Raw genomic sequence first — 259,635 nt, forward strand, 5'->3', positions numbered from 1 at the left:
CTGTGGGAGAGGGAACTGTTATTTAATGGGGGGGGGGGGCAGCATCACTACTGGCTGCAGGTTTAACTATACTGTATTGATATTTTTACATAGCATTTACATTCTATTCTGCTGATGAGGCCTAGTTTAGGTGCATTGCTCTATCTTTGACCATCAGGGACTCCTAATGACACAACCTCAATGCAGCTTACACAACTGCAGAGGAAATATTTGCCACACACAACTGAGTGTCCCTGTCATTTAGCCAATTGTCATCTTTTTTATTGCTTTGTGTTAAATACCAGGGGTTTTATTCCATTTATTGCTTTGTTGGCACAGACTGTCTTTAGCTGTTTGGCAGATCGTACAGGCTATACTTGCAATCGGTCTTGATCTGAGACAATCTGCAGTTGGTCTTCATTTATTTTTTCATTTATTTAGGTTTCTGCTTTGCATTCCTACAGTTTGGTTTTTAACAGCAATCCAGTTGCTAGGGTCTTATTTACCCTAGCAACCAGGCAGTGGATTGAACGAGAGTCTGGGGTTGGCTGCATATTATGGTACACTGGCTCCTGGGCAGGTTAAGGGCCAAAGAGTCCTACAATGAAAGCAAGCTGCAGGGCCCTTTTAAGGCCTTGGTGGGCCCTGGGCCAAAATCCAAAGATTGGGACCCTATTATCCTGCTGCATGCAGCATGGCAATATTTTTATTTTTACCTACACCAACTTTTTGCCCACACCCGTTTCACCAAAACATAAACCCAGACGTGCCAGAATAAATACTACAGAAGATGGATACTCTGCAAATTTGCTTAGAGATGCCAATATAATTAATAATGTAAATTAAAAATGTTATCCCCAGCTGTGCCATTGTAATGACTGTGGAAATGGCCAATCAACAAAAAATGGCCAATGAGACAATCTGCAGTTGGTCTTCATTTATTTTTTTATTTATTTAGGTTTCTGCTTTGCATTCCTACAGTTTGGTTTTTAACAGCAATCCAGTTGCTAGGGTCTTATTTACCCTAGCAACCAGGCAGTAGATTGAATGAGAGTCTGGGGTTGGCTGCATATTATGGTACACTGGCTCCTGGGCAGGTTAAGGACAAAGAGTCCCACAATGAAAGCAAGCTGCAGGGCCTTTTTAAGGCCTTGGTGGGCCCTGGGCCAAAATCCAAAGAGTGGGACCCTATTATTCTGCTGCATGCAGCATGGCAATATTTTTATTTTTAACTACACAAACTTTTTGCTCACACCCGTTTCACCAAAACATAAACCCAGACGTGCCAGAATAATTACTACAGAAGATGGATACTCTGCAAATTTACTTAGAGATGCCAATATAATTAATAATGTAAGTTAAAAATGTTATCCCCAGCTGTGCCATTGTAATGACTGTGGAAAAGGCCAATCGACAAAAAATGGCCAATGAGACAATCTGCAGTTGATCTTCATCTTAAACACCCAGACTGACCTCTGTAACATGGGCAACCATGGCAGTCACTATCCTCAGCCAGACACTACAGTCCCAGGGCAGAGCAGAACAGGGCCCTACCACTTTGGCTGCCCAGTGGCAGCCATTATGCTAGCATGTCTGAATGTAGACACCTTCAATTGCCCACCCTTTAGGCCTTGGGGAGAATCAACAAAACACTGCCATTATCAGTGCACAGTGCGTGTCATCAATATTACCCCTGCCTCTTCCTCGGGTTCCTTAATCAAAGCAGAAACAAACATATTTCCCTCTTCGTAATAGACTCTTCCACCATAACTGGTATGCAAATGAGCTGCAGATGCTGGGTATAGCCTTGGCCAGTAGGGCACACAGCTCTACTGCTGCTGTGGGAGAGGGAACTGTTATTTAATGGGGGGGGGGGGCAGCATCACTACTGGCTGCAGGTTTAACTATACTGTATTGATATTTTTACATAGCATTTACATTCTATTCTGCTGATGAGGCCTAGTTTAGGTGCATTGCTCTATCTTTGACCATCAGGGACTCCTAATGACACAACCTCAATGCAGCTTACACAACTGCAGAGGAAATATTTGCCACACACAACTGAGTGTCCCTGTCATTTAGCCAATTGTCATCTTTTTTATTGCTTTGTGTTAAATACCAGGGGTTTTATTCCATTTATTGCTTTGTTGGCACAGACTGTCTTTAGCTGTTTGGCAGATCGTACAGGCTATACTTGCAATCGGTCTTGATCTGAGACAATCTGCAGTTGGTCTTCATTTATTTTTTCATTTATTTAGGTTTCTGCTTTGCATTCCTACAGTTTGGTTTTTAACAGCAATCCAGTTGCTAGGGTCTTATTTACCCTAGCAACCAGGCAGTGGATTGAACGAGAGTCTGGGGTTGGCTGCATATTATGGTACACTGGCTCCTGGGCAGGTTAAGGGCCAAAGAGTCCTACAATGAAAGCAAGCTGCAGGGCCCTTTTAAGGCCTTGGTGGGCCCTGGGCCAAAATCCAAAGATTGGGACCCTATTATCCTGCTGCATGCAGCATGGCAATATTTTTATTTTTACCTACACCAACTTTTTGCCCACACCCGTTTCACCAAAACCGGCACCAACCAGACGTGCCAAATACTACAGAAGATGGATACTCTGCAAATTTGCTTAGAGATGCCAATATAATTAATAATGTAAATTAAAAATGTTATCCCCAGCTGTGCCATTGTAATGACTGTGGAAATGGCCAATCAACAAAAAATGGCCAATGAGACAATCTGCAGTTGGTCTTCATTTATTTTTTTATTTATTTAGGTTTCTGCTTTGCATTCCTACAGTTTGGTTTTTAACAGCAATCCAGTTGCTAGGGTCTTATTTACCCTAGCAACCAGGCAGTAGATTGAATGAGAGTCTGGGGTTGGCTGCATATTATGGTACACTGGCTCCTGGGCAGGTTAAGGGACAAAGAGTCCCACAATGAAAGCAAGCTGCAGGGCCTTTTTAAGGCCTTGGTGGGCCCTGGGCCAAAATCCAAAGAGTGGGACCCTATTATTCTGCTGCATGCAGCATGGCAATATTTTTATTTTTAACTACACAAACTTTTTGCTCACACCCGTTTCACCAAAACATAAACCCAGACGTGCCAGAATAATTACTACAGAAGATGGATACTCTGCAAATTTACTTAGAGATGCCAATATAATTAATAATGTAAGTTAAAAATGTTATCCCCAGCTGTGCCATTGTAATGACTGTGGAAAAGGCCAATCGACAAAAAATGGCCAATGAGACAATCTGCAGTTGATCTTCATCTTAAACACCCAGACTGACCTCTGTAACATGGGCAACCATGGCAGTCACTATCCTCAGCCAGACACTACAGTCCCAGGGCAGAGCAGAACAGGGCCCTACCACTTTGGCTGCCCAGTGGCAGCCATTATGCTAGCATGTCTGAATGTAGACACCTTCAATTGCCCACCCTTTAGGCCTTGGGGAGAATCAACAAAACACTGCCATTATCAGTGCACAGTGCGTGTCATCAATATTACCCCTGCCTCTTCCTCGGGTTCCTTAATCAAAGCAGAAACAAACATATTTCCCTCTTCGTAATAGACTCTTCCACCATAACTGGTATGCAAATGAGCTGCAGATGCTGGGTATAGCCTTGGCCAGTAGGGCACACAGCTCTACTGCTGCTGTGGGAGAGGGAACTGTTATTTAATGGGGGGGGGGGGCAGCATCACTACTGGCTGCAGGTTTAACTATACTGTATTGATATTTTTACATAGCATTTACATTCTATTCTGCTGATGAGGCCTAGTTTAGGTGCATTGCTCTATCTTTGACCATCAGGGACTCCTAATGACACAACCTCAATGCAGCTTACACAACTGCAGAGGAAATATTTGCCACACACAACTGAGTGTCCCTGTCATTTAGCCAATTGTCATCTTTTTTATTGCTTTGTGTTAAATACCAGGGGTTTTATTCCATTTATTGCTTTGTTGGCACAGACTGTCTTTAGCTGTTTGGCAGATCGTACAGGCTATACTTGCAATCGGTCTTGATCTGAGACAATCTGCAGTTGGTCTTCATTTATTTTTTCATTTATTTAGGTTTCTGCTTTGCATTCCTACAGTTTGGTTTTTAACAGCAATCCAGTTGCTAGGGTCTTATTTACCCTAGCAACCAGGCAGTGGATTGAACGAGAGTCTGGGGTTGGCTGCATATTATGGTACACTGGCTCCTGGGCAGGTTAAGGGCCAAAGAGTCCTACAATGAAAGCAAGCTGCAGGGCCCTTTTAAGGCCTTGGTGGGCCCTGGGCCAAAATCCAAAGATTGGGACCCTATTATCCTGCTGCATGCAGCATGGCAATATTTTTATTTTTACCTACACCAACTTTTTGCCCACACCCGTTTCACCAAAACATAAACCCAGACGTGCCAGAATAAATACTACAGAAGATGGATACTCTGCAAATTTGCTTAGAGATGCCAATATAATTAATAATGTAAATTAAAAATGTTATCCCCAGCTGTGCCATTGTAATGACTGTGGAAATGGCCAATCAACAAAAAATGGCCAATGAGACAATCTGCAGTTGGTCTTCATTTATTTTTTTATTTATTTAGGTTTCTGCTTTGCATTCCTACAGTTTGGTTTTTAACAGCAATCCAGTTGCTAGGGTCTTATTTACCCTAGCAACCAGGCAGTAGATTGAATGAGAGTCTGGGGTTGGCTGCATATTATGGTACACTGGCTCCTGGGCAGGTTAAGGGACAAAGAGTCCCACAATGAAAGCAAGCTGCAGGGCCTTTTTAAGGCCTTGGTGGGCCCTGGGCCAAAATCCAAAGAGTGGGACCCTATTATTCTGCTGCATGCAGCATGGCAATATTTTTATTTTTAACTACACAAACTTTTTGCTCACACCCGTTTCACCAAAACATAAACCCAGACGTGCCAGAATAATTACTACAGAAGATGGATACTCTGCAAATTTACTTAGAGATGCCAATATAATTAATAATGTAAGTTAAAAATGTTATCCCCAGCTGTGCCATTGTAATGACTGTGGAAAAGGCCAATCGACAAAAAATGGCCAATGAGACAATCTGCAGTTGATCTTCATCTTAAACACCCAGACTGACCTCTGTAACATGGGCAACCATGGCAGTCACTATCCTCAGCCAGACACTACAGTCCCAGGGCAGAGCAGAACAGGGCCCTACCACTTTGGCTGCCCAGTGGCAGCCATTATGCTAGCATGTCTGAATGTAGACACCTTCAATTGCCCACCCTTTAGGCCTTGGGGAGAATCAACAAAACACTGCCATTATCAGTGCACAGTGCGTGTCATCAATATTACCCCTGCCTCTTCCTCGGGTTCCTTAATCAAAGCAGAAACAAACATATTTCCCTCTTCGTAATAGACTCTTCCACCATAACTGGTATGCAAATGAGCTGCAGATGCTGGGTATAGCCTTGGCCAGTAGGGCACACAGCTCTACTGCTGCTGTGGGAGAGGGAACTGTTATTTAATGGGGGGGGGGGGCAGCATCACTACTGGCTGCAGGTTTAACTATACTGTATTGATATTTTTACATAGCATTTACATTCTATTCTGCTGATGAGGCCTAGTTTAGGTGCATTGCTCTATCTTTGACCATCAGGGACTCCTAATGACACAACCTCAATGCAGCTTACACAACTGCAGAGGAAATATTTGCCACACACAACTGAGTGTCCCTGTCATTTAGCCAATTGTCATCTTTTTTATTGCTTTGTGTTAAATACCAGGGGTTTTATTCCATTTATTGCTTTGTTGGCACAGACTGTCTTTAGCTGTTTGGCAGATCGTACAGGCTATACTTGCAATCGGTCTTGATCTGAGACAATCTGCAGTTGGTCTTCATTTATTTTTTCATTTATTTAGGTTTCTGCTTTGCATTCCTACAGTTTGGTTTTTAACAGCAATCCAGTTGCTAGGGTCTTATTTACCCTAGCAACCAGGCAGTGGATTGAACGAGAGTCTGGGGTTGGCTGCATATTATGGTACACTGGCTCCTGGGCAGGTTAAGGGCCAAAGAGTCCTACAATGAAAGCAAGCTGCAGGGCCCTTTTAAGGCCTTGGTGGGCCCTGGGCCAAAATCCAAAGATTGGGACCCTATTATCCTGCTGCATGCAGCATGGCAATATTTTTATTTTTACCTACACCAACTTTTTGCCCACACCCGTTTCACCAAAACATAAACCCAGACGTGCCAGAATAAATACTACAGAAGATGGATACTCTGCAAATTTGCTTAGAGATGCCAATATAATTAATAATGTAAATTAAAAATGTTATCCCCAGCTGTGCCATTGTAATGACTGTGGAAATGGCCAATCAACAAAAAATGGCCAATGAGACAATCTGCAGTTGGTCTTCATTTATTTTTTTATTTATTTAGGTTTCTGCTTTGCATTCCTACAGTTTGGTTTTTAACAGCAATCCAGTTGCTAGGGTCTTATTTACCCTAGCAACCAGGCAGTAGATTGAATGAGAGTCTGGGGTTGGCTGCATATTATGGTACACTGGCTCCTGGGCAGGTTAAGGGACAAAGAGTCCCACAATGAAAGCAAGCTGCAGGGCCTTTTTAAGGCCTTGGTGGGCCCTGGGCCAAAATCCAAAGAGTGGGACCCTATTATTCTGCTGCATGCAGCATGGCAATATTTTTATTTTTAACTACACAAACTTTTTGCTCACACCCGTTTCACCAAAACATAAACCCAGACGTGCCAGAATAATTACTACAGAAGATGGATACTCTGCAAATTTACTTAGAGATGCCAATATAATTAATAATGTAAGTTAAAAATGTTATCCCCAGCTGTGCCATTGTAATGACTGTGGAAAAGGCCAATCGACAAAAAATGGCCAATGAGACAATCTGCAGTTGATCTTCATCTTAAACACCCAGACTGACCTCTGTAACATGGGCAACCATGGCAGTCACTATCCTCAGCCAGACACTACAGTCCCAGGGCAGAGCAGAACAGGGCCCTACCACTTTGGCTGCCCAGTGGCAGCCATTATGCTAGCATGTCTGAATGTAGACACCTTCAATTGCCCACCCTTTAGGCCTTGGGGAGAATCAACAAAACACTGCCATTATCAGTGCACAGTGCGTGTCATCAATATTACCCCTGCCTCTTCCTCGGGTTCCTTAATCAAAGCAGAAACAAACATATTTCCCTCTTCGTAATAGACTCTTCCACCATAACTGGTATGCAAATGAGCTGCAGATGCTGGGTATAGCCTTGGCCAGTAGGGCACACAGCTCTACTGCTGCTGTGGGAGAGGGAACTGTTATTTAATGGGGGGGGGGGGGGGCAGCATCACTACTGGCTGCAGGTTTAACTATACTGTATTGATATTTTTACATAGCATTTACATTCTATTCTGCTGATGAGGCCTAGTTTAGGTGCATTGCTCTATCTTTGACCATCAGGGACTCCTAATGACACAACCTCAATGCAGCTTACACAACTGCAGAGGAAATATTTGCCACACACAACTGAGTGTCCCTGTCATTTAGCCAATTGTCATCTTTTTTATTGCTTTGTGTTAAATACCAGGGGTTTTATTCCATTTATTGCACGGTTACAGCCCTGTCCAGCCACCATGGTTTGGGGCCTATGGCCTGCAGCCAGCTGGGCAGCCACTTGCATCTGCAGGCATACCTATTACCTGCTTTGATTAAGGAACTAATCACGCACTGTGCACTGATAATGGCAGTGTTTTGTTGATTCTCCCCAAGGCCTAAAGGGTGGGCAATTGAAGGTGTCTACATTCAGACATGCTAGCATAATGGCTGCCACTGGGCAGCCAAAGTGGTAGGGCCCTGTTCTGCTCTGCCCTGGGACTGTAGTGTCTGGCTGAGGATAGTGACTGCCATGGTTGCCCATGTTACAGAGGTCAGTCTGGGTGTTTAAGATGAAGATCAACTGCAGATTGTCTCATTGGCCATTTTTTGTCGATTGGCCTTTTCCACAGTCATTACAATGGCACAGCTGGGGATAACATTTTTAACTTACATTATTAATTATATTGGCATCTCTAAGTAAATTTGCAGAGTATCCATCTTCTGTAGTAATTATTCTGGCACGTCTGGGTTTATGTTTTGGTGAAACGGGTGTGAGCAAAAAGTTTGTGTAGTTAAAAATAAAAATATTGCCATGCTGCATGCAGCAGAATAATAGGGTCCCACTCTTTGGATTTTGGCCCAGGGCCCACCAAGGCCTTAAAAAGGCCCTGCAGCTTGCTTTCATTGTGGGACTCTTTGTCCCTTAACCTGCCCAGGAGCCAGTGTACCATAATATGCAGCCAACCCCAGACTCTCATTCAATCTACTGCCTGGTTGCTAGGGTAAATAAGACCCTAGCAACTGGATTGCTGTTAAAAACCAAACTGTAGGAATGCAAAGCAGAAACCTAAATAAATAAAAAAATAAATGAAGACCAACTGCAGATTGTCTCATTGGCCATTTTTTGTTGATTGGCCATTTCCACAGTCATTACAATGGCACAGCTGGGGATAACATTTTTAATTTACATTATTAATTATATTGGCATCTCTAAGCAAATTTGCAGAGTATCCATCTTCTGTAGTATTTATTCTGGCACGTCTGGGTTTATGTTTTGGTGAAACGGGTGTGGGCAAAAAGTTGGTGTAGGTAAAAATAAAAATATTGCCATGCTGCATGCAGCAGGATAATAGGGTCCCAATCTTTGGATTTTGGCCCAGGGCCCACCAAGGCCTTAAAAGGGCCCTGCAGCTTGCTTTCATTGTAGGACTCTTTGGCCCTTAACCTGCCCAGGAGCCAGTGTACCATAATATGCAGCCAACCCCAGACTCTCGTTCAATCCACTGCCTGGTTGCTAGGGTAAATAAGACCCTAGCAACTGGATTGCTGTTAAAAACCAAACTGTAGGAATGCAAAGCAGAAACCTAAATAAATGAAAAAATAAATGAAGACCAACTGCAGATTGTCTCAGATCAAGACCGATTGCAAGTATAGCCTGTACGATCTGCCAAACAGCTAAAGACAGTCTGTGCCAACAAAGCAATAAATGGAATAAAACCCCTGGTATTTAACACAAAGCAATAAAAAAGATGACAATTGGCTAAATGACAGGGACACTCAGTTGTGTGTGGCAAATATTTCCTCTGCAGTTGTGTAAGCTGCATTGAGGTTGTGTCATTAGGAGTCCCTGATGGTCAAAGATAGAGCAATGCACCTAAACTAGGCCTCATCAGCAGAATAGAATGTAAATGCTATGTAAAAATATCAATACAGTATAGTTAAACCTGCAGCCAGTAGTGATGCTGCCCCCCCCCCCCATTAAATAACAGTTCCCTCTCCCACAGCAGCAGTAGAGCTGTGTGCCCTACTGGCCAAGGCTATACCCAGCATCTGCAGCTCATTTGCATACCAGTTATGGTGGAAGAGTCTATTACGAAGAGGGAAATATGTTTGTTTCTGCTTTGATTAAGGAACCCGAGGAAGAGGCAGGGGTAATATTGATGACACGCACTGTGCACTGATAATGGCAGTGTTTTGTTGATTCTCCCCAAGGCCTAAAGGGTGGGCAATTGAAGGTGTCTACATTCAGACATGCTAGCATAATGGCTGCCACTGGGCAGCCAAAGTGGTAGGGCCCTGTTCTGCTCTGCCCTGGGACTGTAGTGTCTGGCTGAGGATAGTGACTGCCATGGTTGCCCATGTTACAGAGGTCAGTCTGGGTGTTTAAGATGAAGATCAACTGCAGATTGTCTCATTGGCCATTTTTTGTCGATTGGCCTTTTCCACAGTCATTACAATGGCACAGCTGGGGATAACATTTTTAACTTACATTATTAATTATATTGGCATCTCTAAGTAAATTTGCAGAGTATCCATCTTCTGTAGTAATTATTCTGGCACGTCTGGGTTTATGTTTTGGTGAAACGGGTGTGAGCAAAAAGTTTGTGTAGTTAAAAATAAAAATATTGCCATGCTGCATGCAGCAGAATAATAGGGTCCCACTCTTTGGATTTTGGCCCAGGGCCCACCAAGGCCTTAAAAAGGCCCTGCAGCTTGCTTTCATTGTGGGACTCTTTGTCCCTTAACCTGCCCAGGAGCCAGTGTACCATAATATGCAGCCAACCCCAGACTCTCATTCAATCTACTGCCTGGTTGCTAGGGTAAATAAGACCCTAGCAACTGGATTGCTGTTAAAAACCAAACTGTAGGAATGCAAAGCAGAAACCTAAATAAATAAAAAAATAAATGAAGACCAACTGCAGATTGTCTCATTGGCCATTTTTTGTTGATTGGCCATTTCCACAGTCATTACAATGGCACAGCTGGGGATAACATTTTTAATTTACATTATTAATTATATTGGCATCTCTAAGCAAATTTGCAGAGTATCCATCTTCTGTAGTATTTATTCTGGCACGTCTGGGTTTATGTTTTGGTGAAACGGGTGTGGGCAAAAAGTTGGTGTAGGTAAAAATAAAAATATTGCCATGCTGCATGCAGCAGGATAATAGGGTCCCAATCTTTGGATTTTGGCCCAGGGCCCACCAAGGCCTTAAAAGGGCCCTGCAGCTTGCTTTCATTGTAGGACTCTTTGGCCCTTAACCTGCCCAGGAGCCAGTGTACCATAATATGCAGCCAACCCCAGACTCTCGTTCAATCCACTGCCTGGTTGCTAGGGTAAATAAGACCCTAGCAACTGGATTGCTGTTAAAAACCAAACTGTAGGAATGCAAAGCAGAAACCTAAATAAATGAAAAAATAAATGAAGACCAACTGCAGATTGTCTCAGATCAAGACCGATTGCAAGTATAGCCTGTACGATCTGCCAAACAGCTAAAGACAGTCTGTGCCAACAAAGCAATAAATGGAATAAAACCCCTGGTATTTAACACAAAGCAATAAAAAAGATGACAATTGGCTAAATGACAGGGACACTCAGTTGTGTGTGGCAAATATTTCCTCTGCAGTTGTGTAAGCTGCATTGAGGTTGTGTCATTAGGAGTCCCTGATGGTCAAAGATAGAGCAATGCACCTAAACTAGGCCTCATCAGCAGAATAGAATGTAAATGCTATGTAAAAATATCAATACAGTATAGTTAAACCTGCAGCCAGTAGTGATGCTGCCCCCCCCCCCCATTAAATAACAGTTCCCTCTCCCACAGCAGCAGTAGAGCTGTGTGCCCTACTGGCCAAGGCTATACCCAGCATCTGCAGCTCATTTGCATACCAGTTATGGTGGAAGAGTCTATTACGAAGAGGGAAATATGTTTGTTTCTGCTTTGATTAAGGAACCCGAGGAAGAGGCAGGGGTAATATTGATGACACGCACTGTGCACTGATAATGGCAGTGTTTTGTTGATTCTCCCCAAGGCCTAAAGGGTGGGCAATTGAAGGTGTCTACATTCAGACATGCTAGCATAATGGCTGCCACTGGGCAGCCAAAGTGGTAGGGCCCTGTTCTGCTCTGCCCTGGGACTGTAGTGTCTGGCTGAGGATAGTGACTGCCATGGTTGCCCATGTTACAGAGGTCAGTCTGGGTGTTTAAGATGAAGATCAACTGCAGATTGTCTCATTGGCCATTTTTTGTCGATTGGCCTTTTCCACAGTCATTACAATGGCACAGCTGGGGATAACATTTTTAACTTACATTATTAATTATATTGGCATCTCTAAGTAAATTTGCAGAGTATCCATCTTCTGTAGTAATTATTCTGGCACGTCTGGGTTTATGTTTTGGTGAAACGGGTGTGAGCAAAAAGTTTGTGTAGTTAAAAATAAAAATATTGCCATGCTGCATGCAGCAGAATAATAGGGTCCCACTCTTTGGATTTTGGCCCAGGGCCCACCAAGGCCTTAAAAAGGCCCTGCAGCTTGCTTTCATTGTGGGACTCTTTGTCCCTTTAACCTGCCCAGGAGCCAGTGTACCATAATATGCAGCCAACCCCAGACTCTCATTCAATCTACTGCCTGGTTGCTAGGGTAAATAAGACCCTAGCAACTGGATTGCTGTTAAAAACCAAACTGTAGGAATGCAAAGCAGAAACCTAAATAAATAAAAAATAAATGAAGACCAACTGCAGATTGTCTCATTGGCCATTTTTTGGTTGATTGGCCATTTCCACAGTCATTACAATGGCACAGCTGGGATAACATTTTTAATTTACATTATTAATTATATTGGCATCTCTAAGCAAATTGCGAGTATCCATCTTCTGTAGTATTTTATTCTGGCACGTCCTGGGTTATATGTTTTGGTGAAACGGGTGATGGGCCAAACGTTGTGTAGGTTAAAAAATAAAATTGCCATGCTGCGATGCAGGTGCAGGGATCATAGGGTCCGCAATCTTGGATTTTTGCCCAGGGCCCACCAAGGGCCTTAAAAAGGGCCCTGCAGCTTGCTTTCATTGGAATGCAAAGCAGAAACCTAAATAAATGAAAAAATAAATGAAGACCAACTGCAGATTGTCTCAACCATTTCCACAGTCATTACAATGGCACAGCTGGGGATAACATTTTTAATTTACATTATTAATTATATTGGCATCTCTAAGCAAATTTGCAGAGTATCCATCTTCTGTAGTATTTATTCTGGCACGTCTGGGTTTATGTTTTGGTGAAACGGGTGTGGGCAAAAAGTTGGTGTAGGTAAAAATAAAAAATATTGCCATGCTGCATGCAGCAGGATAATAGGGTCCCAATCTTTGGATTTTGGCCCAGGGCCCACCAAGGCCTTAAAAGGGCCCTGCAGCTTGCTTTCATTGTAGGACTCTTTGGCCCTTAACCTGCCCAGGAGCCAGTGTACCATAATATGCAGCCAACCCCAGACTCTCGTTCAATCCACTGCCTGGTTGCTAGGGTAAATAAGACCCTAGCAACTGGATTGCTGTTAAAAACCAAACTGTAGGAATGCAAAGCAGAAACCTAAATAAATGAAAAAATAAATGAAGACCAACTGCAGATTGTCTCAGATCAAGACCGATTGCAAGTATAGCCTGTACGATCTGCCAAACAGCTAAAGACAGTCTGTGCCAACAAAGCAATAAATGGAATAAAACCCCTGGTATTTAACACAAAGCAATAAAAAAGATGACAATTGGCTAAATGACAGGGACACTCAGTTGTGTGTGGCAAATATTTCCTCTGCAGTTGTGTAAGCTGCATTGAGGTTGTGTCATTAGGAGTCCCTGATGGTCAAAGATAGAGCAATGCACCTAAACTAGGCCTCATCAGCAGAATAGAATGTAAATGCTATGTAAAAATATCAATACAGTATAGTTAAACCTGCAGCCAGTAGTGATGCTGCCCCCCCCCCCCATTAAATAACAGTTCCCTCTCCCACAGCAGCAGTAGAGCTGTGTGCCCTACTGGCCAAGGCTATACCCAGCATCTGCAGCTCATTTGCATACCAGTTATGGTGGAAGAGTCTATTACGAAGAGGGAAATATGTTTGTTTCTGCTTTGATTAAGGAACCCGAGGAAGAGGCAGGGGTAATATTGATGACACGCACTGTGCACTGATAATGGCAGTGTTTTGTTGATTCTCCCCAAGGCCTAAAGGGTGGGCAATTGAAGGTGTCTACATTCAGACATGCTAGCATAATGGCTGCCACTGGGCAGCCAAAGTGGTAGGGCCCTGTTCTGCTCTGCCCTGGGACTGTAGTGTCTGGCTGAGGATAGTGACTGCCATGGTTGCCCATGTTACAGAGGTCAGTCTGGGTGTTTAAGATGAAGATCAACTGCAGATTGTCTCATTGGCCATTTTTTGTCGATTGGCCTTTTCCACAGTCATTACAATGGCACAGCTGGGGATAACATTTTTAACTTACATTATTAATTATATTGGCATCTCTAAGTAAATTTGCAGAGTATCCATCTTCTGTAGTAATTATTCTGGCACGTCTGGGTTTATGTTTTGGTGAAACGGGTGTGAGCAAAAAGTTTGTGTAGTTAAAAATAAAAATATTGCCATGCTGCATGCAGCAGAATAATAGGGTCCCACTCTTTGGATTTTGGCCCAGGGCCCACCAAGGCCTTAAAAAGGCCCTGCAGCTTGCTTTCATTGTGGGACTCTTTGTCCTTAACCTGCCCAGGAGCCAGTGTACCATAATATGCAGCCAACCCCAGACTCTCATTCAATCTACTGCCTGGTTGCTAGGGTAAATAAGACCCTAGCAACTGGATTGCTGTTAAAAACCAAACTGTAGGAATGCAAAGCAGAAACCTAAATAAATAAAAAAATAATGAAGACCAACTGCAGATTGTCTCATTGGCCATTTTTTGTTGATTGGCCATTTCCACAGTCATTACAATGGCACAGCTGGGGATAACATTTTTAATTTACATTATTAATTATATTGGCATCTCTAAGCAAATTTGCAGAGTATCCATCTTCTGTAGTATTTATTCTGGCACGTCTGGGTTTATGTTTTGGTGAAACGGGTGTGGGCAAAAAGTTGGTGTAGGTAAAAATAAAAATATTGCCATGCTGCATGCAGCAGGATAATAGGGTCCCAATCTTTGGATTTTGGCCCAGGGCCCACCAAGGCCTTAAAAGGGCCCTGCAGCTTGCTTTCATTGTAGGACTCTTTGGCCCTTAACCTGCCCAGGAGCCAGTGTACCATAATATGCAGCCAACCCCAGACTCTCGTTCAATCCACTGCCTGGTTGCTAGGGTAAATAAGACCCTAGCAACTGGATTGCTGTTAAAAACCAAACTGTAGGAATGCAAAGCAGAAACCTAAATAAATGAAAAAATAAATGAAGACCAACTGCAGATTGTCTCAGATCAAGACCGATTGCAAGTATAGCCTGTACGATCTGCCCAAACAGCTAAAGACAGTCTGTGCCAACAAAGCAATAAATGGAATAAAACCCCTGGTATTTAACACAAAGCAATAAAAAAGATGACAATTGGCTAAATGACAGGGACACTCAGTTGTGTGTGGCAAATATTTCCTCTGCAGTTGTGTAAGCTGCATTGAGGTTGTGTCATTAGGAGTCCCTGATGGTCAAAGATAGAGCAATGCACCTAAACTAGGCCTCATCAGCAGAATAGAATGTAAATGCTATGTAAAAATATCAATACAGTATAGTTAAACCTGCAGCCAGTAGTGATGCTGCCCCCCCCCCCCATTAAATAACAGTTCCCTCTCCCACAGCAGCAGTAGAGCTGTGTGCCCTACTGGCCAAGGCTATACCCAGCATCTGCAGCTCATTTGCATACCAGTTATGGTGGAAGAGTCTATTACGAAGAGGGAAATATGTTTGTTTCTGCTTTGATTAAGGAACCCGAGGAAGAGGCAGGGGTAATATTGATGACACGCACTGTGCACTGATAATGGCAGTGTTTTGTTGATTCTCCCCAAGGCCTAAAGGGTGGGCAATTGAAGGTGTCTACATTCAGACATGCTAGCATAATGGCTGCCACTGGGCAGCCAAAGTGGTAGGGCCCTGTTCTGCTCTGCCCTGGGACTGTAGTGTCTGGCTGAGGATAGTGACTGCCATGGTTGCCCATGTTACAGAGGTCAGTCTGGGTGTTTAAGATGAAGATCAACTGCAGATTGTCTCATTGGCCATTTTTTGTCGATTGGCCTTTTCCACAGTCATTACAATGGCACAGCTGGGGATAACATTTTTAACTTACATTATTAATTATATTGGCATCTCTAAGTAAATTTGCAGAGTATCCATCTTCTGTAGTAATTATTCTGGCACGTCTGGGTTTATGTTTTGGTGAAACGGGTGTGAGCAAAAAGTTTGTGTAGTTAAAAATAAAAATATTGCCATGCTGCATGCAGCAGAATAATAGGGTCCCACTCTTTGGATTTTGGCCCAGGGCCCACCAAGGCCTTAAAAAGGCCCTGCAGCTTGCTTTCATTGTGGGACTCTTTGTCCTTTAACCTGCCCAGGAGCCAGTGTACCATAATATGCAGCCAACCCCAGACTCTCATTCAATCTACTGCCTGGTTGCTAGGGTAAATAAGACCCTAGCAACTGGATTGCTGTTAAAAACCAAACTGTAGGAATGCAAAGCAGAACCTAAATAATAAAAAATAAATGAAGACCAACTGCAGATTGTCTCATTGGCCATTTTTTGTTGATTGGCCATTTCCACAGTCATTACAATGGCACAGCTGGGGATAACATTTTTAATTTACATTATTAATTATATTGGCATCTCTAAGCAAATTTGCAGAGTATCCATCTTCTGTAGTATTTATTCTGGCACGTCTGGGTTTATGTTTTGGTGAAACGGGTGTGGGCAAAAAGTTGGTGTAGGTAAAAATAAAAATATTGGCCATGCTGCATGCAGCAGGATAATAGGGTCCCAATCTTTGGATTTTGGCCCAGGGCCCACCAAGGCCTTAAAAGGGCCCTGCAGCTTGCTTTCATTGTAGGACTCTTTGGCCCTTAACCTGCCCAGGAGCCAGTGTACCATAATATGCAGCCAACCCCAGACTTCATTCAATCTACTGCCCTGGTTGCTCCAGGGGCTAAATAAGACCCTAGCCAACTGGATTGCTGTTAAAACCAAAACTGTAGGAATGCCAAAGCAGAAACCTAAATAAATAAAAAATAAATGAAGACCAACTGCAGATTGTCTCATTGGCCATTTTTTGTTGATTGGCCATTCCACAGTCATTACAATGGCACAGCTGGGGATAACATTTTTAATTACATTATTAATTTATATTGGCATCTCTAAGCAAATTTGCAGAGTATCCATCTTCTGTAGTATTTATTCTGGCACGTCTGGGTTTATGTTTTGGTGAAACGGGTGTGGGCAAAAGTTGTGTAGGTAAAATAAAAATATTGCATGCTGCATGCAGCAGGATAATGGGTCCCATCTTTGGATTTTGGCCCAGGGCCCCACCAAGGCCTTAAAAGGGCCCCTGCAGCTTGCTTTCATTGTAGGACTCTTGGCCCTTAACCTGCCCAGGAGCAGTGCTACCATAATATGGCAGCCAACCCCAGACTCTCCGTTCAAATCCACTGCCTGTTGCTAGGGTAAATAAGACCCTAGCAACTGGATTGCTGTTAAAAACCAAACTGTAGGAATGCAAAGCAGAAACCTAAATAAATGAAAAATAAATGAAGACCAACTGCAGATTGTCTCAGATCAAGACCGATTGCAAGTATAGCCTGTACGATCTGCCAAACAGCTAAAGACAGTCTGTGCCAACAAAGCAATAAATGGAATAAAACCCCTGGTATTTAACACAAAGCAATAAAAAAGATGACAATTGGCTAAATGACAGGGGACACTCAGTTGTGTGTGGCAATATTTCCTCTGCAGTTGTGTAAGCTGCATTGAGGTTGTGTCATTAGGAGTCCCTGATGGTCAAAGATAGAGCAATGCACCTAAACTAGGCCTCATCAGCAGAATAGAATGTAAATGCTATGTAAAAATATCAATACAGTATAGTTAAACCTGCAGCCAGTAGTGATGCTGCCCCCCCCCCCATTAAATAACAGTTCCCTCTCCCACAGCAGCAGTAGAGCTGTGTGCCCTACTGGCCAAGGCTATACCCAGCATCTGCAGCTCATTTGCATACCAGTTATGGTGGAAGAGTCTATTACGAAGAGGGAAATATGTTTGTTTCTGCTTTGATTAAGGAACCCGAGGAAGAGGCAGGGGTAATATTGATGACACGCACTGTGCACTGATAATGGCAGTGTTTTGTTGATTCTCCCCAAGGCCTAAAGGGTGGGCAATTGAAGGTGTCTACATTCAGACATGCTAGCATAATGGCTGCCACTGGGCAGCCAAAGTGGTAGGGCCCTGTTCTGCTCTGCCCTGGGACTGTAGTGTCTGGCTGAGGATAGTGACTGCCATGGTTGCCCATGTTACAGAGGTCAGTCTGGGTGTTTAAGATGAAGATCAACTGCAGATTGTCTCATTGGCCATTTTTTGTCGATTGGCCTTTTCCACAGTCATTACAATGGCACAGCTGGGGATAACATTTTAACTTACATTATTAATTATATTGGCATCTCTAAGTAAATTTGCAGAGTATCCATCTTCTGTAGTAATTATTCTGGCACGTCTGGGTTATGTTTTGGTGAAACGGGTGTGAGCAAAAAGTTTGTGTAGTTAAAAATAAAAATATTGCCATGCTGCATGCAGCAGAATAATAGGGTCCCACTCTTTGGATTTTGGCCCAGGGCCCACCAAGGCCTTAAAAGGCCCTGCAGCTTGCTTTCATTGTGGGACTCTTTGTCCTTTAACCTGCCCAGGAGCCAGTGTACCATAATATGCAGCCAACCCCAGACTCTCATTCAATCTACTGCCTGGTTGCTAGGGTAAATAGACCCTAGCAACTGGATTGCTGTTAAAAACCAAACTGTAGGAATGCAAAGCAGAAACCTAAATAAATAAAAAAATAAATGAAGACCAACTGCAGATTGTCTCATTGGCCATTTTTTGTTGATTGGCCATTTCCACAGTCATTACAATGGCACAGCTGGGGATAACATTTTAATTTACATTATTAATTATATTGGCATCTCTAAGCAAATTTGCAGAGTATCCATCTTCTGTAGTATTTATTCTGGCACGTCTGGGTTTATGTTTTGGTGAAACGGGTGTGGGCAAAAAGTTGGTGTAGGTAAAAATAAAAATATTGCCATGCTGCATGCAGCAGGATAATAGGGTCCCAATCTTTGGATTTTGGCCCAGGGCCCACCAAGGCCTTAAAAGGGCCCTGCAGCTTGCTTTCATTGTAGGACTCTTTGGCCCTTAACCTGCCAGGAGCCAGTGTACCATAATATGCAGCCAACCCAGACTCTCGTTCAATCCACTGCCTGGTTGCTAGGGTAAATAAGACCCTAGCAACTGGATTGCTGTTAAAAACCAAACTGTAGGAATGCAAAGCAGAAACCTAAATAAATGAAAAAATAAATGAAGACCAACTGCAGATTGTCTCAGATCAAGAACCGATTGCAAGTATAGCCTGTACGATCTGCCAAACAGCTAAAGACAGTCTGTGCCAACAAAGCAATAAATGGAATAAAACCCCTGGTATTTTAACACAAAGCAATAAAAAAGATGACAATTGGCTAAATGACAGGGACACTCAGTTGTGTGTGGCAAATATTTCCTCTGCAGTTGTGTAAGCTGCATTGAGGTTGTGTCATTAGGAGTCCCTGATGGTCAAAGATAGAGCAATGCACCTAAACTAGGCCTCATCAGCAGAATAGAATGTAAATGCTATGTAAAAATATCAATACAGTATAGTTAAACCTGCAGCCAGTAGTGATGCTGCCCCCCCCCCCATTAAATAACAGTTCCCTCTCCCACAGCAGCAGTAGAGCTGTGTGCCCTACTGGCCAAGGCTATACCCAGCATCTGCAGCTCATTTGCATACCAGTTATGGTGGAAGAGTCTATTACGAAGAGGGAAATATGTTTGTTTCTGCTTTGATTAAGGAACCCGAGGAAGAGGCAGGGTAATATTGATGACACGCACTGTGCACTGATAATGGCAGTGTTTTGTTGATTCTCCCCAAGGCCTAAAGGGTGGGCAATTGAAGGTGTCTACATTCAGACATGCTAGCATAATGGCTGCCACTGGGCAGCCAAAGTGGTAGGGCCCTGTTCTGCTCTGCCCTGGGACTGTAGTGTCTGGCTGAGGATAGTGACTGCCATGGTTGCCCATGTTACAGAGGTCAGTCTGGGTGTTTAAGATGAAGATCAACTGCAGATTGTCTCATTGGCCATTTTTTGTCGATTGGCCTTTTCCACAGTCATTACAATGGCACAGCTGGGGATAACATTTTTAACTTACATTATTAATTATATTGGCATCTCTAAGTAAATTTGCAGAGTATCCATCTTCTGTAGTAATTATTCTGGCACGTCTGGGTTTATGTTTTGGTGAAACGGGTGTGAGCAAAAAGTTTGTGTAGTTAAAAATAAAAATATTGCCATGCTGCATGCAGCAGAATAATAGGGTCCCACTCTTTGGATTTTGGCCAGGGCCCACCAAGGCCTTAAAAAGGCCCTGCAGCTTGCTTTCATTGTGGGACTCTTTGTCCTTAACCTGCCCAGGAGCCAGTGTACCATAATATGCAGCCAACCCCAGACTCTCATTCAATCTACTGCCTGGTTGCTAGGGTAAATAAGACCCTAGCAACTGGATTGCTGTTAAAACCAAACTGTAGGAATGCAAAGCAGAAACCTAAAATAAATAAAAAATAAATGAAGACCAACTGCAGATTGTCTCATTGGCCATTTTTTTGTTGATTGGCCATTTCCACAGTCATTACAATGGCACAGCTGGGGATAACATTTTTAATTTTACATTATTAATTATATTGGCATCTCTAAGCAAATTTGCAGAGTATCCATCTTCTGTAGTATTTATTCTGGCACGTCTGGGTTTATGTTTTGGTGAAACGGGTGTGGGCAAAAAGTTGGTGTAGGTAAAAATAAAAATATTGCCATGCTGCATGCAGCAGGATAATAGGGTCCCAATCTTTGGATTTTGGCCCAGGGCCCACCAAGGCCTTAAAAGGGCCCTGCAGCTTGCTTTCATTGTAGGACTCTTTGGCCCTTAACCTGCCCAGGAGCCAGTGTACCATAATATGCCAGCCAACCCCAGACTCTCGTTCAATCCACTGCTGGTTGCTAGGGTAAATAAGACCCTAGCAACTGATTGCTGTTAAAAACCAAACTGTAGGAATGCAAAGCAGAAACCTAAATAAATGAAAAAATAAATGAAGACCAACTGCAGATTGTCTCAGATCAAGGACCGATTGCAAGTATAGCCTGTACGATCTGCCAAACAGCTAAAGACAGTCTGTGCCAACAAAGCAATAAATGGAATAAAACCCTGGTATTTAACACAAAGCAATAAAAAAGATGACAATTGGCTAAATGACAGGGACACTCAGTTGTTGTGTGGCAAATATTTCCTCTGCAGTTGTGTAAGCTGCATTGAGGTTGTGTCATTAGGAGTCCCTGATGGTCAAAGATAGAGCAATGCACCTAAACTAGGCCTCATCAGCAGAATAGAATGTAAATGCTATGTAAAATATCAATACAGTATAGTTAAACTGCAGCCAGTAGTGATGCTGCCCCCCCCCCCATTAAATAACAGTTCCCTCTCCCACAGCAGCAGTAGAGCTGTGTGCCCTACTGGCCAAGGCTATACCCCAGCATCTGCAGCTCATTTGCATACCAGTTATGGTGGAAGAGTCTATTACGAAGAGGGAATATGTTTGTTTCTGCTTTGATTAAGGACCCGAGGAAGAGGCAGGGGTAATTATTGATGACACGCACTGTGCACTGATAATGGCAGTGTTTTGTTGATTCTCCCAAGGCCTAAAGGGTGGGCAATTGAAGGTGTCTACATTCAGACATGCTAGCATAATGGCTGCCACTGGGCAGCCAAAGTGGTAGGGCCTGTTCTGCTCTGCCCTGGGACTGTAGTGTCTGGCTGAGGATAGTGACTGCCATGGTTGCCCATGTTACAGAGGTCAGTCTGGTGTTTAAGATGAAGATCAACTGCAGATTGTCTCATTGGCCCATTTTTTTGTCGATTGGCCTTTTCCACAGTCCATTACAAATGGCACCAGCTGGGGATGACATTTTTAACTTACATTTATGGTAACTTATATATGGCATCTCCTAAGTAATTTGCAGAGTATCCATCTTTCTGTCGTAATTATTCTGGCACGTCTGGGTGTTAATGTTTTGGTGATACGGGTTGTGAGGGCAAAAAGTTTGTGTACGTTTAAAAAAGATAATATTGCCATGCTGCACGTGCAGCAGAATAATAGGGTCCCACTCTTTGGATTTTGGCCCAGGGCCCCACCAAGGCCTTTAAAAAGGCCCTGCAGCTTGCCTTTCATTGTGGGACTCTTTGTCCCATTAACCTGCCCAGTGAGCCAGTGTACCATAATATGGCAGCCAACCCCAACAGACTCTCATTCAATTCTACTGCCTGGTTGCCTAGGGTAATATAAGACCCTAGGCAAGTTTTTTTGGGATTGCTGTTAAAAACCAACTGTAGGAATGCAAGCAGAACCTAAATAAATAAAAATAAAAATGAAGACCAACTTGCAGATTGTCTCATTGGCCATTTTTTGTTGATTGGCCATTTCCACAGTCATTACAATGGCACAGCTGGGGATAACATTTTTAATTTACATTATTAATTATATTGGCATCTCTAAGCAAATTTGCAGAGTATCCATCTTCTGTAGTATTTATTCTGGCACGTCTGGGTTTATGTTTTGGTGAAACGGGTGTGGGCAAAAAGTTGGTGTAGGTAAAAAAAAAAATATTGCCATGCTGCATGCAGCAGGATAATAGGGTCCCAATCTTTGGATTTTGGCCCAGGGCCCACCAAGGCCTTAAAAGGGCCCTGCAGCTTGCTTTCATTGTAGGACTCTTTGGCCCTTAACCTGCCCAGGAGCCAGTGTACCATAATATGCAGCCAACCCCAGACTCTCGTTCAATCCACTGCCTGGTTGCTAGGGTAAATAAGACCCTAGCAACTGGATTGCTGTTAAAAACCAAACTGTAGGAATGCAAAGCAGAAACCTAAATAAATGAAAAAATAAATGAAGACCAACTGCAGATTGTCTCAGATCAAGACCGATTGCAAGTATAGCCTGTACGATCTGCCAAACAGCTAAAGACAGTCTGTGCCAACAAAGCAATAAATGGAATAAAACCCCTGGTATTTAACACAAAGCAATAAAAAAGATGACAATTGGCTAAATGACAGGGACACTCAGTTGTGTGTGGCAAATATTTCCTCTGCAGTTGTGTAAGCTGCATTGAGGTTGTGTCATTAGGAGTCCCTGATGGTCAAAGATAGAGCAATGCACCTAAACTAGGCCTCATCAGCAGAATAGAATGTAAATGCTATGTAAAAATATCAATACAGTATAGTTAAACCTGCAGCCAGTAGATGGATGACGTGCCCTTCTAGCCCTCGTCTTCCCCGATTAAATAACAGTTTCCCTCTCCTCACAGCAAGCAGTAGAGCGCTGTGTGCCCTACTGCCAAGGCTATACCCGCCATCCTGCTGAGCTTCAATATTTGCAATACAGTTATGGTGGAAGAGTCCTAGGTTATTAACGAAGTGGAGTTGTCTGAAGTCTGATGTATGATTATTCTGAGCTTATTGATTAAGGAACGCTGAGGAAGAGGCAGGGGTAAATATATGATCGACAACGCACTTGTGGCACTGTAATTCTTAGGCAGTGTTTTTGTTTGATTCTCCCCAAGGCCTAAAGGGTGGCAATTGAAGGTGTCTACATTCAGAACATGGCTAGCATCATGGCTGCCACTGGCAAGGCCAAAGGTTTGGTAGGGCTCTGTTCTGCTGCTGCCCTGGGATTATGGTGGCACTTATTTTGGTCATAATTTTCTGTTTGTGTGCTTATGTTTTTGTTGTTATTGCCAAATGACTTTACCTTTCTACTTTTGAATGATATGAGGTGGTTAGGAAAGTGGGAAAATGAAGTATTTACTAAAGAATAAGATCGCTCTGCCGCTGCAGGCACAAGATCAGTCTTCGTACGTAATAATGAGATTGCCATATGGAGCAGAAGCCAGATTTGGTAAAATTGTAGGATAAAGTTGACTATGTGTGAGTAGTTATTAAGATGATATGAACGTAGGGCTTATAAGTCTGTCGCATATCAGAGTTGCCATTGGCCAGTGCTCTTGTCTCGTATGCCTCCGTATGCTTTCGATATCCAAGTCTATTTCTAACAATATTTGTAAATATTCTCGCTGGTATAAATATATGGTAAAAACAACTCATGTTTTGTAGATCTCTAATTGGATCACTGTTATTATTAATATTGCATCGTGTTCTGAATTTAAAAAAATTTGCGGAGTATCCAATAGTCTCGGTAGTAATTATTCTGGGTCCGTCTGGGTTTAGTTTTGGTGAAACGGTGTGAGCAAAAAAGTTTGTGTAGTTAAAAATAAAAATATTGCCTATGCCTGCATGCAGTCAGAACTAGATAGGTACCCACTCTTGGATTTTGGCCCAGGCCCACCAAGGCCTTAAAGACCAAGGCCCTGCAGCTTGCTTTCATTGTGGGACTTCTTGTTCGCATTAACCTGCCCAGGAGCAGTGTACGCATAATATGTGCAGCTCAATCCCCTAGACTCTCATTCAATCTACTGCACTGGTTTGCTAGGGGAAAATAAGACGCCTAGCACTGGATTGTGCTGTTAAAAAACAAAATTTTTAAATCTGTAGGAATTGCAAAGCAGCCAACCTAGTAACTAAATAAAATAAATGAAGACCACTGCAGATTGTCCTCATTGGCGCATTTATTGTTGTGATTGGCCATTTCGACAGTCATCTAACAATGGCACATGCTGGAGATTTGACATTTTTATTTAGCATGATTAACTTATATTTGGGATCTTTAAGCAAATTGGCAAGAGTATCCTATCTTCTGTAGTTATTTATTCTTGGCACGTCTGGGTTTATGTTTTGGTGAAAACGGGTGTGGGCAAAAGTTGGTGTAGGTAAAAATAAAAACTTATATGCACAGGCTGCATGCAGGCAGAATAATAGGGTCCCAATCTTTGGATTTTGGGCCCACGGGCCCACAAGGCCTTAAACAGGCCTGCAGCTTGCTTTCATTGTAGGACTCTTTGCACCTTTTAACCTGCACAGCGAGGAGATGTACCATGAAATTGCAGCCACTCGTCCGCAGAGACTCTCATTCAATCTCTGCCTGGTTGGCTAGGTAATAAAGACCCTGCAACTGGAATTGCTGTTAAAAACCAAACCTGTAGGATGGGCAAAGCAGAACCTATAATTAAATAAAAAAATAAATTGAAGACGCAACTGCAGATTTGTCCTCACTTGGACCGCATATTTTCTCGTTGATTGGCCATTTCCACAGTCATTCAATGGCAGCTAGCCTGGGGATAACTTTTTAATTTACATTATTAATTAATATTGGCATCTCTAAGCCAAATTTGCAGAGTATCCTCATCTTTCTGTAGTATTTATTGTGTGCACGTCTTGGTTGTTTGTTTTTGTGAAACGGGTGTGGGCAAAAAGTTGGTGTGAAGGGTAAAATATAAAAATATTGGCCATGCTGTCTATGGCAGTCAAGCATACATAGATTGCGATGTCCCAATCTTTGATTTTGGACGCCAAGGGCGCACAAGGCTTGAAGGGCGGCCTGCGAAGATCGCTTTCATTTGCGACTCTGTAGGCACTCTTAAATCCATGGCAGGCATCGCGTGTAGCCTAAAGCTCGCAGCAACGCCAGATTCGGTACACCCTGCACTGTGCAGGGTATAAGACCGGCTAGCACGGTGCTCTCGATCTTGAACCTAAAACCTCTCGACACAGGGTATTGTCTTGTAGGTGATATAGCTACATAGACTTAGAAACCTATAAACATGTAGAATGGCAATGAAGCGCAACTCAGATTGTCACTTAGAGATAGATTGCAGTATATGGATAACGCATCGGCCAGAAGTCTTCCGAATAGACTAAGATCTGGTTGCGCAAGCATAAAGCAATAGGTAACCGTACATGGTACTCTATACACAGGCAAATAAAGAATCGATGCAGAACTAATTGTGCTAAATGCAATGCGTACTAACTCGTATTGTGTATAGGCAAATATATGGTCCTACTGCGTAAATGTGTGTAACTGCATTTTGGGTTGTACATTAGTTGCTGAACGTAGATAAGGAACCTAACTAGGCCTCATCAGCGTAGATGTGAATGGCTATAATATACATAGTATGGTTAACGTGCAGGTTCCGTAGGTGGAATTGCTGCCCCCCCCCCATATGTATCAGTTCCTGCATCACGGTGCTAAGTCCTGAGGTCAAATGTAGATGCACCCTATGGTCGCGAATGTAGAACATATACTCCTGATGCAGCGATGCAATAATGCCTCATTTGCATACAAAGTAGGTGAAGACTATTGAGAGGGATAATTGTTGTATTGCTTTGTTGCTGGGAAGAGTCGGGTAATGCGAGCAGACTGGCAGTGAGTATGGCGTGTTTTGTTGAATCCCGTGAACCCAGCCTAGGGTTCGAGGCATAAATTGAAGGTGTCCTACACAGACAGCAGCTACGTAATGCTTGTGCTCATGAGCCAATGGTAGGCTTGTACTGTGTCTCCTGGACGTTAGTGTCGTGGCTGGATATGACTGCCTGCATGCGCTCAATTTGTACAAAGTTAGGTCATCGGAGTGTTATTACGAATGAGAGATCAACTGATATTGTCTCTTGCTTTTTGCGATTAGGACCTTCCAGAGAAGCAATGGCAAGGGGGATAAATTACTTGATATTAAGTATATGGCATTACGTATGAGTGATTTGGTAGAGATTCACTCTGTCTATAATTTCTTGGCATCGAGGATAGTTTGAAGGAATACGTTGGCAAGTTTGTCAGTTAACATAATTTGCACCTATGCGCATGCCAGAGTCAAATAGGGTCACCACATCTGGATGCCAGGGCCCCTCAGTCTTAGCCTCTGCAGCTTGGACTGTTCAGGTGGGACTCTTTTTGTGCCTTCCTGCCAGAGCAGTGAACTATTGATCGCCACAGTTACTCTATTCAATCTACTGCTGTTGCACTACGGGTAAAAAAGACTACTGGATGGTGTGTTGAGAGAACGCATGAGTAGAGCAAGTAGAGAACCAAATATAAAATATGTGCTCGCGATGGCTCATTGGCTAACTTTTTTGTCGGTTCGATATGCCTTTTCCACAGTCATTACAATGGCACAGCTGGGGATAAACATTTTTAATTTACAATTGATTAATTATATCTTGGCATCTCTAAGAATTTGCAGATGCATCATCTTCTGATACTTTATTTCCTGGGCACGTACTGGGTTATATGTTTTTGGTGAACAGCGGGCGTGTGAGGACAAAAGTTTGGTGTAGTTAAAAAGTATAAAATATATTGACCATGCTCACTAGCAGCAGGAATAGGGGTCGCGCTCATCTTTGGTTTTGGGCCCAGGGCCACGAAGAGCCTTAAAAAGGCCACTGCGACTTGCTTTCAATTGTGCGGACTGCTTTGTCTTTAACCTGCCCAGGAGCCTGTACTCATAATATGCAGCCAAGCCCCAAGACTCTATTCAATCTTACTGCCTGGGTCTGCTAGAGGTAATAAGACCCTAGCACTGGATGCTTTTGTTAAACAACCAAACCTCGTAGGAATGCGAGTTCAGAACTCTAAAATAATATGAAAAAGAATAAATGAAGGGGACCAAGCTGCAGATGTCGTCATTGGCCATTTTTTGTTGATCTGGCCAGTTTCCACAGTCATTACAATGGCACTAGCTGTGGGATAGACAATTTTTAATGTTACTCGATTATTGAATTATATTGGCATGATGCTAATGCAAAATTTTGCAGGTAGTCCATCTTTGTTAGTATGTTTATTCTGGCACGTCTGGGTTTATGTTTTGGTGCAGAACGGTGTGTGGGCAAATAAGTTGGTGTGGTTAAAAATAAAGAACATATTGCCAATGCTGCGAATGCAGGCAGATAATAGGTCTCCTGCAATCTTTGGATTTGTGGCCAGGGCCCACCTAAGGGCCCTTAAAAGGGCCCTGAGCTTGCTTTCATTGTAGACTCTTTTGGCCCTTAACCTGCCCAGGAGCCAGTGTAGCCGGATGGGGTAGCTCATACGGCGCAGGACTCTGCGTGTCAATACTCCACTGCCATGGTGTGCTAGGGTAAATAAGACTGCGCTAATGCAGACTGGATTGCTGTTTAAAAACCAGACTGCTAGGAATGGCAAAGCAAAACCTAAAAAAATAAATAAATAAATGAAGACGCAACTGCAGATTGTCGTCAGATAAGAACCGTATTGCAAGTATAGCTGTGATTTGCAACAGCTAAAGACAGGTCCTGGTGCGCACAAGAGCTAATAATGGCGAATAAACCCCTGGTATTTATATCCAATAGCAATAAAAGAAGATGACAATCGTGGCTAAATGCAGGGACACTCAGTTGTGTGTGGATCAACAATATTTCTCTCTGGCAGTTGTGTAAGCTGCATTGAGGTTGTGTCCATTAAGAAGTCCCTGATGTGCAAAGATAGAGGCAATGCACGCTCAAACTAAGGACATCAATGCAGACAGTAATAAGCATGTTAAATGCTATGTAAAAATTCAATACGTAGATAGTTAAACCATGGCAGACCATTAGTGATATGGCCCTCACCTCCCCCCGCATTTAAATAAAACAGTTCGCTCTCGCATCAGCAGAGTAAGCTGTGTGCCATACTTGGCCGAGGCTCAATACCCATGAACCTGCTGAAGCTACATTATGCGCTAGACAGTAGTATAATTTTAGGTGGAGCACAGAGTCATATTACGAAGAGAAGGTAAATATGTTTGTTATATACGTGCTTTGGTGTATGTAGGAACCCGTAGGAAAGAGGCTATGGGAGTAAAGTCACTTGATTGACACCGCACTGTTGGCACTTTGATAATTTGGCCAGTGTTGTGTTAGATTATTCTTCTCTCAGTAAGCCTGAAAGCGGGTGGGTCAATTGAAGGCTGTTACTAATTCAGACATGCTAGCAATAATGGCTGCCTCTGTGGCCCAGAGTGGCTAGCCCTGTCTGCATCTAGCCTGGACTCAGGGACCTTCTGGCTGTGCCGTTCAGGCCGCGATTAGTGACTGCCACTCGGCTTTGACCCATGTTGAGCAGAGGTCAGTCCTGAGTGTGTAAGAATGATAGATCAATCTGCAGATTGTGGTCTTCATTTGGCTCATATTTTTGATCATTGGTACTCATTTTCCACAAGTCATTACAATGCGCAAGCACTGGGGATAACATTTTAACTTAACGATTAATTAATCTATATTGGTTCATTATTCTTAAGTAATTTGCAGGAGTAATCCATTTTCTGTTAGTAATTATTTCTGGCAGTGCGTCTGGGATGTCTTTGGTGAATTAACGGGTGTGAGCAAAAAGTTTGTGTAGTTAAAAAAATAAAAATATTGCCATGCCTGCACTGCAGCCAGAATAAAGGGGTCGCACTCTCTTCGGCACTCTTTTCGGCCCAGGGCCGACGTCAAGGCCTTAAAAAGGCCTGCTAGCTTGCTTTCATTGCATGGGACCTCTTTGTCCCACTTATATGTGCCCAGGAGCCGTGTACTCATAATAATGGCGAGCCAACCGCCAGACTCTGTCATTTCAGAAGTGTCGTATCTAGCTGGGTTGGCTATGGGTATGAATAAGACCCTCTAGCAACTGAGGATTTGCTGGTTAAAGCACAAACTGTTAGGAAATGGCCAAAGCAGAACGCTAGAATAAATCAAATAATAATGAAGACCAATTGGCAGTTTGTCTCAGTTGGCCATTGTTTTTGATTTAGATCTAGGCCTATTCCACAGTCATCTTACAATTGTGCACAGCTGGGGATAACTATTTTTATTATTTACCATTATTACTTAAAAAATATGGCATCTCTAAGCTAAATTCGTTCACGAGTATGTCGCATCGTTACTTGTAGTATTTTTCTGGCACGATCTGGGTTTTTATGTTTTGGTGAACGGGTGTGGCAAAAAGTTGGTGTAGCGTAAAAATAAAAATAGTTAGCGCATGCTGGAATGCTCAGAGGATTAATGTAGGGATGCCATATCTTTGCGATTTTTGGTCACCGGGCCCCACGCAATGTGCCTTAAAGGGCCGTCTCTAGCTTAGTTTTTCCATTCGTAGGTACTCCTTTGGCCCTTAACGTGCACCCAGGAGCCAGTGTAAGCCATAATACTGCAGCCAATCCGCCGCAGACTCTCGTTTCAAGTAATGTCCAACTGCCTCGCGTTGCTAGATAGGTATAAATAGAACCTAAGCAACTGGATTTGGCTGTTAAAAAACACGACTGTACGTGAACATAGAAAGCCGAAACCTAAATGAAATATGAAAAAGAATAAAGTGAAGCACCCAGAGAATCTTTGTCAGATTGTCCAGAAAGCACCAGATTGCAAGCTATAGGCCTCTGTACCGTATTGCCAAACACAGCTAAAGAACAGTCTGTGGACCAACGAAACGATAAATGGAATATATTACCCCTGGTATTTTTTAAACGACAAAGGAATGAAATAAAGATGGACTATTGGCTGTAATATGAATGGGACACTCAGTATTGTGTGTGGTTGCAAGATATTTCGCTCTGCCTCAGTTGTGTAAGCCTGCATTAGGGTTGTGTCATTAGGAATAGTCCTGATATGGTCAAAGATAGAGGCATGACACCGCTAAACAGAAGGCCTCAAATCGCGAGTGATGACGAATAGAATGTCAATATGCTATGCTAAAATATCTATCAATACAGTATATAGTTAAACCCTGCAGCCAGTAAGTGATGGCTGCCCCCCCCCACTCCCCCATTAAATAACAGGTTCCCTCTCCACATATGTATTCCCTTATCTGGAACTCAGCAGATAGAGCTGTGTGCGCGCTACTGGCCAAGGCTCATATGACCTCCAGCATTAGCACGGCTACAGTTTGCGATACCAGTTATTGGTGGAAGAGTCTATCCTACGAAGAGGGAAATAATGTTTGTTTCTGCTTTGATTTTATAACGGAACCTCAGAGTGAGAGAGGCACGGGGTTAATATTGATTGACAACAGCATCTAGTGCAATGAATAATGGCAATTAGTGTTTTTGTTGAATCTTCCCCCAAGGCCTAAAGTGGTGGGTTAATTGAAAGGTAGTCCATAACATTTCATGATCATGCTGCTATAATGGTATTCATCGCCACTTGGCTAGCCAATAGGGATAGAAGCCGTGTGGTCGATCGTTCTGCCTGCTGTGCCTGTAGTCGTTGGTGATGATGTGACTGCCCATGGTTGCGCATGTCTACAGAGAAGGTTCAGTCTGTGGTGTTTAAAGATGAAGAATCAACTGCAAAGATATGTCTTCATTGGCCATTTATTTGTTTTTTACACGATTGGCCTTTTACCACAGTGCATTACAACTCGGCTACAGCTGGGGTGTGATCAACATTTTTTATACTTAAGCATTATTAATTATATTGGCATCTCTAGTAATTATTTGGCAGAGTATTCCTCTTCTTAAAATTTTGGCACCTCTGTGTGTTATTGAGTGAGTGTACGGCAAAGTTCTGTGTAGTTAAAATTGAATTTGCCGTAACGTGTGAAATGCAGCATGATTATTAACAAATAGAAGTATGCTGACGCACAGGCGATTTATCACTTTTGGATTTTGGCGCCAGAGGAACCCACACACCAAGGCCCTTAAACAAGGCCCTGCAGATTGCTTTCATTGTGGAACTCTTTCGCCTGCCTTTAACACTGCTCCAGGAGCCAGTGTAGACACTATAATATGCAGCCAACCCCAGACTCTATTCAATCTACTGCCTGGTTGGCTAAGGGTAAATAAGACGCTAGCAACTGGAATTGCCTGGTTAAAACAAACCAAACTGTAGGAAATGCAAAGTCAGAACTCTACAATAACATTAAAAAAAACATAAATGAAGAGTCCCACTGCAGACTTGTCCTCTATATGGGCCATTTTTTTGTTGATTGTGCCATTTCCACAGTCATTACAATGGCACAGCTGGGGATAACATTTTTAATTTACATTGATTAATTATATTGGCATTCTAAGCAAATTTCTTTGCAGAGTATCCATCTTCTTGTAGTATTTTATTTCTGGCACGTCTGGGGTTTATGTTTTGGTGAAACGGGTTTGTGGGCAAAAAGTATTGGTGTAGGTAAAAATAAAAATATTGCCATGACCTGCATGACAGCTCAGGATAATAGGGTCCAATCGTTGGATTTTGGCCCGGGCGCACCAAGGCCTATAAAAGGGCCCCTGCAGCTTGCTTTTCATTGTAGGAACTCTTTTCGGCCCTTAACCCTGCTCCAGGTAGCCAAGTGTACCATAATATGCAGCCAACACCCAGACTCTCGTTCAATTCCACTCTGCCTGGTTGCTAGGGTAATATAAGACCTAGCAAACTGGTGATTGCTGTTAAAAAACCAAACTGTAAGGCAAGTCAAAAGAGCAGAAACCTAAATTAAATGAAAAATAAATGAAGACCAACTGCAGATTGTCTCAGATCAAGACTCGATTGCAAGTATAGCCTGTGATACGATCTGCTCCAACAGCTAAGAGACAGTCTGTGCCAACAAGCAATAGAATGGAATAACGCTGGTATTTACCATACAACAAAAGCAATAAAAAGAGTGAACAATTGGCTAAATAGACCAGGGACACTCTTTGATTGTTGTGTGGGCAAATATTTCTCTGCAAGTTTGTGTAAGCTCTGCATTGAGGTTGTGTCATTTAGGAAGTTCCCTGATGGTTCATAAAGTAAGAGCAATGCACGGCTAAAACTAGGCTCTGCAGACAGAATTAGTAATGTAAATGCTATGTAAAAATATTCAATACAGTATAGTTAAAAACCTGCAGCCAGTAGTGATGCTGCGCCCCCCCCCCCCCCATTAATAACAGTTCCCTCTCCCACAGCAGCAGTAATAGCTGTGTGCCCTACTGGCCAAGGCTATACCTCAGCATTGCAGCTCATTTGCATACCAGTTATGGTGGAAGAAGTCTATTACGAAGAGGGAAATATGTTTGTTTTTCTGCTTGATTAGGAACCCGAGGAAGAAGGCAGGGTAATATTGATGACCGCTGCTGCACTGAATAATGCAGTGTTTTTGGGTTGGATTCTCCCCAAGGCTAAAGGGTGGGCATTGAAGGTGTCTACATTCAGACATGCTTAGCATAATGGCTGCCACTGGCAGCCAAAGTGGTAGGGGCCTGTTCTGCTCTGGCCCTTGGGACTGTAGTTGGTCTGGCTGAGGATAGTGGACTGGCCATGGTTGCCCATGTTACAGTGAGGTCAGTCTGGGTGTTTTAAGAATTGAAGATCAACTGCCAGATTGTTTCAATTGGCCATTTTTTGTCGATTTGCCCTTTTTCACCATGCAGTCTTACAATGGCACATAGGTGAGAGGAATAAATTTGATAAGCTTAATATTATATAATATAGGCTCTCTAAGTAGTTTGCAGAGTATCCATCTTCTGTAGTAATTTATTCTGGCAGTCTGGGTTTAAGTGTTTGGTGAAACGGGTGTGAGCAAAAGTTTTGTAGTTAAAAATAAAAATATTGCCATGCTGCATGCAGCAGAATAATAAAGGTGTCTCACACTCTTTGGATTTTTGTGTCCCGATGGGGTGCGGGCCCACCAAGGCCTTAAAAAGGCCCTGCAGCTGTTGCTTTCTTGTGGCGACTCCTTATGTCCTTTTAACCTGCCCAGGAGGCACAGTGTACGCATATATATGAACAGCCAACCCATGACTGCTCATAATCTTCAATCTTCGAAGAGCTGGATATGCTAGTAGACTATAATTTAGCAGAAGCGGTCCTAGACAACTGATTGCTGTTTAAAAACACAAAAATAGCTATGGATATGTCGGCACAAGAGACTAAAATAAAGATTAAAACATACATGTAAATGTAGAACGCAACGCTATGCAGATTGTTGCTATTTTGGCCATCATTTTATGTTTAGCATGATGGCACATTTGTGCCCAACAGTCATTACTTGAGCGACAGCTGAAGGATTGACAGCACATTTGTGTTAATTATCTTATACTCAATTATTGGATTTACTATATATGAGATAATCTCCTAGAAGTACCAATATTTAGAGAGTAGTACGCACTCACAGTATAGTAAAGTAATTTTATATCTGAGCGGCGTTGACTGGGTTTATGTTTTAAGGATGAATACCTCGGGTGAATGTGATACGCAATAAAGAGTTTGGGTGTTATGAGATAAAAATAAAAAATAATGCGTATCTAACTAAAGAGATAGTCTGGCATTTTTTTTGTTGCATGCAGAGATATATTAGGGTCCAATCTGTGCGATGTTTGGCCGCAGGGCCCACACCAAGGCCTTCAGTGGACCCTCGTCCGCTTCGCTCTTTTCTTGTTATGAGACTCGTTTGGCCGTTATAACCACTGCCCAGTGAGCCAGTTGTACGCATTTTGAGAGCAGACCCAGCACCCAGAGCGCTCGACGGCGTTTCTCCAATACCATCTAGCCATTGGTTTGTGAGTGGCTGGTAATATAGAACTTAGAGACCTAGGAACTTTGGCGCTGGTAGTCAAAAAACTCCAAAACCTTTGTGAAGGAATGCAAAGCAGAAACACGTATAATAAATATGAAAAAATAAAGTGAAAGACAAGAACTTGCAGATTGTCTGCAGATCAAGACAGAAATTGCGCAAGTATAAAACACTAGACTCTCGTACGTACTCTGCCCAAACACGACATAAAAAGACGTCTGTGCTTCATACAAAGCAATATATGGAAGCTTAAAGGAACCACCTCGAAGTATTCTGTAAGCACAAAGCAATAAAAAGACTCGCCAAATGGTATGAAATGACAGGGAACTAATGCTCCAAGAGTTATGTGTGTGGCAATAATTTCCCTCTGCAGTTGGTGTAACGCTCGGGCGATTTTGAGTGTTGTGTCATTAGCACTGTCCTGATGAGGTGTCAAGGTGAGAATAAGAGCATTATGCACTAATACTAGGTCTCATCTGTTGAATAGAATTGTTTAAACTCCCTCTGCAATCATAGTTGCAATTATTCAATATACAGTATACGTTTTCAAACACTGGCCAGACATGTAGTGGATGCTGCCTCCCCCCCCCCATTATCAATTATAAACGTGTCCCTCAATCCCACAGCACGCAAGTAAATGAGCTGTGTGCTGCATAACTGGCCATAGGCTATACCAGAATCAAAAGCTATCTGCAGCGTCCATTTGGCCCAGTGACACACAGTTTATGGTGGATGAGAGTGCATGTCATGGATTACTGAAGGAGTGGGATTACTATTGTTTTGTTTCTGCTTTTGATTAATGATACCTTTTGTACGGTTAGACGCGCAGGGCGCCTATATCTATAGATGACTATGCGCCCACTTGATGAAACTATAGTATATATTTAGGCAGTGATTTTATGGGTTGAAAGTTTGGGCTCCACACCAAGTGCCTAAAGTGGCATGGCGCATTTGGAAAGGTCGTATTATCGATATCAATCTAGATACATGCATGATGCTATAACTTATAATTTGAAGGCTAGGCCCATAACGTTAGGGATCAGCCAGGGGTAGGAAACATATACAACCAGCTTTTGCCCTTGTCTATAGACTCGGCCGCTTCGGACTTGTGGTGTAGTATAGCTCTGTGATTGGGAGTGACTTGCACATGGTTGCCCATGTTTACATTGAGGTCACTCAGTCTGGGTGTTTAAGATGAAAGATCAACTCTAGCAGATTTGTCTCATATCTGGCCATTTTGTTTGGTTCGATTCCAAGGGATCACTTTCCCACACACTGTCGCACTTTACAACTGGCATCCGTCTGGGGATAACATTTTTTAACTTACATTATGTACACTTATTATTGGCATCTTAAGTAAAGTTTCGCAAGAGTATCCACTAGATCTCTGTAGTAATAGTATTTCTGTGCGAACCGTCTTGGGGTGATTGTTTTGGTGGAAACGGGTGTGAGGAAAAGTTTGTGGTGTGAGTTCAAAAATATACAAATTATTGCCATTGCTTGCCATTGGCAAACGTCATGTATACATGAAAATGCTATGGGAGGTCCGCACTTCTCTTTGGATTATTGGGCTACGGCTGTAGCCCACCAAGGCCTTAAAAAAGGCCCTGCAGCCTTGCTTTTCATTGTGGGACTCTTTTCGCTTTAACACTGCCCAGGAGCCAGGGTATCCTCATATATGTGGTTGCAGGGTCAGCCATACTAACCAGGACTCTTAGTTCAATCTACGCATGTGTTGCTAGGAGTAAATATTAAGACCCTAGCAAATGAATGTTGTGATTTATTAATGACTATCAGTATAGCATCTGTAGGAATGCAAAAGTCCAGAACCGCTATTATAATTAAAAATAAATGAATCGACACAATCGCATGGATTGTCTCATAGAGGCTATTGATTATTTATTTGTTAGGATGCTAGGCCCCATTATCCACAGTCGATATAGCGGAATGCGTGGTACAATTGTGTTAGGAGTTCACACAATTCTCTCTTTAAATCTTACATTAATTCACTTATACTTCGCCAATGCATTTAAGCATAATTATGTAGCAAAGTATCGCCTTCTCTTTGTTAGTTTATTGCTAGCTCTCTGGCCACGTCTGGGGTGTGACTGTTTTGGTGACATCGCGGATGATGAGCAGAAAAAGATTGTGTCCACGGGTTAACAATATATAAGTGATATATGGTGCCTTATGGTCATCCTGATTATAGAGTACGAAGAGTGATCTAACTCAGGCGAGCTCCCATCTTTGGATTTTGGCCCCAGGGCCCACCAAGGGCTGAATAAAGGGCCTGACAGCTTGCTGTCTCATGTGTATAAGTATCTGTGCTTTTTCGAGCCTTACAACTTGCCTGGTGAGTAGGTAGCAGTTGCTATGCACACAGCGAACATACTTATAAGTAGGAAGTAGACCATTGCCAGGCCAACCCAAGAACCGACATACTACTCGACTCTACAAAATTCCTTTCAGACAATTATAGCCTGAGCTTGCTAGGGTTTGTGTACATAACTAGATGCTAGCAAATAATGTGGATTATGCTGTGTTGTGAAAACACACTGACAAACTGTAGGATATTGCAAAGCAGATACTGTGCAATAAATTGTGGGAAGATAAAATATAAAATGAAGACCTAGATGTATGTACCATGCTCGGATTTTGTTCATAGATTCACATAAGATCCAAGATTATATGACATGATAAATTAATATAGCCTTAGTCAGTTATAATAGATCTGCCAAACTAAGCTATAAGTACATAGTTCGTTGTGCGCAACTAATAAGCATATTAAATATGGAGATATAGAATAGCTTGTGTCGTATATATAAAACAATAATCTCACCTACTCACTACTCTAGCAATAAAATAAGTGACTATATTGGCTAAATGACAGGGACACTTATATACAGTTTGTGTATGTTACAGTGGTTGTGAAAAACTATTTGCCCCCGGTCAAAAACTCTGAATTTTCTCTTCAGATAGCAGTTCTTGTATTGTCTGCTATTGGCAGCGATGTGTTTGTTGTCATTAGGAGTCACCTGATGGTTTCCTCAAAAGTTGAGAGCATTGCTCTCACCTTATGCGTAGGCCTTGCCACTCCAGCAGAATAGAATCAGAAGAAATACGCTATTAATCGTATAAATCTATCAATTACAGTATGAGTTAATCCTGCGAACAGTAGAGATTGATGACTCATGACCTTGTAACACACAATCCGCTCAGCCTATTTATATAATAGGTATGTCGCGATTTGCTCCTCACTTGCATACAGTAGGGAAGAAATGATGAGTGCACCTAACCCTCCAAATCTCTGCGCAAATGGCGTCATCATCCGTGCCGCGAATAAAGTGGCGCTCAGTGCTCCACAATTTGCCATACTCTTGTTATTAAGGTGGAAGAGTCTAATTTAATGTAAACTGAGAGTTTTTATGTTGCATGTCCACTGGCCTTGTGTTGCATATAAGGATTACTGTACGCGAATAGGGTCAGGCGCGCTACACATTATTGATGACCCACGCAATGGTGCCGCACTGATAATGGCACGCTGGTTTTGTTGATCTCCCCAATGTGACCTTAAAGGGGCCTGCAGCGACAATTGATAGGTGTGTCAGTATTACATTCAGACAAGAGCAGAGCAAATAATTGGCTGCACAATATCTAAATAGGAGCTACTGACAACAGGGCAGGAGAAGTAGCAAAACGCTGGTAAGAAAGCACCTCAGACACAGCTAGAGTGTTCTGACTCTGCCTGGGCTATGTAGTGTCTGGTGAGGATAGTGACTGCAGATGAGTTGCCCCATGTCTTATAACAGAGAAGGAATTATGCATGCGATGAGAGGTAAGTTGTTACGAGAAGGCAAAAGGTAATCTGAAGCTATCGTATCTAAGTATATGGTCTCATAAAGGTGTTCACATTAAATTGTCTCTGTTACGTTTGGTGTCTTTTCTATCAGTTTCATTACATATGGACATGTCTGGTGGATATATACACTATAGATTTGAAGCTTTTACTGTGGTACATTAATTATTTGCTTGAGGACTCCGTCCACTCAAGTAAAATATTGGCGGAGTACTCAAGTGTAGCTAGTATGATATACTCTATTCTCAGAGCACGTCTGGTTTACATAGATTATATGTGTGTAAACGGGTGTGAGAGCAAAGTTTAGTGTAGTTAAAAAACTGAATAGGATACTATTGGCTAGTGTGTAGACAATGCCAGGACATTTAGTTGCCGCTCCACGAGCTAGTTGTGCTGGCGTGTTTCTCGGGCAAACAGCGCATATAAAAGGCATATGACACCCTTGCTTTCAATTCGTGAGAGAAGCACGTCGCTCTTAGGAGTGTACCATATAATGACCTGCCAACAGGAGTCCCACGTGTGAGAGGCCATAACTCATGACACACAAAGAGCCAACCCCCAGGACAACATACTAAAGACTAGCATCAATTACCACTTATCTGCGCTCGGGTGTACGCGCTTCCGTAACTTGAACGCAATCCCCTAAAGAGTCTAAACTGGGATTGTGTTAATAACGACTGCTAATACTGCTAGGCAAATGCCTCCAAACGGACCAGCAAACATAAATAAATAGAAAAAAAGAATGAAATGAAGAGCCCACATCGTGGTAGGGCAATTTTATATATCGTTCGTCATGGCCATTTGTCCAGCAGTACATTATCTCATGGTCACCAGCTAAGGGGGTCGAAAACCACATTTTTACTTTTATATTAGAGATTAATTATCACATATGGCATCATCATAGGCAATATTGAGCCAGGAGTCATGTCCATTCTGCAGAGTATGTATTTATATTTGCTGGTCACGTATGGAGATGATTCACTCGATTTCTGGTGAAACGGTGTGTGGGCAAAAAGGTTGTGTCACAGGAAAATGAATAAAATATATTGCTCCAGTGGCCTCCCAGGAAGGCAGGATAATAGGGTCAAAGTTCTTGTGGAGATTATGGCTCACAGGGCCACCGCAAGGTTGTTAAGAGAGGCGCCCGTGACACCGCTTGCTATTGCAATTGCTCAGAGACTCTATGTGTGGATATAACCTGTCACAGCAGTACGCTCGAGTGCTGTCCAAGAAGTAACTAGCAAGAACCATTTCTCACGCAAGAACTCATCAGATATGTCCACATCTACATAATGCCTGGTCTCGCCTAGGGTAAATAAGACACTGCAACCTGGATTGCTGATGTGAAAAAAACTATTCGAGATACTGTTGGAGTGCGATAAGCGCTCGGATGAGCTCTAATAAATGAACCAAAATAAAATGAATGACCACTGCGAGATTGGTGCATAGATCAAGACCGATTGTCAATGATCATGGCGCCTTGTACGTCATGACTGCGACGATGGGACACGAGGCTACAAGATAGCTGTGCCATGATAGAATGGACAAAAGCAAATAACTCGCGATATAACGCTGGTATCTTTAACACAAAGCAATAAAAAAGATATGACTTTCGTGCCTAAATGACAGGACAAACTGAGAGAAGATTTGTGTGTGCGCAAATATCTCTCTCTGTCAGTTGTGTAAGCTGCATTGAGGTTGTGTTCATTAGGAGTCCCTGATGGATAAAAGTAGAGCAATGCACCTAAACTAGAGCCTCATCAGCAGAATAGAATGTAAAATGCTATGTAAAATATCATACAGTATAGATTAAACCTGCAGCAGTAGTGATGCTGCCCCCCCCCCATTAAATAACAGTTCCCTCCCCACAGCAGCAGTAGAGCTTGTGCCCTACTGGCCAAGGCTATACCCAGCATCTGCAGCTCATTTGCATACACGCTATATGGTGGAAGAGTTATTAAGAGGGAAATATGTTTGTTTCTGCTTTGATTAAGGAACCCGAGGAAGAGGCAGGGGTAATATTGATGACACGCACTGTGCACTGATAATGGCAGTGTTTTGTTGATTCTCCCCAAGGCCTAAAGGGTGGGCAATTGAAGGTGTTACATTCGAACATGCTAGCATAATGGCTGCAGCACTGGGACCAAAGTGGTAGGGCCCTGTTCTGCTCTGCCTGGGACTGTAGTGTCTGGCTGAGGATAGTGACTGCCATGGTTGCCCATGTTACAGAGGTAGTCTGGGTGTTTTAGATAAGAAGATCACAGCTGCAGATTGTTCATTTGGCCATTTTTTGTCGATTGGCCTTTTCCACAGTCATTACATATGGCAGCTGGGGTAACATTATATTAATTATATTGTGATATTAAGATTAGACATTGCGAGTATCCATCTTCTGTAGTAATTATTCTGGCACGTCTGGGTTTATGTTTTGGTGAAACGGGTGTGAGCAAAAAGTTTGTGTAGTTAAAAATAAAAATTATGCATGCTTGCATGCGCAGAAATAGGTGTACTCTTTGGATTTTGGCCCAGGGCCCACCAAGGCCTAAAAAGGCCCTGCAGCTTGCTTTCATTGTGGGACTCTTTTGTCCTTTAACCTGCCCAGGAGCCAGTGTACCATAATATGCCCAACCCCAGACTCTCATTCAATCTACTGCCTGGTTGCTAGGGTAAATAAGACCCTAGCAACTGGATTGCTGTTAAAAACCAAACTGTAGGAATGCAAAGCAGAAACTAATAAATAAAAAAATAAATGAAGACCAACTGCAGATTGTCTCATTGGCCATTTTTTGTTGATTGGCCATTTCCACATCATTACAATGGCACAGCTGGGGATAACATTTTTAATTTACATTATTAATTATATTGGCATCTCTAAGCAAATTTGCAGAGTATCCTCTCTGTAGTATTTATTCTGGCACGTCTGGGTTTATGTTTTGGTGAAACGGGTGTGGGCAAAAAGTTGGTGTAGGTAAAATAAAAATATTGCCATGCTGCATGCAGCAGGATAATAGGGTCCATCTTGATTTTGGCCCAGGGCCACCAAGGCCTTAAAAGGGCCCTGCAGCTTGCTTTCATTGTAGGACTCTTTGGCCCTTAACCTGCCCAGGAGCCAGTGTACCATAATATGCAGCCAACCCCAGACTCTCGTTCAATCCACTGCCTGGTTGCTAGGGTAAATAGACCCTAGCAACTGGATTGCTGTTAAAAACCAAACTGTAGGATGCAAAGCAGAAACCTAAATAAATGAAAAAATAAATGAAGACCAACTGCAGATTGTCTCAGATCAAGACCGATTGCAAGTATAGCCTGTACGATCTGCCAAACAGCTAAAGACAGTTGTGCAACAAAGCAATAAATGGAATAAAACCCCTGTATTTAACACAAAGCAATAAAAAGATGACAATTGGCTAAATGACAGGGACACTCAGTTGTGTGTGGCAAATATTTCTCTGCAGTTGTGTAAGCTGCATTGAGGTGTGTCATTAGAGTCCCTGATGGTCAAAGATAGAGCAATGCACCTAAACTAGGCCTCATCAGCAGAATAGAATGTAAATGCTATGTAAAAATATCATACAGTATAGTTAAACCTGCAGCCAGTAGTGATGCTGCCCCCCCCCCCCCATTAAATAACAGTTCCCTCTCCACAGCAGCAGTAGAGCTGTGTGCCTACTGGCCAGGCTATACCCAGCATCTGCAGCTCATTTGCATACCAGTTATGGTGGAAGAGTCTATTACGAAGAGGGAAATATGTTTTTCTGCTTTGATTAAGGAACCGAGGAAGAGGCAGGGGTAATATTGATGACACGCACTGTGCACTGATAATGGCAGTGTTTTGTTGATTCTCCCCAAGGCCTAAAGGGTGGGCAATTGAAGGTGTCTACATTCAGACATGCTAGCATAATGGCTGCCACTGGGCAGCCAAAGTGGTAGGCCTGTTCTGCTCTGCCCTGGGACTGTAGTGTCTGCTGAGGATAGTGACTGCCATGGTTGCCATGTTACAGAGGTCAGTCTGGGTGTTTAAGATGAAGAACATCGCAGATTGTCTCATTGGCCATTTTTTGTCGATTGGCCTTTTCCACAGTCATTACAATGGCACAGCTGGGATAACATTTTTAACTTACATTATTAATTATATTGGCATCTCTAAGTAAATTTGCAGAGTATCCATCTTCTGTAGTAATTATTCTGGCACGTCTGGGTTTATTGTTGGTGAAACGGGTGTGAGCAAAAAGTTTGTGTAGTTAAAAATAAAAATATTGCCATGCTGCATGCAGCAGAATAATAGGGTCCCACTCTTTGGATTTTGGCCCAGGGCCCACCAAGGCCTTAAAAAGGCCTGCAGCTTGCTTTCATTGTGGGACTCTTTGTCCTTAACCTGCCCAGGACCAGTGTACCATAATATGCAGCCACCCCAGACTCTCATTCAATCTACTGCCTGGTTGTAGGGTAAATAAGACCCTAGCAACTGGATTGCTGTTAAAAAACCAAACTGTAGGAATGCAAAGCAGAAACCTAAATAAATAAAAAAATAAATGAAGACAACTGCAGATTGTCTCATTGGCCATTTTTTGTTGATTGGCCATTTCACAGTCATTACAATGGCACAGCTGGGGATAACATTTTTAATTTACATTATTAATTATATTGGCATCTCTAAGCAAATTTGCAGAGTATCCATCTTCTGTAGTATTTATTCTGGCGTCTGGTTTATGTTTTGTGAAACGGGTTGTGGCAAAAAGTTGGTGTAGGTAAAAAATAAAAAAATTGCCATGCTGCATGCAGCAGGATAATAGGGTCCCAATTTTTGGATTTTTGGCCAGGCCCACCAAGGCCTTAAAAGGCCCTGCAGCTTGCTTTCATTGTAGGACTCTTTGGCCCTTAACCTGCCCAGGAGCCAGTGTACCATAATATGCAGCCAACCCCAGACTCTCGTTCAATCCACTGCCTGGTTGCTAGGGTAAATAAGACCCTAGCAACTGGATTGCTGTTAGAAAAACAAACTGTAGAACTGCGCAGGTTACTGACAACAGCAAGTGAAAACTAGAGACATCTCTTTTAACATGTGCTTTTGTAGGTAATCCCGAACAAACAGTATTATCCACCCTGATAAGAAAGCAAGGGATGGCATCGCAAAGAAAAACTTTAATGGTCCTGAATTAGGAAGTGTTATTGTCGAGGTTGGTAAGAAAAACGTGTCTTTTTAGGGGCATTCAAGTTAGCTGGGACAGCTCAGAACTTTCATAGGTACAAGGAAGCAAAATAAATCATGCAAAAGTATAGCAAGGCCTAATAGAGATGAAAGGGATATTGCTAGCTAGGAAGTACAAAAGAAGATCCAAAGATTATTTTGTTTAATTATGTGAATATGTAAAAAAATGAATACGGCAACGAAAGGGGTGGGAAACATTTAGTTATCAATGGGGGGGTAACGTGTGGCTTGATGAAAACGGGGAAAAAGCTGAAATTTTTGACTCCTATTTTTCATAGTGCTATACATCTGAGGAGCCAGATAATATGAAGGGCTTCCTTGTCCATCATGCCCAGTTCTAGTAATTTAGCCTTACCTGACGCAATGCGTCATCGGAGAGGAAATGTCAATAAGAGTCTTGAACATGTAAAAGAGTAAATAAAAGGTCCAGGGCCGGAACATGGGATTCTCCAGGGTATTAAATAGAGCTGAGCGCCTGTGATTGCAAACTCTTCATTATTTTTCAGGATTCATGTTGGGAGGTCTGGCATGGTGCCATGAGAGACTGGCGGATTGCTAATATGTGGTGCAGTTTGATTTAAAAAAGGGGAATCCGTTCTGCAGCCTGACAAAACTATATGGCCTGTTATGTCGCTGAACAGTAGTAGTAGGATAAACTGTTTGGAAGGGGTAACTAAGGGATAGGGTGCTAGAATACATTGCAGTTCACAATACTATTAGTTTGTGCAGCAATGGTTTTTTATGACGTAACGATTCTTTGCCAGCATATTTAGTTTGCCTGTTTTATGAGGAGGGTGAAGTAGTGAACGCTTGATGCCTGGATAGGCAAGTTGATGTTCAATCTACTTGGGACTTTGTCTAAAAGCGTTTGATCAGTACTACAGAAGGTTAATGATCAAATTAAGGAATATTGGCCTAGAAACATAATATTGTTGGATAGAGAACTAGAGCTGCAAGTGATAAGAGTAACAATAGAGTATGGTGTGTAAAGATGGAATAGATTCTAATAGTGGAACATAGTGATGGTTTAGTGGAGTACCTGCAGGGTCATAGTCCTTGGCCTCCTTGCTGTTTACTTGTTTATTGTGCACACTGGAGCGATAGGCGCATTCAGAACGAGTTTGTTTCTATTTTTTGCTGAATTGTCAAAAAAACGACACTAAAACTTGATAAGAATAAAATCTATTTAGATTCCTTGCATGTGGAGTGCTGCTCCCAGCTTTGACAGAGCGGTTTGGAGAATATATTGTAGAATAACATGGAGGGCGCAAATCTGGGAAAACTTAGTGTGTTCAGATGTGTGCATAGAAGATGCGTCAGTAGATTGCCTTGATCAAACTAACTTATAGGTAGAATTATTATTTATATACTGTAGCTTGTTCTATTTTGATAGCGTAGTTGATAGATTGGGGAGTATCCTTAACTGGAGAAGAGTGGTTCGTAGCGGGTATTAGATGTTGATTACACCTATATGTTGCTTCTAATTTTACTCAGGTAGTGATGCATTCTTGTGGCTACTAACAATGCAAAATATAAGTGATGTCTTGTTGATAGTATAATAATAAAGCGAGGCATTGACTAAGGGATGAGAACATAAGTTTTGCCTCACCTTTAATAGGGTTGCCTTGGTATTATAGTCTAAACACATTGTGGATGGGTATTGGCATGTGTTTCAGTCTTTGCTGTGCTTCTCCCAGTGAAGAGCCAAAATGAATAGACGTTGCACTATTTTTTAACTGCGGTAGAAACTCATGGCAGAGGCCATGTGGCATATAGTAAGACTCACCAGGGTGACAAAGTCTGCACCCCCAGCTCTAGGGCATAATTCATTGGATTTTTCAGAAGGCAAAATTTCTGTTGTACTTTATAAGTAGAAAATAATTATATTTCACACGAAATGCACCTCATACGATTATCAGATATTTTTTTTTTAAAGATGGCAACCTTAGTAGCAGTTCTAAGGCATCTCTGGGAACCCAGGTAAGAATGCACCAGCATATTTGGGTCTCTTAAGTATGTATGTATAATCTTTATTTATAAAGCACTACTTATGTACGCAGCGCTGTACAGTAGAATAGATTTAATAGAAAAGGAATACAGTGTAGAGGTTTATGAATAAGCCTATAGAGTAAAGTTAGCTCAAGGATAGTAAACGTGCACCTAGAAACTGGTTAAGGGATAGAGAAGTAATATTATAAACTACTGATAAAGGTTAGAATACACCTGAGTACTGACAGGGTTTGCAGAGGAGTTGTTCATATCGCTACGTGCGCGAAAAAAAGACACGTATGACAGAGGATGAGAAGGCATCCTCTATTGCCTTCCGTAGATGTGCTAAGAAAGTCTAAATATTTGAGAGGGGACTATGTTATACGCGTGGCATTTGTGTAGTGACTGTTGACTATATATTGTACAGCAGCTCGATAGATAGGTTCGAAGCATTTTGCCATTTTTCTTTCTCACATCTCCAGCTGGGTTCGACCAAAGACCCCACCTTATTACTGATTGTGACCGCGAACGGAGCATTACGATTTGATCAGCTCTAGCTGGTAGGTTGGTAATCCTATATTCTCTAGACTGGTGGTAGTAAAATGGCTGAAGAGTTTAGGGGTTAATGCGCTTCTCACCTCTAGTGATGCTGTGTTTTAAAGGAACAGCAGACGCATAAGAAGTAGTATGTGAAATAAGTACGCCATATTTAAGAGTGTAGAGTCGCCATCATGGTGTAAAGTCTTATTACGTTGATATACATCTTAGATATTTTTATATACCGTTATAGATTTAGAGTGTATGCATAAATATTAAGTCTCCACATGTTAAAGATAACTACATGTAGGTAAGTGTATATTTATAGTTCATATTTTGTGAATGATAGAATAGTATTATGATGTGGGGTAGGTATTGTGATTTAGATGAGGTTTGTTGTAGGGAGATATGTGTGTTCTTTGTGAGGTGCAATACTGGATCACAGGTTTTTTTCGGAACGCGCACTGAGCTAATTATGATTCGAAACTGTGTATGGTAATAGGCAAGCAAAGATAGACAGTGAGAAATAATGTAGAAAGTGATTATTGAAGCGCGATGCGTGAGTCGTCTTGTGCTAAAGACGAGCGGTACTGTACGCCAATAAGTAGAAGACACCGTGTACCACGTATGTGCACAGACGAAAATCATACACGTGAATAGTGCATAAATAGGCGATGAAACTGGATAAGCAAATTGGAGCGATCTGGTAATTAGGTTAATCTTCATATACAATACAGAGCAATAAAAGATGACAGTTGGCTTTAAATGACGATGGGCAATAAATTCAGTTGTTCTGTTGGGCAATATTCTAATCTAGGCTGTTGTGTGCTGGCATTCGTACGGTTGTGTATAATTAAGTTGATAGTCCTGATGGTCAAAAGATAGAGCAAATGCACCGTTGAACTCTACAGAGATAATTTCCCAGATAGGAGTGACAAGAAATGTGAAAATAGATTTAATGTTAACATTTTTACTAATCTACTCTCATAATTTGATCATGTGATTCATGGTTTAAAACTCGTGGCAGCCTAGAGTAGTGGTATGACTATTAGCCGTGGTCTGTACTCTCTGCACACAATTTTATATGTGACAGTTTCCTCTCTAATAACAAGCCAAGAAGATATGAATAGACTAGTGATGGCCGTACTGGCCAGGCTAACCAGCACTCTGCAAGCTCATTTTAGCATACCAGTTATGGTGGAAGAGTTCTATTACGAAGGGGAAAATTCATGTTTTGTTCTGCTTTGCATATAAGGAACCCTCGGAGTGAAGAGGAGGGGTTATATTATCTATTAGATTAGATGGCAATCCGCCACTGTGTCGCATACTTGCTAGTAATTCAATGGCTGTATGTGTCTGATGTGGTGACTCTGCTTGCTTAGGCGATATGAAGCGCGTAGGTGCGACTGTCATTTAGTGAAAGGTCGGTTCTACATTCAGACCATGCTAGCATAATGGCGCTGCCTGGCTGGGCTGGCGCCACCTCACAATATGTGGTAGGTTGCAACTGTTCCTCGTGGCTCCTGAGGCCTCTGCGGATACTGAGAGTTGTTCTGGCTTGTGATCAGTCGTACTGTGCTGGATAATATGTTGGTTGCCTCGCATAGAGTTTAGCTGTTTGAGGTATAGCTACCTTGGGTGTGTGTTAAAAGATAGATCGAGACCAGTGCCTTGGTTAGTATCATTTGTGACGCATGAGTGTTTATTGGTCGATTGGCTGTGTCTCACAGTTCATGTTACAACAGTTGGCCAGCCCTCATAGACAAGCTGGGTGATATAAGTAGTACATGTGTGTTTATAACATCTACATATCTATATTTATTGGCATCTTAAGTAGATGATTATATAAAGAGATGAATGTGATCTGTCTGTAGTATTATTCTCTGGCCAGCGTTGGGTTTATGTTTTGGTGAAACGGGGTGTGAGCAAAAAGTTTGTGTAGTTAAAATCAAATATTGCCGATGCTGCGTGCAGCAGAACTAATAGGGTCCACTCTTTGGATTTTGGCCCAGGGCGCCAACCCAAGGCTTAAAAAGGCCTGCAGCTTTGCGTTTTCATTGTGGGACTCTTGTCCTTTAACCTGCCCAGGAGCCAGTGTACCATAATATGCAGCCAACCCCAGACTCTCATTCAATCTACTGCCTGGTTGCTAGGGTAAATAAGACCACTAGCAACTGGATTGCTGTTAAAAACCAAACTGTAGGGAAAGCAAAGCAGAAACCTAAATAAATAAAAATAATAAATGAAGACCAACTGCAAGATTGTCTCACTATGGCCATTTTTTTGATTGGCCATTTCCAAAGTCATTACAATGGCACAGCTGGCCGATAACATTTTTAATTTACATTATTAATTATTATTGGCATCTCTAAGCAAATTGCAGAGTATCCATCTTCTTGTAGTATTATTCTGGCACGTCTGGGTCTTATGTGTTGTTGGGTGAAACGGGTGTGGCAAAAAGTTGGTGTAGTAAAAAATAAAAATTATTCCATGCTGCATGCAGCAGAATAATAGGGTTCCCAATCTTTGGATTTGGCCCAGGCCCCACCAAGGCCTTAAAAGGGCCCTGCAGCTTGCTTTCATTGTAGGACTCTTTGGCCCTTAACCTGCCCAGGAGCCAGTGTACCATAATATGCAGCCAACCCCAACTCTCGTTCAATCCACTGCCTGGTTGCTAGGGTAAATAAGACCCTAGCAACTGGATTGCTGTTAAAAAACCAAACTGTAGGAATGCAAAGCAGAAACCTAAATAAATGAAAAAATAAATGAAGACCAACTGCAGATTGTCTCAGATCAAGACCGATTGCAAAGATAGCCTGTTACGATCTGCCAAACAGCTAAAGACAGTCTGTTGCCAACAAAGCAATAAATGGAATAAAAACCCCGGTATTTAACACAAAGCAATAAAAAGATGACAATTGGCTAAATGACAGGGACACTAGTTGTGTGTGGCAAATATTTCCTCTGCAGTTGTGTAAGCTGCATTGAGGTTGTGTCATTAGGAGTCCCTGATGTTCAAAGATAGAGCAATGCACCTAAACTAGGCCTCATCAGCAGAATAGAATGTAAATGCTATGTTAAAAATATCAATACAGTATAGTTAAACCTGCAGCCAGTAGTGATGCTGCCCCCCCCCCCCCCCCCCCATAAATAACAGTTCCCTCTCCCACAGCAGCAGTAGAGCTTGTGCCCTACTGGCCAAGGCTTATACCAGCATCTGCAGCTCATTTGCATACCAGTTATGGTGGAAGAGTCTATTACGAAGAGGGAAATATGTTTGTTTCTGCTTTGATTAAGGAACACCGAGGAAGAGGCAGGGGTTATATTGATGACACGCACTGTGCACTGATAATGGCAGTGTTTTGTTGATTCTCCCCAAGGCCTAAAGGGTGGGCAATTGAAGGTGTCTACATTCAGACATGCTAGCATAATGGCTGCCACTGGGCAGCCAAAGTGGTAGGGCCCTGTTCTGCTCTGCCCTGGGACTGTAGTGTCTGGCTGAGGATAGTGACTGCCATGGTTGCCCATGTTACAGAGGTCAGTCTGGGTGTTTAAGATGAAGATCAACTGCAGATTGTCTCATTGGCCATTTTTGTCGATTGGCCTTTTTCCACAGTCATTACAATGGCACAGCTGGGGATAACATTTTTAACTTACATTATTAATTATATTGGCATCTCTAAGTAAATTTGCAGAGTATCCATCTTCTGTAGTAATATTCTGGCACGTCTGGGTTTATGTTTGGTGAAACGGGTGTGAGCAAAAAGTTTGTGTAGTTAAAAAATAAAATATTGCCATGCTGCATGCAGCAGAATAATAGGGTCCCACTCTTTGGATTTTGGCCCAGGGCCACCAAGGCCTTAAAAAGGCCCTGCAGCTTGCTTTCATTGTGGGACTCTCTTGTCCTTAACCTGCCCAGGAGCCAGTGTACCATAATATGCAGCCACCCCAGACTCTCATTCAATCTACTGCCTGGTTGCTAGGGTAAATAAGACCCTAGCAACTGGATTGCTGTTAAAAAACCAAACTGTAGGAATGCAAAGCAGAAACCTAAATAAATAAAAAAATAAATGAAGACCAACTGCAGATTGTTCATGGGCATTTTGTTTGATTGGCCATTTCCACAGTCCATTACAATGGCACAGCTGGGGATAACATTTTTAATTTACATTATTAATTATATGGCATCTCTAAGCAAATTTGCAGAGTATCCCATCTTCTGTAGTAATTTTCTGGCACGTCTTGGGTTTATGTTTTGGTGAAACGGGTGTGGGCAAAAAGTTGGTTAGGTAAAATAAAAATATGCCATGCTGCATGCAGCAGGATAATAGGGTCCCAATCTTTGGATTTTGGCCCAGGCCACAAGGCCTTAAAAGGGGCCCTGCAGCTGCTTTCATTGTAGGACTCTTTGGCCCTTAACCTGCCCAGGAGCCAGTGTACCATAATATGCAGCCAACCCAGACTCTCGTTCAATCCACTGCTGTTGCTAGGGTAAATAAGACCCTAGCAACTGGATTGCTGTTAAAACCAAACTGTAGGAATGCAAAGCAGAAACCTAAAATAAATGAAAAAATAAATGAAGACCAACTGCAGATTGTCTCAGATCAAGACCGATTGCAAGTATAGCCTGTACGATCTGCCAAACAGCTAAAGACAGTCTGTGCCAAACAAAGCAATAATAGGAATAAAACCCCTGGTATTTAACACAAAGCAATAAAAAAGATTGACAATTGGCTAAATGACAGGGACACTCAGTTGTGTGTGGCAAATATTTCCTCTGCAGTTGTGTAAGCTGCATTGAGGTTGTGTCATTAGTGAGTCCCTGCATGGGTCAAAGATATGAGGCAATGCACCTAAACTAGGCCTCATCAGCAGAATAGAAATGTAATGCTAATGTAAAAATATCAATACAGTATAGTTAAACCTGCAGCCCAGTAGTGATGCTGCCCCCCCCCATTAAATAACAGTTCCCTTCCCACGCAGCAGCAGTAGAGCTGTGTGCCCTACTGGCCAAGGCCTATACCCAGCATCTGCAGCTCATTTGCATACCAGTTATGGTGGAAGAGTCTATTACGAAGAGGGAATATGTTTGTTTCTGCTTTGATTAAGGAACCCTTGAGGAAGAGGCAGGGGTAATATTGATGACACGCACCTGTGCACTGATAATGGCAGTGTTTTGTTGATTCTCCCCAAGGCCTAAAGGGTGGGCAATTGAAGGTGTCTACATTCAGACATGCTAGCATAATGGCTGCCACTGGGCAGCCAAAGTGGTAGGGCCCTGTTCTGCTCTGCCCTGGGACTGTAGTGTCTGGCTGAGGATAGTGACTGCCATGGTTGCCCATGTTACAGAGGTCAGTCTGGGTGTTTAAGATGAAGATCAACTGCAGATTGTCTCATTGGCCATTTTTTGTCGATTGGCCTTTTCCACAGTCATTACAATGGCACAGCTGGGGATAACATTTTTAACTTACATTATTAATTATATTGGCATCTCTAAGTAAATTTGCAGAGTATCCATCTTCTGTAGTAATTATTCTGGCACGTCTGGGTTTATGTTTTGGTGAAACGGGTGTGAGCAAAAAGTTTGTGTAGTTAAAAATAAAATATTGCCATGCTGCATGCAGCAGAATAATAGGGGTCCCACTCTTTGGATTTTGGCCCAGGGCCCACCAAGGCCTTAAAAAGGCCCTGCAGCTTGCTTTCATTGTGGGACTCTTTGTCCTTTAACCTGCCCAGGAGCCAGTGTACCCATAATATGCAGCCAACCCCAGACTCTCATTCAATCTACTGCCTGGTTGCTAGGGTAAATAAGACCCTAGCAAACTGGATTGCTGTTAAAAAACCAAACTGTAGGAATGCAAAGCAGAAACCTAAATAAATTAAAAAAATAAATGAAGACAACTGCAGATTGTCTCATTGGCCATTTTTTGTTGATTGGCCATTTCCACAGTCATTACAATGGCACAGCTGGGGATAACATTTTTAATTTACATTATTAATTATATTGGCATCTCTAAGCAAATTTGCAGAGTATCCATCTTCTGTAGTATTTATTCTGGCACGTCTGGGTTATGTTTTGGTGAAACGGGTGTGGGCAAAAGTTGGTGTAGGTAAAAAATAAAAATATTGCCATGCTGCATGCAGCAGGATAATAGGGTCCCAATCTTTTGGATTTTGGCCCAGGGCCCACCAAGGCCTTAAAGGGCCCTGCAGCTTGCTTTCATTGTAGGACTCTTTGGCCCTTAACCTGCCCAGGAGCCAGTGTACCATAATATGCAGCCAACCCCAGACTCTCGTTCAATCCACTGCCTGGTTGCTAGGGTAAATAAGACCCTAGCAACTGGATTGCTGTTAAAAACCAAACTGTAGGAATGCAAAGCAGAAACCTAAATAAATGAAAAAATAAATGAAGACCAACTGCAGATTGTCTCAGATCAAGACCGATTGCAAGTATAGCCTGTACGATCTGCCAAACAGCTAAAGACAGTCTGTGCCAACAAAGCAATAAATGGAATAAAACCCCTGGTATTTAACACAAAGCAATAAAAAGATGACAATTGGCTAAATGACAGGGACACTCAGTTGTGTGTGGCAAATATTTCCTCTGCAGTTGTGTAAGCTGCATTGAGGTTGTGTCATTAGGAGTCCCTGATGGTCAAAGATAGAGCAATGCACCTAAACTAGGCCTCATCAGCAGAATAGAATGTAAATGCTATGTAAAAATATCAATACAGTATAGTTAAACCTGCAGCCAGTAGTGATGCTGCCCCCCCCCCCCCCCCCATTAAATAACAGTTCCCTCTCCCACAGCAGCAGTAGAGCTGTGTGCCCTACTGGCCAAGGCTATACCCAGCATCTGCAGCTCATTTGCATACCAGTTATGGTGGAAGAGTCTATTACGAAGAGGGAAATATGTTTGTTTCTGCTTTGATTAAGGAACCCGAGGAAGAGGCAGGGGTAATATTGATGACACGCACTGTGCACTGATAATGGCAGTGTTTTGTTGATTCTCCCCAAGGCCTAAAGGGTGGGCAATTGAAGGTGTCTACATTCAGACATGCTAGCATAATGGCTGCCACTGGGCAGCCAAAGTGGTAGGGCCCTGTTCTGCTCTGCCCTGGGACTGTAGTGTCTGGCTGAGGATAGTGACTGCCATGGTTGCCCATGTTACAGAGGTCAGTCTGGGTGTTTAAGATGAAGATCAACTGCAGATTGTCTCATTGGCCATTTTTTGTCGATTGGCCTTTTCCACAGTCATTACAATGGCACAGCTGGGGATAACATTTTTAACTTACATTATTAATTATATTGGCATCTCTAAGTAAATTTGCAGAGTATCCATCTTCTGTAGTAATTATTCTGGCACGTCTGGGTTTATGTTTTGGTGAAACGGGTGTGAGCAAAAAGTTTGTGTAGTTAAAAATAAAAATATTGCCATGCTGCATGCAGCAGAATAATAGGGTCCCACTCTTTGGATTTTGGCCCAGGGCCCACCAAGGCCTTAAAAAGGCCCTGCAGCTTGCTTTCATTGTGGGACTCTTTGTCCTTTAACCTGCCCAGGAGCCAGTGTACCATAATATGCAGCCAACCCCAGACTCTCATTCAATCTACTGCCTGGTTGCTAGGGTAAATAAGACCCTAGCAACTGGATTGCTGTTAAAAAACCAAACTGTAGGAATGCAAAGCAGAAACCTAAATAAATAAAAAAATAAATGAAGACCAACTGCAGATTGTCTCATTGGCCATTTTTTGTTGATTGGCCATTTCCACAGTCATTACAATGGCACAGCTGGGGATAACATTTTTAATTTACATTATTAATTATATTGGCATCTCTAAGCAAATTTGCAGAGTATCCATCTTCTGTAGTATTTATTCTGGCACGTCTGGGTTTATGTTTTGGTGAAACGGGTGTGGGCAAAAAGTTGGTGTAGGTAAAAATAAAAATATTGCCATGCTGCATGCAGCAGGATAATAGGGTCCCAATCTTTGGATTTTGGCCCAGGGCCCACCAAGGCCTTAAAAGGGCCCTGCAGCTTGCTTTCATTGTAGGACTCTTTGGCCCTTAACCTGCCCAGGAGCCAGTGTACCATAATATGCAGCCAACCCCAGACTCTCGTTCAATCCACTGCCTGGTTGCTAGGGTAAATAAGACCCTAGCAACTGGATTGCTGTTAAAAACCAAACTGTAGGAATGCAAAGCAGAAACCTAAATAAATGAAAAAATAAATGAAGACCAACTGCAGATTGTCTCAGATCAAGACCGATTGCAAGTATAGCCTGTACGATCTGCCAAACAGCTAAAGACAGTCTGTGCCAACAAAGCAATAAATGGAATAAAACCCCTGGTATTTAACACAAAGCAATAAAAAAGATGACAATTGGCTAAATGACAGGGACACTCAGTTGTGTGTGGCAAATATTTCCTCTGCAGTTGTGTAAGCTGCATTGAGGTTGTGTCATTAGGAGTCCCTGATGGTCAAAGATAGAGCAATGCACCTAAACTAGGCCTCATCAGCAGAATAGAATGTAAATGCTATGTAAAAATATCAATACAGTATAGTTAAACCTGCAGCCAGTAGTGATGCTGCCCCCCCCCCCCCCCATTAAATAACAGTTCCCTCTCCCACAGCAGCAGTAGAGCTGTGTGCCCTACTGGCCAAGGCTATACCCAGCATCTGCAGCTCATTTGCATACCAGTTATGGTGGAAGAGTCTATTACGAAGAGGGAAATATGTTTGTTTCTGCTTTGATTAAGGAACCCGAGGAAGAGGCAGGGGTAATATTGATGACACGCACTGTGCACTGATAATGGCAGTGTTTTGTTGATTCTCCCCAAGGCCTAAAGGGTGGGCAATTGAAGGTGTCTACATTCAGACATGCTAGCATAATGGCTGCCACTGGGCAGCCAAAGTGGTAGGGCCCTGTTCTGCTCTGCCCTGGGACTGTAGTGTCTGGCTGAGGATAGTGACTGCCATGGTTGCCCATGTTACAGAGGTCAGTCTGGGTGTTTAAGATGAAGATCAACTGCAGATTGTCTCATTGGCCATTTTTTGTCGATTGGCCTTTTCCACAGTCATTACAATGGCACAGCTGGGGATAACATTTTTAACTTACATTATTAATTATATTGGCATCTCTAAGTAAATTTGCAGAGTATCCATCTTCTGTAGTAATTATTCTGGCACGTCTGGGTTTATGTTTTGGTGAAACGGGTGTGAGCAAAAAGTTTGTGTAGTTAAAAATAAAAATATTGCCATGCTGCATGCAGCAGAATAATAGGGTCCCACTCTTTGGATTTTGGCCCAGGGCCCACCAAGGCCTTAAAAAGGCCCTGCAGCTTGCTTTCATTGTGGGACTCTTTGTCCCTTAACCTGCCCAGGAGCCAGTGTACCATAATATGCAGCCAACCCCAGACTCTCATTCAATCTACTGCCTGGTTGCTAGGGTAAATAAGACCCTAGCAACTGGATTGCTGTTAAAAAACCAAACTGTAGGAATGCAAAGCAGAAACCTAAATAAATAAAAAAATAAATGAAGACCAACTGCAGATTGTCTCATTGGCCATTTTTTGTTGATTGGCCATTTCCACAGTCATTACAATGGCACAGCTGGGGATAACATTTTTAATTTACATTATTAATTATATTGGCATCTCTAAGCAAATTTGCAGAGTATCCATCTTCTGTAGTATTTATTCTGGCACGTCTGGGTTTATGTTTTGGTGAAACGGGTGTGGGCAAAAAGTTGGTGTAGGTAAAAAATAAAAATATTGCCATGCTGCATGCAGCAGGATAATAGGGTCCCAATCTTTGGATTTTGGCCCAGGGCCCACCAAGGCCTTAAAAGGGCCCTGCAGCTTGCTTTCATTGTAGGACTCTTTGGCCCTTAACCTGCCCAGGAGCCAGTGTACCATAATATGCAGCCAACCCCAGACTCTCGTTCAATCCACTGCCTGGTTGCTAGGGTAAATAAGACCCTAGCAACTGGATTGCTGTTAAAAACCAAACTGTAGGAATGCAAAGCAGAAACCTAAATAAATGAAAAAATAAATGAAGACCAACTGCAGATTGTCTCAGATCAAGACCGATTGCAAGTATAGCCTGTACGATCTGCCAAACAGCTAAAGACAGTCTGTGCCAACAAAGCAATAAATGGAATAAAACCCCTGGTATTTAACACAAAGCAATAAAAAAGATGACAATTGGCTAAATGACAGGGACACTCAGTTGTGTGTGGCAAATATTTCCTCTGCAGTTGTGTAAGCTGCATTGAGGTTGTGTCATTAGGAGTCCCTGATGGTCAAAGATAGAGCAATGCACCTAAACTAGGCCTCATCAGCAGAATAGAATGTAAATGCTATGTAAAAATATCAATACAGTATAGTTAAACCTGCAGCCAGTAGTGATGCTGCCCCCCCCCCCTTTAAATAACAGTTCCCTCTCCCACAGCAGCAGTAGAGCTGTGTGCCCTACTGGCCAAGGCTATACCCAGCATCTGCAGCTCATTTGCATACCAGTTATGGTGGAAGAGTCTATTACGAAGAGGGAAATATGTTTGTTTCTGCTTTGATTAAGGAACCCGAGGAAGAGGCAGGGGTAATATTGATGACACGCACTGTGCACTGATAATGGCAGTGTTTTGTTGATTCTCCCCAAGGCCTAAAGGGTGGGCAATTGAAGGTGCCTACATTCAGACATGCTAGCATAATGGCTGCCACTGGGCAGCCAAAGTGGTAGGGCCCTGTTCTGCTCTGCCCTGGGACTGTAGTGTCTGGCTGAGGATAGTGACTGCCATGGTTGCCCATGTTACAGAGGTCAGTCTGGGTGTTTAAGATGAAGATCAACTGCAGATTGTCTCATTGGCCATTTTTTGTCGATTGGCCTTTTCCACAGTCATTACAATGGCACAGCTGGGGATAACATTTTTAACTTACATTATTAATTATATTGGCATCTCTAAGTAAATTTGCAGAGTATCCATCTTCTGTAGTAATTATTCTGGCACGTCTGGGTTTATGTTTTGGTGAAACGGGTGTGAGCAAAAAGTTTGTGTAGTTAAAAATAAAAATATTGCCATGCTGCATGCAGCAGAATAATAGGGTCCCACTCTTTGGATTTTGGCCCAGGGCCCACCAAGGCCTTAAAAAGGCCCTGCAGCTTGCTTTCGTTGTGGGACTCTTTGTCCTTTAACCTGCCCAGGAGCCAGTGTACCATAATATGCAGCCAACCCCAGACTCTCATTCAATCTACTGCCTGGTTGCTAGGGTAAATAAGACCCTAGCAACTGGATTGCTGTTAAAAAACCAAACTGTAGGAATGCAAAGCAGAAACCTAAATAAATAAAAAAATAAATGAAGACCAACTGCAGATTGTCTCATTGGCCATTTTTTGTTGATTGGCCATTTCCACAGTCATTACAATGGCACAGCTGGGGATAACATTTTTAATTTACATTATTAATTATATTGGCATCTCTAAGCAAATTTGCAGAGTATCCATCTTCTGTAGTATTTATTCTGGCACGTCTGGGTTTATGTTTTGGTGAAACGGGTGTGGGCAAAAAGTTGGTGTAGGTAAAAAATAAAAATATTGCCATGCTGCATGCAGCAGGATAATAGGGTCCCAATCTTTGGATTTTGGCCCAGGGCCCACCAAGGCCTTAAAAGGGCCCTGCAGCTTGCTTTCATTGTAGGACTCTTTGGCCCTTAACCTGCCCAGGAGCCAGTGTACCATAATATGCAGCCAACCCCAGACTCTCGTTCAATCCACTGCCTGGTTGCTAGGGTAAATAAGACCCTAGCAACTGGATTGCTGTTAAAAACCAAACTGTAGGAATGCAAAGCAGAAACCTAAATAAATGAAAAAATAAATGAAGACCAACTGCAGATTGTCTCAGATCAAGACCGATTGCAAGTATAGCCTGTACGATCTGCCAAACAGCTAAAGACAGTCTGTGCCAACAAAGCAATAAATGGAATAAAACCCCTGGTATTTAACACAAAGCAATAAAAAAGATGACAATTGGCTAAATGACAGGGACACTCAGTTGTGTGTGGCAAATATTTCCTCTGCAGTTGTGTAAGCTGCATTGAGGTTGTGTCATTAGGAGTCCCTGATGGTCAAAGATAGAGCAATGCACCTAAACTAGGCCTCATCAGCAGAATAGAATGTAAATGCTATGTAAAAATATCAATACAGTATAGTTAAACCTGCAGCCAGTAGTGATGCTGCCCCCCCCCCCCCCCCCCCCCCCCCATTAAATAACAGTTCCCTCTCCCACAGCAGCAGTAGAGCTGTGTGCCCTACTGGCCAAGGCTATACCCAGCATCTGCAGCTCATTTGCATACCAGTTATGGTGGAAGAGTCTATTACGAAGAGGGAAATATGTTTGTTTCTGCTTTGATTAAGGAACCCGAGGAAGAGGCAGGGGTAATATTGATGACACGCACTGTGCACTGATAATGGCAGTGTTTTGTTGATTCTCCCCAAGGCCTAAAGGGTGGGCAATTGAAGGTGTCTACATTCAGACATGCTAGCATAATGGCTGCCACTGGGCAGCCAAAGTGGTAGGGCCCTGTTCTGCTCTGCCCTGGGACTGTAGTGTCTGGCTGAGGATAGTGACTGCCATGGTTGCCCATGTTACAGAGGTCAGTCTGGGTGTTTAAGATGAAGATCAACTGCAGATTGTCTCATTGGCCATTTTTTGTCGATTGGCCTTTTCCACAGTCATTACAATGGCACAGCTGGGGATAACATTTTTAACTTACATTATTAATTATATTGGCATCTCTAAGTAAATTTGCAGAGTATCCATCTTCTGTAGTAATTATTCTGGCACGTCTGGGTTTATGTTTTGGTGAAACGGGTGTGAGCAAAAAGTTTGTGTAGTTAAAAATAAAAATATTGCCATGCTGCATGCAGCAGAATAATAGGGTCCCACTCTTTGGATTTTGGCCCAGGGCCCACCAAGGCCTTAAAAAGGCCCTGCAGCTTGCTTTCATTGTGGGACTCTTTGTCCTTTAACCTGCCCAGGAGCCAGTGTACCATAATATGCAGCCAACCCCAGACTCTCATTCAATCTACTGCCTGGTTGCTAGGGTAAATAAGACCCTAGCAACTGGATTGCTGTTAAAAAACCAAACTGTAGGAATGCAAAGCAGAAACCTAAATAAATAAAAAAATAAATGAAGACCAACTGCAGATTGTCTCATTGGCCATTTTTTGTTGATTGGCCATTTCCACAGTCATTACAATGGCACAGCTGGGGATAACATTTTTAATTTACATTATTAATTATATTGGCATCTCTAAGCAAATTTGCAGAGTATCCATCTTCTGTAGTATTTATTCTGGCACGTCTGGGTTTATGTTTTGGTGAAACGGGTGTGGGCAAAAAGTTGGTGTAGGTAAAAAATAAAAATATTGCCATGCTGCATGCAGCAGGATAATAGGGTCCCAATCTTTGGATTTTGGCCCAGGGCCCACCAAGGCCTTAAAAGGGCCCTGCAGCTTGCTTTCATTGTAGGACTCTTTGGCCCTTAACCTGCCCAGGAGCCAGTGTACCATAATATGCAGCCAACCCCAGACTCTCGTTCAATCCACTGCCTGGTTGCTAGGGTAAATAAGACCCTAGCAACTGGATTGCTGTTAAAAACCAAACTGTAGGAATGCAAAGCAGAAACCTAAATAAATGAAAAAATAAATGAAGACCAACTGCAGATTGTCTCAGATCAAGACCGATTGCAAGTATAGCCTGTACGATCTGCCAAACAGCTAAAGACAGTCTGTGCCAACAAAGCAATAAATGGAATAAAACCCCTGGTATTTAACACAAAGCAATAAAAAAGATGACAATTGGCTAAATGACAGGGACACTCAGGGACACTCAGTTTCATGGCTTGGGTTTCAGAAATAGAAAGTGCATTTGTTCTCCCTCTAGGATCTGTGTAGCAGGAGGACCTCTGCATCTTTCTTTTCAAACACCTCAGAAAAGTCTCTATAACAGGATGGCAGGGGTTCAATAGTGGAGATTGCAGAAATGGCAGAGGCAAAAACTGGGGGAGAAGATAAACAATTTGAGAAACAAAATGAACTCCAGGAAGTAATGACACCAGTGGTCCAGTAAATGGTCGGATTATGTTTTTGCAGCCAAGGGAGACCAAAAATGAGAGTTGTAGCTGGGCATTTGATAATGAGATCTCTTTTGAATGAAGGCCTGAATAAAGAAGAGGAAGTGCAGTAGCAGAGGTAATGAAACCAGGTGTTATAGGTCTACCATCCACAGCTTTTGCTGAGAGTACTTTGAGGGGAACTAGAGGTAGATGGTAAGTCTCAGTAAAGTTTCCGGCTGCTCCAGAATCAAGAAAAGCCAGACATGCAAAGGTTCTAAATATGAGAGAAATAGTGATTGGCACTAAAACTTAAGTATGTCAGATACATTGAAGTTTCCCTGTTGTTGTGAAGACTGCTTGGGTTTATTGGGACAGGACTTAACAAAGTGACCACTATTGCCACAATATATACAAAGACCTGCAAATCTCCTATGGATTCTTTCTTCAGGGAAGAGTCTGCTAGGCTGAGATTGCACAGTTTCTTAGCCAGATGAAGGAGGAGATGCCACAGAAACAGAAGAGATCAACAAAACGGCAGACACAGAATCTGAAACCAATCTACAAGCACATAGTAACATAGTAACATAGTAAGTTGGGGTTGAAAAAGACATCCATCCATCACGTTCAACCATAATGCCTATATATAACCTGCCTAACTACTAGTTGATCCAGAGGAAGGCAAAAACCCCATCTGAAGCCTCTCTAATTTGCCGCAGAGGGGAAAATATTCCTTCCTGACTCCAAGATGGCAATCGGACCAGTCCCTGGATCAACTTGTACTGAGAGCTATCTCCCATAACCCTGTATTCCCTCACTTGCTAAGAATCCATCCAGCCCCTTCTTAAAGCTATATAATGTATCAGCCAATACAACTGATTTGGGGAGGGAATTCCACTTCCCAGCTCTCACAGTAAAAAATCCTTTCCGAATATTTAAATGGAACCTCCCTTCTTCTAAACGGAGTGAGTGCCCTCGTGTCCGTTGGAAGGACCTACTGGTAAATAAAGCATTAGAAAGGTTATTATATGATCCCCTTATATATTTATACATAGTTATCATGTCACCCCTTAAGCGCCTCTTCTCCAGCGTAAACAGACCCAACTTGGCCAGTCTTTCTTCATAACTGAGACTTTCCATACCCTTTACCAGCTTAGTTGCCCTTCTCTGGACCCTCTCTAACTCAAACATGTCCCGTTTGAGCACTGGAGACCAGAACTGAACAGCATATTCTAGATGGGGCCTTACCAGTGCTCTGTAAAGGGGAAGAATAACCCCCTCCTCCTGTGAATCTATACCCCTTTTAATACAGCTCAAAACCTTGTTTGCCCTTACAGCTGCTGCCTGGCATTGCTTGCTACAGCCAAGTTTATTATCTACAAGGACTCCAAGGTCCTTCTCCATTATGGATTTGCCTAGTGCAGTCCCATTAAGGGTATAAGTGGCTTGCATATTTTTACATCCCAGGTGCATGACCTTACATTTATCCACATTAAATCTCATCTGCCACTTAGCTGCCCAGATTGCCAGTTGGATCCTGCTGCAAGGATGCCACATCCTGGATAGAATTGACTGGTCTGCAGAGTTTTGTGTCATCTGCAAACACTGATACATTACTTATTATACCCTCCCCTAAGTCATTTATGAACAAGTTAAACAAAAGTGGACCCAGTACAGAACCCTGAGGGACCCCACTGAGAACCTTATTCCAAGTAGAGAATGTACCATTAACAACCACCCTCTGTACCCGATCCTGTAGCCAGTTTTCTATCCATGTGCAAACGACTTCACTAAGACCAATAGACCTTAGTTTAGAAAGCAGTCGTTTGTGGGGAACGGTATCAAATGCTTTGGCAAAATCCAAATAGATTATATCTACTGCATCCCCACTGTCCAGCTTCTTACTTACCTCATCATAAAAAGCAATTAAATTGGTCTTCTCTCTCCTAAGAGGGAACCTGTTCAGCCTCACTTGAGCTCTCTAGCATGGTTGCCTGTTAAGCAAAGGATAGCTTACAAAATCCTTCTGCTAACATTCAAAGCCCTTCACTCCTCTGCTCCTCACTACATTTCTTCACTCTCCCTGCATGTTCCTGGTCATCTCCTTTGCTCCTCTTAGAGCCTCCATCTTTTTACACCATCCACACCCACTGCGCTCTCTCATCTTAAACCTTTCTATCTTGCTTCTCCTTATCTCTGGAACTCTATCTCTGAATCCCTCCATAGGGAACACTCACTAACTCTCTTTAAGAAAAAGCTCAGCTGTTACCTTCTGGAGCACTAAAACATTATTTTGCCTAGTCCTACGCTTAAAGAAAATGTAACACTAAATTTTATTAAGTAAAAAAGCTATTCTACCCTGCACCAATAACTGCGACGATCGATTGATCGAGCCTAGCCTGACTCCTTCCTATACAGAAAGAAGGCTAGGCTCGATCAATCGATCGTCGCATAGTGGATGCAGCTCCTTCCTTCGCCTTATCGCCGTAGTTCAATTGACAGGGAGCCAAGTTTTAGCAGGCATTTTCTATTAAAGCATTTAAAATACTAAGTGGTTTGCAGGATAGGGCAGTTATTGGTGCAGGGTAGAATATCTTTTTTACTTAAAAAATGTTAGTGCTACTTTTACTTTAAGGGCAAATGCCCATACCTGGTGCACTCTTACCTTCCAATTTGTGCCTGTATGTTACCCAACCACTTAGTCTGTAAGCTCTACTGGGCAGGGACCTTCTTCCTACTGTGTCCCATACCACATGGCACTTGTTCCCTGTGCATTTATATATGTTTATTGGATTTATAACACTTGTCCTCCCTGTGTGTAATTTTGTATTTTGTAAGATTGTACAGCATGCGTACCCTTGTGGCACTTTATAAAGTTATACATATGTACAAATCTGTCCCTTTGTGTGTCCTTGCAATAGGCACATGGGGTGTTTTGTTTGCCTTTGTGCACTAGGTGGAGAAAAGGTTAATCTACATGTTCTGAATGAATAGACAGGGGTGGCACCAGCAGACACAGACCCGATGTGCCAAAATCTGCTCTGCATTCCTGCTGACAGACTAGGCCTTGCCTCTCAAGGCATTCAGAACAGGAAGCGAAAAGGAACAGCTCCGCCCTCTGACTGCATAATACATACAGAGGAAACGCCTTAGAGCAATGTTTAAGATATAATCTAGTTAAAACTATATGGAACTAATTAGTATGATCTGATTATCTAATGACAGCTATTATTTCATAGCATATTCCAAAAAAATACCCAGGCCACCCTTTGTTCATACTTCTACTGTTTATTAGTACGTTTTACCAACCAAACTATAATCACGTCACGGTATGTTCATTTTAAGACATAATCCCAGAGCCGTGCAAAAACTCGCCTCTTTGCATAGAAACGTCATCGGACCGCCCATCAGGCCAACCAATGTATTTCTCCTTTATCATGACAGACATGACATGTAACCAATGAGTTTTCTTGCAAGGGTTACCCTCTCCTTAGCTCAAGTAAAAAGCGATCCGTATTAAATATCAGACATAGCGGCAACGTAGGGTGAGAGCAGACAAGCAAAGCAAACATGATACGTTTAGTGAGCAGTGTTATGCTTAGAGATTTACAGAACATTATGAGCTACAGGACTTCGGCCATCACATTAGTTTCTGTGTCTGTTCGTAGTCTTGCCACACCAGTTGGCTATCACAATGTTCGGAACAGAGGCGATGTAAGCTGCTGGAAGAGACGTTGGCTGACAGGCGCGTGTGTACTGCCGGCCCGGAGGTACAGTTCCAAATCTGAGGGTACGATGGAAAATGATAGCAGCAAACTAACTCCACCCGACGTGGAATCCGCTTCCAAACCTTCAAGTGATGAAAAGTGAGTAGTGTGAGTGTATAACGGCCGCCAACCCTGGAAGACGAACGCTCTTAACGTGCTATTGTGGTACAGGGCGTGCCGTGACGTAGTGGGGTAACTCGCTGTGAGGAATGGATGAGGGAGGTGTTTACCGGATCGCTGTCATTTTGTTGGTAGGCTTGGCGTACTGGGTACGGCCTTGTGAGAGGTTAGGGGAATTAAGAGCTGGCCGCGTAGTACAGTGTAGGCGCTTCTTATGCTGAATTCAGTGCCGAATTCTATTTATATATTCATCTTATTCAGTAAGATAATCTGTTTGCGAAAGCCATTTTTGTTACTTAAGTTGTTCTCTGTTTTTAGTCAAGGCGACGATATGGGTTATGCTCATTGTTAAAACTGAAGGAGCATAATCACCCACCTCAAGCCCGGAAAAGAAGGGCAAATCTATACCCATCTATTGACCCTACGAGTTAGGTAGTAGTTTTATCAAGTCACAAGGGAAAACGCTCAGTTTTTCCTATTAAGCATTGTGTGCACACGTTACTTAACTAGGCCACATTAAGTAGCCAGGGGGCATTTTTTCTTTACCCTTAAAGGAGAAGGAAAGGCTAGTAAAGAGCATATCTTCCGTTGTCTCAATAGTGCCCTTAAGGGCTCTGGCACACGGGGAGATTAGTCGCCCGCGACAAATCTCCCTGTTCGCGGGCAACTAATCTCCCTGAAATGCCATCCCACCGGCGAAAATGTAAATCGCCGGTGGGATGGCATACACGGCGGCGCGATTTCAGTGAAATCGTGGAAGTTTCCTCTCGAGGCAGATTTTCGGGGAGATTAGTCACCCGAGAACAGGGGGGTTTGTCGCGGGCAACTAATCTCCCCGTGTGCCAGAGCCCTTAGTCTCCCCATATTTCACCTGTTTCGAAGAAGAAAAAACGCTGAGCTGTGTAAAGAAAGTTCCCATAATGCCTCACTCCTGCACAGACATGCAGACCAAGTGAACATGCTCAGTAAGACTATGAGTCAGCTTCCTGCTGATTGGTTTAGATCCACATTTCTAAGGGGGGGGGGAGTGAGTTCTTAGCATTCTTGAGGGAGGGGGAGCAGGAAAGAGCAGAGAACAGAAAGCTGCGTGTCTCTGGCACAGGAATTACAGACACAACGAATCTTTTTTCAGAGAAGTCAGTGCAGCGTTTCTGTGAGTGCTTATGGCTGTATTTACATAGTCCTTTCTGATAAAGCTTACTTAGTTTTTACCTTTCTTTCTCCTTTAAGTACTGTTTGTATTCTCTGTTCAGCTTATTTCATTCTCTTAATCGTCTAATTCTATAACAAGGGTGTAAATATCTTTTATGTGACCAGGAACAGATTAATGCATAGGCTTACCTAGGTTATAGCCTAGTTGTCCAGTGTTATCAGGCACCCATTTAATTTTTTTTTCTATAATTATTTCTCTTTCTAAATATTTTCTTAATCTTTTAAAGGAGACATATAGGTTAAATGAAAATACTTGTAATCATGTAGGCAATTATCAATAATATATGCTAAAAAATGAATACTATCTGTAGAAATGGCCCTTTGTTGGAGCTCCATATTGATCCTTTCAGTTCCCTGTCCATGTTTCAAATGAGGGAGGGGTGTGTCCTAATGTTCCCTGCTAGAAGCACAGTAGGAGGGGAGTAGCCAATCTCATCCCTACAGTTACACAAACAAATACAGGCTTCAGTTCTCTATCAGGTCAGCCTAGCTGCTGATTGGTTCCTATCCTGCACTGCAGTGTGTGGATTACCACTGGCCCCCATGTACAACCTGGAAAAGGAGGCAGCAGGAAGTGGAACAGATGGGGGAATTTCTCAAAAACTTTTTGTAAGCACAGTCCTTCTATTTAAAGGATTATAATGCGCTGGTACATTTTTAAAGGGGAATGATTGTGAAAAATGTTTTTATAATATTCAAAATACAAACTTTTTGACAATAGCTTTTATAAATTTTGCACTGTTACAAAGTTATGGCTGATTATTGAAGCAGCCTCCCATCCGCCACCCTCCAGAATCTCTGGCTCCCTGGTCTGTGTCAGTGATCTGTGTGAGTGAGAAATGTGAGTGACAGAGTAGATTAAAAACTGATTTGCTGCAGCATGTCATGACTCCACACCCCTCAGTAGCAAACATGTGAAAAGGTAAAGTAAAGGAATGGAGCTGGGCTGGGTGCTGATGAAGCTGCATTTGTACATATAATCGTAAAGCAGCTTGCTTTGTATCGACATATGCACGGCATTTCAGGCTCATTTGGGTTTTGTGCTGCTCACCAGCAGTCTTAGATCAGCTGACAGTCACCCTCCTGCAATTTACAAATGCAGATACAAATCTTACTTCAATAATCAGATAACAGGTGTATCAAAAGAGTGTATAAAATAGACTTCCTCCATACACATCAATTGCAGCAATATTACAGACCACTGTGCAGTTAACTCTGTGTGTACAGGTACATAAATTCATGTATGTTGAATTCACAGACACCTTTCTGTGTCTGTCTGACAAGTCAGGCTTCCAGGCTTCTTGATTAGCCAGCTGAGTCTAATCAAGCTCGCTTGGTCAGTCTGTAGCATTTACTCTACTATAGCCAGTCCATGTATTCGTGAGCAGGGGTGATCAAACTACGGGCCACGTCGGGCCCGTTGGTCTTTTTAATCCGGCCCACCGAGGATTGGTGTGTCCTCAGTATTTGTTAGTGACTTATATGACAGAAAGTTTCAGACAAAAAGTCTTTTTGTCTTCTTGGTACTTTGGAGTAGAAAGACATGGGTACCCATTTTAAATTTGGGGGAATGTGTACTTTTCAAAAATATGGCTTTCTGGGGTCAACGTACTTTTTTGTAGCTTTATCCCACATAAAATGATGACAGGGATTCTGGGAACAAATTCCTTAAGGCTCCTAAAAAAAATCCCATTTACATGGGTTTATCCTTTTAGGCTAAAGCTCACCCACTGGGTTTTTGAAGTAAAAGCCAGGATAATAGCTGATCAGATTTCCAACTACAGACCAGTTTCGCCCTTCTTGGGGCTCATCAGTGTAGTGCAGGGTTTTCTGATCAGCTTAGATAGAGCCAGGAGTAGGATAAACCCATGTAAATGGGATTTCTTTAGGAACCTTAAGGAATTTGTTCCCAGAATCCCTTTGCTCTATTTGCATACGTAGGAGGCGGTCTCCTCAACCCTTACAATTTGGCTCTCAAGAACATTTACTTAGCTTATTCACAGATGATATAACAGTATTAATATCACGCCCCTTAAATCACTACCCAATTTATATAGAATTTTGCAGAAATTTGGAATGATCTCTGGCCTAGTGGTGAACCCTACAAAAACAGAAACATTAAATATAAATCTGCCTCCTGAACAACTTAAACTACTAACAATAAAATTTGAACTACAATGGTGTAAGAACAACATAGGTATAGAATTTACTGCCCTATATAGTCAGCTGTAACAAGCAAATTACCCTTACACTTATTACGGATAATTAAGATATTACGGAAAATACTGGAGGGCTGGAGTAAATACCATATGTCATAGATAGGGAGAATAACAACAGTGAAAATGACGCTACTTCCTAAACTCCTATATCTGTTCAGACTACTTCCTATTAGCATTATTGAGAGAGACCTTAAAGCGGCCTGTTACCCTAAGAAATAAGTCCAAATTATTTTCTATATAGTTAGTTGAGCAAAATAAACTTTACTTACTCTATATAAATAATATAAATCTTGTTTCCTTCCGTCTTGGAATTACTCAATCAAAGCAAGCAGGCAGGCACCATTTTGTGGACACTGTTATTAAGGCAAGCTTTGTATCATGCCAAAATCTTGTTTATGTGATAGAATGGGGGACCTGATGCCCAGGCCCATGGACTGGCTACACAGTTAGATAAGGAGGAGGGAGGGGAGAAGTGAGATGTGCAGTGACATCTAGGAAGTGCTGGATGGAAAGCTAAAGTTACTGTCTGCCCCGCCTCTATGTCTAAGGCATAGAGGCGGGGCAAGCAATATATGATTGACAGCTGTGATTTTTAAATGCCTTTATAATGGGTTTGGATGTGTTAATATAAAAATGAATTTGGGCTTCATGTTTAATTTGAACAGGACTTTTATTATACAGATTTTCATGTCTGGGTGACAGGTCCACTTTAAACATTTTGAAAAATATATTCTATTGTTTATCTGGAAGTCCAAGAAATCTAGAGTGAATAAAGCAACATTACAAAGAAGGCCACTAGAAGGGGGACTGGGGCTCCCTAATCTCCAAAAAATATTTCATAGCTTCACAATTAGCTCAAATACCAATACTTCACATTAAAACAGCCCCACCATTGTGGGTGGACTTAGAAAATCATTTGGCACATCCCTATTCAGCAGAAGCCCCTGTTTGGTCACCCCTTTATCAAGCTTATGTCTGAGACACACACTATCTCTTTGGAGTCGCAATGCTACAACGTATAAATAAATTGATCTCTCCCCACACACCGATAGCTCCTATTACTGGTTACCCCTCATTCCTACCAGGGCTACAAACTATGATGTTCAAATGGCGGATTGACAACAAATTTATCAGGGTTTCAAACTTACTGTCAGTTAGAGGCCCCTACCCATTAGCATACTTTGTTGAAAACTATAACATCTCGAAGACAGAACACTATAGCGCACTTCAAATACTCCATTGGGTTAAAAACTGTTGGGAACAGAGAAACCCAGAGCAGATTATACTTACTTTTTTTGAGAGATGGTGTTCCAGCAACTCAATCCCACCTTATGCAATATCCATCCTTTAGCGCTACATGATTTCACCCAAAAATCTTACAGAGATCTCATACATTAAACAATGGAATAAGGACGTAGGTTTCGCACTGAAGATCAATGGTCCCAAGTGTGGGACAACCTGAAACATAGCTCAATCAATACAAATAACATGGGCACCCAGGATAAGGTATAGGTATGGTGATATGCTACCTGCACAGTATAAAAGGAAAAATCCGGTATAAGAATCAATACAGATGACAAAGGTTTTTCTAGAGGATACGTCTCCACAAGTTAATTATAGTTATTCAAGTTACCGTATTTTCCAGCGTACAAGACGACTGGGCGTATAAGACGACCCCCAACTTTTGCAGTTAAAATATCCTCAATCTCCCCCCCGCAGCGTCCTAAAGCTCGTCCTCCCCAACATCATCCAGCTACCCCTAGCGTCCTCCCAAACATCATCCAGCTACCCCTAGCGTCCTCCCCAACATCATCCAGCTCCTCTAGCATCCTCCCCAACATCATCCAGCTCCCCCCAACATCCTCCCCCACATACTTTAGCTCCCCCACATACTTCATCTCCCCCCAACATCCCCCCCACATACTTCAGCTCCCCCACATACTTCAGCTCCCCCCAACATCCTCCCCCCACATACTTCAGCTCCCCCAAGTGTCCTCCACCACCCCTGCTGCGTCCGGCTGCTTCATCCGGCTTTAAACGTAATTACTTCATCCACCACCCCTCCTGCTTGCCTGCTGCTTCCTCCGGCTGCTTAGGTTGCGCCCCGTGCGCGCTGACGTGACGCGTATGCACAGGGCGCAACCAATAAAATTAACCGCTGACCACCAATGAATTTGTAACGCTTTAAAGGGGTCAGCGGTTAATTTTATTGGTTGCGCCCTGTGCATACGCGTCACGTCAGCGTGCACGGGGCGCAACCTAAGCAGCCGGAGGAAGCAGCAGGCAAGCGGGAGGGGTGGTGGATAAAGCCGGATGAATCAGGCGAGCGGGAGGGGTGGTGGAGGACGTTGGGGGGGCCCTGCAAGGAAGTACCCGGTGTATAAGACGACCCCCGACTTTAACCCAGATTTTTCTGGGTTAAAAAGTCGTCTTATACACCGGAAAATACGGTATGTTATTTAATTTAGTAAGTCAAACCATACGGATGCTTCATGCTTACTTTACACAAAGCATCATACGGCTATTACATCACAAATATGGTCTGACACTTTATAATAATTATTGATTGATGTAACAATATTGATGGAACTGATTAAAAAAAAAAGTTTGGGGTTTATCCCCACACACACACACACACACACACATAATATACAGTGGTGTGAAAAACTATTTGCCCCCTTCCTGATTTCTTATTCTTTTGCATGTTTGTCACACTTAAATGTTTCTGCTCATCAAAAACCGTTAACTATTAGTCAAAGATAACATAATTCAATTTCTGTAGTCACCCCCAGGCCTGATTACTACCACACCTGTTTCAATCAAGAAATCACTTAAATAGGAGCTACCTGACACAGAGAAGTAGACCAAAAGCACCTCAAAAGCTAGACATCATGCCAAGATCCAAAGAAATTGAGGTACAAATGAGAACAAAAGTAATTGAGGTCTGGTAAAGGTTATAAAGCCATTTCTAAAGCTTTGGGACTCCAGCGAACCACAGTGAGAGCCATTATCCACAAATGGCAAAAACATGGAACAGTGGTGAACCTTCCCAGGAGTGGCCGGCCGACCAAAATTACCCCACAAACCACTTTTAAGCAAAAATAACATTAAGGCTCGTCTCAATTTTGCTAAAAAACATCTCAATGATTGCCAAGACTTTTGGGAAAATACCTTGTGGACCGACAAGACAAAAGTTGAACTTTTTGGAAGGTGCGTGTCCCGTTACATCTGGCGTAAAAGTAACACAGCATTTCAGAAAAAGAGCATCATACCAACAGTAAAATATATAGTGGTGGAAGTGTGATGGTCTGGGGTTGTTTTGCTGCTTCAGGACCTGGAAGGCTTGCTGTGATAGATGGAACCATGAATTCTACTGTCTACCAAAAAATCCTGAAGGAGAATGTCCGGCCATCTGTTCGTCAACTCAAGCTGAAGCGATCTTGGGTGCTGCAGCAGGACAATGACCCAAAACACACCAGCAAATCCACCTCTGAATGGCTGAATAAAACCAAAATGAAGACTTTGGAGAGGCCTATTCAAAGTCCTGACCTGAATCCTATTGAGATGTTGTTGCATGATCTTAAAAAGGCGTTTCATGCTAGAAAACCCTCAAATAAAGCTGAATTACAACAATTCTGCAAAGATGAGTGTGCCAAAATTCCTCCAGAGCGCTGTAAAAGACTCGTTGCAAGTTATCGCAAACGCTTGATTGCAGTTATTGCTGCTAAGGGTGGCCCAACCAGTTATTAGGTTCAGGGGGCAATTACTTTTTCACACAGGGCCATGTAGGTTTGGATTTTTTTTCTCCCTAAATAATAAAAACCCTCATTTAAAAACTGCATTTTGTGTTTACTTGTGTTATCTTTGACTAATAGATAAATGTGTTTGATGATCAGAAACATTTTCTGTGACAAACATGCAAAAGAATAAGAAATCAGGAAGGGGGCAAATAGTTTTTCACACCACTGTATATACACTATTGGATACAAATGTTTGATAAACGTGAAAAAAATGTAACTGCTATTTCACTGCAATGTTTATGCAACGTTTATACGCAATAAACGAAAAATGATGCTTGTATGAAAAACTTCAATAAAAATATTAAAAAAAAAAAAAAAAAGAATACCAACATCAGACTCTTTTAAATTTGCCTATATATGTAATAGGCAGGAATTAATAGTAATTATTCCTAAAGCTTTTCATTAGGCACTCATTTGACTGGTTTATAATGCACCGTTTCCCATTCTGGAGTGAGTCTAGGCTTTGTTTTTGCAGGAAGGTCTGCAATTGGATCTTCATTATCCAAACCCCATTGCTGAATAGCCTTCTTAGCTTCCTCAGGAGTATTTACAACCAAAGTACTGCCATTTCTGGCTACAATCCGTTTTGTAGGGAAACCCCACTTGTATTGTACATTGTTTGCTGTCAAACGTAAAGTGACTTCGGCAAATTCCTTTCTTTGAAATAGAGTGGCTGCTGACAAATCTGCAAAAATATGAAATGATTAAAATTTTGCTGGAAGATCTCTTGCATTTCTGTGTTCTCTTCAAAAAGCATCTTTTATATGATAGAAATGAAATCATGCAATTGTGTCATGAGGTGCCATGTTTGGAGCATTCCATGACTTTGGTAAACAATGTGCACGATCAAAGATTAATAAATGCTCTGGAGCTTGTGGTAATCCTGGAAGTTAGAGTTTTGAGAAAAAATAATCAAGTCTTGCCCTTTAATTTCCTCAGGAATATCTCTGTAACTTATGCTATTTCTGCAAGATCTATCTTCCAGATCTATAACTTTTTTTCTGTAGTGAGATTATATCTTCCTCAAGAGTTGTACAAATGTCAACTACTGGATTATGAGCAGGGACTGTTTCCTCTGTCTTGTTCTCTAAATGAGCAATTCTTTCTCCTTACCCCCTTATCTCTGTTTTGACATCTGACAGGGATTGTTTCAAGTCAGACTGTAATGTAATGCATAACACATTTAGTAATTATTTAAGTTTACCTTCCGTAACAAGCTGAGTGTTTTCCCCGTTTTGTTCTGAGGTATTTGGGAAAATTGTTTGAGGAGCAGGAGCGGTGCTTGTGCTGCTTTTGGTGCAATTTTGTGAGGGCTCTGGCTGCTTCTCCTTCATTGCACTATTAAGCGCGGTTAACTTTAGTGGAGTGCGAACTTTCTTTGACCTGCCCATTGCTCACACGCTGAGGACGCCCTCTATATGCTCCACTGTGTAATTTTAGTGTGCAGTACCTTAGTTAAAATGAGTCTGATGTGGGATACTCTCTCTTATACTGCCATCTTCCTTGGCAGTTATACAACCCCCCCTGTAATCCCTTTTTAAATATTGGAATTACATCAGCTTTCCTCTAATCCATAGCACCTTTTGATTTTTATTACAGCACTCAGTCTTTTTGGATATGAGTCTTATTAGTTTGGCACACCTGGACTAGGCAATTTTTTGCTTCTCCTTCCAAAAAGTTTTCATATTTACTCCACTTGTTGATGACTGTCTTCACTGTGCTTTATGGAATGCTTAATGATTACTTTTTGTACCCCTGTCCAGACCCCTTTCATGTTTTAAAACTTAATTTGGAGTACATGGCTTTTTGGAGTATGCGAGCCAAATTTAATCTGAGTTCAATCAAAGCCTTTATATAGGTCCCTGGTAAGGCCTCACCTTGAGTATGCAATGCAGTTTTGGGCTCCAATCCTCAAAAAGGATATTAATAAGCTGGAGAGAGTACAGAGACGCAACTAAACTGGTAAAGAGGATGGAAGATTCTAACTATGAGGTTAAACTGCCAAGGTTGGGGTTGGTTTCTCTGGAAAAAAGGTACTTGCGAGGAGACATGATTACTCTGTACAAATACATTAGAGGGGATTGTAGACAGATAGGGGATGTTCTTTTTTTCCATAAAAACGATCAGTGCACCAGAGGCCAACCCTTTAGATTAGAGGAACAGAGCTTCCATTTGAAGTGGTGTAGGTGGTTTGTCACAGTGAGGGCAGTGAGGTTGTGGAATGCCCTTCCTAGTGATGTTGTAATTGCAGATTCTGTTAATGCCTTTAAGAGGGGCCTGGATGAATTCTAGAAAATGCATAGTATCCAAGGCTATTGTGATACTAAGGCTACAGTTAGTATTAATGTTTGTATATATAGTTTATGTATGTTACTATATATAGTTTATGTTTACTTGGAAGGGTTGAACTTGATGGGCTCTGGTCTTTTTTCAACCCTTTTTTCTATTAAACAGAAACCTGCCATTTGCAGGGGTGTATAGACTTTTTATATCCAGTGTAATAGAATAGTTGTTTTGCAGGAGCGGTGACATTTTAAAAATTGTGCCCAAGATATGCAAGCTTTTAAACACAGCTGTACCCTTTTAAGTGCTGTACCTACAGCTGTGAAAATTGCATTCATTTAGATGGCAGATTTAACTATTGCATTGGTTATTTGTCAGAAGGATGCAGGATCGCATTTGGTAAAATGTATCACGAAAGATACAGAGATTGTTAAGATCTTACTTTTACTCCCTCATCCCTCTACCTAGAAGGTTGTTATGGGCAGTGTCGGACTGGCCCAACTGGAAACCAGGAAAACTCCAGGTGAGCCCAGATGTTAATTGGCCCTCCTGTTTCTAAACATTTGTCCTATTTTACAGTCATTCCCTGTTTCTTTATTGGAACAAAGAGGCTATAAAGATGGAAGAATATGGTTTAGTATGTAAAAACAAGAGACTATGGTAATAAACAGGTTTATTATTGTAGTAGGAAGTTTAACTGCTATTCAGGGAGACCATTGAGGTCTATGTTAAACAGAATGGGTCCTTATCCACAGGAGAAATTCGGAATTCACAAAACAGCCGAACTCGCCTGCGGATCTGCTCGTGTATGGGCAGCTTTACTATTGAGTGCTATTCTCTACTGGGGGCTGTTATCTTGCTACCTTTCCATTGTCCTGCTGATTGGCTGCTGGGGGGAAAGGGAGGGGTGATATCAGCGCCGGATTTCTTATCCGGGTCCCCCGAGGCCAACCTCATTTACTGACCCCCCTGCGCATGCGCCTCGCCACAAATCCGGGCCTGGGTGATCTCACTTCAACGTGCAGTGCAGCAGTAAAGTGTGAATGAAGTTTATCAGGGCACAAGTCGCAAGGCTGAGGCACCTTGGAAAATGAAGAATATGGCTAGCCCCATGCAAAATTTCAAAATTCAATATAAAAAAATTCTGCTGGAGAAGCTGTGTTAACTGATTTGTTTTGAGAAAAACCTTTTTTTCCCATGAGAGTATTGATTAAACAAATACCTACTGCCTAGTCTCAAAAACCTTGCAAAAGCCCTGCAGAACCCTGTGGTGGTGCCAACTTATATTAGGGCAGAGTGAAATATTCAGTTGTTGCTGTATCTTTTAAAGCACTTGCTGTGGTGTACAACTTGCTGTGATTTATAATTGCTGCATTTAAGCAATAGAAGAAAGAAACTCTTTATAGGGCTTACCAGAGTCCTCTAAATATTTAGCAACAGATTTGGCTAGTTGCAGCTTTAGGAGTATGCCACTACCTGAATTGGAACACTGAATCAAATACAGTTTTGCTGTAGTTTATTGCACAGGCAATATTTACAGCCTTAAGCATGCATATTACAGGTCTCCAGAATCACTGCAGAGCTCAGTGAAACATATTCAGTAAAATGCTTGAAGCCAGCCTGTTAAAAGAAGCATTACAAGTTTGCTTGCTGGTAGGAAACACAAGGCCCCTGACTATTTCAAATATTGCCTAGCCTGATATTCCTAGTCACAGAAGATCAGCAAATAGACAGGCTATGAATTTCTGCTGCTAGTGACAGATTCTCATTTGAAATGGGCCAGGGTTTGTGATGGGCAGGGGGCCATAGGTTCAATGGCTTTGGGGTGTCAGAGATTTAGGAAAGATTTTGTGAGGAAGGTGGCTAGCTCAGAACTGTAGCTCCACTGAAATAATTATTGCCCTATTCAGACCACTAACTGAATACCTTACTAAGGATTCCACCTCTGACCCATTTGTTAACATAATAGGGTATGTGAACCACCTACAGCAATACCACTGAATGCCTTACCACAGGCCAAGATGGTTCATGGATGGGAGATAAACACTTGCCTCTTGATCCAATCAAATGCAATGGCCAGGGAGATCATATTGGACTGAGCATAATAAGATATCAGAATAGCATTGCCATTCCTTATGCAGCAAAACATCACTGAGGAACCCCAAATATATGAGGTAATGGGCTGGTGAAAGGTCTCCTGGAACAAACCCACATTCTTTTGGTTGCCTTGCCGATGCTTTGTCAAGATTAAAAACCAAAAATATTTATTTTTAGTGGAGCAAAGGCATGCATAAGTAGAAAATAAACTATAGTGGAATTAGGAGTGGCTTTTAACTTTTGAAGAAGGTCCTGATAGTCATGATATGGAGTATTTGCTTTTTTTTTATAACTGTTTTATTGTTTTGTTTTTTTGCAGAAAGAATAAACAAGGTTTGTTGCCTAGTCTAGAAGACTTATTATTTTACACAATTGCAGAAGGACAAGAAAAAATACCAGTTCATAAATTTATCACTGTAAGTACAAATATATTAATTTTTATAACTTTATTTATGCTTTTTAATTTTTGCACAGTACAATGGGAAAAGAAGAGAGAAAGAAAGACAGAGCAAGTCCTGTAATGAACTTGTCTGCAAAGTGAGCTTATAAATGGTACAGCATGAAGTTATAATACAATAATTGACTGCTTACACGTACTGAACATGTATGCAAAATGAACTCGTAAGTGTTATAATATGCAAAATAAGAGTATACACATGATGCGTACCCCCCAACTGTCCTGATTTTTGCAGGACAGTCGCGATTTTGACAGCTCAGCCTGTAGTCCTCATTTTTTCTAAAAATTTCCTCATTCCCCTTTGATCTCCTGCACTGAACCTGCACTAAATGTTAAACGTAAACATTAGAGCCCAGAAACTTTAACAAGCTACAACTGCACTGAGATACAGTTGTAACTAATAAGCTAAACAGGTCTCTTGGGGGAATTGAGACTTGCAAATTAAAGGGCGATTTCACTTTTTTTTTTTTTAGCAAAACTGTAATAAAATATAAAACGACCCCAAAACCCCCAGAAATGTGTTCAAACTTTAAATAACCTGCCAATTTTTGTAAAATGGGAGTGGAATTTAGGAAGTGTGGTCACAAAAGTGGGCATGGTCAACAAATTTTATCCGTACTCCGCACGCCTATTCTTGTCCCTCTTTACATTTTTCAAATGATGGGAGGTATGATTGTGAACGGGGACATTAAAGTTTGTAAAGCAGTACCCCTAAAGGAGTTGGGACAGCCTGCTTACTTTGTGTCCTAGTAGCATCCTGCATTGAGGAGACCTGGTGTTCCAGAGGCAATCCAAATTAAAAACACATCTCGAGTAAGGCACTTGGTAAAGGTCTCAAATTTGCCCCCAGATGTGGTCCTAATAAATTTGGATTATATGTAGACACACTTACTTTGAGACTGCTTACTTTAAAAAGACGAGAAGTAAATATATTCAAATATAAACAAGGCCCTGTAGATGGCTCTTAGACTGATTTCCCTAAATACAAAAAGCTAATCTTTTTCATAAGGAATCACAAGGTGATTTCATTAAAATGTATCACAGGTTAATTCAACAGAATATTGATAAATGTTTACCAAACCCTGGGTTGTCATTGTCATTTAGAGACTAAAAATCCTTTCATACATTAATGGATGACGATTCGATTATCATTAGGCAAGCAGATAAAGGGGGAGGAATAGCTGTGCAAGACAGATCTTGGAGAAGCTTGGAGGATTTTAAATGATTCTGATACATATGATAAATTGGAAGTAGATCCCACTAATTAAATCTATTTAGGAATTAAATTCTATTTTATTACAAGCCAAACACAATGCGTCATTTCAGTTAAGGATTTTTATTTTTTATACAATCAACTTCCACAGATATCTATGTTTTATCATTTACCCAAAATACACAAAAGTACTTCAAGTCTACCTGGTAGACCGATCATTTCGGGGATCGAGTCACTTACCAGCAATTTGTCTGAGTACGTAGATTTTTATTTACAGGGATTGGTTTGTAAACAAAAATCATATCTTAGGGACACTATGGATTTGTTAAATAGGGTGGAATGTGTGAAGTGGAAGAAGTCTTACTGGTGGATCACATGTGACGTTTTCTCGTACACCTGTATTCCACACACTAAGGGGCATTGGGGCCATCAGAGATAAACTTAGATCTGAAAGTGCATACACCATGGAATTCCAAGAAATTTTGGTGTTCGGCATTGATTTTATTCTGAAGCATAGCTATTTTATATTTTGATTGTCCGTTTATTTTACAAACGCAAGGTTAAGGTATGGGTAGCATGTATGCTAACCAATATGTTGCCCTTTGGAAGGCTTAGTACATCTGGGGTCCCCAGAGTCCTTTTAAAGAACTGATTATCACATTTTAGTATATAGGTGATCTGCTTATTATCTGGAATGGTGACCGTTACTCTATTATTACCTTCACCAAATATATATCGGCCAGAATGATTTTAATTTTGAATTTGCAACTGAAATGGACAAATGTCAGATGAACTACCTGCATGTCAGTTGAGCATAATAGAATCATCAGTAAGCTTTATCGAAAACCCACTGATAGGAATGGCCTTTCGCATTCCTCTAGTGGCCACCCACAAGAATTGCCTTAAGAATATCCCAAAAGGACAGTTCTTAAGGGCAAGGAGAAACTGCATACGTGATTCTGATTTTTTGAAGAATGTGTGGTTTTTTAAAATAGGTTTATGGAAAAGGGTTATGCTTCTCAGTTGCTTGAGGAAGGGAAACAGTCCGCTATAAAGAAAAAGAGGTTGGACATCCTAACTGTTAAATTGGTCAAAGAGAAAAGTTTAGGTTATCCTGTGTTCCACACCAAATTCAATGAGGCCTCAAAGAAAGTTAGAAGTATTATACACAAGCATTGGCATATCATTTGTGCCAATCTGGTGCTTGGGGAACATTTAGAAAAGCTGCCTTTAGTTAATTTTAGAAGGGCAAAAACTTTAAAAAATATGTTGGCCCATTTTAAGGTGTAGGGTAGTAACATGAAAGAGAAGGGGGTACATACAAATGCAATAATAAAAACTTTGCTTCTTGGCAGTTTGTGCTTCCACGTAATCAACACGTACAGCACCTACCTTCCACAATTGCATTTATCAACTGTTCTATTTATGTAATTTATTACATAAATAGAACAGTTGCATTTCTTTCCCCAGGCCTATAAGTTATGATATAATTGAAGTGGGTAAAGAATAATGCCCACCTGGCCTAGGATTTAAGCGCTTATCCAACTCAATATGCAAGACATTTTTGTGTTCAGTAAACACTGTAACCACATATTTAGCTCCCTCCGAAATATGTCTCCACTCCTCAAATGCCCATTTAATGGCCAGTAATTCCCTGCTACTAATGTCATAATTCATCTCCATAGGAATTTTACCGGTAACAAGATGTCACTGTGACAAACCTGCTCCTTCCCCAATATCAGAGGCATCCACTTCTTAAAGGAACTGTAACACAATTTTTAAACATTTGAAATATCTTTTCTAAATACTTTTATTAGGAAATATATCATAGAAAAATTTCAAAAAATTTTTTTTTTTTTTAGAAAATTTACCTTACCATTAATTTATTGTGCTCAGGAAGCAGATCTCATTTAACTCTCGTAGCAAGCTTCCAGGGAGGTCAAACCTCCCCCCCCTCTCCCCATGCAGGAACCAGTGATCTGTTTTGAGAGGCAGGCAGTCTTACCTGGAAAGTCTAAACGCTCCGTCCCCTTTCCCACAGCAGTCGCCACATCGCCTTTTGAAGCCCAGTAAATTATTGGTAATGTAAATTACTGTTCCTTTAAGGAAAGGAAGCGTAGAATCTGAATGCTGGACCACTGGAGCAGAAATGAATGCCTTTTTAAAAGTTCAAAGGCCCTTACAGTCTCTTCAGGCCAAATACTAGGATCTACTCCCTTTTTATTAAGGGCAGTGATTGGAACCATCAGAGTAAAAAAGTTTTCAATTAATTGCCTGTAATAATTTGCAAGCCCTAAGAACCTTTGAATGTCTTGTAATGACAGAGGTTGCACTTAAAATAGATTGAACTTTTTCTGGCTCCATCTCTAGGCCCCTTATCCCAGAAAATGAATATAGGAAAAATGCATTTTTCAATCTTAGCATACAGCCCATTCTGTCTTATGGGCACGATGGACTGGTAAATTAAAAGAGTAACTCAAAATATCATCTAAGTACACCACTTCATAAAAACTCCCAGAAGATGGCTGGGGCATTACATAGACCAAAGGGCATTACTAAATTTTCAAAATGCCCATCACAACTATTAAAAGCCATCTTCCATTATGTCTCCTTCCCTGATCCACATGAAATTATATGTGCCTCAGATCTAGCTTAGAGTAGATTGTGGTGCCCTTAACCCTATTGAGCAGCTCTCTCTGCAGCTGGATCCTTAACTTCCTGTCAGACAGACGCCAGATAGTCAGACTGGGCAGCACCACCTCATCCTCCATCATTATGAACACTGGTGCTCCACAAGGGTGTGCACTGAGCCCTCTCCTGTACTCACTCTACACCTACGATAGCACGGCCACTAACAGCTCCAACATCATTGTGAAGTTTGTGGACGACACAACAGTGGTGGGTCTTATCACCAACGGCATATAGGAATGAGGTCAGTGCCCTGTCACATTGGTGCCAGGAGAACCATCTCACCCTCAATGTTACAAAGACCAAAGAGATTATAGTGGACTTCCGGTGGTGTGGAGGAGTACATACCCCCATCACCATCAGGGGAGCTGCTGTGGAGAGAGTGAGTAGCTTCCGTTTCCTGGGTGTGCATTTAGCAGAGGATCTCGCATGGTCAGTTCACACGGACAAAACTGTGAAGAAAGCGCAGCAGTGCCTCTTCTTTCTCAGGAGGTTGAAGAGATCCGCCATTGAAGAGATCCGCCATTGAGAGTGTCCTCACTGGATGCATCACTACCTGGTACGGCAACAGCACTTCCTACAACCGCAAAGCTCTGCAGAGAGTGGTGCAGTAATCCGAAAGGATGATTGGAGGTGAGCTTCCCTCCCTCCAGGACATCTATAGGAAGCGGTGCCTGAGGAAAGCAGAGAGGATCATCAAAGACTCCAGTCACCCTAGCCAAGGACTGTTCAAACTACTTCCGTCAGGCAGGAGATATAGCAGCATCCGGTCCCAAACCAGCAGGCTGAGGGACAGCTTTATCCATCAGGCCAACAGACTGCTGAACACTGACCACTAACACTTGACCTCTATAATCAGTGCATGACCTTAGGCCACCATCTTTCTTCTCTACAAAAAAGAAGCCGGCATCATAATATAATTTACAATGTATTTGCATGAGTTTTATCATTTTGCCACAAAAGTATTTGCCCAATGCTTTTAAATTACCTAATCCCCCCATGTTCCTCTATGAGGGGGCTACCATATTTGTGCAGCAGTAGGCTATTGGCATTAGAAGCTATAACTGACAGGCTGAGAAGGGACAGTCAGGTTGGCAAAACAGTCAGGTTAAGGAATTTTATGTAACAATTAATAAGCATTATTAATTAATAGAAGCAGCCCTATCAGCAAAGAGTGATTAACATGACCTATAGGTAACTTTTTATATAGATTCATATTTTAAAAAGTTGTTTTTTGTGTCAGTATCACTTTAATATACTCCATGGCCTGAGATATAAGGAGAGAGAGGGTATGTTCTACCTCTAGGAGGAGAGGAGACTGAAATTACGTTCATGGCACAGTTATAAGGCCCTTCTACAGAAGTAGCAGTAAGAACTTGGGAAGGTTTTACTCATGAAACCTGACAACCTGTTCCCCATTGAAGTAACCAAATCTGCTTGGGGATTGTGTTTCTGTAACCAGGGGAGGCCTAAAATCACAGGAATATGAGGACAGTTAATAATGAAGAAGACATTTTTTTCAGAGTGATTAGAAGCCATTGACGATTTTCAGATTTGGAAGGCACGAACCCACATCCTTTAGAGCTTCCATCAATAATTTGACCGATGTGACCAGGGGTAGTGTGGGTATGACATGTTTTACAAGCGAAATTAATATCTAGAAAGTTCCCTGCTGCCTCAGAATCTAAGAAGGCAAAACCTTCTACGCAATCCTTATCCCACTCTAAAAAGGACGAGAACCCGTACTTTGGAGTAGAAACAGCAGGACCTAAACATAACTCCCTAGACCTGCTTTAGGTTCTGCCTTTATCCGGCCTCTTGGGACAGGTGTTACAGAAATGCTTTTTATCCCCAGAATACAGGCACCAACCCATTAGCCCGCCTACAGCCCTTTTTCTTCAGAGAACAAAAGGGTAAAGCCCAGTTGCAGGGGTTCCTCTGAAGGCCTGGGGGTGAAATCTTCAGGTTTGGGTGCCAACTTCGAGGAAATATTATGAGGGGTAACAGCAGGGATTTTGTCTTCTCTCCCTATGCCTCCTTTCAGTTTGTATACCGAGATGCATTAGAGAATCAAGGGATGGATGAGCAGGAAAAATAACTAGGCTATCTTTGACATCATTAGATAGCCCCACCCTGAACTGACTGCATAAGGCAGTATCGTTCCAGCCCGTCTTTACTGCCCACTGGTGAAATTCAGAGAGTGAGTCAGGCTGAATCAGAAGGGCATAGGTGAAAAGTCTGTAATTGGTAATCCCCTTGGAGTAAAGTTATAACAAAATTAACTTTTGACTCCTTGGTGGAAAAGGAGCAGGGTAGGAGCCCAAAATGTAATTTGCATGCATCCTAAAAGGTGAAAAATGTAATACTTTCCCACGTGACCTTTTCAGGGAATGGGACCTTTTCCACTGCAGACTTACCCGATAATGTGGATAGCACTCTGCTTCCTGGGAGGGGAGCTGGAGCAGGAGTGACAGGTTGTTGTTGTTGGATAACATCCAACCTTGCAGACAACCTCTGGAGACATTGGACAATTTGATCCTGCTTAGCCTCTTGTTCCCCCGAGACACTGGAGTTTTCCCAGGATTGCTTCTGTGGTAGCCAGAGAAGCATCCAGTCCTTCGGCATCCAAGTTGGGCCTAACGTAATATCACATTCGGTATCCCAAAATCCAGAACAGACACCAAGGTAACGGCTTATGCATTTGCCTATAACAGCCGTCTTTCACGGCGGGAGGAGCCTTTCACTATTCACATGCCAACAGAACCAAGGCGAGGATTCTGGGCAGGCAAGGGAACCGGAACATGTGACAGTAGAAACTGGGAAAGAGTAAGTGTAGTCGTTGACCAGGCCGGCGTCGAAACCAATCAGTCAGCCCAGCACAGAGTCAGGACCTGGAAGAGTAGTCAATAACAGGCAAAGTTCAATTCAGGCAGTGATACAGCAAGGGTCGAGAAACGAAGAATCAGACTAGAAACGCACCCAAGAACTATGTAGAATAAACCTATTTTGGGCAGTGTTTCATTTCTGTAGCCAGGTTTACTTTATCTACTTTTAGGACAGATAATGTTTTAGGTCACATTCATTAAAAAAAAAAATACAGAAAACTTTAAAGGGTTCACAAACTTTCAAGCACCACTGTATATGATAGCATGTAACTTGAGTGTATAATGACAGCACAAATTTTTGCAAAATAGTAGTCAGCACAACACCATTCCTCTGTTCTTGAGGTGCAGGTTCCCAATGGCCTCTTCCCATCGGCACATACAAGCAAAAAAGAATACAGAACGGCACCATTTGTATTTTTCTTTAAAATGCCTTTATTGCGTGCATCTTTTTGGGCATTACAGCAATGTTTCAGGCCATGTGTGGCCTTTTATAAAGCTAACTGACAATTTAACATCTTACTTTTTATACCCTTGTGCACCACCTAGTAGATACAACTTTATATATAACAAACAACAATGTATCAAAAACAAAGTTTCCATTAATGTGGCTTAATAAAGTGATTGTTTCAAGTCCACAGCCTAAGTGTTCTTTAAAATGCAACATGACAGCAATCTATATTTTAAAATCTATATAACCATGTAGAGTCTTTTTATTATTTGTATGAAGAGAGGAGGAAATTTATCTGAATATAGGTCTCAGGTCATATTCTTTATTTAATCCAAAAGGACTCAATTTTTCTAGTGTTGTATTCAGAAGGCCTCCCTATATAGCAATTCCTTCAATCTATTTCCTTCTCTCCATCTCAACTCAACTGTTTCAACAATTTGAAATTTAAGTTGGTTCACTCTATGTCCACACTCAATAAAGTGGCCTGCAACAGCCTGATCTATTTTGCCTGTATTTATTGCTGATTTGTGTTCCCTTATTTGTTCGGGGACCATCCTCACTGTCTGCCCCACGTATGCCAGCCCACATGGGCATTTGATGACATACACTGCATACGTTGAGCAGCATGAGTATCTTCCACGAATCTTAATCGCATTACCTTTGGGATGATAAAGAACCTCCCCCAATTGTACATTAGAACAGCAATTAGTTATAGCACGGAAAAGTACTTCTTTTTTATGTTATTTTTAAGTACATTGTTTGTTCCCATATCAGATTTCACCAAATAGCTGCCCACACTCTGTCCCTTTTTATAGGCAATAACTGGGGGCCTTTCAAATTCCTTTATATATCTCCTCAAAATTTGAGTAATATGTTTGCTTAAAGTGTTATATTGGGACACAAAAGTCACATGATTCTCTACTTTTTTTGTTTGTTTTTAAAGCATCTTTTTTCCGTCCTGTGTCTGAATATCCTCCATTTGTCTCTGCAATAAATCATTTGGATACCCCCTAGCCCAAAATTTGGTACACATTTCTTCTAACCTCTCGTTTACATTTTCCTCTGAGGTTACTATCCTCTTTACTCAATTGTGACTCAATTTTTTTAGCTGTGACAGATGAAAGGATTCGAAATGTATTAACAAATTTCGATCTGTCAGTTTCACATAGAGTTCAGTCAAGAGCCTATCATCACTTTTGTATACTCTGTCCAAAAGGGGGATTTTAATAGAGCTAACATTTTTTTTTTTTTAAGTTTTTATTTTTTCTTTTTTCAACTTAACATAAAAATACAAAAAGGACAATAATCAGAGGGGAAACAGGGTGAAAGAATAAGGAAGAGGAAAGAGAGGCAGAGTGTAGAGCTGGGGAGATAGGAACCAGTTTATCTTCATTGTTGTGGTTTACTGTCTATGGAGTTTTCTGGGGTTTCATGGAAGATCAACCAAGGGCCCCATATTGAATGAAATTTTTTTGGACAACCACGTGCGAGGTAGGTCAGCTTCTGGTTGGTAAGGGTATTTTTTACTAGAGTTCTCCAGAACGGAAGGGTTGGGGGGACCAAGGATTTCCATTGTAAGAGAATGGCTTTTTTGGCATAGTATAGAAGCTGGAGGTAGCAGAGTCTGGAGTGGTGTGTGAGACCTAGTTCCTCGGCCACTCCCAGTAGGCAAACAATTGGTGATAGAATCCGGGGAAAGCTTAGGGCATCAGAGATGTAGTTAACGATTTCTTGCCAATAGTTCTGCACAGCTGGACAGCTCCAGAACACATGCATATATGAGCCAGTGTCTCGGTCACATTTTATACAGGTATCTGGGGTGTGGGGGAACATCTTGGAAAGCCTGTATGGCGTAAGGTATACCCGGTTAAGGAACTTCATTTGTATATACCTGTCCGCTATAGATATTGTCAAGTCTGGAATTTGCTTTAAGGCATCGACCCACATTTCTTCAGTTAAGCTGGGGATGTCACGCATCCATTTCTCACGTACCTTAGCCAGGGGGTCTGGGTTAGCCTGCCATAGGATGGTATAGTACCAGGATAGGGGCTTGATGAGATTTTCCCTGCGTAAATATTTTTCTAGGGTGGTGTCTTTAATTTCCACCGGTTTGGTGGGAAATTGGGAGTGAAAGGCGTGTCTGAGTTGAAGATAATTAAAGTGCATTGTTTGCGGGATTTGGTGGCTTTCTTTGAGTTCTTGGAATTGTTTGAGGTTCCCATTTACTAGTATATCTTGCAGTTGTTTAACTCCATAGGAAGCCCATTGTGCAATGTTGGCTAGGGAGATAAAGTTGGGTAAGGAGCAGTTGCCCCATAATGGTGTCCAGTGTGACCACAATTGTTGTGGGCCTTGGACGTGTTTGAGGGCCTTTTGAAAAGCGGTTATAACTGTGCGCATAGGAGTAGTGGTTGTGTAGTGTTGGGAGTTTCCCTTGTATGGTAAGTTTGCTAGAGCTTCAAGTGAACCCAGTATATTGGCTTCGAGTAGTGTGGATGTGTTGTCCCGATATGGGGTTAATCACCAGTGTGCATAAATTAATTGACTGGCGAGGTAGTATAGTCTCATGTTGGGTAGGGCCAGGCCTCCCTGGGTTACAGGAGCTTGCAGGGTTTTTTGGCTTATGCGAGGGTGTTCTCCTGCCCATAGGAACCCTAGGATCAGGGAGTCAATGTGTTTGAACCATTTGGCACGGGGTGGTATTGGAGAGTTGTGAAAAATTTATAAAAATTTAGGTAGAAATATCATTTTTAGGAGATTGATTCTGCCTGGCAGGGTGAGGGGTAGCTGTGTCCATGTATCTATTTTATTGGATAGATTGTGGACTATCGGGGTCAAGTTGTCTTCTTCAAATTTGGTATATTTCTTGCTAATGACAACCCCCAGGTATTTAAATGAATGTACTACTTGTAGTTGTCCTATCTGCTGTGCTTGAGGTGGGGGAAGTGGATCTATTGGAAAAATTTGTGATTTTGATTGGTTCACTCTTAGTCCTGAGTAAGTGCCAAATTCCTCTATCTGGGACAATGCATTAGATAGTGCTTCGCTCGGGTTGGCTAGATATAGGAGCATATCATCCGCGTATAATGATACTTTTTCTATTAGTCTGCCGACCTGTAGTCCCGGTATGTTGGGCGAGTCCCTGAGTAGTGTTGCTAAGGGTTCTATCGCCAGAGCGAATAGCAAGGGTGAAAGAGGGCACCCCTGCCTCGTTCCGCTCTCAAGTGGGAGGGGGTCGGTTAGCCTCCCATTAACCAGGACCCTCGCCTGGGGTTGCCAATAGAGTGCCCTTACCCAAGCCCTATATCTGCTGCCGAATCCAAAGCGGCAAAGGATTTCCCACAAAATAGAGCTAACATTTAGTGAAAATTTGATAAAAGGAAATACATTATTGCCTGCACAAACTTTTCTAGGGTTTAATGTGGCACGGCCCATAATGCAAACACATCATCGATGTAGCGCATCCATTTTTACAATATTTACATTATAGCATATTTGTATTCACAAACCTTTTTTCAAATTGATTCATAAAAATGTTTGCATAGGCAGGGACCACATTGGACCACAACGTTGTGCCATGTACCTTTACAAAAAAACTCATCCTGAAATTATGTAGGAGAAGTGTCAAACATTGAATTATAAATTTCTTTTGGGACCCATCCATAGACTTATCAGCCAGTTCCAACGAGATCACCTCCACACCCCCATCATGTTGGATGGAAGTGTAGATGCTCTCCACATCCAGTGCAAATAGCCAGTTGACGTCATCAGTACCTTCAGACAGTTTTGTTAGACAATCACTTGTGGGGGGCGTGGCTTGCCGTCTGCCTGCATGGTCGCATACTAGCAGAGCTCCAGATCTACCCTGGAAGCAACATACAGTGGAGGAAATAATTATTTGACCCCTCACTGATTTTGTAAGTTTGTCCAATGACAAAGAAATGAAAAGTCTCAGAACAGTATCATTTCAATGGTAGGTTTATTTTAACAGTGGCAGATAGCACATCAAAAGGAAAATCGAAAAAATAACTTTAAATAAAAGATAGCAACTGATTTGCATTTCATTGAGTGAAATAAGTTTTTGAACCCCTACCAACCATTAAGAGTTCTGGCTCCCACAGAGTGGTTAGACACTTCTACTCAATTAGTCAACCTCATTAAGGACACCTGTCTTAACTAGTCACCTGTATAAAAGACACCTGTCCACAGAATCAATCAAGCAGACTCCAAACTCTCCAACATGGGAAAGACCAAAGAGCTGTCCAAGGATGTCAGAGACAAAATTGTAGACCTGCACAAGGCTGGAATGGGCTACAAAACCATTAGCAAGAAGATGGGAGAGAAGGTGACAACTGTTGGTGCGATTGTTCGAAAATGGAAGGAGCACAAAATGACCATCAATCGACCTCGCTCTGGGGCTCCACGCAAGATCTCGCCTCGTGGGTTGTCAATGATTCTGAGAAAGGTGAAAAAGCATCCTAGAACTACACGGGAGGAGTTAGTTAATGACCTCAAATTAGCAGGGACCACAGTCACCAAGAAAACCATTGGAAACACATTACACCGCAATGGATTAAAATCCTGCAGGGCTCGCAAGGTCCCCCTGCTCAAGAAGGCACATGTGCAGGCCCGTCTGAAGTTTGCCAATGAACACCTGAATGATTCTGTGAGTGACTGGGAGAAGGTGCTGTGGTCTGATGAGACCAAAATAGAGCTCTTTGGCATTAACTCAACTCGCTGTGTTTGGAGGAAGAAAAATGCTGCCTATGACCCCCAAAACACCGTCCCCACCGTCAAGCATGGGGGTGGAAACATTTTGCTTTGGGGGTGTTTTTCTGCTAAGGGCACAGGACAACTTATTCGCATTAACGGGAAAATGGACGGAGCCATGTATCGTGAAATCCTGAACGACAACCTCCTTCCCTCTGCCAGGAAACTGAAAATGGGTCGTGGATGGGTGTTCCAGCACGACAATGACCCAAAACATACAGCAAAGGCAACAAAGCACATTAAGGTCATGGAGTGGCCTAGTCAGTCTCCGGACCTTAATCCAATAGAAAACCTATGGAGGGAGCTCAAGCTCAGAGTTGCACAGAGACAGCCTCGAAACCTTAGGGATTTAGAGATGATCTGCAAAGAGGAGTGGACCAACATTCCTCCTAAAATGTGCTCAAACTTGGTCATCAATTACAAGAAACGTTTGACCTCTGTGCTTGCAAACAAGGGTTTTTCCACTAAGTATTAAGTCTTTTTTTGTTAGAGGGTTCAAAAACTTATTTCACTCAATGAAATGCAAATCAGTTGCTATCTTTTATTTAAAGTTATTTTTTCGATTTTCCTTTTGATGTGCTATCTGCCACTGTTAAAATAAACCTACCATTGAAATGATACTGTTCTGAGACTTTTCATTTCTTTGTCATTGGACAAACTTACAAAATCAGTGAGGGGTCAAATAATTATTTCCTCCACTGTATACCCTGCAAACAAAATGAAAAAGCAAAGTAAAAGACTCCTGCACAACTTGCTAAAACAAAACAAAGCAAAATCACTAAAGAAATAGAAGAAAATACCGAGTTATTTGTGAGAAACACTGAGGAACGGGCTAAATCCAAAATGGCGCCCGCTAGAAAAGGCATGTTAGAAAAAGACACAGAAAGTCAGCACAAACTTTCAGAGTCAGACAGCGATTGCGAGGAGGACATAAGATCTTATCTCAAATGTCTCCCTTCTAAAGCGGAAATTAAAAACATGTTACAGGAGCTTACCACCGCAATAAGAGATGAAATGAGAGACCTTAAAAAAGATATAATAAGCATAGCTGCTAGAACTGATATGATTGAAAAAGGCCATGAAAAACTTGTTAAACATAATACTTACCTGCATAAAACAGTACAGAATCAAGCTGAACAAATAGTAGAGCTTGAAAGACAAATGGAGGACTTTGAAAACAGATGTAGAAGGATCAATATAAGAATAAGAGGAATCCCTGAAATAGTGACACAAGGGGAACTCAAAGGAACATTACTTCAAATATTTAACAACATATTAAACCGAGACTTATCCACTGAAATAAATATGGAGATATCATATGATATCAGATATCATAGGGTGGCTAAAACTAAAAATGCCCCCCCAGATTCCCCAAGAGATGTTTTATATGCATTGCATGACTACTCAAATCAAGGGAAGCGAAAAACATTACTTTTGAGGACAGTAAAATCATACCATTTCAGGATTTATTGTGGAGAACGCTTAACAAGAGAAGACTACTAAAACCTCTTACTGACCTGCTAAAAGAAAAAGGATTACAATTAAAATGGGGATTTCCATTTAGCCTATCAGTACGGAACAATATAGTAACATAGTAAGTTAGGTTGAAAAAAAACCTACGTCCATCACGTTCAACCATAATACCTATATATAACCTGCCTAACAATAGACAAAACTAAAAACTAAAATATAATGTGCTGCTGCCCTGCGCTGGTAAAAGTTGTGTGTTTACTTCAGAAAGTCTACTATAATTTATATAAATAAGCTGCTATGTAGCCATGGAGGCAGCCATTCAAAGGAGAAAAGGCACAGGCACATAGCAGTTAACAGATAAAACACTATTGTATTCTACAGAACTTATCTGTTATCTGCTATGTAAGCTTTGCCTTTTCTCCTTTTTTCCAGCTTGAATGGCTGCCCCGTGGCTACACAGCAGCTTATTATATAAATTATAGTAGTGTTACTGTAGCAAACACACCAGTTTTACCAGTGCATGGCAACAGTGCATTATATTTTTATTACTTTAAAGCTCTTTCATTTTTTTAGTGTTACTGTTCCTTTAAAGTACCAAAAGACACTGATGACTTCTGCAAAAGACTGGACATTGAAAGAATTGCACTATCCGGATGGGACACTATTTCTACAGTGGATTCCAGTATCCCTAAAGCCGCAGAGTACACCATTGAAACATCCCAGAAGATCTCCACACACATCAAGACTTAAAAGACAGAGAAATATCCTTTTTGTCTGATAGAAGTGAAACCTGAAATTACTGAGGCTAACAAATATGCAATAATCTTATATACTTAATAATTCTATACTGTACCCATAAGTTAAAATGCTTAATGGATGTGGGACTCAGCTATATTTTATAACATTCTGAAAAAGGTTTTCAACTTCCTATTTAAGGAATAGTAAATAAATCTCCTACTTTGTGTTTAAAGTCTAATTTAACTCTTATTGCTCTAACAAGTTACAAGTGCAGGGCATGTTATTTAAATTTCAAGTTCTGTGTTATATAATTCACAACCAGGGTTGAAAGGTGATAAGCCACAACAATACTATTCACTACTCAGGTACAGATATACCTTCCACCGCCCCCCTCTGTAAGGTTCCTGACCGCCGACTGTAAATTTAGTAATCCAAAGGGAGACCTCCTGTCAGGATTAAGACGTATACGGGGACAAGAACGACGCAACTCCAATGGAAGTTCAAACTTGTCCAGTTTATTCTTACGTGCTCATAGTATTTATACCCCTTGTGTACGTGCAGACAAAGAAATCATTATAACATTAGCTTTAGAACAAAGATGGTCTATTTCATTATCTCAGAGATGGCCTTCAAGGATGGCTAATAAGGGACAGGAATTTTAAGGAGGACACAAGGAGTAGAAGTTGCGTCAGTGCACAGATAAGATTATATTTGTAAGGTGCAAGCTGTGCAAGGGTACTATTTGGGAAAAACAACTATTATGGGATGTTCAAACCTTGCTGTTTGCTGTTACAAAATGGAGATACATTTATAAAATTGAGTATGATATGCTAAGCATCAAAGTGTATCAAAGTATCAAAATACATGCATATATGAATATATGATTATATGAATATGAGAATATAGGATATTATATCAAACCTTACACCCTCTACTATAAAGATAGTACAAAGTACCTATGTTACAGAAAACTAACTGCTAATCAGCATCAAACTACAAAATATGTTGATTAATGCAGTTTTGACATACCCATGTCATAATTTGTACATAGTTTTTTTTTTTTCTTCACTACTTTACTTTTATCCGATACTATTGTTAAATGAAAATGCAGGATTTCTACAGAGGCATAATATACAATGTATTATTCAATATTTAATGGTACATAATGGTAAAAATTAAGATTACATTTATTAATGTGAATGGGTTAAATGAACCCATAAAAAGAGCACAGATGTTCAACCATTGCAACAACATAGGTGCTAAGATAGTATTTTACCAAGAAACACAATTCAAAGAAAATAATATCTTCAGAATTCATCATAGGAATTATGATAAAATATTTTTGGGTAATAACAAGGAAAAAAAAAAGCAAATGAAGTACTAATAGCAATTCACAAAAATGTTCCTTTTTCTGTCTCTGATACTTATACAAGGAAAGATGGTAGATGCATTATGATTAAAGGTATATTGTTTGATCAAAAATTTACTCCATGCAATGTTTATTTTTCAAACAAAACTTTAAAAGAGATATTAAACAAACAAAAATCTTTCAAAGATGGTATAGTAATTATGGGAGGAGATTTCAACATTCCACTAAATCTCCTCTTAGATACATCATCTAAAAAAATCATACTTACCTTTTTCCACTGATAAAAGGTATAAACCAAGTACTACATACAAACCTTTTTTCAGACATATGGAGAATATTCCATCCACGAGAAAGAGATTATACTCATTATATATGTGTTCACAAAAATTGTGCCAGAATTGATTATATCTTTATTGAACATAAGTGTTTAGATTTGATTCTGATCACTGTCCAGTGTCAATGATATTTAAACTACCAACAGTCTTAAAGCAAAATTTTAATTGGAGACTGAATGAAAGCCTTATCTATAAAGAAACACACAAAGAGAAAGTCTTGGAAAAACTGAAAAATTTTTTAAGGATAATTCTGAACAAGACACATCACAACATATAAGATGGGAAGCACATAAATGTACAATAAGAGGTTATTTGATTTCTCTCGGTTCACTCTGTAAAAAAGAAAGGAAAGAAAAAATAGATAAATTACTAAAGGAAATCAGTAAACTAGAAACACAACACAAAATTAATTAGTTAGAAAATACTTACCAAGAATTGACTCAAAAAAGGAAAACTTTAAAAAATTTACTTCATACAGAATCAAGTAAAGCATTTTTGAGAACAAAGCGTAATATATACGAGTTTAGCAATAAATGTGGTAAATATCTAGCAAACATGCTTAAAGCACAATTTGCTAAATCATATATATTAAATATGAAAAGTTATAAACAACAAATGGTCAACAAAACAACGGATATAGCTAAATGCTTTCAGATGTATTATTCTTTTTTTTTTGTAACTCATATTTTATTGAAGTTTAGTACAAACAGAGCAGAAAATGTTCGCAGTTTTATACATTATGATAAGAAGTACAAGGTTTTGATAGTTTCAGGAAATACGGTACAGTTTATGCATTTTGGCTGTAAGCATTCTAACAGTTATTTATGTCATTTGCAGACATGGAGTAGTAGCGAAACAAAACATGAATTTTCGTTGGGTCGCCTTAATTCCTGAGGGCAGATGTTCAAAAGTATCGTGTGCGAATTATGCATATGAGAGAGGGTCTTTCTCAATAGAAGTTAAGATTAGTAAAAAGAGGTTAACATATATAACTTAGAAAAGAAAAGGAGAAGAAAAAGAAAACAACTATACAATTCCAAGTATTGTAACTATATGTCACGTTAGGTATATGGGGTTGGGTTGGTGTGCTTATTCGTTGAGTTATCCTTGTGCCGGTAGGAACAGTTCCCATGGGGTCCAGACCTTGAGAAATTGGGGTACTCTGTTTTGTATGTAAGCAATTCTATATTCAAAATCCATATTGCTATTTATTTTGCGGTAGATCTCTGCCCAGCTGGGTGTGGCAGCTGTTTTCCATTTAGATGCTATTGCTGTTTTTATTATGGTCAGGATGTGATTTGCTAGTTTCTGCTGTGGGTGGGTAAGGCCTTCAATTGGTTTGCCCAGTAAAAATGTAGTAATTTCTTTAATATCAGATGTATTATTCTAACCTATACAATTTGAATAAACAACAACTCAATCAAAGAGCTCAATAAAAATCTGGTTAGGCCATTTACCATTGAAGAACTTTCTAAAGTAATTAAAGAGTTACCATTAGGGAAAAGTCCAGGACCTGATGGCTTTATAGCATGTTGCTATAAAACATTTTCAGATACTCTAAACCCAATTTTATTGAAAATGTTTAATTTACAAAAAACAAAGATTGCTATACCTGAACAATCGCAAGAAGCACATATAACATCCCTAAACAAGGAAAATATCCACATGAATGCTCAAGTTATAGACCAATCTCCCTTATTAACCTAGATCAAAAGATTTTGCCAAACTTATAGACAACAGAATAAAATTAAACTTACCATCTCTGATCCATGTAGATCAATCGGGATTCATACCTGGAAGGGAAGGCAAAATCAATACGATTAGAGCACTAAACATAATTAAAGTCATGAAAAATAGAAAGAAAGAGGCAATAATTATTTCAATGGACGCTGAAAAAGCGTTTGACAGAATAGATTGATTTTATATGGAAAATGCATTACTAGCTATGGGTTTTGGTAATATCCTAATTGACAAAATAATGCCCTTATGCAAAAACCCCAGTGCAAAAATTAGTCAATGGCACACTATCAGATAGATTTATGATAAATAATGGAACCAGACAAGGATGTCTGTTTTAGCTATTGAAACCTTATTAATTTCCAGTAGACAGAACCCAGATATTAAGGGAATTAAAATATTTAATATGGAACATAAAGTCTCGGTATTTGCAGATGACCTATTATTTTAAATAACTCAACCCCATAATAAACTGCCAAACTTGATGAAACAAATTAATACCTTTAGTCATCTATCCAACTTCAAAATAAATTACAATAAATCTGAAATCCTTAATATCACAACACCACAGCAAAAAGTTTACAACTTAAAAAGCAACTTCTCCTTTAAATGTGCAAAAGATGAAATAAAATATCTAGGGATATATCTAACCCAAAATGAAAAATTACTATACCAGAAAAATGATATACCCATTTTCATATTATAGATATAGACATACAAAAATGTTCTAATATCTGTATATCTTGGGTAGGTCGAATAAACATTGTTAAAATGCTAATACTTCCCAAAATACTATGTTTTCCAAAATATACCGGTAGTTATTCCAAGAACCTTTTTTACTAAAATAAAAGCTAAAATATCCCAATTTATCTGGAAAAGTACTAAACCTAGAATAGCCTATGAAACATTAACAAGAACTAAAGATACGGGTGGTCTTTGTCTTCCCTGCTTAGAAACCTACTATAATGCAACACAACTATCTAGAATAATCCTTTGTAATAAAGGTAGCCATATAACCCCAAGTAATAATGGAGAAAAAGGATATAATTTTAAATTTTAAATGTCTACTCTAATTCCTAAAGAGGAAACTTACCCGGCTAGAAGACATAATTGATAGAAGATCTCAAATCACAAGAACTTTATCATTTACCTACAAAAACCTAATAACAAAGAACAATGTTAACCCTTTCACTGCCAGCCGTTTTGGACAAAGTGGAACTTCTACTGCCAGACAGTTTTTGAACATTTTGCACTGTTTCACTTTAGGGGCCTTTCTTCGGGGGGTACTTTTAGTTTACCCAGGAAAACAATATATCGTTTTTTTCAGGACAAACTAAGCTTTCAAAATTTGGTGCAATTCCAATTCTGTAACAAGATATAAGCTTCGAAATGTCTACAAAATAAAAAAAAAATAAATCATATTTTCCATAATATAAACACACATTCCAGAAACAAAAATTATTTTATGCACAAAAATATAACTGATTTGGAAGCCCCATGTCTCCTGAACAAAAACTCCCAGCAGTACGCTACCAAATTTCCAAAGCACTGCTTCGGAAAGCTGCATTAGATTTCAAGGCCAAAAATTCCACTAACAGAAGGTTTATCCCAGAAAATTACACATTTCTGGAAAGAACAGATTCTGGGGGATCCAGAGTAGGCACAACTGTCTGTCTACTCCAAACTATCAAGTCGCCATGCTTTCCTAAAGTTGTAGATTTTTATCAAAATTTGTGACGTTTTTAAAAAAATCGCTTCAAAGCTTCCAGTCTATAGTATCTTATCTCCTACAGGTCAGGAAGTAACCAAATTAAACACCCTAAATATGAACGCCAGGGGTCCACTGAATAGTTTGATGCCAAATATGTATAGGTTTACTTAAGTATGTAGCATGTAGGGGCCCCAATGTGAACATACCACCATATGATCTATCAATTCTGTCATTTCAGCTCCTGCAAAATCAACACATTTACATTATTATATGTGGGATAAAGCTAGTAAAAAGTACGCTCACCCCAGAAAGTCATATATTTTTGGAAAGTACACATTCTCCTGAATCTAAAATGGGTACCCATGTCTTTCTTCTCCAAAGAACAAAGCCGCAAAGCATTTCTAAAGTTAGCAATTTTGATGACATTTCCAAAAATCCACTCAAAGCTTCCACTTTGCAGCATCTTATCTCCCACATAGCATATAGGAATTTGAACGCCAGGGGTCCACTGAGCAGTTTGATGCCCAATATGTTTAGGTTTGTCTAAGTACGTGGCATGTAGGGGCCCCAATGGGAACATACCCCCATATGATGTGTCATTTCAGAAAATCAACACATTTACATTCTTTATGTGGGATAATGCTATAAAAAAGTACGGTCATCCCAGAAAGCCATATATTTTTGGAAAGTACACATTCGCTCAAATCTATAATGGGTACACATTTCCTTTTACTCCAAAGTACCAAGCTGCAAAGCGTTACTAAGTTTGCCGATATTCCAGAAAATAGCTTAAAAATATTGCAGTTTGCCGCATTTATCTCACACAATTTCTTGCGTACAAAGGCAAGTCACCCCAAATAGGAACACCAGAGGCCTACTGAACAGATTGATGCCCAATATGCATAGATATACCAAAGTCTGTGGTATGTACTGACCCCAAAATGAAAATAGCGCATATGGATTTACTCAGCTTTTGCACACAGAGCCCCCTGTCAGCGTAGTATGTGCCGTAACACCGCTAACTATACAGAGACCCCCAGAAAACCATATATTTTTGGAAAGTACACATTCTGATGAATTCAAAATAGGTGAAGTTATTTTTGTACACCAAAGTTACACCTGGCAAAGCTATGCTAAAAACAGATCAGGAACACTTACACAGGGATAAAAATGCAATTAAACCACAAAAATTGTGCAAATCAGCGAAACAACAAAATAAGTCACATGACCGTTTTTAGGGAAAATAAACTAAAAATTAGTGTTAAAATGGAAAAAAATACAAATACAAAAAAAAAGGTTTGTGTATACACGTGTACATATGTAAAAGTAGTGTGACCGTATGTAAGTGTGTATATGAGTGTGCAAAATGAAAAAAAAAAAAAAACATTAAAAAAAAGTGCTAAATTGTGTGCTGTATGTAGGTATAAATGTATGTAAGTGTGTAAATGCAAAAAATAAAACACACTTACCTGTCCAGAAGCAGGGATCGCATTCGTCCTGCTGAGTGGGAGGGGGAGTGGGGGGGAGACAGGAAGCGGGGAGCAAGCAGCAGACACGATGCAATCGCATCTGCTGCTTGGGGGGTGGCCCTGCGACGATTGCATTGCAGGGCACACATGACAGCCCCCCTGGCTTGTTGCCCAGGGGGCTGTCATTGCTTAAAACATGCCGCTTCTGCAGAGAGAATCTTTATCTGCCAAAAGACGTATGTCGTTGGCAGATACAGCCTTTTCCTGCAACGACGTATGCCGTTAAAGCACCCTTTGCCAACAAATGCGAAACTGAATTAAAGTTATCATTTTCACCGGAAATATGGGAAAAAATCTGCCAAAATAATTCTAAAATATTTACATCCACGAAATTGCAAGAACTCAACTACAAAATTTTATCAAAGTGGTATTATACTCCAGAAAAACTAAAAAATATGTACAATGTATCAGATATTTGCTGGAGATGCAATTTGGAGAGAGGATCATATGAACACATATGGTTTAAATGCAAAAAACTCAAAAACTATTGGAGGTATATTCAAAAAGTAATTGATAAAATGTTTCCTAATGAAATAACACTTTACTCACCAGCAGTAATGCTATTATATGATATTAAAACAAATAAAACAATAAAACTTCCTTTAGTCAAATATATAATAACCACGGCCAAACAATACAAGAGTGGTTACAATTATAAAATGAAACTAAAAACATGGAAGAGTCAATTGCTTATAAATTAGGAAACTCACTTAAACACTTTAAAAACTGGAGACCCTGGTCTGAATACCGTATATACTCGAGTATCAGTCAATCCGAATATAAGCCGAGGTACCTAATTTTACCTAAGAAACCTGGAAAATCTTATTGACTCGAGTATAAGCCTAGGGTGGGAAATGCAGCCGCTACTGCTAAGTTTCAATAATCTAATTATTTAATAAAAGGACACTCACAAAAAGTGTGAAAGTAACAGGAATGATACTGAGAGTTCTACAGTGTATTAAAGCTTTCGAAGATCAAAACAAAGATATTTACATGTTCAATTATACAGAACCAAGCCCAAACAATCAGGCATCTTACACTTATTTGTGCATTTACATGACTCCACTACGAATTGGCAGTTGACTTTTTTTGTACACATCGAAAAGCAAAATTGATACCATCTCTATATCCGATAATTGTATGAGATATAAATTAGAAATATTTACCACCGTGCCCAGCATCGCTTCACCACCACCTTGTTTCTTATGATGTTTGTGCCCCCTTTGCTTCATTCACTTGATTCCGGGGCTAGTGATTCCTGTGATCCAGAAAGTGATGAATCCTGTGAATCAGAAGCTCTAATGCAGCTTGGTAACATTTTAGGTTCTCCAATTTACGGAATTCCACTGTAGCATCAGGTGGTACGTTCAGGAAATCTTCATGAGTGTTTAATCATGCCAGTAATATGTGTTACTTTTTTCCTCAGTATAGGTAAAAGTAATTTTTGCTCAGAATCATGCATGGCTCACATGGAATACAATTTTTGCAAAATAGTAGTCAGCACAACACCTTGCCTCTGTTCTTGAGTGCAGGTTCCCCAATGGCCACTTCCCATCGGCACATCCAAGCAAAAAGAATCCGGAACAGCATCACTTATATTTTTCTTTAAAATGCCTTTATTGCATACATCTTTTTCGGCAATACAGCAATGTTTCAAAGTGTTGCCTTTTATCAAGTTAACTGACAATTAAACATCTTCCCTTTTATACCCTCGTGCATCACCTAGTGGATACAACTTTTTATATAATAGTGTATAACAATGTAACAAAACCAAAGTTTCCATTAATGTGTCTTAATAAAGTGATTGTTTCAAATCCACAGCTTTAAGTGTTCTTTATAATGCAACATGACAGCAATCTATATTTTAAACTCTAACATAAGAAGCATCAATAAAAACTGTCATGACACCACAAACCCATAAAGAGTAATTCCACGATAGGATTTCTTATGGCCTCTGAACAGTATGAGACTTGCCAGTGTCTAATACACATGGATTAATAGAGCACACTTGTAAGGTATCCTGAATGGATAATAGCGTAGCTGAATGTATATGCATTCAAATACACGTTACTAGGAAAACAGTAATCCTCCTGAAAAACAGTGTCTACTGCAAAACGGTTGTCGAGGAGTAAGCAGTTGTGGGACACCGGAGCAGGGTCCTCTTCTTATATACAGTAGAACCCCGAATTTACGTCCCCGGATTTAACGTTTTCCCGCCATTTACACAATTTTGTTGTGGTCCCACCAATTTGTATGCATTCCTATGGGCTCTCTTGCCGGATTTTACATTTGTATTTCCCGCATTTTACATCGTTTTTAACATGCCTCTCCATAGCAAATCGCTTCATTTTAATCTGAAAAAGGTGCTTACTTTAGGAAGCAAAGTTTCCCCCATGTCTTGCGATCACAGGCGCCAGGGAAGGTCAGCGTCACTACTATCGCCTCATAATACACACTGCGCATGCGCACCTATCCGGGAGCTTACAAAATATCGCGACATTTGCAAAAGCACGGGGGAAACAGAAACACGAGTCCTTCATTAAAGGTACAAGTTACAAGCTGCAGATTTTCTTTAAAATGGTACAGATTTTTGTTTAAGGAACAATACAGTGCTGAGGTATGGATGTACATTTTGAAGTCAATGTTATGTGGTGTCTCTGTGTCAGTGTTATGTAGCAATGGGGTGTCAGTGCTGAATGCTTTTTGGGTAGAGGGGGAAGAGGTGCCTCTATGTCAGTGTCATGTAGCAATGGGGTGTCAGTTGCAAATAGAAAATGGTTCCTGTAGTTATTTCCTTTAAATAGCTTACATTTATGTGTCTTTAACACATTTCCCTGTTTTTAAATTTTTCCTGATTTTACATTTTTTTTTCCATGGTCCCCTGAAAAACGTAAAATGGGGGTTCTACTGTGTGTGTGTGTGTGTGTGTATATGTCTATATATATATATATATATATATATATATATATATATATATATATATATATATATATATAATATACATATAATATATATATATAATATACATATAAGAACAAACAGGAGCGCACCATCCAAAAGATCAGAGGCCCTGGGTGCTGGCAAAATACAATAATAAAGAAACAGTCTCAATTTGACAACTCAGATTGCTTCACCTACCTCGAAGTGGGTGGTCAGGTTAGCATATTGAAATGATAACCAGATAATTATCTTGTGTGGTGCTCTAAAGAATTTTTGGAGATGTGTGTGGGATTAATAATAATAATGAATGAAGCTATTGGAGCAGTATTTAATTGTTTGTTTTGTTTTGTTTTACAATTTTCTTATACAGGCATTAAAGGCCACTGGATTACGCACATCTGACCCCAGGCTGAAAGAATGCATGGACATGCTAAGATTATCTCTTCAAACGATGTCGGATGGTGTCATGCTAGATAAGGAACTCTTTAAAAAGTAAACACAAACTTGAAAGCATATTTTTTGCTTGTTTTATAGATTGTAGATAATATGGTGCTGGCACTCACTGGAAATCTCCAGGCACAGGAAGGGTGAAAGAACTGGCTAAATTATACAATAGCACCTAATTCAAATTTGTTCTTTATTTTTTTAGAATTGTGATTTGTATTTTAGTGTATTTGCACGTATATCACTTCATTTCTTTTAAGGTATATCAGGAATGCTTGGGACCGTGAGGCTACTCAGATAAGGTTTTTTTTTTTTTGTAATTTGGATTACCACACCTTACGTCTACTAAAACATCATATAAACTTTAAATAAACAGCATTGTTTTGGCAGGCACAGATATAGGATCTATTATCTGGAAAGCTTGGGACCTGGGTTTTCTGTAATTTTGATCACTCTGCTAACAATAATGTAAACATTTTTACAGAGGAAGGAAATTTAAAAATTAGAAATACTTGATTGGCAAGGACAGTATGGAAGGTGGCCTTCCTGTAATTTTGAGCTTTCTTGATATGTTTTTGCATAAGGGTAAACAAGTCAAACCTGTATATGGATGGTATATGGATGCTAGCTTAGTTACTGTCAAGTACAAGTTTTATTATTACAAAAAAAAAAAATTGCCTTATTGCATTATTTTGAGCTTTTTAGACATTTGCAAAAATGTTAATTATAACGATGGGTTAATTTAACAATGTTAATAAATCTTATGTTAAAATATTTCATAATCATCATATTTCATATTTTTCGTGCATGGAAATGAAATGCCAAATGAGGCAAAATAACTGTTTATAGTTTGATTTTTCCAAGAATATTTAGCTACAGTAATATCAAAGTTAAAAAATATATAAATATTTATTGGTACAGGTATAGGATCTGTTATCCAGAATGCTCGGGACCTGCGCTCTTCCGGATAAGGGATCTTTCTCTAGTTTGGATCACCATGCTTTAAGTTTACTAAAAAATAATTTAAACATTAAATAAACCCAGTAGGATTGTTTAGCCTCCAATAAGGCTTAATTTTATCTTAGTTTGGATCAAGTACAAGGTACTGTTTTATTATTACAGAAGAAAAGGAAATCATTTCTAAAAATTAGAATCATTTATTTAAAATGGAGTCTATGGGAGATGGCCTTTCTGTAATTCGGAACTTTCTGGATAACGGGTTTCCAGATAATGGATCGCAAACCTGTGCTGGTATGTGATAACTAAGCTATCATAAATCCATACTGGTGGCAAAAAACAATCCCTTATTATTTAATAATCTTAAAGTATGTAAATTAGAGAAAAACGCCTTTCTGGAAAACACTAGGCCCCAAGAATTTTAGATAATAGATTCACCTTTAAGTTAACTTTTAGTATGTTATAAAATGGATAATTCTAAGCTATCAATTAGCCTTCATTTTTTTTTTTTATAGTTTTTGAATTATTTGCTGCCTTTAAAATGGGTCACTGACCCCATCTAAAAAAACAAATGCTCTATAAGGCTACACATTTATTGTTATTGCTACTTTTCATTACTTTTCTTTTATTACTTGTCTTTCTAGTCATATTCCAGTATTCAATTCAAATCAAAGGTTGCTAGGGTAATTGGGGCTGAAATTGCAAACTGGAAAGCTGCTAAATAACTCAAAAAACACAAATAGTAAAAAAATGAAGTCCAACTGCAAATTGTCTCAATCACTCTCTAAATCATATTAAAAGTTTATTTAAAGGTGAACAACCCTTTTAAGGAGTTGTGTATTCTTTATTCCTGTATTCTGTCTTCTTTTTTTTTTCTTTATATTCTTTTCTTTTCCACATGACTATTATTTTTAGATAAGTATTGATGTACCCCACATTTAGAATATTTTTTTTATTTACACATTGTTTTCAACCAGTATATAAGGCCCTTTGCCTGCACAGTTTCTTAAACAATATGGCATGTATATGCATACATGCCATATTGTTTAAGAAACTGTGCAGGCAAAGGGCCCTATATAGTGGTTGACCCTTAGGACCCTTTTTTTCATTTTCGTTTATTTGACCTTTTAAACACACACTTTATTTTGCTGCTATCTTCTGGATATTTGGCTGTTTTTGCTGTTTCTCATAAGCAAGAATGCTTGACATGTATAGCTAGAACACATGTATCATCATTTGCACTTGCGAGGATGTGTAATGTTATACTGTGTCTAGAACATACATGGCACCATTCTCGCATGCATGCAGAAGTAATTTTTTCTCACACATTCCTCGAATTGGCATTACAATTTTTCATACAAGGGGGTTTTTAAAGGGGCCAATATGGATGGCTTTTACGTAACCTTGTTCTGGAGAAAGCATGGCACAATATCACGCATTGAACTTTTGCACTGAATGCATTTTAACTGTTGGATGTACAGTGGCTTTCAAAAGTATTCGGACCCCTTGAACTTTTCCACATTTTGTCACATTACAGCCACAAACATGAATCAATTTTATTGGAATTCCACGCGAAAGACCAATACAAAGTGGTGTACACGTGAGAAGTGGAACGAAAATCATACGTGATTCCAAACATTTTTTACAAATAAATAACTACAAAGTGGGGTGTGCGTAATTATTCAGCCCCCTGAGTCAATACTTTGTAGAACCACCTTTTGCTGCAATTACAGCTGCCAGTCTTTTAGGGCAGTGCTGTCCAACTTCTGTTGTACCGAGGGCCGGAATTTTTCCGACCTACGTAGTGGAGGGCCGATAATGGAAGCCAGTTTTGACCACTCCCCTTTTTGCAACCGCACCCACTTGAAACCACACCCATGTTATCACATGACCATACCCATATTAATGGTTGTAGTACAGCAAAAACCTGCCATACTCTGCCTTCCCTACCCTGCCTGTGTGTGCCATACTCTGCCTTCCCTACCCTGCCTGTGTGTGCCATACTCTGCCTTCCCTACCCTGCCTGTGTGTGCCATACTCTGCCTTCCCTACCCTGCCTGTGTGTGCCATACTTGGCTGGTTTGTGCCATACTTGACCTGTGTGTGCCATACTCTGTCTGCCCTACCCTGCCTGTGTGTGCCATGCTCTGCCTTCCCTACCCTGCCTGCGTGTGCCATACTTTCACTGTGTTTGCCATTCTTGGTTGGTTTGTGCCATATTCTGCCTGTGTGTGCCATACTCTGCCTTCCCTACCCTGCCTGTGTGTGCCATACTCTGCTTGCCCTATGATGCCTGTGTGTATGGCACATACAGTGACACAATGCTGGCACTGCTCCTACAGTCTGCACAATAACTATATATTAAAAAACTTTTTAATTGCAGTACCACCTCAGTATATATTCTTTTTGTAGTGTGCAGGGATTATTTGTGGGTTTCTGCTGCTCCTGAGGTGTGAACAGGGGAACAATGGGGGTGATTACAGCCTGAGCCTGAGGTGTGAACACTGCAGGGGGTGAACAATGCAGAGATTAAAAGGTGTGAATAACACAGGGAATTACATATTTAAACAATACAGCCTGATTACAGCCTGAATCTGAGGTGAGAACCATGCAGGGGGCCAGTTAATCTCAGTACTGATACAATTTAAAGCTTACACAAAGGTAAGCCATCAAAGCAGCCAGACAGGTGGGGGGCCACACAGAGGGGGGTCGCGGGCCGCATGCGGCCCGCGGGCCGCCAGTTGGACAGCACTGTTTTAGGGTATGTCTCTACCAGCTTTGCACATCTAGAGTCTGAAATCCTTGCCCATTCTTCTTTGCAAAACAGCTCCAGCTCAGTCAGATTAGATGGACAGCGTTTGTGAACAGCAGTTTTCAGATCTTGCCACAGATTCTCGATTAGATTTAGATCTGGACTTTGACACATGGATATGTTTTGTTTTAAACCCTTCCATTGTTGCCCTGGCTTTATGTTTAGGGTCGTTGTCCTGCTGGAAGGTGAACCTCCGCCCCAGTCTCAAGTCTTTTGCAGACTCCAAGAGGTTTTCTTCCAAGATTGCCCTGTATTTGGCTCCATCCATTTTCCCATCAACTCTGACCAGCTTCCCTGTCCCTGCTGAAGAGAACACCCCCAGAGCATGATGCTGCCACCACCATATTTGACAGTGGGGATGGTGTGTTCAGAGTGATGTGCAGTGTTAGTTTTCCGCCACACATAGCGTTTTGCATTTTGGCCAAAAAGTTCCATTTTGGTCTCATCTGACCAGAGCATCTTCTTCCACATGTTTGCTGTGTCCCCCACATGGCTTGTGGCAAACTGCAAACAGGACTTCTTAAGGTTTTCTGTTAACAATGGCTTTCTTCTTGCCACTCTTCCATAAAGGCCAACTTTGTGCAGTGCACGACTAATAGTTGTCCTATGGACAGATTCCCCCACCTGAGCTGTAGATCTCTGCAGCTCGTCCAGAGTCACCATGGGCCTCTTGGCTGCATTTCTGATCAGCGCTCTCCTTGTTCAGCCTTTGAGTTTAGGTGGACGGCCTTGTCTTGGTAGGTTTACAGTTGTGCTGTAAATACAGTGCTCCGTGGGATGTTCAAGGCTTTGGAAATCTTTTTGTAGCCTAAGCCTGCTTTAAATTTCTCAATAACTTTATCCCTGACCTGTCTGGTGTGTTCTTTGGACTTCATGCACTCTATTTAGTCATTAGCACTCATCAGGCAATGTCTATGGGCAACTGACTGCACTCAGACCAAAAGGGGCTGAATAATTGCGCACACCCCACTTTGCAGTTATTTATTTGTAAAAAATGTTTGGAATGATGTATGATTTTCGTTCCACTTCTCACGTGTACACCACTTTGTATTGGTCTTTCACGTGGAATTCCAATAAAATTGATTCATATTTGTGGCTGTAATGTGACAAAATGTGGAAAAGTTCAAGGGGGCGGAATACTTTTGCAAGCCACTGTATGTACTTTAAATTGAGTTGTGAAGCACTGACATTTCCCTAATAACAGCGGATGTAATTTGAAGTGGCTGATTTCATTTTTGGGTCTGGTGAGTAGGAGGGCTCACCTTATGGCTGGTGGAGGACCATCACTATTGTTGTGGAAGTTTGGATACTGGAGGTCATTGGGGTAGAAGACGTTTATTTATCATGTGTTCTGTGTGATTCTGAGCAAGACTGAGTCAGAGTAATCAGAAAAAGGATTGGTAGGGTTTTTATACCCTTTATACAAGCATGTTATACCAAGGTTTTGCAGAAAGGAGAATAGGGACCCAGGCCCTACAGTAGTAAACAATAACACAGTACATAGTAACTGGAATGCAGGGGTACCTTAAGACTGCCTATGAAATGCTTGATGGGCAACTTAAAACTCCACTGAAGGGGTGCACAATCTGCAGGTTAACCCTTGCTGTACAGATTTAACCACTACACTTATATATTCACATTTGGCATTGTTTTGGATTTTGCTATTACTTTACTTTTCTGGCCTTGAAAGTATAAACTCAACATGGTATAAATTCGAATTAAACTCGATCATTGCTGTAATTATAAAATGTCACTATAATGCTTGCATTGTCCATATGAAAATTTCACATTTACATTCCAAATCCCAAATTTTACGAGTTGAAAGTATTGTTATAATTCGAAAAATCTGAGTTTAAACAGACCTTCATTTCCATGAATCCTATTTATTTTTCCCAAACAGGAATTGCTTCAGCAGGAGAATCATTCTTGAAACTGGGTGAAACGCAAAACAATGAGGGATTAACTTCTTATTGAAAGTTCAAGGACAGGCTGTCACTGACTATTCTATTCCTTTACTAATCTAAGCCTCCCTAGGACTCAATAGTACTCGACAGATCAAACCTGTCAAAAACGAAAAAAAAAAGAGTTCTGGGGCAAACCCATGCATAAATCTCAATTATCTAGAAGTAAGAAAAAATCTGATATCGTAAAATTGCTTAGTAAATGTGCCCCTTAATGTATGTGCGCTTCCTTGTAGTTTTTTTTGCTACAGGTATGGGACTTATTTAAAATGGGACTGGGAGCTTTATGGATAAGGGATCTTTCTGTAATTTGGAACTTTATACCTTAAGTCTACTAAGAAAAATCATTTAAACCTAAATTAAACCCAATAGGATTATTTTCCCTCCAATAAGGATTGATAATATCTTAGTTGGAATCAAGTACATGATACTGTTTTATCATTACAGAAAATTAAGAGATGGCCTTCCCATAATTCAGAGCTTTCTGGATAAATGTGTCATGATACAGGCCTGTAAGAGTTAATCAAGCAGGCTAAGGTATCAAAAAATCTTCCCTCATGTACCAGAAACAGATATTTAACAGGCCTCTGCTCACTAGGGTCTGGAACCAGCCATGTGTAAAGGTCTCACTACCTCAGATGCCCTGCTCTAAGCCCTGGCTGATAAGAGACACCATGTGGGGAGTGAAAGCCCACATAAGGGTGACTTAGAGTTCACATCATGACCCATCATAGGTGATGTGGAGGGATAGGTTTCATTGGATATTGCATGTCAAACAAGTCCAAACATGACTGGCTTTGGGTACTCTGTTTGTCAGGTAGGACTATTTGGGCAGGGGCAGGTTACACAGTAGTGATGTTTAGTCTGTATGGGACCACTGGGATCATTTAAAATTTATGAATTTTATTTTTTATTATGTTCCCATAAAGAGTTATGGACATTATATTATTGGTCCAGTCCATACACTCAGGAAGTCATAAAGAACTCACACTGTGTCCTGCTAATGGCAGCACCCCTTGCGTTCCAGAGGGAGGGGGGGTGTCCAGTTACCTGATGCCCCTGCAAACTGGGATAGCTAGTCAGCTCTTCTGACTACACTTTGGATTTACTTTGGTGGACCAATTTCAATTGGGAGTTCATCCCATTGGGTTTCCCCTTGCCTCCATGACTAGGACTGTGGTAAAGTATGGCACTTCTATGTTTTTGCCTTGTATATATGCACTGTTATACCTTTTATAATACAAAATCTAAAATTTTAATAAGTTTTGTCTTTGATGCTCTAAAATCAAACCTAACCTCCAAGTGTGTAACTGTGTGCCTTAGCCCTCTGCATGCTGTATGCTAATTAAACATTTGACTGCTGGTAGGAAGAATGTGTGTGTGTTAGTTCTGTTGTATAAACCCTTCTAGTACTAGGGTGCTTGGCATCTCTCATCGCCAGTGTAAGAAGTATGAGTGTGGTGGCTGCAAGTTTTAGTGTGAGTTTAGTGGGTGTTGGTTGGTCTTTTGGGTGCTGTGATGCTAGTCTGACCTGTGTGCAAGGTGTGTAAGACTGAGCAGGTGACCCTCTAGATCAGTGCTGTCCAACTTCTGTGGTGCCAAGGACCGGAATTTCTCTACCATACATAGTGGAGGGCTGCTAATGAAAGCCAGTTTTGACCACTCCCCTTTTTTAAACCACACCCATGTTATCACAAGAGCTTTTAAGACCATGCCCATATTAATGATGGTAGCCCAGCAAACACCCAAATGCTTGCTGCTCACTCCAGGGATATCAACCATCATTCATATGTGAAAGAATAATGTCATATTAAGACACACCCTAAAATCCATATGCCTCCTCCTCTCCTGTGGATAGCACAGCAACCCACAGCACATAACTACACACCTTTGGGACCATTTAATGGCTATTTCCAACTGCTAACAAACTCCCAGAACAAAACCCAGCCAGATTCACCTCCCACAGGCAGCATAGGGCAGGCAGAGTATGGCGCACACAGGCAGCATAGGGCAGGCAGAGTATGGCACACACAGGCAGCATAGGGAAGGCAGAGTACTTCCTGTGTGTGCCATACTCTGCCTGCCCTATGCTGCCTGCGTGTACCATGCTCTGTCTGCCCTGCCCTGTGCTGCCTGTGTATGCCATACACACACAATGCTGGAACTGTTCCTACAGTCTGAGGTGTGAACAGGAGAACAATGTTGGTGCTTACAGTCTGAGCCTGAGTTGTGAACAATGCAGAGATTAAAATGTGTGAACAGTACAGGGGGATTATAGACTGAATCTGAGGTGTGAACCATGCAGGGGCCAGTTAATCTCAGTACTGATACTATTTAAAGTTTACATAAAGATAAGCCACCAAAGCAGTCAGTCGGGTGGGGGCCACACAGAGGGGGGGGGCGCCAGTTGGACAGCAGTGCTCTAGATAGACACGCATAAAGTCACGTGTATCTGAAGTGGTGTAATTGTGACACACTGGTTGCCAGATAATGGATCCCAAACATGTATTATATTTAAGTAGATCCCCTAGAGCAGTGCTGTCCAACTGGCAGGCCCAAAACACCTTGTGTGGCTCCCCCATCTGTCTGTCTGCTGTACCTGCTTACCTGTACCTGCTTACCTGTATCTGCTTACTTTGTGTAAGCTTTAACCCTATATATGAATATAATTAAAATTAATATACTGTACTTACTGCATCAGCCTAAAGTTTCAGCATCTCAATAGCAGCAATGATCCAGGACGCCCCCATCTTGAAAAGGTGTGTGCGACATTGTGTGTCATTTCCTAAGCTCAGTAACTGAAAGCAGCACAGAGTATATGCACAGATCTTCCCTGCTAAATGTCAGTGGTGGCCTTGGGGCTGGTACAGAAGCCCAAAATATAACGTACAGCATTTCTAGCCTAGTTCTTTAGTTAGGCTTTAGTTCTCCTTTAAATGGTATTGGTACTGATATTAACTGGCCTATGCATTGGTTACACCTCGGATTCAGGCTGTAAGCCCACGTGTTCATACATGTAAGTCCCTACGTTGTTCACACCTGTAAGATCTCTTACTTTAAGCGCCCACATTGTTCACCTGTTTGCACCTTAGAAAGACTGTAGGAGTAGTGCAGGCACTGTGTCACTGTATGAAGTACAATACAAACGCCCTACCCAGGGCTGTGGAGTCAGTAGATAAATTCTCTGACTCCTCAGTTTCTGATACTTCCGACTCCGACTCCTCTGTTTTTAATATGCTTATGTATTTTATACATTCATACAGTCAATGAAAAGCATGCTTCATGGTCACTCAACGAGTTCGTTTATGCACTGCGTGCATTGGGCTTTATTCTTATAGCAGAGAAGTAATTAATTATGACTGTTTGTGAATTGGGACATTTAAACTTGCTTTATTTTTTTTTTTTTATTCCCATTTAAATTTAGTAGGAATCAGTTGGTTCATTTTTTGCCGACTCTGACTCCAGGTACCCAAAATTGCCTCCGATTCCAACTCTCTCCAACTCTGACTCCACAGCCCTGGACTGTGGTCATGATCAGTTACTTGTGTAGTCATGATAGCTTTCCCTGTCTCCTTACATACTCTGGCTGAACTGCTCTACATTGCCTGTGTTCTATACTCACCCTGCCCTTTGCTGCCTGTGTGCCATACTCTGCCTGCCCTGCTCAACACTGCCTGTGTGTGCCATACTTTCCCTGCCCTATGCTGCCTTTGGGGTGTAAACCTGGAATTGGAATTAGTTTGGAATTTGGAAATAGTTGTTAGGGGGTCCCGAGAGTGTTCAATTATGTGATGGGGGTTGCTATGCAATCTTTAGGGAAGGAGGAAGCATATGGATTTAAGGGTATATCTTTATATGTCCTAATAAACTTATTTCACATGAGTGATGGGTTATACATTTTCTCTGCAGTGAGCATGTTTTTTTTTTGTGTTCTACCACCATCAATATGGGTATGGTCTTGAAAGCTCTTGTGATAACATGGGTGTGGTTTTAAAAAAAAAAGCGTGGTCAACACTGGATACCAGTATTGGGCCTCCATCAATAGGCCCAAATAATTCCTGCCCTTAGTACCACAGAAGATGCCCTAGAGTGTCTGACTGGAGCAACTAAGGGCCCCCCATTTACTCAAAAAAAGCAACAAGGCAAAATAAAGCAAATGCATGTCAGGAGCACTCTGGTTAGGAGCTTTGGGCACGCATCCAAGATGGCTTTGACAAACTGGCACATGATGTCATCGTGTGTGCCGCCAAATTCATAGTTAAAAAAAATGCCTGGGTTCAATGCCTGTATATAGGCCTTCATCTTAGAGCTCCTAGGTGTGCTGTTATTCACTTTTGTGGACTGATTTGATGGTTTTTGACCCTTTTGCCTGATTCCCCCTGACTACCGCCTGAACCCCAGATCTGGAAAAAGCCTTACAAAATATGGCAATGCTCACGGAAGCTTATGAAGCTCAACAGGCTCGCACAGGGCAAGTCCTGGAGGCCCTACTCTCTTGGGTGCCTGCTGCACCTTCGGTGTCTGGAAGTCACCCAGCCGTGGCAGTTTCTCCCCACCCCCTATTCGCAACCTTGCATTTCACCACTCCCATGCTACAAAGGGGTCCTAAGGCTTTGGGGATCCTGTATGGGCTTTGTTAACCAGTGCCTTATCCAATTCGAGCTGCAGCCATCTCTTTACGTTTCCAAATGAGCCAAGTTTGGATATCTTATCTCTATGTTGGAAGGCCAAATGCTGGTTTTGTCATCTCTCTGGGGAAAGAACTCTCTCCTTATCAGTGATGCCAAAGCCTTCCTCCAGACTTTCCGAACTGTCTTTGATGCCCCAGGCCTCTGTCTCTTCATGCCTTATGCAGATCAGCCAAGTTACCTGCTAGCCAGTACGCCATTGAATTCTGAACTCTGGCTGTGGAGACCACCTAGAACAAGGAATATGTAGTAACCAATTGGCAGGGGTTGTCTGACAAGTTAAAATATGACCTTGTCTCTAGAGACCTTCCAGAGAACCTGAAAGATGTGCAATTAGGTCAGGCACTCACCTCAGGCAGCGCCAAGCTGAGAGGGCGAGGCCAAGAGATTCCAACCTATTCAGGCACTGCGGTTTTAAAGACCTCTCCTTCCATGCCCTGCTCCTCAGTTCCCTTCCACTTCCTCCATAGAAACTAAGCAGATTGCAAGGATGCATCTATCTGAACAAGAGAAACTGCATAGGCACTCTGCTGGGTCTGTGCCTGTATTGTGGTGGCAAAGCTTATTTTACCAACAACTGCCCTCTGAAACAGGGAAATGCCAACTCTCTTAGGTAAGATTGACTAGGTAAGACTCCCCAGTCTTATCTGGGCAGTATTGAACCAAATGAATTCTCATACATTCTTAATCCCTGTGCAGTTTTAGCTGGTATCTGGACCTGTCCACACTCAAGCCTTTCTTGATTCCCGAGCTGCAGGGATGAACTTCATGGACTTTGCTGAGCACTTTGGTATTCCACTTCTTATGGCTGCCCCCTTGCGGCTGTTTGCTATTGATGATAGACCCCTGACATCTGAAATCATCTTCAAAACTACAGGGGAACTATCTCTGTTCTTGGGGCTCTACATAAAGAAGAATTATCCTATATCATCAATGCCCTTCTGCTCCAGTGGTGTTGGGGTTACTTTGACTCTGTTTACATAATCTTCTCATCGATTGGTCCATTAGCCAAATCTCCTGCTTGAGTCCATATTACTACAAGAATTGCATGCCTCCCTCTTCCTTTTGTTGGTTACCTGTTTTCTCTATATAAGGACTTTTCAGATGCCTTTACAAGAAATCTGCGATGCCTTCTCCTCATCATCCTTACGACTGCCCTTTTGATCTTCTGCCTAGAACCACACCCACAAAAGGTCGTACCTATCCTCTGTCTCCAGCTGTGACCCAGGCCATGAAGAAATACATACAAGACAACCTTCAACATAGGTTCATATGGCCTTTGACTTTTCTTGCTGGGGCTGGGTAGAGAAAAAAGATGGTGGTCTCTGTATCAATTACAGAGGTCTTAATAAGATAACCATAAAGAACCTTTATCCCTTTATCCCCTACCCCTCTTCTCTGAATTGTTTGATCAATTGAAAGGGGCCGGGATCTTTCCTAAATTAGATCTCCATGGGGCCTACAACTTTATCCGGATATGTGAGGGGGGCGAATGGAAGACGGCCTTTAACACCAGAGGTGAGCATTATGAATATCTGGTAATGCCCCTTTTACCTCTGCAATGTCCTGCTGAATTTGTTAACAACATCTTCCGAGACCACCTGGGACAGTCCATGGTTGTCTCATTTTAAAACCTCATGTGTCTCTTTGCCAGGATGTCTGGTCCGACCTTCTCCCTTTGGTGGAGTTTGCTCATAACAATGCCTCTCATGACTAGCAGCTAATGATGAAGTGGCCCATGTCTACAACCAAGAGTGCCACTAAACAGACGAACAGGATGCACAAATCCTCTTCCCAATACTCTGTCCAAGGCAAAGGTTGGCTAACCAGTTTATTGGTCCTTTCCCTATTCTGGAAATTAACCCTATGGCTGTCCTCCAATTTCCACCTGAAATGTATATCCCAAATGTGTTTCATGTGTCTCTTATTGAGCTTGCAGTTTCTAAACATTTTTCTTCTGGACAATCTCCTCCTATTAATGTAGACTGTCAGCAAGAATGTAAGGTTGAAACAATTCTGGACTCTAGATTCTCCAGAGGAGTTCTACAGTTCCTTATTCAATGGAAATGGTCTGGACCTGAGAAATATTCCTGAGTCAAGCATTCAGATGTCCATGCTCCACGTTTAACATGGGATTTTTTCAGACCGTTTCCACAGAAACCTGCTCATGGTGGTCCATTGGCCCCCCTGGGGGAGGGGGTACTGTTTTGGAGCACTCTGGTTAGGAGTGCTTCTCTCCGGGTGCACATTCAAGATGGCACTCATAGGACATTGGCTCACCACGTAGTGATGCACTGGCGCAAGACATCATCGCAGTTGGCGCAATATTCACCAAAGTTAAAAGGTTTCGACCCAGACAGCCTGGTTTTCGGAAGGTCCGCCCTGTTCAAAACCTCCTGCCCGGTTTCTCAAATTAGGAAAACTGCCAGCTCCCAACCCCCATGACGACATGGTCCTGCCTCATCCCCTACCCCCCCGTAACATCACCCCTGCCCAGCTAAGAAAGCCGGCAGAGATGGCATCCCTAGGTAAAGTTTTCTTTAAGCACAGCAGTAGGCCTACCATTTCTTTCAGACAAATAAGACAGCACTATGATCTGATGACCAATGAATTGCAGTCTGATGACTGATGAATTTGTAACCTTGAATTGAGATCCCCATATTAGGAAAATTAAATTCTATTGGGTGATGGGAAACTGTACCTTTGTATATACAGTGAGGAAAGTTTGTTTAGTTAAAATGGTGTACCTTATCAAGTCTTGGATTTTTCTGTTCACATTTTATGCATGACAGATGCACATAATAAAAAAAAAATTGTAAATGTAATGGTGCCAGTATAAAAAAAAAATCAAATTTAAAACTGTTATTTCATTAGATGTTATAGGTTCATTGGCAACAAAGAGGAATTTGTTATAGTAAGACTTTTTTTTAGAAATGGTAAATGTATACCCTATTAACAGTTTAATTAAATGAGCTCTCAGGTAATGGTGGATTTGCTGTGGTATTTGCACCTGAGGCATATTAATAATGTTCAGTATGACTATGCAATATTACAATCCCTGTCAAAGGGATATTCGTTTTGAGGCATATGAAATTAGACCCCCCCCCCCCCCATGCAGCCTTTTGACACAATGTATAGCAGCAGATCCTCTTCTCTCAGCTTGCATCCTAAATAGGCCATATATGGGAAAACGGAAAAACCAAGTTTGAAAAGAGGTGGGGGTGCAACATCTATTGTCTGCCACATACAATGCTGTTTTGGTACCACCCCCTGGAAGGTATAATAACACCTCAAAGATCCAAGCATGCTAATACAGTCCTCACCTTCATGAGATCCCTGATCCCATGCTGGTTATGATAAACAGATTATGCTAATTGGGGCTACATTCCAGGGTATTTATTCCAGGAAGATCTTTGTACAAGTTATTCAGAATTCAAGAAAAAACACAGAAAAACACAACCAGTCCAGTTGATTTGGTTTATTACTACAGATATACCATGACCTGGATGAATGTGAATCTTCACAAACATCCAAAATAGCATTGATGGTGTATCTCTCCTTGTCTATCAAACATACAACCTTTTGAATGCTGTCAAATCCTTGAAGGCCTTTAATAAATACCCCCTGGCCGCATGAATTATCAAGTGAAATGAAACTTTGTTATGGATATGTATTTAGGCATACAGTGTATCTGCACAGTGATGGTATACAGCAGGCCATACACATAGCAGATTTTGGCCTGATTTGGCTAATTGCATCCAGGTCCAAACCAGGCTGATACAAATATTTGGCTCTTGGTTGCAGGCCTATTTGGCTTATCGAGGTTATGCTGTCCTCAAATGGCAGGATTTTCTAACCTGTACTAGAGAGCCTAATTTTTGTCCAGGTACAGCGGGGACAATAAGTATTGAACACATCAACGTTTTTCTCAGTAAATATATTTCTAATTTGGCTATTGACATGAAATTTACACCAGATGTCTGTAACAATCCAAGTAATCCACACACAAAGAAATAAATAAAAAAAGGTTTCTCATTACCAAGGTATCCCACAAGAAGCATTTCATGAGTAAAAGCAAAGAACTTTCTCAAGACCTTCGCAACCTTATTGTTGCATAACATACTGATGGCATTGGTTACAGTCGTATTTCTAAGCTTCTAAATGGTCCAGCGAGCACCATTAGGGCTAAAATCCGGAAGGGGAAAGAACGTCATTTCACCCTTAACCGGCCAGGACCAGGTGCTCCTCGCAAGATTTCTGACAGAGGAGTCAAAACAATAATCTGAATAGTTGTCCAAGGGTCATTTGCAGAGATCTTAAGAAAGACCTGGAATTTAGCAGGTACAGTTGTTTGGCCTCTTTGCACGCTCTGATGCTCTTTTAAAGCTTGCTGTACAACATTTGGACAAGCCTATGAAATTCTGGGAGGATATAGTCTGATGAGACCAAAATTGAACTCTTTGGATGTCACAAAACCAACACTGAAGTCTGGATGTGGGAACATCATGGTGTGGGGCTGTTTTTCAGCATATGGTACTGGCAGACTTCATATAATTGAAGGAAGGATGAATGGAGAAATGTACTGGGGCATTCTTGATAAGAATGTGCTGGCATCAACCAGCATGCTGATGATGAAACGGGGGTGGACATTTCAGCAAGATAGTGATTTCAAACACACTGCCAAGGAAACTCTCAGTTGGTTTCAGAGAAAGAAAATAAAGCTGCTTGAATGGCTCAGTAAATCACCCGACTTGAATTCAGTTGAAAAATCTATGAAAAGAACTGAAGATTAGAGTTCATAGAAGAGGCCCCCAGAAGATTCAAGATTTGAAGACTGTTTGTGTGTAAGAATTTGCCAAAATCACACCTGAGCAATGCATGCAACTAGTTTCTCCATACAGGAGGTGTCTTGAAGTTATCATTACCAACAAAGGCTTTTCTACTAAATTTTAAATACATCTCAGTATGCGTGTTAAATACTTAATACTTATTTAATTCTTATTTGTATTGATTTCTTTGTATGTGTGGGTTACTTGGGTTGTTAATATCTGGTATAAATTTCATGTTAATAGCCCCATTAGAAATATATTTACTGAGAAAAACATTAACATGTTCAATACTTTTTTTCCCGCCTGTATACAAAAGAAAAGATACTAAATTAATAGGGTTGGGTGCTTGTCGATGTACCAGGGGGTGAGAAATATCTAGGATATCTTTCATTTGTACTGTACTAGAATTTCCTTGGATATGTTGGGTGCTGTTGGCACATATGTTTAATCCTTGCAGAGGAAGCCCTACATATCTTAAAGGGGATATTCACCTATATAAAACTTCCTCCGATGTAATAGTTTACATTAAAAGAACAATATTTACCATAGGAGTCTCCAACCCCTTTTTAATTTTTTAGACCTTTAGAAACCTATATTTTGTTACAGAAGTGGAATTACACAAAAACATTCTAGCATATTTTGAAAGGGTAGGTTGTTCTGAAATAAATGATTGTTTTTCTTGGGTAAACTGAGAATTACTCTTCTCATTAACCTGGACCCATCCTCCATTTCTGATACGGTCGACTATTCTGTCCTAATGCAAATTCTCTATTCTCTGGGTATCCGGGCTCAAGCTGCATCCTGGTTCTCTGCCTATCTTTCTAACCGCTTCTTTTCTGTTGCTTTTGCTAACATACTCTTCTCCAAGCTTAGTGTGGGAGTGCCTCAGGATTCTGTACTTTGTCTTTTGTTGTTCTCCCTGTACACTTTCTCTTTAGGAGACCATAGGGTTGATTCACCAAAGTGCAATAACGCATATTGCATGCTTTTTTGCGCTAAAATTGACGCCAAAAAAACGTGCGATTCGCTAAAGTATTATCTCATGCGTTAAGTCGCTTATCGCATGCGTTAAATAGCATGCAACCGCATTGCGTTAATCCTCGCGCAGAAATAATACTAACGCATAATTCACAAACAGACGCGCTAAATATCGCATTAGTCTGTGTGAAAATTAACACCTACTTGGAGCAGGCAGTAATTATAGAAAAGTACAGTTCATGAGCTTTTGGCAACACAATATGGACTTTGCAGTGTGATTTATTCAGGTATGGCCCTAGAGTAATGTAGCCTCCAGTTTGCAGGGAAATTGTCATTTTCAAAAAAAGTAGTTTTATGAACGGAATGGTGTGTATGGCTAATATGGCGCACGTGCGTTAATTAGCGTGTGCGACAAGTAGCGTGCTGCGTTAATTAGCGTGCGTTGCATCGAATACCGCACAAATATACTTTTAGTGAATCGTTGCGATAAGACGCGAAAAATAAGACGCAATAAAATTTTTAACGCATGCTATAACTAGCGCTCTTTTTATCGCACTTTAGTGAATCGTCCGTAATATCTCTTTGTTCGGTCCTAAATATCACTTATATGCAGATGACATCCAGATATTTTTAGATACCCCTTCACTAACCACTGATTTTCAAACTCCGATTGCTAACTGCCTTCTTGCTATCTCCTCCTGGATGAACCAACCTCACTTCCAACTCAACCTAGCTAAAACAGAGCTCATGGTCTTTTCACCCAAACCTAGCCCTTCTCCTTTCACTACTACTATTGATGGCATGGCCAATAACCCTGTTAATTCAGCAAGCTGCCTGGGGGTTATCTTTGACCAGTCTCTCCCCTTCTCTAACCATATTAATAACACTGCCAAAACCTGCCAAGATAGCCCCCTTTCTTTCTTAAGTAACTTCTAAAACACTAATCCATCCCTTTCCTTTACCGTTTAGATTACTGCAATCTCGTACTAAAGCCGGCCACACGCGCATCGATATTACCTTCATATGATATTCGGCTCAAAGAGGCGACCAAGATCGGAAAAGGCTGCAGATATTGGTATTGCGGCCAAGCAAAATCTATGTTCAGGGCTGAATCAGCAGGTGGAGGTAGAATTTCTATAGTTTCTACCTCCATATCGGTCGATTCAGCCCTGAATGTCAGCGGAGGGTGGGAACGATTGTTATTGGTACGTGTACGGCCACCTTAACTGGTCACCCAGACTCCCACCTCTCTCCCCTGCAATCAGTCTTAAACTCTGCTGCTAGGATCCTCCTGCTCTCTCCTAAGATAGAACCTTGTTCAGCCCAAGTAATATTTATAGAATGGCTGCCTGTTAAGGAAAGGATAGCATACAAAATTCTTCTGCTGACGTTCAAAGCCCTTCACTCCTCCTCACTACAATTTTTACTGGTCTTCTGTACGTTCCTGGTAGTTTTCTCCACTCCTCTCAGAGCCTGTCTTTTTACACCATTCACACCCACTGCTCTTTCTCACCTTTCTATCTTGCTGCTCCTTACTATCCTTGAATTCTACCATAGGGAACACTCACATTCTTTAAGAAGAAGTGTTTCCAGATTGCAGGCTTTCCAGGTATTGAGTCCACCAATACCTCTCCAGCTCGCCTTCGTAGCTTCTTTCTAGGAGTTAATCCCTAGCTTCTTTCTAGGAGTTTTTTTCCATCACTCTGATCCAGTTTATCTTTGTGATCAATGTTTTCAATCCTGAAATACTTGGCCATTTCCAGGTTACTGCTAATATACATCTAGCTCCTGTTAGAATGTGAGTTGCTAGTTTGCAAGATTGAAGCGTATGGCTCTTATTTGCATGCCTAATGGAAAGGTGTGTGGAGCTGCTTGTATAGTGCAGTGTAGAACCTTGGAAAGCAGAGTCGCTACCATCTTCCTGTACATTGTGTCAATGTACAGGTCCACCTGGTATGTAGGTAGGATCATTGTTCTCTGCAGACTCTAAAGCAGATGGAGTGACCTGGGTTGCCACAGTGGATTTGGGGGTTCTGCCTAACCCAAAAAGCGGGATTCGGTGCATCCCTAATGGTTTTTTTTGGCCATTTCCCAGATATTAGACCAGTTCTTTTCAGAAATTGAAAAGTGCTACATTTTCTTCCCATTTTGCCATGTAAGGTATGTCTGATGCGAGACAAGTAAAATGTGTTGGATATAAGCGTTTATGGCACGTGTCTAATTTGCAAGTATCGGAAAAATTGTGTGTAAGGAATATTGTGAGTCTCCTTGCATTGTTGGACATTTTGGTTAGATGCAAATGTATGGAGAGTGAGCATGTTTGTTACTATTGATGGTTTGAATTCCATTGGGGTGCATCCGGGCAAAAAATGGTTCTATATCTAGTGTTTAGAGTGCTTAGTTTCATTTTGATTGCTGTTGTATCCCATAGATCCAAAGCTTGTTGTATTGTGGGTAGAAGCTTGGGTGAGGTATCCCTGGATAACTTGGTATTCAAAATAGTTAGGCTGAGCACCGGATCTGAGGGTGATGTGTAGAGTTGTTTATTTTCAATTTTTCCAAGATCACAAACCAGTAGAATTTTTGCAAACATTTTGATGTCAGTATTAATTAATGAGATGGGATGTGCAGTACAAATTTCATGTGGGTCTATTATTAACCCTTTAAGTGCCAGCCGAATTCGTCATTTCAGTTCCCCCCAGTGCCAGACGTTTTGTAAACATTCTGTGCTCTCTCAATGTAGGGGCTTTTACTGGGGCAGGGTTAAGTTTAGGTAGGCAAACTATATATTGTTTTTTTCAGGAGAACCTGAGCTTTCCAAATCTACCTGAGTTTTTGTGTATTTCCACTTCTGGAACAAGATTTAGAGCTTGAAATACAAAAAAAAAAAAAAGAAAAAATGCTATTTTTCATGATATAAGGATTTCTACCAGAAACACATTTTATTTTATGGACAAATATTCAACTGATTTGGAAAGCCTCATGTCTCCCGAACGTGCCAATACCTGATATGTATAGTTTTATTGAGATTTCTGACTTCTATAGATCAAAAACTCCCAGCAGTAAATTACTAAATTTTCAAAGCATTACAGCAGAATACGGCATACTTTACATTCCAAAGCCAAAAATCCTGGAACATTAGGTTTACCCCAGGAAACCATACATTTTTGAAAACTACACATTCTGACGAATCCGAAATGGGTAACTATGTCTTCCAACTCCTAAGTACCAAACGGCAATGCTTTACTGAATTTAGCATTTTCTATAAAAAATTATGAAAATTCTAAAAAATCACCTCAAATCTTCCATTTTCAAACACCTTATCTCCCACATAACATTAGGTACGAAGAAAACACACCCTAAATATGAAAGCAAGGGGTCCACTGAACAGTTTGATGCCCATTGTGCATAGGATCACCGATGTATCTGGAATTTAGAAACCCCAAAAGGAAGTTAGTACATACAAATTGCCCAGGAGATCTCTTTAGCTACTGAAAATTCAACACATTTACTGCATTTTCTGTGGGGTAAAAACACAAAAAAATACATTGACCCCCCAAAACCATATATTTTTGGAAAGTACACATTCGGACGAATTCAAAATTGGTACCCATGTCTTTCTACTCCAAACTACTGAGTCGCAATTCTTTCCCAAAATTGCCAGTTTTGATGAAATACCTAAAAATCACATCAAATCTTCCACTTTCAAGCACCTTATCTCCCACATAACATTAGGTACCAAAAGAACACACCCTAAATATGAAAGCCAAGGGTCCGCTGAACAGTTTGATGCCCATTGTGCATAGGATCACCAATGTATCTGGCATTTAGAGACCCCATAAGGAAGTTAGTGCATACAAATTGCCCCAGAGGTCTCTTTAGCTACTGAAAATTCAACACGTTTACTGCATTTTCTGTGGGGTAAAAACACAAAAAAATACATTGACCCCCCCAAAACCATATATTTTTGGAAAGTACACATTCGGGCAAATTCAAAATTGGTACCCATGTCTTTCTACTCAAAACTACAGAGTCGCAGTGCTTTCCCAAAATTGCTAGTTTTGGTGAAATACCTGAAAATCACATCAAATCTTCCACTTTCAAGCACCATATCTCCCACATAACATTAGGTACCAAGAAAACACACCCTAAATATGAAAACCAAGGGTCCACTGAACAGTTTGATGCCCATTGTGCATAGGATCACCGATGTATCTGGCATTTAGAGACCCCAAAAGGAAGTTAGTGCATACAAAGTGTATACACTGCAATATAAGCTACCGGCATGTGCATTATGCGGCATAAGACCCCCTAACAGTAAGGAGACCCTAGAAAACTATACATTTTCCGAAAGTACACAATGGGTAAATACATCTTTCTACTGCAAACTACCAAACTACAAAGCTATGCTAAACAGAACGGTTTTTATGACATTTCAGAAAATTTTCACAAAGCTTGCATTTTACCCCATTATGTACCCCCACATTTTGTACCGTATCAACATAAAACATTCTAAATATGAACGCCAGGGGTCTACTGAACAGTTTGATGCCCTATATGCATAGATTTACCAAACTATGTGGGGTACAGGGGCACCCAAGTAAAAATAGTGCATATGAATTTTCACATAAGACGCTCCGGCTCATGCAGTTTTTGCACCCGGTATGTGTATTATGCAGCATAAGACCCCCTAACAGTACAGAGACCCTAGAAAACCATATATTTTCCGAAAGTACACATTCTGACAAAACAAAAATGGGTAAATAAAACTTTCTACTGCAAACTACCAAACTACAAAGCTATGCTAAACAGAATGGTTTTTGTGACATTTCTGAAAATCGTCACAAAGCTTGCATGTTGCCCCATTATGTACCCCACATTTAGTAACGTACCAACATAAAACATTCTTAATATGAACGCCACTAGTCTACTGAACAGTTTGATGCCCAATATGAATAGATTTACCAAACTATGTGGGGTACAGAGGATGCCAAATTGAAATACAGCAGACAAAATGTCCATGTGCAAAGACAAGTAACAAAGAACAATGTAAAAAGCAACAATTGATAAAAAAAAAAAAAAAATCACTTAAAACATTTTTTTTTTTTTTGCCTAATAATATCTGCGGGCAGAATAACAGTTTGAGTATTTTGGCTTGGGCAAATAAGTTTTACAGACAAAGTCAAGCGAACAAGAACTATGCATAACTGAAAATGCTATAAAATGGCTAAACATGCAGTAAAATACCCAAAAATGCACCAAAATCACAGAAAATGTAGTAGAAACACCAAAATAATACACAAAAGGTATTGCGCAGTGCGGTTAGCGAATACACTATCCGTAATGGCAATAAAACATTTTTTTCAGGCAAGAATAAAAACGATGCGATTAGAAAAAAATTACAAAATTACATAAGTGTGTAAGTGTGTGTGTGTACACATGGTAAAATGTGTTTTGTGTGCATGTATGCAAGTAAGTGTGTGTAAGTGTAAGTGTTGTGAATGTTTGAAATCTCCCAACTACCCTAAAATGTATGTGTTTGTGTGTAAATGTGAGTATAAGTGTGTATTAGTGTATTATTAGTGTATTATGTGTGTGTATGTGTGTTTTTGCCACTTACCTGTGTAGGAGATCGTTGATCTGCAGGGAGACACACACGCAGCAGTCCTGGAGTGAGTATGAGCAGCAGGAAGCAGGGGGGCCAGCAGGGGGGGGGAGCAGAGAAAGGCAGAAGGCGATCGTGAAATCCAGGCATGGATTTCACGTGCCTGCCTTTTCTTATGGGGCCCCTGGGCGATCACGCCCCAGGGGCCACTCGTTCCCCACCTCTGACTATTGTCTGGAGGCTGGGGAACGAGCGGGGAGCGAAGGAGCGGCTTGAAAAGCCGCTTCTCCGCTCCCAAACCCGGAAGTGCCCCAGGACTTAGAATCTACGTTCTGTGGCACTTAGGTCCTTTAGTACACAGGACGTAGATTCTACGTCCTGTGGCACTAAAAAGGTTAAAGGAGGGAAAGGCTAATAAAGAGTTAATCTCAAGCTGCAGGCATACCTGCAGTTGTCTCAATAGTGCCCTTCAGTCTCCCCATATTTCTCCCGTTCCAATGATCAGAAGCCAAACAGGAAGAAAAAACGCTGAGCTCTGTAAAGAAAGTTCCCATAATGCCTTGCTCCTGCACAGACACAGACCAAGTGAACATGTTTAGTGTGTAAGACTATGAGTCAGCCTCCTGCTGATTGGCTCGGATCCACATTTCTAAGGGGGGGGGGGTGAGTTCTTAGCTTTCTTGGGGGTGGGGGAGCAGGAAAGAGCAGTGTGTCTCTGGCAGAGGAAAACAAACACAACTAATCTTTGCAGCGTTTCTGTGAGTACTTTTGGCTGTATTTACATAGACCTTTCTGATAAAGCTTACTTAGTTTTTGCCTTTCCTTCTCCTTTAAAGTAACCTAGATTGTCAGACTAATTATAATTTAAAATCGCACTTTTACACATGTTTCTTGAAAGTCGCCGATCCACCATCACACCAATCTTTTAATTTGAATACTTTCTCTAATGGCAAATTTGTTTTGGGTTTATAGCCCCTAATTATTAATTAGTTATTTGTTAGATTTTTATTTTACAGTTACATTTTTATTTTACAGTTATCTTATATGACAGGAAAGTCAGGGAAATACAGTGCATGAAAGAAACAAGTGGAGTGGATGAAAAGGGCAGGCTAGAAGGGGAAGGGAAACAGAGTGAAGAAAAATATGTGAAAGTAGAGAATGGGGAGAGTGGGGATTGGGAGCGGAGAGTACCAGAAATGTTTTTTTTAACAAACAAGGGTATACAGAGTAACTGTGAAATCAAGAGGGCCCTGCTAACAAGAGCTTACAATCTACAGGGGATTGTAGGGACAAGTAACTAGAGGGAATGTGGTCAAAGACTATTAATTCTTCTTTTCTATGTGTAATGCACATGTATATCCACATGTGTAATGCACATGTATATCTACATGTGCACACGCACATATGTGTGCAAGAATACCTACATTGTGTTTCAGTAACCATGTTATAGTTAGAGGCCTGCTGAATGAGTATAAGTGGAGTTTTACGTCCAAAAAGTTTGGAAACCTTTGATGCAAATGATGCAAATGCTAATCCTACAGCTGATGTTTATTTCCAACTGCAGTTTAGGTTGGGGTTGTTTTTTCTGGAAAAAAAACTCGTGAGGGGACATGATTACTCTGTACAAATATATTAGAGGGGATTATAGACATATAGGGTATGTTTGTTCCCATATAAAGGATCAGTGCACCAGAGGCCACCCCTTTAGAGTAGAGGAACTGAACTTTGCAGCATAGTAGGTGTTTTTTTCACAGTGAGGTTGTAGAATGTCCTTCTAAGTGATGTTGTGATGGCAGATTCTGTTAATGCCTTTTAAGAGGGGCTTGGATGATTTCTTGAACAAGCATAATATCCAAGGCTATTGTGATAAAAATCTACAATAGGTATTGATGTTGGTATAAATAGTTTACGTATGCAAGTATATAGATAGATCAGTATAGGTTTATGTGTGCTGGGTTCACTTGTAAGGGTTTAACTTGATGGACTCAATATTTTTTCAACCCAATGTAACCATATGTTTCTCCCTCTAACAGATTTAACCATTTTCTTGCCCTAACCAGCCTTGCTATTTTTAACTAATCAATAGTATAATACACCCCCTCTGGATTAAACACTCCAATAAGCACATAAGCCCATGCACATTTTAATGTGGAAAACAGTGATGTAACTACTCTGCATCAGGCCCCACTGCAAAAAAATCTTCAGGGGGGCCCAGCACAGAGTAGCAAACTCACTTGGCCACCTTGCCCTGACATGTCGAGAATTTACCTGCTAAATGAAGAAAACAGACCCCATGGTCCACGCCCTTCTGTCCCCCGGAACCCAGGGTTTGCATTCTCTATTGTTACGCCACTGGTGGAAAAGCACTGCCACCATTTCTGCATGGTTCCCACTGATAGTCATAGAGTGCCACAGGAGAGGGGGGTGTCATTTTTATGCGCTACATCTGATATTTATTTTGTCACATGAAATTCGTAGACTGGCTTCATTTTAAAAATGTCTATTTTACATTTTGTTTGGTGTAGGTGTGTTCAAAGCAACATTGTGCTGCTAACGCAGGCCTTTCGAAGAAAGTTTGTGATTCCAGATTTTATGTCTTTTACATCACACATCGATGAACTTTATGAAAATGCCAGGAAGTTGTCTGGTGGAAAGGTACTGTCACACTGACTCATGAATCTTCCATTAAATGCTAAAATAATTTATCTCAGCAAACTCTGCTTAGATTATGCAACAGTTTAGTCAGTTTAGATATTTGAATGATTATAATACTAGAAATGGTAAAGCCATTTTCTATATTTTTTTTGCATTTGCCGGAGATTTCTGATTTGTATGTATTGGTCGGTATTTGCATGTAATTCTGTGTCTGTACAGAGCTGTGCTCCCATCTTTCAGAATTCCACTACCTAAACAAAAAAAAATGTTCACAGATTTTCATTAAAGGTTTTGATCAGAAGCTTTTTTTTTTCTCTTGCCTATAAAACAGTGGGGAAATTTGCTCATGTGCAGTCAGTGACATAACTTGTCCCAAGCCCCAGGCTTTTGGGTCCTGGCACGAACAGTTCCTCCTGAAAGTATCCAACCCTCTCAAGCTCGCCACCTGCCTACAATTGCAAGTTTGCATGGGCAATAAGTTATGGGTAAGAGTGGGGCTGAGGAGGGGCACTACTATACAGTAGACCCAGCGGCATAGTATAGCTGTATAGTAGTTAAGGATGAATTAAGAATAATGAAAGTAAACATTTGTTTGGTTCCATAGGTTATTGCCCTAGTGAATGTGCCCTCTATCTTAAGGGACAAGTCTGGAATATAACAAGGCCAGTGGGATAAAAGGTGTATAAAAGCTGGAAAGCTAAATGACAGGTCTTCAACGCAAATTACATTTATAAAGAGTACTAGCCAAATAGTGCCTGTTAGGCAAACATTTGTGCACGTGTGCAATTGTCTTCAGTCCAGCAAATAACAGGATTATAACCCTAATTGCATACTTTGCACCCAATACTGCACACTGCAGAATGCCCGAGTTCTTCTAGGAGGACCACCCCTTGGTCTAGTCATACTCCCATGCCCCACCCAACAGTTCAACCACAATTTCTCCTAAGGATTCTCGGGATGGCTCATTAACTTAAATTATGTCTTTTTAATCATAAATTGTTAATGTTTCATTCCTGTAAGTAATAAATGTACAGCATTTTGTAATGAATTATGACATTTATTACAGTATTTATTACAGTATTATAGCTGTATACTCATATGTCTTCTTATTTTTTTTCTTTTAAATTATTCTGCTGCATGCTCCTTTACTTCTCCCAGTTTATTGCACCCATTCTCTATTCTCTTTTGGGCCAGCAGTGTGCTCATTAAAAATGAACGAAGACCTGTTAGAGAAGTTTGTGAGGCCAAAGTACATGCTGCTAGTATTTTGGAATGTGCCTCACTTTTAGTTATAAAGCTGCAATCTGACAGAAGTCTCACAATTTTCCAGTGCCTGGTATGCACGCTGGTGGTATTTCTGATGAAGTGTGGCATGCATAGTGACATTTTTCTTTCTCAACTCTCGACCCTCCAGGGAGAGCTTGTGCATGCACAAAATCTCCTTTTTAATATATACAGTGGTGCTTGAAAGTTTGTGAACCCTTCTATGCCTTCTATATTTTTATATGAATGTGACCTAAAACATCATCTGATCCAACATCTGTGTGTAGCAAAAGTAATTGAATCCTTAGGATTATCATATAATTTTAAGGTGAGTCTGTTGTTTTTAGTCGATGGCACCTTAGTGTCCTTGTTGATAATAAACTTGGCTGTAGCAAACAATGCCAGTCAGCAGCTGCAAGGGCAAAAAAGGTCTTGAGCTGTATTAAAAGGGGCATAGATTCAGGGGAGGAGGGGTTATTCTTTTACTTTACAGAGTGCTGGTAAGGCCCCATCTAGATTATGATCAGTTTCGGTCTCCAGTGCTCAAAAAGGATATTATTGAATTAGAGAGGGTCCAGCGAAGGGCAACTAAGCTGATAAGGGATATGAAGAAAGACTGGCCAAGTTACGCTGGAGAAGAGGTGCTTATGGGCTGATATAACTATTTATAAATATATAAAGGGATTATATAATAACCTCTCGAATGCTTTATTTACCAGTAGGTCCCTTCAACTGACACAATGGCACCAATTACTATTAGAAGAAAGGATTTTTTGCTGTGATGTTGTGGAATTCTCTCCCTGTTACTGGCTGATACATTAGATAGCTTTAAGAAGGGGTTGGATGGCTTTACAGCAAGTGAAGGGAATACACGGTTATGGACGATAGCTCTTAGTACAAGTTGATCCAGGGACTGGCCATCTTGGAGTCAGGAAGGAATTTTTCCTGTCAGTGTAGGATGACTGAGGTTAAATTGATCCTCTCTGGAGGCAGGACAAACTGAAAAAAATTTCTCTTTCTCCATCGTAGCACCACCTCTTCCTCCAGTTTATTCAGTTTGTCCTTTATTTCACCATTATTTTATATTATTATCTTATCAACTCCTGTTTAGAGAAATCATCCCACACTACACTGGTTCTGATGAGACTTGGGGCCCAGGGTAATCTCTGTTGGTGGAGCCCCTCTGTGTGTGCTCCCACAGATGATATGTGTGGCAGATAGTGATGGTAGATCCCCCTGGTGAGTGCTTCCCTACTATCAGAACCTCTCAACACAGAGGTATACCTCAGTAGAGCCCTGTGAGTGCTCCTGCGACATTGCAATACAGCAAGCCCCACTGATGCCGAGCCAGCTGTGTGCTCCCCATGGCAAAGCACTGACTTGTTCTTTGTCTCAAGCATTGTGCGCTCCCCGGCCTTACCCCTGGTCGAGCCTGATTAGCCTGCAATGCTGTGATCCAGCACCCGGTGATGTCACTATATGCGCCGGCCCACACCTCAAGCCACATCTTCCCGTGCCTACGTACTTACTAGGCTACACAGGCCAGCAGGGGTGTAGTTCAGCTCCTCGGTTAATAGAAGAACTGCTTAACACTCCAGAGGCTACACTGTGATTCTGGTGGCCAGATTATACCCAGGTATATTACCTAACATTTCTACTCCAGATGAAGAGCTGTTAACCTTAACTGAGGACATAGATCTCCCTGATAGACCGCGTAAAAATGAAAGCAAAAATACATATACTGCCCAGGGACCACTCTCCCTCTCCTCATAAGGAGAGTATACCTGAACCTGCAAAATTGACCACTACAACCATTGTTCATGCCACTCAGGACTCTCAGTCCCAACCACAAAACCCATCCCCGGGTATGCATTACTCACCAGCACCAATTGCAACACAGAATCCTTTAGCAGCATCTGACCTTTCACAACTTATGTCATGGATTCAATCCACAGTGCAATCATCTGTACAACAGGCATTATCTGCCAGAAATCAATAAGAGGAAGCGGAAACGCTCACCCTCACCTGTTACAAAGTGTAGACTCTCACCTTCTTCCACACATCCACAAGATTCTGACTCCCAGTCGTACCATTCTTCTGAGGAAATAAATGACATAGATTTGGATTTGGAATTTTCATCCTTAGTTCAGTCTAGCGAATCAGATGACACATCCAAACAACCTGAAGAAGTAAAAAATATCTTTAAAGATATCTTTCCCACTTTAGAGATCAAAGAAGAGCAAATAGCTGTTTTAAAAGTGGATGCGGTTTTAGGCAATCCTTTCCTTTCCAGACTTTAAGTCAATTGCCAATTACGTTGAATGGCACCAGCCTGATAAAAAATCCAATATTCCACACAAATGCTACTTTACCTGCAGAGGACGCAGGCTATCTTAAGGACCCCATGGGCAGGAAAATAGACTCAACACAACAGCCATTTTGAGACCAGTGGCCGCAGATGCCACAGTCACCAGAACGACCAAATACTGGTGTCAAGAGCTACAAATACACCCCCCCACCGCTCCAAGTCAGTTCACCACAGAATTAGGGAAAATTAAATCTGCCCTAGCATTGCTAGGTGAAACAGCTATGGAGACAGCTAAGCTGTTGGCCAGAGCTCCAGCAGCATCAGTCACAGCTCGCAGAGCCCTGTGGTTGCGACAATGGTCGGGGACACAGCTTCCAAACACAAGCGTACATCTCTAAAATTTAGAGAGTCACAACTCTTTGGCCCAGAACTAAAACAGATAATCTCAGAAGTCACTGGTGGCAAAGGTGCCTTCTTTCCACACTGTAAAGAAAGACTTCCACAGAAGAAATTTCCACCATCGCTCATGGCCTTCCATCAACCGGCAACAGAGAGACTCTAGAACCCAACCGAAATGTCATCCAAATAGGAGATTCAAGTCCACCTGGCAAAACCAATCCAAATCTTCCTGCAAAATTACACCAGTTAAGGGACAGGACTCCTGAAGATTACACAACTTTAAGCAAACCTGCCAAAATTCAATTACGGATACCTGGGTGCTAAACATTATAGATCCCATCCGACCAAGCAACAAGCACTACTTTGTATTATCCAGGATTTACTGAACAACAAAGTAATATCTCCAGTACCTCAGGAATATCGTTTTCACGGTTTTTACTCAAACCTATTTCTAGTGTCAAAAAAAGACGGAGGCTTTCTCCCCATTTCTCAACTTACACCCACTAAACAAGTTTGAAGAAATGAACGCTTCAAAATGGAGTCTCTTCCATCAATCAAAAGAAGCCTGATACCAGGCGTATTCATGTCAAAAACGACATCAAAGATGCATACCTTCACATTCCCATCAGCTCCTTTCACCAGAGATTCCTCCGGTTCGCTCTGGGACAATGACACTTCCAATTTCAAGCCCTACCATTTGGGTTGACGTCGGCCCCAAGGGTATTCACTAAGGTTCTAGGAACCTTGTTGGCAGTGCTCTGACTTCAAGGTATTCACGTTACAGCCTATCTCAATGACCTAGTCACAGCACAATCAGAGAAGGAAGCCAATTCCCACACCTGAGTGCCCACACTACTGCAACATGGTTGGCTAATCAACCACAAAAAGAGCCCGACGCAGACGTTAGAATTCCTAGGCATGTAAATCAACACAGTGGACAGAAAAGTGTTCCTTCCACTTCCCAAAGCAGTCATACTTTAGCAGACAGCCCAAGACATAATATTACAATCCCAGACATCAGCCCACGTCATTCTCAGACTACTGGGCCTCATGGCTGCCAGCATAGAAGCAGTACCATTCTCAAAATTTAATCTACGAGACAGCCGTGGTCCCTTCCTCTATCTGCCGTTCTTCTGTCACAGGGATCAGCAAAGGCGGAGAACATACACAAGCTGAATTTATTGGTTTGGTGTTTTGTATTTCCTACAAGACGGAGTAGACAAACAATTAAGTACTTCAGCACTGTTTCAGCTCTGTTGCAAAACAGTGGGCCGGTCTACCAGAAGTTAAATTATTCTTCCAGGCACTCAAAAAAAAAAAAAAAATCCGACACCATTGAGAGATTCAATTCCCCCCTGTGACCTCAATTTAGTTCTTCGGGCCCTCAAAAAGCCCCATTGGGTTCGGTGGATCTAAAATTTCTATCCTGGAAAGTAGCTTTCCTCCTCACAATCTGTTCAGCTAGGAGAGTCTCAGATCTGGCAGCTTTGCCACACCTACAACCTTGGAAAATATTCAGGATAAGGTGGTCGTCTGCACGATTCCATCTCGCCTTCCCAAGGTCACATCAAAATTCCATCTCAGCCAAGAGATCATTCTTCTGTCTTTCTGCCCTAAACCGGCCAGTAATCGAGAAAAACAACTACCATATATACTCGAGTATAAGCCGAGTTTTTCAGCGCTAAAAATGTGCTGAAAAAGTAACCCTCGGCTTATACTCGCATATATACGGTATACAGATTCGCAGATGCAATGCGCTTGTTGTGCGCGCGCCCCCCTCCATCGTACGCGACACACCATTAAGGGATGCACAGAAGTTACTGCTTCTAATCAATGGGACGAGCATTGGCGCAGAAGCGATGGGATGCGCATCAGTGGCATCATACGCGGCGCATCGTTGCGCCATTGAGGGACGCACAGAAGTAACTGCTTCTAATCAATGGGATGAGCATCAGCACGGAATCGATGGGACGCGCATCAGTGCGCCGCCGCGGCTCGTCATAACCATGTTAAGGTCATTGGTTGTGCCTGTGCGTACAGTTTATAGAAAGAGTGATGGAGAGTTATTGGAGACATCTTCTGTCACTGGTAAGAAATAATATGCTAGGAAGCCACAGTATGCTCCCACTTGTGAGTTTTTCTGTGGACCTCTATTCATAGTGCACCATGTGAAGGGAGAAGGAGGAATGAGCAAGAGTGGGTCTTCTTGCAGGGATTTTTAAATGTTGAAGGAAAAGATTAGTGAGGTTTTTGCGTTAAAAGAGTTTTACAGGCTTCCAAATGCTCCTTAGCAAGATGGATACTTGCAGCTATACTTGAAGCTTATAGATCTATGGAAAAAGAAGCCCCCTTTTCCGTAAAAGCACACTCCACTAGGAAAATTTGTGCTTCATGGGCTCTCCACAAGTTTGCATCAGTAGAAGCCATATGCAAAGCGGCTACTTGGAGTTCATTAAACACCCTTCTGAAAATTCTATAGGCTAGATGTTATGGCCTTTGGCAGGAAGCTGCTACAAGCAGCCGTAGCACCTAGCTAGCTCCCGCATTATCAGTTTGTTACTTATGTTTTTCTCTATCTGTTAATGTTTATTACATCCCCAGTCATCCTGCACTCGTAGGCCCTATCAGTGCAGCATTCATCCCTGATGGGGTGCTGGGTTTTTGCTGCTCGTCACATAGTAGTAGTAGTAGTAGTCTCCACTGGCAGGCTGTGGTACAAAACTGGAGGAAGAGGTGGAGCTACGAAGAGATGGGAGAAAGTTTTTTTCAGTTTGTCCTGCCTCCAGAGAGGATCAACTTAACCCCAGTCGTCCTGCACTAACAGTACAGGCCTATGAGAAAAAGATGTTTTGGGTAAGAAAATCTCCTTTTCCCCTTTTGTGGCAAGTTAGAGAGGCTTTAGATGGGGTTTTTTGCCTTCCTCTGGATTAATTTCAGCCTAACTTACTAAAGTTACTATGATGACAATCAGGTGTGAGCGAGGAGCTCAGAAAAAGAGTTGTTGATGTGCATAAAGCTGCTTTGGGGGAAAAGATGGCTTAGAGGGTTGGAGGAGATTTTAAACTAGGAGTGGGGGGGGGAGGGTGCAGCGGGTAATTCTGTGGTAGACAGGATAGATGAGGTAATGGGCATAATAAGGGAAAATGGGGGAGGAGACTTGCTTTGGGATACTGAAAATAACAGGGAGGCCCATAAGTTGTTTATGCGTCATTCTCACGCCGGTACCAGTATTAAATGTATGTTTACCAATGCAAGGAGTCTGACTGGTAAAATGGAGGTACTGGCATTGGAGCGGAAATATGACGTGATTGGCATTGCTGAAACTTGGTTGAACGAGTTGCATGACTGGGCAGTATATATGGGGGGTTATACATTTGTTTCGGAGGGACAGGGGGAATAGAAAAGGAGGAGGAGTGTGTTTTTTTTGTTAAGCATGGATTAAAAGCAAATATTAAAGAGGAAGTGATGGGGGTAACAGAGGGAGCTGAATCCTTATGGGTTGAGCTTCTCACAGATAGTAAATAATCTACCAAATTAATGGTGGGGGAATGCTATAGACCCCCTAATGTAAGTGAGTAGGAGGAGGCTCAGCTCCTGTTGCAAATAGAAAGGGCTGCTAGTTTGGGGCAAGTGATAATAATGGGGGATTTTAATTATCCTGATATTGACTAGAGCCATAGTACTGCCAGGACAGTAAATGGGAACAAGTTTATAAACTTGCTGCATGACAACTTTGTCACTGATTGTTGAGGAGCCAACCAGGAACCATGCTATATTGGATCTAGTGATCTCTAATGACTCAGAATGTATAGCAAATGTGCAAGTGGTTGAACCCCTGGGTAATAATGACCATAATGTTATTTCATTTGATGTTTGGTGCAGGAAACAAATTTACATTGGATCAACAAAGACACTGAATTTTAGAAAAGCAAATTTTCGCTTCTTAAGGGCAGTGCTTCAGGGCATAGATTGGGGCATTATGTTTTCGGATAAAAACATAGAGCAGAAATGGTTGCCATTTAAAATGATTTTAAATCATTACTGTTCTCAATTTATTCCATTTAATAAGAAAAAGTAGAAGTGTTAAGAATCACCCTATGTGGCTTAACACTGAGGTAAAGAAGCTAATAGGGAAAAAAAGGAAAGCTTTTAAGAAATATAAGTCAGAGGGGACAGTAGCTGCGTTTAATGAATATAAACACTATAACAAGTGTTGTAAAACAGCTATCCGGAAGGCAAAGATAAAAAATGAGGAGCGCATTGCAGCAGAGGCCAGGACTAACCCCAAAAAGTTTTTTAAGTATATTAATAGTAAAAAGATGCAGGTTGAAGGTGTGGCCCCATTGAGTTATAGTAACAATATGGTTACAGCAGATACAGAAAAGGCAGATGTGCTTAACCAGTTCTTTTCTTCTGTGTATACAGTAGAGAAGCCAGTGGGCCAAGTACCACCCAATAGCTGCAGTGTTGCCTCAGCTCCAACTACACAGTGGTTGACACAGGATATGGTGCTTAAAGGGTTACACAAGATAAATGTAAACAAGGCACCTGGGCCAGATGGAATACACCCTCGGGTACTGAGAGAGCTAGGGTCAGAATTACAGTGGCCCTTGTTTCTGATATTCTCAGACTCATCAGGTATGGTACCTAGGGATTGGAAGAAGGTGAATGTCATTCCTATATTTAAAAAGGGAGTAAGATCTCAGCCTGGCAATTATAGGTCTGTAAATTTGACATCCATGGTGGGCAAGTTATTTGAAGGCTTGTTAAGGGATCACATACAAATTTATGTACTGGAGAATGCCATTATGAGCAGTAATCAGCATGGCTTTATGAAGGACAGGTCATGTCAGACCAATTTAATTGCTTTTTATGATGAGGTAAGTAAGAAGATGGACAGTGGGGATGCAGTAGATAAAATGTGGATTTTGCCAAAGCATTTGATACTGTTCCCCACAAACAACTGCTTTCTAAACTAAGGTCTATTAGTCTTAGTGAAGTCGTTTGCACATGGATAGAAAACTGGCTACAGGATCGGGTACAGAGGGTGGTTGTTAATGGTACATTCTCTACTTGGAATAAGGTTCTCAGTGGGGTCCCTCAGGGTTCTGTACTGGATCCACTTTTGTTTAACTTGTTCATAAATGAGTTAGGGGTGGGTATTACAAGCAATGTTTCAGTGTTAGCAGATGACACAAAACTCTGCAGACCAGTCAATTCTGGCATCCTTGCAGCAGGATCTTGACCAACTGGCAATCTGGGCGGCTAAGTGGCAGATGAGATTTAATGTGGATAAATGTAAGGTCATGCACCTGGGATGTAAAAATATGCAAGCCACTTATACCCTTAATGGGACTGCACTAGGCAAATCCATAATGGAGAAGGACCTTGGAGTCCTTGTAGATAATAAACTTGGCAGTAGCAAGCAATGCCAGGCAGCATCTACAAGGGCAAACAAGGTTTTAAGTTGTATTAAAAGCGGTATAGATTCACGGGAGGAGGGGTTTATTTTTCCCCTTTACAGAGTGCTGGTAAGGCCCCATCTAGAATATGCTGTTCAGTTTTGGTCTCCAGTGGCTGATACATTATATAACTTTAAGAAGTGGCTGGATGGATTCTTAGCAAGTGAGGGAATACAGGATTATGGGAGATAGCTCTTAGTACAAGTTGATCCAGGGACTGGTCCGATTGCCATCTTGGAGTCAGGAAGGAATTTTTTCCCCTCTGCGGCAAATTAGAGAGGCTTCAGATTGATTTTTTTTGCCTTCCTCTGGATCAACTAGAAGTTAGGCAGGTTATATATAGTCATTATGGTTGAACGTGATGGACGTATGTCTTTTTTCAACCCAACTTACTATGTTACTATGTATAGGCCTGTAATTTTGACATATGTGGTGGACAAGATATTTGAAGGCTTGTTAAAGGATTGCATACAAAATTATGTACTGGAAAATGACATTATGAGCCATAATCAGCATGGCTTTATGACCAATTATGAGCCCTAATCAGCATGTCAGACCAATTTAATTGCTTTTTATGATGAGGTGAGTAAGAAGCTGGACAGTGGGGATGCAGTAGATATAATCTATTTTGATGTAAGGTCATGCACCTGGAATTTAAAAATATGCAAGCCACTTATACCCTTAATGGGACTGCACTAGGCAAATCCATAATGGATAGGGACCTTGGGGTCCTTGTAGATAATAAACTTGGCTGTAGCAAGCAATGCCAGGCAGCAGATGCATGTTCAAACAAAGTTTTGAGCTGTATTAAAAGGGGTATAGATTCACAGGAGGAGGGCAACTAAGCTGGTAAAGGGTATGGAAAGTCTCAGTTATGAAGAAAGACTGGCCAAGTTGGGTCTGTTTACACTGGAGAAGAGGTGCTTAAGAGGTGACATGATAACTACGTATAAATATATAAGCAGATCATATAATATACTCTCTAATGCTTTATTTACCAGTAGGTCCTTTCAATGGACACGAGGGCACCCACTCCGTTTAGAAGAAGGGAGGTTCTGTTTAAATATTCAGAAAGGATTTTTTACTGTGAGAGCTGTGAAGTTGTGGAATTCCCTTCCCGAATCAGTCATACTGGCTGATATATTTATAGCTTTAAGATGAGGCTGGATGGCTTCTTAGCAAGTGAGGGAATACAGGGTTATGGGAGATAGTTCTTAGTACAAGTTGATCCAGGGACTGGTCCGATTGCCATCTTGGAGTCAGGAAGGAATTTTTTCCCCTCTGGGGCAAATTAGAGAGGCTTCAGATTGATTTTTTTTTTTTGCCTTCCTCTGGATCAACTAGAAATTAGGCAGGTTATATATAGGCATTATGGTTGAACGTGATGGACATACGTCTTTTTTCAACCTAACTTACTATGTTTCTATGTTACTATCTCTAAAGAGTTTGGACTCCTATATGGAGTCCATATAGTCAGACAGATTGTGTACAAATGGAATAAATTCAAGACCATTGTTACGCTACCCAGAAGTGGTCGATAATCAAACATAACTCCAACTGCAAGCCGTCTAATAGTTTGAGAGATAACCCAGGGTAACTTCTAAGCAACTGAAGGACTGCCTTACATTGGCAAATGTTCACCATCAGAACACTGAACAGCAATGTTTTGTATGGCAGGGTGGCAAGGAGAAATCCACTGCTCTTCCCCTAAAATATTGGTGATGGCCTAAAGTTTGCTAAAGGTCAAGTGGACAATCCAGAAAAATACTGGAATAATGTTTGGACAGATGAAGCCAAAATAGAACATTTTTTGGTTTAAATGAGAAACCTTTTATTAGGAGAAAGAAAAACACTGCATTTCAGCATGAGCCGATTCCATCTGTTAAACATGGTGGTGAGAGTGTTCTGGTTTAGTCCTGTTTTGCTGCATCTGTGCCTGGAGGGCTTGCCATGATTGATCAAACAATAAATTCTGAATTGTACCAGAGAATTCTAAAGTAAAATGTCAAAACATCTGCCCATGAACTGTATCTCAAGAGACAGTGAGTCATGCAGATCCTAAACACACAAATCATTCTACCAAAGAATGGTTAAAAGAGAATAAGGTGAATGTTCTGGAATAGCCAAGTCAAAGCTCTGACCTTTTTCCAACTTAAATGTTGTGGAAAGACCTAAAGCAAGCAGTTCACGTGAGGAAACCCACCAACATCCAAGAGCTGGATGTAAGGATACCTTAATTTTTGTCCATAATCAAGGAATGAAAAAGAAAATAGTCCAAAATAGGGAAGGCTTCTGGATGAGAGTGGGGTTAATTCTTAGAAGGCATTCTGTTTTATAAAGTAAACCAACAGAAGTAGACAAATAGAATTTAGACTGTAATAACACATAACACACTTTGCAATTGTTATATATTTACTGTATTTATGATATAAATCATAATAAAATGCATTTCCCTTATCACACATCCCCTATCCCCATCACACATTTAGATTAGTAGAACTCAATATCAGTTTGAATTTATTTTAGTAGTATTGGTTGATGTTTTTTTTTCCCCTGTTTTAACTTTAATGTCTAAGCCATACACCGTTGACATTGCAAATAATTCACTGTGCTATTTATAATTGTATTCTTGAAGCAACAATTTTTTTTAGTTGTAATATTGGTGTGTAGACCGCCATCTCAGTGCATTGTGCCTGATTTTAACATTTCAGAAGGAGCCAGTGCTGCACTTTGCAACTGCTGTCAGTAACCTATACTCAGTGGGGCTCATTTATGAACACTGGGCAAATGTGCCCATGGGCAGTAACCCATAGCAACCAATCAGTGATTTATTTTTTCCAGCCAGCTGCAGGTAGAACAATGAATGCAACAATTTGGTTGCCAAGGGTTACAGCCCCTGGGCAGTTTTACCTAGTGTTGATAAATGACCCCCAGTGTAACTGGAAGAGTCATGAGCCAGAATTTGATTTTTTTTTACTATTGAGTTCTATTGTTATATCTACCACTTTTAGCAATACAGGTGTTATGTAGCTGCTCCATGTTGCTGAAAGACCTAAAGCAAACAGTTTATTTGAGAAAATCCACCAACATCCAAGCGCTGAAGCTGTTCTGTATGGAGGAATGGAATGGAATTTTCTTTATCTACTTTTAGGACATTCATAAAAATCACAAACTTTCAGGCACCACTGTGTGTATATGTATGTGTATGTATATGTATGTGTATGTATGTAAACATTGGCTGCTTTTCTATGTTTTTTAACAATTAAGTGTTGGGAGTGCAGGGATAGGCAGATATCCAATAAGCCTAGGGGAGGCTAAGCCTCTCCAAACCTGCTTGGCACCTTAAAAAAACAAAACAAAAAAAGAAAAAAAACACCTCATTCCATTTCTGCACTGTCCTGGAAATCTTCTCCTGTTCCTGCAAGCCGATTCTGCTGTGCTCTGGATCTTCTTGTGGATTCTCCAATCAGAGCACAGCTTTCTTGACAGACAGTAAAAGTGACCAATCAAGGCATAGATGCAGACAGTGCTCTGGAGGTATTGCAAACTGAAGGGAGTGCAGAAATGAAGACTGAAAAGAAAAATCTGCAGACTGTAAACTTTACCTAAGAATCATCTCTCTTGCTAACTAACTTTTGCTGCAGATATCATCCTACTTCCACAGATACTATACAGTTCTAAAGGCTGAATCACTAGCTGAAATTCAATTGTTTTTTGCCTGACCTGACATTTATAATATGCCTATCACCTATCCTAACAGATGGATGTTAAGTTAACTCTTTCCCCCCCAAAAAGCTAATTGTGCTTTTATATATTTGTTGTTGTTGCTGTTGTTTTTTGCACTATTTTTTTTTTTTACTTTTGTTATTCTTTTGTTCATTTCTAGTGAGTTACAGTGGAACCAATGTTGTGTATCAGTGCCAGTGTTATAGTGCCAGGGCCTGAATATCTGCCATCAGTACCCGCTCCTTCTCCCTGTATATAATGTGCTGGTTTTATAAATACAGACTGCATCTCAATGTATATAACACTCTGCAAAGGCTACAATTTTACTATTGTAATTTTTTTATTAAAAAATTATTTTTCCATGCAGGCCTCTTAAATATTCATATTCCCATCTCTTGTTTAAACCACTACCTGGTTCCTATGGTAAATAAGGCCCTAGCAACCAGATGGCTGCTGAAATACCAAATTGAGAGTTGCTGAACAAAAAGCTAAATAACTGAAAAAACATTAAAAATAAGAGGACCAATTGCAAATTGTCTCAGAATATCAATGTCTGCATTATTGGAAGTTAATTTACAAATGGATAGAGAACCCCTCACAGAAGTGCACGTATGAATATATATATATGTATGTATATATGTATATGCATGTGTGTATATCTGTGTGTATGTGTGTATGTATGTATGTATATATATATATATATATATATATATATATATATATATATATATATATAATATCCCTCCCATATAGATTGTAAGCTCTACGGGGCAGGGATCTCCATCCTCTTGTGTCTTTGACTCTTACCTTGTTGCAACTGTATCTATCTTTTATTTATTGTTATACTTTGTATTTATCTATTATCGTAATAACTCCCTGTTTGTATTAAAGAGATACTGACACCAGAAAGTAAATCTTTTTTTTACATCTATGATAACATTGTCTTTGCAAGAACTTATAATTTTGCCATAAAAATATTTGCCTGATGCGTTTACATCACCTGTCTGATCCCCTGTGTTCCTCTATGAGGGGCAGCCATATCTGTCAGCATTAGAAGCTATAACTGACAGGTTGGGAAGGGACAGTCAGGTTGGCAAAACAGTCAGGTTTAGGAACTTCAAGTAACGATTACTTACAAAATCAAACCTGTCAGCGAAAAACCGTCAACACGACCTATAGGTAGCTTTTTATGTATATTTATATTTTGAAAAGTAGTTTATCGTGTCAGTATCACTTTAATGTATTCTACTGAACAGCGATGCGTACATAAGTCGCGCTTTATAAATAAAGATATACATACATACATACATCAGCCCAATATGGGATCTTGCCATGTATACCCTGCTTAACTGTATATACATGTTTCTAACTTAATAACCAAAAACATTTTTTGTTTTCAATCCATTGCAGCTATTAGTTTATAGGTAACAGTGGTACAATTCTTATTTTCCAAACATCATATTGTATCTAACATTTTATTGTTATTTTTTTCAGGTTGCAGATTATATTCCTCAACTAGCTAAATTCAGCCCTGATTTGTGGGGAGTTTCTATTTGTACTGTAGATGGGCAAAGGTAAATTCTTCCAAAATAATATTTTTATTTACGCTACTGTGATAAAGATAAATCCATATTTCAAAAAACTTAAAAGGTTTCATTAATTATAGCCAAAATTAAGGAACCCTAAGAGATGCAAAATTGTGGCCTTCAGTGAAGCCTCTTTAACCTAGCCACTTCTGCACTTGTGCATGAAGCACAGAACCAAGTTATGCCAGTACGAAAAAGTTATATATCCACACAATACAGTTTAAGGGCTAGTTCAAACATGGAAATTAGTTTAAAAATACAGATGCACATCTGGAAAAAGCAATACAGGTTCCCCCACACAAAAAATGCTCACTGCTCAAATCCTCTGTTCCAGGTGCAATCTGCCTCGGGCCCTGCACTCACGGCCAGGGAGAACCCACTTCCAAACATGAAAGCATTATGATTACTAAACAGTCCTGTTGACCTGGGTGCTCTTGCCCCGAGTCTGTAGCCAGGAGTCAAATCTCGTCACAAAACTTCACACATTGGCAGTGCACTCCAGGTCAGCATAAAAAAGCCACAACAGTTAGATTAAAATCGGTCAACCTTTATCCACGTATCTAAAAAACACAGCTTGATCCAACTCTTTGTAGCTCATACTGCCCAATATCACTCATAAACACTGACGCCAAAATATTGGCAAAAATTCTGGCTACCAGACTTACCTGGGCTATACAGGATCTAATACATCCAGACCAATCAGGCTTCATATCAGGAAGGGCGACGGACTTCAACCTCTGTCGACTCGTCACTAACCTCCAACTCCCACATACCAACAAAGGCTCCTGAGTTGTGGCTTCGCTTTACTCTGAGAAAGCCTTCGACTTGGTAGAGTGAAACTACCTCTGGGAAGTGCTCCACAGATTTGGCCAAATTCATCCAATAGATTAAACTACTCCTGAAATCCCCGGTTGCCAAGACAATTTCATCTCTCCCCCCTTCTATCTCCGCAGGGGAACCAGACAAGGGTGCCCCCTATCTCCAGTTCTTTTTAATAAGGGGGTGTTCATCCATTAGGGGTCTCCAAAAATACTCAGGACTCCGTATTAACTGGGAAAAATCACAGCTATTTATCATTGCCCCTTCCCCTCATACTCCACCTCCCCAACAGACACAGCTGAAATGGGTTACATCATTTAAATACCTGGTGATATGGATACACCCAGACCCCCAACTCTTCCTACAACTCAATTTAGACCCTATAATGGACTCCCTGTCACAAGCTCTTAAAACCTGGGCCAGACTACCGCTCATGCATTGGGGAAGAGTGAACATTATCAAGATGATATTTCTGCCTAAGCTCCTGTATATATTCCACAACACCCCATTTATAATCCCTCGATTCTTTTTAAAAAAAGTTAAACAAAATCATATCTTCATTCATTTGGGCCAACAGCACCCCTCGCATCTTTTGGGAGAGATTAACAGCAACCATTGAAAATGGATGCTTGGCCCTGCCATACTTTTATTTTTACTATTTAGCCTCCCAGATTTACTATATACATTTGTGCCTTGCTCCCAACCCATACAACCCTAACACACCACTCCAAGCATCTATTCTCCATTGAATAGAAGGCTTAAGTACCTACCCCTGCAGACACCACTCAGATATGACCACTCTACCAAACACCTTACTGACCCCACACAAGGCATGGACCACAGCCCTGAAAATCCTAAACCACCCATGGCCACTTCTCTCACCTCAGCTCCCACTCTGGTCCAACTCGCTCCTACCCCACCTACAGGAATTACAAGACTACATTTATTGGCCGTGACTGGGTTTTAAAAAACTTGGTGACCATACAGTTGGTTCCCAGTTCCCCACACACCAAGACCTGCAAGAAAGAGCCTTGGGCTAACAGGTACAACTCTATAGATACTTCCAGCTTAGGCATGCCTTTCATGCACAGTTCCACACCCTTCCCCTCATTATAACTACTTTAACCCTAGAGGACATCCTGCTCTCCCCATCTCCAGCCAAACTTCTATCCAGGCTATATAAAGAGATTCTGAAACAGTTAAGCCACTCTTTGACCAAGCCTATTGTCTTTGGACACATGACATCCCAGAGCTAGAACATGAACAGTGAGAGGAATCTGTCATGATTTTTATGGTGTAGGTAGCAATCTCAGTGCATTGTGCCTGATTTTGAGCTTTCAGAAGGAGCCAGTGCTGCACTTAAGAACTGCTGTCATATAACCTATTGTTTCTCCTACTCATTGTAATGGGAAGAGTCATGAGCCAGACTTGGATTTTTTTACTATTGAGTTCTATTGTCATATCTACCACTTTTAGCAATACAGTTGTTATGTAGCTGCTATCTTGCTACCTTCCTATTCTCTGCTAATGGATTGTTGTGAGGGAAAAGGAGGGGGTGGTGATAAAGGGTTGCCACCTGTCTGGTTTTGAAAAAGATTATTGAAAACATCTGTATTTGTGTATCTATTTTAGGTTGAGTTACTTATGTTCATTTTAATCTGTCTTCTTGCAGGCATTCAGTAGGTGATACCAAAGTACCATTTTGCCTCCAGTCTTGTGTGAAACCTTTGAAATATGCCATTGCAGTAAATGACCTCAGCACAGAGTATGTACACCGATATGTTGGAAAAGAGCCCAGTGGCTTACGGTTCAACAAATTATTTCTTAATGAAGATGGTAGGTAAATGTAATAAAAACGTTTTAATAATAAACATGAAAAAAACGGATAGTTTGAATAGGCTTGTATGTGGCAGAAATCGAAATATGTTTTGGGTTTTTCTAAAGGTCTCCTATGCAAGTCCGCTATTTATTAAACACTGTGGGCTTATGCCTTTAAAATCAGTGACTTCTGATTCTTGGGTACTTCTAACTTCTTTACCTTATAAGAGGAGGGTACACTCCCTAGATGGCTTTTTCATGGAAACAAATTTTATTGGAATACTTTTTTTAATGGAAAAATATTCCTTGATTCTTCCAATGATTGGAAGCACTTGGCTATATATAAGGTATGCTAGACAAATATTTGCCAGCTATGTGATCCAGTTGTAAGTCTGAAGACTAATGGCCATTTTGGGTCACTGACCCATTTAAACTAGCTTCACATTGAAATTGTTGAACAGTGATCAACCAGTTGCATAGTAAGTCAATAACACTTCAGTTTTAAGGCTCATCTGAAATCTTACAGGATTTCTGTATCATGAACTGGCTGTTCTGCAAATTTCAAATGAGTAATTTGCTATTGTTGAGATTTGAATCAAGTTTTTAATTATAAATTAGCTGTGATAGTCTTATAGCATAGACTGCATATTTCAACTGACTTTTAAATCTGTGTACTATTTTTTTTATAATATATACTTAAAAATTATTTTTCTCCTTGTTGCATACCAAGTATGTTATTTTGTTGCAGCACTACATGCAAAGAGAAAAAAAATGTTTTAACCATTTAAGTGCCATCAGAATTTCACATTTTGGTTCACCACAGTGCCAGGTGTTTTGTAAACATTCTGTGCTCTCTCATTTTAGGGGCATTTACTGGGGGGTGGGATTTAGTTTAGGTAGGAAAAATATATATAGTTTATTTCCACTTCTGGAACAAGATTTAGAGCTCTAAATATTAAGAAAGAAAAGAAAAAAAAAAAATATATATATATATATATAATTTTTTTTTTTTTTTTTTAACGATATAGGGATTTATACCAGAAACATATTTTATATAATGGACACAAAATCAACTGTTTTAGAAAGCCTCATGTCTCCCGAACATGCCAATACCTGAAAATTATAGTTTTATTGAGATTTCTAACTTCCATAGATCAAAAACTCCCAGCAGTATATCACCAAATTTTCAAAGCATTACAGCAGAATACAGCAGATTAGATTCCAAAGCCAAAAATCCTGGAAAATTAGGTTTACCCCAGGAAACCATATATTTTAGAAAAGCAATGCTTTTCTGAATTTGGCAGTTTCCATAAAAAATTATGACAATTTTAAAATATTGCCTCAAAGCTTCCACTTTCAAGCATCATATCTCCCATCAACATTAGTTACCATGAAAAAATATCCTAAATAGGAAAGCCAAGGGTACACTGAACAGTTTAATGCCCATTGTGCAAAGGACTACCAAAGTATCTGGCATTTAGAGACCCTAAATTAAGTTAGTGCATACAAATTGCTCTTTGTTAATACACAAAAAAATACTTTGACCCCCTTCATTCAAGCTTTGGTATTGTGACTATCTTTTGGCCAGGTTGGAGCTGCAGAGTGCCATTTGAGTCCTATGGAAGGCTTCCAAAATCATGCGTTGAAGTTTCAAAGTCAGAAAGGTTTTCACCTTTTTCGTTCGGATACGAAAATTTCATAACTTTCGGATTGCTACCACGATTTTAAAACAAAAAAAGAAAAAAGAATCCACCCCCCAAAAAAACATAAAATTGTGTGTGTGCGCAAAATGCGTATTGTGCGTGAGTGCTGTGGATGTGTGAAACCTCCCCAAAAAGGTGTGTGTTTATGTTTGTATGTTACACTAACTTGAGAACATGCAAGCTGGAAATCCGCAGGAGGGACCCAGGAACCGGAGGGAGCTGTCTTCTCTGTAGATCCTGTGAGGGGTGGCACTAGGGGGGAGACAGGAGACTAGGAAACAACCAGAATGTAGTAACCTATGGGACCCCTGGGCGATCATGCCCCAGACATGTGCAAAGGGAAAGTAAAGGAATGGAGCCAGGCTGGTGTAAGATTATTAATTTAACTAAAGTTCTACAGTATAGTGTGGCAAAGAGATCACTGAACAATAAATGTAAAAAATGATTTTATATTGATTGGAAACAAATATTTACATAAACATAAATCATAAAGTAGCTAAAACACATAAAACAAGAGGCTACAATATACAGTACATATAAATCTTATAGACTACAATACGCTACAAATATACACAAACTAACTTAACTAAACACACTAAAATGAAACACAGGGACCCGACCACCTAAATAATAATAATCCCACACCACACCATATAAACACACTCTATGAAACCATAACTCTAGAAGATTACACAGCCTAAGTATACCTCTCCTTAGGTTTGATAAGTGCCTGGTCCGTGATGTCAGGATTCCCTCTGATTTGGTACAGACAACCAGGTGCTAAGTTAATTAGACTGTTTCCTCTACTAAAGAAAGGTTTCATTAATGATTAATAAAATATAGGAACCCACAATATATATCTATATTTTACAAGAATGTTACACTGGGCTGGGTGCTGATGCAGCTGCATTTGTACATATAACTGTAAAGCAGCTTATTGTTTATATCCTTTCTGTCCACGCACACACATATACAATATACACACAGCACTTCAGGCTCTTTTGCATTTTGGGTTTTGTGCTGCTCACCCAGAGGCTTAGATTTGCTGCTATTTACACACGCAGATACAAATCTTACTTCAATAGCCAGATACAGGTGTAACAAAAGAGTGTAAAAAAGAGACTTCCTCCATACCAGTGACAGTGCCACATTAATGTCAGCAATGTTACAGACCTCTGCACATACAACTGTGTGTATACAGGCACATAGATGTTGGATTCACAGACACTTCTCCTTGTCTGCTAGTCTGATGACTAGATGGTGTCCTGTTTTAAGGTTTTGATTGCTTCACGTTCTGCAGGAGACAGTTTTGGATGTGGTCTAGACATCCTGCCCGCATTTTTGGCCTCTAGGGATAAAACTTTCCCAAAAGTGCATATCGTGGGAGGTGGTTTAGTATGCTCAAAGTTACTTTTGCCATTAAAGCAGGACTGATTACCTACCAATCTAGTCATCAGACTAGCAGGCAAGGGGGGCTCTTTTGTACTTCTTTACTATGTATACTACCATGAGGAATTGCTGGGGCAATTAGCCATTTCTAACACTTATAAATCCCTGCCGGGTGACCCAACCTGTACATTTGAAAAGGAACTTGACACATTTCTATCCATAGCTCTTAACGCAGGCTAGCCCAACAGATATACATTGTAGGCAAATGTAGGCTTTACATGTCCTTTAAGGTGATTTTCATATATTTTGTAAAAACTGTTTACTTTCCAAAGGTTTACTTTTTTCTGTTTGATTCATGGCTTTTCAGCTATCATACTTTTTCAGGTTTAGTACAAATGAAAACACTACTTGTAATGAACTGCAGTGTATGTATCACTTTTATTTAGTGGGAGCCTAATTTAGCAATAAGCTTGTAAACTAAATTAGTCTTTAATTAGTTATTTGCAATGTTTTGATTTCACTGGTATGTCCTCTTTCATAAAATATAGGCTTTGATGGCAAATGTTGGTATTTATTATACGGCCTTGGATTCTAAAATATACTTATTTTTGGTATAATGCTTTGAAAATTTACTTTTGTACTGCTGCGTTTGATCTATATTAGCAAACCCCAACCAGTGGCTTGCTAGCAACATGTTGTTCACCAAACCCTTGTCTGTTGCTCCCACTGGCCTCAATTTAGGTGCTTGTTTTTGCATTTCTGTCTTGGAGGCAAGTTTTGTTTACATTAAACCAGATCTATCACCCAACAGAGCCTTCTTGAAGGCTGCCAGTCCACAAAGGGCCTACCTAATATCCAATCCTAGCCCCCCAGGAACTTTTTTTTGTTATTCTTGTGTTACATAACTCTTTTCACAATTCAATGTGGCTTACAGGTTAAAAAAAAATAACATTTTTGTTTTGAGGCACTCAATTTGGTGTTTTCAGTCAGGTGTGTTTTCGTGCATACAAAATGATTAATTTACATTATATTCCAATGGAAAATATAAATATATAAATATATACTTTGAGACTTAATTACACAAAAATGTAGGCATATCCTGTCTTGTTTAGAAAAGAATAATAGCCATTATATAGTTTTTCTAGATAAACAATATTTTCCATCAGGTAGTGCCACTAATGTTTTACAAAATGTTTTGGAAAACTGAGCTGGCAGTTGAAAGCCTTAAGATGCAACATATCTCAAATAATACATTTTGCACTTTGTTCATTTTCCAGAGAAACCGCACAATCCTATGGTAAATGCTGGTGCTATTGTGATCACTTCTTTAATAAAGGTGAGTTACATGTAGATAACACTGTGTATTCTTCTGAGTGGTTTTAGAGTTGAAGAGAAATACTGTAAATGGGTATATCTGTAAAACTTTGTTAGAATGCATATGTTCAGACTGTACAGCATAAGGTGTTATGCTTATGTTGCTTTACTACAGTTTTTAAGAATAGACCCAAATGTACTTTAAAGGACAAGAAATTACTTTTGAGTGCCATTATGTTAGACACCCCCTAGTAAATTCAAACCTGTACTCCTTTCCAGGAAAAAATGCACCCACGCCATATTTTCTACTTAGAGGTCCCTACGCATCCTTGCACATGTGCAAGCCTAAAATCAGAAATTTTAGTTTTATTATGCATGCACAAGTCTAAGGTTAGCTAGGTATGCCTAAGATGTTATGATATGATGACAATGCTGCTTTAGTATTCCAGCCCTGGGATTAATATTTACAAATTCTAGCTATTATTTTTTTTTTTTTTTTTTTTTTTTTAAAAGAAGCTGCCTTTACAGCTTGTCCTTCAGTACTGTATATGAGTTTCTGTTAAAAGGAGGTGGTTTGTTCTATATGCATGTTGGACTTGTGTTTATAGCTCATAGAGTTGCTACATACCAGAGGTGTTTTGGCCTCCTGACATGCTTTAGAAAAGCAAAATATAAAGAAAAATATTCAACTCTATATCTCCTGATAATCCTTCGACTGGTCCTAAGTTTGTAGTCAGAACTCTTCTTTACTTCTTAAACCCCCAGGCGTTTGGAACGTTTGCTTTAATGAACAAAACAATAGAACGTGGCCATCGAAAGGTACAATATTAGTGTGCTCAGGTGGTTTGGATACACTAAAAATTTAGCTTGTATGGACAGCTTTAATGTTTAATGTAGATAAACAATAAAGTAAAAGGAAAGGTTTAATCTGTAAGATTTGAACTATATATAATAATAATATAATAATAATAACAATCACCCCTCTTACTAGGGTTACGGTTCTTTTGAGAAGCAGACAAATAACCCACACCAATAAGTATATATTAAAATGAATATATTGAGTAGCAAATCAATGGATTGTTACAATTAAATGATTAGTTAACAAAACAAAATATATTTACATTATTTACATATACAGATTAATAACAAGTCTACATTATTATAGCTACCAAAAAACACAGAACATTGTGGTCTGGTGTCCTCTCGTCTGTCTCACGTCCTGCCTGGTCACTTCTGATCCAGATCCAGGTGCTCCTCCCAGGTTCTTCCCCCCCCAGGTTCCTTTGTCCAGTCCACATTTATACACCTTTCAGCCACTGCCCTCCACATACCAACTGATCAGATGGGGGTTGATAAAAACCACACCTTGCCCATTGTTCAGTAACTGTTGAGTTTTTATGGCTTCTCACAGACGTACTGTCCCACCATCCACAGAAAAACCCTTTGATATGGAGATTTGGCTTCGGGTGCAACTTGAAAAACTGGTTTATATTAATCATTAGGGCTCTGGCACATGGGGAGATTAGTCGCCCGCGGCAAAACTGTCGCCGGCGGGATGGCAGACGCGGCGGCGCGATTTCGCGCAAATCGCCGAAAAAGACTTGCGAGTCTTTTTCTGCGATTTCCTGAAATCGCCCGCCGCGTCTGCCATCCCGCCGGCGACTTACATGTTTGCCGGTGGGATGGCAGGGGTAGGCAACTCGGGGAGATTAGTCGCCCGCAAACAGGGAGTTTTGCCGCGGGCGACTAATCTCCCCGTGTGCCAGAGCCCTTAGAGCTACCCTCTACACAGTGTATATGTATAGAGACACACAAACATACACACATACACACATATATATATATATATATATATAATAAACTCTGCGGCACATTTTATTAATATATATATATATATCACAAATAAAGGCACCCAAGATACACGATTTCTTACAAATCACTAAGGGTGCCATATGTTAGGTACTCCCCAGTGATTATAACCAGCTTACCTGATCCCCTGGGCTGTTGCTTCTGATAGCAGAAAACTGCACCAGCTCAGGGTACATGCGCTGAGTAATCCTCTTCCTGCTCCTTCTGTCTTCTCGCTGGAGCGCAGGCACAATGAAAAGCTGAACTTTAACAAAAAAAATCGCTCACTTGCAAGTACCCCAGCAGTTTTCTGCTAACAGGAGCACCGACTGGGTATCAGGTAAGCAATTAAAATCACTGTGAGCTGCCTAACTATTGAACTTTTCCTTCTCCTTAAAAATTCCTTAATTACGAGGAGTGGGAATGGTGGTAAATACAAAAAATTGCTGCAATCTACTTTTTTTCTCTTGACTGCTACACAGAATTCCTATGTCTTTTCAAGCAACGGGCCACCATTTTCTTCTGCCATTTATAAAGTGTGTCCCAGTTGCATCTTCAGCATCATATAAGGCAAAATCTGCATGCTGACACTGTGCAAAAGGAACCCTAGAGGTAACACCTTAAATATACCCCCATTCAGTTAGTCTTCTCTGAATTAACTCCTCTTTCACCTTGTTCTATTGAGAAGTGATATACTCTGGAACTTAAAGACTCTTTGCATTACAGAGCATCTGTACGCTACTCACCATGGAAAACTAAGGGACTTCAAGTCCCAGAATCCAATCACTTCTAAACTCTCCAATGGAAAAAACAAAAAGAGTGCCACGCCACCATTTTTTTCTCCCAGGTGTCTCAAACTTTGACTGACTTGCACCTTTTTCCTGCATAATACTGGCCTTTGGGTCAGAGGCGGGCAGTGATGGCACTGGGGGCAGGCATGATATCAGATGGCAGAGAGCCTGTGCTTATAAGGGGTAATTGGGTAGTGGAGAGGGTGGGATTTATAGGGTATTACAAATTTACTGGCAAGTACATTGCTGGTAATTTGGTAATATGTATCCTGGCCAGGCTGGTCAAATACCAGACAGGCAACTACCCCGATGTGAAGCAGAGTAAAATCTGAACCTGTTTCTCTACTATTCATGCTTAAGCCTTAGGTGCCTGGAAAGTAAATAAAATGGGCAGATTGGCTCTCAGTTTGCCTTTTTTTTCTTTTTAACAGGAGCACCAGCCCAGGGAAAAAGCAGTTTATTTCACTGTGTAGGAGTGCCTAACATTTTGGCAAGCCCCACAGAAATGTCCTTATCTTATGCTTTAAAGGGGTTGTTCACCTTTATATTAACTTTAATATAATGTAGAGAGTGCTATTCTGAGACTTAGTCTAAATTTATTATTTGCAGCTTTTGATTAAATTGGTTGCTTGTTCAGAAGCATTCCAGTTTGGAATTTCAGCCACTATCTGGTAGCTAGGGTCCAATTTAACTTAGCAGCCAGGCAGGTTTAAAAGAGAGACAGGCATATGAATAGAGGAGGATCTAAAAAGAAATGTAAGTAACAACAAGTAAAAACTAGAAAGGGAAGTTTGAGAACAGACTTCATGTTGGGTTGAAAAACGTGAAGTCACTGAATGAAATCTGATTATTTGTTGGCTTCACCCACTTTTTCTAACCTTGAACCACAGTTATATAGTAATAACCACTGTGCAAAGTTTGGGAACCCTGGTTTGAATAGTGTCTGAATGACAGCAATTTAAATTTCCCCACTGAAAGTCAGTGAGGGACATCTGATTGGTGGTTGGTGGCTCCACCACCCTTTTTCTAACCAGGAACTGCAGATACCCAGTGACTATCTCGGCAAAGTTTAGGGGCCCTAGGATTAATAGTTAAAGAATGGCAGCAGTTTAAATTTAAACCAATAAAAGTCAATAGGTACATTTTTGATTGGTGGTTGTTGGGTGTGCCCACTTTTTCTAACCTTGAATTGAAGTCACCCAGTGACAAGCAGTGGGCACCCTGGCATAAATAATGTGAGAATGACAACATTTTTACTTTAAATCAGTAAAATTCAATGGATGAAATCTGATTGGCTGTTAGTGGCCCAACCCACTTTTCCTATTTTTGAACTGGAGTCCCCCAGTGACCAACTTTGCAAAGTTTGGGGATAAAAATTGTGAGGCTGGCAGCATTTTACACTTCACTATTGAAAGTAAATAGGTGAAATGTGATTGGCTGTTGGTGGCCCCGCCTACTTTTTTTCTAACTTTGAACGGCAAATACCCAGTGACTAATTTTGGAAAGTTTAAAAACCCTGGAATTAATACTTAAATAATGGCATCAGTGTAATTATAAACCCATGAAATTTAATGGGTGGAAATGCATTGGCTGTTGGTGGCTCTGCCCACTTGTTCTAACTCTGAATATGTAGTCAGCCAGTGACTGACTGACTGACTGCAAAGTTTTGGGAACCCTGACATAAATATTGTGAGAAAGGCAGCATTTTAAATTTAAACCAAAAAAAATTCAATACGTGAAGTCTGATTGGCTGTTGGTGGCCCGCCCACTTTTTAAAACCTAAAAATGCAGTCCCCTAGTGATCCTGTTGGCTGAATTCTCTGGATGAGCTGGGGAGCCAGCGGCCCTCCGTACACTGCACTGTAGGGTAGGAACCAATCGGCAGCTAGGCTGACCTGATAGGGAACTGAAGCCTGTCTGTGCTTCTGTGACTGCAGGGCTATGATTGGCTCTCCCCCTCCTACTTTGCTTCTGGCGGGGACCATTAGGACATGCCCACTCTTTATTTCAAACTCGGACAGAGAAGTGATAGAATCTATAGGGAGCTCCAATAAAGGGGCCATTGTTACAGATAGGATTAATGTTTAGCCCAAAGGGAAACCAGCACCGTATATTATTCATAATTGCCTACAATATTAGGGTTTTTCCCATTTATCCAATATGTCTCCTTTAATACTGTGAGAATGGCAGCAGGTTGAATTTCCCCATTGAAAATCAATATTTAAAATCTGGCTGTTGGTGGCTCCAACCACTTTTTCTAACTCTGGACCACAGTTATCTGGTGACTAGCTCTGCAAAGTTTGGGGACCTTAGTATTAATATTTAAAGAATGGCAGCAGTTTAAATTTAAACATTTGAAGTCTATATGTAAAATGTGATTGGCTGTTGTTGGCACTGGCCACTTTTCTAAACTTGGAACGTAGTCACCCAGTGACAAACTGTGCAAAGTTTGGGGACCCTGACATTAAACATGTGAGAATGGCAGCAGTTAAAATTTCCCCACTGAAATCAATGAAAGAAATGGGATTGGCCCCGTCCACTTTTTCTGACCTTGAGTACGAAGCCACCTAGTGACTGAGTGCAAAGTTTTGGAACCCTGGCATCAAACCAATAAAATTCAATAGGAAAGCTGATTGTTGGCTCTGCCCACTTTTTCAAAACAAAAACTGCAGTCCCCTAGTGACCAACTGTGGAAAGTTTGTGGATCCTGGTGTTAATACTATGAGAATGGCAGCAGGTTGAATTTCTCCATTGAAAGTCAATAGGTAAAATCTGATTGGCTGTTGGTGGCTCCACCCATATAAAAAACAAAACAAAAAAAACCTTGAATACATAATCACCCAGTGATCACCCAAAGTTTGGGAACCCTGCAATCAAACCAATAAAATTCAATAGGTGAAATCTGATTGGCTGTTGGTGGATCCGCCCATTTTTTAAAACTGCAGTCCTCTATTGACTAAATGTGAAAAGTATTGGGACCTTGGGGTTAATACTGTGAGAATGGCAGCAGGTTGAATTTCCCCATTGAAAGTCAATAGGTAAAATCTGATTGGCTGTTGGTGGCTCGGCCCAGTTTTTAACCTTGAACCACAGTTACCGGTGCCTAACTCTGCAAAGTTTGGGGACCCTGGTGTTATTACTGTGAGAATGGCAGCAGGTTGGATTTCTGCCAAGTCAATAGGTAAAATCTGATTGGCTGTTCACAGTTCCGCCCATTTTTGGGCATCCAGTAATCATCATATTTTCATTCAGGCTGGCCCCATGACACTGTGATTCAAGTTTGGGGAGTGTAGCCTCAAAGCTGTAAGATTGGCAGCAGTTTCAATTTCCCCATAAGTCAATGGGTGAAATTTGATTGGCTGTTGTTGGCCCCTCCCACTTTGGGGTCATCCAACAAATGTTGCCGTTTCATTGGGGTGACCCCATTATTATGTTATTCAAGTTTGAGGGGTGTAAATTCAAAGCTGTAAGAGTGGCAGCAGTTTGAAAATCTTCCCTGTCAAAGTCAATGGGAAAATTGGGGTGTTCAGAGCGGTGCCACAAAAAGATGGGGGGCGGGATCGCTTAGAAAAGCACAAGCAACTTGCTCCGTTATAGGGCAAAGAAGTGTGGAGACTTTGGGTGTTGTACCCCTAAAACTGTAGGAGGAGTAGCGTTTACAATATGGGGGGCGCTAAGAAGAAGAAGAAGAATAAGCTGAAGTTGAAGAACAGTATGTTCTTCACATAATAACAATACCATAATAACAATAAACAATATTTACAGAACAATAGTTTTTTAGCTGCTGGGGTCAATTACCTCCAGTCGAAAGCTGGAAAGATGATTAAAAACTAAAAAATATAAAAAGTGAGGACCAACTGAAAAGTTGCTAAGAATTAGCCATTTATAATAGAATACTAATCTGTATATTTGATATAAACACCAGTCTTTTGTACAGTGCTGTGAAATGTGTTGGTGTTTTTAAATACTTGCTAATAATAATAACTATCACTATCAAGATCATGTTGCATTCTTTTTAACTGGTGCCATGCAAAATTTCTGATTGTATACTAGTAATTTCAATATTTATGTACAGGTATGGGATCCCTTATCCGGAAGCTCGTTATCCAGAAAGTTCCAAATTACGGAAAGACCATCTCCAATAGAATCCATAATAAGCAAATAATGCTAATTTTTAAATTTGATTTCCTTTTTCTCTGTAATAATAAAAATACCTTGTACTTGATCCCACCTAAGATATAATTAATGCTTTTGCAGGCAAAACAATCCTGCTTGGATTACTTAATGTTTAAATGATTTTTCTGTAGACTTAAGGTATGGTGATCCAAATTGTGAAAAGCCTAGGTACTGATCATTCTGGATAACAGGTCCCATACCTGTATTTTGATTTGGTGTCTTGGAGTTGTTGGTTGGTGGTAGATTACATGCATTTATTATTATTAGTAAGGCTATTATTTTACCTTTTTAAACATTTTTTTTCTTTTACAGCAAGGATCAAGCAATGCTGAAAAATTCGATTATGTAAGTGCATTCTTTTTTTTTTCTTCGGTATGTGCTAGGGAGCCGCCGGCCCTGATCTACTTCAGTAACAGAGCAGCATCTACTTAAAGGAGTACTAAAGCCTAACTAAAGAAGTGGGCAGAAATGTTATACATTATATCTTGGGTTTCTGTACCAGCCCAAGGTGACAAAAAACCTTTAGCAGGGAAGATTTGTGCCTCAAAAAATGCCCCAGTAGCTCCCCATCTTCTTTTCTGCTGATTCCCTGCACATGCTCTGTGCTGCTGTCAGCTACTGAGCTTAGGGACCAACTTAAAATATACTGTATATATAGAATATAAATGGAACAGTAAAATGATGATTAATAATTCATTCAGATTCACATTACATGTCAGATCTAAAAGCAGGGCATTTGCATCAGAATTGAATAATCAGCCCTGTAGCATCAGCTTATATGACAGGCAACCCTAATTTTCTGCTTGATAATTTGCAATGACTCCTTAGCCCAGCTTCTCAGCAGCTTCTCAGACCACACTGGCACACTGGTCATGTGCACTGTCCTGGACAGTTCCAGGGGGGGGAACAGAATCTAAGATGGGGTGCTCCTGTGACAACCTACTGTATATCATTACTACTATAGAGATGCTGAAACTTTAAGCCAGTGCAGTCAGTTTATAATCTAAAATATGGCATTTCTATCCATATTCATTTTTAGGGTTTAATTCTCCTTTAAAGTTCAGTGAATATGCATAGGGTGGGTGGCGCTGTTCGTGATGCCACAGGCAGTCCGTTTCTGCTCTGCTCATACCCCTCCCTTCCCCTGCCTACTCTGATTGTTCCTCTCACTCTGTGCCCTGTTTTTAACTGAAAAATGTAAAACAAACAACAACTATGATTAAAAAAAAGCAATCTACTAAAAAACATGTAATATTTTGTGGGGGTAATTTACAATTTGTAGCAGGTCCATACAATATATAAGCATTTCCAGAACAACCTTTTTCTCTACAACTCCCTGCACCTTATAAACAGCTGCAGATTTGTATTCCCTGCACCTGGTCATATACTGTTCCAGAACAACAGCTGCAGCTTTGTTTTACCTGCAACTCCCTGTACCTGATCATGTATCAATGTGCAAAAAAGGAGTTGCTGAGAAAACAAAGACACAGCTGTTATTCTATAATTGGACAAGAGTACATAGTAATGTGCACTGTTTGTATATTTTTTATAATTTAATAATAGATGCAGGAAGTTGCATAGTGTGTAACAATATTTTATGGTCTATAGATTATGTCTACTTGGGCACATTTATTTGTGAATCATGCACATTTGCTTTGAAAAATATCATTGTAGTATAAACAAAGGAAAATGTTACTATTAGATTTTTTTATATTTTACAACTAAGCTTATTGATCAATAACTAGCTTATTGATCTGGCAGCAGCACAAGCAAAACTATGCAGCCAGGGAGCAGAGAGACACAGAAGGAGGAAACTGGAGGGGTTTCCCTGCTGCTGTTGAGTTAAGCCTGTAATCAGTGTTCTGACCACTTCCTGTGGGAGACTGAAGCGACACTCCCACCTTTCATTTCACTCTGGCTTCTGACTTCAGAGGATGTCTCTGCAGCTCTCATATAATGACAATTTTAGGAGGTAAAATGCTTTCAAAACCTCTTTTCTTTCTGCATCATTTAAAATTTTGAGGGAGGATGAATATTATAACTAATAAGAACTTATAATATGAACTTTATATAAAATGTCTCCTTTAAAGGGGACCTGTCACCCACACATAAAAAACTGCTGAAAAAAAGTCCTTTGCCAATTCAGCATGAAAAACAATTTTTTTTTTTTTTTAATTAAAACATTCATACCTGTTATAAATTATTTAAAAATCTGAGCTTTCAATCATACATTGCCTGCCTTGTCTCTATGCCTCAGGCATAGAGGTGGGCAAGGAAATTAATTTCATTTTCCTTTCAGCACTTCATAGATTTCAGCACTTCATAGACATTGCAGTTATGTATCCTGTATATGGTCATGGGCATTAGGTGCCAGATTGTGGAGCATAAACAAACAACATTTTGGGATTGATCCAAAGCTTGTCTTAATAACAGTATTTACAAAATGGCTGCTGCCTGCTTGCTATGAACTTTCAAGACTGAGGAGAAAAAAGATTTATATAATTTATGTTGTATAAGTAAAGTTTATTTTGCTTAACTAACATGATGAAAAAAGAACTTTGAATTAAGGTGACGGGTCCCCTTTAACTGAAGTTTCAAATTCATCATAATTTATATTTCACAGTATCAGTTTAAAAACATTGAAGATTTTCAGAGGTACTATTGCTAGTTCCTAAATCCAGCAATGGGGGAAAAGTGGATCATGGGGAGCTGCAGAAATAAATGGGGGAGTTTTTTGTGGCTCTAATCTCTTGAACAGCTGAAGATGTTTATGTAGCATTGTACCTTAAAATTTTAGTGTCAGTCATTTAAATGCACCCTTTTTGTAACAGACAATAAATGAAAATATATGTGAACCTACAAATCCAATGAAATTGATATTAAAAAGCAATAATATAAATTTAATAAAATAAATACACAGTTTGATTAGAATTGCTACGCTGAACAATCAATACTTTGTAGGGCAAAATCATTGAATACATTAACATATTGTAAGTGAAAGAATTGTGTGAGCTGTGTGTGAAAAAGCCTTCCAAGCCAAAAAAAAAGTGTCTGTCGCTTACTTAAGTGCAGGCAGAAGATGCAGAAGGTTGTAACTCGTGATAGAAGGAAGCTGTTCCGCACAAGATGATATATTATTATATTTAATAATAAAATTGAAGAATATTGGCCTAGAACTTAATATTTGTAATTGGATAGAGAACTGGCTGAAGGATAGATTACAAAGAGTGGTGGTAAATGGAACATTTTCTAATTGGTCCAGTTTTGTTAGTGGAGACCGCAGGGGTCGGCCCCTTTTTTTACTTATTTATTAATGACTTGGAGGGCATAGAAAGTACCGTTTCTATTTTTGCTGATGATGATGAATTGTGCAAAACTTCAAGTTCGATGCAGGATGCTGCCAATTTGCAGAGGGATTTGACAAAATTGGAAAACTGGGCAGCAAAATGGAAAATGAGGTTCAGTGTTTACAAGTGCAAAGTTATGCACTTTGGTAGAAATAGTTAATAATAATAATAATAATATAAATGCGAGTTATATACAGGTATGGAACCTATTATCCAGACCGATGGGGACCTGGGGTTTTCCAGATAAGGGGTCTTTCCATAATTTGGATCTTCATACCTTAAGTCTGCTAAAAATCATTTACATTTTGAATAAACCCAAATAGGACAGTTCTGCCCCTTTTTTTTTTCTTTCTGTTTTGCCTCTTTTTTAAACTTTCAAATAGGGGTTACTGACCCCAGCAGCCAAAAATGATTGCTCTATAAGGCTACAATCTTATTATTGCTACTTTTAATTATGTTTCTATGCAGGCCCTCTAATATTTCCATCTCTTGTTTAACCACTGCCTATTTGCTAGGGTAAATAAGACCCAAGCAACAAGATTTGTGCAGCGGTAGTTCATTAGCATTAGCAGCTTTAAGTGACCGAGTGAGAAGGAACAGTCAGGTCGGCAAAATAGTCAGGTTTAGTCAAGTAACTGTAACTTATAAAAGCATGCCTTAACAGAAAATGGTCCACATAGTTAATTTGTAATGTACATTTATTATGCAAGATAAAACAAAAGTCATACTTAAGTCTGCTTTACACATTGGGGTTGATTCACTACAAGTCGTTAACACATAACATATAGTTTTATGCGTTAAAAAGCGTGCGTTAAAAAGTGTACGTTAATCAAGTACCGATTCATCAAAGTTATTTTGCATGCATTACTACTCATATTGCATGCACAAAAAACTCAATCATCGCAAAGTGTTATTTCCATCGCATTGCGGTAATTATCTAATAAAAATAATACGCATAATTCACAGACATATTTGAAGTGTTAAAAGCATGAAATATCGCAATAATTAGTGCTAATATTAACACCTACTTGGAGTAGGCGTTACTCTAAAAACATTGTGGTTCATGAGCGTTTGTGAAGACAAGATGGAGTTAACAGTCAGATTTTTGTTAGTTTGTGAAAAAGAGAATCAAGTATGTGATCGTCCTAGAGTGATGTATGCTCAAGTTTTCAGGCAATCTGTCATTTTCAGAACGGGGTTGTTTTCAGAAAGTAAAGGTTACGTGCGTAATAGCGTGCGCTAATATCGCATGCTACAAAATAACACATAAAAATATTGCATGCTTAACCCTTTAAGTGCCACAGGATGTAGAATCTATGTCCTGTGTATAAAAGTACCTAAGTGCCACAGGACGTAGATTCTACATCCTGCTGCACTCCCGGGTTTGGGAGCAGAGTAGTGGCCCCTGGGGCGCGATCACCCAGGGACCCCATATGAAATACCTGCAATCCACGTGGCTTTCCCTGCAGTGCCTCTCCCTTCTCCAGCTTCCCCCTCTGGCCCCCCCTCTTCCCGCACTGCCTACTCACAGATCGTTCAGTGCAGCTGCCTCTCCTGTGTCTTTCCAGATTCTTCTGCCCAGGTAAATGCCAAATACACACACAAACACACAATCACACACTTATTACACTAATACACACTTATACTTACACACACATACATTTTTGGGGGGGTTGGGGGATTTTACACATTCACAGCACTTGCGCGCATACACACACACACATGCACACAAAACACATTTTACCCAGTATACACACCCACTTACACACTTATGTAATTTTGTAATTTTTTTTTTTTATCGCATCGTTTTTATTCTTGCCTGAAAAAATGTTTTATTGCCATTGCGGATAGCGTTTTCACTGTAATACCTTTTGTTTATTATTATGGTGTTTCTACTCGATTTTCTGTGATGTTGGTGCATTTTTGGGTATTTTATTGCATTTTTAGCCATTTTATTGCATTTTCAGTTATGCATAGTTGTTGTTCGCTTGACTTTGTCTGTAAAACTTATTTGCCCAAGCTAAAATATTCAAACTGTTATTCTGACCGCAGATATTAGGGAAAAAAAAAAATGATTATAGTGTCTTCACTTGTCTTTGCACATGGACATTTTGTCTGCTGTATTTCAATTTGGCATCCTCTGTACCCCACATAGTTTGGTAAATCTATGCATATAGGGCTTCAAACTGTTCAGTAAACCCCTGGCATTCATATTTAGAAAGTTTTATGTTGATACATTACAAAATGTGGGGGTACATAATAAGGTAAAATGCAAGCTTTGTGACGATTTTTGAAAACCCAGTGGGTAAGCATTAGTCTATAGGATAAACCCATGTAAATGGGACAAGCCCATGTAAATGGGACTTTTCTGAGCCTAAAGGAATTTCTTCCCAGAATCCTGTTATGACTTATTTGCATACGTATGAGGCGGTCTCCTCAACCCTTTTAGCTTGTTTGTGTATCCCCACTCCTGGCTCTACCTAAGCTGATTAGAAAAACCTGCACTACACTGATGAGCCCCAAGAAGGGCGAAACCGGTCTGTAGTTGGGAATCTGATCAGCTGCTATTTCTGGCTTTTGCATTGATAACCCAGTGGTGGGTAAGCATTAGTCTATAGGATAAACCCATGTAAATGGGACAAGCCCATGTAAATGGGACTTTTCTAAGAGCATAAAGGAATTTCTTCCCAGAATCCTGTTATGACTTATTTGCTTTTAGCTTGTTTGACGATTTTCAGAAATGTCATAAAAAATGTTCTGTTTAGCATAGCTTTGTAGTTTGGTAGTTTGCAGTAGAAAGTTGTATTTACCCATTTTTGTTTTGTCAGAATGTGTACTTTCAGAAAATATATGGTTTTCTAGGGTCTCCGTACTGTTAGGGGGTTTTATGGCACATAATACACATACCGGGTGCAAAAATTGCATGAGCCTGAGCATCTTATGTGAAAATTCATATGCACTATTTTTATTTGGTTGCCCCTGTACGCCACATAGTATGGTAAATCTATGCATATAGGGCATCAAACTGTTCAGTAAACCCCTGGCGTTCGCATTTAGAATGTTTTATGTTGATACGTTACAAAATGTGGGGGTACATAATGTGGTAAAATGCAAGCTTTGTGACGATTTTCAGAAATGTCATAAAAACCGTTCTGTTAAGCATAGCTTTGTAGTTTGCAGTAGAAAGTTGTATTTACCTATTTTTGTTTTGTCAGAATGTGTACTTTCGATAAATATATGGTTTTCTAGGGTCTCCTTACTGTTAGGGGGTCTTATGGCACATAATGCACATGCCGGTAGCTTATATTGCAGCGTATACACTTTGTATGCACTAACTTCCTTTTGGGGTCTCTAAATGCCAGATACATCGGTGATCCTATGCACAATGGGCATCAAACTGTTCAGTGGACCCTTGGCTTTCATATTTAGAGTGTGTTTTCTTGGTACCTAATGTTATGTGGGAGATAAGGTGCTTGAAATGGAAGATTTGAGGCGGTTTTTTTTTTTAGAATTTTCATAATTTTTTATAGAAACTGCTAAATTCAATAAAGCATTGCCATTTGGTACTTAGGAGTTGGAAGACAGTTACCCATTTCGGATTCGTCAGAATGTGTAATTTTCAAAAATATATGGTTTCGTGGGGTAAACCTAATGTTCCAGAATTTTTGGCTTTGAAATCTAGAAAAGTATGCTGTATTCTGCTGTAATGCTTTGAAAATGTGGTAATTTACTGCTGGGAGTTTTTGATCTATAGAAGTCAGAAATCTCAATAAAACTATACATATCAGGTATTGGCACATTCGGGAGACATGAGGCTTTCCAAATCAGTTTAATTTTTGTCCATAAAATATGTTTCTGGTATAAATCCCTATATCATGAAAAATAGCATTTTTTTCTTTTTTTTTTTTGTATTTCATAGTGGAAATACACAGAAACACAGGCACATTTGGAAAGCTCAGGTTCTCCTCAGAAAAACAATATATAGTTTGCCTACCTAAACTTAACCCTTCCCTCAGTAAAAGCACCTAAATTGAGAGAGCACAGAATGTTTACAAAATGTCTGGCACTTAGGGGAACCGAAATGTCAAATTCTGCTGGCACTTAAAGGGTTAAAATATCTCAATATGTCATCGCAACATAAATAACGACAATAAAATTGCTTCTTAATTCAGACAAGTGTCTTTTTTGTGAATCGATCGTTAATTCTCCAAATATTAGAAGTGATAATATTTTTAATACATGCTATAAATAACACTCGTTTTTTCGGCCTTTGGTGAATCGGCCCCATTTTTGCCACCAATATGGATTTTTGCAGCTAAGTTACCCTCAAGTACAAGCTACTGTTTTCATTTTAGAAAGAAAAAGGATATTATAAAAAAAAGAATTGAAATATTTTTCTAAAATGAACTCTATGGGAAGATGGCATTTGGTAATGCAGAGCTCTCTGAATAATAAGTTTCCTGATAAGTGATCCCATACCTGTAGTGCAGAATAATGGTGCATTATATATAAATGCAGATAAACACTTTAATTTTTGGTGTTACCGGTCCTTACACTGTTGTGTGTCTGCTTATAACAATAAATATTATGAGTATAGATATTTGCTGTTGATTTATTGTAAACTCTTATGACAAAAAGTAGTAGTAACATTTATTATTATTTTCCAAACACTAACAAGTACAGCATACAGCCTGAATTACAGAGTTTATTGTGAAGATTGCATAGCCACTATGTGAGTCTTGTGCGGTCAGTAAAATGTTGTTTGTTTACGGAGTTGAAGCAAGGCTTTCACAATGCTAGGTTTACCAATAAATTTGTCTAATTTAACCAAATGTAGCTGCATGTTTTATATCTTTCTTTTGTATTTATAGGTGATGCAGTTTTTTAATAAGATGGCTGGCAATGAATATGTTGGCTTCAGTAATGCCACGTAAGTTTTGACTACCTTAACAAATCTGTTATCTTTTAATATTTACACATTAAAAATTCAGGAACAAACACAATTAAAATACAGTAAAAATATATAATAAAAATACAATATGAAAGCCTTTCTCAAAATAATAATTTCTTTCTTGCTAATTAAGTGAAAAAAGGTTGCATGATGTATTCCCATGTTACTCTCCTGCCAACATTATTAGCAGCTAAACTGCAAAGTTGGTAACAAAACATCTAGCTTCATCCAAGAACTGTGCACATTTTTCTCCTCTTACTTAGGCACAAATCTATCAAAGACAGCAAGTCTGCCATATTTAGCCATTTTTTACCTCCTCTTTTTAAACTGTTATTCCTTGCATTACAGAAACAAGCGAGAGACTTGAACATTCTGGTAGCGAATGTAGGTTTCTCCTTGTATATATCATGCTCTATATGAAGATGTCTTAATACCTTTCTCAATCATTTTTACTATTTTTGATTTACTATTTTGTTCATGCCTTTTAATATATTTCTTCATTTTGCTTTTTAAGGTTTCAGTCAGAGAGAGAAAGTGGAGATCGAAATTTTGCAATTGGATATTACCTTAAAGAAAAAAAGGTTTGCCCCATCTCCCACTTTTCAGTTCTAAGGGACATTGTAAACTTCCAGTTTTAGGGTAATGGCACAAGATAAAATTATTCATCCATGGTTAAATCTCTGCTGCCGAGGGTGACAAACCTTACAAACATGCTGTCCCTTTCACTAACTTTAGAATTGCTGCTTAATTAATGCTAAATTGTGGGAAAACATGATTTTAATGTTAGCAAAGGGAATTACACTTTTGGGAAACTTGTCACCTGCATTGGCACCGATTAAACTGGAGGCAACAAATCCTACCATGTGCCATCACCCTTATACTCGCCATTCAAAATGAGCCTGTTGCAGTCAACTTTTTTTTTTTTTTTTTTTTTTTTTTACACACACAGCTGGGTTAAAACAAACAAAGGTAACATATCACTGGATGCTGAGGTCCACTCTCAGTTCTTATTGCCATACCAGTTCTTATTGCTGCACCTATAATCTTCTAGCACAATGTTTTAACTTCTGAGTCATTGTGCTCCAACATTATCATGATTATCAACATTATATCATTTTGCTCATATACTCACTACAAACACAAATGTACAAATATATCCACAGACTTTCACTGCACACATTACATTATATAGCTGGTTTTTCCTCACTTTGCCTTTGCAAGGAATTTGTGAAAATTATAAGTTTGTATGGTTATTTGTGTATATATAGATCTGGCATAAAATGCAGCCCTGGACTTAAAATAAAAAGTAAAATGATTTTCACTGGGTGTTCCAATATGTTCTCCTGTCTACTCAAAAGTGGACTGGCATTGGGGTACTATTCCTTGTGTGCCACCATAATTTCCCAACACCCTAGCAATCCTTTCCACTGTTCCAGATTGCATGCATGAGCAATTGAGTAACAATTTTGGAAAAGTTGGATTACTGTGCTTCACATGTGCACTGTCCAGGACAGGTCTGGATTAAATTTAAATGATGTCGCACAGTGATGTCTGCGGAGCCTCTGAGTAGAGTGAGGGCCATAAAAATCAATTGAAGGACCACATCTGGCCCATGGGCCTCCAATTGTACAGCCCTGCTTTTGGGGATCTAAAGTTTAAGTATTGTAATTACATCAGCATTCCTCCATTGTATAGGTACCATACCTGATGAAAGTGATTCTGAGAAAATCAGAAAATGAGGCCTGGCTAAAATTGAACTAAGCTCTCTAATACCTGAAGGTGTATTCCACCAGGTCCTGGTGCCTTGTTCATATTAAAGGAACAGTAACACCAAAAAATGAAAGAGCTTTAAAGTAATAAAAATATAATGCACTGTTGCCCTGCACTGGTAAACTGGTGTGTTTGCTACAGTAACACTACTATAATTTATATTTAGCCTTATCCGCGCTTATCTAATATTATTACCCGCTGTGTAAGTTACCACACCAAATATTGTGAAATAAGTGAATGATTATTAATAATAAGTGAATAATTAGTAATGAGCAGCTGCCTACCTCCAAACTAATCCCAAACCAAATCAAAGCTATATCTTAAACCAGAGTTGGGGCTCTCATAAAACAAATTGTCAAAATATGTGAATTAATTGTATATATTTTTATTAGTGAAATTACAATAAAATCATATACACATGATAATACCTCATAATAAAAATCCAGATAGATTAAATCAATACACCAGATAAACCAACATTTGTTATAAGAACTAAGATAAATCAATAATAGCCAGCATGATAGTTCATAATATAGTTAAAAAATTAGGGAATCAATATAAGATCAGCACAATCAGATTAAAAATTGAGTAAATAAATAGAATGCATCTGTATAAAAATGGAGATATATAGTATGTAGATAATACACATAAGCCCTATCCTTAATTACACAGTAATTAAAACTTCAGCAGCATTTGTTTGCCAAATCCGGCACACAGTGAATAACCGATCAATCTTTGAGATGTTTCCCCAATGAAACTCAATCAGGGGAAAAAGCCTAATAGAGGAGAGTAGAATCTCTAAGTAAGCGCACTAGTCTGGAGCGTATATAGTTATGCTAAGTATTCCAAAGATAGTGCGCACTAATACCACTCGAGAGTCAGCCCAAATAAAAATAAATGTAAAATAGGCAGTGAGTACCCCCGTGCTTTACCAAAAAAGTCAAATGTTACCCTTGGTCCCGGCCGGGAACTTACTAAAGGGTCGCCCCGTCGGAGGAACCCGCTTCCACCCACGGCGCAGCGCCGAAAGGTCCCTACTGCTGACGTCACAGCTATGAGCCGAGGTAGAGACTACGGGTCCTCCTAGGTGACAGAATCCTCCAAAGTATTAAGTGTAAACATCCAAAAAGATTCTCTTCTATCCAGCATGTTAAGTCTGTCTCCCCCTCTATAATCAACTTCTACCTGTTCGATCGCCCACGCGAAGTTGATTATAGAGGGGGAGACAGACTTAACATGCTGGATAGAAGAGAATCTTTTTGGATGTTTACACTTAATACTTTGGAGGATTCTGTCACCTAGGAGGACCCGTAGTCTCTACCTCGGCTCATAGCTGTGACGTCAGCAGTAGGGACCTTTCGGCGCTGCGCCGTGGGTGGAAGCGGGTTCCTCCGACGGGGCGACCCTTTAGTAAGTTCCCGGCCGGGACCAAGGGTAACATTTGACTTTTTTGGTAAAGCACGGGGGTACTCACTGCCTATTTTACATTTATTTTTATTTGGGCTGACTCTCGAGTGGTATTAGTGCGCACTATCTTTGGAATACTTAGCATAACTATATACGCTCCAGACTAGTGCGCTTACTTAGAGATTCTACTCTCCTCTATTAGGCTTTTTCCCCTGATTGAGTTTCATTGGGGAAACATCTCAAAGATTGATCGGTTATTCACTGTGTGCCGGATTTGGCAAACAAATGCTGCTGAAGTTTTAATTACTGTGTAATTAAGGATAGGGCTTATGTGTATTATCTACATACTATATATCTCCATTTTTATACAGATGCATTCTATTTATTTACTCAATTTTTAATCTGATTGTGCTGATCTTATATTGATTCCCTAATTTTTTAACTATATTATGAACTATCATGCTGGCTATTATTGATTTATCTTAGTTCTTATAACAAATGTTGGTTTATCTGGTGTATTGATTTAATCTATCTGGATTTTTATTATGAGGTATTATCATGTGTATATGATTTTATTGTAATTTCACTAATAAAAATATATACAATTAATTCACATATTTTGACAATTTGTTTTATGAGAGCGCCAACTCTGGTTTAAGATACTACTATAATTTATATAATAAGCTGCTGTGTAGCCACGGGGGCAGCCATTCAAGCTGGAAAAAAGGAGAAAAGGCACAGGTTACATAGCAGATAACAAATAAGCTCTGTAGAATACAATAGTGTTTTATCTGTTATCTGCAATGTGCCTGTGCCTTTTCTCCTTTGAATGGCTGCCTCCATGGCTACATAGCAGCTTATTTATATAAATTATAGTAGACTTTCTGAAGTAAACACACAACTTTTACCAGTGCAGGGCAGCAGCACATTATATTTTAGTTACTTTTATACACTTTCATTTTTTGGTGTTACTGTTCCTTTAAGTAAAGTGGTATGGCACTTAAATATTTACTCAGTATGGCATACGTGCTTTCAGAAAAAGTTATCTGCCAAGCATGTATGCAGATAAAGGTTTCTCTCTGCAGAGGCCGACTCCGCAGAGAGTTGGGAGCAATGACAGCCCCCTGGGCAATGAGCCAGGGGGGGCTGTCATGTCGGTCCTGCGATGTGATCGTCGCAGGACCAACCTCCATGCAGCAGCCGCAATCGCATTGCGTCTGCTGTTTGTCCTGCACCCTCCCCCGTGTCGCCCCCTAACTAACTGCTGTGGAAAGAACTCTGCCGAAGGACCCTCCAGGACCCCTCCATGCGATTGCTGTGTCATCTCCCTCCAGAACAGGTAAGTGCCCTTTATTTGCCCTATTACACACATTTGCACGCATTTACACACACATACAGAACACAATTTAGCACAGTTTTGTTTTTTTTCATTTTGCACTCATTATCAGAATTATATACACTCGTATACACACTGTCAAACAACTTTTCGATGTGTACACATGTGTATACACACTTTTTTTTTTAACTTATTCATTTTACCCCTGTCTTTAGTTATTTCCCTTAAAAACTGTTTATTTTGTTTATATTATGTTGTTTATTTTGTGACTATTGGATCCAGATATTCTGTGTGTGACTTATTGTCTTGACTTGACTTGACTTGTCTTGTATTGACTTGTTTTGACTTGTTTGATGTAGAAAAATAACTTTACCTATTTTGAATTCATCAGAATGTGCACTTTTCAAAAATATGTTTCTTCATACCACATACTTTGGTATATCTATGCATATTGGGCTTCAGACTGTTCATTAGGCCTCAGGTGTTATTTGGGGTGATTTGCCTTTGTATGCAAGAAATTGTGTGAGATAAATGCGCCATTGCAACATTTTTAGGCAATTTTTTAGGAAAGCTTTTCAGATTGGTATTTTGTTGTAGAAAGGACTCTTTACCCATGTTGGATTTGTCCGAATGTGTTCTTTCCAAAAATATGTTTTTTCTGTACAGTTAGGGGGTCTTACGGCACATAATACATGGTTGTTGGCCTTTTTTGTGCAGAAGCTGAGTTGGCAGCTAAGAAAATTCGTATGCACTATTTTCATTTGGGTGCCTCTGTACACCACATACTTTGGTAAATCTTTGCATATTGGGCATCAAACTGTTCGGTTAGACCTCTGGCATTCATATTTAGGGTGATGTGTCATTGTATGTAAGAAATGCTGTAAGATAAATTTGTCAAATTGCAACATTTTTAGGCGTTTTTCAGAAAAGTCATAAAAACCACTAACTTTAGGAAAGCTTTCCAGATTGGTATTTTGGTGTAAAAAGGCTTCTTTACCCATGTTGGATTTGTCGGAATGTGTACCAAAAATATATGGTTTTCAGGGGTCACCCTACATTTAAAACTGCCATGTGGTTATGAATTAGGTAAAGGTAAGTCATGAAATTAGTGTGCACAATGTATATTTTGGGGTCTCTAAGTGCCATGTGCTTTGATAAACCTATGTACAGTGGGCATCAAACTGTTCAGTAGACCTCTGGCGTTTATATTTAGGGTGTTTTTATATAGCTACCTAATGACCTGTAGAAAATAAGATGCTGCATAGTGGAAGTTTTGAGGTGATTTTTGGAAACGTCATAAAAATCAGCAAACTTAGGAAATCTTTGCTGCTTGGTACATTGGAGTATGGGTACCCATTTTAGATTTGGGGGAATGTGTACTTTTTCAAAAAAATATATTGCTTTCTGGGGTGAGTGTACTTTTTTCTAACTTTATCCCACCTAAAATTATGGATATGTGATGATTTTGCAGGAGCTGAAATGACAGAAATTATAGATCATATGAGAGTATGTTTACATTGGGGCTTCTACATGCCACATACGTAGGTAAACCTATACATATTGGGCATCAAACTGTTCAGTGGACCCCTGGCGTTCAAATTCAGGGTGTTTTATCTTGGTACCTAATGCTATGTGGGAGATAAGATGCTGCAAAGTAGAAGCTTTGAGGTGATATTTGGAAATATTATCAAAATCGACAAATTTAGAAAAGCTTTGTGGCTTTGTGCTTTGGAGTAGAAAGACATGGGTACCCATTTTAGATTCGGGGGAATGTGTACTTTCCAAAAATATATGGCCTTTTGGGGTGAACGTACTTTTTACTAGCTTTATCTCATATAAAATGATGGAAATGTGTTGATTTTGCTGAAGCTGAAATGATAGATCATGTTGGGGTATGTTAACATTGGGGCCCCTACATGCCACATTCTTAGGTAAACCTAAACATTTTGGGTGTCAAACTGTTCAGTGAACCCCAAATTTTGATAAACACCTATAACTTTAGGAAAACATTGCAACTTGGTAGTTTGGAGTAGACAGACAGTTCAACCTATTCTGGATTTCACAGAATCTGTTCTTTCCAAAAATGTATAATTTTCTGGGATAAACCTTCTGTTAGTGGACATTTTGGCTGTGGAAAGTATGCAGCTTTCTGAAGCAGTGCTTTGGAATTTGGTAGTGTACTGCTGGGGGTTTTTGACCTATACAAGTGAGAAATCTACATAAAACTATATATATTTGGTATTGGCATGTTCAGGAGACATGGGACTTTACAAATCAGTTGTCATTTCGTGGTATGTGTTTATATTATGGAAAATATGATTTTATTTTATTTTTTTTTTCATTTTTTTTAGACATTTAGAAGCCTTGTTACAGAATTGGAATTACACAAAAATTCCACCAAATTTTGAAAGCTTAGGTTGTCCTGAAAAAAACTATATATTGTTTTCCTGGATAAACTAAAAGTCCCCCCAAGGAAAGGCCCCTAAAGTGAAACAGTACAAGTTCCGCTTTGACCAAAACGTCTGGCAGTGAAAGGGTAAAAGCCCCCCTTAATGTTCAAGTTGTCACCAGGCATTTCAAGTTACATGGAAGCCCAAACATCCCCCTCACCAGCCCAATAAATAGTAACTGTCAGTGGCATTTTACAGCAGCCCCTGGCATATCCCAGAATTCACACATTGCCGGTCCGGGCCTGTTTACATGCAACTTAGATTAAATGCACACTCTCTATGCAGCTTGTAACTGTTTTCAAATCACGGAGCAGAACAACTGATGAGAATTTGCCACACCCGCTTTAATTGGTAGGCAGAGGAGAATTTTCCTTCTCCAACATTTGAGTGATTTTTTCAAGTAATTTTGTTTTATGTAGCAGATTAAAAAATGAACACAAGTCTCTCATTGGTTTATATAGGTGACTCCAGCTGTGCAGATTTCTCTTAATAGTAAATGAGCTCCAGTTGACAGCCAGTTATCATACAATACAACCTTTATTGAGCTGTATGTTGAATAATGTAATCTTGATTTTACCACACATTTACAATAGAATGCTACAGAAGGTTCATCATTCTGTACATATATCAGCTTATGACTTTTCTGATGATTCTTTTTATGAATTGTAAACATTGTGAATTAATTATAACTTATTGGCTACTGTAAATTAGTGCAAATTAAGTTATCCATCTAATTATACATTTTGTTTTCCCCTCTGCAGTGCTTCCCAGAGCACACTGACATGGTTGGAACTCTGGACTTTTATTTCCAGGTACAGAACTGAGTAATGTATATTGGATTTTTGTGTTTTCTGTGTTAATTCTGTGTTATTTTTATTCAAGAGAATATATTTTATTATATAATACATTTCTGAGTTTTTATATAATAAATATATATAGTGGGCAAAGATAAAGTCAGATAATTTACTAGAATAGATTTTTTACTTAAAAATGTTTAGTTTTATTTTTCCTTTAAGTGTACTGTTTATGATATTTAACAATTTTTTTGCATAGAATTGTATACAATATCTTTGATTTTATTACCTGCCCCTACCTGACTGATATCTGGCTGCGAATTGTCCATATTTTAATCAGGCAGTTTTGAAAATCTAATAAGATACAATGCACATCACCATGTTTATGCGGTCCTTACCTAATGTGTCACCATTTATAGTACTTGGATGGTAGCTGGATTATAAGCATAAAAACTGATGCAGCACAGTAATGGGTGCTTCATTTTAAAAGTAATTTTAGAATTACAGATTAAAATGGGAATTTTACTTACCATATATACATAAACCCCCCCTTTAATTTAGTCACTAAGTGTATTATTATAACACTATCTCATGCTAGAAGAAACTAAATAGTTGACTACATAAAAATAAAGGCGTGTATATCTAAAAGGCTTTCTAGCTCTATAGGCCAAAGAGAGCAAAAAGAATGTAAATCTGGCTATACACGCACCAATATTATTGTACGAAACAAGGTTTAGTGTATGATGGATTGTCGAGGCAACCAATATTGCGAAAGCCTTGCATATTGGTCACCTTGTCAATTGGGCAAAATAAAAGATTTTGATTGGGCACAGCAAAGGCTATGTTTAGGGCTGAATTGTAAGATAGGTTTTGAATTCCTATTGTTTCTACCTCCATATTGGACGATTCAGCCCTGAACAGTAGTGGAGGGTACCTGCGACTATTGGTCGTAATTGTAACGTGTATGGCCATCTTAAAACATGCCACTAAACCATACCAGATAAAATACATCTGGCTTCAGACCTTCTTAAAAACAAAACACAGGTTTTGGGCATTTGAGAAATTACCTCTGAATATGGCATGTATAGTATCTATTATATGAAATGCTGGGGACTGGGGGTTGAATTTAGATCACCACATTCTTAAAGGAGAAGAAAAAGGTAAAAACTAAGTAAGCTTTATAAGAAAGGTCTATGTATATACAGCCATAAGCACTCAAAAAAAAAAGCTGCACTGAGTCCTCTATCAAAAGAAACACAGGGTTTCTTGTCACCAAGAGTAGAACCGATTTTAACAGAACCCGAGACCCTGGACCCTGTTTGAAACATATTCAGGTAATCACATTACAAGCACAGGCTTCTCATAGATCTACAGACTTCCAGTAACCATGGTCCGCACAACCTAATTATGATCTCAAAACTTATCCTAGAAGGAATTCCCACTTACAGTTTTACGGTCTCACCGACACGTTACCACAACAGCTAGACTTAATTTACTGTTTAGTTACATCAATAACCTTTAGTTTTGATTTTCCCTCTGAACAACAACACAATCCACAGCTGGAACATCACAAGAAATATTACCAGTGCAAGACAGATTACGATATTCTGCATGACCTTCTCTCTCTACATAGATCTATACACAGATATTATGAGTAAAAAAGCAACCTATGAATACCAACGTTCCACCATATTTACATCCCCCCTTTTTTTTTTCTCTCTCCATACGCATTCTTATATATTATATCAATGCTTTAAATATGCTATTTGAATGTTACCTGCATTTTATGAACATATGTCAACAGGGAAAAAAAATTTAAATTGAAAACTACTTTAACCCCATCTCTTCCTAAGTTAAGCAGAAGATCAATACCCAAGTTGGAGAAGATCAATACCTTAGTTGAACTGAAGAAGCTGCTTGCATGAATAGTGAAACATCTTCAATGATTACTTAACAAGTCCAGTTGCTTTAGGTTTATTTGTACTAGATATCAATACCCAAGGGTTCCAGAACATTATAGCATATGCCATACCCTAAATTATAGCACCAGACCAACACACTACTACTCCCCAAAATCCCCCTCTTCCCCCCCCCCCCTTTTTTTCTCCTCCGTTTCTTTCCTTTCTCTTTCCTCCCCTTCCCCCTATTTTCACCCCCGAAGTTACAAAACTGGTACCAATATTCCTCAATATGATAGTATCATGCGTACCTGTACAAATCATAAAAGCACTTATGGTATTAAGTGTAAATCTCCAATTAACCCCAATCCTTCATGCTTAGAGGGAAATGCCTCACAACTATAATAGTACAACTGATCTTTACGATGCTGATATTACTGGGTTCTCCTTTTTTTTTTTTTTTTTTCCTTTTCTGTTGAATTTAAGAGGTGAACGCTCGATAGATAACTTGTTTCATAACCTTGCAAATACGTTATGGTTGACTGTAAATAAGTTAAACTTTTCTGATTATATTGTGTTATGCATTGGTCGAAGGTACAAGGTTTCAATCACCCACCTCACAAATTATTAAGCATCAATTCAAACCTCTAACAAATAGAATTTCCCCACTAGCACTATGGCTGCCGACCCCATATCTCATGACTTATATCCCAAAAGAGCACCCCTAATCATATGCCCAACACCTCTGGGAGCGGGAGCCCACCAGAACACTTGAAACTTTGGACCTGATACCAGACCTTCTAATAAAGAACATCGGAACAGGTTCTACAAGTGTAGTGCCAACGGCCTACACTAAGTAGTGATGTAATTATATACTCCACTTTTCTACCTATAAACCTTTCTCCACTCCACTCCACTCCCACCTTAGTCACTCCATCCCCCTCCTAAACTACATCCCCCCTATTTTATTTTGTTCCCACACCCTCTAGCTCAGGTTATTTATATTCTTATACTAGAATAGTTACAATGCCGCTGTTAAAGGAACCTAATAATAAAGTGGACACGTTCAAGATTGTTAGTATTAATGCAAACGGCCTTAATTCTCCTCTAAAATGAATCCTTCTTTCATCTGACTTACAGAAACAAAAAGCCAACGTGGCCTTTATCCAGGAAACACATTTTAAAGAAGGATCAACTTCCAGATGAAACAATAGACACTTTCCAGAAATTCATGAGTAAACCACAACTGCCCAAAGTGCGTGGGGTAGCAATTATCTACTCCCAGAATTTTGGATTCACAATGACAGACAAAAAAAGCGATGCTTCTGGCCGCTACATTTTCGTAAAGGGCACTTATATGGGGCATACATACACCTTCACCAACATTCATCTCCCTAACTCAAAACAAGCACAAGAGCTTACCAACATAATTGACATTCTACAGCCATTTGTAGAAGGTACGTTAGTGGCAGGAGGGGATTTTTACATACCACTATATTCACGGTTACATTGTTCCACTGGCTACTCCAGTATTTTATCTAGGCAACTAACCCGCTGCAAACAACTTCTTCATTCTATCCAGTTAATAGAACCCTGGCGCATACTTTATCCCAGAGAGAAAGATTACTCATTTTAATCATATAGACATAATCTGTATTCAAGGATTGACTATATTTTTTATCTCATAACTTCTTACAAGAAGTGATAAATTGCAAAATACTAACTATAACCTGGTCAGACCATTCAATGATAGTTCTATTGTTACAATCTCCCCTCCCCAATACAAAACATAGCACCTGGCATTAATAAAGCCCTTCTCAAAGATGAAGATATCAGGCAAGACTTATCAACCCAAATAACAAATAATTTTACAAAAACTCCATCTCAGACACATCTCCACTGACTTGCTCATAAATGTGTAATCTGATTAAACAAAGAGCTAGACGTAAAAAAGAAAAAGACAGATAAGATTTAATCAAACAGGTCCAACAACTAGAACGTGCTCACAGACACTCACTCTGATCAAGCACTCCTACAACTAACACAAGCAAGGAAATCATTAGCAAATAACCTCAACTATTTTACACAGAAAGCAATCAAAGTCTTCAGACACAAATTATACTAACATGGTGACAAATGTGGCCGCCTACTAGCAAGAGGACTAAAACAAAACCAAAACTATATACCCTCCATTAAACTAAGAAATGGGGCAACTGCCTACATAACAGAACAAATTGCTTAAATTTTTGAAACATTCTACAGTGGCCTACTGTATATCAGCTACCAGGTAACTCTACAGATATTCAATCTGACTACAAGAAACGTAAGTCTGATTTCCTTCAATCACCCCAAATGAAACACATACAAGCCATAGATTCTGATATATTAGACATAACCCTAGATGAACTAGAATCAGCTCTTAAAACAACCCCTACAGGCAAAGCGCCAGGTCCTGATGGGTATACTATCCTTTACTATAAAACATTTAAAGATAAGCTACTCCCCAACATGCTCAAAGCTTTCCAAGATATACAAAAAGGATCCCAATTTAACAAACAATCTTTAAAAGCCCATATCAGTCTAACACTCAAACCTGGGAAAAATTCCCAAGAACCTGAAAGCTATAGACCAATTTCCTAAATAAAAGGAGGCGTCAAATTACTGGCAAAAATTCTTTCTAATAGACTAAAAACTATATTACATAAAATAATAGACCCAGAACAGGTGGGCTTTATATCAGGCAGAGAAGGAAGGGATAACACCAATAGATTAATAAATATTCTACATATGGCAAAAAAATATGGCAAAATTCTCGGCTAATGCTGCTATCTACAGACGCAGAAAAGGCTTTGATAGGGTAAATTGGTTTACATGTCTACGTTACATCGGATTAGGCCCTAAAGCAATAAGATGAATATAAGCTCTATATAATTATCCCACTGCCCGCATACGGTTTAATGGTACCCTTTCCAACTATATAGACATCCAAAACGGCACACGACAAGGGTGCCCCCTATCACCCACATTATTTGTTACAGCACTAGAGCCACTTTTATGCCAAATCCGCCTAAACCCCGATATACAGGGAATAATCATTGCCAATCATCATCATCAAATTGCAGCTTACGCTGATGACTTACTTTTTTTTTTTTTTTTTTAGCACCCAACTTATTATTTCTATCCCAATGCTCAACCAACTACTAACAAATTTTGGCTACTTTAGCAATTTCAAAATAAACTTTATGAAATCAGTGGCCTTAAATGTCTCACACCACAGACCATTCAGGCACTATCCTAAAATTTTCCATATAAATGGTCCTCCCATATCCTCCCATATCCTCCCATATTTAGGAATAAAAATCTCCAACAGTTATGCAGATTGGGCACTTGGCAATCTAAAAAAAATCTCCTATCAGTCATTAAAAAAGACCTTCATAAGTGGCTAAGCAAACCCCTTGTGTGGTTTGGACGAATAAATGTCATCAAAATGAATATAATTCCTCAGATACTGTATATATTCAAGACACTCCCCCTATATGTTCCAGAATCTATATTAGACTCAATACAAGCCATTATTACAAAATGCATATGGCAGGGTAAAAAAAAAAACTAGACTCAGCCATAAAACATTAACCAAAGATATAACACAAGGAGGAGTAGCACTATCAGATTGCAGACTATACTATATAGCCTCCATACTTGGACGCATCATTGACTTGTCTCACCACGCTGATACCAAGCTATGGGTTGCAATAGAACAGCAAGTAACTTACAGATACTTACATCTCCCATGGCTAGATAATAGATATAGAAGAATAATATATGTAGACCATCCGCTATTGATAAATCTCCATTCCTGCCACTAATTAACAACCAAACTACTTGTCACACTGGCTAATAGAAGACAACCTACAATTAATTCACTTCATAAACAAAGGAAAATTTCTAGATAAACACAAATTCCAAACAGGCAAACCGTTTTCGAATATAGACCATCTGAAATATGCTCAGATAAAACCCTACTACCAAAGCCTAGGTGGCGCATCCACTCTAGGCAGGCCTCTGTTTCCTTTTGAAACTTATACGCCATGTCACTGCCCCTAAACACACCATCTCACAATTATACAAAATTCTGCGACAACCACGCGCATTCATAAAACCTATGTTTCTGGAATCATGGTCCAGGGACACAGGTATACAATTTATTGTATGAAATTATAGGAAATGTCTAAGCTGCACATCTCTGTTACATTATGACTTTTATTTGTATTTAACACACTTAGGAATAGTGATTCATAATTTGTGGATCTGGCAGAATACCAAATCTTCCACATATTTGGGCAAATACCGAACTTAAAAAATGGAAACAATAAGAATCTATAAATTGTATTGCCAGTGAAACACGGCCCCATTTAGATGTCCAGAGCATTAAAGTTACTTGACTATAGGGGTTTGGTTGATTAAGGATATCTGGCATAAAAGAAGGCATTATGTTTATAAATACACTGCATAGCTCTTTAGATTTAAGTGCTTATTCTTGACATTCAAGGAGAAGGAAAGGTAAAAACTAAGTAAGTTTTATCAGAAAGGTCTATGTAAATACAGTCATAAGCACTCACAGAAACACTGCACTGAGTCCTCTATCAAAAGAAACACAAGATTTCTTGTCTCCATTTTTGTAAATATGTTGTTGGAGTGTCTGTCTTCCTCTCTCAGAAAAATCCTTAATTCCTGTGGCCAGAGTCTTTGCAGCTCTCTCCCCCTCCCACAAGAATGCTAAGAACTCCCTACCCCCTCCGTTAGGAATGTGTGATCTGATTTATATACTAGACTGCAAACGGGAAGCTATTTAACCTTTTTAGTGCCACAGGACGTAGAATCTACGTCCTGTGTATCAAAGGACCAAAGTGCCACAGAACGTAGATTCTACGTCCTGCTGCACTTCCAGTTTTGGGAGCGGAGGAATGGCTTTTCAAGCCATTCCTTCGCTCCCCACTCGTTCCCCAGCCTCCAGACAATAGTCAGAGGTGGGGAACGAGTGGCCCCTGGGTAGCGATTGCCCAGGGGCCCCATGGGACTCACCTGCCATCCACGTGGCTTTGCCGGCAGCTCCTCTCCCTTCTGCAGCTTCCCCCTCTGGCCCCCCTGCATCCTGACACGCCCCCTCACATGAGCTGATGCTGTTGCTGGGCCAGATCGAGTTTCTCCTGCAGATCCTCACCTAGACCCCAAGTAAGTGGCAAATACACACACAAACACACAATCACACATTTATTACACTAATACACACTTATACTCACACTTACACACACACACATGCATTTTTGGGAGGTTTTCAAACATTTATCACTTACAGCACTTAGAGAAAACTCACACTTACTTGCACACTCGCACACATGCACACAAAACACATTTTACACACATGTACACACACACTTACACACTTATGTAATTTTGTAATTATTTTTTTTTTTCTAATCGCATCATTTTTATTCTTGCCTGAAAAAAATGTTTTATTGCCATTGCGGATAGTGTATTCGCTAACCGCACTGCGCAATACCTTTTGTGTATTATTTTGGTGTTTCTACTACATTTTCTGTGATTTTGGTGGATTTTTGGGTATTTTACTGCATGTTTAGCCATTTTATAGCATTTTCAGTTATGCATAGTTGTTGTTCGCTTGACTTTGTCTGTAAAACTTATTTGCCCTAGCCAAAATACTCAAACTGTTATTCTGCCCGCAGATATTATTAGGCAAAAAAAAAAAAATGATTTTAGTGATTTTTTTTTTATCTTTATCAATTTTAGTGCTTTTTACATTGTTCTTTGTTACTTGTCTTTGCACATGGACATTTTGTCTGCTGTATTTCAATTTGGCATCCTCTGTACCCCACATAGTTTGGTAAATCTATTCATATAGGGCATCAAACTGTTCAGTAGACTAGTGGCGTTCATATTAAGAATGTTTTATGTTGGTACGTTACTAAATGTGGGGGTACATAATGGAGTAAAATGCAAGCTTTGTGACAATTTTCAGAAATGTCATAAAAACCGTTCTGTTTAGCATAGCTTTGTAGTTTGGTAGTTTGTAGTAGAAAGATGTATTTACCCATTTTTGTTTTGTCAGAATGTGTACTTTCGGAAAATATATGGTTTTCTAGGGTCTCCTTACTGTTAGGTGGTCGTATGGCACATAATACACATACCGGGTGCAAAAACTGCATGAGCCGAAGCATCTTATGTGAAAATTCATATGCACTATTTTTACTTGGGTGCCCCTGTACCCCACATAGTTTGGTAAATCTATGCATATAGGGCATCAAACTGTTCAGTAGACCCCTGGCGTTCATATTTAGAATGTTTTATGTTGATACGGTACAAAATGTGGGGGTAAATAATGGGGTAAAATGCAAGCTTTGTGACAATTTTCAGAAATGTCATAAAAACCGTTCTGTTTAGCAAAGCTTTGTAGTTTGGTAGTTTGTAGTAGAAAGATGTATTTACCCATTTTTGTTTTGTCAGAATGTGTACTTTCGGAAAATATATGGTTTTCTAGGGTCTCCTTACTGTTAGGTGGTCGTATGGCACATAATACACATACCGGGTGCAAAAACTGCATGAGCCGAAGCATCTTATGTGAAAATTCATATGCACTATTTTTACTTGGGTGCCCCTGTACCCCACATAGTTTGGTAAATCTATGCATATAGGGCATCAAACTGTTCAGTAGACCCCTGGTGTTCATATTTAGAATGTTTCATGTTGATACGGTACAAAATGTGGGGGTACATAATGGGGTAAAATGCAAGCTTTGTGACAATTTTCAGAAATGTCAAAAAAATCGTTCTGTTTAGCATAGCTTTGTAGTTTGGTAGTTTGCAGTAGAAAGATGTATTTACCCATTTTTGTTTTGTCAGATTGTGTACTTTTGGAAAATGTATAGTTTTCTAGGGTCTCCTTACTGTTAGGGGGCCTTATGCCGCATAATGCACATGCCGGTAGCTTATATTGCAGTGTATACACTTTGTATGCACTGACGTCCTTATGGGGTCTCTAAATGCCAGATACAGTGCTGACCCTATGCACAATGGGCATCAAACTGTTCAGCGGACCCTAGGCTTTCATATTTCGGGTGTGTTTTCTTGGTACCTAATGTTATGTGGGAGATAAGGTGCTTGAAAGTGGAAGATTTGATGTGTTTTTCAGGTATTTCACCAAAACTAGCAATTTTGGGAAAGCACTGCGACTCTGTAGTTTGGAGTAGAAAGACATGGGTACCAATTTTGAATTTGTCCGAATGTGTACTTTCCAAAAATATATGGTTTTGGGGGGTCAATGTATTTTTTTGTGTTTTTACCCCACAGAAAATGCAGTAAACGTGTTGAATTTTCAGTAGCTAAAGAGACCTCTGGGGCAATCTCTATGCACTGACATCCTTATGGGGTCTCTAAATGCCAGATACTAGCTGATCCTATGCACAATGGGCATCAAACTGTTCAGCGGACCCTTGGCTTTCATATTTAGGGTGTGTTTTCTTGGTACCTAATGTTATGTGGGAGATATGGTGCTTGAAAGTGGAAGATTTGATGTGTTTTTCAGGTATTTCACCAAAACTAGCAATTTTGGGAAAGCACTGCGACTCTGTAGTTTGGAGTAGAAAGACATGGGTACCAATTTTGAATTCGCCCGAATGTGTACTTTCCAAAAATATATGGTTTTGGGGGTCAATGTATTTTTTTGTGTTTTTACCCCACAGAAAATGCAGTAAACGTGTTGAATTTTCAGTAGCTAAAGAGACCTCTGGGGCAATCTCTATGCACTGACGTCCTTATGGGGTCTCTAAATGCCAGATACAGTGCTGATCCTATGCACAATGGGCATCAAACTGTTCAGCGGATCCTTGGCTTTCATATTTAGGGTGTGTTTTCTTGGTACCTAATGTTATGTGGGAGATATGGTGCTTGAAAGTGGAAGATTTGATGTGATTTTCAGGTATTTCACCAAAACTAGCAATTTTGGGAAAGCACTGCGACTCTGTAGTTTGGAGTAGAAAGACATGGGTACCAATTTTGAATTCGCCCGAATGTGTACTTTCCAAAAATATATGGTTTTGGGGGGTCAATGTATTTTTTTGGGTTTTTACCCCACAGAAAATGCAGTAAACGGATTGAATTTTCAGTAGCTAAAGAGATCTCCTGGGCAATTTGTATGCACTAACTTCCTTATGGGGTCTCTAAATGCCAGATACATTGGTGTTCCTATGCACAATGGGCATCAAACTGTTCAGCGGACCCTTGGCTTTCATATTTAGGGTGTGTTCTTTTGGTACCTAATGTTATGTGGGAGATAAGGTGCTTGAAAGTGGAAGATTTGATGTGATTTTTAGGTATTTCATCAAAACTGGCAATTTTGGGAAAGAATTGCGACTCAGTAGTTTGGAGTAGAAAGACATGGGTACCAATTTTGAATTTGTCCGAATGTGTACTTTCCAAAAATATATGATTTTTGGGGGTCAATGTATTTTTTTGTGTTTTTACCCCACAGAAAATGCAGTAAATGTGTTGAATTTTCAGTAGCTAAAGAGATCTCCTGGGCAATTTGTATGTACTAACTTCCTTTTGGGGTCTCTAAATTCCAGATACATCGGGGATCCTATGCACAATGGGCATCAAACTGTTCAGTGGGCCCCTGGCTTTCATATTTAGGGTGTGTTTTCTTCGTACCTAATGTTATGTGGGAGATAAGGTGCTTGAAAATGGAAGATTTGAGGTGATTTTTTAGAATTTTCATAATTTTTTATAGAAAATGCTAAATTCAGTAAAGCATTGCCGTTTGGTACTTAGGAGTTGGAAGACATAGTTACCCATTTCGGATTCGTCAGAATGTGTAGTTTTCAAAAATGTATGGTTTCCTGGGGTAAACCTAATGTTCCAGGATTTTTGGCTTTGGAATGTAAAGTATGCCGTATTCTGCTGTAATGCTTTGAAAATTTAGTAATTTACTGCTGGGAGTTTTTGATCTATAGAAGTCAGAAATCTCAATAAAACTATACATATCAGGTATTGGCACGTTCGGGAGACATGAGGCTTTCCAAATCAGTTGAATTTTTGTCCATAAAATAAAATGTGTTTCTGGTAGAAATCCTTATATCATGAAAAATAGCATTTTTTCTTTTTTTTTTTGTATTTCAAGCTCTAAATCTTGTTCCAGAAGTGGAAATACACAAAAACTCAGGTAGATTTGGAAAGCTCAGGTTCTCCTGAAAAAAACAATAAATAGTTTGCCTACCTAAACTTAACCCTGCCCCCAGTAAAAGCCCCTACATTGAGAGAGCACAGAATGTTCACAAAACGTCTGGCACTGGGGGGAACTGAAATGACGAATTCGGCTGGCACTTAAAGGGTTAAAATGGCAGCTGCTATCTTAAACAAAACGAGAAAGCTTCTAAACTCTTAACTCAGGTATGGCAGTGCTTTCTGCAGAATAAATATATTGTTCTAGGTGGCACTAATGTGGCGAATCTATTGGCAGTGAAATGCCAAAATGACTTTCCTTCTCCTTTAATATACATGTAATGAAAACAAAGGTTGTATAACTGAATCATTTATTTTACACCTCATTTCAACATTTTTTTTGTGGAGTAAGATACATATTTATAAATAATAAATATACCTCTATTTTTGCAAAGTACTGAACCTTTTGCAAACCCGATTAATAGTTAATCTTTGCTGTATCAGTGACCTTTACTTTCAAGTAATGACAATGAATCAATGCAGTATGAAAAGTAAACTTTTTACCGTTACAGACTGGTAAGAATGTATTGTAAACCTAAAAAATTTCAAGATACTTATGCCAGCCATAAAATATACTTCTTTTCTAGACATTGTAATATCATCTGATAAATTCTTAAACATAGGCATGTATTCCTATCACCTATGTTTTTTTGTTTTTTAGTTGTGTTCCATAGAAGTTACTTGTGAATCTGCCAGTGTCATGGCAGCAACATTGGCAAATGGTGGCTTCTGTCCGATAACAGGGGAGAGGATTCTGAGTCCTGAAGCAGTCAGAAACACATTAAGTTTGATGCACTCTTGTGGAATGTATGACTTTTCTGGACAGTTTGCATTTCATGTAAGACTCTGGGACCTTTACTTTGTTTAAAAAAAATTTCAGGCTACAGTATGTATGGTTAACAGGTTGTCTGCTTGCTCGACTATGGATGCAAGGATGATTAAAGGTGTAATTCAACTTTAAATTAACTTTTAGTATGGAGCAGAGAGCACTATTTTAAGACATTTTGAAATTGGTCATTCATTTTTATTATTTGTGGATTTTAAATTATTTAGCTTTTTGCTCAGCAGCTATCTGGTTGCTAGGGCCTTGTTTGTCATAGCAACTAGGCAGTGGGTTGAATGAAAGACTAAAATATGAACAGGAGAGGGCTGGAATAAAAACATATTTAATAAAAAGTAACTAACATTGTAGCCTCCTAGAACAATTGTTTTTGGCTTCTGGGGTCAGTGACCCCTATTTAAAAGCTAAAAAATGTTAGAATAGGAAGGGAAATAATTAAGGAGGGCAATCAGACCAGTCCCTGAATCACCCTATACTAGGTAAATTTCAGCAAACAAATTTATTTTTCCCATGCTTTGTAATGTACCAGTACAACGTCTTCAGTGAGAAAATACCAAACTTCAGAGCGCCTCTTTTCCAGTGTCAACAGCCCCAACATGGCTGGCCTTCCTTCATAACAGGGACCATGCCCTTTATCAGATTATCTTCTTTCAAGTTATGTCCTTTTTGAGCACTGGATACCAAAACTTGGACTGCATATTCTTGCTGGGGGAAAGAATTACACTACCCTCCCTTGAATCTATGCCTATACAAGACAATACATTGGAGTCCACCTGATGATTGGCATTGCTAGGACTAATTTTATTATTAATAATTGTTTGATCTCTTTCATAGTTCAAAGAATTGGCCAGGAAACATAGCAGGGTTTATTTATTTAGTCCATTTGCACCTGGTGAGTAACCCATAGCAACCAATCACATTTTTGCTTCCACTGTTCTACCTGCATCTTTCTGGTTGTTTGGTATGGTTTGCCTTTCAGTAACAGATTTGCCCGATTTTCATAAATGAGTCCCAATAAGCATATCAGTGGAGTAAAACTTATTTGAAAGGATTTATATAAATTGATCTGCTCTCAAATTATCATTTACAACATTGGAATGCTGCAGGTGCATTAAATTCTCAGGTTGAATTAGAAGGAAAACTTGTTAAAAATTGATTACCTAATGTAACTGTCAGCATCATCAGCATTTATTTAAAACAAACTGCCCTTTAAAATGCTTACTTGAACATAAAAAGTTATTGCATGTGCAGTTTAACTTAAACCTTGGGGAAGACTTAATGGCATAACTAAGGGAAGCAAGGAGTGCGAGTGCACCAAGTCGCTTCCCCCAATGGAGCCCTTGACCACATCTTGCAATATTGGTACTGGGAATGGTGGGTGATGTGTGCTTGGCTGGTGGTGTGTTGTGGAGGCTGGTCATGTTGCAAGTTTTGGCAGCATTTTTACCAATTGACCCACAGGAAATAATATTGTCCTTAAAATATATAAATATTATATCCTTGATAACCTGTTCAAAATTGAAAATGTAAACTTTAAGTGCAGATGTTATACATTACATTTGCTTTCTAACAGGTGGGCCTGCCGTCAAAATCTGGAGTTTCTGGGGGCATCCTACTAGTTGTGCCCAATGTTATGGGTATGATGTGTTGGTCTCCTCCACTTGATAAGCTGGGAAACAGTGTTCGTGGGATTCAGTTCTGTCAAGTAAGTTTTAATTAGTGCTTTAAAAGAGCAATGCATTCAGCTTTTATCAATAGTTTATTTGGTGTAGTTAAAGGGGACCTGTCACCCTAAGAAGTAATTCAAATCCTATTTTATTGTTCTTGTCAGGCATAATAACTGTACTTACACTAAATAAAATATTTAAATATTGTTTTGTTCTTTTTGAATCCACAATCACTGCAAGCAGGCAGCAGCCATTTTGTAGAAGCTGTTATCAAGGCAAACCTTGCAACATCCTAAAATGTCTATACATCAAAAAAGGGGGACCTGATACACATGTCCATACACAGACTACGTTTAATGAATAATAAAAGAATTGGGGGTTCATGTTTAATTTGAAAAGGACTTCTGTTATACATCTTTTTATGTCAGGGTGACAGGCCTTCTTTAGCTATGACACTTAATCAGAGTATAAAGTACAACACATGGTTAAGTCATTCACTGCTCAGCAGGGAAGTTATTGGTATTGAGTCAAGGAGAGCATCTTGTCCTATGTGCTCGGGACCAAGTGTATTCTGGATAAGGGGTCTTTCCGTAGTTTGGATCTCCATACCTTAAGTCTGCTAAAAAATCAATAAAACATTATTTAAACCCAATAGGGTTGTTTTGCATCCAATAAGGATTATTTATATATTAAATGAAAAGTAACACTAAAAATTTTCAAGTAAAAAATCTATTCTACCCTGCCCCAATAATTGCCCTATCCTGCACAACATTTATTATTTTGAATGCTTTATTAGAAAATACCTGCTAAAACTAGGCTTCCGGTCATTTGAAATAAGGCGATACGGCGATGCAGGGCAGAATCCACTATGCGATGATCGATTGATCGATCCTAGCCTGACTCCTTCCTATACAGAAGGAAGGCTAGGATCGATCAATCGATAGTCACATAGTGGATTCTGCCCTGCATCGCCGTATCGCATTATTTCAAATGACCGGCAGTCAGGCTACCTCTGGCGAGCACATGGAGGGCTGTGCAGCCCCCCAAAGAAATGCCATCCACACCATTACTGACCCACTGCCAAACCGGTCATGCTGCATAGGAACTGAGAAGTGATCTGTGGTCACCACCTGCAGGAACACTCCTTTATTGGGGATGTCTTGCTAATTGCCTATAATTTCACCTGTTGTCTATTCCACTTGCACAACAGCATATGAAATTGATTGTCAATCAGTGTTGCTACCTAAGTGGACAGTTTGATTTCACAGAAGTGTGATTGTCTTGGAGTTACATTGTGTTGTTTAAGTGTTCCCTTTATTTTTTTGAGCAGTGTAGAATGTTAAAGATAGTTACCTTTCAAAACGGGGTATTTGTTAAATATCTGTGTTGCACTGCAGAGTAGCACATAAGGCTGTAAAATATACATTGTATACATATGTATAATGCTTACATTTACAGCATATAAAATCACAAATTTCAGGTATGTTTTTCTAATTGATGTCAGGTTGTAAACAGAACTTATTTATAATTTGTGTCAGTATCTCTTTAAATTTCAAATTACTATTGTTTAGTAATTATATAAAACATGTCTTTCTTCATGCAGGATTTGGTATCTCTTTGCAACTTTCATAATTATGATAATTTAAGGCACTTTGCAAAAAAGCTTGATCCTCGTCGGGAAGGAGGTGACCAAAGGGTGAGTTTCTTTATATTCATGACATGTACACCTATGTCAGTATAAGCTAAATAAATATGGCTTGTATACAGAAAAGTACTCAGGCCCATTTATATTTATACACAATATTTACAGTAGTACTAAATTATTTTTCTTATAGCCCTTTCTACCTTTCCTAACTATGATTAATAGCTCAATTAAAAAAAGGTACAACAGATTTATAGTAAAGTTTAGCTAATTAGGACAAAGACTCACTCACCAGATTGTCTGCTATCCTCTGCCTGCAATGTCCACCCAGGCCAACATTGGACATGTTAATGGAGCTATGGGGGTGTCAACATAAGAGCAGATCTGCTTTCTTCCACCTCTATTAAAAAAAATGACTGAGAAGAAAGCTTAGTGTGCCCTTGCCTTTATACTGTATTTTTAATTCTATTAACTATTTTATCCTCTGCTCACAATTCCTCTGAAGATTCAAGGTGTGACCTTTTGTAAGCTGCTTTTTATTAAAACTGCAAGCAGAATGATTTCCAACATATGCCTTGTTTATTAGACTCATGTTGAACATAGGTGCAAATGTTCTCTACTTTTTATTTTTTTTTTGTAATGTACATTGTACAGTGCAAGCTTTCCTGCAAATTTTCTTAAAGAATATGTCTCTTGCTTTGAGTGTCATTCTGAAAAAAAAATTGGATTCAAGATTATCTATAACTAGACCATAATATTTACATACTGTCATATATAATTTTTATTAGGCCTTTTTTTACTTTTTTTTTAATTTAATGATTGAAATACCACATTTTTGTTACTACCCACTGAAGCAGGATGCCAAAGGTCATGTTTCACATATGACAACTAAAAAAAAGAAATTAATAGACATTTCAAGTTAGTCAATGAGTAGTGGTGTACAAATAGATTTGCCTGTTATTATATCCTCTGGAGCATATTATTTCCAAAGTTATTTTAAAATGCAGGATTTTACAGGGTTCACATTTTTTCAAAGTAGAATAGCTTTTTCTTGGAAAGTGATTCTGTTTTGAAGGATCATGTTATAGAATAATTACTTGTTTGTTTTTTTTGTATTTATATTTTTTGATTTTAACAAATAAGGCTTGATACAATAGCATGAACAGTAAAGAAAGGATAGGAAAACCATTGTTTTTATAAAGATAAAATGCCACCTGTTTACTTGTTTGCCCTGAGGCATTTCTAAGGTTTACTCACCTGTTGGGACCCAGTTTATTCCAGTGGTTTGTACTGATTCAGATTGGATGCAAATTCTAGAGTGTGTTTCCTCTCCCATGAAGTGAGGAATTGCTAGGTGTCAAAAAATTATACATCTTCCCCTGCGTCATTACTATGAAGGTTATGGATTTTTTAATACAAGTTGCATGAATTTTATGCATGACTATAATGCAAGGTTTAAGGCACTAAATGGTAATGCTATCTAATAACCTGGCTGGCTTGTCAGGTATATTTAGTATGTGTTTTGCAAAGCCTTGTCTGTCAGATCTAACAAATTTGTGCTTTGTCAGCTTTAACTCACGTGTGTTTTGCAAGAGCCAAGTCTTAACCTGTCAAAATACTTAAATTCACTAATGAATTTGTATATTGCTTAAGAACCAGAATTCATATGGACCATTGGATTATGAACATCTGCAGCAAGAACTTGCTCTTAAAGACACAGTATGGAAAAAAGTGTCTCCAGAATCTAATGAGGATTCCTCAACCACCGTAGTATATAGAATGGAAGGTCTGGGAGACAGAAACTAAAGTTCATGGCTCTAGTTTCAGAATGTTGTATGTATGTTACTGCAGCTATAGTTTTCTATTGAAACTACTTGCTGCAACTATATTCATTTTTTTCATGTTTGCTTTTATGTATGTAAGATTATTTACTTGTATCTATGTTATAAACTACAGCTTTCACTTTGCTTTCCTGTTCATTTTATGGTAACCTTTTAAGTGATTTATAACTAGAATATTTGCTGTTCCTAGCTCCAAGAAAGCTTATTTTGTAAATAGAACTGATATATGAAGTTTAACTTTTTTGTAGGGGAGCAAACTATCTTTGTTGTATCATCTCTTTTATATACTGAGCAGGAGTTTGCTTCTCTTGAGATCTAGTAAAGTAACCAGTGCAAATGCAAGAACAAAACATGGATTTTCTTGGACTTAATTTTTGTTTGCTGCTGACATTGCCCAGGTGATCATGTAATTGTAGTGAGTAGTCAGTCCACTTGTTGGGGAGGACAATGATTTCAACTCATGCCTGCTCCATTTTGCCTCCCATGTGTTCTGTTATGTAGTCTATATATGAAACAACTCAGATGCAGTTGAAGTGCAGACTATCAGATTTAATTCAGTGGGGTGAACAAAACGATTGCATAAAAATGTGAGGCCACTAAAGGATTTTTTTTTTTATCACAATCCCTTCATTTCAGGGGCTGCACTTCAACTGCATCTGAGTTTCATTTAAAATTCATTGTGGTAATGTACAGAACCAAAATTAGAAAAAAGTTGTCTCTGTCCAAATATTTATGGACCTAACTGTAGACCTTTCTGATAAAGCTTACTTAGTTTTTACCTTTCCTTCTACTTTAGTTATATTTCCTAAAACCAGATAATATCAGCCCTGTTACTGAAGTATTATAAGTCTAAGGTTCTTGAATTACTTTAGTGTCTTTTCAGCATCTATCGTGTCTTCTAAACTTTTTACTGCTTGGTTCAGTTAAGGCAACTGTATACAAGCTGGTTTAGCCATTATTCAGCTTAACTCAATGGATCTAAAAGTTATATGCAGCCCTTTTGCATCTTCTGTTCTCCCTGCGCACACCAAGATGACACATCAGCAGATATAATTTCCAGTCTGCAGTCTAAGTGGATTGCAGACTTTTGAAGCATATCTAACATCACTATGAATGCACAGATGAATAGGGAGTTAGTTTACTACTAATAGAACTGGCTGACTAAATCTGTGAAAACTTTTAGCAACCATTGAAACCAGATGGCTGTTGATAAGCATTGCTAGCTCTTAAGAACATTGCAATTCCATTTAATATATTGACATGGCTATGGGTTTACATTTGTCTTCCTTCTGCACGTTCTCACTTGTGCTTCTTCCCTGTCATTTTCCTCCGCTAAAGTTGACTATGTTTGAATTGTCTTGCAATTTATATTACTAGCCTTGTGGACCAGCCTTACATTTTTGTTGACAATTGCATGGCTTATTTCCTTTGCTCTGATACTCCATTTATTGTTTTGACTTTCCCATTCCCTAATAACAGTCCTTATGTCCTGTGCCCTTTCTAAGCCTCTCTCTCTAATGTCCTTTTGTATATGTCTGTTCTCTAATTCTACAGCGACTTTCTCTTGATTATTCTCCGTTTTCAACCTCCTTTTCCCTATCTCTGATAACAGCCTGCATGTTCCAACTCATTCTAGAATCCTTCACACCTCCCCAAAGCACACAAACATAGTCACCTGCAAAATCTGGATCTCTCTCATTCTGCTGGAATCTATTTACTTGAACAGCTCCAGTCTCTTTTTTTGTTATAACAAGCTCACTACTGCCCTTAATGAACTTGCTTCTGTCAGGTCATGATGCCTAAGATTCAACAGCTCAAGCTAGAGATCCCCATAGATAGTTATATGTTCTTGAGTGCTGCTGGTGAAAAGGTTGGTCAAAAGTAGTCTTTCACAGTTACAAATCTATATTAATCTTCTACAGTACCTGCATCTTATTACCCAAATAAACCTATTATTCCTGACTCGGCAATCAGACCAGTCCCTGAATCAACTTGTACTAAGAGCTATCTCCCATAACCCTGTATTTGCTTACTTGCTAAAAAGCCATCCAGTCCCTACTTAAAGCTATTTAATGTATAATGTAATGTGTTATTACGGTTTTTCTAAAAAAAAAAAAAAAAAGCTAAAAATTGCCCTTTAAGCAGCAAGTCTCCGTTCCTCCAAGAGACCTGTTTCGCTTATTAGTTACAATTGTATCTAAGTGCAGGTGTGGCTTGTTAACTTTCAGGGCCCTGCTAAGAGCAACTTATTTAATTAAATGTGAGAAACAATGTATCTAAATGCAGGTGAAGCTTGTTTAACTTTCTTGGCTCTCTGCCAAAAGCTACTTCTTAATGAAATCTGTATCTTTTTTAGCTCGGTGCAGGAGATCAAAGGGAAATGAGGGACATTTCAGTAACAATACGGGACAGTTAGGAGCTATGATCATAGAAGACACTATAAATCATTAATTGTACCAAAGGGTGCTTGAGGATTATTGTAAGGCAATGTTGGAAGGGACCTTACCGGGTCTCTGCTTACGGCTTGATTGACCTGTGGCGTCAAACAATTTTTCTGCTACTCCCTTGGCCAAAATTCTCTGTACTGGATTGACCTCGCTCTAGGGACACCTGATAAAGCCAAGCTGGTTAGTGATGCTGGTATTATTAACAGAGACAATAGACAACTCGCTAATCACAGTCACCTTTACTGCAGAATCCATCCAAAATAGTATAACCACCTCCCCAATTTAATTGCCTTTTATGAGGAGGTGAGCAGGAACCTTAATGCTGGAATGGCAGTGAATGTCATATACTTGGACTTTACTAAAGCATTTTACAGCACAGAAAGTTAATGATAAAATTGAGGAATAATGGCCTAGAACATAATATTTGTATTTGGATAGAAAACTGGCTGAAGCATAGACTACAAAGAGTGGTGGTAAATGGTAATTGGGCCAGTGTTGTTCTGCAGTACTACAGGGGTCAGTCATTGGTGATTTGACAAAATTGTAGAACTGGGCAGCAAAATGGAAAATGAGGTTCAATGTTGAAAAGTGCAAAGTTATGCACTTTGGCAGAAATAATATTATTGTGAGTTATACACTAAATGGTAGTGGGTTGGGGGTATCCTTAATTGTGAAGGATCTGGGGATTTTTGTAGATAACAAGTTGTCTAATTCCAGGCAATTTCATTCAGTGGCTATGAAAGCAAATGAAGTGCTATCTAGCATAAAAAAGACCATTGACTCAAGGGATGAGAAGTTTGTCTCTTTAAAGGTCTCTGGTAAGGCCTCACATTGATTATGCAGTGCAGTTTTGGGCTCCAGTCCTTAAAGGAGAAGGAAAGGCTAATAAAGAGTTAATCTCAAGCTGCAGGCATACTTTCAGTTGTCTCAATAGTGCCCTTAAGTCTCCCCATATTTCACCTGTTCAGATGATCAGAAGCCAAACAGGAAGAAAAAACGCTGAGCTGTGTAAAGAAAGTTCCCATAATGCCTAACTCCTGCACAGACACCCAGACTAAGTGAACATGCTCAGTTAGTTAGACTATGAGTCAGCTTCCTGCTGATTGGCTCAGATCCACATTCCTAAAGGGGGGAGAGTGCGTTCTTAGCATTTTTGAGGGAGGGGGAGCAGCAGAGAGGAGAGAGCTGAAAGCTGTGTGTCTCTGGCAGAGGAAAACAGACACAACTAATCTTTTTACAGAGAACTCAGTGCAGTGTTTCTGTGAGTGCTTATGGCTGTATTTACATAGACCTTTCTGATAAAGCTTACTTAGTTTTTACCCTTTCTTCTCCTTTAAGAACGATATTAATGAGCGGGATAGAGTGCAGAAACATGCAACTAAACTGGGGGTGGGAGATTTAAACTATGAGGTTAGACTGTCAAGGTTGGGGTTGTTTTCTCTGGAAAAAGGACTCTTGCATGGGGACAAGATTATTCTGTACATGACATTAGAGGGGATTATAATCAGATAGGGGATGTTCTTTCTTCCCATAAAAACGATCAGTGCTCCAGAGGCCGCCATTCAAAAATGGCAAGTTGCTATCCTATTTTGCCAAAAGTGATCACACCTATACTAATATTCCCGTAGCAAGATTACCTGGCAAGATTAAAAATGAAAATTGTTCAAAACTAAGATTAAAGATGCATTCACAACATTCTATACAGATCTGTACAGCACTAAAATCCAAGTACAGGACCAGGGCTTAGACAAGTACCTCAATAAAATATATATTCCCACAATAAAGGACCAGTACTCCCACCATAGAACAGACATTTTCTAAATTCTCTGCTCCAGTAGTAGAGTATATTCATATGGCGTGGACCTGTCCATTACTACAATTATTTTGCACTTCAGATTGTCCTGAAAAAGACAGCACTGGTAGTTCCAATGGACCTCTTAATAGCCCTCCTAAGTGGTAGGAGGAGTCAAGGAACCTGTAGGAGAGCACAATGTACACTTCTTTCAATTCTTTTAAAAAAAAAGAAGCTCTCCACTGGAAAACTAACACTGGGCCAACAAACCCTTTCTAGTCAGATAATATATACAAAGCAATACCACTATATAAAGTTACTTATATGAGAGGCAGTTGCCTTGACAAGTTCTATAAATTGTGGGGGGATTGGCTACAACTGGATGATGTCTGCTGACACCCCAACCCTGAACTGCTAGGTAACCTCTGCAGTCACTAATTTCCTGCACCCAAATCCCCCTTGTTTCTTATTTACAAATCCCATTGAGAACCTCCCATCTCATCAAGTCCTTTTTTTATAGGCACTTGGAAATTACCAGCCACATGTAAAGGCACTCCTACGGTCTATCTACCCCTCTAATATAAGACTTGACACAGTTAAGTATTTATGCATCCGGCTCATGCCCCCCCCCCATACCTGTCTGACTGCTGTGATTGCTTACCTTTGTGTTAGATTTAAATGTTATCAGTACTGGGATTAACTGGCTGCCTGATTGTTCACACCTCAGATTCAGGCTGTAAACCCCTGTAGTGTTTACACCTGTAATTCTCTGTATTGTTCACACCTTTAACCCTTTAAGTGCCACAGAACGTAGAATATATGCTCTGTGGATAAAAGTACCCAAGTGCCACAGAATGTAGATTCTATGTTCTGCAGCAATTCCGGGTTTGGGAGCGAAGCTTTAAAAGCTGCTCCCGCTCGTTCCCCAGCACATAGGCAATGAGCAAAGGTGGGGAACGATTGGCCCATTGGGCACGATCGCCCAGGGGCCCTTAGGCAATAGTGGGCATGTTGTCTGCACTCTCTGCTCCCCCTCCCAGTGCGACTGCTCACTGTATCTTCAGAGAAGACAGCTCATCCTGTTTCTGGGTCCATTCAGCAGATTTTCAGCCTGCTTGTCTCCAGGTTAGTGTCACATACACACACAAATACACACTTATTACACTAATACACACATTTTGCCAAGTGTACACATACACAGTTTTGTTTTATTGCATTTTCAGTTATGCATAGGTGTTATTCGCTTGATTTTGTCTGTAAACCTAATTTGCCCAAGCCAAAATACTTAAACTGTGATTCTGACTGCAGATTTCACTAGGAAAAAAAAACACACATTTATTTTAGTGTTTTTTGTGGATTTAGCAATTTTATTGCATTTCACATTATTCTTTGTTACTTGTCTTTGCCCATGGAAATTTTGTCTTCTATATATCAATTTTGGTGCCTCTGTACACCACATAGTTTGGTAAATCTATGCATATTGGCTGTCAAGCTGTTCAGCAGACCCCTGACGTTCATATTTAGAGTGTTTTATGTTAATACCTTACAGAATGTGGGGTACATAATGGCACAAAATGCAAGCTTTGTGACAATTTTCAGAAATTTCATAAAAATCATTATGTTTAGCATAGCTTTGTTGTTTGGTAGTTTGCGGTAGAAAGATGTATTTACCCATTTTTGTTTTGTCAGAATGTGTACTTTCGGAAAATATATGGTTTTCTAGGGTCTCCATACTGTTAGGGGGCACTTAATCAAGTGCAGAAATTGCACTAGCCAGAGCGCCAGACTTGAAAATTTGTATGCACTGTTTATATTTGGTTGCCTCTGTACGCCATATAGTTTGGTAATGCATATTGGGCTTCAAACTGTTCAATAGACCCCTGGCCTATTATTGTGACTCTGTAGTTTGGAGTAGAAAGACATGGGTGCCCATTTTGGCTTCACCCGAATGTGTACTTTCCAAAAATATATGGTTTGGGTGGTCAATGTATTTTTTTTTGTGCATTTACCCCACACAAATGCAGTAAATGTGTTGAATTTCCAGTAGCTAAAGAGATCTCCAGGGCAATTTGTATGCACTAACTTCCTTTTGGGATCTCTAAATGCCAGATACTTCGGTGATCCTATGCACAATGAGCATCAAACTGTTCAGTGGATCCTTGGTTTTCATATTTATGATGTGTTTTCTTGGTACCTAATGTTATGTGGGAGATAAGGTACTTCAAAAAAGCATTGAGGCTTTGTAGTTTGGAGTAGAAAGACATGGGTACTTTCCAAAAATATATGGTTTCCTGGGGTAAACCTAATGTTCCAGGATTTTTTGCTTTGGAATCTAAAGTATGCCGTATTCTACTGTAATGCTTTGAAAATTTGGTAATTTACTGCTGGGAGTTTTTGATCTATAGAAGTCAGAAATCTTCATAAAACTATACATATAAGGTATTGGCACATGAGGCTTTCCAATCAGTTGAATTTTTGCCCATAAAATGTTTCTGGTATAAATCCCTATATCATAAAAAATAGCTTTTTTTTTTTTTTTTATTTAGAGCTCTAAATCTTGTTCCAGAAGTGGAAATACACAAAAACTCATATTTCCATATTTGGAAAAAAAAAAATTATATATAAAAAAAGGTTTATATTGTTTTCCTACCTAAACTAAACTACCCCCTCCAGTAAATGCCCCTAAAATGAGAGAGCACACTGGGTGGAACCAAAATTTAAAATTCTGCTGGCACTTAAAGGGTTAAACCATGTAGCAAGTTTTAGTCCCCACATTGTTCACAACTCAGGCTTAGACTGTAAGCGTCCACATTATTCACCTGTTCACACTTAAGACTATAGGAGCAGTGCTAGCATTGTATAGGCCAGAAAAATCCCAGCCTTCGGTACCACAGAAGTAGGACAGCACTGGTCTAGTTTATTGTATATATTTTTTCCTTTTTAGTCTGTACATTTACAAGTTGCTTTTGTACCACTGTAATCATATTCCATGTACATTTCAATTAACAGAATTGTTAAAAAGAAAAAAACAAGGGCTTTGCATTATGACAGTGACCATATGAATCCACCAAGGTATAGCTGAAAGAAATAATAAATAAATAAATAAATAAATAAAAGGTTCTGTAATAGCCAAGTCAAACATTGGCTGTAAATCCCAGCAAAATGCTGTGGTCCACCACACAATGGACTTTGTGTGTAAGAAACCCCTTAAACATTGCACACTGACAATATTCTGCATTGATGAGTGGGGAAAAAAGTTGTCAGATAGTGGTTATAAGAAACACCTGTAAGGTTGTTTCCGCTAAAGGAGGCAATGGTGGTAAAGCCAGGAGTGTAATTACTTTTTTCACAGAAGGAAAAGTCATACTATAAATTTTCTGTTGAATAAATGTTTACAAAGTCTTAGTTGTTTTTGTTCAATTACAGAACATCACTTTTATCTTTACATACTATTGCACTGTAAGTGCAGTATTTGAATATACAGTTTGTTCAGCCATTCTATCCAACTTTTATGCAGCAGTTTGTTTTTTTTTAATAGCTGTTTTTTCACTGTTATTTATGTAATTTGGCTACATTAAAGGTGTATGGGTGACACTTCAGGGTAGATTTGATGGTGTGTTTGCTTTTAGTATAATATGCTTTGCATAAAATGTATTGTGCTGGGGGTTTTAGTACCTCCATCGACTGTGCATCTGTAAGTTTTCAATGATAAATTATAACAAATACTTTTTAGACCTCTAGACCTCGAATAGCCAAAATAATTATACAAATTGGATACTTTTATATGACTGTTTTCTGCGTTAAACAAATGTTTCATGTGCGATGCTGCCTACAAAGTTCAAAAAAATGAACCATGCACAGCCATGAAAAATGAGGGGGAACATTGGTCCTGAATGTGTCTTTTTTTGGAAGCTCACACTCTCGTTGTTCTGATATCTCTATGTATAAAATGTTTCCAATAGAACTGGCATCTAGTAAAAGGAAAAAGGAGGCCTCTAGAAGGGACCCAGGGTTTTAAACAGACCTTCAATGTCCTTTAATGTCCAGCAAATATTGTGTTTTACCTTTTGTATAAATTCACAACATATGGTTAATATGTCAGTGTTGTGTCCTCACATTAGGGTAACCAGCTTTCCTGTGGTGTCTCAGGGCAGGGAATGGGTGGATCATTGGGTCGGAAGCTGTATGTAGTGGAAATGGTAGAAAAAAAGAAGGGTGGGCAATGAAACACTTCCGGTAAGTAAAAAACGGACAGGTAACTGGGAAAAAAGTGTTAAAGGAAGAAAATGCAGCATGTTGCATCTAATAAAACACACATAATAATTAACAAATTATTTTGGTGGTTAACTGGCTACAGGACTTCTGCAACAGTTTGCAAAAAAGCTGCTCCTAGTAACTGCAAGAGCTGAAATTCAATTTCCTAAACTGGATGTGTAACTCTCCTAGTGCAGAGAGCACAGTCGTCCCTATCAAAGTGCTGAAAAGGACAGCACCAGGGGGTGAGGCAGTGGCAGAATCAGGAAAACTGTGTGCCACACAATAGCCCCTGCCAGATACCCCCTTATATGGGAGGAGGGGAAAAGGCTCCATTACTAGCATTCGTTTAAATGTATGCAACATGGCTTAATATCACTTATACCCCCTACAGAGTCCTCCCAACCCCCTCCTGAAATGCATCATATGTTATTCCCAATACTGCTGCATTTTCCCATACAAAGACCTGCACCCAACCCAAACCCACTATGGTCAAACCCTCCTGACCCAGGGTCAAAACTATTGCATAGCTCTTTACAGATATTATTCTTTATTTGTGAATGCCAGCACCAGTGAAGCTTACAGTTTAAGGTCCTAATTACATTTTTGCAACACGTATGTATAAGTGCTTGTAAAATATATGAATATGGTATTGTATCCACTACTCTAGTATATAGTGGTGACTGTACAAAGTCTCTATACCTGCATAGCACATCAGGCTGGATTGGCAGCAGTGAGGACACATTTGGTCACATTGTTTGTATCAACATACATAAGCCTATGCGCCTCGTCAAGGCAGTGCCCATAGCGTCAGTCCTAAACTAGTTTAAAAGCAATGCATCCATACCTTTGTATTTAACCCTCTTAAATGCTGAGGTATTGGGAAGTCCTTAAAGGGTTGGGAATAATGGCAGAGCTAACATTAAATGAGTAACCACCTCCATATACTATATACACATTTAATGGTAATGTTGCTCATTCTACAGTTCAAGGGACAAGTTTGGGTGCACGAGACCTGGTTAAAACTTTCTCACACCCAGACTTGTCCCTTGAACTGTAGGATGAGCAGCATTACCATTGAATGCGTATATATAATATATAGAGAGAGGGGTAGGCAGCAGAGGCACATGCCTAGGGTACAACATTTGGGGGGCACAGGGCAGGAACCTCTTCTGCCTTTTTACCTCTAGTTCTGACCCTTCTATACCTCTAGAGGCAACCTCTGCGACCCATAGGAGGCAGGACGAGACCGTTTTCTTGGGAAAGTTGTCATGCCCTGCTTCTGCCTGTCTCCTGTGGGTCACAGTGAGATGGAATCACTAGGATGCAAAAGGCCCGCCACTGCTCCTTCCCAACTCCTTTAAAATTTCATTTTTCTTGCTGACCCTATTCCCAGACAAAACAGACTGATATCCTGCAAGTACCTTTATTTCTGTGCACTAATTCCCACACCCTTAATTCTCACATTCAGTTTCTAGAAACACCTAACCCTCTTGTTTCACAAAATTTCCATTGCCTGTACTGCAGCCTATAAGTCTGACCAACTACCTCTTCCTCCTTCACTGTTAGGTTCAACTCTGAGCACCTTCGCTGTCCTGCACAACTCCTATATTTAAAATAGAGTGTTTAATACAGATAAGGTAACACTGCAATAGGTGCATTTTTACATGTGCTCTTTTAGCAATGTTGTCTAAATAAAAATAATGTAACATTTTATTTTTCTATAAATGGCCTACAATTAATTGACCATATGTGTCATTGTAAGTCTAGTATTTTCTATAAAATTGTTACTGTATATAATATAATCATGGCTCCCTGGTTTCCAGCCTGCTTGTGTGTGTCAGTTAATAGGGTTATTGCAAATGTTGTGGAGAAATGGCTGCGGCTGCTACCATGTGGATGTGATATCTTGTGCTGCGTATCCATGGTGACCATTTCTGTCTAGTGTGAAGCGCCACCCCCTTTTGCTTTCTGAGCACTCCTTCTCTCCAAGTATGATGACCTCAAAGAGGTGCCTACTGTGCATGCCTGATTTTAATTGGAGCAGAGGCAGTGAGCATGCCCATAGGCACCTCTTTTTGGTCTTCATAGTTGAAGAGAGAGGAGGAGTGCTCCTCCCATGGGACATGTACAGAGTAATTTCAGGGGATTTTTAAAATGAAAGGCTTACTCTTACTAAAGAGGATACCTGAAATGTTGCAACTTTAACGTTAAACTTTTTTAAACATTATTTTATTATATTATTTTAGTATTTAATAAGTGCTCCATTTGGCCTAAGAAACTCTGATATCCTAATATTACTACTTTTTATAACACACTAGTTTCAGTTATGCGAGACACATTAAATTACTGAGCACCAACTGATGACATCAATGAGCACTACTTGGGGTAATAATATACAGAATATTCATAAAAACAATGTCCTCATACTGCATTATGACATGTAGCACATATATTCCAGCATAAATCTTCTAAATATCTTTTGGTTGATACAGTGAAAGTAGCTGAGGATGACAACGCTAGAAAAGGTGGGTTTAAATAGCAGCTCTATTATTGTGCCTTTTTTTAATACTGCAGCATGTGTATGATAAAGGAAAAAATACCCCTACTGTTATTTATAAGCGCTCAACAAAAAATCACTTTAGGGATGTGTCCCTTCCATTTACTTCTGTATTATGCACTTAATTTATAGGAGTTGACTAATTTTTTTATATGGTACAAAACTCCTCGGTGACTCTAAATATTGTTAAAAATTACTTTGGTGTACATTGCCCACCATATATGCACATGATATATGGAGCATTAAATAAACACTTATGCAAACTTGTGTTAACTATGGATTATGTACAGTAGAACTCCACTTTTATGTTTTCCTGGGGACTTCTAAAAATTAATGTAAATTCCAGGATAACTTAAATTGTGGAAAGAATAGAATGCAACTTAACTTTCCCAAACCGCAAATAAACAGCACCATTTCTGGGAAAACATAAATGCGGGTTTTACTGTAGTTTTAATTCACAAGTATAAGAAGCAGTGCAGTAGACCCAGTTTTTTTCCCTGTTCTACCTGTTTCAGTAAGATACAGTAACAGGTGCAAAATTTGCTCTAAGTCTTAGTAATCCATACCAGCTATACCACTTTATTCCTTTGCTTTAATTTTAGTACACACTAGCATTTCTTATTTTTATTATTTTTTGTTATCTGGATCACCAAACAATAATTATAAATAATACTAAGCATAGTAACATAGCAAGTTATGTTGAAAAAAGACATATGTCCATCACGTTCAATCATAATGCCTGTATATAGCCTGCCTTCCTTTTAGTTGATCCAGAGGATGGCAAAAACCCCAACTTGAAGCCTCTCTAATTTGCCACAGAGGGGAAAAAATTCCTTACTGACTCCAAGATGGCAGTCGGACCAGTCCCTGGATCAACTTGTACTCAGAGCTATCTCCCATAACCCTGTATTCCCTCACTTGCTAAGAATCCATCCAGTCCCTTCTTAAAGCTATATAATGTATCAGCCAGTACGACCGGGAGGGAAGTCCACAACTTCACAGCTCTCACAGTAAAAAAAACCTTTCCGAATATTTAAATGGAACCTCCCTTCTTCTAAACGGTGTGGGTGCCCTTGTGTCTGTTGGAAGGACTTACTGGTAAATAAAACATTAGAGAAGTTATTATATGATCCCCTTATATATAGTTATCATGTCACCTCTTCTCCAGTGTAAACAGACCCAACTAGGCCAGTCTTTCTTCATAACTGAGACATTCCATACCCTTTACCAGCTTAGTTGCCCTTCTCTGGACCCTCTCTAATTCAATGATATCCCGTTTGAGCACTGGAGACCAAAACTGAACAGCATATTCTAGATGGGGCCTTACCAGGGCTCTGTAAAGTGGAAGAATAACACCCTCCTCCCTTGAGTCTTTATTTTTGAAATTAAACATACATAAAACATTGGCTAAACCCAATGGGATTGTGGGGTTGTGAGCGCAGGTGTTTGGGAATCCAAGATGGCGGCCGTGATAGACTACACTAACTGTGAAGTTAAAAGAAAATTTTGGGGAGAAGTTAGTATTATTTTAAAAAATAAAGTTGGCAATTTGCTACAGGAAAGGGGGCTTTACAACATATTAGGTAGAATAGTAGAAGCCTTTCTTTGCTCTTTAAGGGCACTATTGAGACAACTGAAGGTATGCCTGCAGCTTGAGATTAACTCTTTTTTAGCCAGACCAGTTGCAAATTGTCTCTAAATTCTGCTTATAACTAGTGATGAGCTAATCTGTCCCGTATCGCTTCATCAAAAAATTTGCGAAACACGGAAAACAGTGTGCGTCAAAAAAAAATTTTTTTGACGCGGGCAACTTTTTTTTGTTGCACAGCAAATTTTTGCGTCCATTTCAGGAAGAAATGTGCCAATGGTGAAGTTCAGAAATTTGAAGTGAATCCATGCCTGTCAAAAAAATTTGCTCATCACTACTTATTACACCATACATTTTATAGCATGCTACCCCTTTAAACATTTTGAGGTAAGGTGGTATAAACACAATATATCACATGGGACTAGCTATATTCTTCATTTCCCAGGGTGCCACAGCCATGTGACCTGTGCTCTGATAACCTTCAGTCACACTTTACTGCTGAGCTGCAAGTTGGAGTGATATCACCCGCCCCCCCCCACCCTTTCCTCCTAGCAGCCGATCAGCAGAAAGATGGAAAGTTAGCAAGATAGCAGCTCCCAGTAGATATCAGAATCGCATTCAGTGGTAAGAAATCTAAGTCCGACTTGCGACTCCTCCAGTTACATGGGAGAAGGCGAAACAATAGGTTACCTGAAAGCAGTTTTAATGTGTAGCGTTGGCTCTTTCTCAAAGCTCAGACTCCGGCACTCTGGGGGTTGCTGTGCTACCCACAGGAGAGGAGGAGGCAAATGGATTTAAAATGACGTAATAAATATTATTATGTTTTAATATGACATAATAAACTTCTTTTTAACATATGAGTGATTGGTGAGATCCCTGTAATGAGCACTAACCATATTTAGATTTTTGCTGTGCAGCCACCATTAATGTGGGTATGGTCTTAAAAGATCTTGTGATGTTTTTGTGGGTTGCAGTTTAAATAAGGGGAGTGGTCAAAACTGGCTTCCGGTTTTGCACTTATTACGAAAAGCACCCCACGCTAAGCTCAAAGAGCAAGCCCAAAACCAAAATGTAACATTTCTAGTTTAATCATATGTTTCCATTTAGTTTTCTATAGGATTTTTAAGAGTATTTCCCAGTGGGTGAAAGTTTTTAAATACACCTTTAAAAATACCATAGAAATGAATGGAGAGTGGCGGAATTTCTTTCTAACGGACTGTAGCAAGCTCTAACTGGTAATAAATATACCCCATAATATGAGCCAGATGCCTATAACCTGTTTTGAAAATATATTGCAGTAGAAATAGCTGATTGCATTACTTGCCCTTCACCTTCAATCAAAGACTTATTCTAAAGACCAATAAATTGTAAAAATTGTAAAATAATGGTGGTCTTCACTTGTTGCTTTTCTGTACTGTGTGAAACAGGGCTTGGTTTGCATATGCATTCTTCCTACTATTTATAGAGCTCCTGTTGGATGTATGTGTATATTGCCCCTGTAAGGTACTAAAACCCACAGTTTTTATTAAATAAAAAAAAATGAATCTGTTGGCATAGTGTACTTAGCACCTGTTATTAGCACCAAAGCAGCTCCCCTACAGCTGAATTGTGGGGCAGATAAGACGAAAAATGGCAACGTTCTTTAGCCAATATCTTTAGGCTGGGACACTTTTTCCTGGAGATCTAGGCCCTCAAATGCTGTCTTATGGGAACACAACTTTACAAATGTATTAAAACTTGCTTATACTTTGTCTTTTTAGACACAACAGCTTTTATCTTGCTTTTATTTAAGCTGTTGATTGGCTGTTCACACAAATTTTTCAATGTGTGACTGGTACTTGCAGGAGTCTTGTTTTCTCAGATCAGTCCTAAGTTTTGCATAATAAAAAAGTAGGGTTTGCCGAAAAGCGAGGAAGTTACTGAGTGACTGTTTTAGAATCATTTACATTTTGCTTTACATTCCATACACCTTTCTTATTATTTTGCATGTTTTTACAATTTAATGTATGTGATGCCTTTTGTATTGTTTAATAAATTTATTTTAAATGCCATTGTTTTTTTTTTTTTTGTTTGTTTTTCACTCACCTTAAAGGCCACATGACTGTTATTTGTGCAAGAAAAGCAATATTGAAAAGGTTTTTTTTTTGTTCTTTCTTTAATTTACTCTCCTGCAATGTCGCACATGGCATTTTTCTTTATCAGCGTAAACACATCAGCAGAGAAAACCCTATCCACAGCCTTCCGTCCTATCTTTAGTATGAACTAGTTCTTGCAAAACTAAATAACTAAATAAGGTTAGGGATTTAAACATGCAAGGACAACTACATATGTGAAATTATGTAACTTTATTTGCTTGATAACAATAAGCTTCTGAATAAATATGTCCTGTATTTAATGCAAACACTACAATACTGTTGCTGTATGTCATGTCATCAAACAGCTGTATAGCTAGTAAACAGGGAGAAAATTGCATTTTAAGTATCACATAGTTTGTGATCAAGAATGTGATTGCCATTAACACTGTATAGCTGAATTAGGTGGTCCATGTTCTAAAGCATGACGCATAATGTGGTTGACCAAATCTGGTAAATCTAGCCATTTGACCCTTAGGTCAAGCATTACATTCACATTCGGAAACCGTTATTTTGGATAACAAAAAAAAATATGCTGTTTGTCCAAATGGCCTTAAAACAGGGCTGCTAAAAAGTAAATTGTAAATATTGGTAAATACCAGATCTAAAGTATATGGTATTGTCCACTAAACAAAATCTGCACAAACAGCCACTTCCTATAAGCCTCAATCACAATGCTCACAACGCCAGATAATGCTCTGCTTCCTATATTTCTATAGTGGCGCTACTGGTTCTTTGTTTAGTAGTACATTCCAAACCTGAGATGCACTCAGTGGTGTATTACTATTATAATAGGGCTGATCTGTGCATTTTGGTAGAGTTGTGTATAAGGGTGAAAGTTTTGTTTATAATGAAATTAAATAAAAATAAAAACAATAAAGCAAATGAAAAAGCAACTAGAATACAAGAGAGCCAGTACATCAAGATATTAAAATGACTTTTACCTAGCATGAATATGGAATCTTTTATCATATATTTATCAGGGCCTGATTGATGAGAAAGATGTATTCTCTTGGGAGTTTTAAAGGACATGTCAACCTTAAAAATATTTTTGCCTAATAAAATAGGCAAAAGATCCATTCAGCCTCTAATCTAAGTGATAACATGTTGTGTTTTTTTATTAAAAGTTAGTGAAACACATAATTTTAGTTGTGTTGAAAGTATCCCCATCCTTCTGGATAAAAGGAACAGTTCAGTGTAAAAATGAAACTGGGTAAAATGGATAGACTGTGCAAAATAAAAAAAATATTTGTAATATAGTTGGTTTGGCAAAAATGTAATCTATAAAGGCTGGAGTGACCAGATGTCTAACATAATAGCCAGGCAGAAGGTTGGAAACAATGACTGGAACAGGATTCTAGAAGCCAGATTACAGAATGAAGCTCAATGACCAAGCACCGAGCATTGGTTAGGGACAAGCTTTCAAAGGTTCATGATTACAGGATGGAAAACACATGAGTATAATCGGGGGGGGGGGGGGGGGGGGGGGTGGAGGAAAGGGAGGAGACAGAGTAAATACAAGGAAAGAGTGACAGGAGAATTGGTCAGGGCCAGCCCTAAGTGACTCAGGTGGCAAATGCACACCGCCATAAAAACCACAAACCAGTGTTCGAGTCCCGGCTGAACCTGACATTACTTCCCCCTTGAGGATCGACCAGAGGGTGAATCACCAGGGGCTGTTTCGTGCCAGGACCAGGAGCCAGACACGAAACACCCACTACAGGACCATCGCGGGCACCCATTACAGGTGGAGGACCATCGAGATCAGCTGCAAGACCCCCACTCACAGCAATGGGACTGGTAGAGTCTGGATTACCAGTACCTGTACCAGTAGCAAGGAGGGCAGAACTGGAGACAATTTTGACCGGAGGCCAGGGCAGACCGGCTGTTAGCTGGCGCATCAGCTGGAGACTAAAGTGCAGGCACAGGAACAGACAGGCAGCTTTCGGGGAGCCAGCATAGGAACAGACAGCAGCAGCTTTTGGGGAGCCAGCACAGGAACAGACAGTGGCAGCTTTTGGGGAGCAGCACAGGAAAAGACGAGCAGACTGCACGTACAGGATGAGGCAGCTGTCGGGGTGCTGGCACAGGGTGAGGCAGCTGTGAAACAGGACAGAGTAACTGCTGCTGGGGACATAGCCGGCACTGGAGCAGACAGGGATATAGCTGGCACAGGAGCAGAAGGCAGGTCTGCCGGCCCTGGAGCAGATACTGGTTGCTGGGCAGCTGGCAATGGAGCAGGTACTGGGGGTGATTCTTCAGAAGGAGGTGTGCTGGAGGCTGCCCAGTAGTACATTATACCAGAAGGAGGAGGAGGCATTTACTCAGCTGCCCATATGCTCAGTGCTGGGCCTTAGGCCCTGGAGGGCCAACCATTGTTAAAGTGCACAGTAGTACAGGATTCAGTTGCCCTTTAAGGCTTTTGACTTGCATTTTGAAAAGAAAGAAGGCCTTAAAGCCTTTTAAAACTCACATTTTGGATAGCAAAGGAGGAGATGGTTTGGAGGCTGCCCATTGGTAACACAGAGCAGAAAGAAGGAGGAATCATTTACTCAGCTGCCCATATGCTCAGTGCTGGGCTGCAGACTTAAGCCCTGGAGGGCCAGCCTTTAGTAAAATGCAAAGTAGTACAGCATTCAGTTGCCCTTTAAGGCTTTTGACTTGCATTTTGAAAAGAAAGAAGATGCCCTTTAAAAGCATATAGTTGTTTCTCCTGCACATTAGATTGTAAAGCAGAGAATAAGGTGACCTTTTTAGTTTGTCATAGAACAATTATGACGTTTAGTGTTTTAGTACAGGTATAGGATCCCTTATCTGGAAACCAGTTATCCAGAAAGCTCCGAATTACGGAAAGCCCGTCTCCCATAGACTCCATTTTAATCAAATAATTCAGAATTTTAAAACTGATTTCCCTTTTCTCTGTAATAATAAAACAGTACCTTGTACTTTATCCTAACTAACATATAAATAATCCTTACAGGATGCAAAACAATCGTATTGGGTTTAATTAATGTTTTATTGATTTGTTAGTAGACTTAAGGCATGGAGATCCAAATTACAGAAAGACCCCTTATCCGGAATACCCTTGGTCCCGTGCATTCTGGATAAGGGGTCCTATACCTGTACAACAAAAATGTGCTTTTTGACACACAACTTGCCCTTAATAGAAGAGCCATAACTTTGTTAAATAAATTTTAGATTAGAAAGTGTGTCTGAGCACAATATCAGGCGTATTAAATGCACAGCATATACAATAAGATGTTTCAGATTTCCCCAAATAAAGAGAATTTTGTCTGTTTACAATAAGGATGTTAGAATTGCTTTTCTAGTGCGTGTTTGTTTAAGTAGGCCAATAAACAAGCATCACCAAATTTGTAACTGGAGAAATGCACAATAAATATGTTAGAGCAAATGCACTTAAATGTTAAAAGTGCTTCCCAGATGTTATTGGGGAGGCCGCCATGAAATGTTATTGTGACTTCAATTTTGTCATTGGGCACGCACACACTAAGTATGGTAGAGCAAACAGACTTAGATGTTAAAAGTGCTTCACAGGTGTTATTGGGGAGGGCGCCATGAAATCATGTAGCGAATAGTGTGAGTCCTGAAGAGATGCATTCAAAATGTTTGTGGCCAGAGAGCAATTAGGTCTGGCCACTAGAGGCTGCAAAGAAACAGCAGGGACACAGATAGGACACCTACTTGCACTTCTTAACAGGCCTACAGTCAGGGTTGAACCCCCTTCCGTGCCCCCCTTGCCCTAGGCTGTTGGGCAGGACTTGGGGGTGGTGGTTGAGGTGTAGAAGAGGGCCCAGGCAGTGACCCTTCAGCAGACCCGGCAGAGGCAAGTACATGCAGTGTATGCCCAGGACTGCCAGCAGAGTATTTGTGCACTGGTCCTCACTTGCCAGCCATTTCTGATGTTGGCGCTCTCTCTCCAGCCTACCTTCGCGCAGTTCCTCCCTCAACACAGTCACTACCGGCCTCAGGTCAACTAAATGGCCATCGCTGTGGGCCATCCATCGCGAAGATTGCTGCTTTGCTGTGCAAAAGTTGGCTGGAGAATGGCTAGTAAGCTCGCCTAGTGACTATTATGTGCACATTAACATATTTTTATTTTAAATAAAATGAAGGGTTTATAAAAAAAAATGATTCTGTGGAGGTCAAAATCCTAACTCAGGTGCCATTTTGGCTGTGAACATAATTGTATCACATCTCTGTAGCGTTGTTACGCCCAAAGGCTCAAGCAATGTTTAATAGGGACCTTCACCATAAGTGAAGCAAAGATATTTCCAAATGATAAAAAAAGTGATTTACCCGCCCCAACTACACTACCCTTACCCACCGACTACACTATTTCCCCGACTACACTCCTTCCACCCTGACTACACTAAGTTCCCCCTGCCTTGTCCCCACCCACCTTCATGGTCAATTTCCCTGGCCTCTTGGGCCTCTGCCTCCCCCTTCCAAGGATCTGGTGCTTTTTCCCTCCCTTTGGGGTTCCTTAACTAGTGCCTCCCCCTAGGGCTCAGGACTTGTGTGTGTGGAAGCCTCCTGCTCTCCTCCTCTAGGCCCCCCCTCAAATAAGTATAAGTCCTCTCCCCTACCCCATGTTTCCAACAATGTATTTTGGGCAGTCCTCCTAAAAAGGCCCCTTCCTCTTGGCTTTCCAAATGCAAGTGAGGAAAATGAGCACAACTGCTCCTAAAATGGCTGCTGGATGATTTCCTGTATTAAAAAAAAGGGATTCGTGGAAATGAACATCCGTTTAAATTTCCTGAATTCACAAATTTTTTGAGTTTTCTCTTAAAAAATCTCAAATTATTTAGAGTTTTTCAATACTTCTGGCTCGAAAAATTTGAGAATTTTGAAACGTCAGCCTGACATTTTCGTACAAGCAATTAAGGCATTTACGTGTATTTAATAAATACAGCAATTATTGAGTTTCATTCGAATTTATACCATGTTGAGTTTATACGATTTTCAAGGCCAGAAAAAAAACGACTCTTAGTGAGGGTTCTCCCACCACCCTAACTTATTTTAAGCACAGTGTCGTCCATTATTAACTCACTACATCTTTTGCAAACCACCAACCAACACTATGCATGCAGTTTCAAATCGATGTATGTCAGGTTCGTTATTGCTTTTATTTTTAGCTGGAAATGTCTCCCAAACCCTGGTCCCACTCTCTTGACATTTTTCCCCTTAGCTATTCCTATGCATAGGCACAACTTAATTCTTTCTATAACCTCTGAGGTCTTACCACTAATCCTTCAAACCCAAACCTTTTTACCGTTTCTAGCAGCTGGTCAACTCCAGAATGTGGGTTAGACCGAGCGCTGGCACAAGTGTGTTTCTAGCAGCTGGTCAACGCTACAGCATGGGTTAGACCGAGCGCTGGTGATTTCTTTCTGTGTTTTGTGTTCAAACCTTATTCACATTAAGCTGTCACCCTCTCTCCCTTTTTCATATACCCTGTGGAATGCACACTCTATTTACAATAAACTCACTGCAGTTCCTGAGCTTATCATACCAAAAGCCTTCTTGCTTGTACTGAAACATGGCTCCCAACTACTGACACTGCTTAACCTGCTGCACTCGCCTACATGAGTGTGGAATTTTCTCTGTTGTTATAGTTATATATCGCCTCTGGTCCCTGCCCAACAATTGTAGATCACATGCTCTATAAAAAATATTGCAATTTACAGCTTATATGTAAAAAAAAACTGCTTCATCTAAATAAACCATTTAAATAAAAATATACTTTTTGAATGCTTTTTTGAGTAATACTAAATAGAAAATTGTAATTTTAAGTACTGAGGGCCACCCCCCGGATCATATGGTTCACAGTGCATACAAACCAACCAACGGCACACATACATATTAGGTCACATCAGCCAATTAATGGACAAAGTTCTTACTTGCATACTTCTTCCTGTTACAGTTCGAGCTGCATTATTTGTAGTCAGGTGATCTCCAAGGGAGCACACAGACCATCACAAAATGGAAAAAGATATTAAAGGGCAATATTTACTGATATATATATATATATATATATATATATATATATATATATATATTCCAGTTTGGTAAGATTCTATAATAGGCCACTTAATATGATAAAAACTCTCTGTTGGTGCTTATTTATTTTGAAGGTATTGTTTTCCTTTAACTCCCACACTTTCGATACCATGACACACTAGTTCATCGGCACTTTACACCCTTCCTTCTTCCTCCACTATACCAAATGTGTGTAGGTCTCCTACTTTTTCTGTCCAGGAGACCCCCCAAAAGTAAAATTGAATTTTGTAAAGTTATAACAGCAAAACTGACCAGATAAGCATATATCTTAAGTTAAGTGGTGTAACTAGCATCTAAACGCATAGAAATTACATACCTCTAGGTTTGTAGATTTGGTATACTTTTTGGTGTAAATGTACTTGTGCAGGGGTGATTCTGGACATATCGCCGCCTGAGGCGGCGCCTGGATGCCGCCCCGCTCCCCAGCGCTTACCTTCTGAGCGCAGGAGCGGGTCTGGGGGCGGTGAGATCGCTAGTGCAGAGAGCGCAATTGCGCTCTCTGCACTAGAAGAGCCGAATTTCCGGTTTAAAAACCGGAAATTCGGCTCTTAAAGTTACCAGGAGCGGCTTTTTGCCGCCCCTGGTAACTGGGGCGCTTCTGCCGCCTGAGGCAAGTTTCTAAACTCGCCTAATGGCAGAAGCGCCCCTGTACTTGTGGAGATACAGTTCATCAAATTTGGGTGTTTTTGTTTTTTTTCCTGAAACCCTTACAGTCACAATGTCCAAGTTGAATTTATGAAAAAAGTTTAATAACAATTTTCAAACCACATCAAATATCAAAGACCAAATGTCCTGAATAAAATGATACCCCAAATGTATGGGTACACATAAAGATGCGGCCACCAAACACCCCAAAACTGGAGCAATGCATAAGGGCAAAAACATCTGAAATGTTGGTGGCTGCGCTTTAAGTGTGCACCTTGTAGTTTTTACACCTAAACACCCCCTTACCTCTAAAATACCCCCACAAACTATATATTTCTTGAAAGCGCACACCTTCAGCGATTTAGGTGCACTATCCTTGCCTTCTGGATGCAGTTCTTTGTAGAAGTCTGCGATTTAGCCTAAACTAAAGAAAAAAACAGATACAAAGTCAGATTTTTCACCAAAATTTCCATGGCAACTAATAAAAACCCTCTAAATACCAATCTACATATTGTCCCAAATAAAACAATACCCCACATGTATGGGTGCACATAAAGATGCGGCCACCAAACACCCCAAAACTGGGGTTACGCATAAGGCCAAAAGCAGCTATTTATCCTTGCTTTCAGAGGTGTAACATTAGAATAAGCAGACCCTGTGGTCGCAGGGGGCCTGGATTGGGGGTTCTGCATCCTCACGTATAAAACCCTACCCACTCTTAGATAGGAGAGTGGACAAGGAGCTATATGCCATCAGGCTGCGTCCAAGAGAAAGCGGATGAAGGAAAGGGGGCCAGGGGCTGGTATGCATTACCATTCTGTGCTGGGCCCAGTCAAAATAGTTACACCACTGCTTGCCTTCCTGGAGAGTTTTTAACACAGTTCTTTGCAGAAGCATGTATTTTCTGCAGGTTTTCTAAAAACTGCAGAGATACACGTTCAAAGTTAGATTTCTTTCCAAAATCCTAAATTGACTAAGTTACCAGTACCCCAATTCCAACTGAATTCTACCCACCTTTTTTGCTTTGTGGAGTGTCTTCTGAGCTTTTACTTTCATCTGTGATGTGGTATATCCTCAGGCAAAACTGTTTATTTTGCTTTTTGTTATACTATATACAAAAGCTATGCCACACTTATGAAGATTTGTCTACTACAATTCACAAGACCAAAAAAAAAAAAAAAAAAAAATTAAAATTAAAAAAAAAAATTAATTAAAAGTTAATGCCTACACTGAGAATAAATCTACTCAACTCCAGTCTACCAGCGCACCAAAATGTTTTCTGCCATCCTGCGCACAAACACTTTGAATTTGTAAAGTACAATTTAGGAGAGCACTGCAGGCCTACACTAACTGCAATAAATGATGCCTCAAACACAAGGACTTCAGCAAATCTAAAATAAATTAAAATTGGTTAGCAAAAAAAAATGTTGAATACCTATGGTATGGGGCAGCACAGTGGTGCAATGTTTTACTGCTGCCTTGCAGCACTGGGCACTCTATGCAAGATGTTTGTATGTACCCCCATTTCTGCATGGGTTTCCTCCAGGTACTATGATTCCCCCCCCCCCCCCCCAAAATCATACTGATTAGGGACTAATTTATGTGGACACTGCTTATCCTTGAAGATAGGTGGATGGCACTGTGTGGGACCTGCTATACTTCAACTGCATAAATCTGTAAAAAAGGCAAAAAAAAAAGATTTTCTAGAATAAACAGCTGCTAAAATAGTGCAAAGTGCCCAATTTACCAGCACACTTTCTGCAACCTTATGATCAAAAACCCTAAACATACAAAGTCAACAGCAAAAATTATCATACAATAATGAAATAATAAGTTTGTTCAGTAGTGTAACTGTGTGTGATAAATTTCAAAACACGGTTGGAAACATAACCCGGGGTTGCAAGGGCACTTCGGGCAATAGTACCGTGTATCTTGTCTGACACCCCTTTTACGGCACACCTTGCAGGCTGTCTGGGGATTTTGTTTGCAAGGTGTGGGTGGAAGCTTACTTATGAAGTGCTTCCCATCAATCTGGCAACATTATCACTGGTGGGCATCGCAGGAATCTCAGCACCACCAAATAACAGGGCAGTGAGTATCTGCAGCTAGTATTAGTAATATGATCATTTTGGGAACGGTGTTGCTGTCATATACACAACATAGGTATTTCATAGGGCAATCTTAATCATGTACACTGCAGTTTTTTTTATACCAGGCCCTTGTTTTCTGGGTGGCGTTGTAATAATGTTGAATTTGGTCAGATCTATCAACACCACCCATATTTTTGCTGTATTCCTTGGTACAGAGAGGCTTAGTTTTAGGAGGCCTAACTGTGTCTCTATTCTGCAATTACCGACTCATCGTGGATGGTCGTAAGCATGAATACAGTTTTTGTGTCACTATATTTTATGGCCAGGAGCTCATTATTTCTAAGAGCATAATATTCTCCACGTTTCAACTTTTTGTCCAACAGATCCTTGGGCAATCGTTTTCGGTTCCGATTTATGGTGCCACAGGCTGGGGTATCTAAAGAATATAGGGCTCTAAAAAGGGGGGGATGCTAGAGTAAAAGTTATCCACGTATAAGTGGTAACCTCGGCCCAGAAGTGGATAGAAGAGCTCCCATATTATGTTGCCACTGGCAGTCAAGTCAAAGGGACAACCAGGGGGGTCTAACTGGGAGTCCTTTCCTTCATATATCAAGAAAAGGCTGGTGTACCCCGAGCTGCTTTTGCAGAGTTTATAAAATTTGATCCCATAGCGCGCACGCTTGCTTGGGATGTATTGGTAGAATTTTATGCACCCTTTGAAGAGGAGAAGGGACTCATCTACACTAATATTTTGTGAGGGGGTATACATTTCTGCAAAGTGCTCAGACAAGCTATTTATAAGGGGCCTCAATTTATGAAGCCTGTCGTGACCATGCTCATTAGGGGGTACAGCAATAGCATTGTTCTTAAAATGCAGAAACCAGAGCTGTAGCTGATAACGGTTTTTAGACATTGTGACAGAAAAGACAGGGATGGACAGAACTATTGTGGCATCCCAGTTGGACTCCAGGGAATTAGCTTTTTTGAGGCCCATTGCTAAAGTGAGTCCCACGAACCTCTTCATTTCCATATCAGTGGGATGCCACGCCTGAGCTCAAGCAAATCTAGAAAGGGGATTTTGGGCAAGAAACTTCTTGAAAAAAATCAATTAGCTCAAAATTACTGGTGTCCACCTTAACACCAGAGACTGCAGTAAATGGAGGGATCTCAAGGGGAAAGTTACAAGGAGGCCCCCATGCTCCCCTCCATGCTCTCCTCCATCTGCAGCATCAGCCCTATTGCCTTTATCTTGATCCTGCACATATGCATCTACTTCCATGGCCTCCTCAAGAGCAGTAACAGTACTACTGCTACCCCATGACTCATGAGGAGATGAGTCACTTTCTGATCCAGAAGGCATGCACTCAGAATTGGAGTTGTGCACAGTGCAGCACCCTCTTTAACAGAATACAACCTTCTGGTCATGCTTCCAAAAATACCCTGTAAACTACTCCAAAAACTGTATAACAAAATCAACTGACACAGAAAAAGGTCCTTGAACACCCCTACAATGATCTGAAATATGTATACCAAAAAGATGTGATATGTGATCACTAGTCACAAAACAATCGATGAAAGAACAAGTAATAAAAAACAAGTAATAAAAATCAACACAGAACTGGTAATGCAAAAAGCTACTGATCAGACAGAAAGGTTAGTGGTTAGAATAACCTGATTACTTGTTACACTGCAAAAAACAACTCAGAACAACAACTCAGAACTCAAGACAATAAAATAACTGCAAAACCACTAAAACAAATTACGTAAAGGGAAACTGATCATACAAAAATGTTAGTGGTCAGAATAGCTAATAACACTGCAAAACCGCGTTAGAAATAGCAACTCAGAACTGAACACAATAAAATCACTGAAAAAGAATCAAAACCACTGAAACCAATAACGTAAAGGGAAACTATAGTGATCAGAATAGCTGATAACACTGCAAAACCAAGTTAGAAACAGCAACTCAGAACTAAACACAACAAAATCACTAAAAAAGAATCAAAACCACTAAAACCAATAATGTAAAGGGAAACTGATCAGACAAAAATGTTAGTGGTCAGAATATCTGATAACACTGCAAAGCCAAGTTAGAAACAGCAACTCAGAACTGAACACAATAAAATCCCCGAAAAAGAATCAAAACCACTGAAACCAATAATGGAAAGGAAAACTGATCAGACAAAAATGTTAGTGGTCAGAATAGCTGATAACACTGCAAAACCAAATTAGAAACAGCAACTCAGAACTGAACACAATAAAATCACTGAAAAAGAAACAAAATCACTAAAACCAATAACTTAAAGGAATAAACTGATCTGACAACAAACAAAAAGCAAAACAAACAAAAAGAAGTATGCAAGGGCAATGCAGAATAGAAAATGCATTAAAAATAACTAAAAAATTAATAACTTACCAACTTATGAACAGCAACTAAAACAAAATCAATAAAATTACAGAGAATGGAAATAAAACCACTAAAAGCAATAAAGAAAAGAGAGAAATGGATCAGACAAGAAGATCAGTGGTAAGAATGCCTGATCACAGTGTCAAAACAATCAAGCAAGCAAGCTAAAATAATTACTCAACAGTAATATAGCAGTAAAAAATAAAATAAGTAAAATGTAATAAAATCACTGAAATGTGATTACACTGTGAGACTTGTGTTTAGAATATCTAACCACTAGTCCCACTGTGAAATCACAGATATACCAGTAAAAAACAAGGAACCAACAAAATGCAGAATACAATATGCAATAAAAAAACAGAAAATGCAATCAATCAAAGATTTATCAGACAGAGTGATTAGTGGTCAGACAACCAAAACTACTACTCACACTGCCACACAAACTGCTTTTGGGCAAAAACAATAGCAAAAATGGAAAATAAGAAAGATAAAACTTTCTGCTGGTGACATTTCCCCTAAACCCTGGCCCTTACTCCATCCCTGTTTTGTTAGGGCCACATTCTCCTTACCCACCTTGTACTACTTTAAAGTGCAGAAACCTTATCCCTATGCCCAAAGCCACTGCTCAAGTATCCTGTGCCCCATGGAATTCAACTCTCGCTAACTCCCTCTACACCCTCTGCTGTCCCCCAAACATGCACATACCAAGACCTTCAATCTTCTTCCTTTGACTCTCTTCTCTCTTACATCCTGTCTCTTTTCCTAATCAGGCTACCTTTGTCTACTACAACACACTCGCCACTGCCCTTAATGAGCTTGCTCCTGCCAAGACAAAACGCATGAGGCCCAAACCACTCCAATCCTGGCCACTCCAGTCACGTACACTTGAGCATCGCTGGTGCAAATCAAGGTCAGAATCAGATTTCTTCAGCTACAAATCTGCTCTGCTGTGCACTCCTATAATACCACCCTCCACCAAGCTAAACAAACCTACTTTACTACACTCATTAACTCCCTCTCTATAAAACCTGCACAACTCTTTTCTACCTTTAACTCTCTGCTTTCTCCTTCTCCACCCCCTCCGTGTGCTTCAGTCACTGCTCAAGTTATTGCAGAGCACTTTAAAAATAAAATTGACACCATCAGAAGTGACATTGCACAACTTAATCCCCATAACCATTCACCTCCCTCCCTACACGCCACCCAGTCTCTTCTTGGCTCCTTCTCCTCAGTGACTGAAGAGGAAGTCTCAAAACTTTTGGCTTCTCTCTGACAATAACCTCCTAGATCCCCTACAATCTGGTTTTAGACAACAACACTCCACTGAAACTACTCTAACCCGACTAACAAATGACCTCTTATCGGCTAAATTAAAAAAACACTACTCGCTACTAATAATTCTTGATCTCTCTGCTGCTTTTGACAGTGTGGACCACCCTCTTCTCCTCCAGTCTCTCCGCTTTCTTGGCCTTTGTGACACTGCCTTATCCTGGTTTTCATCTTATCTCTCAGATCGATCCTTCTGTGTCTCTTAAAATGGTGCATCATCTTCTCCCTTTCCTCTTTCTGTCAGGGTTCCTCAAGGCTCTGTCCTGGGCCCCTTACTATTTTCTCTCTATACCTGCTCACTTGGCAAATTAATCAATTATTTTGGCTTTCAGTACCACCTCTATACTGATGATTTGTCTTTCCTCTCCTAATCTCAACCCAGAGCTTCTAACTCGTGGCTCTTCCTGCATGTCCGCTATCCCCTCTTGGATGTCCCAATGTTACCTTAAATTAAACCTCTCTAAGACTGAATTGGTTCTCTTTCCCCCATCCAACACCCACATTGTTCCCGAGGTATCTATAAAGGGTAACAATTCTACCATCACCCCATCTTCCCAGGCCCGGTGCCTTGGGGTTATCCTCGATTCTGCCCTGTCCTTCATTCCTCATATCCAGTCACTTATCAAATCATGTCACTTTCACCTAAGAAATATTTACAAAATACGATCATTTATCACCCAAGATGCTGCCAAATTTCTTATTCACTCTCTTATAATATCTTTTATAATATCTCACCTGGACTACTGTAACTCTTGGCCTTCCCCTCCAAAGACTGTCCCCTCTCCAGTCCATAATGAATACTGCTGCTGTTGTCTACAAACGCTTCTCCTCTTCCATGCCACTCTGCCAATCTCTGCACTGGCTTCCCCTACCATCCAGGATAAAATTCAAACTAATGACTCTCACATTCAAAGCTGTCCATAAATCTGCCCCACCCTACATCTCTGAACTTATCTTTAGATAGCATCCAACCCACTTGTTATGCTCCTCTACTGACCTGCTCCTCAACTCCTCTCTCATTCCCTCCTCACACACTCACATTCAAGACTTTGCAAGGGTTGCCCCCCTTCCCTTCTCCCACAATCTGTCAGACTTTCTCCCAATCTCTCTGCCTTCAAAAGATCTCTAAAAACACATTTATTTAGAGAAGCTTACCTTAATTTAGTTTAACATAACCTCAGTGTGCTGCTAAAAGCAATAACCTGTGCCACACCTCTCACAACTCTGGTCTTGCCCACTCCCACACCTTGTGTCTCAACCCTTTCTTCTTGTAGATTGTAAGCTTTTTTGGGCAGGGCTCCCTTCACCTCTTGTATCGGTTATTGATTGCTTTGTATGTTACTCTGTATGTCCAATATATGAAATCCACTTATTATACAGCACTGCGGAATATGTTAGTGCTTTATAAATAAATGTAAATAATAATAAATGATGTATGTATTTACTAGTAAAGTGTGTGTGTGGGTGGGTCGGTCGGTGTGTTTCGGAGTGTGCAAATGTAAGTAGTAATCAAAAGCAAGTAGTTATGAAATAAAGACAAATATAGTAAACTAATGTGAAATATGTGTGTAGAGGGTGCAATGTGTGTGTAGTAGTGCAAATCTCAAACCTGGAAGCAGGCAAGGCAGATGAATCAGGAGCAGGACTGCAGGCAGATCTCAGGAGGCTCCAGAGCGGGGTAGGGAACCTTTTTGGCTGAGAGAGCCATACAATATGTAATTTCATGAGAGCCATACAATATGTTTGGCCACGGATGCTGCAGGGCAAGGTAGGGTGGGTCCCAAGGATGCCGGATGCAGATGCGATGCAGAGGAGGGCGTGGCCTGCACTCGGCGGATAGAAGACGTGTTCTAAGGCTTAGAACACGTCTTCTATCAGTCGAGCGCAGGGGCAAGGTACGTGCCAAGGATGCCAGATGCGATGCGGAGGAGGGCGTGGCCTGCGCTCGGTGGATAGAAGACATGTTCTAAGGCTTAGAACACGTCTTCTATCTGCAGAGCGCAGGCCACGTCCCCCGTTATTTTTTTTTTATTTAAGATTTGGCAGCGATCAGATGCAGCCATCAAAAGAGCTACATCTGGCTCCAGAGCCATAGGTTCCCTACCCCTGCTCCAGAGGAATCTCAAGAATTTCAGCTCAGCAGAAAAGGGGCAGGACTGGATCTGGTCTGAACATATTCCCCCAACAGCAACACATGATTATGATGTGTCTGCTGTTTGGGGGTCATCCATGGTGCTATGTGTTCTGGAAGCAGAGAGAAGGAGGCTTGCTCATTGCCTAGGGGATTGAGGTATGTCTCAAGGGGCAAATCAAGGGGGCGGCACTGGGAGTCTCCTTGTACTTCCCAACATCTGCAGGTTGGTGTCATGGAGCAAACGATCAGGTCGGTGGGAGGGAAAGAAGGGGCCTCTGCTCATTGCCTTGGAGGTATGCGGTGGGTGCATTGCAGGGGGGTTGCTGCTTACTGCTGTCCAAACAGCAGATACGTACCTATTACACATCTGCTGTTTGGAGACATGGGGGCACCGATCCGATCAGTGGGAGTACAAGGAGGGGGCCTCTGCTCATTGCCTAGGAGGTATGCAGTGGGTGCAGTGCAGGGAGGGACATGGGGGCACCAATCTGATCGGTGGGAGTACAAGGAGGGGGCCTATGCTTGTTGCCTAGGAGGTATGCGGTGGGTGCAGTACAGGGGGGAGGTGGTGGAGCTGCTTACTGCTGTCCAAACAGCAGATACGTACCTATTATGTATCTGCTGTTTGGAGACGTGGGGTCACCGATTTGATCCGGTCCGTGGGAGGATAAGAAGAGGGGCTCTGCAAGTTGTCTAGGGGATAAAGGATAAAGTTTCTAACTATGTGGTAGGTGCAGTGCAGGGAGGAAGGGAGGCGATCAGAGGCGGCTTTCTTCTTTCAAAACAGTAGATACATACTTATAACGTATCTGCTGTTTGGAAGCATGGGGGCACCGATCCGGGTGGTGGGAGGGTTAGTGAGCAGCCTGTCCTCATTCCCAAGCTGCTTTCAGAATGGGCTGATGCTGGGTGGGAGAGGCTAAAGCTGCAGATTCAGTATAATCCTTCCAATTGTCAAATATTGTATCCTACACGTGCTTGGCTGTTAGAAGCTTTTTTAGTAAGCACGTATAGGATATGTTGTTGGCAGTAAAAGAGTTAAACTACCAACTTTGTCAGACTAGCTTGGTGCCTCAGAAGATGCTCCAATGGAGAGTTGCACTTCAAATGTGTGCTTTAAATTCATGCTTTAATGTAACATTCAAGCTCTTTCAATAGCTTAACAGCTATTTTTCTTTTTTAATCTCCACTCTAAACCACAAGATGAACAATGATTTAACTAGAATAGTGCAGTTTATATTTTAGCTGCTTGACATTAAATTATCAGGAGGATCTTAGCCAGACAATTAGTATCTTCTGGCATTTCCAAGCAAAATTTGCTGTTTGCAGGGTAACAACATTGTAACTACTCCATGTTGTTACATACACAACTGGTTAGTTAATACATTTATGTAATGAAGTCTGTGCTTGCAGGGATGTAAGGAATTGTAATCATTTTTCATTTTAATTTATTCATTTCAGGTTATGTTCTATTTATATGGGGGTGCCCTGAAAATTTATTATTTTTTATATTGCTTATTTACAATTTTTATCTATTAGTTTCTCTTGCGAACATGCAGTATGGCAGGGGTGGCCAGACTTTCTGCGGTCGCGATCGACCATGCAGAAGTGCGGCGTGAATGCGTTCACTCAGCACTTCCGCATCCCCGACTTGTTCGCGGACCACCGATCAAATTATTGGCCACCCCTGACCTAAGTTAATTAAGTTGTCAAGTTTCACTTGTCAGAAACCATATGAAATTTGGTTTCACATTTGTTGTATTTTGTTTGTAGCTAGGTGGGTGGGTCCATTTTGATTAAAAGAGAAACTACCCATTTTCTGTTAAATGTGGGCCCAAAATATTCCCAAGCTGTACAAAGTGACAGGAGTCTTATTTCAGCAATTAATTAGTTTTAAAGAAAAACATGTATTTACACAAGTTTTAGAAGATATACATGTATGAGATCTCTTATGCAGCAACACAATATCCAAAACAAAATAATCCTATTGGATTTGTTTAAATTTTTTTTAGCAGAATTATGGTATGGTGACAATATTGAGATAATATTGTCCATACAATACTGCAGGGTTGGCCAATACGTCGATTGTGGTCCACCAGTTGAGCCAGGGATGCAGAGGTGCTGCGTGAATGCATACATACACTGGGTCGTGTATGTACGCATTCACACCACAACGCATTCCGCATCGGTCCGGTCGATCGCAAAAAGTCTGGCCACCCCTGACTTAGGTTAACAATTTAGTGGGTACTTGAGAAGCCCTAAGTACAGTAGTATATATTAAATTTATATGTGTTTGTGAAGTGAGACAAAAGTAAATGCTAAAGTTTTGTGACCAGGTTTCTGCCCCCTAATCATCATTTTTAGGACAATATTTTAGTGATCATTACACCCTATAATTTAAATACTTTCTTTCTTTTGCAGGTGAAATCTGTAATAAACCTTTTGTTTGCAGCTTATACAGGGGACGTGTCTGCTCTCAGAAGGTAAGACCAAACTGCTTTAATGCGGGCGTTTGTTAGCCCGCCCCCCAGTGTTTCTAGTTACTTGCCTTCTACCCCAGGCCTGCACTTCTCTTCTTTAAAATAGCAGCAATCAATCAATGTCAGGCTTATTTCACTCACTTTTTTTCTACTATTCCTTTTTATAACAATGTTTCAAAGTGCCACTCACCTACTCTGACTTGCGTTAAAATATTGAAATGAAAAGTGGGATTGTTTAATAATATGGCACATGGAAAACAAAATTTTGGGATCAGATTAGTTTATCGTATTCTCATCCCAAAAAAAAAATCGGGGTATTATATAGGTCGGTTATGTCTGGGACGGTAGAGTGTTGGTGGGTTTTTTATACACTAAGATTAAAATATGACATATTGAATGGAGAATGTTGGTAAATAGACTGTTTTGTTTTAGCCATAATCCTATCACTTCCAAGTAACATATCGGCAGCAGATCATGAAAGAGTTAGAATCATTCTGCCTTGTAAATCTAAGGTGCATCAAAATGGCACAGATCTAAAAGTAAATGGACAGCTAACTTCAACTCCTTACCTGATGGAGAGTTGTTGGAAGCCTTTAAGGCACCACAAAGAGCCTCCATAAATTACAGTCCATACTGCAGTCATTGGTTATATAATGATGGTTTGACTGGATTATTTAATATGATAATCTCTATGATCAGTGCAAAAGTCACTAAGATTTCCCTTAAAGGACATGTCAAACCCCCCAAAAAACTTTTTGCCTAATTTATTGAAAATTTTTAGTGCTTTAAAAGTTATTAATAAATGTAATTGCTATTAAAAGCAGCATTTGCTGAAATCCTGGTTGTTACCTTTTGAACAATGTTGCAAAGGTCAGTCTCCTCCAGCAAGACAGGCCTTTTAGTCTTCTAGCTTGTGTTACATTGTTTCAAATGCCAGAGCCATCAGGGCAGAGAATAAAAAAGGACTGGCAAACACTACTAATAACAATTATATATACGAATAAGTAAAAAAAAACATTGCAAATTTGTAATGAATGTATATTGCAAAGTTGCTTAAAATTATGTTTTCTTTTATTAGGCAAAAATTATATTTTGGGTTGAGTTGTCCTTTAATCAGGGTATAAGTTTTCATTACCTGCGAATACTCTTTTATCGGATCCACCAAAAAACTGTATTAAATTATTCTGTATGAATAAAACAGATTGCAACTACCCCCATACTTCCAGTCTGCACCTTGGTGTCTATATTCAAAGCAACTTTTTGTTCATCTCTGAGATAATGCTGGCATAAAAGTACATTTAAACTGCTCTAAGGTTCATTATTTTATGTAGGATGTACTTATAAGTACTTGACAAAGACACTATTGTCTTAGTAAATCCTGAGTGTGTCTTCTCCAGGCATAGCAGTTTGCACAGCAGTGCTGCTTATAGACATCCATTCTGTCATACTCATGGCTTTATTAGACTCCATTTGCATGTCTTTCACTTCTTAAGGTATCATCAAGTCATGATCAAGTGGCTTCCTTTTTTCTTATTAAATGCCTACACCGTTAAACTGTCCTTAGCATGTTCTATCAGTATATGTTCATGTATGCCTTACATAGTTTTCATAAATTATACAGTAATTCAGTAACATCACAAAATAAGAAACACTTTTTGAGATGGTATAACTACAAATCATCCAAAAATACTACTTTTCATGCAAAGAACACTAATCAGTTAGACCTTAAAAATTAGACACCTCAGTAGTGATATGAATGCATCAAATTTTCTCCTTTTAATCCCCCTTACTGTAGAGCTCAGGAATTCACCTTGCTTGTTTTTTTACAAAATTGTGTCATGATCACCTCCCCATATTCCAGGGCATCTCAATGCCAAATACTTTTAATCAATCACATTTCCATCATTCCTTTCTCAGATGTTCCTAGGCCACATTTTTAGGGAGCTGTTGTCGACTTACTATTTATAAAACAGATTTGCAAAAGCATAGAAACTGTGGTGTTAGCAGTTGGGGCACATATGTGCATGTTTATGTGGGTCCTAAGTAGTAGGCATGCAAAGGGTAAAATATAACAAAAATGGTCACAGAAATCAGATAATATTGGTGCTTAGATTCTACAACAGATTTGTACAGACTAAGATATTTTGATGTTGTTCCCGTTAAAGAAGAAGGAAAGTTAAAAACTAAGTAAGCTCTATCAGGAAGGTCTATGTAAATACAGCCATGAACACTCTCATGAGTCCTCTTTCAAAACAAACACAGGATTTCTTTTCTTCTTTTGTGTACCCCTGTTCTTCAGTACCAGACTTCCTTCTCTCAGAAAAATCTGTCTCTCTCCCTCTCCACCTTTGTTCTCTGTCCTCCCCCCCTTTCTGCTGTAATCTGTGCTACCAGCAGCCAGAGCTGCAGCATGGTAGTCACTGAAACCAAGCTAAAATAGCAGGGAGCTTCTAGGGCTTGCTAACTCATGTATGGTAAAGCTTTCTACAGAATAAATATAGCATTCTAGCTTGCACTATTGTAGTTAATTGGATACATTTTCTCCTAATTGGTTTTGTTCAGGTTTGCGCTCTCTGGAATGGACATGGAACAACGTGACTATGATTCTCGCACAGCCTTGCATGTAGCATCTGCAGAAGGTATTTTTGTTATTTCTCACATTGAAAAGTTCTACAAGAAAAGCATTTTGTATACATTTTGTATACAAACAAGAATGAATTCTGTAACAAAGCCCTTATTGGGGCTTATCAGACTCTAATATTTAAAGAATGTCTGCAGAAAAATAAATTTCCAGTGTTCTGTCACCTGTTGATGCAAAAGAATTGTGCACTCATTTTAACCTATATTTTAAGTCTGTTTGCTGTTACAAGCAATATAAGCCATTTATTGCATATAAAAGGGTGGTTACTGTTTAAATCTAATAAAACTTGGCACAGATTCTGCCAAATTTACCTTAATTTTACATAGAAAATAATGAGGACAAGAAGCAATCCAAATGTTTCTTCACAGTGAGGGCAGTGAATGTCCTGGTGACGTTTCATTAATGCCTTTTAGAGGGGCTATGTAACAGTTATCAAAACAGATTTATGCTGGCCAGACCAACAAAAAATTATAAATCTCTGCAGATTTTTTACCAGCCTCCAAATTATGGAGTTGTGGCCACCTTTGACTCCCTTTCTTCCATCATCTTCTCTCTGGAAATTGAGCACCTGGCTATGCAGAAAATAAAATCTCAATAGATTAAAGTCATCGCCAGTGACAGTGCCACTTCTGATTGATTCTGATTGAGGAACCTGTGGGACAGGGGGTAAGGCCATTCTGTCATTCTGTTACAAGTTTTGGGTTCTGTTCTCCGCCGTGAATAGAGGCCTACTCATTACATAAATATACTCTGTGCCTTAAACCTATGGCAAATAGAACGAGGGGATTAGCTTGATTAACACCTTTACTGCTGGTGACAATAGTGCTCTGCAAAAAAAAAGTAGTGTTCCTGCAAGCATGCTTACAACGGAGAGGTTGGGAAATCAATGTACACACGTGTGTTGCTAGCCAGCCAGTTGTTGTTATTGTTTTTAACTTGTGCCCTGTAATTATTTTGTCAAAAGTACCCACATGCAGTTCTTCTCAGGCTTATGTACAGTCACGAATGAAAAAATAAAAAAGAGAGAGAAGATGTACTGGTCTCTATATTATGAGAGGTTTACATAACTTGCTAAGCTCTATGGCTTGTGGCACAGTAGTCGTTTTATCAAATTTATATAGAATAATTTTGGATTTATTGAAGTGACATCCAGAACAGCAATTTACTGTATTTAAAGAATACAGAAATGCCATATTTAATTATGGGTTTAAAGATTTTGTATATATGGATGCTTTTCATGCATGCTGCACCATTGAGGGGCTTATACTCGAGTCAATAAGTTTTTCCAGTTTTCTTAGGTAAAATTAGGTACCTCGGGTTATATTCGGATCGGCTTATACTCGAGTATATACGGTACTTGATTCTCGTGTTCACATTCAAGAAAATATCCGACTGCAATTTGTCCCCCTCTCTTATTCTGACCAGGTTATAGGATCCTCTAATATCAAGTTTGGAGAAGACTTTTATGACTGATAAGATTGATGACTGATTAAGACTGATATGCAGCAATTCCTGTCTCTACAATTCCCTTTTTTATTGCTAAGATTACAGAATTACTGAAAACAATGATGGTTCCCTAGACTTAATATCTTTTTCAAACTAATTAAGTTTTCAGAGACATAAAGGGTCCTTTCTTCTAACAGCAGTTTTTAAACTTCTCAGTGTTTAATGGGATTTAAATCAGGACTAGTTGCTGACCACTTCAGTCCACCATTTTGTGTTTCAGGGTAAGTGTGTTTCTGGTTATTGTCCTGCTGGAAGACAAGTGATCGAGAACAGGGTTGGATGCCTTTTTAGAAAAAGGAGAAAATTCGGAGTTATTGTAATTGGTCTCATAGCCCTCTCAGAGTCAGGAATACATTTTCCACAAATAGCACAGGCTTTCAAATAAGGATTTTTCACTGTTCTTTGGTTGAGCTAGCAGTTAGCCAGGTTTCACTTGGATAAAAAGTTTGAAAATCATGAGTTTAAGTCTTTTTCAACTTCATCTATTATTTTACTCTGTATGCAACTTTAATCAGATCTAAGTATCAAAAGTGTTTTTTTTGTTCTATGCAGTCACTAATATATTTACTTTTACAGGACATGTTGAAGTTGTTCGTTTTCTGCTCGAAGCATGCAAAGTAAATCCATTCCCAAAGGACAGGTGAGTATTCAGAATTGCTTTTATCTAATTGTTTTCTTTTCCCTAGATAAAGCTGTAATGATGAAAGAGTGAACATACATTCACTGTTGCAATCAATTGTGGCAGGATTACATGATCTTTTAGTGACCCAGTTAACTAGTGACCCCCTTCCCCTACACTAAAGCTGTTCATACATTAAAAGATCCGCTCTTTTGGCAAAATCACCAAACAAGCAGATCTTTTCACAAATGCCCACCATGGTGGGTGATCGGACTGATCCATCACAACGTCGAGGATACAGGTCGATCGAGTGAGGGCCGCATCAACAAGCTGATACAGTCATCGTTCTGACAGGATCTATAAATCTGTCCAATCGATTTCTGGCCAATTTTTGCCAAGATATCATTGGGTTGGCCCTCAGAGTGCCCTATACATGGGCATATAAACTGCTAACATAGACTGTAGGAGCCAAATCAGCAGCTAATAGCTAACATCTATGGTCACCTTAAGGCACATAATGTAAGTTATGTAAAGCTGTTGGGGCACTTAGACTGACTACTCTATGAAAAAAACATTGGGAATCAATTCCCTATGCCTGCAGGGTGCACAATATTTTGTTCATTAGGGGCCCCAACCTATATCAATAAAGATGAGCATGGTTGCATTTTATTTCTTCAGCTAAATATCCCTATTTGCATTTGGCATGGGGTTTAGCATCAAATGTATGACCTCCACCTTTTAAGTATCATATATTCATTCCCTACTGGTTAAAAAAAAAACACACACAAGGTAACTCCATTTCATTAAATGTGTTGATATGGTTTTAATACCTTTTTAGTAAAGAAAGCACTGAAATTTCCAGTAATGAGTAATGCTTTGCAAATGTAGCTAGGTTATGCAATCAAAGTATGTTGGTTCCCTTATAAATAGGGTAAATTCTGGCTGACTAAGTGGATATTGCCCTATGACACACATGTTACTGTATTCTTAAAATACCAAATAAGGTCATAATTAAAGGCATATTAAACTAATATAAGTTGCCACTGGGGGGAACTGTATTAACACAACATTATTATCAATAATAATAACATGTATTTATGTAGTCATAATGTATTTTGCAGGAATGTGCAATACATGGGTGTTATACATTGAACAAAATACAGCCAATAACCCACATCAGAGCTTGAGGGCCCTACTGAGTAGAGCTTACAATCTGAAAGTTTATTTACATTTAACAGTTAGAGGAGACATTTTATATAAAGTTCATATTCAGTAATAATATTCATCCTCCCTCAAATTCTGAAATGATGCAGAAAGAAAGATGTTTTGAAAGCATTTTACATCCTAAAACTGTCATTATATGAGAGCTGCATACACAACCTCTCTAATCAGAAGCCAGAGCGAAATGAAAGATGGGAGTGTCTCTTCAGTCTCCCACTGGAAGTGCTCACAGCACTGACTAACAGGCTTTACTCAACAGCAGCAGGAAAAAAACCCTCCAAGTTTCCTCCTTTTGTGTCTCTCTGCTTGTGCTGCTGCTGGGTGGGGGGGGGGGGGGGGAGAGGAGGAGCAGAGCAGGAACTGACTGCCTGTCACATCGCAAAGCCCCCGCAACCCTATGCATATTCACTGCACTTTAAGTAGGGCCAGCGGCCCCAGCCACATACTGAAGAGTCTAAACCGGAAGCTTGCAAAAGGGCTGGGTAGAGCACAGTTTTCAAGCAGTTATGGACATATTTGAACCCAAAGGTATTAAAATAATGGGGCAAAGGAGTATAGCAGTTGACAAGAAATCTAAAAGGTAAATGACCCATGCATTTGCAAGTAAGGTTGGTATAATAAATTCATATAGACTTAGAGAGGACAGTAGGAAAAGATGGTTATCAGTGTTAAAAATGCAAAGGTACAAATGGAAGAGGAGATCATAGTTCAAATGCATAGGAGTAAATAAATGGAAGATCGTAGAAAGAAGAGGATAAAAGGAAAAGAAGAGGGGATGAAAAAAGGGCTGGAGGAAGAGGATCCAGGCAAACAAGACAGATAAGCAAAGAGTACAAGGTATAAGATAAAAAGTTGTGGGTGGGGGAGATCATTATAGGAAAAGGAAATATGATTATATAGGAGAGAGAAAAGGGGTAAAGTGAAGGTAGATCAGAGTATAAAGTGAAAAAAGTAAAGCAGCAGAAAAGATTGGGTAGAAGTTGAAGAAACTAATGGAGGTGAGGCATAAGTACCGGAGAATCATCATGTTGTTGCACTGGTAATGTGACTATTGTCACTGTACCTCAGTGATTCTGATTTCACTGAAGTCAAAAACAAAAAAAAATTGTTAGAGCATTGTAAAACTAATCAAAAAGATTTTACATGCGCCAAACCAGTGTATGTTTTCTTTCAGATGGAATAACACTCCAATGGATGAAGCAATGCATTTTGGACATCACGATGTTGTAAAAATCCTTCAAGAATACCAAAATAACTATAAACCCTTGGATGAACCAAATAATGGAAATGATCAGACAGTTCAGACGAACCTGGATGGAATGTTATAACTACAAGTTACAAAACTTGATATATTTGCACTTGCTAGGGTAGTAGGAACCTATGAAGAGCGTGTATTTGTATTGTATACTAGTATATTTTAAATAGTGTACATGTGTTTCCGTGTTATCTTTTTTGTTGAAGGCTCAATATGAAATATGAGAAAAAGCAACAAAGGTCAAGCTAAGGTTATTTTTGAAAGTGCAGAGTTAATAGGTTTTATGCTAAATATGTTTGCCCTAATTTTTAGTGGCATTTGAGTAATCATTATGCACCTTTTGTATTGTGTATTATATACAAAGTTATACTAAAACCAGTAAGCGAGTACACTGTTGCTTTGTCTCAGGTGATATTCAGGCTATCAGATTGTACTTGTCCATGTGTGGAGCTAATATTAGATTTATATGTTGGTGGTGCTCTGCTTGGTATCTCCACCGCTTGTAGAAATAATATATGCATATCTCTCAGTATTTCCAAATGGCACGCACATGACTCTGCAACTTCCAATCAATGTGTAGTTTTATTCAGCAGTGCAGAGATCTTGACTAAAACTGCACATTGATTGCACATTGCAGAGTCATGTGAAATATTGTGACATTGTATATACACTAAAGCATTTTTCTTAAATTGAGAGATATTATATTGACATACAGAATCACAAAATGCAGTATCTGACAAATTATATTGTACTTTTAGAATACCTTTTAGTATATTCCATTTTCGGACCATCCAAGTAATGTTTTTTATGATGACAAATTATCATACAAGGATTTAAAGTATCAGTAACACCAAAAATTGTAATGAATAATATGACAACATTTTTTCTATTTCTATTATTAGAAGAAGCCCTGGTTATTATTGCAGCATATTTATACTCTGTTCAGCCATATTTAATCTGTTATCTATTGAAAGCCCTACTGCTTTAGATAAGGCATATTCACAACTGTTCTGATAAGCCGTAAGCATACATGCTCATATCTGGTTGGCAGTTTTGTTAATTTTTACCATAATGGCCAACTGTCTTGGAATGTATGCCAGCTTGGGCTTAGGTTTCAATAGATACTGCAATCTAACAAAGGTTCACAGATTATCTGTTTTGTTTTGAAAATGCCTTCTGCCGAAGATGTCACTGTATGAGTAGTTTATTGGCAAGTAAAAGAAGAAAGTTCCTTTTCACTTCCTTAAGATCTTTTGGTATATGCACTGTTAGCCCAAATGAAGAAAAAATTGGAGCATGGCCTTGCACTTGTATGGCCAGTTATTTGGATAGCATAGAAGATTGGCTAGTGTATGGCCAAATTTCCCAATAAAATAAAATGTATTTAGAAAATGTCATGCTGGAGTTGCATTTTAAAAGCACAGACTATGTAAAAAAGTTTAGGGCCTTTTTGACATCATGGTTTTACTCGACCATCAACAGTTAAAACTGCAGTCTAGTATTTTCATTACCCAGAGGTTAACCTCTCCAGTAGCTAATGATTTTCTGACAGGAACCCAAAAGGATTTCTAACAACGTATTAGAAAATGTTGTTGAACATATTCTAACACGGCATTAGTAAGCAATTGTTAGAAATCCTTTTGATGGGTGGCTTTGGGAGGCACAAGTATATAGTATATTCAGTGCACATACAGTGTATTTAGTGTAAACAGAAACATATTTCATGCATTCATTAGTTTAAAATTACTTACATATTTTATAGCACGTAAAAACACAAAATATCATATCTTTTAAGTTAAGGTTTTCCCTAAACCTTCCTATCTTTAGGGAGTGGTAGTCTTAGAAAATATTTTGTTCCATTGTCCATTGTTATGCCACTGCTTAACAATTTATTAAACAGCCATCTCAGGGAAAAGTCCAAATATCTAAGAACCACCACCAAAATGCCTTGGTAAAAACTGACAAATGCCTAGAGCACTTTGATCTATGGGCCTCTAGAACATCTAGTGGTCGAGAAAGATAAATCATAGTAAAATAGGTCAATTAATAGCTTAACATTTTTAAAAGCTCACCCTGAGCTCAAGCAAGAATTTTGCAATATATCAGTTGCTTGCTGGATTCTGTGCATTTCCTTTTGTAGCTGCCGTACCAGGGTTCATTGAAGTTATCCAAGCATATACTTCATTCAGTTGCTTGTGTGCTCTTTGTAGTAGGTTGTTGATCTTTTCAGCAAGTTACAAATTACATAAACAATAGTTTTGGATAACATATTTATTGTTTTGTATACATTTTAAATAGACTTGTTGATGCTCATAAATGATAATTAAGCAATCATAATAGCATGGCAGTAAGAAAATAATAGGAACTATTTTTAATTTGTTAATAGAAAGACGAGAAGGTGTTAAAACTCAAAATGAAGAAAATAGCTTCTAGAAGATATATATAAAGGCATGATATAACTATATGAATGCCTTTGCTCTTGAAGGTAACCCTCTAGCAGCACAGGTGGGAAAATGATGCATTATTTTGTTAGTTGCAGAGCTGAAATATAGTAATTAACTTTATTAATTACTAATCAATCAACCCTATATTGTGACATTTATATTCTATATATACTGTATATTTTGCTTCAGTCCCTAAGTATGTGCAGTAAATCTGCAGAAAAGAAGATGGGGAGCTAATGGGGACATCTTTGGAGGCACAGATTTTCCCTGCTTAAGGGCTGTGGTTACTTTGGGCTGGTACAGAAACCCAAAACAATAATGTACAACATTTATAGGCTACTTCTTTAGTGAAGCTTTAGTTCTCCTTTAATGAGTACCCACATGGCACCAAAGCAGTTTATTTATATAAATTATAGTAGTGTTACTGAAGAACAAACATCAATTTACCAGTTTAGGGCAACAGTAAATTATATCTTATTTACTTTTAAACCCTTCCACTTTTTTATGTTAATGTTCCTTTAAGTTCTGTACTGTTTAAGGTAAACTGCCTCTTTAAGATATCTGCTTTTCTGTATTTCAGGTCATACAGGTGATACAGGCACCAGTGGAAAAAAAAAACATTAGAATAATGTATTAAAAAGTTTTATTTGCAGCTTCATATTTGAAAATTGTGTAAAATCCAGTGCAAAAGCAGCAGTAAAAAAAAGTCTTTGATTTGGATTGGAGTTTATACCTATGACTTTGGCTTCCTCTATTGTTAAAGCTGCATTGTGTAATTTTGAAGCGAATCTGATGTTGCAATAAAAAAAAATAAAGGGGAAATTAAGTCATCCCATTAAGTTAAGCGTTTCTTTTAGAACAGGGTATATTTCCAATATATATGCATTATTTTTTTTTTTTCTTACTGTTGTAAAGATAAAACCAGCCCTACCTAAATTAAGAAATTTAGACAGTTATCGGCAGCCTTATACTCTCAGCGTAGCTGGACCCCATTGATGCAGAGAATACACATCCAGTGACTAGTATACTTCCTTACGATTGGCTCCTATTGCACACGGAGGACTATGTAGAATGAGATCAATTGGATTACTTTAGAATCTAAGCAGGGGATGACTGAGGCTGTCATTGACTGTGGTTGAACTTGGATTGTTATCTGTACAACAGTAATTAAACATAAGTATTGGAATCTTACTTGTCTTAGGGATTCTAACAGAATCCCTTAATGTAATAGGATAAATATGTATCCTTTTAAAGGGGATGTCAAAATCTAAACTCAGTGTTTATATATATATATATATATATATAGCCCTAAGAGAGGGAAGCACTATAAAAGGTGATGTTCTAAAAAAACAGGTGGTAAAGCAATTAAAACACAGCTAACCAAAGCTCTGTATTCTTCAGTGTCTAGTTGAATAAGGAGTGGGCATGTTTCACTCTCTTCACACTCCAGTAAACAAAGTCCTGTGCTTTATTTCAAGTCTGGTACATGACAGTCCCCGCTTTTGGTTTGCTACAGTGCAATCCTCTGCTTTTTTTTCACATCAGGACAGCCACTTGCCATGTTTGGTTACAGGAGCTGTGAGCAGACCAGATGTCAGGGGCATAGGATATGATGCAAAATAGAAAGACTTCTAATACAAAAAAAAGGTAGAGAATTTTTAATGAATTTATATTCAGATTTATTTAATTTGGTATAATTAACACACAAGGATTAAGATTTTTGACTTGACATCTTTAAAACATTATTCAGAAACAAACTGCTGTAGTCTTAGGGAATTTTGTTTGATTAAAAATGTTATTACTGAGGAGTATAGAGAAATGTTTATGTTCCTCTTAATAGTTTTGGTATTAATGTGTTGTAATGTGTTCTGTTTTGTACATATATCACAGATATATATGAATTCCAGTCCTAGCACTGAATAAATGCAGCTTCTTTTTCTGGTATCTGCTTAGACAATACTGAATGTATTTATTTAAAATACTGAATACATTATTTTTCTTTATTTATATTGCATCTACATATTCTGCAGTGCTATAAATGAAACCAAATTGAAAAAAAATATTTATTTAAATTTATTAGAACCTATTGTTGCTTTGTAATGTGTAATAAAGAAGTAAACCAAAGTTTATGGCCTGTTTATTTTCAGCGCTGGATTTGTCCACTGGGTGCCCAGGGCTGCCCCTTATCAGCCTACCCCCCCACTCCCCAGGATTGCACGCAAGTTCATTAATTTATCTCACACATGGAGCACTCGGGACAGAAGGCGCAGAAATCTCCAGCGCGCCTAGACCCCGGTGCTCCGTATGTGAGCAAAGTTCAGGCGCAGCTGGGCAGCATGCATCCCCTAAATTTGTGCCACCCTATAGCATCATATTATACCATTTTAAAGAAAATAAGACTAAAATTGTTCACTAAGGTTAAAATATCAAAACTTGAGCAATAAATTATGGTTTTAAAACAAACAAAGAAAATCATAGTGGAAAAAATTAGAAAGTAAAGCACCGACAATAATTCTGTAGAAAAGCCATGTATTTGGGGACAGAGAGATTTACCATTTGACTGCCAAATACATAAAACCTGTATGCTGGCACTCACTGTAAAAGTTCTACTTTTTTGCAGCCAGACTTTTAAGAGCTGATCAGGTCCCTTGATGGACACCTTTTGTGTTCAGTTACCTTAGATCACACAAAAGTTTAGATACCAGTGAGGGAATCTAGAATAAAGGGCAACACATGCATGCTTCATTGAAGCAGATGCGGTCACACTTCTGGGTCCCTTAATTAATAAAAGATAATATTGATAAAGAAGCAAACCCAGCTGTTGAACCAATCCAATGCACTCCTCATTTGACATCTGGAACGCAATCAGCCTATTATTGTTTCCCAGCTGTCTCTGATCTGCTGGCTTACTACAAATGTAAACAGTTATTAAAATAATGTTTTGTTTTTTTTAATTTATGTTAGCAGTTTTTTTTAACAAATCTCAAATACATTTCAAGTACTGCTGTATTTAAAAAGGTATGTTGTAGTAATGATCTCTGTTCAGGAATATATAGCCATAGTTAGTGCTCACCCCTGCTGGCCACATGTTGCAGGTTATTGTAGAAATGACAGGCGGGCTGCTATTTCTACAACTTAAATAGCTGAGCTTTTTATAATCAGGTTTGTGAATAATTCCCCCCCCACACACACACACACACAAACACATGCTTCAAATGGGTCATATATATTATAAAAGCACAGAACCCTGAATGCAATAAATGTGACCCCTCTCCCAAAAAGAAGTGCGTGCAGCTCAGGGTACTGGGGAAAAAAGATTTAAGCACACGTTGGACATCACTCAACAGGGGTTTCACTTACTATTGGGGACTCAAGTTGGGCTTGTGGTATGTCATGTAAATTACTGTACTATTGCCAAATGCATTTAGACACATCACATCCAAACAATGTTCCCTTTAATTACTTCTTGGCTAAAAATAATTCTTTTGTGCGCACATTTTAAACTTGTGTGCGCATTTTTAAAATAGTGTGCTCAGGTTAGAAGGTCAGAATAGATATAAATGTTGTGTTTTCACATAAAATTCTTTGTGCGCATCATAATTTGTTATGTGCTGGCCTCACAATTTGTGTATGTTTGCACAAGCGCACACCTTAGAGGCAACATTATGTCCAAATGAGTTTGCTGGAAGTGTACCATTTTTATTGCACTTAAAATGTATTAACATCTGTACCCCTATCCTAAGGGGCCTGTTCACGAAAAATAGGTGTGAAATAACAATAGCGTTAATACCCAAAATGGGAGGGTAGAGCTTTTAATTCTTCTAAGGCTTTCCAAGGTATTACTATTAACAAGCAGCAACTTAAGGTACTAGCATTTGCAGATGACTTGCTGCTAATCATAAAAAATCTGAATAAAGCCGTTTTTGATATGCTTGTGAATTTTCAGTCCTTTTCAGGATATAAAGTAAATGTTGACAAGACTGAAATAATGAATCCATTTGGCTCTATATCTAACTCTCTTTTAAAGAAGCTGCAATTAAGACCCCCAAAAACACAACTTAAATATTTGGGCTTAACTATTCCCATAGATTTAAATAAGTTGTATTTCTTGAACATCACTCCTGCCATTAATAATATCATCTCAATGTGTAAAAAATGGATGCATTCCCCATTAAATTTAAAACGCAGGGTGATCTTTTTCAAAACTTTAATCTTTCCTAAACTGATTTATTCTTTAATCAACTTACCTTTACTTATTAGACACTCAGATATTAGAAAGCTAGATTCTACACTTGTGAAATGTATATGGAATGAAAACAAATCGAAAATAGCTTTGTCCAAATTAAGGGGACCTGCTAAACTTGGTGGACTAAAAATACCAAATTTTAGAACATTTAACCTGTCTGCTCTAACAAGATACCTTATTGAATGGATCTTTCAAAGTAACAAATACACCAACCCAGAAATTACTCCATGAACCTTATTTTGATATATTTTCTGCATTACATAGTAAATGGAGTAATTTACCAAGAGATATTAAAAGGAATCCTCTATATCGGGACACTATTTTTGTATGGAAATATCTATTCTCTAGCCATGGCTTCAGTTACTCTCAAACTCCCTTCATGCCAGTTAAACTTCTATTGAAAACCTCAGACTCATTAAGGTCTTCTTCCTTTTTAAGAACATCTGAGAAAAAAAACATCATATTGATGAAAGACCTACTAGATCCAAACAATTATTCTTTAATTCCCTGGCCATTGTTTAAAGAAAAACTCAAGTTACTTGAAATTGATAAATACTTTTAGTTAGCCTGCCAATGTGGTTTATCAGTGACTCACAATAAAGACAATTTTGTTGTCGCTAAACATAGACTGGCAGAGGCAATATTAAACCACATAATATAAAAATCAACATACTTTCTGGTATATTCTGGGATGTTTTTACCCAAGATAATCATCCCTTAGAGAATGTGTCTGCTAAGTGGTCTGTTTATCTACAACACTCTGGGGCTGATTTACTAAGACACGAATTTGAATCCGAATTGGAAAAATTCCGATTGGAAAACGAACATTTTGCGACTTTTTCGTATTTTTTGCGTTTTTTTCGGCGCCTTTACGACTTTTCGGAAATTATCGTGACTTTTTCGTTACCAATACGATTTGCGCGAAAAAACGCGAGTTTTTCGTAGCCATTACGACTTGCGCGAAAAAACGCGAGTTTTTCGTAGCCATTCCGAAAGTTGCGCAAAACCTGGCGATTTTTTCGTAGCGTTAAAACTTGCGCAAAAAGTCGCGCCGTTTCGCGCAAGTTTTAACTCTACGAAAAAATCGCCAGATTTTGCGCAACTTTCGGAATGGCTACGAAAAACTCGCGTTTTTTCGCGCAAATCGTATTGGTAACGAAAAAGTCGCGATAATTTCCGAAAAAATCGCAAAATACCGATCACGCAATCGGACGCATTCGGCCCGTTCGTGGGTTAGTAAATGTGCCCCTCTATATCCCCTTCGCAATTGGTTAAGTCTATGCATGAATTCAACAATCTGATTTTTGCTGAAAGCTGGAGGATTCAGCAATTCAAACTTGTCCATTTAGGATATAGAAAACTTTTTGTTCGTAATAAGTGCTTTAAAACAAACTCTTATTGCCCAAATGTAACAAAACTGGTGTTAATTTATTCCACTACCTATGGTCTTGTCCGAAGATTGGTAACTTCTGGAACATGGTGGAAAGATTCTTGAACCACAGGTTGAATTTAAATATAAAGTTATCTCCTAGTTTCGCTCTATTACACATTAAAAAAAGAGGAGGTGTTATCAAGCATTTTACCAGTCTCCTTAGCACAAAAAATTGATAAATTATTATTTTTGTTTAATGCTGCCTCTAAAAAAGCATTATTTTATTACTGGGTAAAAGAGGAAACCCCTCCTATAACAGAAATTATTTCTTATCTTAATCAGCTTAGCTGGCAAGAGGCCATCAAAGCAAAAACAAGTGAACCTAAATCCAGGATCCCTTTTAAAAATACATGGTCATTTTTCTTTAATGCTATAGATATAAGTAATAAGGATCAGATTTATAAAATGCTGCATATATAGATTTATTTCAATTATTCATGAACATATAAGCAAAATTATCCTGTATTTTGCTCTCTAGGAAACTTTTCTTTTTATAGTTTATCCACTGGGCAAAGTTAGTTAATTTGTTTTTGTTTTGTTTTTTTCTTTTAACCCTTTAAGTGCCAGCAGAATTTGACATTTCGGTTCCCCTCAGTGCCAGACGTTTTGTAAACATTCTGTGCTCTCTCAATTTAGGGGCTTTTACTGGGGCAGGGTTAAGTTTAGGTAGGCAAACTATATATTGTTTTTTTCAGGAGAACCTGAGCTTTTTCCACTTCTGGAACAAGATTTAGAGCTTGAAATACAAAAAAAAAAGAAAAAATGCAATTTTTCATGATATAAGGATTTCTACCAGAAACATATTTTATTTTATGGACAAAAATTCAACTGATTTGGAAAGCCTCATGTCTCCCGAACGTGCCAATACCTGATATGTATAGTTTTATTGAGATTTCTGACTATAGATCAAAAACTCCCAGCAGTAAATTACTAAATTTTCAAAGCATTACAGCAGAATACGGCATACTTTACATTCCAAAGCCAAAAATCCTGGAATGTTAGGTTTACCCCAGGAAACCATACATTTTTGAAAAGTACACATACTGACGAATCCGAAATGGGTAACTATGTCTTCCAACTCCTAAGTACCAAACGGCAATGCTTTACTGAATTTAGCATTTTCTATAAAAAATTATGAAAATTCAAAAAATTCACCTCAAATCTTCCACTTTCAAACACCTTATCTCCCACATAACATTAGGTACCAAAAGAACACACCCTAAATATGAAAGCCAAGGGTCCGCTGAACAGTTTGATGCCCATTGTGCATAGGATCACTAATGTATCTGGCATTTAGAGACCCCAAAAGGAAGTTAGTGCATACAAAGTGTATACGCTGCAATATAAGCTACCGGCATGTGCATTATGTGCCATAAGACCCCCTAACAGTACCGAGACCCTAGAAAACCATACATTTTCCGAAAGTACACATTCTGACAAAACAAAAATGCGCAAATACAACTTTCTACTGCAAACTACCAAACTACAAAGCTATGCTAAACAGAACGGTTTTTATGAACAGTTTGATGCCTTATATGCATATATTGGCCAAACTGCGTGCCGTATAGGGGCACCCAAATAAAAATAGTGCATATGAATTTTCACATAAGACACTCCGGTTCATGCAATTTTTGCACCCGGTATGTGTATTATGTGGCATAAGACCCCCTAACAGTACCAAGACCCTAGAAAACCATACATTTTCCGAAAGTACACATTCTGACAAAACAAAAATGGGCAAATACAACTTTCTACTGCAAACTACCAAATTACAAAGCTATACTAAACAGAACGGTTTTTATGACATTTCTGAAAATTGTCACAAAGCTTGCATGTTACCTCATTATGTACCCCCACATTTTTGTAATGTATCAACATAAAACTTTCTAAATATGAACGCCAGGGGTCTACTGAACAGTTTGATGCCCAATATGCATAGATTTACCAAACTATGTGGGGTATACAGGGTGCCAAATTGAAATACAGCAGACAAAATATCCATGTGCAAAGACAAGTAATAAAGAACAATGTGAAATGCAGTAAAATTGATAAAAATAAAGAAAAATCACTAAAATCATTTTTTTTTTGTTGCCTAATAATATCTGCGGTCAGAATAACAGTTTGAGTATTTTGGTTTGGGCAAATAAGTTTTACAGATAAAGCCAAGCGAACAACAACTATACATAACTGAAAATGCAATAACATGGCTAAACATGCAGTAAAATACCCCAAAATGCACCAAAATCACAGAAAATGTAGTAGAAACACCAAAATAATACACAAAAGGTATTGCGCAGTGCGGTTAGCAAATACACTATCCGCAATGGCAATAAAACATTTTTTTCAGGCAAGAATAAAAACGATGCGATTAAAAAAAAAAAAAAATTACAAAATTACATAAGTGTGTAAGTGTGTGTGTACACATGGTAAAATGTGTTTTGTGTGCATGTGTGCAAGTGTGAGTGCTATATATATATATATATATAAGTGCTGTGAATGTTTGAAAACCCCTAACCCCTCCTAAAAATGCGTGTGTGTGTAAGTGTGAGTATAAGTGTGTATTAGTGTAATAAGTGTGTGATTGTGTGTTTGTGTGTGTATTTGCCACTTACTTGGGGTCTAGTTGAGGATCTGCAGGAGAAAAACGATCTGGCACACCAGCAGCAGCAGCTCATGTGAGGGGGCGGGTCAGGAAGCAGGGGGGGCCAGAGCTGCAGAAGGGAGACAACTGCCGGGGAAAGCCACGTGGATTGCAGGTACTTCCTATGGGGCCCCTGGGCGATCGCGACCCAGGGGCCACTCGTTCCCCACCTCTGACGGTTGTCTGGAGGCTGGGGAACGAGCGGGGAGCGAAGGAACAGCTTGAAAAGCCGTTCCTCCGCTTCCAAAATCCGGAAGTGCAGCAGGACGTATAATCTACGTTCTGTGGCACTTAGGTACTTTGATACACAGGATGTAGATTCTACGTCCTGTGGCACTAAAAAGGTTAAATTACTTATTTACTTACTTTTTATTTAGCATTCTATTTTCTTCATTTCTTATCTTTTTGATAAAACTGTCGAATGTGACTATTGTTGTACAACCTATGTTTAAATAATTTGTCATTACTCATCTTACATGTTTATTGCAAAACTTCAATAAAATGTTTTAAAAAGATGCTAATCCCCATTAATGTGTTAATTAAGTTTTTATACTGCAACCTGAGGTACGAAATTTCCTAAAACAGTGCAAGGCAGAATGCACTAATTATGGGGCTTTTCACAAATTCCAATTGCAGGGATATGCAATAACCCCTTAAAAGTGAAGAGGAAGAGACTCAGCTCCTGTTTCAAATAGAAAAGTTTGGCAGTTTGGGCAAGTAATGATGAGAGATTTTAATTATCCACATATTGACTGGAACAACAGTACTTTCACAAAATTTAATGAGAAAAAGTTTATAAACTTGTTGCATGACAATTTTATGTCACAGGTTGTTGAGGCACCAACCAGAAATCATGCTTAACTGGATCTAGTGATCGCTTATGACCCTGAATGTATAGCAAATGTGCGTGTGTTTGGACTCCTGGATAATGGTTATCTCATTTAATGTTTGGTACAAAAAGCAAATATACACTGGGGCGAAAAAGGAAAGCAAATCTTTGTTCCTTAAAGTGTCATGGGAAAACATATTAATTTTACAAAATGCATCAATTAATAACACTCCTGAATAAGTTTTCTGCATTGAAACCTGTTCTTTTTATATTTTATTTTGAAGTTTGATGTCAGACATATTCTTAGTTTACCAGGTGCCCTCAGCCATGTGACTTGTGCTCAAAAGAAATTAATTTTTACTGCTGCACCACAAGTTGGAGTCACCCCCTTTCTTTCACCCTCAGGTGTTCTTTCAGCAAAATAATGGGAAGGTAATATGATAACAGGCACAATGGCCTGATCCTGAAACGGTAAAATTAATAATTTGCGATGTGCACGTTTAGTTTAGTAATAAAAACAAAGCCATAAAAATAATGAAAAATATGGAATCCCTTTAAGGGCAGTACTACTTTTGTATGAACTATCATTTTGTAATCAGTACTTTTATAGAAAAAAACAAAACAATTTATCAGTTGAAAGGGCAGTACATAAATTAGGGTATGTTTTCTGCTGAAAACAAAGAATAGAAAGTTATTTAACCCCTAAAGGAGAAGGAAAGGTAAAAATCACCAGGGGGTGCAAAATGTTAGCCCATGGTAAAACTTAAGCAAGTAAAGTCACTGGCGGGATGGCAACCCCCAGTGACATAGCCTTTCCTTCTCCTTTAACTGCCAGCCGATTTGGTCACCGCAGTACTATTATTGAACATTTTGCGCTCTTTCACTTTAGGGGCCTGTTATAAAGCAAAAGTTACACTATTACTGGATACACTATTACCCCTTGCTTGAGACCTGAAACAAAGTAGCAAGTCTGAAACATTTTGAAACTATTGTGATTACTCACAGCTCAGCTCCCAGGTAACACTAAAGTATTTTCGGGACAGCCTACGCTTTCAAAATATGCTAGAATTTTTGTGTAATTCCATTTCTGTAACAAGATATAGGCTTGTAAATGCTTACTAACAGGCTGGTGAATGGTTAAAGCAACTTTAACCATGGGATTTGATTAGTTGCGCCTGAACACACAGCATTAATAGAACCACTGGGATTCCAGTGGAGCTTGCTCTGGTGGTTGCAGCTCTTTAAGTGATTGTTCTTGAAGTGGGGGCTCTGTCAGTGGAGTTATAAACACAGGAGTTACAAACTAAGGGAGTTGAAAAACAGGCCCGGATTTGTGGCGAGGCACAAAGTTTTGCTCCCATACGGAGCAATGGGGACATCTCCCCACTGCTCCGTATGGGAGTTCTAAGTTTGCACTTGCACATTTGTAGTTCCGTGGGGGGGCTTGTATGCGCTTGCGCTTAACTTTTTCTGTAACTACCAGAATGAGAGGCAGCAACATTGAAGGTTTGACAAATTGTCACTTTAGAGGCTTGCGTAAGAGCCCTACTGGTGCAACGCTGTGATCGATTGACAATCTTGAAAGGAGTCTCTTGCTCACTGAGCAGGAGCTAGTGGGGTCAGATAGTTTGGGGGGAGGAAAACAGCAGAAGAATGATCAGGCAGTAAGCTGGGAGGCTGCTCTGGGGTTTGTGCACCCCAATAGATTTGCCAGATTGTGTCAAGAAGATGGGAACGTGAACATTTGGACTGGTGGTTCTAGATGGGGCTGATCTCTCTAACAGCAGTGAGACCAGTTTCTCTAGTAGTGGTGGGTTGAAGAGCAGAGCTAGGCCCAAACAGATTGTGGTTATAGGGGATTCAATTATTAGGACAGTTTATAGAGTAATCCGTCATCCGTATCGCTACAACAAAACAGTTTGCTGTCTTTCTGGTAACAGGGTTTGGCATATGGTTGATTGTGTTGACAAATTATTGGGAGGACCTTAAAGAGTTAGTTCAGGGATCTAGGCTCTAAGATTAAGGAAAAGTACTCCAATGTCATTTTTTTCTGAAGTTTTGCCAGTGCCACGTGCAGATTTAGGGAGACAGTGGGAGCTTATCGAGCTAAATGTGTGGCTAAAGTCTTGGTGCTGGAAGGAAGGGTTTGAGTTCCTAGAGCACTGGCCTGACTTTTGTCTGGGGTACAATCTATATAGTCGGGACCAATTGCACCTTAACAGAAGGGGGGTTGGGTCTGCTGTGCTAGGGAAGAGAATGGCTGAGAGGCTGGAGGAGTGTTTAAACTTTGCAAGGGGGGGGGTGGTGAGCTAGAGTGTTATGAAAAAGCTAGCGTAGAGTGGGCAGTGGTAATCCCACTGGATGAAATAGTTATTATGGGGGACTTTAATTACTTTAATTATCTGGATATTGACTGAAGTAATGGGGTGGCTAAGTCAGAAAAAGCTAGTAGGTTTGTAAATATGCTAAATGACAACTTTTTATTTCAGGCAGTTTAAGAACCTACTAGGAATGATTTTCTTTTGGACCTGGTGATATCTCTGCAATGCATCAACTGGGGAAAGGCTTTTCACGGGGTTAAACACAAAAGCAAAATGGAACATCTTTAAAACGTTGCCTACCGATTATAAGGAAAGGCATCACAAAGCAAAATCTTTATGGGTAAATAAAAGTGTTAGTGTCGAGGTCGGTAAGAAAAAACGTGCTTTTAAAGCATTCAAGTTAAGCTGGCCATACACGCACCGATACTATCGTACGAAACCTCGTTTCGTACGATATTTGGTGCGTGTATGGCATGTCGGCGAGTCGACCGATATCGCAGGAAGGTGCTGATATCGGACGACTCACCGATCGGCCAGGTTAGAAAATTTTGATCGGGCGCCATAGAAGGCGCCTGACCAAAATCTGCCGTCAGGGCTGAATCAGCAGAAGGAGGTAGAAATCCTATTGTTTCTACCTCCTTATCTGCTGTTTCAGCCCTGACTGTGTGTGGTGGATCTGACGATGTTTCGTGCGACCGATGGTCGCACAAAACATTGTTAGATCGCCACGTGTATGGCCACCTTTAGCTGGGACAGCAGAAACTTTCATCAGGTACAAGGAAGCAAATAAAGCATGCAAAAAAGACAACCTAAAATAAAGATGGAAAGGGATACTTCAGCTTGGAGTAAAAGGAATTCAAAATTTTTAAATATGTAAATAGTAAAAAAAATTAAGAAAGAAGGGGTGAGACCCTTATTGTCACAGGGGAGTCAGATGGTTCATGAGAAAGGGGAAAAAGTAGAAATGTTGAACTCTTATTTTTCATGTCTATACAACTGAGGAGCCAGCTAATCAAGGCTTCCCATTTAATAGACCCAATTCTAGTAATATATAATAATATATAATATAACTGACACATAGGTCACTCGGGAGGAAATTCAAAAGAGACTTGAACATGTAAAGGTAAACAAAGGTCCAGGATGGTATTCATTGCAGGGTATTAAACAAGCTTAGCGCTATGCTTGCTAAACCTCTTCATTTAATTTTTCAGGATTTATTGAGGTCTGGCATGGTGCAGAGAGACTAGCAAATTGCTAATGTGGTGCTGTTATTTAAAAAGGGATCCCATTCTCAGGCTGAAAACTATAGGCCTGTTAGTCTGGCATAAGTAGTAACAAAGCTTTTAATAAGGGTAATAAGGGATAGGATAGATGAATACATTGCAAATCACAATACTATAAGTTTGTGCCAGCATGGTTTTATTCATAACAGATCTTGCCAGACTAATTTAGTTGCCTTTTATGAGGAGGTGAGCAGGAACCTCGATGCTAAAATGGCAGTAGATGTCATCTACAGGTATAGGACCCGTTATCCGGAATGTTTGGGACCAAGGGTATTCCGGATAAGGAGTCTTTCCATAATTTGGATCTCCATACCTTAAGTCTACTAAAAAATCAATTAAATATTAATTAAAACCAATAGGATTGTTTTGCATCCAATAAGGATTCATTATATCTTAGTTGGGATCAATTACAAGGTTCTGTTTTATTACTACAGAGAAAAAGGAAATCAGTTTTAAAATTCTGAGTTATTTGATTAAAATGGAGTGTATGGGACACGGTCATTCCGTAATTCGGAGCTTTCTGGATAACGGGTTTCCGGATAAGGGATCCCATACCTGTATTTGATACAGTAAATCACAGAAAGTTAATGATACATTTGAGGAATATTGGCCTAGAACATAATATGTACTTGGATAAAAAAACTGGATGAAGGATAGATTACAAAGAGTGGTGGTAAATGGATTTTCTAATTGGGCCAGTGTTGTTAGTGGAGTACCGCAGGGGTCAGTCCTTGGCCCTTTGCATTTTTACTTGTTTATTAATAACCTGGAGGTGGGCATAGAGAGTACTGTTTCTATTTTTGCTGACGATACTAAATTGTGCAAAACTATAAGTTCCATGCAGGATGCTGCCACTTTGCAGAGCGATCTGATAAAATTGGAAAACTGGGCAGCAAAATGGAAAATGAGGTTCATTTTGACAAGTGCAAAGTTATACACTTTGGTATAAATAATATTAACGATTAACAAGAGTTATATACTAAATGGTAATGTGTTGGGGGTATCCTTAATTGAGAAGATTCTGAGCATTTTTGTAGATAAAACGTTGTCTAATTCCAGGCAGTGTTGTTCAGTGGCTACTAAAGCAAATAAAGTGCTGTCTTGTATAAAAAAAGGGCATTGACTCAAGGGATGGAAACATAATTTTGCCCCTTTATAAGTCTCTGGTAATATCTCACCTTGAGTATGCAGTGCAGTTTTGGGCTCCAGTCCTTAAGAAGGATATTAATGAGCTGGAGAGAGTGCAGAGACGTGCAACTAAACTGGTAAAGATTGGATGGGATGGAAGATTTAAACTAGGAGGTTAGACTGGCATGGTTGGGGTTGTTTTTTGCCGTTTCGCATATTTCAGCGAAACAGGACAGATTCGCTCATTACTAATTGTGATAATAAAATCTACAATTGATGTTGGTATATATAGTTTATGTGTGTGAGTGTATAGATAGGTCAGTATAGGTTTGTGTGTGCTGGGTTTATTAGGAAGGGTTGAACTTGACTGACTCTGGTCTTTTTTCAACCCTATGTAACTATGTAAAAATATTTATTGGTTTACCTAAGTATGTGGCATTTAGCGGCCACATGATAAAAATACATATGCTGATCATTTTTGTCATTTAAGCTGCAAAATCAACACATTTACAAAATTTTATTTGGGGTCAAGCTACAAAAAAGTACACTAACCCAGAAAGCCATGTATTTTAACATGCTAAATTTGTCCGGTGGAGGAACCAGACCCAAGCCATCTTGAGAGGGCCAGCAGACATACTGATCTATATTTTGTAAAGGGGCCAGTTGCTTTTTCTGTCAATCTTTGCCACCCATAGTCAACTGCAAGTACCTAATATTGGATGATATGATGATAAATGGAAAAAAATTATAGACAATTATGAATAATATATGGTGCTGGTTTCACTTTGGGCTAAAAATTAATCCTATCTGTAAAAATGTCCCCTTTATTGGAGCTCCCTATAGATCAGGGGTGCCCAGACTTTGCCACCCTGTGATCTACTCTTGCCACCTGGCCTCTGTCATAAGATCTACCACAGATAAAATAGTGCAACGTCTATCATTTTTTCATAAGCAAAAAAAAAGTATCAATCGATGTTTAACAAATATACATAGCAAAATATAAATGCAGTGCCAAATTCACATTTAATGCCCACCTAATTCAAGTGACAACTTCAAGTTTAATGTGAAAGGATTGTAATAGTTTTTACTTCACTTCTTCATGGCCCACTTTGTAGTCTGCACACAGAAACATATATACAGTGGCCCAGTAGGGACAATATCTTATACTGGGATGAAACTACAGACTAACTAAGACGGATGGCTTGAGCAGCCGCACTCAAATGCTCCAGTATGCTGGGGGTAAAAAGAAGTGGTGGGATATCATCCCACTGCATTCCACTTCGAGGTCTACCAGAAACCAGAAGTGATCTACTGGTAGACCGCAATCTACCTTTTGGGCACCCCTGCTATAGATCCTATCAGTTCTCAAATGAAGGGAGGGTGTGTCCTAATGGTCCCTGCTAGAAGCACAGCAGGATGGGGATAGCCAATGACAGCCTTGCACTCATACAAGCAAAGATGGGCTTCAGTTCCCTATCAGGTCAGCCTAGCTGCTGATTGGTTCTTATTCTACAGTGCAGTATACTGAGAGCCACTGGCTCCTCTGCACATCCAGAGAATTCAGCCAGCAGGAAGTGGAACAGATGGGCAGGACTAGTGGGGTTTTGGTGGAATTTTGCAGTAAATCACTCAAACTTTTTTAAGCACAATCCTTCTATATTTAGAGGAGTATAATTTACTGGTATATTCTTAATTTTTATACGATATGTCTCCCTTTATGCACTGTGCTATTGCTCCTACTTGGAATATCTTGTGGCCTCTGATGTTCCAACTCACAACAGCACAATTTGCAGAATGAGCTCCAAGTAGGTATATTAGATTTAGTGAATGTTGCTTAATGAGGTATATTTAATCAGGCAATTTTTGGGCAGAAGGCTATATGTAGCAGGATGAAGCCCCACTATGGACATGCTGAACATAGAGAGGGAGGTGCTCAGGTGTTGGACTCACACTCACCCAACAGCAGTAAGCTTCTTGGAGAATCTGGGTCACTTTTAGAAGCTAGAGGCTTTGTTTCTCACTTGCACCTGGATGCGCACCAAAATTTAGCCAGAGGCTCTGAACCACCTCTAGGCCACTGCTGTATATCCACCACAGATGCACTTTATGAAAATCCCTAGGGGAAGGCAGCGAAACCCAACTCTTTACATGTGCTCTACTGTCTGTACTGGCGTGAGTCCTTTTATTTTGACATAGCGCATGACATCATCATGCACTGCGCAAATTTTAAATATAAAAAGGTGCCATTGGCTATTTTTTTCGGCACCCAACATAGGTCTACTGTATAGCTCCTTGGTGCACTACTTGTCTGTTCTAGTGTTCCTGGCCCTTGCCTGTCCATTGCGGTTTCACTGCCTGAACCAACCTTTTTCCTGTTACCATACTGATAGTTTGGTTATCAACCTCAGCCTGTCGTAGTGATTACGCTCAGCTATTTTCCCGTTACCACTGTGAAATGTTTGGGTTCCCTCTCTTACTCCTGCCTTGGTTCTCTCACTTTAAGACATGGCGGCATCCGAGTAGCAGATGACTCCTCCCGAAGGCGGCTAGGTTTTTACCTTCTGTGGGTCCAGCTAGGTTTTAGCTGTTCCAAGGTAGGATGGGCTGCATCCTTTTTCAGACCCCAGAAGAGCTGAGAGTTTCATATTCCCAGTTGCATGGCTGGACACCACCCCCAAAGGCCTCTACCTTTAGCTCTTAGACCATTATTACTTCTTTTGATATTTGCACATAGTAAATCCAGTTTTACTCTTTCTATGCATCAGGAATCTAGAAGACAAGGATTACTTACCCTATTGGATGTTAAAGGGGTTCTGTCACAATCTTTTAATCATGTTGGGTTGAAAAACCCAACATACTGTTCTTTAACTTATTCTGTTCAGCTACTCCTCGTACAGTTTTAGGGGTACAACACCCAAACTCTCCACACTTCTTCACCCTATAGCGGAGCAGGTTGCTTGTGCTTTTCTAAACAATATCCCACCCCTATATTTTTTGTGGCGCCGCTCCGAATTTTCCCATTGACTTTGACAGGGAAGATTTTCAAACTGCTGCCACTCTTACAGATTTGAAGCTACACTCCCAAAACTTGAATCACATAGTCATGGGGCCAACCTGAATGAAAATATAATTGTTGGAAGCCCAAAAGTGGGTGTATCTACAGCCAATCAGATTTTTGACTTTCAGTGGAGGAAATTCAACCTGCTGCCATTCTCACAGTAATAACACCAGGTTCCCCAAACTTTGCAGAGGTAACTGTGGTACAAGGTTAGAAAAGTGGGCAGAGCCACAAACAGCCAATCAGATTTCATCTATTGAAATTTTTTTGTTTGATGCCAGGGTTCCCAAACTTTGCACAGTCAGTCACTGGGTGACTACGTATTCAAGTTTTTAAAATAGTGGGTGAAGCCATTGATCCATTGATTTGGGGAATTTAAACTGCTGCCACACTTTGAGGCTACACTCACCAAACTTGAATCACATAGTCATGGCGTCAACCTGAATGAAAAATGGATGTCCAAAAGTGGACGGAGCCACCAACAGCTGGTCACTAGGGGACTGCATTTTTTTGTTTTAAAAAGTGGGTGGAGCCACCAAGAGCCAATCAGACTTCACCTATTGCATTGTTTTGGTTTAAATTTAAAATGCTGCCTTTCTCACGTTATTTATGCCAGGGTTCCCAAACTTTGCACAATCAGTCACTGGCTGATTACGTATTCAGGGTTAGAAAAAGTGGGCAGAGCCACCAACAGCCAATCACATTTCTTTAATTGATTTCAGTGGGAAATTTTAACTGCTGCCATTCCCATATGTTTAACCCTTTCACTGCCAGCCAATTTGTCCTAAAAGTGAACATCTACTGCCAAGCAATTTTGAGACATTTTGCACTCATTACATTTGCTTAGGTTCTTTGACAAGAAAACCTACATGAAATAAGGCAAATTATGTATCGTTTTTTCCAGATCAAATTGGACTTGAACACTGTAAAAAGGAGATGTAACAAAAATTTTGAGTGAAATATGTAAAAAAAAAATAAAAATAAAGAAAAATATGTTTTTATTTTGTGTTTTTTTTTCAAGAAAAATTACATTTACTAACAAAATTATTTGTAAAAGCCCCGATTCTGCTGAATCCACCAATACCAAATATGTATTGGTATCCCACTTTTCTTGCCCAGAAGACACCCCAATAATAAAAGAACATTTTCTATAATTTTACATTGAAACAAAACCGATAAGTGCATCTCTATGTTAACATGGTATATCTAATGATAGAAGTGAAAGACCTCCATAAGTAGGTATTTTTAGAAACTACACACCTCTAGGTTTTTGAGTCTGGGGTAGTTTTTTGCTCTAAATGCAGTTGGCATCATACAGATCACTATGAAATTCAACAATACTTTTTGGTATTTTTTTTTTTTTATTAAATGCCATCAAAGTCACAGAGAAAAGTGAATTTGAGAAAAAAATCTCCAATAAAAACTTTCAAATGAAGTAAAATATGAAAGTTCTCACAAGTAAAACAATACCCCACATGCAAGTGTGCACCTAAAGACGGGGCCACCAAACAGATATTCAGCTGATGAGGCCTAGTTGCTCTATCTTTGACCATCAGGGACTCCTAATGACACAACCTCAATGCAGCTTACACAACTGCAGAGGGAATGTTTGCTACACACCACTGAGTGTCCCTGTCATTTAGCCAATTGTCATCTTATTTATTGCTTTGTGTTAAATACCAGGGGTTTTATTCCATTTATTGCTTTGTTGGCACAGACTGTCTTTAGCTGTTTGGCAGATCGTACAGGCTATACTTGCAATTGGTCTTCATCTGAGACAACTTGCAATGGGTCTTGATCTGAGACAATCTGCAGTTGTTCTTCACCTGAGACAAGTTGCAGTTGGTCGTCATCTGAGACAACGTGCAGTTTGTCGTCATCTGAAACAACTTACAGTTAGTCTTTATCTGAGACAACTTGCAATTGGTAGTCAACTGAGACAACTTGCAATTGGTCTTCATCTGAGACAACTTGCAGTTGATCTTCATCTGAGACAACTTGCAGTTGGTCTTTATCTGAGACAACTTGCTATTGGTCTTCATCTGAGACAACTTGCAGTTGGTCTTCATCTGAGACAACTTGCAGTTGGTCTTCATCTGAGACAACTTGCAGTTGGTCTTCATCTGAGACAACTTGCAATTGGGCTTCATCTGAGACAACTTGCAGTTGGTCTTCATCTGAGACAACTTGCAGCTAGTCTTCATCTGAGACAACTTGCAGCTGGTCTTCATCTGAGACAACTTGCAGTTGGTCTTCATCTGAGACAACTTGCAGTTGGTTGTCATCTGAGACAACGTGCAGTTTGTCATCATCTGAAACAACTTGCAATTGGTCGTCATCTGAGACAACTAGCAATTGGGCTTCATCTGAGACAACTTGCAATTGGTCGTCATCTTAGACAACTTGCAGTTGGTCTTTATGTGAGACAACTTGCAATTGGTCATCATCTGAGACAACTTGCAGTTGGTCTTCATCTGAGACAACTTGCAATTAGTAGTCATCTGAGACAACCTGCAGTTTGTCTTCATTTATTTTTTCATTTATTTAGGTTTCTGCTTTGCATTCCTACAGTTTGGTGTGTGCTGCCTGTTGTGCCATAGTGAGCACCAACCCTTTGGGTTTTTGCTTCGCTACCACCATTCATGTGGGTATGGTCTTGTGATAACATGGGTGTGGTTTGAAGTGGGTGCGGTGTATAGACCAGAAAAAATCCCGGTATCACAGAAGTTGGACAGCACTGGTTTAGGTTACAATTTCCCATGCAACAGTTCTTGTCACTCCTTTTTCATTTCAGGTCGGTGATTTAATATATAAGCGGAACTTAGTTCATAGCCACTGGGACCATTCTCTGTACTCTGATCTCTTTAAGATAGAACAGCTTAGGCAAATGGAGGAAATAACCTTCATGATACACAATAAAAGTCACCACTATAGGAAAATATGGACCCCCTGGATAGACTATCTAAGATCACTATAAAACATCATCAAAAAACAGCCATCCACATAGGGCACTCTAGAAGTAAGATATACAAGGTATAGACAATTGAATACTTACTGGAAAATGTAGATATGACTTGATGACAGCTTGCCTGAAAATGAAACTGTACAACAATGTAAAGACTAACATTTGCAATGTTCCCCTCCCTACCCCTCCCTTTTTTTCCTTCTGTACCCCCTCCCCATATTTACAAAATGATAAATAAAGAATTTTCAAAAAGATAGAACAGCTTTCACCAACTATAGGTCTCTTAAAGGTCAAACGTCCATGTGGGTGGACTTGGGTCCAGTTAAAAGACGGTTTGCCTTTAACATTTGAATCTTCTTCAGCCCAGCAGTAGCATTATGGACTGATAAAGAACTTTTAAAGCTGCATAAGACTACTGCGTCAGCCAAAAAATAGAGTGACTGGATGGCTTTTTAGCAAGTGAGGGAATACAGAGTTATGGGAGATAGCTCATAGTATAAGTTGATCCAGGGACTGGTCTGAATGCCATCTTGGAGTGAGGAAGGATTATTTTCCCCTCTGCGGCAAATTAGAGAGGCTTCAGGTGGGGTTTTTTGCCTTCCTCTGGATCACCTAGCAGTTAGGCAGGTTATATACAGGCATTATGGTTGAACGTGATGGGCGTATGTCTTTTTTCAACCTAACTTACTATGTTACTATGTGACTGCTGGGTGTGTTCTCACATTCCTGTCCACAGCCTTAAAACTCCGCCGGTCGGAGTCCCCAATATCAGTCCTCCTATTCATAGACTGATATTGAAGCTGGATATGTGGTTAACTTTTCTCATATAATTCAATCCAGAAGGCAAAGATAGAAAATGAGGAGCGCATTGCGACAGAGGCTAAAGCTTACCCCAAAAAGTTTTTTAAGTATATTAATAGTAAAAAGATGCAGGTTGAGATTGTGGCTCCATTGACTTATAGTAACAATTTTGTTACAGTGAATATAAAAAAAAGGCAAATGTGCTAAACCAGTTCTTTTCTTCTGTGTATACAGTAGAGGAGAGCCAGAGTGCCAAGACCCACCCAATAGCTGCGCTGTTGCCTCAGCTCCAACTAGTCAGTGGTTGACACAGAATATGGTGCACAAAAGTTCCTATATTTAAAAAGGGAGTAAGATCTCAGCCTGGCAATTATAGACCAGTAAGTTTGACATCCGTGGTGGGCAAGTTATTTGAAGGCGTCTTAAGGGATCACATACAAAGTTATGTACTGGATTAATGGAATTATGAGCAGTAATCAGCATGGCTTTATGAAGGACAGGTCATGTCAGACCAATTTAATTGCTTTTTATGATGAGGTAAGTAAGAAGCTGGACAGTGGGGATGCAGTAGATATGATCTATTTTGATTTTGCAAAAGCATTTGATACCGTTCCCCACAAACGACTGCTTTCTAAACTAAGGTCTATTGGTCTTAGTGAAGTCGTTTGCACATGGATAGAAAACTGGCTACAGGATCCGATACAGAGGGTGGTTGTTAATGGCACATTCTCTACTTGGAGTAAGGTCCTGGTCAGATTGCCATCTAGGGTCAGGAAAGAATTTTTTCCCCCTCTGCAGAAAATTAGAGAGGCTTCAGGTGGGGTTTTTGCCTTCCTCTGGTTATATATAGGCATTATGATTGAATTTGATGGACTTGTCTTTTTTCAACCAAACTGGTTTGAATGTAAAGGAGATCATGTTTTACTGTGTTCCACAGAGGTAATACCATGATTTTATTGATTTTAATCTAATTTAAAAATATCAGTTGCCATATAAAGACTTGTAAAACAGTGGATGGCTCATGACCCTGTTCTGAGCCTGTTAAATGGGAAACCAATACAACTAGTTATGAGTGAATCTGTCCCATTTTGCTTCATCAAAAAAAATAATTTTGGGCATGCAATTTTTTTTATGTACGCTACTTTTTTTTTGTTGCACCGTTTCTTAGAAAAATCTGCCAATGGCAGATTGCGGAAATTCAATAAAAATCCATGTCTGCCAAAACATTTTGCTCATCAATAAATACAGTGAATCAGTAAATTTCTTAGTGCCAATTCCCATTTCCAAGTAATTTTGTGGTTATCACTGCAAATCCAGTCATCGACTGCAGAACTTTAACTATGAACTTTCCTGAAAATTAGAATTCACCTTTACTCCCTGAATTTTAATTGCCCACACTATGTTCCTCTGCTTTAATTCTACAAGAATTTTGACGATCTTTGTCATAAGAGAAATGCCGACCACCACATACATATTTTGATTGTCCCATAGATCTTCTACCTGGAGCACAAATTCCTTTTGGGAGAATTTATTCATTATCAGAGTCCAAACTTAATGTGATAAAGGAGTATATTGGTGAAAACTTAAAAAGGGGCTTCATCTGACCATCAGCTTTACCTGCAGGGGCCCAAATATTTTTTGGTGGAAAAGGAATACGGCATTTGAAGACTGAGTATTGATTACTTTGAGTTCAAGAGCAGTTACTGTGAAAATCAGTATCCTTTACCATTAAAACTGTTAAAACTACTTGATCGTCTTCATTCTGTAAACATTTTTACCAAGTTAGATTTGAGAGATGCCTAAAATTTAGTATGTATTTGTTCTGGTGATGAGTGGAAGACAACATTTTCTACACATTATGGGCATTATTTCATCATTTTCATTTTTGGGTCCCTACAGGTCACATACTTTGGTAAATCTAAGCATATTGGGCTTCAAACTGTTCAGTAGATGACAGGTGTTCATACCGAGGGTGCTTTATCTTTATATGTAAAAAACTGTGTGAGACAAATGTGGCAACTTTAGGAAAGCTTTGCAGTTTGGTGTGGTCTTTATGCTTTTAGGGGGTCTTTCAATGCATAATATGCAGGCAAAGTGCTTTGTTTGCAGAGGCTAAATTGGCAGCTGAGAAATTTCCAGCTACAGACTTTGGTAAATCTATGCATATTAGTGTAACAATACCTGGTGGTCTAGTGGGGCGACGGGGACGCCCGCCGCCTCCTCCGGTGCGGGGACGCCCGCCGATTCCTTCTAGGCGCGCGCGCGCGCCTCGCTTTGCTGTTTATGCGCATGCGCGCTCCTGATGCGCGCGCATGCGCACTGGCGTCCGTCGCCGGCGCGCGCATGACGTCATTTCGGCGCCAAAATTCAAATATTTAAAGCGCTCACTGAATGGAAATCATTGCCCAACGTAGGTTTACCTCTGGTTACTTCCTGGGTGCGATTATCCTGCTGTTTTGCTGTTCTTGACCTTGCCTGTTCCTGACCTCTCTTGCCTGCTGCCTGTATTGACCTTTTTGCCTGTTTTTGACCCCCCCTTGTCTGCTGCCTGAACCGACCTCTGCCTGTCTGACTATTCTCTTGGATTCTGTTTTTGTACTGCGCTGCTTGATCGTTGCTGACTCCGGCCTCCCCTGACCACTCTGAAGTGTTCCCCATCTACCTGTCATACGATTGGTTCCCGTGCTTGCTCAGAACTCTCTCCTTGGGTCTCTCACAATAAGACCTGGCGGCATCCGAGTAGCGAAGGGCTCCTCCCGACGTGAAAGGCGGCGGTTATAGGCAGAAGCGTGAGCCGAGACCGGACCCTAGGGGCCTGTTCTGAGTTTTGGGATACTGACCGTGACATTACGTTGGGCCCTTTAAAGACATGGATGCTGAAGGAGCTGCTGCGTCTCCTCCCTCCGCTGAGGCTATCCGGGCGAATCTTCTCCAGCGTCTAGGGGAACAAGAAGCCCAGCAAGATCAGATCATCCAATGGCTCCAGAGACTATCGGTAAGATTGGATGCGCTCCAACAGCCTGCCGCTCCTACTCCTGTTTCTCCTCCAGGAGGCAGTCACACTGCTCCGGGAATGTATGTAGTGGAGCCTAAGGTTCCGTTCCCTGAAAAGTTTTCGGGAGAACGCAGTAAATTTTTTGCTTTTCAGGAAGCTTGTAAATTGTATTTTAGTTTCCTCCCTCGTTCTTTTCCTACCGAGGACCTAAAGGTTAATTTTGTTATGACCCTTCTTCTAGGGGATCCTCAGTTGTGGGCATTTTCTTTACTTCCCTCTGACCCAGCCCGCTCATCTCTTGATTCCTTTTTTAGGGCTATGGCAATAATCTATGATGACCCTGATCGTTCTGCCTCTGCTGACTCTGCGATTCGTAACCTCAGACAGGGTAAACGACGGGTCGAGGATTATTGTACCGAATTCCGCCGTTGGGCGGTAGAAACAGGGTGGAATGATACTGCCCTACGAAGTCAGTTTAGAGTCGGGCTATCTGACGCTGTAAAAGACAGCCTGGTCAATTTTCCCACATCTCTCTCACTAGACTCCCTGATGCACCTAGCCATACAGATTGATAGGAGGCACAGAGAGAGACGCCAGGAGAGACTTCCTGCAGCGGCCCCACAAACCTTTTCTCCTGAGTATGTATTCAAACCCGAGCAGACTTCTGCTAGGGCCTCAGAGGAACCCATGCAGTTGGGTTCTACCCGCTTATCTGCTGAGGAAAAGGGTCGTAGACGGGCTAATGGCTTGTGTTTGTATTGTGGGGAAAGAGGTCATTTTCGTAGCACTTGTCCCAAAAGGCCGGAAAACGACAGAGCCTAAGCAGATCTGGGGAGTTCTGCTTAGGTAATGTTATTCCAACTCCCCAACAAAGTGCTTCTAAAGTTATGATTCCGGTCCTTTTGGGGTGGGATACGAACACTTTGGAGAGTTTGGCTTTCATTGATTCGGGGGCGGAAGGGAACTTCTTAGATGTTAACTTTGCCCATAAGCATGCTATACCCACACTTCCTCTAGTCCCTTCTGTTAAGTTAATCGCTATAGATGGTACTTCCCTAGGTCGCGGGCTTATTTCTTTAAAGTCTGTAAGTTGCACCCTGTCTATAAGTTCTCTCCATGTGGAACACATTTCTTTTTTTATCATTGATTGCCCGCATACTCCGGTGATCTTAGGTCTCCCTTGGCTGCGGAAGCACAGTCCCCAAATTGATTGGGTAAATAACAGGATACTTCACTGGGGTACTGACTGTCAGAGCTTATGCAAGAAACCTGTCCAAGTTGTGGCCGCCACCTCTTTACAGGGACTACCATCTCCTTATTCCCCGTTTGCAGACGTCTTTTCTAAAAAGGCAGCTGAAGCACTTCCCCCACACAGACCTTACGACTGTGCCATAGAGTTAATCCCCGGTTCTTCTCCTCCTAGAGGTAGGACTTATCCCTTATCTCTCCCAGAGACCCAGGCTATGGAAGAATATATTAAGGAAAATCTGGAGAGAGGTTTTATTAGGCCTTCTACCTCTCCAGCGGGAGCTGGTTTCTTCTTTGTGGAGAAGAAAGATGGGGGTCTCCGGCCGTGTATTGACTACAGGGGTTTAAACAAAATCACGGTCAAAAACCGTTATCCCCTTCCCCTGATCTCCGAGCTCTTTGATAGAGTTAAGGGAGCTACTATTTTCTCCAAGCTAGACCTAAGAGGCGCGTATAATTTAATACGAATCCGGGAAGGGGATGAGTGGAAAACAGCCTTTAATACCCGCGATGGGCATTATGAGTATCTGGTGATGCCCTTCGGGCTATGTAATGCTCCTGCTGTTTTCCAAGAGTTGGTAAATGATATATTTCGTGATCTTTTAGGTCGCTCTGTAGTAGTTTACCTTGACGATATTTTGATTTATTCTAATAGTCTGTCTGATCACCGTGTTCATGTTCAGGAGGTCTTACTTAGATTAAGGCAAAATCATTTGTATGCTAAACTGGAGAAGTGCATCTTTGAAGTCTCCTCGGTTCATTTCCTTGGGTTTATTATTTCCCACAAGGGTCTGGAAATGGACCCGGCCAAGGTTCAGGCTATCCTAAAGTGGGTACAACCCTTGTCTCTGCGGGCCATACAAAGGTTTTTGGGTTTCGCCAATTATTACAGACAATTTATTAATGGCTATTCTACCTTAGTGGCTCCAATTACTGCCCTCACTAAAAAGGGAGTTGACCCAAGTATTTGGTCAATAGAGGCCCTTACTGCCTTCAAAAAGCTAAAAGAAGCTTTTATTTCTGCCTCTGTACTCTTGCACCCTGATTCGGCTCTCCCTTTTCTAGTGGAAGTAGATGCTTCTGAGGTTGGGGCTGGGGCGATCCTGTCCCAACGTCACCCTGTAACCAATAAACTTCACCCATGTGGTTTCTTTTCCAAAAAATTTTCTCCCACCGAGATGAATTATGATATTGGTAACAGGGAATTACTGGCCATAAAACTAGCATTCACAGAATGGAGACACCTTTTGGAAGGAGCAAAACATGTAGTTACTGTAATCACAGACCACAAGAACCTCTTATATATTGAATCCGCTAAGCGGTTAAATCCTAGACAAGCTAGGTGGGCATTATTCTTTTCCCGTTTTAATTTTATTATAACCTACAGACCTGGCGAAAAGAATGTTAAAGCTGATGCCTTGTCTAGAAGTTTTGATTCCAATCCACAGGAGAAGTGTCAACCTGATTCTATTGTTCCTAAAGAGTTAATTGTAGCAGCCCTAAGTCCAAATTTAATGTCTTCTTTGTCTAAGGTCCAGGACAACTCTCCGCCCAACCTACCCCCGGGGAAGTTGTTTGTTCCAGAAAATCTCCGTGAGGCGGTTTTTTTAGAAGCCCACGATTCTAAGTTGGCTGGGCATCCTGGGCGCTATAAAACTTGTTCTCTTTTGTCCCGCACCCTTTGGTGGCCAACTTTAAGAAAAGATGTTAATAATTATGTTGATACCTGTCCAATTTGTCAACGCTCTAAACCCTCCAGGTCTTTGCCCCAGGGTCTGCTACAATCTCTGCCAATTCCCGAAAGGCCGTGGACTCACATTTCCATGGACTTCATTGTAGACTTGCCTCCTTCCAAGGGGAATTCTGTCATATGGGTGGTTGTGGACCGCTTTAGTAAAATGTCTCATTTTATTCCCCTCCCCGCCCTCCCATCTGCAAAATCTCTTGCAGAACGTTTTCTGACTGATATTTTTAGGCTCCATGGTGCCCCTCAGAACATTGTCTCTGATAGAGGAGTTCAATTTGTTTCAAAATTTTGGCGGGCCTTCTGTTCTCTGATGGGTACAGATTTGTCCTTCTCTTCTGCTTATCATCCACAGACCAATGGACAGACGGAAAGGACAAATCAGTCTCTGGAGCAGTACCTCAGGTGTTATATCTCCAGTAACCAATCTCTTTGGGCTGAGTTTCTTCCTTGGGCGGAGTTCGCATTCAATAATTCTACTCACTCATCCACTGGAGAGTCTCCATTTTTTGTGGTCTTTGGGTATCATCCCAGAGTGTTCTCTTTCTCTACCACATCTTCTGATGTGCCTGCGGTGGATTCCTTGGTCAATCAGTTCTCCAGCATTTGGCAAAGAGTCCAAGAGTCATTATCCACCGCAGTAGCCATTCAAAAGAAAGCCTTCGATAAACATCATAAAGCATCGCCAGAATATCAGGTTGGTGATAAAGTTTGGCTTTCTTCCAGAAATGTCCCTCTGAAGGTTTCTTCTTCTAAATTCGCACCCAAATATATTGGTCCCTTTTCTGTGTCTGAAGTTATTAACCCCAATACGGTCCGATTAGAGCTCCCTCCTGAACTCAAAATTTCTAATTCCTTCCATGTCTCTTTATTAAAACCTGCTAGAGTGGTTCGGCAGAGGTCTCCTCCTCCTCCCGTTTCTGTTGAGGGACAGGCCGAGTATGCGATACAAAGGTTAGTGGACTCCCGCCTCTCTAGGGGTAGGCTACAATACCTGGTACATTGGAAAGGTTATGGCCCCGAAGAGAGGTCGTGGGTTCCAGCCTCTGATGTTCGAGCAGATCGTCTTGTTCGACAATTCCACGTCAGATTCCCTGATAAGCCTAGGGGTCCGGTGGCCCCCTCTGGAGGGGGGGGTAATGTAACAATACCTGGTGGTCTAGTGGGGCGACGGGGACGCCCGCCGCCTCCTCCGGTGCGGGGACGCCCGCCGATTCCTTCTAGGCGCGCGCGCGCGCCTCGCTTTGCTGTTTATGCGCATGCGCGCTCCTGATGCGCGCGCATGCGCACTGGCGTCCGTCGCCGGCGCGCGCATGATGTCATTTCGGCGCCAAAATTCAAATATTTAAAGCGCTCACTGAATGGAAATCATTGCCCAACGTAGGTTTACCTCTGGTTACTTCCTGGGTGCGATTATCCTGCTGTTTTGCTGTTCTTGACCTTGCCTGTTCCTGACCTCTCTTGCCTGCTGCCTGTATTGACCTTTTTGCCTGTTTTTGACCCCCCCTTGTCTGCTGCCTGAACCGACCTCTGCCTGTCTGACTATTCTCTTGGATTCTGTTTTTGTACTGCGCTGCTTGATCGTTGCTGACTCCGGCCTCCCCTGACCACTCTGAAGTGTTCCCCATCTACCTGTCATACGATTGGTTCCCGTGCTTGCTCAGAACTCTCTCCTTGGGTCTCTCACAATAAGACCTGGCGGCATCCGAGTAGCGAAGGGCTCCTCCCGACGTGAAAGGCGGCGGTTATAGGCAGAAGCGTGAGCCGAGACCGGACCCTAGGGGCCTGTTCTGAGTTTTGGGATACTGACCGTGACAATTAGGTTTCAAACTGTTCAGGAGCCCTCTAACGTTCATATTTAGGGTGATTTACCTTTGTATGTAAGAAACAGTGTGAGATAAATACATCAAATTGCAACTTTTTTAGGCAATTTTCAGAAATGTCATAAAAACGCAAAATTTAGGAAAGCTTTGTAATTTGGTAGCTTGGTGTAGAAAGAAATATTTACCTATTTTGCATTAGTCAGAATGTGTGCTTTCCAAGAATAAGTTTTTCAGGGACCCACAAAGTCTTTGGGGCGCCTATGGCACTTAAAATGCATTCAGTTATTCTGCAACAGTGTATTTTGGGTTCTTTAAATGCCATTTACTAAGGTAAACTTATATATATTGGGCATCAAACTATTCATTAGACCCCTGGCATTCATTCTTAGGTTGTTTGATCCTAAGGATATGTGGGAGATAAGATGCTGTAAATTAGATGCTTTCAGGTGATTTTTAGAAAATGCATCAAAACTTGCCAACTTTAGGAAAGTGTTGCGGTTTGCTAGTTTGAGGTAGAAAGAAGTATTTACCTATTTGTGGGAGAATGTGTACTTTCCAAAAATATATTGTTTTCTGGGGTCAGCATACATTTTTGCAGTATGAACCATATATAGTGTGTTTTTGAATTAGCTAAAATGGAAGCCATGAATTAGTATGCACAAGTTATATCTTAGGGTATCAATCACGGTCCACCAGTCGATCCCCCGTGGATTTCTGGTGGACCACCCCGAAGCCGGGAAGTGCGGTGGTTTGGCGCATTTACTGGGTATGTGTACGTACGCTGCGTGGCGTATGCACATGGGGAGGAGTCTCTACATGCTACTTACTTTGTTAAACCTATGTACATAAACTGTTCAGTGGACCCCAGGCATTCATATTTAGGATGTTTTATCTTGGTACCTAATAATATGTGGGAGATAACATGCTGCAAAATGGAAGCATGGAAAATTCATCAAAACCAACAACTTTGCGTTTGGTAGTTTAGAGAAGAAGGACAGATTTACTGTGCCTGCCCTGCACTATGTTGCCTGTGGGTGTCACAGGCCTGCCTATGTGTGTCTGCCCTACACTCCCTGTGTATGCCATACTCTGCCATAATGTGTGTGCCATAATCTGCCTGCCCTATACTGCCTGTGGGAGGTGAACCTGGGGGTTTGTTATCATTTTGAAATAGCTGTTAGGGGGTCACTAATGTGTGTTATTATGTACTGGGGCTTGCTGTGCTATCCACAGGGGAGGAGGAGGCATATGAATGTAATGACATGGCTTAAAGGACCAGTAACACCAAAAAATGAAAGAGCTTTAAAGTAATAAAAATATAATGCACTGTTGCCCTGCACTGGTAAAACTGGTGTGTTTGCTACAGTAACACTACTATAATTTATATAATAAGCTGCTGTGTAGCCACGGGGGCAGCCATTCAAGCTGGACAAAAGGAGAAAAGGCACAGGTTACATAGCAGATAACAGATAAGCTCTGTAGAATACAATAGTGTTTTATCTGTTATCTGCTATGTGCCTGTGCCTTTTCTCCTTTGAATGGCTGCCTCCATGGCTACATAGCAGCTTATTTATATAAATTATAGTAGGCTTTCTGAAGTAAACACACAACTTTTACCAGTGCAGGGCAGCAGCACATTATATTTTAGTTACTTTCATACACTTTAATTTTTTGGTATTACTGTTCCTTTAATATGACTTAATGAACTTTTTTCACATAAGAGTGAAACACACTCCAGCCACATGAGGTCTAGCATTGTCTTGCATTAGGAGGAACCCAGGGCCAACCGCACCAGCATATGGTCTCACAAGGGGTCTGAGGATCTCATTTTGGTACCTAATGGCAGTCAGGCTACCTCTGGCATGCACATGGAGGGCTGTGTGGCCCGCCAAAGAAATGCCACCCCACACCATTGCTGACCCACTGCCAAACCAGTCATGCTGGAGGATGTTGCAGGCAGCAGAACATTCTCCAGGGCGTCTCCAGACTCTGTCACGTCTGTCACATGTGCTCAGTGTGATCCTGCTTTCATCTGTGAAGGTCACAGTGCGCCAGTGGCGAATTTGCCAATCTTGGTTTTCTCTGGAAATGCCAAACGTCCTGCACGGTGTTGGGCTCATACCACCCTCATGGAGTCTGTTTCTGACCGTTTGAGCAGACACATGCACATTTGTGGCCCGCTGGAGGTCATTTTGCATTGCTCTGGCCTGGTAGTGCCTCCATGCTTTGGACACTACGCTGACAGACACAGCAAACCTTCTTGCCACAGCTCACATTGATGTGCCATCCTGGATGAGCTGCACTACCTGAGCCATTTGTGTGGGTTGTACACTCATCGTCTCATGCTACCACTAGAGTGAAAGCACCGCCAGCATTCAAAAGTGACCAAAATATCAGCCAGAAAGCAAAGGAACTGAGAAGTGGTCTGTGGTCACCACCTGCAGAACCACTCCTTTATTGGGGATGTCTTGCTAATTGCCTATAATTTCCATCTGTTGTCTATTCCACTTGCATAACAGCATATGAAATTGATTGTCAGTCAGTGTTGCTACCTAAGGCTGATGCCACACGAGGCGTAGGGCTGAAATTTTCGGCAAGCGGGAAAACGCTTGGCGAAAATTCAGCCCTACGCCTGCTACTTGTGCCTGCACCCGAATGAATGGAATACGCTCGGATGCAGGCACATGTAGCCGATAAACGCATGAAAACGTGAGAGAATACAAAGTCTCGCATTTCATGCGTATATCGGCTACATGTGCCTGCACCCGAGCGTATTCCATTCATTCGGGTGCAGGCACAAGTAGCAGGCGTAGGGCTGAATTTTCGCCAAGCGTTTTTCCGCTTGCCGAAAAAATCAGCCCTACGCCACGTGTGACATCAGCCTTAGTGGACAGTTTGATTTCACAGAACTGTGATTGACTTGGAGTTACATTGTGTTAAGCATTCCCTTTATTTTTGTGAGCAGCGTAATTCAGCTCAGTTGTTGCTGCCTGCCTTCTGGAAATAACTTGTCTTCCTTCTCTTTAAACCTTGTGCTTTATTGAAAACATTGGCATGCAGCTTCCTATTTTGCAGGAATCATCACGTATACATATTGCCACAATTGCACAGGATCGTGTTCTAAAATCTTCACTACTGCACTCTATAAAC

At 40.0% G+C, this 259,635-nt stretch overlaps 1 protein-coding gene across 4 annotated transcripts; it reads left to right on the forward strand.

Annotated features, from left to right (window-relative positions):
- Positions 1-63,112: 63,112 nt before the first annotated feature.
- On the forward strand, positions 63,113-230,095 carry gls (glutaminase). Of its 4 annotated transcripts, XM_031892945.1 has the most exons (19): positions 63,113-63,653; positions 75,605-75,701; positions 99,949-100,070; positions 124,378-124,507; positions 139,160-139,239; positions 141,743-141,906; positions 146,258-146,316; positions 147,060-147,113; positions 153,422-153,454; positions 161,328-161,386; positions 161,922-161,988; positions 169,132-169,182; positions 181,017-181,193; positions 182,770-182,901; positions 184,467-184,559; positions 218,227-218,288; positions 220,848-220,924; positions 223,009-223,072; positions 225,447-230,095. In XM_031892945.1, the coding sequence occupies exons 1-19, from the start codon at positions 63,358-63,360 to the stop codon at positions 225,598-225,600; spliced, it is 1,971 nt and encodes a 656-aa protein (XP_031748805.1). In that variant the 5' UTR covers positions 63,113-63,357; the 3' UTR covers positions 225,601-230,095. The 4 variants fall into 4 exon arrangements, with proteins under 4 accessions (XP_031748805.1, XP_031748807.1, XP_031748806.1 ...); XM_031892946.1 differs by lacking the exon at positions 147,060-147,113 and having other exon boundaries at positions 63,116-63,653; positions 225,447-227,974; XM_031892947.1 differs by lacking the exons at positions 218,227-218,288; positions 220,848-220,924; positions 223,009-223,072; positions 225,447-230,095 and adding an exon at positions 186,159-186,696 and having other exon boundaries at positions 63,114-63,653.
- The last annotated feature ends 29,540 nt before the right edge of the window (positions 230,096-259,635 follow it).

The sequence above is a fragment of the Xenopus tropicalis genome, chromosome 9 (genome assembly GCF_000004195.4).
Source record: "Xenopus tropicalis strain Nigerian chromosome 9, UCB_Xtro_10.0, whole genome shotgun sequence".
Lineage (NCBI taxonomy): Eukaryota > Metazoa > Chordata > Amphibia > Anura > Pipidae > Xenopus > Xenopus tropicalis.

What these genes read in the sequence shown, in the direction of transcription:
- gls (XM_031892945.1), top strand. Translation starts at nt 63,358, where the DNA reads ATGATACGTTTAGTGAGCAGTGTTATGCTTAGAGATTTACAGAACATT. An exon ending in GTTGGCTTCAGTAATGCCAC is followed by an intron (nt 161,387 to 161,921) that starts GTAAGTTTTGAC and finishes TTGCTTTTTAAG; the next exon opens with GTTTCAGTCAGAGAGAGAAA. An exon ending in CTGGACAGTTTGCATTTCAT is followed by an intron (nt 181,194 to 182,769) that starts GTAAGACTCTGG and finishes GCTTTCTAACAG; the next exon opens with GTGGGCCTGCCGTCAAAATC.